This window comes from Perca fluviatilis, chromosome 4 (assembly GCF_010015445.1).
Source record: "Perca fluviatilis chromosome 4, GENO_Pfluv_1.0, whole genome shotgun sequence".
In the NCBI taxonomy this organism is placed as follows: domain Eukaryota; kingdom Metazoa; phylum Chordata; class Actinopteri; order Perciformes; family Percidae; genus Perca; species Perca fluviatilis.
This window is the reverse complement of record NC_053115.1, coordinates 15,351,719-15,578,004: the sequence shown is the minus strand read 5'-3', so window position 1 is coordinate 15,578,004 and position 226,286 is coordinate 15,351,719. Positions and strand designations below refer to the sequence as shown.

The following is a 226,286-nucleotide window of genomic DNA, read 5'->3' as shown; positions in this document are numbered from 1 at the left end:
TATTTTTAAAATATTATTAATGATTAATTAACATGCAGCGTTTTAATGTCAAGGTGAAGCTAATTTTAACAACATTATATGCTGTTGGGTAGTTTAATCCATAACTATTTCTATATTTAAATAACTGTATCTATTTTGTAAACTGATGATATTTTTTTCCATATAAAGTCTTTGTTTAGAAGGAAAAACTCAGGAGCAACACAACTCATTTCACATATGTGAAGAAGTTTCGGGAGACCTTGATGAAATACACAGAAGCATTTAATGGACTCTCAATTGAGGAGAGATTAAGGTGGTAGACAGTAAAGTTCAACCACGATGTGTTACTGTGCAGCGTTGTCCCCTACTCTCTGAAGTTCCTGTCTTCCTGAAGGAGGAAGGCTGGAGGCGTTAAGTTTAGTTGAACCTTCAATGTAAACAACGATATTGCGGGCACCGTAAACACATATTTAACCCGAAATTCTCAGCACAGACAGAATTTGTTATGTGTTTACTTCCTTCATGAACTTGGCGGGTTGAGTAGCACTGTGTTATCATTCAGCTGTTCCGTCTCCCGTCATCTATGGAGACACAGAGTTGAACTACTCCTCTGCCTTGAAAGGTTATGAGGTTATGTTGGACACTGACCTGCATGAGATCTGAGAACGATAACTGGGACATTAATGTTGTTAAAAGTACAATATTTCCCTCTGAATTGTAGTGAAGTAGAAGTATAAAGTCTTGGGTGCCCGGATAGCTCAGTTGGTAGAGCAGACACCCATATACAGAGGGTTTACTCCTCGACGCAGCGGGCCCGGTTCGACTCCAACCTGCGGCCCTTTGCTGCGTGTCATTGCCCCCTCTCTCTCCCCTTTCATGTCTTTAGCTGTCCTGTCAAATAAAGGACTCAAAATTCCCCAAAAATAATCTTAAAAAAAAAGAAGCATAAAGTCTTAAAATGGAAATACTGTTATAAAGTAGGCTAACCCAGAACTATAATACTCAAGTACAGTATTTGAGTAAATGTACTTTGTTAATTTCCACTACTTTAAAATGCCCTTTTCTGTCTTTTAGCCTAAATCTTTCATTGTTGTTTCCATGAGCTTTAAATGGTAGCTACTTGTATATACATTACATCTGACGTTGTCTTATAGTAATGCCCCTGCCCATGCACTAGCAGAGAACTGTAAAATATTATGTATCAAAAATGTTCTCATTAATTATATATATTTTAGGGTGTAAGGATGATAGGATACGGTGTTTGTATCACAAGTATGCTGCATACATTACTGACACACAGCGGTCCCCCTCAAGCTATTGTCCACATGTTGAGATTAAAAATGCAAACATTGAACCAAAATATCAAAAACCAGCAGCAAAAACAAACTGTTCACACTGGGAACCACCCAGAATACATGTAAAGGGAATTGCCGAAGCATGCTTAACTTTTAGTTTTTAAGTTTTTACTTTTAAGTTTAGTTTCAGTTTAGCTTATTTACCTGCACAAATAATAAAACGTATTGATTATTTTGTTTTAAAAAGTGTTAGTTAAATGTTTTCAATATCGTCAGTCTTGTTTCCTCAAAAAAGAAGAAAAAAGATTCATTCTGAAGACATTCTTGCTGAATCAACCTCTCAGCTGGCCTAACAATTCAACATTATGTGTAATGAAAATCATATTATTTGAAGGCAGTACAAGGCTGTGATTTATATGACTGCAAATTAACATATCAATAAGCCTTATAGGAAATGTCTCATTAATTAGTCATCCCTTAATTGGCCCTGAATGCCATTAGCGCGCTGTGTTTGTTAACCATGCGTTCATTAATGACATTACTGTGCGACCCAGATCTGCATAAAAAAACTAAGATTAGTTTAAGTGTTGTTCAGCACTTTTGTGTGTGTGTGTGTGTGTGTGTGGGGGTGTACAGTGTGTACGACATGTGTGTAAGGGGTATGTGTGTAAGTGTGTGTGAGAATGAAATGACACCCCTGCCCATGCTGATGCACAGGCTGGCTCTGCTTTGATCAATGGCGCCTGGCATTGGGAGGGGGGGCAGCTTGAGTTGAGTTGGGGGGTAAGGGGGGGTCTGAACCTCCCACTGGTGCTGATGAAGACGAATGAGCTAACAAGACATGACGGAATTGCTTTTGCAAAGAGGGGGGCTGAATGGTGTATTCTGATATTGTGTTGAGGGCGGCTAAAGGGGCCGCTTGATTTATTGTTCCAGCAGCAGATAGCCACCATTTTACCTCCCCTCCCTCCCTACTTATTCACAGGGACCCTTCGGTCTTTAATTACAGCCCCCAGCCTCCTCCATTCTCTCATCCATGTCCTTATTAGAAGAGTCATACCACACATCATACAGCCACACTGGCAGAGGACAACAGTATATATTAGACAAAGCCTGAGGGGGGGAAGGAGGATTGGTGCCCAAAATGTCACTGCCATGTTGATTTAGCATTCCATTACCACCTTATAGTCAGGAAAACAGGGAAGAAATACAGAAATTGGGGGAGAGTTATGAAGCCAGGGAATTGAAGGTCAAAGGAAGAACTAGAAAAAAGGATAAAACAGTGAATGGATGAAATCGAGGAGAGGAGTAAAATGGGCCGATTAAGATATGTAATAATGGGAAAGAAGGATAGGGGGATGACAAATGGAAAAATAGAGCAGTCCCCAGAGAGAGGAGGAGGTGTAAAGACATGTTAAATGGTGTGGGAGGTCTGTGAATAAGGTGGAGCACAGTGGTCCAACCTGATGAATTCAAAAAAGGCCTTTGGAAGAGAGAGGAAAGCAAAACAATAAGAAAATGCAGAATTGAAATAAGAAAAAGGGAAAAATGAGAAAAAGCTGGACGAGCAGAACTGATTGCCTTGCTGGCCAATTACAGATTAGTCTGTTTGTTTTAAAATGAATATGAATAATCTAATTATATAACACAAGACTCCCCAGCACCAATACGTAGACAAATAGCTGTCTACATTAGTGATTCTCTGCAGCGAAAAGGCAAGAAAGGGGGAGAGGTAAGGCTGGTGGGGGGGTGGATGGGGTCACCCCACACAATTTATCACTGCATTGCCATTCACTCTCTGAAATATCAGCCTATTAAAACATTCATTGAGATGATTAAACTGCAATAAAATCTAACAAAATTTGCACTGACACTTTCAGTGCATGATTTATTAGGCCAAGGCTTTCCATGTGCTTCTCCCACCCTGATAAACACAGAGACGGAAAAGATCAGATGCTGCTGCCACCTGTTGGCCAAAACTTGGTTTCATGACTGTAATTCAAGACCATTTCCAGCGGTACCGTTTTATTTAATGTTTCAGTGTTTGCTTATATGATTACTTCTTTAAAAATAAAGATATCTAACAACTATTTAGGATATTATTTATTATGGATTACTCTGACAATCCTTTTCGTGATTTATACGTTAATCATTTGGTCTATAAAGCCAACGCTGACATATTCAAACTGCTTGTTTGAAGATATTCACTTTACTGTCATAGAAGACAGCAAATATTCATAATTGAGAAGCTGGAACCAGTGATTTTTTGTTTTGCTTGAAAAATGGTAATTAATCAAATGTATGACATTTATGAAATTTTTGTAGATCGACTAATCAATTGATCTACTAATTCAGCTCTTAGACAAAGATCTGATTTTGGGCACCAGAAGATTGAGTATGATGATTCTGTCCTAGTGCTTATTAAAGAGTCACAACTATCTGTTGCAGCTACAGTATGTGACTCTACCAAGTTGCAATGCTTAGAATAAAACATAGATGGGGAATCAAGAATCACTTGGCAAGCACACTTACTTTATTGATAGATAACAGTTACAACAGATTAGGTTGAAAGAGAAAGACAGAGAAGAGAGAGTGTGGGAAAGAAAGAAAGAAGTGTAGAAGGCACTAGAAAAAGGTTTCATTATGTAATGTTGAATATCCAGCTTCATATTTCTAAATGTCACAACAGTTTCTTTATGCAAATTTCAATTACATGTACCCATTTGAAAACAATTTTTAATCACTGAGAATTGTGTTTCTATAATACAAGTCAGCATCTGACAACCCCATTCCCTTTCACACAGCATGATCTAATTACTTACTGTATGTTTCACATAACTGGAGATAATGAGGGGTCAGATTGTAACAATATCCAGTCCTCATTTCACTGCATTAGCTGAGGTTGAAGTGTTTTGTGTTGAACTGGTGTTGTATTGATCCATATGGTTTATTATGGGCTGTGTTAATACTGTTCGGGAAGACAGGAGGGGGGATTACCTGGAAATGGTAATATTGATCGGGGTTTGCCTCAAGAGAGAGCTACATGTCATTCAGCCCACCAGGGGCGCACAGTATTGGAAAGATGCTGCACAAACAAGCACCGACAGAGATGTGTGTTTATGATAAGCTGGGTGTATGTGCTTTTGTACTTCTCTCTTTGTAGGGACAAATTAGAATGTTAGACCTGAGGACACTTTCTCACTTTTTCAAAGGGCAATCTCAGGGTTAAGAGTAGAATTAGGTTACAGTAATAACATTACTGTGCGACCCGGATCTGCATGGAAAAGCTAAGATAACTGTTGTTCAGCACTTTGTGTGTGTGTGTGTGTGTGTGTGTGTGTGTGTGTGTGTGTGTGTGTGTGTGTGTGTGTGTGTGTGTGTGTGTGTGTGTGTGTGTGTGTGTGCGCCTGTGCTTCACTATTGTAATCCCAACCTGCTCTGACATGACAGTCACTCCAGTATGGCGGGCACATTGCTGCATAGCTCGCTGTCTGCTGAGTGGCTGCAACAGCAGTCAGCAGTGATTTAAATAACACTGACCCCAAATTACCTAAACCAATAACCTGGAGACATACAGTAATGGAGTAGGTTTAATAGAACTTTATTAGACTTTTCTCTCTCCATTAAAGTCCTGTGAGGCATACCTGTAACAAAGGGCATCATGGATTAATGAACTTTGACAGGAAGTCTTAATATAACATTTTGCGGTGTATATGGGAATAATACACAGACACCCAGTAAATATTTAGCATGATTTATATCTGCATTTGTATTGAGGACCAATATATATATATATATATATATATATATATATATATATATATATATATATATATATATATATATATAATATACACAAACACACAACACCTTCCTTATTATAGTGTATTATTTCACATTAGTGTGTTTGTTACATCCCCCAGCACTACTGCCTTATGATAATTACAGACACTGGTGGATTGTATCTGATTACCCGCCTTGCTTTAGCGATGAAGGTCATTAGTCCACAATGAAGTAGTGATGTAAAGCTATTAATACAGATCAGATACAAAATGGTTTCTGAAGAAGAGAGGTGCTGTGAGTATGTGGTACCCAGGCGTCCTCTCAGCCCAGTGGCTCCTTTCTGCCATACTGGTGGCTTGTCTGCTGTTCTGGCTCAGAAAGAAAGGTCAAGGTATGAATACTGTGTGGATATTTATGTTTGTGACGGGTCATTGCAGTCTGTGCACTTATTATATTTGAATTTTATTGTAATAGACGCTTATAGTCCACAAATTGCTTTTGCCTGAGCATTGTTGTGGAAACTTGTACCATTTTTTTTTTTTTTTTTGGGGGGGGGGGGGGTAAATTGGCATTTATATTTACAAGGTCATAAATACACAAGCATGATGTATACTGACATGTTTAGTTGTAGGGATGACTCTGCAGTTTTACAGTAATGGCGGTAAAAAAAGGGGAGGGGTTTCTGTGTGTTTTAGATAGCAGCACTGTGTCTATTTAAAGACAACTCCAGTAAACTGCCTGCAACAGACACGCCTCCCACTCTCACTGTTGTCACATTGATTTTTTTTTTTTCATCTTTAATCACATTATACAGGCTAACTGTCAATTACTGACCACCTTGTGCATTTACCAGTGTTTATATTGAGCTTAAGATGCTTCTCCTATAACATACATTGATATATTTGGTTAAGAGAAGTAATTATGTACTTATAGGTACTTAAATTAAATCAGCTTTCTTGGCAGTGATTGAACAAATCCTTTAAGAAAACAAAACCCTCCAGAACCACACACACAAACCTATACCCAAATGGAGGTGTAGTACTACACTTCATCTAATTGCTTATCTGATTCATAATTCCAGACATGAATAGCAGACTAACGCGATATAATGTGTCTGTGGAGGAGGAGTCAATTAAAAGTAACTGACAGTTGTGTCATGGGGGTTGAATTTCCCTCCATATAGAAATTACTTACACTAAGAAATTACAAACCAATACAAATGGTGATGTGAATTATAGGCTTTGTGAGTGGGAGCCATCCATTTATAATACCCAGAGGTCTTGTTTGTGTGCAACCAATTTCATCTTCTAGCGAGAAATACATCAATCTTTATTGAACTAGACGTGACTTGCTGAATTCAGAGGAGACTATTTGTTTATTTGTTTCAATAAAGGAAGATGTGCAAAGCATGTTTATGTGCTTTTTTCCCCCAATATACAGTACATCCCTCAGTAACCAGCCTATCAGCTGCAGCTCATAGCAAAAGACATGATAAGGCCAGTGGGAGTAAACTAACCTGCCATGTACAGATAAAGGATGTTACATGGTGATCGCAAATGCTTGGAATGAAAGAAAAATGCTGAGAAATAATGCTTGAGCATGCTGTCTTTTGTAGAAAAAGTCTATCATGTGAGTGAGTTGCTGCACTGTACTCTAGAGTGCCTTATGGGGAGGTTTTCTATAACACCAACTGATCAATCCGCTTTAGTTTGAGTCTGGATCACATTCTGGATAAGTGTTATGGTTCTCCATCCTCAGGTGGTGATGACCTCTCAGCATCTGAATGTCAAAGCAAGACAACGTTAAGCTCCGATCCACCGGGGGATGCTGGTAAGACTGCAATTAAAGGACTATCGCTATTAGTCTGAATATTTTGAAAGAGGTAGATGAAGACCTAAAACTCAGTTATAGAGATCACCTCACCATAATGTAATTAATAATGGTGCCAAAAAAATGGTGGTTTGATTTGTACCATCAGTAGCTGTGATAGCACATAGTAATATGCACAGTGAATCACTGTCCAAGCAACAAAAAACATATGTTAAAAAAAAGAAACACCACCAACCCTGAATGGAGGTCCAATCAAGGCATGAAGTGTTTTAATAACTTCATCTAAAAGCTCCAACAGCTACTTATTTCTGGCAAAGAATGCATAATGACAGCAAAGCAACATTTCAAACAAACCTAAAATAAGGTCATCAAAAAGTAACAACATTTCCCTGGCACCTATATCTCTGAGTAAAGTATACTTTTAAATACAATCTCTATTGAAAAGATTTAGGATTAGGCAGTACAGTTAAACCACAAAGGGGGGTTGTGTAGTGCCATCCCAATTCTGAGGTTCCTGTCTTCCTGAAGTAGTATTTAAGGACATATGGTCCTTCTTCACTCATCTATGTGTGAAAATGCTACTGGATCATTTACAACAACTATTCTTATCTACATAACAAGTCAAGTTATAGGTACCCCACATGCATGACAGTCATCTATGACCGTCTGGGTCAAAGGAGATCTTGTCCAGTGTTTCTATGTATGCGTAACTACTAGTTTCTGAGTATAAGGGCTATATTGCACTCAGCGCAATTGCCTTTGTACACCGACGCATGTATCATTCCTATTTTGCACCCGACGCACAGCGGACTTTTCCCTCCACAGACGCACGTCGGTAAATTAGGGAATGTATTTGCGCTCCCGGGGGCGGTTCAGCGAAAAGAGGAGGCGTGTTCCTGCGCAAACGTTACGTGGTGCTATTTTGCAGTTTCAGAAAACAATTCCGCCACTGACCAGGAAAAACCTGGTCTAAAGTCAGTAGCGCGTTATTCAGATGCTATTTTAGAGACGAATGCTTGGCCATAATGTAGCGTGTGCACAATGCGCACACACTTCTCTCATCTACAGCAGTTCACATTTTTGTAAACCATACATAATTACAAAGAAAAATATTACTGAAAATGCGCTTCATGTGTTTGGATAGATCAGGAGGCATTTTACAGTACAATCCTCAAAAAGTCGCAGCATTCTTTGTGGCTTGTTGTGTTTTACACATTTCCATGAATCATGGATGTGTTGATGACATAAATGAGGAAATATTAGAGGACTTAAGGAGACGTGATGTTGAACTACGGTGGGATTGGACACTCCGGCGGAATCTGGTCCGGGAGTGGCAATGCGCGATGCGCGATGCGCTCCTGGTGGAGCGGGTGGACGGAGATGGAATTGGGGGAGGAGGAAGGAGCACAACAGGTGCAGGTGGTGCGTTTGGAGGCCCACGCTGCATGGCTGCAGCAATCCTCTCCAGACTTGAGGAGACGCGCCCGAGAGGCCGCAGCAACATCGCCACCCAGACAAGACGGGCATTTATTACTTTGCCGCAGGGCCCTCTGAATCTAAGTGAGTGAATTTATGTGGAAGTATGTGTATGGAACTTCCTCCCCTGACCTTGGCGGGATGGGAGCACTTGAGGCAGCATTGTCTTATCATACAGCTGTTACGTCTCCCGTCATCTATGGAGACATAGAGTTGACCTACTTCTCTGCCTGAGACAGGTTATGACGTAATTGTTATGCTGGACACTGGCCTCAATGAGAGCTAGGGTATCACTGTCTCAACTTACACAGCATGAGTTTTTAAACTGGAAATTCTACCACAAAAAGCAGGCCATTTTCACAACAACAAATGTGGCATATAGAAATCCAGGTATAAAACCTGCTGCAGTCTGCTAGAAAAGTTTAACCGAGAAGATTAATTTTCAAGCAAGACAAAGTCCCTCATTGTAAAGCTCTTAAATTAAACAGGGCTTAAACAGCAATATTAATGCCTTGTAGTGGTCAGTGTCCAGAATTTGTTGCAGAACTTAAAAAATACTGTTGAAATAGGAAAATGTTTCCAAATGTGCAAAAAAATGCTCGAATAATCTATATTTAGTGTATTATATTTGAATTTACGTTTCCAGACATTTTTATTTGTGAGGTTTCACATTGATTTTGTAGAAGATACGTGTGGGAGGAAAATAGCCTAATGACATTGTGATTCAATATCGTAACGCGTGCGTGCGTGCGTGCGTGCGTGTATTCAAATGCCTCTTGCGGAACTATGTGTGATGTGTGTCTCGATGTCTGCCAGGAGGATAGTTAAGCTGTGCACTTTTGCAACTGGTATTACTTTCCAGGCAGGCTTACTTAGAGCTGAGAGGCTCCACACACAGTACAGCAGGGTGGCAGGTACTTTTACACTCAAGGCCTTTTTCCCTCAGACAGCTTCAGCTCCAGGACCATGGCACAACCGGCTTCCATTGACCCCACCAAGATGGGAGAGGGTCGGGCGATCGCCGTGCTGACCTCAGGAGGCGATGCCCAGGGTAAGTGGAGAGTTTCCAGGGTGGTATGTTAGTGTTGAGTGCAAAGGCAGAGCGTGTCTGCTGTTGTGCCTAGGTAGGTGGTTGAGAGGATCTGGTGTGTTTGAAGTCAACACTTAGTAACTCAACAGCAGGGTTTAATGACAAACAAAGACGTATTTGAGATGTAAAGTGAGTCTGAAACCTAGAAATAAATATGCCTCTTGAATAGTCATTTGTTATCTTAAACAAATATGGTAGACTATACATCTCCATAGTGCAGGTTTATTGTTATACAATCTGTACTCAAGTTCCTTTAGCACTAGAAATAACACAGCTTTTTGCCTAAAGTCAAGCCACTTTTTACTGTCATATCCAATCATGACTGCAACCCCCTTTTATATCAAATTTTGACAACTCATAATTTTTATTTTATTAGTGATAAAAAATACTCCGATGGCAGCAGAGCTACAGTATCTCAGCTATCTATCTCATACAGCTAACTTGTGGAAAAGGGCAGCTTGAACTCCTACACCTAAAGCTGCTAGAACCACAGCATGAGACAGCCTCTCCCCTGACCTTTAACTTGATGAAGAATATCTCCACTGTGACCTTTGCGAAGTGTGTCAGTGACCCCACACAACACTGGGGTTTGAGTGTGTGAGATAGTGAGTCTATTTTCCTACCTAACTGAACTTTATAAGACTTTGGGGCAAGTGTGTTAATGAAAAACTGCACAGCTTGCTAACCCTCACCCTTCTTCTTTTTCACTTTCCAAAATACATGATCCTCATTTCAACCTTATATTTTTAGTCATCTTGGTATCCTCAAGTCCAAGTTTCTTCCTCCGTTCCTCCTTCCTCTCTCTCTCACGCTGTATATGTTATGAGGGCTAATTTTAGAGGCATGACCTTTCTGTCATGTTCATGTAAAGTGGTGGGTTGAAGTGAGAGGGTCGTCCTTTGCTTCCTTTCTCTCCTTTGCTCCTTTACACTGTAAGTGGAGATGCTCTTGGCACCCTTAAAGCTAATCTATCCACATCTTGTCCTTTAAGCGACCCCCTGAGTTTTGAAAGTGCAGGCAGAGGCCCAGTTGCCTTTCCTGCAATACAAGCTTTCCACTATCACTGATAATTAAACTGTTGTCAACAATAAAATAAAGTAAAATAAAATGCTATTATAGTGTTGTTTTATAACTTTTGCCCCCACCATTTCCCCATTATTTCATTCAATCATTCTTTTCAACTGTGTGTGCAAGTGATATCAAACAATTATAAGGACTAATGTACACACACACAAACACACTATGCCTACAGGTATGAACGCAGCTGTGAGGGCCACGGTTCGAGTGGGAATTTACACTGGAGCCAAGGTGTATTTTGTCCATGAGGTAAATGCCGATTAATTAATAGATTACAAGCTTTGCTTTTGATCGACTAATTGTTTTTAGCACTATATCATGGCCTAACACACAAGACTAATCATAGATAGTCTATATCCATGACATTCCACTTCCGGGATTGCTTCGGTGCCGTCCAAAATTCTGCCGGATGACACTCTTTTCGGCCTGATGTCCGTTACCTTCCACTTTCTTTGTGTTGTAATTTTAAACTCTGGTGGATTTATGAGGACTATGGTTAACTGCTCCGCAGATCTCTGCAGGGTAAATCCAGACAGCTAGCTAGACTAGCCAGACCCTCCTCCGCAGCGCTGTGTAAGAAGGTCTGACAATGCAAGACTAAATCATAGATAATCAGCAAATCACCACATAATTAACACAACATTTGTTGGACTGAAATAGCAGCACATGACAGAGTAAAAATATGTCTGCAGCTTCTTCCCAGCAATGACCCCTGTTCATGAAGTTGATATTTTGTTTTTGTTGACAGGGTTACCAGGGTCTGGTGGATGGAGGAGACCATATCCGCCTTGCTACTTGGGAGAGTGTTTCAATGATGCTACAGCTGGTGAGAACAAGCATGTGGATGCAAAAGCAAATTTATCTGCACGCTCCTCATCTCCACTCTTTTTTTAACTTGTGATCAGTAAGCGGGATGGATGATCTGTGTAACTCTAGAAACAAGCAATCTTTGGCCAGTGCAGTTCTGTACTGTAGGTCAAATGGTCATTTAAATGCCAATGTTCATTAAATAGCTTAAGATATAAGGCATGAATGCTTAGGTTACAGATAACCCTTACCCCTTCTCCTTATTTGCCTCCTTGTGATTCTTGTTTGAAACACTTCAACCTTCTTGCCTGACGTCAGGGGGGTACTGTGATTGGAAGTGCTCGCTGTCAGGATTTCCGCACCAGGGAGGGACGCACCAAGGCTGCCTGTAACTTGGTCAAGTTGGGTATCACCAACCTGTGTGTGATTGGAGGTGATGGCAGTCTGACGGGCGCCAACGCGTTCAGAAGCGAGTGGAGCGGGCTTCTGGCAGACCTGGTCAAAGCCGGTGAGTGGCATTACTCCAAAATTCACTGTTCTAAGCAACAGACCTCATATGAAATGTCTCCTTCACACATTTGCCCTTCTATACTGGTATAATGCTACATGCTGGCAAATTGGAATATAAAAGCCGGTATTCAAATAATTTGCATTATTATCATAATAGTTTGGGGTAACTGGGCCCACAGCCAGATTTACCGTAAATGTATCTGTGTTGTCATTTTAATCGGTGGTCCCAGGTAAGATCACAGCAGCTGAGGCCAAGAGTTCCTCCCATCTCAATATCGTTGGCATGGTGGGCTCCATTGACAACGACTTCTGTGGCACCGACATGACCATCGGCACGGACTCTGCCCTGCATCGCATAATAGAGATAGTGGATGCCATCACCACCACAGCCCAGAGGTACGCATGGAACCCTTCGGGCATTTCACAGACTTACCATGTCATTTTGTTAGTCTTGACATGATATTTATTGTTCTATAGTCACCAGAGGGCCTTCATCCTGGAGGTAATGGGCAGGCACTGTGGGTGAGTAGCTTGTGTGTGCGTTATGCAAAAGTGGCATGGTTGTTCATTTATCTTCTCTTATTTGGTTGTAAAATAATTGATACAGTCATTTTACACTCATTCTATGACAAAAGTCTAATTTATGATATGAAACATCAGCTTCAGGGACATACTTGAATCCTTGAACCCTAGTGTATGACTCTTTACCTACAGTTACCTGGCTTTGGTGACAGCTCTGGCCTGTGGTGCTGACTGGGTGTTCATCCCGGAGATGCCCCCAGATGAAGGATGGGAGCAGCATCTGTGCAGAAGACTGACAGATGTAAATGTCTTGTCCTGCATCGTCTTCAATACTAATCCAAACTTGTTACAAAAGTCTGCTTGTTCATAAAGGTTTTCTCTGTCCCTCTTAGCAAAGAGGCCGCGGCTCCCGTTTGAATATTATCATTGTTGCAGAGGGAGCGATAGACCGCCACGGTAAAGCTATCACATGTGAAAACATCAAAGAGGTCAGTAATGGCAGAACTCCAGTATAAACCAGCACACATACAGTATAGAGGTTCTTCATATGAGAAATTAAAACCTAATCTCTCTGTCCAGCTTGTATCAAAGAAGCTTGGCATTGACACCCGCACCACCATCTTGGGCCATGTGCAGAGAGGAGGAACCCCTTCCGCCTTTGACAGAATCCTGGTAATATGACCGCTGTCACACATAAACCTTTTATATATTCACCAATTAATCGTATTACTTGTTAACAATGTGAATACACACATACCTGCTTCTCTAAAATTGTCTGCATTTTGATTGTCATGATTCAGGGCAGCAGGATGGGTGTGGAGTCTGTGATGGCTCTGCTGGAGGCCAAACCAGACACTCCCGCATGTGTGGTCAGCTTGTCAGGAAACATGGCTGTCAGGCTGCCTCTCATGGAGTGTGTGCAAGTGGTGAGTCAAATCTGCTCCATATGCAAAACAAATGATTCCCATTCAGTTTGTACATAATGAACAAATGAAAATGGCTTCAAGGAGCAAGAAGTGTTTGGTTATTTTTGTTGGATTCAGCTCTCAGTTTCCCTTTTTGTCTTTTGATCTTCTGTCACATTAGACTAAAGATGTCACCACAGCCATGGCTGAAGGGAGGTTTGACGATGCGGTGAAGCTCAGGGGAAAGTGAGGCTTGCACCTGTGCATTATCTATTTCATATTCTCAAGTGTTGTGTTGAGTTTTAAATGCCTGTACATTTCTATACAATAGGAGCTTTGAGAACAACTGGAACACTTACAAAATGCTGGCTCATGTGCACCCCCCAGACACAAAGGTCAGCAACTACAGTTGTACCAACTTATTTTACATTAACTGTAAAAAGTCAGTAAGTCCCAGTAGAAAAATACATTTAACCTGACAAATGTCTCCGTGCCCGTGCCAGAGTAATATCAACATTGCCATAGTGAACGTGGGAGCTCCGTGTGCTGGAATGAATGCGGCAGTTCGTTCAACTGTCAGGGTCGGCCTCCTCCAGGGCCACCAGATGCTTGCGGTGCACGACGGCTTCGATGGCTTGGCTCATGGAATGGTAAATTCGAGTTACACGTACATAAACAGACAAGAAGGCTTTTACTTTCAGAGCGTGATAGAGAATGCCCTCTGTCCCTGCACAGATTGAGCCTATTGGTTGGTCTGCAGTGGGAGGATGGACTGGAAAGGGGGGCTCCAACCTCGGAACAAAGAGGTGAGATATTTAAACAAAAACTCTGTTGATTGTAATAACAGTGCATGTTTCAGTGTTACTACAGTAAGTGTAAGTTAACATTGAACAGGTGTAATTCTGTGTTTTTCTCTTTTATAAAGATCTTTGCCACATGAATTCATGGAGGAGATCAGTCTGAGCATCACTAAGTTCAACATTCATGCTATAGTCATTATTGGAGGCTTTGAGGTGAACTGCGGAAATATAGAGGCACAGCCATAACACTGAAACCAGGCATTCAAATCACATTTTATTGATTTCTTCCTTCCTTCCTTCCTTCCTTTCTTCCTTCCTTCCTGTCACCACCAGGCATTTGTTGGGGGTCTGGAGATGGTGCAGGCTAGAGAGAAGTATGAGGAACTTTGTATTCCCCTTGTCGTTGTTCCCGCTACTGTCTCCAACAATGTTCCCGGATCTGACTTCAGTATTGGCACTGACACTGCACTCAACACTATAACCATGGTAAAACTCCTATAGAACACACAACACCAGAAAGTAACAGCCGAAAACGTACTCACTATATTCTTCTTTTCTTTTTCTCTCTCTCTTTTTCAGACATGCGACAGGATCAAACAATCTGCTGCCGGCACCAAGAGAAGGGTGTTCATTGTTGAGACTATGGGAGGATACTGCGGCTACCTGGCAACTATGGCTGGCTTGGCATCTGGAGCTGATGCTGCTTACATCTACGAGGAGCATTTCAACATTCACGACCTTGAGGTTTGTCCTTACGAATGTAGAAAAGGAGGAATCGAAGTGAAGACATACATCAGTGGTCTAATAGTTGATTTGTTTGTAGATGAATGTGGAACATCTGGTGGAGAAGATGAAAACCACGGTGAAGAGAGGACTGATTCTGAGGTTTGCAGGAATTAGCATCATCTCTGATCTGAGTAGACTCAACTTTACACTCTGCAGCTCATTGAGGCATTATATCTCACCCAATATTCTACTTTTGTTTCAGAAATGAGAAATGCAATGCGAACTACACCACAGACTTTATCTTCAGCCTGTACACAGAGGAGGGCAAGGGTGTGTTTGACTGCAGGAAGAATGTACTTGGACACATGCAGCAGGTAGGCCAATAGATGCAGATTTTCTGTTTGTTGTTCACTGCTCAATATATTTGCCACCAGATTCAATTTCACAAACATGAGGAAACCTATCCTCTGTTATCAGGGTGGAACACCCAGTCCTTTCGACAGAAATTTTGCCACCAAGATGGGGATCAAGTCTGTGTTATGGTTGACTGACAAGCTAAAGGAATGCTACAGACATGGTGAGGACATGTTGTATACAATGTGGTGTAATGAACCCTATGCTCCCTGTGCTAATGTATACTATATTTTTATCCCAAACCTTTAGGTCGTATCTTTGCCAACTCTCCAGATTCAGCCTGTGTGCTGGGCATGAAGAAGAGATCTTTGGTCTTTCAGCCTCTGGAAGAACTTAAAGATCAAACTGACTTTGAGTAAGACTTAATTTCTATCCTGTCAATTTATGTACTTGTTGTTTTCTGCATTTTTTTGTATTTACTCACACTGCACAGTAAAAGTGAGTGGGCCAATCCCTTTTTTAAAAATCATTAAAAATTGTACTTGAGTTGACCGCCGGTAAGAAAAAGGACTGTCGACAATGTCGCTGTGGTTGTGCTACATGTGTATAAAGGCAGATGATTGCTAACATAAAGCTTAAGCCCCCTTGTTGTGAGTTTACTTTGGAGTCATTCTGCACCCTAGTGGTCAAAAATCACTTCAGCTCCAGCTTTAATTTAAATATCTTACATAAATGGTTTGACCGTAGGCTTTGAGATTGTTGTTCTTGTTGTCTTCACTTTCGTCTTTGCAATGACATGTTGTCCTCCACAGACACCGTATTCCAAAGATACAGTGGTGGCTAAAACTGAGGCCCATCCTGAAAATCCTGGCCAAATACAAGATCAACCTGGACACCAGTGAAAAGGCTGCATTGGAACACGTCATCAAGAAGACAGGCGTAGTTCCTAAGTAGCCTTTCTATGTCTTCTTTTGAAAGCACTTTGTAAACTCTGTCTTTGATGAGTGCAATATAAATAAAGATGGTAATTATATCACCAAAACACACAGCAAGTCTCACAGGTGATTCGTTTTTACAGAAAACATGAATACTGATTAACGCTAAAAACTGATAGTACTGTATTTGTATGGTGTAGTTGACATTCACAAAAGCTCTTTTGGTCTGTCTTGCGATCTTGGGATCTTAATCAGTCATTTCTTGTCAAATCCAGTTTCTCATCATATAGTGTGTCTCACTGTGCCTTTATGTAGGATTTTAGATCATTTTATCTGAATTGCATTGCTAAAGGCTTGGGTCCAAATGTATATCCTCTTAGGCACTGAAATTAGAAATCATTGCAAACAAATATAATCCTGGACCCTTTTCTTTATATGTGAATAAGTTAATTTAAATGATTTGATTGGTTTTTTTCTTTCTGTTGCTTTTCATCCTATAACTGCTCCCTGTACCTTCCATCATCCACAGGCCTAAATACTGTTGATTAAAACTACTAAAAAGTGACAAATAAAAGATTACAAATAGATTACATTAAATCTGTTATATATTAAATATGTTTTATTGATTTGTACAGCTTTGTTCACTTGGCTCTTAGCCCTTCAAGAATCGATCTGACAGAAGTTATTAGAGTAATGGATCAGTCTTTGAGACAATAGTGGGAATTCCACCAAATGGAAATATGCAAAAGCTTGTTGTGTGGCTATTGGAAACACACTGTTAATAATAATATTCCTTGAAATTTTAGCTCCTTCTATTTGAGGATGGGAAGTTGTAACTATTCAAACACAGATGTCACAGGTCCACAGAAGTGTGGACCTGGGGCCTCTTGTGGATGTGTCTGTATGTCTGATGTAAAATCTGTATTTATCACTCCACTCACCTTTAAACACAAAACAAAAAAACATGGACCTTTTCATGTTTTGTTGTTTTGCAATAGTGAATCACAGTGGATCACATTAATGCTGTTTTGGGTTTGGCTTCACCTTTAAGACTGATGTCTTGCTGGGAAATAATCTTCTCCCAACCTATTTTGCTGACTCTTGACCTATACCTAAATTGTGATTTATTTATATTTTGAAATGTCTGGTAGAACTATAGTGCCTGCTGACTTATTATGCAATCAGGGAATCAAGTTGATTTCAGAATCAACACGTGGTTTGTGTGTAAGAGGTAATTGAAAACAGTAGGTGAATTTTGGTGTGATTATGACTGATAATTATGATAGAAGTATGGCAGAGATAGTGGAAATAAGATAACTCCAAAACCTCTATGAACAAGCACTTTGTTATAAATCCCTTTGTTATAAATCCAAACCCTTACTACTACAATTAGGCCTACTACCACTCAAATAATATACTGTTCAAATCATTGACTGTACTTTAGACCAGAGATCTTCAACAGGGGTTCCAGGGCCCCTATAGGGTCCTCAGAATTACAGCAGGGGGGGCCACCAAATTATTGTTTGATTTTTTTTTAAACAGAATCACATGGGTGCCTGGGTAACTCACCTGGTAGAGCGTGCACCCATATACAGAGGCTTAGTCCTCGGCGCAGCAGCCACGGGTTCGATTCCAACCTGCGGCCCTCTGCTGCATGCTGTTCCCAAGCTGTTCTATCTAATAAATCATGTCTGAAAATATACGTTAACATGAATCCAACATTTTATTAGCAAAGATAAATTAGCCTATTTGTGAATAGGCTTATGGCCTATAGGTAAGGTAGCCAATAAGGTAGCCATCCACATACAGTTAAGCTTAAGGATTCACATGTGTGTTTAACAATAAAACAGGACGTATGAATATGTCAACAATTATTATTTTAATAATTTATGTGTAAAGGCTTTAGCCACCCTACACGTTATTGTAGACCCAGATTCATATGCAACTCAATATTATACCATAGTAGTAGGTGGTCCTCTTTCAGCAAAGGGATCCTTCGCCTTCAAAATGTTGACTTTTCGCTGGTTTAAATCATAGACTGTATATTATTGTTCATATCCATTTTATTCTATCTCATAAACCCTAACAAACATTTAATGTCTAACTCAGCTGGATGGACAGGGGAATTATTTGATGTCAATTTGTTTACTTTATGTTACTTTTATACACTCTGTCAGCGGGTTGAGCACATAGACCAGTGGTTCTCAACCTTTTTTGTGCCAGCGCCCCCCTATCCATTATCCAGGTCCACTAACGCCCCCCATCAAATATTAAGTAGGCTAATTGCCCCGAATATTAATGATTACGCCCTAATATAGGCCTATTATTGTTGTTACTATTGTTATCAAAAAATAATCAAAAAATCAAATCATTGAATGCCAAACAACACATGTATTAGTTCCCCAGGTATCAAAAAGCCATGTGAATAGAAATTATATATATTTACAGGTTTTTTTAAAAATGCAACCATTTGACATTCAAATTAAATAACAGCAGCCAATCAGAACGACTAGATATGTAACATTCAAACTATAATTAGGTATTATCAAAAGGCCTGCTGCATGTCCCTGGTGTGAACCTCAGCACCTTCATAAGATGACTATCTCCTTTTTTGTTTGTGACGTGACCTTGGGTGTCATGAAAGGCGCTTTAAATAAAATGTATTATTATTATTATTACAATACAAACACTAACAGTAGCCAATCAGAAACAGCTAGCAATGTAACATTCAAATCTATTTTTCATTCAAATCTAAATCTATAATCGAATCCAACGGAAAACAAGCTGGCACTTATCAAGGGGTAAAAGGAGAAGGATCACACACACACACACACACACACACACAGTATTTTGGTGATGACAAACGACTTGAATATCGACACCTAGCTACTGCCGAATGGAAATAATTTTACAACCGTTGAAAGTTAGTGAGAGTCGTTTTTTGATGCTTAGAAGAGTCTAGGTTAGAAGAGTATATGTTTGCCATCGCCTGTCTTGCGAGTAAATAGCAGAAAAAAACGTTTGGAGAAACGCACCCCCATATCGCGGTGTGTTTTGTGAAGGTGTGAGAGTCCCGCACAGTAAACAGTGACATCAATGCCTGTATCGCTTCCATAAGAAAGTTTTAAAACACCAAACACAAGCCCTGAACTGGCCGGGAGTTTGTGAACCAGCTAAATGTTTGCGAAACAACAAAGCACAGTCAATATCTCTCGCACGTCTCTTTTCTTTCTCTCTTTCTCCGTGAAATGAAGCTGCCTTCAGGTGCAGTAGGAAACGTTGTGTTCTATAAACGATCTGACGAAAAACTGTTACTGTGAAATATAAAGTCTACTTGTGCTACATTGAGGGGGGGTTAAAGAATACAACACAACGTCACGGCGATTGCTTTTTTTTTTTATCTGAACGCAGCTTCACGTAGTAGGCTCTTAATATATATGTCAATGAGTAGGCTAGGCTACACAGAGCTCATTTAAGATGACCTCTGACGTCCCGTTTCCATGAAGGCAGCACGGAGCTGCGCCAAACTAAGCTGACAGAAGCACAGAAGAGTTATGATACACTGATACACCGTCTCATCCAGTCGCAGTGCTGTAAGCTGGCAGCTTTTAATGTTGTAGACCACTGATTTTTTTTAGTAGTTTAAGTGTAAACATGTATTGTTGTGAATCTTTGGTTTAAACTAGCTAGCTTTCAAACAAACGCCCCCCAAGGGCACCTCAACGCCCCCCTTTCCAAAATATTGCTTCCAACGCCCCCCATCATCTTCTGAACGCCCCCGTTGAGAAACACTGAGACAGTTGAGCACGGTTGAGCATGATAATAAAACTACGATACCCACAAGTCATTGTATTTCCGGATAAAAGCGGATGGGCTATCGGATTGGTTAGCTAAAACCTTTCAAAAATAGTGCGCGGGTGGCGCAGTTTCCATGATTTTTGAGGATTTTAATGATTTTAATCTTCAAGCGTACGAAAGTTAAGCAGTAGCCGTAGCGCTACTGGATAACAAGTCTGCTTTGACTAAAAGTGTTGCTACAAAGGTTCCTGCTTGAAGTAAGTCACAGTTTACTCTTGGTTAAGCTAGCAGACGTTAACGTTAGTTGAACAGCGTCATTTTAACGTTGACGCTAACGTTAGCTAACGTTAAACTAAGATTCTCGCTTTATCAAAGTTTAAAATTAACATGAGTCAATGTTACTCTTTAAATAACGTCCTTTCTACAGCTGCCGACATGAAGTGTTTGAAAGTGGACGAATACATCAAGCGGACTGCTTCTGTGAAAGAGACGGAGCTTTTACTTCAAGAACTTGAGGTTAGCATAATCATAATTTTCACAAGATGAACCACTCGTATTCATAGTAAAGTTATTATTTTACTGGTCTTAAGAAGATCTGTTTAAAGCACTGTTTTTTAAACAACAAGCACAGGATTAAATACCTCCAAATGAGCCCCAATTCCATTTGTTGTTAGGCATGCTTTTGTGTAACGTTATACGTTATAATACAAAACACATTACAGTAAACTAGAAATCCCACTTTTTTAAAGTGAATCTGAACCTGGCATTTTATTTTGCAGAATTATTTGAAGAGTCGACCAGGCCTTCAGGGTCGCACATTGTGTGACAGGGTCATCCGAGCCTGTAACCATCAACTTGGAGTTGGATCCACTAATTTTGACCATGTCAGTCAGTTGGTCCAGCTGGTGGAGCTTTCCCTTCAGGGCTATGATATTTCTGCAGCACTTGTTGCTCAGAGCAGTCCACTGTACATGGAAAAGATCATTTTCCATATTGTCAAGAAGCTAAGCTCCCTAGAAGCTCACAGTCTATGTAGCCATATAGCTGGGTTGCTTTACAGCAGGCTTACCCCAGCCCAATCGGTATGTATTCTATTTTTACAAAGTTCATTTATTTGTATTATTTACGTGTTGTATATTCCACATATGCACTGCATCATCTTTTTCAGAGACTGCATTAACAAAGTTACCACTGTTGTATGGTCCATAGGCTGAGGACTACTGTGTTCTTGTGCGGAGCTGTTTCTCAGTGCTCTGGAATGGACTATCTGCTACCAATGACAGGAACATCCTTAATCCCCGCGACAAACTTCACTGTCAAATGCAAGCGCTGAGCTTCCTCCTGTTGTTGGACACAGACAATGCAACCGCCTCTTTCTCCAAAGCCCCTATATACACAGAGGATGCAATCGCTGAATTTGAGAGTAGCTGTGAAGCGGTAACCAAGGATGATGCTTCTTTTCTTCTCCAGGAAATGAACACACTTTTCAGCAGATGCTGGACTGGTGGTCAAGGCTGTAAGGGGGATGGTTCTAAGCTATCTACTGAGACCTCAAGTTTATATACGCTTTCTGAAATAGTGCTGGTGATGGTGAAGGTACTTTGTAAAGCTGGTCACTATGATCTTGCCTCCACCTTCTTAAATTATATTGAGAGTAAGGTCGTTGACTGTGCTGCACAGTGTACAGCTGTGGTGCTCGGCAAATTGGCAATAAAGATTCATTCTGCAATGAAGGCTGGAGGGGAGAGTGGCCAGGCTTTGACACAATGTGCCAGGGCCTTGAGGTCTCTTTCAGCTGACCTGGGAGACAGAGAAGCTCATGCACTCCTGGAAGGTTGTGGACTAGTGGTGTGGGCTGTCGAAAGTGGCCACAGCAAGGGATTAAGTGGACCTGTGCTTCTGGCTTGGTTTTCTTTTCTTGAGGAGCATCAAGAACAGATATTAAAGATGGTCAAGAAGGTGAGTGTAGTTATTTTCCATTTGTGTGTGCGCTAGAGGGAAATCATTCTATAAAACTATAGTACTGTTGGGTTTCTCTCAATCTCTGCCATGAAAAAGGCATTTAGAGGTAAATGCATTTTACATGTGGATAATTTATACAGATTACTAATCTGCTTTATTTACAGAATTCAAAATACCTGGCTGAAGGCAGCAGACTGCAACAGGCCCTTTGCTTCAGTATTTACCAAGGCTTTGTATTTGCTTATGAGAGCATGCTCGCATCACAGGTGAGACTACTTCTGTAATATCCATTTTTATGATGATGGCAATGACAAAACTGTAAATAAGATTGATGGAAGTGATGAAAGTCACACAGTTACATGTTGCTGCAGTTCCAAATGTCCTCTGATTTAAGTTTTACAACTGCCACTGACTATTTGTTCTCAGCTGGAGAACAGTGACACACTGGACAGAGTGCTGCTGTACTGCCAAGCCACAGCTGGACTGATGATGACTGAACTGCGTAAACTGTCAAGTGAGAATTTTCTCGTCAAAGCAGGTGATTACATTCTAGATTTCTAAAGCCCCTTTCACACACGCAGTCTTTCCTCGAAATGGGCAGGGATTTGTAACGGAATGGTCCCCATTAGAATTATACCTAAAAGAAGAATGGTCTAGAGTAATATTTATAGGGGTAGGAATTGAAAAGTGACTGAATAAGCACATGAAATACTTGATTTTGCACTGCAACTGCTAGTTTTATTTTACTTTACTCTTATATAATTTTTTCCTTCTTTATGTGAATGTCTGTCTTGTATCACTTGGGGTTTCTTGTATTGTCTCACATTTAAAAAAAAAAAAAAAAAAAAAAAAAAAAAAAAAGTGTGTGTGTATATATAGCTCCACCTTTACCAGCTTCAACATTAAAGTGATGAACACAAAAAAATAAAATGGGCAGGGATATCTGTCCCACCAATTCCACACCCCAGGAACTCCATGGAAAATGCTGGTATGGCTTTTGGTGTGAATACAAGTGGGGATAAGCACTGTTGGGCTGCCTCTTTCCTCATCTATATTGCCAGTGCAAGTTTTCCTAAATGTGGCTGCATGTGTGAATAGTGAAAATCACTAGTGGTGCCTGAAAGGTAATCCAGTAATTTACCGTAACTTTTCCCCATTTCGACCTGATGGTAAAATCCGATCTGAGTGATCTGATCACAAGTGGACAGCTCTAAGTACAGGTGAACACTTAAGGACGCATTGAGATCCAATAACTAAGAACTCATTCGGAGGTGGTCTAGGCCACATATGTTCACATTCTAATAGCAATGAGAATGGGAATGTGTTCTGTGCCCAAAAAAATCCCCAAATTATCTATCTATCTATCTATCTATCTATTATTTCAGCGAACAGTAAAATAAAGCAGATATAATATAGAAACTAAACTTCAACCCACAGAGATTCAGTTAGAAGCTACAAACTTACTGAGAGATGAAGAGACTTTTAAAACGTCTTTCTCCTGCACCATTCCTGCCTTTGTCATCCTTATGTCGGCACACAGACTGGGCAGCGCTTTTTCAAGTCATCGTGTTTCCAATGTATGATTTATGTGAGACTAACAACTGACATTTATAAATGCACTCGCACGCAACCATGTGAAATGGAAATTATGTACGTGTTTATTTGCATATTTAGCGGGGAAGTGAGATCCGGTTCACTCAGGGCGCATTTAGAGACACATTCTACTGCCAGGTGGGAACACGCGTGTCTAGAGCTGTCCACTTGTGATCCGATCCCCCACATCCGAGGTCAGATCCCTTGAGTGGTTCTGAAATGCTGAATTGCAATAGACACTTAATGTTAGAAATATATTGTATGACATTTTGTTCACTTTATGATTACCATGTGTCTTGCAGTGGTTGCTGTGAGCAACTTGGCTTGTGGATTTTACAACCGGCGTCTCTATGACCAGGCCTTCACACTAGTTGAGATCCTCTGCAGGGATTTATGCAAGAATGGTCCCATCTCGCTCTCCGTCGATAGGGTAAGCTCTTTAAAAGTTAGATTTTGTTTGATTGTGCATGATGTTGTCTCGGTCTATATAAATGCACTAAATCCTGTCGTGTGTGTGTGTGTGTGTGTGTGTGTGTGTGTGTGTGTGTGTGTGTGTGGTGTGTGTGTGTGTGCGTGTGTGTGTGTGTGTGTGTGTGTGTGTGTGTGTGTGTGTGTGTGTGTGTGGTGGGTGTGTGTGTGTGTGTGTGTGTGTGTTGTGTGTGTGTGTGTGTGTGTGTGTGTGTGTGTGTGTGTGTGTGTGTGTGTGTGTGTGTGTGTGTGTGTGTGTGTGTGTGTGTGTAAAATCTAGCATCTGTATTTATAACATGGCTTTTGACTCCATAGTTGAGCCGACCCTTCATGCTGGCTGTGCAGACATCTCGGCGTGCTGGACAACTGGAGCGAGCGCTGGACTGGGTGATCCTGTGGCTGAAGGCTCTAGGGGACAAAATCACTACTCATATGGCTGAACCAGTCTCTCTGTGGGTGAAAACAAAGACTGATGCCGCCCGTAACTCTGAGGAGGACATCCGTCTCAGGTACAAACCCATTCTAATTTTTGTTTGACAGCATTGACGTTCTCAGAATGTAATTCATGGAATATTATTGGAAAGGAAACTTAGAACTGTCCCATCCTGCAACAGGACATTATGTGACGGTTTTGGTCCGGACGTCCCAGATGAGCGGGTAATGCTTTGCCTTTTGGAGGAAGAGCTGCGTGCCTATAAGGAGGTGGCAGGAGATACGGCCCAGGAGCGTTACAACACACTCTGTGATCTGTTGGACATCTGCCATGAGGAGAGCTCCCACACCCACCTACGTGCCATCTACCTCTGTGAAATGGCCCAAGTTGTGTGTTACCAGGATTTCAGTGAACAGACGGACTGGTAGGAGCTTTTTTATTTACATAATTTCTAATAGTTGGGCTCCTTGACAAATACAAATGCACTGTTTTGTGTGCGACCAAATTGTGTGCATGAAAAAGTAGTTTTCACCGTGGCCAACAATTGAAATTGTTAGTCTGAAGCCCCACTGGGCCAACATGGGCAGCAGCCTATTGTCTCAATATACGTTGTGTTCATTTGTAACTACACAGCACTGCAGTTGATTTTACCCATGAAGCTTTACGGCTACTTGAAAACGAGCCAGAGACTCAAGAGAATGCTGACAGACTGAAGGATGATAAGGCCCATGCTTTACTTTGGCTCTATATCTGCACTCTTGAGAAGAATCTTCAGGAGGTGAGTTCTATTGGATCTGTCAGGTTGTAATGTGCGTTTTATTTTTTTTTAACTACGTTTTTTTAAAGTGTCCGTATTTAGATTCCTTTTCTGTCAAAAAAATAAGGGAGTGTAACTGAAATTAGTAACAGCATGGTAGTATTCATGGCCATTGTTTTTCTTTAAGATATTGTTATTCTGTAAGAATTGACATTGTAATGTACTGTATAACTGGTAATCAACAATTGGATTTAAGTCTTAGTTTATTTAATACACTGACCAAGTGTCTTGTAGTCTCACATTGCCAGACCTATCTCCACAGTTCTGCGCAGTAAGGTCTGGGTCCTCCACACATACATTCCAGAGTTGGAGAAAAAAACACTGGGTTATTTGCATTTATTATCCTAGAAATGTACTGTCGTTGATCCAAATGAACGGTCTTGTGATTAATTAATGATGCTTGTGTGGTTTTTGTCCAGGCCATTGAAAGGGACAAAAAACTGCGAGAGTTGCGTGAGCAGACACGGTGTGCGGCCAGTCCCATAGGAACCAATGATTTTGATTATGAAGACAAGCAAAAGACACAAGACAGCACCCTGGTCTCTGAAGGCCTGCATTTCAACCTGGCCGCAGAGAACAGTAAGAATACTTTTTCATATCCTCAATCATCCTACTGTAGACCCCAGTATGATATGATTCGATATTCTACCATAATCTGCATCTCTGCTAGGTACTATTGGTGGGTCTAATCAAAAATACATAATTGTTCATCACTTGCTGTCTCTGTGAGAGATTAATATACATTGTATTATTTCCTTTTTTTTTTTTTTTAAAGAGTTGTGTAAGCCTTTGGAAAGAGCACTGGATGAGTGGTCCTCTCTTCTGCAGAGTCAAGACCTGCCTTCTGTCAGAAAACCAAAACAGACCTGTAGCTCCATCGCTGTGACTGCGGCTCTCTTCAAACTTATGGGGAAGGTAACGACACCAAAGTGGTCAAAATCAATCTTAAGGGTCTCCTTTGGTCGTTTTTAGTTTCTCTCTTCAACACCAATATGTTTACTTTTTAGTAAGCAAATGCGTTAATATGAAGTTGTGCTCTAGAAAGACTTGGGTTTTTTAAGGGGTGTTTCATGGTGTATCCTGGGGTCAGATTGTTAAAACTAGTGTTCACATCATTGGTAATTACATTATCTGTGTATTTATCAAATCCCCTCCTTCTCTTATGTAGCCTCTAAAGGCTTTAGAAGCTTACCAACTTGCGATTGGACTTTCACGTCAACTTGCCGATGCCCACGGATGTGCCAGCTCTCTCTGTCAAACAGCCAGTATCCTTCTGGATATGGGCACCCCTGAACTGGCTTTGGTAATGCAGTTTTGTAATAATTATCTTTAGCAAATGTACTATAGCTTTCGTTATGTACTATATCTCACTTTGTTTATTGTGCTATTTTGTTAGGCCCAGCTAGAGCAAGCAGAAAAGTTCCTTACCTCTCTTACCACTGCTGATGGACCTTCTTCTCTCTCTATGCTGGCCATTCTGTTGAAAGCTCAGTACTGCTACAGCACAGGGAAGGTAGGTAACATGTCTATGCTAGCAGTATTTCTCATATTATTGCGTTGTTATTTTTGTTTTGTTTTTTGGCTGGAGGCAGTGATTTTATCATATTGCCCCTCCTGTTTGACCATATGTCAGGTGGATCGTGGAGTACCTTATCTGTGTGAGGTGCTTAAAGAAGTGAACGAGCAGAGGCAGTCAAAGCGCTGGTACCTGCTGCGTGCTCAGATGCTCCAGACCTACAGCTCCTATCTGAGTTTGGACACTGCTGCACTGCCACAAGCCCAGCGAAGCCATATAACGCAGCATGGTTAGCTAAAGCATTTGCTACACTTAATCTAACCAGATGTTTTTCTCTCTTCATTTTGCGTTGTGAGAATGCAGAGGAGAGGTTTGCAGCAGCAGCTTTAACTAAGTAAGGACCTATGATTGTGTCTCAGGTATAAATAGCCCGGACACTGCCCTGTATGAAAGTCTGAAGCTTCTCTGCAGCCTGCTGGTCACTTTAGTGGGGAAGGGCCTATATGGGACTAACGCCAGCAACTCAGACATGCGCTTCGTCGACCAAGGTACATTTGTGTCACACATGGACTGACGATGCATGTAAAAGCTAATACATTATTTGTCTATTTTAGTGCTGTCTACCATGTTGATTCTCTCCTTTTGATCTGTGAGCAGGAGATAACTTGGTGCTGAAGTGGCAGCTGCTCTCAGAGCTGTTAAACTGCTCTATGAAGGTGGTGGCTGTGAGGAGCAGCTGTGGGGCAATCAATGATGCCAGGCTCCAATGTCTAGAAGCTCTCAAACTGGCCACCAAGCTGCAAGCACTCAGCCAGTATGTACATGTGCATGGTAGTGGGTTAAAATGTAAAAGAGTGAAGCCGGGTTCAATAGAAAGCTTATCGGCTTGTACTGGCCATTCTTAAATATTGTTTTCTGCAGTAAACTATGCCAAACCTACCAGCAGGTTACTCCTCGTTCCTCTTTATTTTTTATGTGTTACCAACAAACTAAAAATAACAGCTTGATATAGTGTTGAAGTATCTAATTATTGGACCTGAATATTTTACTAGGGCCACTTAGAACCAGTAAAATACAATCTATACAGTATAGTTCTCTTGAGTTGATTTAAAAAAATACTAAATGTTATATGCTGAGTTATAGTTCATCCTATAACAGTCCACTGCAATCCAATACAGTCAGCAGCCATATAATAAATCCTAAATATTAGAAGCTTCTTATGGATTTTATAGAAGACTGTCATGGATGTGTTGATTCAACTCTTATTAGGATGTACTTAGTGGTGGTGTTGCTGGACTGCTTTATTTAATGTTGTAAAATCTTAGTGTTAGATTGTACATGTGTACCTAATTATGATAACAATATTAATTGTTCTAGTACATGCTGACTAATACTTTACCTATAATAGGCCTAGAACACAGCACAATATAGATATGCAGCACAATACATAATGGCTAATGTGGTCACATTACAAACTTATTAATTTCTTGTCATTGTTTTAGATGTGCTGAACTGCTGGTGATGAAAGCTGAGTTGGAGCTGATGCAGGGGGAGAGAGAGGAAAGTGGACTTGATTTAGACCAAGTCAGAAACCTTCTGGATCTCTGTATAGGTCTGTTAAATGCAAAGCTAAACCAGTTCAGACTTTTTGTCAAATTGTGATTTGATCAGATGGTTATTGTATAGAAGTGTGTATGTGTTGTCAATGTTAATTCCAAGAAAATTGTACTAAAAAAAAGTAGTTTCCTTGAACTACAAAATGTAGTATTTTATTTCTCTTCCTCAGATTTTTCTGATCAAGTGCAGAAGACTGAAGTGAAAATCAAACCTAGGAAAGGTCGCCCAGTGCAGAAATCTCAGTCGCCCCTTCCTGTCTTGGAGGATGATCTTAATGGCTTCCTGAAAATTAGGTGGAATGGCAAAGAGCGTGCAGTGAGGGATCTGGCCAGCTCCCCACCTCTCAAAGCCGAGCCTCGCCGCTGGCTCTCGTCCCTGGTGCATGAATCCGACTGCCAATGCTCCTGCTGCTCTGAACCCTGTTTGGGCCGTGCCACTGCTCGCTGGGCAGCTACGCAGGCTGAACTGGTTCTCCAGCTGGATCCCAATGAAGCCAAAGTCAGTTTGAAACTTCAATCAGCATCATTAGCTCGCTGTAAGAGTGTCGCTGCCAAACTTGGTACAAAATTGGCGAAACTCTTCTCTCCCTGTGGTCTCGCCAAAAGTTCCTTTAAACCCTCCCTGATGCAGGACGTGGTGGGCCGTGTGTACCTTCGCATGGCCCTGTCTGGGCTGGAACCAAGGCTTTACAAGGTCTGTGGTACATGGAGAGTACTGGAAGCTGGCTTGGCATTTGTTAATGCCACACCCTCTCCTGTGCTAAGACCTGTGAAGGCAGGCCTAATGGCAACTAAAGCCATTGTGTCATTGGTTACCTTGGCTGAGAAAAAGGGCTGCACCCCAGAGGAGCTCTTCTCAAATGCTTGGACTTGGAATGCACCAAAAGAGCTAAAATCTGAACATAAAGCGGTGCCTCAGTCATCCTCGCTTAGGAAGCCTAAAGAGTCCATTAAAAACCCAGATGTGCCTGACAAAACCAAGGAGGCAAAGAAGGTCAAGGTTGTTAAGCCCAGGATTGAGGTGACAAGCTCCTCAACCAAAGAAAAGGGAATAGTTCCCATGACACCAGTAATGGTAAAGTCCAAGCCATCTGTTGGGCAGCTTGGCCATTTTGACTTTAACACAGTGATACCTACTTTGGCCTGTACTCCTATCCAAAAAGTGAAAGCCTGTGCCTCAGTGCAGAAAGCACCAAAAACTGCCTCTAAGCTACAGTTTCAGGTGTATGAAGAGTTGTCGCCAGTTCAACCTGTGCCTGCTGCCCCCAGACGCACAAAAAAAGCATTTTTCAAGGTAGGAATCTATTGTAATCGGATGTTTTATTGTTACAAAAAATATACTGTTTTTATTTAAATTATTTTTCTAATATTTCAATACAGATGGAGTTTAGCGATGAGAGTGACACGGAAGCCAACACCCAGGCAGAGTCCAAAGAAAAAACAGATGTCCGTAAAAAGCGAACCACCACAAGAAAAGCGGCCCAGAAAAATAAATCAGCCCCAGATCCACCTGCTGGGAAGGTCCCACTGAAGAGGCAGGCCAGGGGTAAGAAGACTTCTGCATTGCCTCAGTCAACTTCTTCTGAGGATGACGTCTGTCAGTCTGCTTTAACAAGAAGAGGAAGAACCAGAAGGGAGCTGTCCAGTGCAGAGGCAGATTCAGTGGAGGAGCCAGACAAGATGAGGACCATTGAGGAGGAATTTACTGAAGTTCTGGACATAAGCATTGAGCAGCTCAGGACATCAGACACTGAGGCTGAAGACACTCGCGCAAATAAAGATGGTGTGTATTTTGTGCACATGGTAAAACTTCCCATTAATTAGGAAATATAACTGTCTTATGCCTATCTGGCATTTGTACAGTATTTTCCGGACTATAAGTTGCTCCGGAGTATAAGTCGCATCAGTCAAAAAATGCGTCATGAAGAGGAAAAAACCTAAGTCGCGCCGGACTATAAGTCGCTTTTATTTAGAAATTTATTTCATAAAATCCAAGACCAAAATCAGCCTTTTTAATCTGTCAACTACACAATAGGACACAGAACAACAGGCTGAATACGGTAGATGTCCGTTAACAGTTATCGAACTATACAGTAGCACACAGAACAACTACCAGGGTGTGGAGACGTAACTGCACCGTTGACCAGCCCTTCCTGGCAGCACGTTGTTAAAGCACCCACCTGTGGACTCGTTCCTCCAGCTCTGGCCGTCTTGCTTTCAGCCCGCGATTAGCCGATTAGCTTTCTTTTTGTTTTCTTCATTGCAATAAGAGTCACCTATTCGCCAGTCCCTCACAAGTTTCTCCCTCATTTCAAACTTTCTTTCTGCTGCTCGATTACGGTTTTTGGCTGCATATTTTACTACCTGCAGTTTCTCTTTTCTTTCTCAGTTGTCTTTAGGAGCAGCATTCTAGTTGTCACAAGCCTAGAGCGCCCTCTTGCGGCTGTAGACGGTAATGTTTTCGGTATGAATTAACATTTAAAAACATGTTCAATTATATATATTTTGATATATAAGTCCACCTGACTGTAAGTCGCAGGACCAGCCAAAGTAGGAAAAAAAAGTGCGACTTATAGTCCGGAAAATACGGTACAAATTAACATGCACACCATGTTACATATTGAAAAATTTAATTTAGTGATGATCCCCCGTGAAACCCTGAAATTCTTCCCAGCTCGGCGTTAAAGTTTTGAAACTCTACACAAATCATGGTTCCAATGTAGAATGTCAACAATACAATTCAGGAAAACCTGCGGATTTGGCCGTGCTTATGGGCACAATAACAAAACCAGACAGTATGGAAGATGTGCAGAATGCCAGGAAATGGCAAGACAAATAATAGCAATAATGGTAATCACAGTATCTGAGATTTGATTAAAGGCCAGAGCTCTAATCTCCTTTGACTCTCTCTAGACATAGATTTCGAAGTGTTGCGGAGGGATATGTGTTGTGATCTGGAGCGAGATGACTTGTCTGAACTGAGGAGCAGAGGTCATCTGAGTGAAGGTCCACAAACCCACCTCTCTCATTCAGACATCAGGCCAGGTGAGGCTGCTGCATTTCTTTTCTTTCCTCAGTTCTGTCCGATGATGATGACGATGATGATGATGATGATGATGATGATGATAAGATATGATAAATTTGTCTGCAATGGTATTACAAAAAACTTTCCTAAAATAATAAGCACGGAAATAATCATATTTTACAATATACAGTATGTGTAGGGGAAGAGGGAAAACCTTTTTTTAAAGCAGGAATTGATTATAAACTTTATTTACAGAATTGTAACATGCAGTACCAGTCAAAGGTTTGGACTCACTTTCTCATTCATTTGAGAAAAAAACTTGAGTGGTACTGTAGGAATGCAACCTATAATGTATAATAAGGGCTACGGTACCTAAACTAACAAATGCATATGTAAACACTCTTAAAATCTTAATGGCAGTTCTTTCACCTTATTGGCTCTCTGTCCAGTTGCATCTGTAATTTCTTTCTTTTTCTCAGACAATCTTTCTCTGGAGGATGTTGAGTCATTGCTCCGCTCAGCCTGGTTGGCCCTTCAGCACTTCCCCTCACCCACCATCTACACGACCCTCTGTTCTCTTCTGGCCTTGACCACGGGACAGCAGGACCCCATAACTACAGCAATGTTGCATGCCCAGTCCTTGGGCATCACAAATCGTCATCGCACAATCAGACATTTAGCCAGCTGTCTCAAGTAAGCCTATGTCTTGTATGTATGTATAGTGTCAAGTCATGATTTCCCTCTTACAACACTGGTCTTTTTATCAAGAGATCTCAAATACAATACTTTTTTTTTTTTTTTTTGGTATCTTTTGATATCTGACATGCTCAACGTTCTTTTACATTGACAGTATTACAAATGGTTTCTTTGTGTCATGCGAACAGAAAGCTGAATAAGGCATCCAATGAGCTAGCCGACAAGATGGATGCTCTGACTCTAGATGAGCTCAGTCCAAACGAGTCCAAGAACTTTACCGAACAGAGGCTGTCGCAGTTGGAGAACATCTTCTCCTTTCCAACTGCTGACTCCTCTACTTTCCCCCAGAGCCACTGTCAGGAGTTTATCCAACAAATGCAACACCTTCCCTCAGGTAAAATATGAAATACTGTCTTGATCTCTGTAGCAAAGTGGGTACATTTTCATGTTTTGATTCCATCAAAATGTGGTTTGCACATGTCAGTAATGCATTATGAGAGGTTATAGCAAAGTTTTGGAAACTGGTAATTCATTGGATTTTGATCTCAAGCAAGTTTTGATCGTTTGTCATACTTCTAGTATAATTTCACCCGCTGGGGGTCAATAAAGGTGTATCTTATGTCATTCCTTTTGCTACTTGAACTATACTTAGTGGGGCCTGATTCAGTGAGTAAGCACTTTTATGTATTGTCCATAACCTGATTTAAAAGAGATTTCTGGATGCTTTCATTTTTGATAAGCAAAGGCAGAATGTGAACTCCATTATGCTTATGTAATATCCTTTTCTCTCTTTGCATCCCTCTCTCTCCTGCACAGGGGTGACTGTGTGTGTGATGTCTATGCTTGGAGTAAAACCTTGGGAGATGGGTGACAGCATCATACTGTCACGTCTTGAGAAGGGATCTGCCCCTGTCACTGTTCACATCGCCACCTCTAAACAACCGGTGAGGACGGTAAATTATGGTATGAGCAGACTGGTAGCCACAATCTGAAACCAGACAATGCTTGTGGTTTTAGCAATTTGGTGACAAGTGACTTTAAAGTCTTGTCATATAGGATAGCCATACCCCACATCCATCCAAAATGGTGAGCACAGTGACTGCTTCCTATGGGTCAATGAGTAATTACTGTATGTCACAAAGTACTTGCTGCCAAATACTCTTAGGTGGAAGATATTTTTTTTTAAATATAGTTTGACTTTTCTAATTTCCCTGTAGTTCATTACTTACATCCCAGATTATAACTTTGCCTCTGTCTTTGTGTTATGCAGCACCCCATCAGTTGGCTGGTGCAGGAGATGGATAGTGTTCAGGTGGAGCAGAAGGTTGTGAGCTGTGTGTCTGAGAAGGCCAAGTGGTGGGAGGGTCGCAGGGCGCTTGACTCTCGAGTTGAGGTAAGTGGTCTCAGAAGGCTTCATTCCAAATCCCTGCTTTTATTCACTTAGTTTCACTTAAAGTCATGCCCTTCCACTCAGACGTGTAGACCAAGAAAACGGGACACAGAAACAAAATTCATTTGTCTAAATAACCCTTTCTTTCAGCGGCTGTTGAAGGAGATGGAGGGCTTGCTGGGATGCTGGAGCAGCTTTCTTCTACCACTTTCATTGGATCCTGAGCTCTCCAAACAGGCCCAGCACCTTTGCAAGTCCTTGTCTGCAAAGGGAGTGACAGTCAGTGAGGAAATGTTGAAGGTGAGTGGTGGTGTTGTTGTTTTTTTTAGCTCCATAGACCTTTTAGCAGCAGCATCTGACCTTTTTTATTCTGTCTTGGTCTCAAAAGTAGCTGGCAAAGGACCAGCAATGCAACAACCAATACCACAACCAATACCACTTCTGACTTGTGTTTCAGGCTGTGCTGTCTGCCGCTCCTGTGCTCTCCCAAGAAGCCCTTAAGAGATTTGCAATGGGAGTTTCTCCACAGTGGGACAAAAAGTGTGACCAGCTTCTCCATACAGCTGTGTCCCGGCTCGCTCACAGAGAAGAGCCCCGTGGTCATGTGGTTCTTATCCTGGACAAGGTTAGTTTCATCTATTAAATACAGAATTTTCCTATAGTCTGATTTGTACATAGAGGGGCTTTGGTCCAAAATTACCTTTTTGTGGTGGGATAATGCTAAAATGTAGAGGTATTGCCTTCCGTCCGGTTTCTTTGCAGTACCTTCAGAAGCTGCCTTGGGAGAGCATCTCCATCTTAAGGTCTCATTCTGTCAGCCGGATGCCTTCTCTGCACTCACTAATTGGACTATGCATTCAGAAAGAGGTAAGATTAATGTCTATTACTGTGCCAATATGGCTTGTGGTGCAGAGGTTATTTACTTCCTGATAGTTAAGGTCAGTGGTGGTTATGAATATTATTTAAATCTTCCCTTTTAGACAGACTCTCAGTCCATCCTGAAGCAAGGTGTGAATACAAGGCAGGTGTTTTATGTGCTGGACGCTGATGCCAATTTAGGAAACTCTCAAGACCAATTCAAGGACTGGTTTAGCAGGTGATACCAATACTTATTTAATGAGTTTCATTTGTCTGTATGCCTTTCTGTCACCGGTCTCTTTTCTTTCTAGTTACTAAATTAACGTTCTCATTATAGTCAGTCAGACTGGGACGGTGTGTGTGGAGTTGCTCCTGACTCGGGTCAGCTGGAAGAAGCTGTTGCTATCAAGGATCTATACATGTGAGTTTATGATCTTAAGTATCCTGATAGGGAGAGAAAATAATAGTTGCGATTTTAAAACCTGTTAAAAAATGAGTTAATTCAGAGGTTTGTAGCAGACTAGAGCTGAAACAAGTAGTCGATCAACAGGCAACAATTTTGATGATTGGTAGTCATTTTGTAAGCGGCTAAGAATTCACTGGTTCCATTTGGTAAAGTATGCTAAAGAGGATACCATTTAACAAACACTATTTTTGTGTTTTAATGTTATTTACACATTGTGTGTCCTATATTAAGCTCTTTGATTCGATAATCTGTTTTACTTTGTATCCTTTCTGTCCATGTCCCCCTTACCGGGATGCTTTAGTTACGTGGGTCACGGTGCAGGCGCACGATTCCTCGACAGCCAGGTAGTCCTAAAACGGCAGATGAGAGCAGCTTCTCTACTTTTCGGTTGCAGTAGTGCGGCTCTGGCAGTGCGCGGGGATCAGGAAGGACAAGGCATCATCCTCAACTACCTCATAGCAGGCTGGTGAGATATGTCTTTACTGATCCTTTTTCAACTGCAAGTAAATACTGTCCTCTTAATACGTTTCTATTTCTTTATTTTCTCCTCAGCCCATTTGTTTTGGGAAATCTGTGGGATGTTACAGATCGGGATATTGATCGCTTCACTAAAGCCTTGTTGGAGTCCTGGTTATCCGCTGGGTCTGGAGCGCCCCTCCTGCATTACATGGGCCCTTCCCGTCAGGCCACGCACCTGAAACACCTCATAGGAGCTGCACCTGTAGTCTATGGCTTACCAATTCACCTGCAGTAGATGGGATGGTAAACTCAAATTCTTCTAAAAACAGGATGTAAACAATCTATACAGTATCTAAATGTTTTCAGCACACAAGCTGGAGTATATGATTTTTAACTTGAAATGTAATGCAGTTTGTTGGCAAGATTAACGGACTGCATTTTCTTTATTTAAACAAATGCTACTACAGTGTGAATGCTTTTAAATATCTTGCAAATTTTTATTAACTGTTTGATGTGTTTATTAAACATCATTTTTTAAATAAATGAGTCAGTGTCTGCGTTGTGGAAATTACTTCTTACTTAGTCACATTTATGTACAATAGAGTTGAGGAAAAAGTGGTATTTACACTATTGTTCCCACAGTAAGTTGATTTTGTTCCAAATGATAGTAACTGCTTTCACACCGCACATACTTTGTTCATAGAAGATAAGTTAGGTCTTACACATGTATATCTTGTTCTTAAAATATTAGTTTGTCCTTCCTTGTGACCTACTTCCTTTTAAAGCCAAAAGCTGTAGCTATAATTAATGGATATTATTAACTTTACTTTTTTTAGAGTTGGCTCTAGGAGAATTTGATCCAGAGCTCATGAGTGTCAGCTGTAATTTGAGGGTGCTTTCAAGGACCCTAGAGCACAAAAACTAATACCAGGGCTACCAATATCAATAGTATATGGTCATTTAATATTCAAAGTTTCAGTAAAATGTACATGTATGACAAATTTAAAAAAAATTTGGCCATATCTTTCCAAAATGAAAGTACAAATGAATTGTCACTCATACAATTCCTCTTTAATGATAATGAAATTGACTCTGTCACATGACTCTGTTTTGAAAATGCATTCTGACCTTTTTGTATGGTGATCTTGGCTCGTAGAAAGTAATACCAGTTAGTGCTTTTGTACAGTACCTATTAGACATTAAATGGGGATTACTGAATTTGCATTTAAATTTTTAAGTTTAGGTAGAAGTTTAAAATGTAAATGCAACAGAGAGTGACCTATTTAATCAGTTTATTTTCTATATTTATTGTGAGACCTAAACTTCAATATAATACGACCTTTTTGCATTTATGTATATTTTATAAAAGTGATATGCATTTAGAGTGAGAAAATATTTGTATTGTTTAGAACCACTAAATCACCAACACCTGTTTATTAAGCGCATTTTAACATGATGGATAAGTAAAGAAGTAGGTGCATTTCATGTCTTGTCCACCTGGGGGCGGTGTCTCAGACTGATGACAGCCCACCTCCATCACCCGGAAACACAATCACAGTCGCTGTCATTTGGCATCGCGCTTCCAACATGGCGGTGAATCTCACAGACCTCTCCCTGCCTCAATTAGAGGGACTGAAAACCCAATTAGATCAGGTAATATTGAAACGTTTAGTATTTTTCAATTTTGACTGTGTTCTTAGGTGTCGACTTTATGAGGGCGATAATCTAAATGAAAACGGGAGGGTGGGGGTAGCGGAGCTAGCACATCTGAAGCTAACGGTAATTAAATATCCAGTCACCCAGTGTGCAAGTTGAGTTAACATGTTAGCGAATCTGGCCCTCGTCGTTTCACGTGTTTCGACAGCAGTAAAAAGAAATCCTTGACATTTACGGTGTGACCATATTTTGTTGTTTAGACCACGTTATTTACAGTCTATGATTCAGACAGGTGTGGTCGCTTTGTGTATCGAATCTCTAACGTCGGTTGTTTTGTGCGTGTTTTTGCAGGAGATCGAGTTCTTGACGTCTTCAATAGGTCAGCTCAAAGTTGTCCAGACGAAATATGTTGAAGCAAAAGATAGTATGAACGTCCTGAACAAAAACAACAAGGGTGAGTAAAGTTTCATGACCTTATGCCCCACCAAGCATTTTAACACACACAGACCCATTTTTGTCTTTTTTTTGGGAGGGACTAGGGATCCTTAGGGTGATAGCAGGTCAACCGTAGATGCCACATAGAAGTGGTGTACATCAGCCGAAGGCTGGGGACATGAAGATTAATGTGAGATGCAGCTCAGCACGGTGTATCGATTTTTTTATAGACCCAAATTTGTAATAAACATTGTGTTTTTGATAGGCATAATGATTGAAGTATATGATGCCATTCCTGTACTCCCTTTGTCTCCTAAGTTGCAGCAATTTTTGGTTTAATACCTGATTTGTTGTTCAAATTTGGTGTAACGTTTAACCAGTTCTTAACAACTGAGAATTGATAAAAATAGTTTAAAAAAAAAATCCAAAATACCATATTAAGATACCATTTAAAAAAAAAAAAAAAATTTTTAAAAAAAACATGTGTGATTTCAATTTTGTATAAGTTTCCTTAGGGAAAAAAAAAAAACTTTCATTTCTGGAGAGCACTGTTCACTGTTTTGGAAACTGCTCAAAAGTCCCCTTATTGTCAATAAACCTAGAAAAGCCTCTCTAGTTTGTGGTTGTAAAGTGTCATGAGGCTGTGATTATCCTAGGGGTCACAACAGGAAATTTTATACAGTGACACAAAATGGTCATACTACAATGAATTGGCTACTTAGGACTAACATCACAGATGAATACAACTGGGTTCGTTAAATCCACAAGAGTCTCGGTTTTCTTGTCATACCCAATTTACGCAACTCCAAGACTCCAGTATGCAGAAATCTATATATATAATAAAAAATTGTACAATATATACTGCGTGAGAAAAACGCATAGTTTTTGCCCCAAACTGCATGGCATCAGCATAAATTGCCCTCGCCAAACTTTACCCTAACTTTGGAGCATTATTTAGTCCCCTTTACCACAAGCAAGCATGACATGATTGGTACCAATGGATGCCTCAGGCCTTTCATAGTTTCATAAGATACCAGTATCTCCACTCTAGCTATAGAACCCAGCCCGCTACAGCCTCTTAAAGACAGTGAAGCGCTGACACTCCCGCAGGTCTCAGGGGGTTAACAGAGTTACTGGAACGATTGATAAAAACATATTTAGCTCAACAGTGGTTCTTCATTTGCTATGATAAATAAAGCTACCCTCTTCTACATGGTGAAATGGTGATAATGAATACATTTAGCAAGCTCTGCAAAGCTTAGGATCATTTTATATAACAAACTATCTAAAGGCCTCACTGTACAGCAGTGCGTTTCACAAAATGATGGGCTGTGAATGTGCATTATGTTGTTAGTTTGATGAACGTTTGTGAAATCATACCCTACATCTGTGAATCTGCAGCTGAAGTCATGTGAATCCCCCCCCCCCCTTCTGTCTTTTCTCATACAGGAAAAGAATTGCTCGTGCCACTTACCAGCTCTGTATCCTTACTTTACAGTAGAACAACCAACATCTCATGTTTTGCAGTTTTTTGTGATGTGCTTTAAATTAAGTTATGGGTCTCTTGAGACATGCGTACTTGTCCTTAACATTTCTTCTTCTCAGATGTACGTCCCTGGAACATTAAATGACGTGGAACATGTTTTAGTGGATGTGGGGACAGGATACTATGTTGAAAAGGCAAATATATTTACATTTGAAAGTCCATAAATAATTTTATCTTTTACTAAATAATGTGTTCATATGAAAAAACACTCTTATGTAAATTTTATTTCTACTCTTACTTGTTTGTCTCTGTAGAATGTGGGAGAGACAAAGGCGTTCTTCAAACGCAAAATAGACTTCCTTACAAAGCAGATAGAGAAAATTCAGCCAGCCCTTCAGGAAAAACATGCCATGAAACAAGGTAAGCTACATTCTTTATATATATATATATATATATATATATATATATATATATATATATATATATACATACATACATACATACAACACACACACACACACACACACACACACACACACACACACACACACACACACACACACACACACACCTATCCAGGGTTTAAAGTGGGCTCTGTGTGGTAACCCTAAGATCTATGATGAAGAACACCAGGAGCAACTGCCACGAGTTGATTTCATCAAAACAAAATTATGACTAGTGTGTCAACTGCATGCCAAATTGCCTCCTAACTTGCCATATGACCGCTTACTGACAAGCATTCAAAAGGCTATTTTTTTTTAAACCAAGTCCGACGCAGTCACTACACATACAACACACCGAGGCTACATTCACTTCCAGCTAACTTCACGGCCAACAATGAGAGCAAAACAGCCTCGCCAGTCTATTTTAACCGAATATTCTTTGTCTGGCTCAGCTAAAAGCGCCAGATCTGCAGCACGATACCGTGTCGTTTACTACTGAGCCTGTTTTTGTAACCGTGATCTTCACCTGTTCAACTGACTTTAGCAGATAGTACGCAAGTGTCCTGCTATTGATCTTTCCAATTCACAATTCCCTTATATTTTTACTAATATAATGGATATTACAAGGCACGACCAAAGCATATTTTAAAAGAAATGAATACTAGTTATTTTGCATAGGAGTTTGCAAATTAAATTAAAGTTGTATTAACTTAAAGCTATAGTGTGTAGTTTCTGTCACCCCCATGAGGAATTCCAAGTAATGACAACACTGTAGCTACATCCACATGACGCAAGCCTTTCGGTGAGTAAAGCCCTGACTGCACTACGCAGATCGAGGAGTGGCTCAACGTGGGTGGAGCTAAACGTTTGACTCCGCACACTTGCCCAATAGCAGCCGGAAGAGGAAGAATGTGTGTCTGAGGGAAAAACACAGGACTTTCACCCCGGAGACCGGAGAACGTTTCCCGCGTGTGACGTTTGCTTTCCCCGTTGTTGTTTTCCTTAACCCAACCGTCCGTTGTTGTCTCGCGACCCCCAGAGACCGGGGCTCGTTTCCCACAAGTCACGTTTGCTTTCCCCGTTGTTCTTTACCTTTTTTTTATAATTCAAATATTATTATTTATTATAATCTATATATAATTTATATTATAATCATTATTCTACATTCTACAACACCTGATCTCCGCCACCAGATGGCACCCGCACAGAGTCAGATGTTTAGCTCCGCCCACATTTAGCCCAACCCCGATCTGCGTACTGCAGTCAGGTGCAATTGCTTTCGGTGATCACACACCACCCCCACCCCTCCTACACAATTGCTAGTAGTATTTATCCCATCAAATCAGGGAGGACACGGAGGATGTATAAAAAACATGGACTCTTCAGAAGAGGTAATTATCTTGTAATGTTTATGTCCTTTTCATCGCCAAAGCTGAACACTGCTGTCGTCCTTTCTCAGCGGTGACGTAAAACGCATCACTCAAGCTGCTGCGCGCGAATGTCTCCAAACGACACCATTTTGTAAACATAGCCATACTGAGAAATGCAGAGTTTTGTGGAGCTGATAGGCTTAATTAGCTTTGTATCAACTCAGTTGGCAATGGCTTGAATTTAACGTACGTTCATTAATATAATTTAATAGTCGTGCACCACAGCTTTAACTAATCCATAGACTTTCACTAAAATGTAGAAAGTGTATTCACTTTAAAGTTATTAACATTACACAAGTATTATTTTACTGTACAAATAAAATGTATTTAAGACTAGATATGCTACAAGAATACATGGTACCCATAAACTGAAAAAGTCTCAATTAGGAAGTTTTAAGTGGAAAAACATTTACTTTACAAGTTGTGTTCTTTCTTACAGCTGTGATTGAAGTAATGAATGTGAAGATCCAGCAACTGCAACAAAGTCAGCAGGCATCACAGATGGTTGGGCCCACCAAGGCGTAACAAGAAAACCTGTTTAAACTCTTCATGATTTAGGGAAAGGGGGATTTTTAAGTTTGTGTGCAAGTAACTCACATCTGTAGGACAAGAAAATGCCCTCTACTAATCTAATGAAGTCATGTTAAATACTGAAGAAAAAAAAAAATTGTTTTTGCTTTCTATCTGAAATAAGTGCATAAACCTTGTCACCAGTAAATTATAAGTAGGCTATTGTTACAGTAAAGCAATTATGTGTACTTAGTCAATTTTAAGTCAATTTATTTGGGTGTCCGATTAGTTTGCGTAATTAAAGAGGTCGCTGTGCATTTAAAAAACTGTTGTTTTTTTATTGTGTATACATCAGTGGGGTCCACTTCACTACCAATACCTCTTTTTTATCATAACTTTGCGAACTTATAAATGTAAGTAAACTGCGTCTTCTGCAAAAGTGTTAAGGCCCTTCAGACATACACAAGTGTTTTCACTGATTCTGCTCAGGTTAGTAGTGGGAGGAGCTACACTAGGAATTGCATGAGCTCTCTGCACTCCATCTAGTCTTTATGTCAAAACAATACTAAGAAGAGGTGTAATCAAGTGAAATCGAAAATAAATTAAGGTAGTGATGGCATGGCTGCAGCACTTGCTTAGTGTTTAAAAGATCCTGTGCAAATCAATTCCAGCACAAAGTTATAATCAAACTGTTTTTTTTTATCAAGACGTGGTCATTACATGTTAAACGCACACTACCATTGGCCTTTCATACTGCTGTTTACTTGTATAAATTCCAAGACTGAAATTGGAATCCCGCCAATTTGGTTACATAGCAATTCATGTATGAACTAACTGAATTAACATTCCTTAATCGGTCTAGTGTTGTCAGGCATAGTGACTTGATCATTTGTTAATGGTGAGCAACATCAATTGATACATCCTGCATTAAATCAAGTCAGTGAGCATTACTTAAGGATATGATTTCTACCCGTATGATAGTCATTAGAATCCGTTTTTTTCTATTTTCAACTATTTTGTCAAATTGATAAAAGATCAGTAATATTCCACGCTATCCATGGTGTGACAATGAGAAAAACAACGTAATTAAGATGTATTCTTTTAATTTCATGGGAGCAAATCTAATATTCTGATTTGTATCATTTAAATAGAAAGTGAACCGAGTGGAAACATAATATTTAAAGAAACAGTTCTCGGTTGTGGACTCCAGCTGCTGTTCAAGGACAGAAGTTTGTCCTACGATCCACTCAGCTTGGGAGTTGATACCGGACAGTTTGGTACCTAACGACACGTCAACAGGGAGCCGCCACTAATACTAACTAACTCGTTTTTTTGCAATGTCATGTGAAATATAGATCAATTAAAGTATACATCAACTAGCGCTGTGTGTAATATCGTTATTAAAAGATAAGGCAGGTCTCATATGAAGTGCATCGACTCGGCTCCAGCAGCCATAGTGACCTCACAGGGGTCAGTAGATCGTTGCTACGTGCGGTGTAGCATTGCTGTTGCCGGGGAGGTAAGTAGGTGGAGGCGGAGTAAAGTCTGTTGGGACGGACGGTGGCAGACAGAGGACGCAGATGTCACATGCTGGATGAGCGGTGCCTCGAAGCTGGAGGAATTGAGCTTGAAGAAAATATTTCATTAAATGGGAAACTGTTTTAAAAAAAACAGCGAGACAGTCGTTATTCTAAATTAAAAGCTTTCAAAGTTGTGTTCCGCGCGGACGCACCGTTTGGACTGGAGCAGGTTCGGTCGTTGGAATTACGTTACCGGGGAGACGGTAGTTACGACGACGGGCCACTCTGAAATACGTGCGGCCAATCATTTTTAAGAGTTAAAGCCATCTCAAATAATAAAACCAACAGGGCAATTTAATCTACTGGAGCCGGGGAGGACATAGTAAGAAGACGAGGATCGAAGCAGCATGGTGAGTTTGGGGCCTGGGTGAGGGCACGCTAGCTAACATGCGACAACCTGTTTGCGTCCTTCCTCCCGTTTGACTCGTGCTGTCTAAGCTCGCCCAAACTGCGCCATTGTAGTAATGTTAGCTACACTTCACATGTAAATTAACGTCTGTGCTCCGAACCACTAATTGTATTATATACATGGACAGTTAATCATGTTACTGTCAACTTGTCAAACAAATTAGCTTAGTTTAGCAGTGTAAAGTAAGGCCGGTGTGGTATGTTAGTAAACTTACGCTAGTTAGCTAAAGGCAGGAGTCGCTAGTCACAATGTGGTAGCTAGACTGCGAAACACCAAACAACCTTATCCTGCCAACGTGTTTAGGACATAATGAGTTGGGGAAAGCTGTTATGTTGCATAACAAGTCGCTCTAAATGCATTGTTTAATTCCTTTACGTTTTATATGGAGCGACAAAGTTACTAACGTTACACGTGATTGGTGTTAAATGTTAGCTGTGTTACATAGCTGTAACGTTAGCTATCAAAGAGTTCCGTGATAAAGGTCATCATGCCAATAACGTTAAGCCGCGGAGACGTCAACTTTGAAAATGAACCATGAGGGGATGGTTAATCAATTAATCACAGACGCCTTGCGTCCAGAAAAAAAGTAAGAAAAACTAAACGATTTTGAATATCGTTGCATATGGCTGTGTGCGCACGTCGGGCACCATGTGCTCTTTCTTCCTGCAGAGAAACGCTAACGTCACTTAGCTAGCCTCACTGTAAACGCAGAGCCGGTAAATTGTAACCACATTTTGGATAGCAGACAGATTGGACTCAAATGTTGTGAGACACCGATTAGATTTATGTATTGGTTAAGCATCAATGACCGAAGCACACTCGAGGATTTGCAATGGATGTCAGGTCAAAATGCCTAAGGGTTAGTGACGCTGGAGCTCAGAGGTGGACTTGCGCCATGTATGGTAACGTGACCGTTTGAGAGGCGGGGTTAAGAGTGATGTGGAAGCCAATTAAAACTCAGATGGTTTGTTTGTGTGTGTGAAGGGCTGAGTCCTTGGAAAACTGGTTTATGGGATCTCGAATGAACTAGCTTTATTAATTGGTTTGGCTGTGATGCAGTAAAGGGAGTCAGTTATTATGTTTAGTAGTAGTAACTTGAATGAATGCGTGAATGGCTTGCCACATTATGTAAATACTGCTTTCATACCTCATTCATTACTTAGTAATTGAATGCTGATCTTTTCATAAATTTTTTGACTTGTTGACTTTACCGTTACCTGCAGTCATGCAAAGCATGTACATAAGTGGTGATCGCTTGTATATTTGATAATTTGTTCGATGTAGAAGAAAGGGGCTTTTACAAAGATGCTCTGTTTGCCTATTCATTTGTACAAAACACCACTTCTGAATTTCAAACACCGCACGCACATGATGATCCATATTTAAAAATGTCTCTCCACAATTCCTCCGGTCTAGCCTCTCAGTCCAGGTTCCACTTTGATGTCACGCATGTCTGAAACCAGTTGCAGGCAACTGCACACATCTAAGTGTCTGACTTAACACATTACATCCCGTCATGTAAAATCTCACTGTTTCAAAGACCAAAACACTGCTTTTCTGCTCTTAACTGCGTGTGTTTCTTCTAACATACTGTGTATTATGTGTACCCAAAACTATTTTCTGTAACTTGCAGTATATTCTTATAATCATGCAGGTCACCACAAAGGGAGCAGGTCTCAACCCCAATGCTAAAGTTTGGCAGGAGATCCCTGCCCACCAGAATGACATCCCAGAGGAGTCAGAGAATTCTCCTTGGCCGCTGACCTACCCCCCTCCTGCTGAGATGGCCGACGGTATGAGCTTATTCAGTTCTGTGTGCAGAGAACTTCAGTTGATCTCCATCTTCCCTTCAGGCCATTAATGTAAACTAAACCCCTGTCCCCCTGCACTGGTATTAGTGGTGTAACGGACCATAGTTGATCCACTCACGTTTCGGAATGCATGTGAACCGCGGATTAATTGCAATGTTTAACCATGATTATAGTGTGAAATACATTTTTAACTGTTGCTGTTACTAAAAGTAGGCTGATGAATTTCTTTGGAGAGTTGCCGGGAAAAGATAATGGCAACGCAATTTTCTGTTCATGTGACTGTCTCATGTTAAAACCAGTTGTATGTTCACGTGAATGGAGCATGTTAAAAGCCAAGCGGCAGTTGGTAGTTGAGTTACCGGAGTATAGGGGGCTGAGAGCTGGGGTTGGTTGCTAATATGGCACCGGTGCTTAAAACGACCGGTATCTACCGGACGGATAGCGCTAACGTTACACTTAGCAGCAGGTAACGTTGATGTTGGTAGGATGGAGGTTGTAGCTGGATTAAACACGGTTAGAATGCTGACAGCTAAACGGTGTAAAGGTGTTACTGTATTTCACTGTAGAGGAATACCGGTATGTATGACAGCCTGCAGACCCAAACTAGCACTTGCAGTGATGCTGTTGTCGGAAACACAACAGACAACTAAATGGTGTGTTTACTTGAAACTGGTAAACCTCGTGGTGCATTCACATTTATTGTAAAATCCCATTGTTATTTAACAGAAATTTACAGGTGAAATAAGTTATTGTATTAAGTTATGGTTATTACATTTTTAATAAATCATTTAAATTCCCCCCTTTTTTTGTGCTATTCTGAAAATTGATCCACTCGTGAATCTAAACTGTGAATTTAGTGATCCATTACACCCCTAACTTGTACAGCACAAAAGTATGGGGATAGGCTGTGTGACATGTGTAGACATGTATAGTATTTATTGATAAATACCAAGATAATTACAGATAGACATGGTATTTGAGGAAACTGTTCTCCTCATGGTTATGCAACAAAGACAAAGCATATGTTTCTTTAGAGCATTAAATGCTGTTGTCTAAACATCAGTTATTTCAAAAAAAAAAATTTTTCCTGCTTTCCTCGTCTATCTTAGGTTACTCAGACGTCCCCTCTTCAGGGGGAAAAGGACACGACGCTGAATATCCTGACAGCACTGCTGACTATGTCCCTGTACCCGCAGAGGGCATTGTGAATGGTATTGACCACCCTGACTTAGGGTATTTACTCTTTGACCCGCAATGCGAGTCAGCCATAGAGGGTGATGCTTCTAAGGAACAACCAGTATCTGAGGAGAGCCTAAGAGAGTCATTGAAGAAACAGTTCGAGTTCTGCTTTTCTAGGTGAGTAGTAAAGCAATGTTCAAAGTCTTTTAGTTTATACCATAGATTGCAACTGTTTGGATGGGTTATTTACACTATTTGCCCCTATATACTTCATTGCACTAGCTGGAGCGTGCGTGTGTGCATACAGCTATGCACACACCAATGTTGCTCCAATGTTGTTGTTTTTGACTATTTGCAGAGAGAACCTGTCTAAGGACCTGTACCTGATATCCCAGATGGACAGTGATCAGTTTGTTCCCATCTGGACCATTGCTTCCATGGAGGACATCAAAGCCCTTACCACTGACATGGACCTCATTCTGGATGTACTGCGAGGTACCAGTGCTGTTCTGTCTGTATTTTGACAAATGCTTGCAGATTCACTGACACGTTAGTTTACAGACAATCCATAAACAACCCCAAAGTCCACCCCAAAGGGACTTACCATCTTCCAGAGAAAACACTGTTCACAAACTGCTCCAAACAGCTCTATTGTAATAATTGTAATTTACTGGAGTCGTTACACTCTCATTATGGGCTCACTCGGGAGCGGCTGAATAAAGTGCCACACCTAGTGATAAAATTGGGTATACCGGTCCGGTGTTAGGCTTTATATCAAACGGTTTGAAAATGTTTACACTGGCCCGAGCCTAGTTAATGGTTTCCTGCAGTTGTTAATTGTGGTCTGATGCTTACCACTTCTGCGAACCGTTTTCCCAGGATGAAAACTCTGAATTGTTTGTAGCTTACCAGTCAGTAATAAATGCTTTTAGCATTATTAATTACTTACAAAAAAAAATAAACTCCTGACAAACCAAATTTAAAAAAATAAAATGCTGGAGATGTATGCCAGAGAGAGATGCATATTCTCCAAGAGCATGCAATGTAGGTTATTTAAGGAAAAAAAAAAGAAAGGAACAAGGCATTTTATTCTGAGAGGTGTCGGAGACAACACCAGTTGAGGTAAAAGTTCCATACTGCTTACTAAGCATAGTCCTACACACAACCCACCCATCTTACTGTAAAGTATATCCTACAAACAAGGTTCTCCCGCACGCTCATGCTTGCTCACACTGTGTTAAGGCAAAGCTGGTGACAAGAAGTATGTTATAGACAGTGATGTGCAGTATGCGCCTCCCTGCATTTTGATGTTAAAACTGTGGATTCATTTGTTATAGTAGGTATATAATGGCTCATTGACAACTTATCACAGAGCCTGCAGGGTGACCTGATTGGAGATGTGTGAGTTCAGTGTTGGAGGGAGAAATGTGTAATATGAGCCTTGCATCTTATTCACAGGAAGTGGAGGCTCTTTTTGAGAGTGAAAACTGCCCCAAAGTGTTGAGTGCAGAGTTTGCACACAACAGCAACTGGTACATAACATTTCAGTCAGATATGGATGCACAACAGGTACGTATCCACATTAATAAAACACAGGGCTTGTTTTTGACCAACTCGCTGTATAATCCTAAAGTTACAATACAGTTACATTTTTGGTTTAATGCTTGTTATTTTTCATTAGCATGGCATATATACTTTTCTATTAAAGGTCCCATGGCATGAAAATTTCACTTCATGAGGTTTTTTAACGTTAATATGCGTTCCCCCAGCCTGCCTATGGTCCCCTAGTGGCTAGAAATGGTGATAGGTGTAAACCGAGCCCTGGGTATCCTGCTCTGCCTTTGAGAAAATGAAAGCTCAGATGGACCGATCTGGAATCTTCTCCTTATGAGGTCATAAGGAGCAAGGTTACCTCCCCTTTCTCTGCTTTGCCCGCCCAGAGAATTTAGCCCACCCATGAGAGAAAGACATCATGGCTTTCAAACGAGCAAAGTTGGTCAAGGCCACACCCCCACCCTCCACCTTGCCCCCCCCACTCTCCTCCTCAATAGCTACAGACACAGAAATGGCACATACTAAGAAAGCTCATTGTGGGACTGGCTCTAGTGGCTGTAATTCTGCACCAAGGCTGAATTTTGGGAAAGAGACTTCAGATACAGTATTAGGGGACCACTAAGGTCTATATAAAAGCATCCAAAGAGCACCATGTCATGGGACCTTTAACATTTACAATGTAAGTTCTGCATTAGATGTGGCTGTCATTTGCTGTGGTTCCATTATTCTTTGAAACCAAAGGTGACCTTGGTGAGGGTGCAAGATTTGGATTTGACAATTCTTGATTATAATAGCTTGTTCGCTTTGTTTAATGCAGTATAAGGGATACTTTTGTGTGTGACTTATTACAGCAACTTCATCTTTTAATGTGCATGTAACAAGGTTACAGTTTATATGCACTGAACATCACACTAGAGCCCTGGGAATATTTGAAACACAGATTTTACAGTATTGTGAATTCTTGGTTCTTTCCTTTTTATTGTCCTCAGGCCTACAGATACCTAAGAGAAGAAGTGAAAATGTTCCAGGGAAAACCAATTATGGTGAGATCTGTCATAAAAATGCATAAACCATTAACTTTTTCAGTATGCTACTAGGCTTAGTTTTTATTTCAGGCCAGATCACTGCTTATTATTGGTTCTATTTTAGACGGTAGTATGGAACCCAGCATGCCTTGTGTTACACAAGACTAGTTGTGTTGGTTAGCTGTCACGGCACTACTCTCTGGCTAAGCTGTAACCTCAGGAGTGACCTTGGGATTCGTGTGCAAAGAGACTTGATAAGCAAGGAGGTGTTTGTCAGAACTGTTAAACACCTATATCTCTAGACAGTTTAATATCCCTTCTTATCACAATGTGGCATTTACCTTTGCATTGCAGGTACAGTATGTCATGCGTATTCTTTCAGCTGGACTTTGACTTGACCTTGTCTGCCCCTGATAAAACAAATGAGGCTGTGACGTATTACCGCTCCTGTTGAAACCCCAGTGATGATCAGTATCGCGCTTGGAAGGACCCATATGCACTGTGGCTGGCTGGGAGGAACTTTTCACCTGTAGACATCTCTTGATCAATCTGCTGTATCTCTGCTTCAACGCCATTCCTCTACTCTCCCTCATCCTGCTTCTACGCCATACCTCTACTTTCCCTCATCTTCTTTTACTCTTCCTCTCCCCCTTTACCCCCCCCCCCTTTCTTTCCCCTAGTCAGTGCAGTGTTGTATGGCCTAATGACCGTGAGATTATGAGATCTGAGGGGACTATAAAGGACGATAAACAGATCTACAAGGCCACTCATCATATGCGCAGTGGAAGTGTCACATCTTCACTCCTAGCAAACTTGCCTGATAATCTTCTTCTTCTTACCCTTTCTCTCCCCCCAGGCCCGCATTAAGGCTATTAACACATTCTTTGGTAAGAACGGCTTCCGCAGTTTGGACTCAAGTGTGTACAGTCAGCATGCCCAACCACAGGCTCCGTATGGCTCCCCAGTCTACATGCAGCAGGCGTACAGCCCTCAGCAGCAGTACCCTGTATACCCTGTGGTGTCTCCCTCCTGGAACCCTTCCGTCACACCTTACTTTGAAACACCCCTGGTGAGAACCTGAATGTAGGACTGAAGTTGATTGAAATGTTCTAAGTTATTTTTGTCCAGAATACATACATTGTGTCAAGGTGCTCATAGCAGTGTATATTGCAGTTAATGTGATATTCCCAGCTTCAGTCCATGTACAGATATATTGCATTGTCCAGAGCATTAGAGACATTTTTTTGAGCTTATGGTCTTTATTTGATTTTCTACTGCCATTGTGATATCCAGGCACCTTTCCCGCACAGCGGATTCATAAATGGTTACAGCAGTCCTGGGAACTACAAAGCAAACTCAAGCTCCATCAACACTCATCGACCTATGAGTGGGAACCGGTAGGTGCAAGTCACAATGACATAACTCTCTTTCATAAAAATGCTGTCAAGTCTTGATTAACTTTCTTTCATGAAATATACAGTATATGTTAGGGCTGGGACAATATGCTTTTGTCCCGATTCGATTCTATCACAATACATGGGTGCAGATTCGATTTGTATTGCGATTTTCATTTATTGCGATTCTAGAAGTATTGCGATTTTCTTTTCCTTTTACACCAACAAAAGTTGAATAATACACTTCTAGACACAATATGTCATGAAACATTTCTAAAAAAACAAATTGTTTTCTAAGAAGAATGCACACCACAAGTCAGTCTGATATTTATTTCATTTGTAAAGCAGTACATAACATGTATTTTCTGCTTTTCGGTCTGTTTAGCTGAAAACGGATATGATGTAGTCGCCGTCAGCGGTACTGTATAAACAGTAAATATTTAGGTGAATCATTGGTTTATAAAAATATATAAGTTGAGACCGATTCAACTTTTGGAGAAACCCGAATTCACCCTGCGGTGGACAATCATGTAACCAGCGATCAGACTTGTCAGTCTGTTTTGAGGCGGAAAGAGAGTCCCATAAGAAAACATCACTGCCTCTATCACTGCCACAAGAAGGTTTTAAAACACTATGAAGGTAAAAAATTAAACGCAAGCACTTAACTGCCCAGGAGTTTTTTGTAACAGCTGACTGTTTCCTGCAACAACAAAGTGCAGTCGCGCCATCTCTTTTCTTTCTTTTTTTTCTGTGAAATGAAGCTCCCTTCAAATGCGGTCGATAATGAGATCTATTAACTATCTGACGGAGAACAATAACTGTGAAATATAGTCTACTTGTGCTACATTGGGGGGTTACATAACAAGACGTCAAACAAATGGGCCCTTTAAGTGACACTCCCACCGCCTTACACAAAATGTTGCACAAACAAATTGCACATGTAAAAGGTTTTATTTTGCCTAAAGTGAAAATGTACTTTTTCATGGTAGAGCTGCCATTCAGTAGTAAGAAATGTTGAGATCTATAAACTATCTGACGGAAAACGATAACTGTGAAATATAGACTACAGCTCACCTGGTTGAACGTGGGCCCCATATACACAAAGGTTCAGTCCTTACTGCAGCAGCCCGGGGTTCAATTCCACCCTGCGGCCCTTTGCTGCATGTCATTCCCCCTCCCTCTCCCCTTTCATGTCTTCAGCTGTCCTCTAAAATAAAAGCCTAAAATGCCCCAAAAAAGATTATAATAAAAAAAAAAAATCTTTAAGAAATGTCTACCTTGCATCTGAGCCCTGTTTGTTTGCTTGTTTAATTTGGAAAATGTAAATAAATATAATATTACAAAAAAAAAAAGAAATGTCTACCTTTGTGTGTGCCCAGAAACCATGTTAAGGGTCACCCTAGACCCGGAGGCATGCCCCCTTCTTCTGCTTTGGTTCCGGGGACCCTGATGGATGGCTTGTCTGGTCCCCTGAGCCCACAGCCCCTTCAGACATCAGGGACGCCGACTGGCACCACTTCAGCGACAGCCTCTCTACCCTCCTTCAGCCTTAAAGACAATTCTCCACAGGCCGTCTTACCCAGTGGATATCTGAGTGGGGCTGCACGGGGCAGGCGAGTGAATATTATCCTGCTTATTAACACTATGGAGATAAAGATTTATGACGTTAATCAAGTTACGGGCTAATGCGCATTCAGGCGTGTTATGTGTTAATAATTTTCTGTTTTTGTATCTTGTCCTGTCACTTTCAAAGTTATATTGTCTAGAATTTAGTCTTACAATCAAATGTTTTTGGTTTTCAAAATCAGTTCCAGGGAAATACAACCCATTGCATTCCGTGCAGTGTGTTTTTACATGTAAATGTAACTTTCATGTGTAAAACCTTTTTTTTAATGTAAAATGATCTGTCTTCATTGTAGGAGAGGTAGCCACAGAGGCATGAGGAGGAAAAGAGAAGATGAACATACCATGGTCAGCATATTTCCTCTTTTTACCCGCTTATTTAATATTTTTGTGTGATTTTCCTGTGTAGACCAAGGACGTTCTGATGGTATCTACTTCAAAAAGTTGTCCGTTAGTATGTTTGTGGCAAGTTTATTATACTGTTACTTATCTTATGTTTGCCTAAAACTAAAACAGAGACCTATCCCTTTGATGGAGGCCAAGGTACCACCTCCACCAAAGTTTGACCTGGCAGCTTCCAATTTTCCTCCTTTGCCGGGATCTGTGGTCAGTATGCGGGGAGAAAGTATGCCAGAGGTGCGCCTTTCTGATGTTGTGCGTGGCCTAAAGGTGACCAACAAGGTAAAGGCCTTGTCCTCTTTGATACCTTTTTTTATTCTGGAGACTTGTATAACCAGTATTTAAGTTACAGTTGTATTAATGCACATCATTTAAAATTCTTGATTATTTCAGCATGTGAGCCAAGAGGTTAACGAGACCCGAGACATCTCTGAAGATGCTGTAAGGAAACCAGATTCTGTAACCCCTGTTGCTAAACTTGCTCCTGTGACACCGCTCACAGTGGCACCACCAGTCTTAAGGTAAAGTTTACTTCAAGCTAATATGTCTGTGAATAAAAAAAAGAGCAAATGCATAGAAAATTAATTATCTTGTACTTTTTTGTCGATTTAGTGTTTCTCCTCCAATAAAGGAAGCGGTTAAAGCTGAACCTCCTATTCCCAAGGAAGAAATCTCCTTGTCCTCGCAGGCTGCCTCCCCAACAGCCTCTGAACCTGCTCCCGCCACCTGCAGCCAGTCTGTTCCTACAGAAGCGCCTTCCCCATCTCCCCCAACTCCAACATCTCCAACATCCGAGCTGGTAAGTCCTGCCTTCTAATCATGGGTGCCACATTAGCTCACAGCAACGTCAGCTTAAGACCGAGACACACCGGCCGTTGGACAGTCTGGCGAGGTCAGTGACTCGAGTCTGTTCGGTGTGTTCCTTGCCGTCGTCCGTCCGAGGGGCCGTCGGTTCAGACACTGCACGGCCTATTTCTCGCTTAAAATGTTTTCAGAAACATGTTTCGGTGAACTATTTTAGTACAATATGAGATCGTATTCTGAACGAGCCGCCATGACAGTCTGGCTTTGAATTTCCAGAGAAAACAAACCCACGTTAAGCGTTCGTCCAATCAGCTGCCGGTTTTCATTTTGGGGCGACGATACAGATTAGTGCCGCCTGTTATGGAGACGTATTACGTCTCGTCGCTGTGGTGTGTTTTTTGACCAACTCGGGGAGACTGATCAGTCCGACTGCCTTTTCTGCCGAGGGTCGGCCGTCTGGTCTGTGTGTCTGGGCCTTTACATGGTCCCTGTTGACTCATTATTAATATAAAACTTGTGTGTGAAATTGGCTAATGGATTGAATTACAGTATGTCTTAGGAGTAGAGGCAGCAAAAGTCCAGTGTATAATTCAAAACAAACCTCTTTAAGCAACTTAAAACTACCACTTAGTGGTCACTGTGTTAATGATGGAGTATTTTGGATCATATCATCTTCAAGTGGTTATTTGTTTTTGTTACACATGGGATTTATTTTTGTCTCTTATCCTTTTTTTATTTGAAATCTTCACCCAACAAGGGGGCAAGAAAGCTCAGCTATGCAGAGGTGTGCCAGCGGCTGGCCAAGGAGCCGCCAGCAGCACAGACACCCTCTCCGTCCCCCCCTGCCTCCTCAGCCAGCCAACCCCTGCAAGAGCTGAAGGTCAACAGGGTTGAGGAGCCTCGGCACAACTCCAGGCGCTCTACAGACAAACCAGAGAAACCCGGAGACAGCCGCCTGCCTCGTCAACCATTACGCTCCTTCAGAGGGGCGAATGGCCAAGTCCGAGCCGCAGGGCTGAAGATTCGGGAGCATCAGAGAGGACTGAATCCTGGCAAACCATTTTCACCACACCGGGGAGCCAGACGCAGTGGCAAAGAACAGAACATTCCCCCAAGGGCACCAAAATAATAATAATAAAAAAAACAACCTATAAAACATGAACTAAAACAGAAATAAAAACTATATATATGTAAATATATAATATATGTAAATAGACGGATGACTATATTTCATTTGACAAACTTTTTCAAAGAGCTTTAATATTGTTGCAGACGTAAAATTATTATTTAGAAAAACTAAGTTCATATCCCTTTTGGGAACATGCATATAGTCTGCCAGCAGTATTGATAAAACATACTTTGCTTAAAGTAATATCACCATGATGTTCTCAAAAGGTGTGTGTGTGTGTGTGTGTGTGTGTGTGTGTGTGTGTGTGTGTGTGTGTGTGTGTGTGTGTGTGTGTGTGTGTGTGTGTGTGTGTGTGTGTGTGTGTGTGTGTGTGTGTGTGTGTGTGTGTGTGTGTGTGTGTGTGTGTGTGTGTGTGTGTGTGTGTGTGTGTGTGTGAGAGAAATATGAGTTTTTCTTAACATTTGATGTCTCTCTGAGTGGTAATTGTTGGCATGTGAGTTATCTTGAGCTCTTTATCCAATTGTTTTCGCATTGAAATCAAGGATATATGATAATTTATGAAATGGAAGATGTTTAATCCATGGCAGAATAATAGAAATCGCGGGGTGTGTGAATAACTACAGAATGTTTGACCTTTGATGAGGAGTATCAATGTTTGAAGAAATAACATTATGTAGAAATGATCTACATGAGTTGCGTAATGATTATAATCCTTCAATGTTTTTGCAGTAGTTGTCTTTGTGATGCAGATATTAGATCAATGCTACTAACATTTAAAATAAGCCCTGCATTCTTTTTTTCTTTCTTTCTTTTGTTGTTGGATTGAATCATTGATTTAACTCCTGTGCTAATTTGTTTTATCTTGTAAAAAAGTAGAGCATGAATACTTATGAGAATAGTAGTTGTCAGCCAAACAACCTACTGACGGTGAGGGTTATTAGACGTAAGCAGGAGCAGAAAGACTGTCTCCCAGGTTTGATCAGATGTCAATAATGCTGGTGTGTGTCTCACAAAGCAAGATTACTGGGTTTGATGGCTAACTTTAGTTTCAGGCTTGGCTTCTAATATCTATAGGTCTGTAATTTAAGTTTCAGGAAAGGTTTTAGAGTAGGATGGTAGATGTTGAAGATGAAGCTGTTCTTAATTGGTGACTAGCGTCAGCTTGTGAATTGCTAAAACGTAGTGGATGACCTGAGGGACCTCAGGAGGAGGCTTTTCTTTCACAATAGAAATGTGTGGCCTCTTCTTGAGGAACATGGCTATTTGATGGTTGATGACATGGCCAGTGTCTAAACTTGATTTGGTGACTGATTGCTTGCATCATCTGGTTTGATCGGATACACAAGGCTTCAGACGAATGTAGCCCTTTTGGCATAAAACCACTTTTGAGCTTGATTTTGTAAATGTCTATATGTAGTAGCTTTCCTTGAGTATGTGTATACAGATTTATTGTTTTCCCTGCTATAGACTAGTTACATTTTCTAACAACAAATTGTTTTTCTTCTCCATAGTATTCAATGTTTGTGTAATTTTTGAAAATGAGTGTGTATACTGATTTGAGAAAAGATACTTGGTCATTGACAACTGAATTGGACACTGATCAGCCACTCATGGCTCAACAATCGGCAGAACATGCCTGTACCTGTAGTGGTGTGAATTGAAATGCACTAACCTTTCAATCTCGTGACTTGTAATCCTTACAGAAGTAAGAAATGGAAATGTGGTGCACAGAAATGCTCAACTTAAGCTTAAATGTGTTTTCCTATTTTTTTTTTTTTTTTTTTTCATTTCATCTAAATAGTCTGGCGTGTTGCAAATGGAAATGTACAAAAGATGAGTGAAGATGAAGAATTCCAGGTTTTCAGGATCAGGATCAGGAGGATACAAATGTAGCCTTAGATACGTGTTTGGAGTCTTCTGCAAGGACTTGACTGCAGTATACAGTATTTTGTGTGTGTGAACGTGTGTGTGTGTGTGTGAGAGAGAGAGAGAAAGATTGCGTTTGCTTAAGACTACATGGAATTATCTCAAACCAAACCTCCAGTGCCTTAACAGTGATTCATTTCAGTATATAGAGTGAAAGAATTGTGAGCACATCAATTTCTCACACTGAACAAGGCTGGTTAGTTGGTTGTCAAAATCCAACATTATCAGTTTATGACACTTGGAGACACTAGATCCTGCCCAATGTTAATCTCAGTTTATTGCAGGTGCAGCTTGGGGGCTGGGCACTCTTGATGTGTGTGTGCGTGCGTGCTTGTTTGGCAATTATGTGTCTGTTATTTTATTTTGTTAGCTTGTCGATGCAATGTCAAGTCTTCTATCCGATTCCTGCTTATAACTCACAATCAAACATGGGACTGCAATTTTCAGCCAAGTACACACTGGTTTATTAAGTAATTGTTATTGTTGAGCCTAAAATAAAGATTTATTTTTAAACAGCGGTCTTATTTATTATTATTTTTTTTTTAATACATGTGATCTGTCAAGTAGCCGTTCGGAAATAACCTTAACATTATGTAACAGTAGTTGTAGGCATATTTAGCTTAGTATCTCGAGTTAGTGTGTCCATGAGATTTCAATGATGTGTGACACAACGGAATAGCATTTGTATAGCTATGAAGCAAATGTGGTATGTGAACGCAAAAATCGAATGATTTGGAAAGATTCAGTTAAAATACCATAGTAGTAGATTCGGCATCACGTTCACGTTAACCCCCAACGTCGATCCTGTTGCATAATATTCTGTCCTGTTTCAGTTCTCGCGGTGTTTTGCTAATGGAAGTGTCAGGGTGTCAACAACAGTTAGGCAGTGCAGTTAGCAGTAGCACAGCAGCACTGCCCGGAGCAGGGTTGGGGGGAGTCAAGAGGCTGTCTCAACGTCGGGTAAGTTTAGTCACATTTCGGATCATCTGCCGTAAAATGTGATATATTGCGAAGTATATTCAGTCAGTGTTCATGAAACGTGATGTTTTCATAAGATCGTAGGTTGGTTTGTGAGCACAGCTGTCGTAAGCATAAGCGTGCTAACGTTAGCTATTAACTTGGCGGAACACACAAGGTAAGAAACGAAGCTTCGATTAGCAGCTAGCATTAGCTGAGATAGCTGTGTTGTGACTGGTAGCTATATTGTAATGTCAGCTTTGCGGGGCGTATCCGGTCATCCGTTATCTGTTATTAGTTAACATGATGTTAGCTTCCACGTTCGTTATAATGACACGGCTGTCAGGTTTCGAAAACAAAATATGTTGGCGTGGTTAGCAAAAAGGTTATGCTAGCTTAAGGCCCATCTCTAATAAACCCAGAGCTAGCCAAATAATTGGCACTTAACCTGTCCACTGTCTGTAACCTAAGCCAGCCAGCAAGCTAGCTGCATAGCCGAACGACCTCGACAGATGATAGCCAACTAGCGCCAATGCCGTGATGACACTGTGGTGTAGGTTGCATGGTAGCTTGCTTTGGCTCTGCTGCCGCATCGTTCCCGTTAAGCGCTAGTCCCCGAGTTTCCCAGACCGAGAGCAAAGCAGATGTTCCGAACAGGCCAACCCTTTTCTGCCTGTTACCTCCTAACCAGTTGTCACTAGGACGTTTTTCTACCTTCTTGGTGACAGGTGAGCAAATGCAATTAATAGCGCTAAACTGATTGTAGTTCTCAACTGGTGTGTAGCAGTCCCGTTATATAGACTGATGCTGCAGGTTGATACATTAGCAAGTTAAAACACAAGCTAACCTATAACCTACAGAAATAATAGACAGTGACATTAGAGTATTTTCTGGTCAGCCAGTTGCTTCTGGGTAATCGTTGTCAATGGTCTCAAGCCAGAAACATTCAGCATTCAACCCTTACTGTTGATATATTGTGTCTAAGTAACTTTAGCATCAGCTGTTTGAATGCCTCCATATGCATAAATGAATACAGCCGATAACAAGTAGCTCTGTTATTTGCTCTCTTTTGCAGAACATTTGTCTGAGATGGGGGATGATCGACCTTTTGTATGCACTGCCCCTGGATGCGGGCAGGTATGACTTCTCACCGTGATATTTTATATGCATACCTCTATAACGCCAACTATCACTCTTTACATTTGACACCTTTGATCATGCAGCCCAGAAATCTGAAACAAATCAATCCCCATTTCTTATTACACAGGCTCACTGCAATTTAGCTAAGAAATGCCAACATAGTAGACAATGATCAAGCCCTACCTCACTGTTGACCATCTGCACAGAACGCAGGTGTTATTGTTAATCTCACATCGTCAGTTCTTTTGATGAATTATTTGTCAGAATCACAGACACACTGATGCTACACTTATATTATTTACATTAATACTTTTATTTTTCTTATCTGCTGTTGTAAGGTGAGGTGCAGGTTAGCTCAGAGGAAACATGAGGAAGACAAAATATCACACTGGCAGGAAGGTGTGCTGGAGACTTTTATTACTAGTCTTCCGAAAAACACAAAGGGAACACCTCTTTACTCTGCTCAAAACAGTTCTGGTGCTGCTCTTCAATAACCAGTCCATTCTCTCTCATTCCACTCACATATATAGCATGAGAGCCCACCTCTCCAGTTCAAACTGGCCTATCAGGTCAGTACTCTAGAATGGAGAGTTGACAAGGTTAACAACAAATATACATTGTTTTTTTTTTTTACTTGCTCATATCAAGAAGGGCTCAATTCATTTTCATCATGTTAACATTAACACCGTACATTTAGAATAAAACAAGTTATGTGTACATCATTCAGTAATTATCTTAATTAGTTGTCATTTGATAACACATTTATGCAATGCTAAGTACAATTCCTTGTCTTTGTCAATTGATATTGGAACTATAAATCAACTAAAGAAAACAAAGAAGACCGTGTGTGAGTGAATGTCTACATTTTCTAACAAAAAGGCTTAGCAAATAGTTAGAGGGAGTTGGTGCTGCCTCACATTTGCGTTGTTGTTGTTGTTGTTGTTTTGCAGAGATTCACGAATGAAGACCATCTGTCGGTCCACAAACACAAGCATGAAATGACATTAAAATTTGGTCCCGCCAGGACAGACTCTGTTATCATTGCAGGTAATGACATTACCATTTACATTAGTATATGTTAAATGTAGCAGAACTAAAGAGTAATCAATTGAATGCTCTGAAGACCTGTATCGATATATACTGCAGTGATGTTTGTTGGGAAGGAGACAATGCTGTCCTGTTGACCTCTTGGCTAATATTATATGCTCTGTTTTTTATTTTGCTTTTTATTTTTTGCAGACCAGACTCCTACACCCACACGTTTCCTGAAGAACTGTGAGGAGGTTGGACTATTTAATGAGCTAGCCAGCTCCTTTGAACAGGAGTTTTCCAAAGCACACGAAGACGACCAGAGGACAAAACACCCGGTGAGAAAAAGAATGAATGCACACGTTAAATGAATGGAAAACTGTATGTTTTCTCAAGTCATCGGATAAAAAAAAAAATAATATTACCATTTCATTATTTTAGATGATCTGAAAGGGTATATTCATCTTCTGCTCTCTGCTCAGGCTGCACCTTTACAAACACCGTCAGAAGTAAAAAATGAGGATGAGGGTACTTTACAAGTGGATTCTTCCTCTCCCGGAAGTCCAGATTCCTCCTCCAGCATGTCAGACAACAGCGGAGACTCAAGGGTGAGAGGCAAGGTACAGCACATTGCCACAATCTGTGCTTATGTATGGCTTGCAAGACTTGACTAAGACTTGCCACGTAAGCATCAATTATTGGTTCCCTTTTTAAGCAGACAGAATGCATTATTTATGGAAAATGTGTGGTACTGTTTGATTTGTCAACAGGAGATTGTGACAAAGCCTGTGCCAAGCTCTGCCCCCACTCCAACCATTGTGCGTCCAGGTTCTCTTCCCCTTCACCTGAGCAATGAAGCACTACACCCAACTCTGCCATCTCCAACATCTGTCATCACGCAAGCCCCGCCCTCCAACAGACAGCTTGGGTAAACTACAGTGTACTCCTGTTGTCTACATTTCTTGAGGCCCGGGGTGCTATTTGTAAAACATCTTAAAACTGAAGTAGTTCCTGGGAAAATGTACATAGAAAATTTCGGTGTTGGGGAGTTGTTGGATATTAGCTTGGTGGGAAAATGAAGCTCTGAATAAGTGGAAAGATTTATTGGCTAAGAGATTATTGGCTATCTTATTGTCAAAAAGTTTTAGATCTGGTTCTCGGCTGTTGTAGAAAGAAGTGGCTGATCTTTTAATGTAGTGTCTACATTGCCCATTATCAGCAACCATTCATCCAATGTTCCAAAGGCCCATTCTGTTTACTAATCTGATATCATTTTAAAAGGCTAATTGAGAAACCATTGGAGAACCCTTTTGCAATTATGTAAGCACATAATGTAAACTGAAAACTGCTACCCTGGTTAAACAAAAAACAATGCAACTGATCTCCGCTGGTATTCTGTCTATATTGGAGTGGAATGGAAATGTCTAAGTGACCCCAAACGTTTGACCGGTAGTGTACATTGCAAGCTACAAGTAAGGTCATGGCCATCACTGGGCTCCTCGGTAGTTGGTGATATTGGTGCTACACACCTTGGCAAAATAAAATCATTTGTGAACCTGACTCTCAATCTGTATTTTGTCAATAGGCACAGAATGAAGGAGCAGCTATTAACAAGTATCTGATTTTTGTCAACAGCTCCCCAACAAGCGCGTATCCACTGGTGAGGCACCTCCCCAATGGGCAGACAATCCCTCTCCTGCCCAGTCCTGTGCAGATGACCTCAGTTATATCTGTAAGTCCTTTTCAAAACTTGGAACAAATCCATAACAAATTATACTTTTTTTTTTTTAAATGATTTTTCTTTATATTTACCATATTCTGTCTGTTTCTTTCTCGCTCTTGTGTATTTGTTGTAATGTGGAGCTCGCGAGGCCAGTGAACTCTGTGCCTAACATCCCTGGGATTCCAGGACCTCCAGTTGGCGGGGCCAGCAGTGGCTCATCCTCGCCGTCTGGGTATAGTCTGCACTCTGAGACCAAGATGGTGAGATGCTTAATCATATTTACGTAATTTCGTAGCCTGCTGGCTCTGAAACACAGTGTTAATTTATAGGGGTGGGAATCTCTTGGCACCTCACGATTTGATTCCGATTCAGAGGCCAACGATTTGATTCTAAACAGATTATCGATGCAACAATTCTTTTATGTACATTTCCATGCATGATTTTTTTTTTTAAATATACATATAAATCTGAGTTTGCTAATCACTTCCTAGACAAAGCAGCTAGACAAAGCATAGATTTTGACATATTTTTCACACACAAGTTTTAATGAAATGTTTTGTCTACTGATGTTTTTATTTTGTAGTCATTTCATGCTTAAGCCTTAAACATGCTTGAGAAAGTCACCTTTTCTCACAGTAATCTTCCATGTCAGAGGCTCAGTCATGTTTAAAGGTGTGTGTATGTGTATATATATATATATATATATATATATATATATATATATATATATATATATATATACATACACACATACACACATACACACACACATACATACATACACACACACACACACACACACACACACACACTATTAAATTAGTTTTTCCTTTTGGCCATTTTTGTGTTTGTTTTTTTTCTGCACTCTTGCCTAAACTCTAAGTTGTTGTGCATTATCCCATCCTCTTTCAGTCACTCTGTTTTCTGATTATTATTTTTTAATCGATTATTAACTTATCGAGCATCGACTCGTTCTTGAGAGAATCGCGATGCATCTAAGAATCGATTATTTTTCCCACCCCCTATTAATTTATATAAACTCATTTTTTACATTTGTAATACACATGTGTACACATGTAATACAGCACATTTTTAGTGAACTTAAAGTCAAATGACCTACATGGAGTGTCGTCTGTGTGTCTTTTGTAGCGGCTGAAGGCAGCTCTAAGTCACCAGGGCCCAGGAGCACAAGATGGGTCTGGTGGGGGGGCAGGATCCATCCCTGCTGTCCCCCAGCGACAGGAACACGGCCAACAACCCACACAAAACTCTGATGCACCATCACCTGCCCAACCACAGGTAATACACATGCTGCATAAATGCCTACAGTGTCCAGGGAACCTTTTTATTGACATGAATGTATACAATGACATGGGCACCTGAACTAATACTCCCAAAATCTGTCTCACCACCTTAGCCTTAATAAGTATTTGGAACATACTGATCAAATATTGGAGATGGACAGCAGAGAGGCAGTTTATGCTACAGAAGTGGTTTTGATCATTTTCACTTGATAATACTGGGCTGCACTGTCTTGAAAGTGGTTGCCTTCTCTGGTAAAGTTGCATGTTTGGATTCACCGGGGTTATTTATTGGTCTTTGTTTCAAGTGTAGTTTTCAGACACAGAAGCTTTATTTCATTTATTTTATTCATAACGGCAACTATGGCTGGACAATATATATATATATTTTTTTTATCAGCATGGCAATATTAACTGGCGCAATAAACACATCGCGAAAGGCTGCAACATATTGCGGAAGACGCTCAGATTTTTTTGTTAGTTAAAAGAGAACATCAGTAGAAAACTGCACTTTAAAATGTAACTATCATTCTTTTTTTAGTGATGCCTTTTCTATGCAAGTCAATGTTCAATTTGTTCAATAAAAGAATGTTGGAAATGATTTCCTTTCATTTGTTTTCAAGCAATTTGTTGTGTTGAAAAACCCGCCATAACTTCCTGAGCTGTGCTCCCTGCTGCCCCCGCCGGGCCACAGCGCTAAAGACAATGTTGTGTTACTTCTGAATGAAAGCTCACCTTTCAGCCCCTACATGTGGCGTTTTTCCAATACGTGGTAACTGCTCGACTCGGCCGCGGTGCCCCGTCCTCCTTTTTCCATTGCAGATTTAGTACAGCCTCAGAACGTCGAAGGTGTGTTGTTGTTGTTGCCACAGCCAGAAGACAAATTTAGTTTCAAAAGAAGCTGGAGGCAGCAAAAAAACCCACCGCTGGCTAAACTATTTCAAAAAACGGCGGATTTGTTCACTACAATGATGACGCGGTGATTAGTAACGATTCTCTTCGACCAATCGGTAGTCTACAGGTTTTCGCGACACCTTTTGGTATCGCCTCAGCTCGCTTGGAACCTCGACAGAGGTGGTACTAAAAAAAAAAAAATGTACCTGTTAGCAGGTACCAAGGACTTTTTTTCGTAATGGAAAACCAAAAAAGGCGAGTAGAGGCAGGTACCATGTAATGGAAAAAACGCCAATAGTGTCTCTGGGTCTGCTCCTAGCCCATAGCACTGTTCTTAAAACTACAAATGGCACGGTTGCACTTATTTAAAACTTCGTATGCCTGTGGCGGCTTCTAGCTCACCCAGTAAGAGTGTTCGCAGCGGCCAGGGTTCGAATCCGACCTGCGGCCCTTTGCTGCGTTTTATCCCCCATCTCTCTCTTTCATGTCTATTCTCTGTCACTATAATAAAGGGAAAAAGCCCCGAAAAGTAATCTTAAAAAAGACAACAACTCTGTATGCCTCATTGTGTAATGCTTGTTCCTTATTGAAGGAATAGCAAACAAATCATCAACATGTGCAAAACTTGAGTCAATGCATGTAACCTAAAAGTATTCACTGCACTGCCTCCACCTTCTCATTCTCCAGGTGTCCCCTGCTCAGCCAACAGGAGGCCGGCGGCGGCGAGCTTCAGAGATGGACCCTGACGAGAGGAGGGAGCGCTTCCTGGAGAGAAACCGGGCCGCTGCGTCCCGCTGCAGGCAAAAACGAAAGCTGTGGGTGAACTCGTTAGAGAAGAAGGCAGATGATCTTGCCAACATGAATGTGTCTTTGACGGTGAGTCTTTCCGTTCTCCCCCCCCCCCGTCACTTCGTGGTTGTGTCTGTAATTGGAACATGAACACAGATTGGTCGTGCTGGGAATGATTTTGGGGTTGCTGTGTGTTTTTTTTTTTTTGTGTTGCCATTAGAATGAAGTAAGCCTACTGAGGAACGAGGTGGCTCAGCTGAAGCAGCTCCTCCTGGCCCACAAAGACTGCCCGGTCACTGTTATGCAAAAGAAGGCAGCTTTCTTAGGTAACCATGGAGCTTACCAGCCAGCTTCCCACGCTGTATCACTACTTTTGTCAGGATCCATCTATCATCGCATCCATCTAATGCATTCTTTTTACTCGCTCACCTCTCTTAAGGGTGAATGTTTCTTTCTCTGTCTCTAGCTGCAGGAGGAGAGGAAACCTCCCGGGATACTTCCAGTGAACCCATCGGCTCCCCGGCGGCAGTTATCCAGCGCGGGCCGTCCCCCCCCGCCTCGGCCTCCAGTCCAGGGGCCACCATCAACGGGCTGAGCGTCCGCGCTGCGGAGGCGGTGGCAATGTCGGTCTTGGCCGGCATGGGATCGGGCCAGCCGGGAGGGGTCGTCATGGCGATGCAGTCGCAGTCGGACTCAGCCCCAAGATGATGTGCTGACGCAGGTAGCCAGTATAAACTCGAGTGGCGGCCGGACTGGTGCAAAGCGTTTTGAAAAGAGGGACCCGCCCTTAAACCCCGCCCCAGACTAAGATCTTCTCGTCCCCTCACAGCCAATGATAATCACACAAAGACACGGCACAGTGCCTCCGTCAACCCTCCAGTCCCAGCAGGCTCCCTTTTAAGAGACGCTTTGTCACTCTCTGTATATAAATATGAATAACACGCCGGACGCTCACTCTGCAGGGTTTGGGGTCGTTTCTTGTTCAGTCGTGACAGTTGGAAAAAGGTTTTAGATTGGAATGAAAAGTATGAATGACAACTTTTTAATGTCAAAAGGTTTATTTTCCTTTTTTATTTTACAAAATGCAGCTTTAGTCCAACTTCAGTCCCACACGTTGGCTGTGATACGGTTGGTTGCTTTCCAGGCTGACAATTTTACTTGTATTTTTCATTTGTATGAAGAGATTTTTATGCCTGATACTGGTCTTCGACATAATGTTTGCTGATGCAGTGAAAGTACGGTGAGAGATTGGCTGGCTGATTTCAGGAAATGGCAGCCTGGAAAGTTTTTTCTTTTATGCTCTTTTCATGTTTTTCTCTGTCTGCGTTTCCCTTCTTTAGTTAATTCTCCGTAAATACACATGACGGTTTAGTCAGCCGAGTGCATAACAAACCAAATGTGTACACAGTTTACCCTGTGAGAGTGTGCCTGACTTTGTACCATCAGTTTTAACCTATTTGGAATGGATGTCATTACATTAGTTGTGTATGTATCAAACCCTTTTTGACTGCATGGAAGGCTGAAGAATACCACTGTTTGTGCTTCATCATAATATCACTGTTTATTGATCTGCTTTTCTTCTGTTTTAAAACATCAAATTACTGATGCAAAAACTGTCCTTGTTATGGAAGGATTCCATCCTCAGTCCTAATGTAACACTCTTGAAATAGTTAGCTTTGGAAGGCCTTTAAATGATAATCAAATATAATAGATTTAAAATCATTTACCCTGGCATTTCAGTTGAGGAAAAGAGAGCAGTGCAATATATTTTTCTATTGAAATCAATGTTCTTGCATTTATTTGTCGTGTGTAGCCCAGCCACTGAGAGGGGTTTGGTCCATTTCGGTTGAAAGCTAAAGTTATGAGGTGAGTGAGAGAAAATGTGAAGATGAGTATTCTTGAATGAATGTTGATTAGTGCACATCTGTAGAGAATTACAGATGTTCTAGTGTTGGGTGCTTTCCTACATTTGAAAAGCTGTCTTGTATCGTGAAGTCAACTTCACTAGTTGTGCAAGGTGCTTCAGATTATTTTATACCGCAGTGTACTTCCACAGCTATCATGTTTATTTCCCTTGTCACTCTGTTTTTTTTTTGTTTGTTTTTTTATAAATAACGTCATTGTTTTAACATGTTTTTTTTTTTTTGTGGGTATGTCAGGCTTTTTTTTTTTTTTCTCCATCATATGATTTGTTTGTCCCTTTTTTATTTTGTTAAAGAGCTTAGATGTTTTTATGCGTTTAACACAGGTTGAACCACATGAAAAAAATGTCTGACATCTGTATGGGGAGAGTTTGTCAAATACTCAGGCTTTAGGATGGGAAAAATACTTGTGTATAGTCTCAACTAATGGATAAGTTGTTTCGGGCAAATAATAAAATAAATTAATGAAAAATAAATGCTCATCAGCATGTTTATCCCAAGTTTGCGCCTCTCGCGTATTTTCAGCTTTTCCGAAAAAAATAAAATAACTATATAGGGTTGTTTAACAACAAGTACCACTGTCCTAAATCCAAAATCCTTAAAGCTGCTTAAATTAATTTCTTTTCATACAAAAAAATTATACTTAACTACAACTACTACACCCTGTAAAGCCCTGCAGTGTCCTCCTAGCCATGAACTACTACAACTACTATTTCTAGTCATGGTTCCGTTATCTTTATTGTGACTATTATTGCCACACCCCCAACCGGGCACCGTCACACACCGCCTACCAAGAGCCTGGGTCTGTCCGAGGCTTCTCCCCAGGGGAGTTTTTCCTCGCCACTGTTGCCCTAATTTCCACCGGCTGTGTGTCGGCTCCGCCGTCAGTCAATACCCACCAGGTCCGGATTTGTTGCGGAACGGCTGCGGCCATGACTGACCGCTGAAGTCACGAGGACCCACGAGATCTCGCTAATTCACGTAGAATAGAACCACAAAACCAACAACCATTAGTTTCCATCCAGAGGAGCAGAGGGGAAACCGCTCTGTGCTGTGTTTTAAAAGGTGTAGTGCAGGGAAATATGATCTGCCGTGAGCACGATGTATTTTATTTTGAAAATGAACCGGATGTTTTATTTTGTTTCTGTGCTCGACTTCCTGTACCGCACAATGCTGCGGAGCTCTCCGGCGTAGAACGCCGCTGTTCTGCAGTCAGTGGAAATACACACGTTGACTTCAATGGAAACCTATTGACTCCGCTGCTGTTCCGGAGCTGTTCCGCAACCGGTGGAAATAGGCTTGCTCTTGGGGGGCATTACTGGAATTGTTGGGTCTTTGTAAATTATAGTGTTGTCTAGACCACATCTATTTGTAAAGTGTCTTGAGATAACTCTTGTTATAATTTGATACTATAAATTGAATTGAATTACTACTGCTTACTTAACCTGATTAACTCTTTTATGACTAACTCTGCACTTTCCCTCAGCTTGTTGAAGTGTTTTACAAGTAGCTTCTTCCAGCTCATTGTTTTAGTTTTACGTCCACAACTTAACTGTTCTGGTTCAGTCTCACCGCTCTCATGGTGTCATTTGGCCTAAGCAGGCAGTTGTTTTCTGCAGAAAAGCTCTTAAAAACCCATCGTACACTTGCTGCCAAGCACCAAACCGCAAACGGACAGTAACAACGTGTTAGTGAACATAGTGGAGCATTTAGCAACTTAAGAGCCAGATATTTCTCTCAGGAGTTGGCGAAGAGCAAAAACAGAACTAAAAGGAGTGTGAATATTACATGGCCAGAAATGTGACTGCAAATGAATGCTAACGTTGCTCTGTATCTGTTGTACACATCGAGCAGATACGGAGCATGCTGGATGTGTAAATAAGCAACTGCATGCTAACAAGTTTGCTATTTCAATTTTAAGTGATAAAATGTCAGAGTTGTGTTTACAGCTTCTTTCCGCTGCCTCATTGTGGCCACAAATGCAGTTTTTATTTAATGATTAACAGTTTTTGATTTTTTTTTTTTAAACAAAACACAAAACGTACAGCTCACAACATAAAAACATCGAACTCCCCCTCTTCTCGATACTTAGACAAAAATTAAGACTAGATGAAATAACATAATATGCAAGACAATACAATAAAATAATAACAAAATCGACAACAAACTACAAACCAAATAAACATTATGTATATGTGATAAAACAATACGCGCTTAGTATACGCCTCTCCCGGCTTCTTAGAGCCCTCCAGAGAGCTTAAGTACTTTCCCCCATTTTCTAGTGTAGACATTAAGTCTTGCAAACCGTTTATATGAAATTTAAACGCTGCCACTCCAGTCATCTCCCAAGCCCACTCCTGGATTGAAGGCACCACTTCATTCCTCCATCCTCTTAGAAGAATATGGCCAGCTATCCACAAATGCAGTTGTAAGAATCTTCTAACCATCTGGACAAAAAAATATTCAGCCTGAGTTCCAAACCGCGAACCTTTTCTTTCCACTTAAATTTGGTGCAGCGGTTATGAGCAAGGGGGTCAAAGTTCAGGGGGCTATGTTATGTCCCAATTGTATGCAGACTGCATGCAGCAGGACACTTCGTAAGGGCTGCTGCAGTACATGCTAAAAGAAAGAAAAAGTATGTGATTTGGAACTCTGCCTCAGTTTGCTTTTCACAGAAAACAATTTGACTTGTCACAGTAGGAAAAGCACAGGTGTAAATAATGCAATTAATGATGGTGGAGTTCCATTTAGTTGATTTCAGAGTATTGTTCACACTGGCTCACTGGCACTTGAATAGTACAGAGCCATCCATATTGTTATATAAACAACCGTGTTTTTCCTACCTCAAAGTCAAAATGTATGCAGGGAGAAAGGTCTATATTTAATCTGTTTACCAAATATTCTTGTTCGTTTTCTACAATAGTACAGTAAGCAATTACATTTCCAAAATAACCTTCCTAACACTGAATGTATGTGAGATTCAACACATTCTTTCTGTTGTGTGACTGTGTGGAATTTCTTTGAATTGCCATGAATTTAATTCAACTTCCTGTGGGGCGGAGTCAATTCAATTCAAATTCCAATTCATGAATTCTGAATTTTGAATTTTGCACAAGCCTGGCGGAGGGTGTGTATAAAAAAACAAACAAACAAAAAAAAAACGATTTGTATTCGAATCGCGATTCAAGCTCTACCGATTCAAAATCGATTCATAGAATTCCAAAAATTGATTCATATTTTTTTTTTTAAATGTGTATGTCTACTGCAATAGATAGATAGATAGATAGATAGATAGATAGATACTTTATTGATCCCCAAGGGGAAATTCAAGGTCCCAGCAGCTTACAGACATCACACACAACATACACATACATCATAACAGGATGTTAAAATAACAAATAAACAAATCCACATGAATAATATGGACAATAAAAGATACTAAATAAAAAATCCACATGAATTTATTAAAGGATATATATATATATATATACACACACACACACACACACACACACACACACACACACACACACACACACACACACACACACACACACATGGGAAAAGTAAGTACATTTGCATACTGTGAATCGTTTTTTGAATCGAAAATCGATGTTGAATCGAACCGTGAGCCTAAAAATCGGAATCGAATCGTGACATTTTCTGAATCGTAGCCTACACCCCTAATCTATATGAAAAAGTGTGCCAGGGGAGGATCCCCTGGGCAAGTGAGTGACTCACTGTGAGTCAGTACAGAAAGCCCGGAATGTCCTGAAATCCTAGAGACGCCCCTGCATGCACAGGTGAGATAGCTCTCAGGAATGCAGCTGTAAAAACACAACAGCAGAGGGAGCAGAGAGTCTGCTTTTTATCCGCCGTCCTGTCATGTGACTGACTCCTCTGGCGAGTTGTTCATCTCCACAGTCATGGCGGTGTCGGGGAGTCGCGAAGATGGAGTAAACACCACCACTTGATTTTGTGTGCTTAGCTTCATGCTGAACTGTAGGCTAGGCCTACTGCCGTCAACCAAGATATCGCAAACATCCCGCAAGCTGTGGTGCTTCCAACGATGGCCGACCGCCGCGTTGATCTGTCGGCTCTGCCTAAAGAGGTCAGGGACCAGCTGGCGGAGTTGGATCTGGAGCTATCCGAAGGTAAGGTTTCCATACAGTGCGTTTAATAGTTCGAGCTGCGGCGGTGAGCAATGCAAAACTGTGGATCTTGAGCATGTTGACATGAAATCCTCCGCAAACAGTCGCTCTGTGACAGCTGGGTGAGACTCGCTGCTGCTGCAGTGGATCCGGACACGACTACAACAAATGATAAAAAAACAAAAACAAAATAAATGTAAAACCCACTGACCTTTTTTTAAGATGTCATTTCTCCATCAACTGTCCTTGTTGCTTTTATTGTAGCCTACATTGACTCATTTATTTGCGACACACGTTATGAACAAATATGTGTTTGTTAGTAATCTTGCATGTTGTCTTTTTTTTTTTTTTTTTTTTATTTACTTATTTTGATTCACATTAACTGCCTGCATATAGCTCATCACAGCTATTTAAGCATATAGCCTACACTCCTGTCGAGGAAAATGGGTCAAATTTGTCATCCCTGTGTGTGTGTGTGTGTGTGTGTGTGTGTGTGTGTGTGTGTGTGTGTGTGTGTGTGTGTGTGTGTGTGTGTGTGTGTGTGTGTGTGTGTGTGTGTGTGTGTGTGTGTGTGTCCTCAGACATCAGTGGACACTAAATGATGCTTTGGCCCCTCCATTACTCTGCTACTCTCACAGCCTGAACCCTGATACTGCAGCAGATATAGGGTTATTTGTTTTATACGAATTACTGTGGGAAATGGGAATATGGCTGTTGTGCAAGTCTCCTCCTCACACTGAATCACAGTGCAGCAGCTTGCTTATTGCTGTGCAGCTCTCAGGTGCCTGGGGGGTGGATGACTAATGTTATGTTTCACTTGGAGAGCCAAGGGGTGCATGGGCCACTAATAATGCCTCAGTCTCCTCTTGCACCACAGACACACACAGATACCTGGCACTGTCCTGCCCATGTAGAAGAACAGGTGAAACTAAACATCACATAAGCAAACCCAGGTGGAAACAGCCATCATTACTGTGCACTTGTTCAGCCTATTTCATTCATTTTAGTTGTAGCAACTAATAGTAGTAACAGAGCCAGTTTCTGGAATAGTTTTCTCTCATTCATGAAAAGAAAACAAATCGTCCAGGACATGTGTTTCAAAGATTTGAACAGACAAACTGTCAGTGTTTCCCGCACAACCGGCTGTGGATCTCAGTGATTGTTCCACTTCAGTAGCCTATCTTACAGTACAACCAAGCTCAGGCCTCTAATGTAAACTACAATATGTAAACGCTTGTTGTCAAACGAAGCAATAGGCTACCTATTGCTTGAATGTATCAGTTTACTTTGACTGCATGTCATTCATTATACAGAGTGGGGCCATGCTATGCTTGGACCTGAGCTACTGCAGAGTTGAGCGTGTGTTGTGGTTATTAATAGACACCAATTAACTGTGTGATAATTAGGCTGGATAATGGAGGAGGGGATGTTCACCCTGTGTGCATCTCACTTGACATGGGTGAAAGGCAGTGGATGATGGGAAATCACTGTGTAATCAAGTGTACAATATGGAATACGGTAATTGTAGATTAATAACAATATTTACCGTACGCATTACTCAGTTATTTGTCAGGGATGTAAGGCAGTTACAGTAACCGATTAATTTACATCAGGTGGATTATTGATTGAGCACTGTGGTATTATTGCAAAAGCCCTTGTTTTGTGAGGTTTAACGTAATTTTAAAAACATGTTTATTGCAAACGCGACAGAGTGCAAATAATGAGCTTTTGAATCAAGTCTGTAGTGAAAATATATTATAACAGACGTGGTCAGAATAATTCAAACAGTCTAGAGCCAATTTAGTATATGTAATAAAACGAGTACATACAGTCAGTTGAAGATTTTTTTATATTTTTTTGGGGCTTTTCCCCCTTTAATGGACAGGACAGGTGAGAGAGAGGGGGAAGACATGCAGGATATTGTGTCGGAGTCGAACCCTGGACCTCTGCTTCGAGGCATAAGCCTCTCAGTACATGTGCGCCTGCTCTACCCACTGAGCCAACCCGGCCACCAGTTGAAGATTTAAGACTGAAAACTAATTTCAGTTTTATCTTTTATTCACTTTGTAAAACACACAGGTTTAGAGCTGCAACTTAGCAATAATTATTTCTGAAGAAAATAGTCAAAAATGTCCATTACATGTTCAATGCCCCGAAGATTCCATCGTCAAATTGCTTGTTGTGAAAACAGAGATGATTACTCAATTTATAAAAGTTGTCAAGGTTTAATTTTCTGTCGAAGATCAGAAAATTGGACTAAGCGTTTCGGCACTACTGGTTATTTTTGCAAAGTAAGAGTAAATGAGAAATCTGTCATCTAATCCAAGTCAGGTTTCAAAGTAATTCCCTTCATATGTCTTGTCAGGTCTCAAGGTAATACAATTGACTCGAGTCAGGATTGAGTTCAAGTCTCTTTATAGTCTTCAGTGTTTCTGCTGTTTAACAGCTTGGAGACAGCTGCTGCTTTGCTCTGGTCAGATGGTCTCACTGGAGCAGCGGCAGTCTATTGACCGAACAATCAGACACGAGGACAGTCAGTCACCTGTGACGATCTTAGTGTTTTTGAGTCGAAACTATGAGTATTAAGGTGACACCCCCAGAGTGACTGAACCTCTCCTGGGGAACTCGGCTTCTGAGGACAACGGCTCCATCCTTTTTAACTTTAGATCACAGACGACTTTTTTTGGTAATAAAAAAAGGCCCGGTGGTATCCAGATGCCCCACTCCTGTATCCACGTCTTCTAGCCTAATGATGTGTGTTCGCCGTCTGCTCAACACTGACGGGACAAGGCGAGCAGCATCTGGCTGCCCAATGAGTTTGAAACCTTCTCATGGATATCTTTTACATGGCAACAATCACCCCATTGTTGTCCCGATACATGGGATGCATCAGCAGTTTTTTTTTTCCCAGAGCTGTGTGTGTGTGTGTCTCTGTGTCTGTCTGTCTGTGCAAGTGTGTGTGTGTGTGTGTGTGTGTGTGTGTGTGTGCGTGTGTGTGTGCGTGTGTGTGTGTGTGTGTGTGTGTGTGTGTTGTCCGTCTGTCTGTGCAAGTGTGTGTATGTGAGAGAGTGAAAGAGCAACTCCACCTACTACTAACCTCCCTGACTGTAAGGGCACTAAGAAAGCCATTGAGGGGATCAAAGACTTGGTGATTGAGCTGGACTGGAATTTAGAGCACTGAACCACAACAGTTTAAGCTGCTCAGCTTGGGAGCGTGTCGGCATCGTAGCGTCTGCAGCTCCTGTGTTTACATTGAGTGTGTGGCAATGACCAGAGGTGATTTTTCTATACAGATGCTGTTCACAGAAGACGACAGGCAGTGTATGGTATCGATCATGTGTCTGTCATACAGTAGAAAACTGTCAAGTACTGGAAGTTGGCAATAAATGTCAGATTCATTTAGTCTTGTTTTAGTCTTTCATCTAGTCAGATATGTACTGATTTGTATTATCATTTTTCCAAATGTGGACTGTATTTAACGTTTGAGAAGTTTGGCTTCTTTTGTTAAATGAAAAAAAACATTTTGTATATATTCTTAAGTAGGGTTTCTCCAAGATTAAGACTGCGTTCAGACCAATTTGAGCACACAGCCCTCTCATTCATTTCAATGGAGCTAGTACGTCAGTGCAGCAATGCTACATACTGATGTTTAGCAGGTATTATGTTTACCATGTTCATCTTGGTTTAGCGTGTTAGCATGCTAACATTTGCTAATTATCAGGTACAGCTGAGGCTGATGGGAATGTCATTATCATTAGTATTGGACACATCTAAATGTTGCCCTGATGGTGGCGCTAGAGAGCAACTCAGAGTATCAGCGACGTTATTGAAATAAATTTTGAGGGGAACATGAACGTCTGCACCAAATGTCACGGCAATCCATCCAACAGTAGTCAACAGACCAACAGGCCGTCACTGCTGTCTGCTAGCATGGCTAAAACCATATTGGTGTCGAAACTCGGATGTCATATTGACACCAGTATCGATACATTTCAAATGATACACAGCCCTACTCATAACCTATGATTCATGCCATCTGCACAGTCCCTGTCAATGACAGAAATCAAAATGTATCACATGTTCAGTAAAGTCAACAGCTCTGCACAGATTACACAGCTAGCCTACATGTGGTCATTTTCTGTACTCCTTAATTTGATTGCTGACTCGCTCTCTGCTGTAACTGCCCAGGCTGATAAGTGGATGTGTGGCTATTCTAGTGACTAGCATCCATCCTGCCGCCTGTCTGCTTCTGTTGCTGCTGTGGAGAGCCAGGTTGTCCATACTAAAAGAGAGTGAGGGAAATGAGAGATTACGGTCCTGCCTGCATCTCTCAATCTAGGTCAGAGCATCAGGGGGCAACACGCATGGCTCATTTAGCCTGTGAGTCACTCTGGGCCAGGACTGCTGCTGGGGATCTCTCTCTCTCTCCCCCACCCACCTGACACCACCACTGCCTTCTCTCTATCTGTCAGGCTGCCACTATTCAACACTTTACTTATTAACAAGTCCATGAAAAAAAAAACAACAACAATGCATTAGTCGGACTTTCAATACATTTCAGCTTTACAACCTCGTCTGTGGCACTCAGCCTCAAGCCCATTTGTTCAGATGTTAATTTTTTAAAATGGTTCACAAATATATATATATATATATATATATATATATATATATATATATATATATATTTTTTTTTTTTATTTATTTCCTAAAACGGCTGGGCTCTGACATTTCTAGCAAACATTTCTCCAAGAGGAGTAAGTACTGCAGCCGTGGATTAATATACAGTTTGTGCACTAGTGAGTATTTATGGAAGCTGGGTGATGTATGTGGGATCTAGAGCTGAAACAATTAGTCGATTGACAGAAAATAAATCAGAAACTAATTTGATACATTTGTTTTCATTTAGCAAAAATACCAAACATTTGCCATGTGAGGATTTGATGCTTTTATTTGTCATAAATGATAGCAAAAACAATGAATTGAGAAAATAGTCTAAAGATGAATCGATAATGAAAATTATTGTTAGTTGCAGCCTTAGTGGGAAATTAACTACAGTGCCTATAACAAAGGAACATGTCACCCAGTAAAAAGATTTGGCCCACTGGTGTGTTTCTGAAAGTTTTTGGATAACAGTGGAGGTCTATGGCACAGAGGAATAAACTGGATACACAGACATACTGGATACTTGTTAGTAGGATCAGTTCATTGCTGGTTTTCATCTTTTCAAGGGATTTTTTGGCAGTAAAAAAGAACAAAATCACCAAATGTATCCTTAAGGGCTGATGGCCTCTGGAAAATACTGGCTGTGTGTGTGCCATGCTTACGTAAGCAGTTATTCATGCATGTGTTTGCACGCAGCATTGACAGGGACAGGAAGCAAAGCATTCTGATTTAGCCTATCTATTTAGAAGCTCATTAACTGTTGCAGAGGAGCTGATCTCTAGTCAGTGCTTCAGGCCACAGACTTGGGTTTTACACCACAAAAAGAGGGCTGGGTATCGTTCAAAAATGTACGATATTGGTACCGTGACTTCAATACCGGTTCCTGAACGATACTTTTTTCAATACCAATTTTTATAAAAGAAATAAAAAAGAAATAACATTACGGTACAAACTGTTTTTATTTATTTTTCAGCTCCATAACAACTATGTGACGCACACTGTAGTCAAGCCTCTCAAAATACAACAACACACAGACGTAAGCCTCGTCTCTGTGCGTAACGTAGAGTTTTTCCTGCATGCCTCAACAACGTGTAGACAGCCAATCCCCAGCATAATTAGATCTTGGTAGAAGCATGCTGCAAGCTTATTGGCTCACTGACGCTGATGAGATTTACTCCTCAGGTATTGAAATTTGGTGATACTCAATACAATGGAGGCAATTCGGTTGGTGCCGAAAAGTATCGGAAATTCGATGCCCAGCCCTACTCCTCTGCCACCCATGTCACACAGAAACAACACAGCAGGATGCAATTGTTCTCTTCTTATATTTTTGGAAATGAATTTGTAGTATTATATAACACCATGTGTGTCTAATTTCACCGTGCACACACAAACGCTGGGGATGCATTGAAGCCTTGTATACAAAAAAGACTAAATAATTTAGATGAGACTCAAGCGCACACCTCCGCACAGACACGCACTGTCAGCTGGGTAGCTGAACCACCTCACCTCCTAGTCAACAGTGACCTGCATGTGGGCTCTCAACCTCTTCTTGCTTTAAAGCTGTGCTTTACTAAACCTGGTATTCGAATCAACCTTCCTCTGATCTATTTGTTCTCTTACATCTACAGCTTGTAGCTAAAAGGATGGAAAGAAATGACAGTGCAGGAATAAGTAGTGGTCAGGTCACTGTGCTATTCACTGAATTATTTATTATTAAAAAATGCCAAGTGGAATTAGCTGCAGCTGAAAAAACAAATTGAGGATGTGCCTTTTTTTGTTTTGTATCGTAAATTTAATAATTTGTGGTTTTAGATTGCTGGTCGACACAAAAGATGAGGGACATCTTCCACTATTGTCTGATTTGATTACTTAAATAAATGACTGGCAGATTTGTCAGTGATAATTATATAATTGTTTGTTGCAGCCCTAATCAAAAATTCCTGCAGCCCAAGGTGACATCTTCATATTTTTCTTTTGTCTGATCAACAGTGCCAAACCCAAATATTTTCAGTTAACAATGAGAAAAAAAGTGAATTCTCACATATGAGAAGCTGAAACCAGTGAATTTTTAGCATTGTTGCTTGATAAACAACTTCAATGATTTGTTGTTGATTAATTATTTGTAAATTGACTGACAAAAAGGCTTCCTTTTGTAAATGTAATATAATCTCACTCTTCATTTCTTAGTTGCTTCCTATTGCATTCCATGTGACCGCCCTCATCGTATGGTGCTGTCCTGTATCATCACTATGGTTTTACATCTCATGTTCCCTCATGCAGCACCACATGGGTCTGGTTTCTATGGATACGGACCATGTGGTGCCCCCACGCCCTGCTCCCCAACCCCACGTACACAAACACTTTCACTTTGTAAATTGTCCATAAAGCCTTTCCAGATTAGAACAGCCATATGTTGGAGCTGCACATACAATTGAATGCTGCTAAGCTGTTAAAACCATTACAGAGGAAACATGGGGTCTCTGCCACTCTGTCAAAACTTGTCGACAAGCTGTTCAAAGGCTGCTCCAAATGTGGTGGAGAAATGTAGCTGTTTCTTGCCTGGATTTGGAGGAAAGTACAAACGTACAAGCTGTGTGTATCCTTTGCAGACCTCAGTATCCCATAAAGCATAGCATGCAGGTCGAGGCGTCCAGGCGATCCTCAGAAAATATGTGACCATGTTGTATTTTCCAGGTATCTCAGCTCAGATAGTCATTAATTTAACTAATAAAAGCCACTGAAGGTATCCATCCTGGTAATACACTTGGACATTCTGTGATTTATGTGATTTTATGAGTTGATGAGGGGGAACTCACCAACATTTTATGTTGTTTTCTACTTACTGTAAAAGCTTTACATTCATTTGTGTAAATGCCTTTTCATCCACCTATTGCTCCTGATGCCGTTAGTGGTTTTGAGGAGGAGGGATTTTCCATCTCTTGATGTTTATTCAATTTTTCCCCCCTTATGTGCTGTGGTGTTTTTTAAATAGTTCCTTTCTTGTCGTTCTAGAGTGGTTGGGCAGGAACCGTTGCTATTGTGGGCCTGTAAAGCACACTGAGACATTGTAGGTGGAAGTGGGTTGTACAGATACAAAAAGTTGACTTGACTGCAGAATCTGAGATCACCTTATATTAAGTGACAGAGACAACGAATAAGTCTCTTGAACTGTGTGTGTGTGTGTGTGTGTGTGTGTGTGTGTGTGTGTGTGTGTGTGTGTGTGTGTGTGTGTGTGTGTGTGTGTGTCGTTTAACTATATTCGTGGGGTCCAAAAACCGGGAGTCCAGTATACTTGTGGGGTCCGGACAGCTTTGTGGGGCCAAAATGCTGGACCCCACAACTTTAAAGAGCAGTTTGTGAGTTAAAACTTGGTTTTAGGATTAGGGATAGAATTAGGTTATGGTTAGGGTGAGGGTAAGGGTTAAGGTTAGGCATTTAGTTGTGATGGTTAAGGTTAAGGTAAGGGGCTAGGGAATGCATTATGTCAATGACGGGTCCCCACAAAGATAGTGAAACGCACTTAGGGTGTGTGTGTGTGTGTGTGTGTGTGTGTGTGTGTGTGTGTGTGTGTGTGTGTGTGTGTGTGTGTGTGTGTGTGTGTGTGTGTGTGTGTGTGTGTGTGTGTGTGTGTGTGTGTGTGTGTGAAGTGTAGGTGTGTCAGCCACGCCCTCCTCTTTCATTTTGTCTGCTGTGCACAGAGAAGAAAAAAACAGAAGATGGAAAGGAGGCACTGCCTGAGTCACTTCTTTTCAGTTAACTGGATGCACTTCTTTGCTCTTATGCTTTGTAACCCCTGTCATTACTTCTACTGGTCCCGAAGGGGTGTTGTGTGTGTGTGTGTGTGTGTGTGTGTGTGTGTGTGTGTGTGTGTGTGTGTGTGTGTGTGTGTGTGTGTGTGTGTGTGTGTGTGTGTGTGTGTGTGTGTGTGTTGTGTGTGTGTGTGTGTGTGTTTCATCACTCCCTGTTGGGGTTGAGTTTAACGAGTGTGTGGAGTGAAACATGAATCACTCGGTTACCTGAGTTGGCCACACCCTGCCTGCTACTCCAGAAGGAGAGAATCACTTGAGACCTGCAGAGAGAAATAGTGTTAGGTGTGTGTGTGTTAGGGCTTCAGGCTTTTCTAAAGCACTTCTTTCACTCACCAATGCCTGTAATACCAGTTTTATTTTCTGAGTCAATATATGTACATGTATATCTTCTCCTTATGAACTATAATGCATGGTGAAAGAATAATAACATTACATTCAACTTTATTGTCATTGCACAGAGTTAGGGCACTAAAACAATGAAATGTAGTTTAGCACCTAACCAGAAGTTCAATAAACAGTAGTATTATACATAATGTCTTGTAATATACATAGTAAATAATATAGACAGTAAGGGGTGGATATGAATGTGTTGGATATATACTACATATAATATACAGTATTAGCAGTAAATAAACAGTATTGACAGTGTGTAATGAATACGTTAAGATATATATATGGTATAAACAGCAGAGCATGTGCAGCAGTATCAGTAGGCAGTGTAAGTATTAAGTATAAAATATAAAGTGCAGATTGTACTGTAAGTACAAGTTATATCATATATAGAGGTTTACTACTCGACGCAGCGGGCCTGGGTTCGACTCGGACCTGCGGCCCTTTGCTGCATGTCATTCCCCCTCTCTCTACCCTTTCATGTCTTTGTCTGTCCTCTCAAAAATAAAGGCCAAAAATGCCCCAGAAAATCTTTAGTTGAACATTTGCACCCCGCTAAAGGAAGCGGCACATCAAATATTAAATGAAGTTAACTGTTCATACAATACAGTAACGTGAGCTATTTAAATTAGCTGGATACATGGTTAAATGTAATTTGCTCTTACCAGTATATCGCCGTGTGTACTTGGTCCACATCAATCCCGCCAAAACATCTCGGTTACATATATAATGACATATTCTTTGTACATCTTTACAATCATGCATCGAAAGAACCAAGCAGACCTGCCTTATTGCCATCCATCCATCCATCCATCCATCCATCCATCCATCCATCCATCCATCCATCCATCCATCTTCGTCCGCTTATCCGGTGTCGGGTCGCGGGGGGAGCAGCTCCAGCAGGGGACCCCAAACTTCCCTTTCCCGAGCAACATTAACCAGCTCCGACTGGGGGATCCCGAGGCGTTCCCAGGCCAGGTTGGAGATATAATCCCTCCACCTAGTCCTGGGTCTTCCCCGAGGCCTCCTCCCAGCTGGACGTGCCTGGAACACCTCCCTAGGGAGGCGCCCAGGGGGCATCCTTACCAGATGCCCGAACCACCTCAACTGGCTCCTTTCGACGCAAAGGAGCAGTGGCTCTACTCCGAGCTCCTCACGGATAACTGAGCTTCTCACCCTATCTCTAAGGGAGACGCCAGCCACCCTCCTGAGGAAACCCATTTCGGCCGCTTGCACCCTGGATCTCGTTCTTTCGGTCATGACCCAGCCTTCATGACCATAGGTGAGGGTAGGAACGAAAACTGACCGGTAGATCGAGAGCTTTGCCTTCTGGCTCAGCTCTCTTTTCATCACAACGGTGCGATAGATGGAATGTAATACCGCACCCGCTGCGCCAATTCTCCGACCAATCTCCCGCTCCATTGTCCCCTCACTCGCGAACAAAACCCCAAGGTACTTGAACTCCTTCACTTGGGGTAAGGACTCATTCCCTACCTGGAGTAGGCACTCCATCGGTTTCCTGCTGAGAACCATGGCCTCAGATTTAGAGGTGCTGATCCTCATCCCAACCGCTTCACACTCGGCTGCGAACCGATCCAGTGAGTGCTGAAGGTCGCAGGCCGATGATGCCATCAGGACCACATCATCTGCAAAAAGCAGCGATGAGATCCCCAGCCCACCGAACTGTAACCCCTCCCCACCCCGACTACGCCTCGATATCCTGTCCATAAATGTTACAAACAGGATTGGTGACAAAGCGCAGCCCTGGCGGAGGCCAACCCTCACCTGAAACGAGTCCGACTTACTGCCGAGAACCCGGACACAGCTCTCACTTTGGTCGTACAGAGATTGGATGGCCCTGAGTAGAGACCCCCTCACCCCATACTCCCGCGCACCTCCCACAGTATCTCCGGGGGACCCGGTCATACGCTTCTCCAAATCCACAAAACACATGTAGACTGGTTGGGCATACTCCCAGGCCCCTCCAGGATCCTTGGCGAGTGAAGAGCTGGTCCGTTGTTCCACCGACCAGGACGGAATCCGCATTGTTCCTCCTCAACCTGAGGTTCGACTATCGGCCGAACCCTCCTTTCCAGCACCTTGGAGTAGACTTTACCAGGGAGGCTGAGAAGTGTGATACCCCTGTAATTGGCACACCCCCCTCTGGTCCCCCTTTTAAAAAGGGGAACCACCACCCCAGTCTGCACACTCCTTTGGCACTGTTCCAGACTTCCACGCAATGTTGAAGAGACGTGTCAACCAGGACAGCCCCTCCACACCCAGAGCCTTGAGCATTTCTGGACGGATCTCATCAACTCCCGGGCTTTGCCACTGTGGAGTTGTTTGACTACATCAGTGACTTCCGCCCGGAAATCGACGACAATCCCCCGTCATCCTCCAGCTCTGCCTCTAACATAGAGGCTGATAGTCGGATTCAGGAGTTCCTCAAAATGCTCCTTCCACCGCCTCTATTACCTCCTCAGTTGAGGTCAACAGTGTCCCATCCTTACTGTACACAGCTTGGATGGTTCCCCGCTTCCCCCTCCTGAGGTGGCGAACAGTTTTCCAGAAGCACTTTGGTGCCGACCGAAAGTCCTTCTCCATGTCTTCTCCAAACTTCTCCCACACCCGCTGCTTTGCCTCTTTCACAGCAGAGGCTGCAGCCCTTCGGGCCCTTCGGTACCCTGCAACTGCCTCCGGAGTCCTCTGGGATAACATATCCCGGAAAGACTCCTTCTTCAGTCGGACGGCTTCCCTGACCACCGGTGTCCACCACGGTGTTCGTGGGTTACCGCCTCTTGAGGCACCTAAGACCCTAAGACCACAGCTCCTAGCCGCGTTCAGCAATGGAAACTTTGAACATTGTCCACTCTGGTTCAATGCCCCCAGCCTCCACAGGGATGCACGAAAAAGCTCCGCCCGGAGGTGCGAGTTGAAAGTCCGTTGGACAGGGGCCTCCCAGACGTTCCCAATTTACCCGCACTACACGTTTGGGCTTACCAGGTCTGTCCAGAGTCTTCCCCCACCCCTGACCCAACTCACCACCAGATGGTGATCGGTTGACAGCTCTGCCCCTCTCTTCACCCGAGTGTCCAAAAATACGGCCTCAGATCAGATGAAACGATTATAAAATCGATCATTGACCTTCGGCCTGAGTGCGCTCTGGTACCAGGTACACTTATGAGCATCCCTATGTTCGAACATGGTGTTCGTTATAGACAATCCATGACTAGCACAGAAGTCCAACAACAAACAACCACTCTGGTTTAGATCAGGGAGGGCGGTGCCCTCCCAATCACGCCTCTCAGGTGTCTCCATCATTGCCCACGTGTGCGTTGAAGTCCCCCAGCAGAACAATGGATTCCCCACTGGCGCCCCAATGCAGGACTCCACTCAAGGTCTCCAAGAAGGCCGAATACTCGAACTCCTGTTTGGTGCATATGCACAAACAACAGTCAGAGTTTTTTCCCCACAACCCGCAGGCGTAGGGAGGCGACCCTCTCGTCCACCGGGGTAAACTCAACGCAGCGGCGCTCAGCCGGGGGCTTGTTAGTATCCCCACACCCGCCGCAACACACCCCTGAGCAACTCCGGAGAAGAAAAGAGTCCAACCCCTATCCAGGAGTACAGTTCCAGAACCGAGACTGTGCGTAGAGGTAAGCCCCACCAGATCTAACCGGTAGCGCTCCACCTCCCACACCAGTTCCGGCTCCTTCCCCCACAGAGAGGTGACGTTCCACGTCCCCAGAGCCAGCGTCTGCTGCCCGGGTCTGGTCCGTCGAGGCCCCTGACCTTCACTGCCACCCATGTGGCAACGCACCCGACCCCAGCGGTTCCTCCCACAGGTGGTGGGCCCATGGGCTGGAGAGATGGGAGCCACGTAGCTTGTTCGGGCTGTGCCCGGCCGGGCTCCGTGGCAAACCCGGCCACCAGGCGCTCGCCGACGAGCCCACCGTCTGGGCCTGGCTCCAGACGGGGGCCCCGGGCTTCCTCCGGGCAGGGTCACTCCATTTCTACCTTGTTTTTCCATTGGGGTTTTTGAAAAACCCCTGCCTTATTGCATAATTAAAATTTTATTCAAAACAGCGTGTGGCTTGCAAGCTCGAAAGGGGAAAGGGACAAAGCCGGACATCCGGCGAGTGAGCCACGCCCCGGATATACTTCCATTGATCCAGAATAGCCTTCTTGAGGGTTGAAGTGTTGAGGGTTCTAAGAAATATGAACACCTACAATTGTATTGTCATACTGACACCATTCCCTGTCAACTGTCTTGACTTGAATGAAGAAAGGGACATTTTGGAGGCAGTGGAGCACTCTTTGTGGTGAGTCCAAAAATACCAAATAATATGTTTTTGGGAAAATGTGTATAAAATGATGCACAGAATATTTCTCTTTGATGCAATAATGCAACCACGAAAATGCATAGAGGGTTTGAATGTTTCACACAGCCTAAACATTAGAGCTTGAATGAAGAGCTGGAACAAAAGTGTGACATAAGATGATTTTTCCAACTTTAAAAGCTACCTAAAGGGAAATATGAGTAAAATGGTGAATGCTTAGGGCATTAATAAAGATTTAATAAGTTTTGAATGTGGTCTATGCTATCACCCTAAAAGTCAATCATACATTAACCTGCGTGTTCTTGTTAACACGCTTGGAGTCCCGTTTCGACATGCACAGTGAACGGTTGGCTCCTCCCTGGAGATTTTTGCCAAGCACACCGCAAGTATACACATGCATTGACACACACCTGACATGCCACATTATGTAGATATGATATGATCCCAAATGTAATTGTCAAATTACTTTTTATTTTTACTTTATGCTACACAATGACCTTAATTGCGAGGACAGTTTGTTATATGGCGGTTGACTCTCTCTTATTTATATATATATTATTTCTATAGCTGGATTTGGTTTTGTGTGTGTGTGTGTAAATATCAATACTCCCTCATAAAAATAACACACCAAACAGAGGGGGCCCATATGTCACTTTGTTCTGGAAAATGTTATCCTTTTGCCTGACACATAACTAAAGTTTAGATTTGAATTGACTTATAACATTTGAAAGATCCGTCTTGGAGCCTAACGTGGTGTTGTTGTGTGACGTCTCATCTTCAGATCTTGCTGAAATTGTCTGTTTTCTGTGAGATAACAGCTGGAAGTTCCTGTTTTCCCCGTAATAATTGAACTTGTTTGGATATTTTTCGCCGAGCAGGTGTCGACGTGTTTAAGCTGTCATCCTGAAAAAGCAACTGAATGAGATGCGATGAGGGAGAGGAAAAAAGCAGGGAAAGAGAATAGAGGTCGGTAGCTAATTACTATTCAGACGAAGTGCCTGTGGGGTAGAAGGAGAGAGCAGTCTCGCTGCAATTCAAATAATCTGAGGCTAGCGAGTGTGAGAGTGTAAGGGGCTGGGAGAAGGCACAGCTTTGATGTTTCTCTCTGCACATTGTGGAAAAATCAAACATACGCTCCGAGGTGAATGAGACTTTTTCAGCCAATGCATTTGTCAAACCGAGACGAAAGACGAGAACAGTGGCAAGTTCGTGCAAAGCCGGACTGTCACTGAAATGGTTTGATTGTGACCTCCACCATCAGACAGACATGACTGGTTCACTGTGAGAAAGTGAGTTAACAAATGAGGCCCTCATCACCTCAACGGAGCTGTGCTTTGCCTCTTAAGCAGATCTCTTTGAATGTTTATTTGACTGTAAATTGTTAGCAGACAGGAACAGATTCTCATCTGAAATAAGTTACTGCAAAAGAATAAGATTTACTTGAAAAGCACTTTTCATACACTAGATACAGCTTGGGCTTCTCAAAGTGCCCTGAATAAAAATAAACAGATATTATAAAGGCTTCTTTAAGTTTGCTCATATTCCAGTTGCCAGTTTCGCCACATTTTCATTTCCTGTCTGATATTATGCAGCTCTGTTCAACTGTAGTTCACTGATTGGATGCACCCCTTTAAAGAGTTTTAACTCTTCAGTTCCCACTGCTGGAACCTGCTTGGATCTGATGATGCAACCATAAAAAACAGATGGATTTCAAATCATCCAGATGGAAGAGTGATTACATTGAGATTCATTTAATGCCACGTCAGCCCCTCCCCCATCACCGACTCCATAAACCTCCCTTCTCTCTCTCTCTCTCTCTCTCTCTCTCTCTCTCTCTCTCTCTCTCTCTCTGTGTCTCTTTCTGCAGAGAAACTGCCTGTTCACATGAACTAAAAATAATTCATGTGACTGAGCGTGGCCAACTGTACCGTTCATGCATTACTTATGGAAGTGTTTGCCTTTTCTCCCTTTTTTTCTCAGAAGAAAAGTCCCCGAGTAGATATTGTGTTGAAGTGGGCTCTCAGGCGATGTCCTCTAAACATGAGCACTTTCATTTTTGTCAGCTCGTCTGTGCAATTTGCTGACATATTGCTGGGTGCCAAAGAACTGTTATGGATGTAAAGATGTTATAATTAAACCTTAGATGAGCAATCATCAAAAGTGTTTGAATGTAGATCTGTGTTGTGTCTTCCGTGGAGTTGTATCGAGATGATACGATCATATGTTATTTTACTATTTCTGTTGTCCACAAGTAAAGATTCCAAGCAAATTGTGTTAAAAACTACCACAATTAGTTTTTTGTTTTTAAAGTTTTTTGTTTGACTTGTGTGAAGACTATTTGTTGGTATATATTTGCCATATGGTGATATGTGTACATGCTTATAATAAAGGATCAAGGATAAATTAAGGCAACTGACCATTAATCCTATTAATAACAATAAAAATGTTCTCAGATCTGGGAACACAACATTTCTATAAAACAGAGTTACGACAGGGTAAGAAACACAAGTGGAAGGACAGTCATGCAGGTTTTAAAGAAAGTCCACGGTTAGCGGAACTTATTTCAAAGACCAAAAAAGGTGACTAAAAATAACTACCCAACTGTCTGTTAGAAACATCCATCACAGTTTACAGACTGAATTACTGGTTAAAAGTTGCCATATATTGTACAATGAGATATTATTACAGACATAGTGTGCATGTTCAGATTTGGTTTTATCTCTATATAAAGTGGTTTAGATAATCTGACAACTGTTGAGATTGAAAGTCCATTCTTGACCTGAAACAGCAGTTGACACAACAATCTCATTATATGGTCCATTTAGTAGCTCTTCTGTAGCTTTCAATCATAGCACATTATCTTCCTCTGTAGATAAGAGTTTGCCCAGTTGTTGTGGAATTGTAGATAGATCAAATTTAAAAGTTCATTCTTGTCTAAACTGTAAACTCTTTACAAATTGTCTTGATTGTAGGACGGCTCATGTTTTCTGGCCAAAACTACAACAATTAGACTGAAGTCGTAGTAAAGCAGAACTATCCTTTTCATATTGATGTATTTTTATTAATATTATGATGGATAAACCTATATCGCCCAGCTCCCAGGGCTGTGCTGTATGCAGTTGTTCACCTGTGTCAGTGTGCCAAGAAAATCCTCATCTAATCTCTGTTGTCCTCTGTGGTGTAACTGGGAAAAGGCGACACCAGTGGAATACAGCTTTAAGCTTTCATCGCTGTGTGTCTAAGCAGCATAATTTTTTAATCAGGGATTAACTGTCAGAGCTCCAGGAGATGATACAACTGCAAAAGAGTCACAGCTGGTCACAAAATGGGATCACCTGTCAGACTGGCCAATATCACACTGAGTGGAAAGAACCCAGGGTTACTACACAAACAGCGGCAGGCTTTTATTAGTTTTCTATTTTGACTTTTTTTAATACAGGACTTTTCCCTTGTACATACTTTAAGTTACTGTGTTATCGAGCCATTCTTAGTGATGAAGAGTGGACCGGGCAGCCATTGGTGGATATACTGAATGAAGTACAGTCTCTCCAGATGGATTTTTAGTCTGAAAGTCTGACAGCTTTGCCCACAGAGGAATTTGGCAAAGTAACTGAATCGCTTTAGGGCCAGCGGAGAAGCTCAGTCGGCCTCTTGGTGAGGTGGAGGAAGATGCAGATGGGCTGTCGGCAGGGGGGACAGGAGGGACATTTTTCTCTTCTACCACTTGTGAGTGGAGATTCCTCCTCTTCGGTCCTCTGGATGCACCGTCACTCACCCTTGTCAGTTCCTCCTCTGTGCTCTCGTCCTTTTCCCGTTCTCTCTGTGTGTCTCACACCTTTCCTATCCTATCCTTAGCTTTCATGCTTCTCGGTTTTCTCTCTGCGTCTCTGAATCATCCCATGTCTTGCCCACGCTTCCATACTTTTCCAAATTTAGTCCTGCCTTGTTTTTCCCCCTTTCGTGGCGTACTCGAGGCTGGAACCGAGCCACAGCTGTTATGCCCTCAGCTATCTCTGGAGATTACTGCAACAACTGTGTGCATCCATCTGTGTTTCCACCTTCTCGTTTACAACATTTTGTTTTACCTGTCTCCCTTCTCTATTGCTCTATCACCATTTTTGTGTGTGAAGATGTGGTGATAGATCACACTGAGACACATCAGAGAACGTAGATCAGTCATAAATGTATTAGATGGGTCTTTTTTACTCTTAAAAATCACACATTTGATCAAGAATATAGAAATATCTGTTATGTAACTCAATAGAAAAAAGATGCTAAATGTTAGTGCTGTTGACAGTAAATTAACTGATGTTTATTTTAATCCTTTCAAATATAACTTGATTCGCCTTATCATGCCTTGTCTGTAAGTGAAGTCAGTTCTGTGATCTTTTACAGGTGACATTACACAAAAGGGCTATGAGAAGAAAAGGACCAAACTCCTGGCTCCATACATCATCCAAACTCCAGGTAAAAACCCATTACCTCTTTTTTTTTTTCATGGGCAAACATAGCTGTGTTTCCCCTCTCTTTTATCTTCTTCTGTGGTTATGCACATAAGAAAAGCCATGCTTTAACTTATTAGAGAAATGTGATAGTAGTATGACTCTGATTTAATTTTATTTCAGTGTCTTTTTGACATGATGACTCAGTTACACAAAACCAATGCATTGCTTACTGTCAATTAAATTGTCTTTCACTTTTTTTTTTTAAATCGTTGCATTGCAAAATAATTGTGGAAAATATTATGTAGATTTCAGTAAATGTTATGTAAATTGATGTTTCTAAATTACACTGATTTTATACATTAACACCTTACCGTGCTCACTGCTGCCCCCCTCGTGGTACCATAGTACTGTGACTACAGTATACACACCTGCTACATCATCTTTATTACCATTTCAAAAAATATTAAAGTAAAGCACTCTTTGGTCCCTGATAAAAATATGGCAAAGATAATAAAAGGAAATTATAAACAAAACTACAATAGTAATAATAAAAATATAAAGGTAGAAAGAAAAATACCTGCAGCACAGCCTAAATTTGTCAGGAAAGCGATGCTCGGACCCCAAAATGCAGAGTAGAGGATTTATTTAACAAAAGACTTACAAATGAAGGTGTACTGAGGCAGGCAGGCAGTCGAAACCAAGGCCCCGTTTACACAAAGGGAAGACGCAGATATTTTCCTGTGGTTTGGCCTCTCATTTATACGAAAACCCCGTTTTTATCACAGAAAACGATTATTTCTAAAAACTCTGGCCAAAGTGGAGATTTTGAGTTTGCATGTAAACTGAGACAAACGGAGGGTTTAGGCAGCCGAGGGAGAGAAAGAGGACATGATTGGTTGCTGTTGTTGCTATTGTCGGGATTCTGATTGGCTAACGTGGGCTTGAGCTTCTCGTTACACTGCCACCTACAGGTCTGGCGTGCTCTTGACTGCATTGACGGCATATATACACGGGTACATATAAACGAACACTTTTCTGAAAACCGAGAGGTTGAAATGTCCGTTTATGAAAATAGCCAGCCACGTGTAAACGTAGCACAAGACAAACCAAAATCAAAAACCACAAAAAAAACAGAAGACGTGAAAAAGGGAAAAACAACCAGGAAGACGCACCACTACACAAGTTAACAAGGGTAAAACGAGGGACAGGTGACATGAGGGCTGAAGAACAGGTGGAACACATCAGGGCGGGGCAGACAATCACAAGGGCGGTAAAGTAAAACTAGGAAACTAAGCATGAAACCTACATCTCAAAACACAGATAACAGAACACATGAGACAGTAAACCAGGAAACAGAGAAACATTAAACACAATAAAGCAGGAAAAACTACAACCCAAATCACAACCATGACAAAATTACAATCAAAAGTTAATCTAATTCCATAATAATAAAAGCATTATCCATTTCCCTATATACGATATCAGATATCCTGTAAAAGCTAAGTACATTACTGTTCTCCAAAAAATTGCAGAAATTATGCAATATTTTTCAAAATACCTCCCTTTTAGCAACTGGGGAATTCCACATCCTTCTTCTATTTTTTGCTGTGAACAGGCTATCAGTTGACAGAAATGGTTAATCCCGTTACATTGTTACAAATTACATTGTTGGAGAATCAAGATTCTCATATGTTAATAATACAATTAATTAATACATGTTTGTTGTGTTTATTTGACAGTGGAGCCGCCCCGTCAGAATGACATTCAGCCTCCTGCTCCCAGTTCCTCCTCCAGCCACGGCCCTCCCCCCTCCAGCTCGTCCCGTTATCGAGAACGTCGCTCCCGCAGAACACATCGCAGTGGAGGAACCAGAGATGAACGCTACAGATCAGGTTTGAACTCCCAACATCAAAAAACTACATCCAGCTTCCCTTTTTCCCCAAATAACCCTCTGATGAACTGAGTACATATGGTTTCCTCTGATAACCGATAACAAGCTTCACTTGTTGAGCCAACCTGGTTTTAAACTCAGACACTGGGCTGTTTCAAAGGGACCAATTAAAGAAAAGTGTGTGTGTGTGTGTGTGTGTGTGTGTGTGTGTGTGTGTGTGTGTGTGTGTGTGTGTGTGTGTGTGTGTGTGTGTGTGTGTGAGAGAGAGAGACAGAGAGAGAGAGACAGAAAGAGAGAGAGAGAGAGAGAGAGAGAGAGAGAGAGAGAGAGATGGCAGTGCAGTGGCAGCTGGGAAGCCCCTCAGTAAGGTCCCCCAGTCTGTGATGTCAGAGTGATGTCACTGCCCGGCTATGTGGGAGGAGGCTGTGAGGAGAACAGAGGGGACAGAGATCTCGAGGGGAAAACCTGACACTGACGAGGATAAAGGAAAACCGAGCAATAGAGTAGAGCTGAAAGAGCACTGGGAAAGTGAGGAGGATGTTAGTGTGTTAGCTGAGGTTCAGACTGTATAAGCATCCTCCCTACAGGCTGGCTAATACTCTGCTTTCTCTTTTCTTAACTCTCTCTTCCTGCTTGCCTTTAAAAAAAAATCTTGACGCTCATGTTAAAACACCCTCACACTCCAGAATGCTATATACGAGGTTGACAAATCTAAAGTCTGGTAGGCTGGAGTTTGGTTGATGCAGATAGGGTTAGGGCTAAAAAATAAATAAAAATAAAGGGAAAATTGAGATTGGTGCACTATATCAAGTCTGAAAGTAGTGGCTGCATTGTCTTGGGCTTTAAAATTGCGGCATAGAAGTCAAGTGTTGTCAGGCTGATGGGTTGAAGGAGAAGGCCTAGAGGAGAAGATCGTAGACCAAGGATGAGATGGATGATGAGCCTTTTGCCATATAATGAGCCATCCATGTTAAATGTGCTCTCATACAGCACCATTTCAACTAGGCTGCTTTCACGTGAAGTGTCTGAAATCCCTCCTTTACTCACTTATTTACTACTCCCGATACAATCAATAGTTTACTCTGTAGTGAGCAGTGAGTTAAGATTTCAGACACATACAGTGCCTTGCGAAAGTATTCGGCCCCCTTGAACTTTTCGACCTTTTGCCACATTTCAGGCCTCAAACATAAAGATATAAAACTGTAATTTTTTGTGAAGAATCAACAACAAGTGGGACACAATCATGAAGTGGAACAAAATTTATTGGATATTTCAAACCTTTTAAACAAATAAAAAACTAAAATATTGGGCGTGCAAAATTATTCAGCCCCCTTAAGTTAATACTTTGTAGCGCCACCTTTTGCTGCGATTACAGCTGTAAGTCGCTTGGGGTATGTCTCTATCAGTTTTGCACATCGAGAGACTGACATTTTTGCCCATTCCTCCTTGCAAAACAGCTCGAGCTCAGTGAGGTTGGATGGAGAGCGTTTGTGAACAGCAGTTTTCAGTTCTTTCCACAGATTCTCGATTGGATTCAGGTCTGGACTTTGACTTGGCCATTCTAACACCTGGATATGTTTATTTGTGAACCATTCCATTGTAGATTTTGCTTTATGTTTTGGATCATTGTCAAATCTCCGTCCCAGTCTCAGGTCTTTTGCAGACTCCATCAGGTTTTCTTCCAGAATGGTCCTGTATTTGGCTCCATCCATCTTCCCATCAATTTTAACCATCTTCCCTGTCCCTGCTGAAGAAAAGCAGGCCCAAACCATGATGCTGCCACCACCATGTTTGACAGTGGGGATGGTGTGTTCAGGGTGATGAGCTGTGTTGCTTTTACGCCAAACATAACGTTTTGCATTGTTGCCAAAAAGTTTGATTTTGGTTTCATCTGACCACAGCACCTTCTTCCACATGTTTGGTGTGTCTCCCAGGTGGCTTTTGGCAAACTTTAAACGACACTTTTTATGGATATCTTTAAGAAATGGCTTTCTTCTTGCCACTCTTCCATAAAGGCCAGATTTGTGCAGTATACGACTGATTGTTGTCCTATGGACAGAGTCTCTCACCTCAGCTGTAGATCTCTGCAGTTCATCCAGAGTGATCATGGGCCTCTTGGCTGCATCTCTGATCAGTCTTCTCATTGTATGAGCTGAAAGTTTAGAGGGACGGCCGGGTCTTCGTAGATTTGTAGTGGTCTGATACTCCTTCCATTTCAATATTATCGCTTGCACAGTGCTCCTTGGGATGTTTAAAGCTTGGGAAATCTTTTTGTATCCAAATCCGGCCTTTAAACTTCTCCACAACAGTATCTCGGACCTGCCTGGTGTGTTCCTTGTTCTTCATGATGCTTGTTTACTACGGACCTCTGAGACTATCACAGAGCAGGTGCATTTATACGGAGACTTGATTACACACAGCTGGATTCTATTTATCATCATTAGTCATTTAGGTCAACATTGGATCATTCAGAGATCCTCACTGAACTTCTGGAGAGAGTTTGCTGCACTGAAAGTAAAGGGGCTGAATAATTTTGCGCCCACTTTTTCAGTTTTTTATTTGTTAAAAAAGTTTGAAATAGCCAATGAATTTCGTTCCACTTCATAATTGGGACCCACTTGTTGTTGATTCTTCACAAAAAATTACAGTTTTATATCTTTATGTTTGAGGCCTGAAATGTGGCAAAAGGTCGAAACGTTCAAGGGGGCCGAATACTTTCGCAAGGCACTGTATGAATAATAATCATTTTGCTACATTACTTCCAAGTGTAGTAAATTGACTGAATTAATGCAGCTCTACCTCCTGAACCACAGCCGGCCGCTTGTGTGTTGCGTACCTGTATTTTTCCCTTTTTATAAAAGTTGATGGTTTTCATTACAGTATTTTTTTTTTATCACAAAGTAGTTTACATGTCATTAACGCTAAATGTTTTACTTTTTGAGGGCACTTTTTAAACACTTCAAAAAAAAAAATGTTTACTCTCAGTTTATTAGGTAGAGGGAGAGGTATTTCAATTATTTAGCCTACCCTAATGGATATACATGGGGTGGACAAAATAATAGAAACACCTGTGAGTATAACAGCAACACAGTTCAGCAGCACCACAAGCTACATCCTCCAAAATGATCCCGAAGTTGAATCAACACTTTCCCTCGAGCCGAGAAAAACGTTTTCAAAACCTGTGACGTCACAGTGAATCCATGGCTGAAAAATGGAACGTTTTAAAAGAGACCCAGCATAAACACATAATAGGAAGACATGACAAAACACTGCAACAATGAGAAACTAAAGAAAGTAAAGGGTAGAGCTATTCTCTGGGCTGCACAGAACCCTTAATTTAATTACTTCTCATCTCATCGGGATTCCTGCAGTTATGAAACAAACTGTCAGTACTGCGTTCACCTAAATACAATATTGACTGGTTTAAGGCTGCTGCCTCTATAGTTGCACATGTTTGAATGATTCCACTAATTCAAATGTGTAATGGTAAACCAAAGAGGAATGTATAAAAGATAATACCAGATTAAGGCCTTCAGCTGCCTATACATCTCAGTGTCAGAGCTTATGTAAAACACACCCCACCGTGCTTATCACCACAGAGACAGCACTCATCCTCCCAGACATGTGTAAGGAGTCAGCCTCTCCAGACGCCCCTGTGTGAGGGTGGACGATGGCACATTATGAAGATGATTTAGTCCCAAGCAATCAGATCAGATCAGATGTTTAGCAGAATGCCAGTTATGTAATTATGGCCCCCCCCACTGCTGCTGTGGGATGAGCTGTGCTTGATGATTTGTTTAAACGTGTTGAATGGAAATTGTGTCCCCTGAGTTAACAGACGTGATTCGTCAGTGAGTGGGCTTTTGTTGCACATGTTTTGTTACGTAGTCTGAATGTGTGCCTGTTCACGTGGTCAGGTTTTTAATGTGCCTGTGGGTGTCATCAAGTGAAAGTATCTCTGCATTTATTACTGTGTGTAGGCAAGTGTGTGGGCTAATATACAGCATTGCTCTCTCTCTCTCTCTCCCCCCGCCGTGGTTTCTTGTTTCAGTGGGAAAACACAATCACCCTCCTAAGATTCTCTCCTGATATTTTAATTAGCTGTTTCTTCGTCAGCAAAGCATCACTGAAACAAACCAGACTCAGTGGTTACAACACATTTTATCTTCATGATCATTCAAACGAAGTGATGTTTCCCTTCAAGTCTTCACAGGTTGAATGTATCTATGAATGATGAATATCTATGAATCAGATATGAATGTATCTGATTTTTCCTTCTCTCACAACCGTTCAAATTTATCTCGCCACCAGTTCTGTGGCGAGATAAATCAGATCAGAATTCAAATAGTTCACATGACTGCATTAACTATTATTTCGGCTATTGTTGGCACCAGGAATGCAGGATTATTTACCTACCTTTAGACTTGAGGAACCAGGGTCTGAACCATGGTTTCTGTCCCTATCTTATTTTGGAGCAGAGGCTTTTGGGTTGGCACATCCCCATGGTTGGGACCAACTGATCTAGAGGACTCACAGCACAATTAAAATATAAATATAAATATAAATAATAACACTATTCAAGCAGCAGTTAGGGAAATTATTCTTTTTTAAATGTCACTTAAGCCAGTATACAAAGAAAGAAGAAGTTTTGTAAGGAAAACAGAGTGGGAGTATGTGTTGCAGGCAAACTGGCTCTTGATGAGTCCGTTTTTAAAAGCTGTTTTCTTAGATTCCTTCATTGTTTCTTTGCTTTGAATCAAATCCAAATTTGCCATTCCTAACTCAACATGTGTATTGTTTTCTGTGTATGCAGATATCCATAGTGAGGCAGTACAAGCTGCCTTGGCTAAACATAAGGAGGAGAAGATGGCACTGCCCATGCCTACCAAACGACGCTCCACTTATGTCCAGTCTCCTGTGGTAACCCGCACACCACCAGGTAGGACAGGATGAAGTGCAGTCCTCCTATTATTTCATAAAAATTAGTTGACCTTTAGCCAAGAGGATACAATGCTGGATATTTATACTTTGTGCTCTCTCTTTCACTCAGACTCCTCATCAGGTTCTGAAGATGAGACATCTGTGCGCAGGCAGTCATCAGTGGTCCCTCCTCAACCTATGGTCAATCCCAACCTGCAGAGCCCGGACTCCTGGATCAACAGCACTGTTCAGGGCTCCTCCACCTCCTCCTCGGCCTCGTCCACCTTGTCCCATGGAGAGGCGAGGCCGCAGCCTCAGAGCCAGCCTAAGCCCCAGCCTCAGCCCCAGTACAAGCCGCAGTACCAACCTCTGTATCAGCCTCCCTACCAACCGCAGCACCAGCCTCAGTCCTCAGCACACACTGCAGCTGTGACGGACATGCTGGCTCACAGTCGCATTGGTGAGACACTCCGCTAATTTATAACTTAAATATATTCATGGACACCACTACCGTTATTAGTATACGTTGATAACACATGGAGCAGCTGTTCCACTGAAAGGATTTAGATCAAAAAGAACATTACGGTATCTTAACATTTTTACTGAGTTTAGATTTAGCCTAGTGTATGTTAGATACTGGTCTCTATTACGCTCAAACAGTAATAAGAAAGCAAGCTGAAACTTTAGGATGCCTTCGTTCAGACTGTCCTCCCCACTTCACCTGCAGCCCCCTCAGAGAACAGCACCCCACCTCCAGATGTGACAGCTGTGGCCCCTCCATCCAGAGGTCCACGGGTCGACCTGACCTCCAATCCTGTGGTCCGAGGAATGAGCCGCGGGCAGAGCCGCTCAAGCATGATGGAGACTGCGGACGGTAACGACTACACCACATACATTTTTTTTTTATTTGCGGTAGCTCGTGTCTGACTCCACTCACAGATCTCTTCTTTCTTCGAAATAAGTGTTGACCTCCAACCACGACGTATCATTAATCAGACTTTACTGCTCTCTTTTCTTCTTGATCTTTCTTTACCCTGTCACATGTTTATTTGACTGGCTGACAGGAAGAGGTAATATTCAGAGTAAGGAAATCCCTCAATGTATAATGTCCGTAGCCTTCTGTGTTTGCTGTCGTACCCTTACTCTCCCTCCTGTTTTTAATGAATGATTATAAAAATAAAAGCCACAAAAGCAACATCCACGCACAGAATGAATCCTCACGTGTGATCCCAGACAAAACAACCTTTACCCCAGTTCTCACTGTTTTCCTTGTGTTGCCACCTACGTACGTATGCTGCTTTTCATTTCCAAGAAATATGAAAAGATGTTATTATCAATTTAATCTTACCTAAAGAATACGGTCTATTGTGTTGTGGGATAAAGAGCAGCAGACTATAAGATGGTAACAAGTTTAGACATGTAGTGTTTTGTCACTGGATGTTAAAGCCACTGTGTGTGTGTGACTGTGTGTTTGAACTGCTCCTGCCCCTCTCCACCTTCTCCACCTTCATCGACCTTATAGGAGTTCCTGTGAACAGCAGAGTGTCCACTAAGATCCAGCAGCTGCTCAACACCCTGAAGAGGCCCAAAAGGCCCCCGCTCAGCGAGTTCTTCACTGACGACGCAGAGGAGATCGTAGAAGGTACGCGGCTTCTTGAAACACTTGAAACAATTGGCTCTTTACATTTTCTACTTAAGTGGCTATGAAGGTTTCTTTTTTTTCCAAATTGTACTTCATCATATACAGTGTTACGATCTCAGTTTGAGTGACTTGTGCAGACTTTACACATTTATCTATATTTAACAAATACATATTGGGTAACACTGGTAAGCCACCATGTATTAAGTGTTTATAAATTGTAACTAATGGCTTCATTAGTGGTTAAAGAGGACGCCAATTGAAAGGCTGAATCAGTGAAACTGATGTACAGTATAGGCCAGCCACTGATGTGTGGACTGCATTTTATCCGGGTGGCCTCCATAATCAATCTCATTCATCTGTAACATACCCAAAAGTGTTCTATTGTCTCTCTCACAGTGCCCCAGCCGGACCCCAACGTACCCAAGCCGGAGGGTCGTCAGATCATCCCGGTGAAAGGGGAGCCTTTGGGAGTGGTCAGTAACTGGCCCCCAGCCCTGCAGGCAGCATTGGCCCGTTGGGGGGCCACTCAGGGAAAGAGCCCCGCCCTCACTGCTCTTGACATCACAGGCAAACCGCTCTGTACGCTGACTTATGGTGAGACACAACACTGTTAATATACTAATGTACTATGCTATGTTGAGAGCTATTTCTAATGAGTTCCTGTTAAGAGTTCAAAGGTTCATTTTCGATAACAGAGACATATGTGAGATTTCTTTTGGCAGACCCCTACCCCCCTTACTAACCTCCTCCCCGCTCCACCTTCTGTCTGTTAGGGAAGCTATGGAGTCGCAGTGTAAAGCTGGCATACACCCTCCTGAACAAGCTGGGCACCAAGAACGAGCAAATCCTCAAACCTGGCGACAAGGTGACAGAGCTGACACACAATACACACAACAAACGTATAACAAAGGTAGTCTCATACTGACAAACTGATTTAGCACTGAGGACACAACGTTTTGCAGCAATAGGTGCTGAATTAAAAGTTTAATGTCTTGGTAGGTGGCGCTGGTGTATCCCAACAGTGACCCTGGTATGTTCTGGGTGGCCTTCTACGGCTGCCTCCTAGCTGAAGTTATACCTGTACCTATTGAAGTACCACTGTCTCGCAAAGTAAGAAAAAAAAAATCAAGCGTGTCCATTTTGTGAGTACAGAATTAATTTTCTTTCTGATCAACTATGAATGTTTAATTGTGTGTGTGTGTGTGTGTGTGTGTGTGTGTGTGTGTGTGTGTGTGTGTGTGTGTGTGTGTGTGTGTGTGTGTGTGTGTGTGTGTGTGTGTGTGCGCGCATGGCGATTTTAGGATGTAGGTATCAGCCAGGTGGGGTTTCTGCTCGGTAGCTGTGGTGTTGGTCTGGCTCTGACTAGTGAGATCTGTCTGAAGGGTTTACCCAAAACACCCACTGGGGAAATACTGCAGTTTAAAGGTTAATACACGTTTACACTCTTTCTGAGATTATTGTTTCTGAGTTTATTGTAAGTTTTGTTAAATAATTAGACATTATCTCAGGTCACCTTCAGAGTGTTTGGGATACAATGTACTCTGTGTTTAATTAATGAAGAAGTCACAATGAATTTCACGCATCAATGTTCTTAAAATTCTTGTATAACGTTTGGAAATGAATGTCTTTTTTATATTCTGAAGTATAATGTAAGTGATTTTACTTCACTTTACTGATGCCTTTCTCTGATAGGCTGGCCTCGACTAAAGTGGGTGGTGACAGATTCAAAATACCTGACCAAGCCTTCCAAAGACTGGCAGCCACACATCCCCACTGCCAACACTGACCCTGCATATATAGAGGTAACAGAGCTGCTTACTGGTGTGTCAGCTGATTGCATTAACCAGTTACTGCTTTTGTACTTTATTGTATAATTGGCCATCTTTTGGATCACAGCTAAAACAAAATGTAATTTTTTGAACACATTAACACCTAGTCTCGCTTTGCCAGACCTTCCTCCACAGCACTGCGGAGGAGGGTCTGGCTAGTCCACACAGCATTCCGGGATGGGAGAAAAACGTGCTCTGGTTTATTGGCATTTCTTTAGGGAGGTTCGGGAGATTATGCCTTCATAATATAATATCAGCCTTTTCTGTTGCTGGCCCTCAGCTATTGAACCGACTGCCTACTGACATCAGAAATGTCCCTTCAATAGTGATATTCAAAGCCAGGCTCAAAACTCACCTTTTTACATTGGCCTTCCTGGCATCTTAATTGTCTTATCCTGCTATGTTTGAAATTAAGTGTTTGTCTTCTGATGTCGTTTTAGCCGAAATCAATGATTTGTAAGTGTATTTTATTTTATTTTATTACCCTGTGGCTAATGCGCTATGTACAGCACTTTGGTCAACGCAAGCTGTTTTTAAATGTGCTATAGAAATCAACTTTACTTACTTACTTACTTACTTTAAACCAATCACAATCGTCATGGGCGGCACTAAGCTTCAGGAAAAACCACGGGGCTGCTACAAAATAGCCTCGGGAAGGAACTTGCTTTGATGGAACGTGTACGTTCAAATGTTGTTTTAGGGGTGCCTGGGTAGCTCACCTGGTAGAGCGCACGCCCATATAAAGAGGCTTAGTCCTCGACGCAGTGGCCGCGGGTTCAACTCCAACCTGCGGCCCTTTGTTGCATGCCATTCCCCCTCTCTCTCCCATTTCAAGTCTAACCTGTCCTGTCAGAAATAAAAGCCTAAACTGCCCAAAAAATAATCTTAACAGAGAACTCCGATCGGACAGATAGTCTAGCTAGCTGTCTTGATTTACACTGCAGAGATCTGAGGAGCAGTTAACCATAGTTCTCATAAATCGACCGGATAAAATAAAATTCCAACACAAACTAATCGGAAGGTAACAGACATCCGGCTGAAAAGAGTGAGACCCGGTGGAATTTTCGACAGCAACGGAGCAATCCTGGAAGTGGAACGTCGTGGTTATAGACTAATAAACACCTGACCTGCATGCTTACTGATAAAGGTATTATAAAAAGAAAAGTGTGTCGCGGTTGGCACAAGTATTCACATGTTCCTCTCGTCTTTCCTATGTAGTACAAGGCGAGTAAAGACGGCACAGTGGTGGGTGTGGCTGTGTCTAAAGTAGCCATGTTGACCCACTGCCAAGCATTGACCCAGGCCTGCAACTACTGTGAGGGTGAGTGAAGCCGGGGCGTGTCATCAGCATCCATCATCTGAAGGTTTCTTCATCAACACAGTTGTTATGAGTCTGAAGTCTCTTGTGTATCTCTTCAATTTAAGGGGAAACTTTAGTGAATGTCCTGGACTTTAAAAAGGATATAGGCCTGTGGCATGGAGTTCTCACGGTAAGTGTGTGTGGACCTTTTATTATATTTTTACATTTTCTGTAATTTAAGAACAACATTTTGTAGAAGGTACCAATGTGGCGGTTTTGTCATGATGGGAAAAAATCTGTTATTATACTGTATTAACTGCTTAATCAGGTTTTGTTTGTTTCCAGGCTGTGATGAACAGGATACACACTATCAGTGTTCCCTATGCAGTAATGAAGGCGTGTCCTCTCTCCTGGGTACAGAGGGTCCACAACCACAAAGGTAACACTTGTCTCTCAGCTTGAGTAATGCCAAATAAAAGTATGATATAATAAATGTGTAACATGTCACTCTTTTTCTCGTGCAGCTCGTATAGCTTTGGTGAAGTGCCGTGATTTACACTGGGCCATGATGGCTCATCGGGACCAGAGAGACACCAGTTTGGCTTCATTACGTATGCTGATTGTTGCTGATGGTGCTAACCCCTGTGAGTACTGCGTGCCCCCAGCCTTGTTAAAGTAGGTATTTTTAAATGGCACAAATTAGATGTAATATGTTGAATCCCCTATCTCTTGGTCAAGGGTCGGTGTCTTCCTGTGATGCCTTCCTGAACGTGTTTCAGTCCCATGGGCTGAAACCTGAGGTCATCTGTCCCTGTGCCACCTCCCCTGAGGCTATGACAGTAGCTATACGCAGGTATGTCACTGGCCCATATTTCCTTTTTGTGTTGGATTGTTTAAGCATTATATAAGAGGAAAAACACAAACACAAAAGAAGATTGAAATACCTTCCTACCTACCTCCCATTTCTTCCTTCTTTCCACCTGTACGCCCTCCATTTCAATCCAAGGCCCAGGAAAGGACATTATAATTTGTAAAAGGCAAAGATAAAACATGACACACTTCTTCACTCAAGGTTGATTTTAGTTTTTGCTGGCCTAACAGGTTGGATGAAGACCTAATCAGTTGTATGTGGTGGGGAACATGGGTGGGTGGGCAGATGGCTAACTGTAAGAACAGATGGGATGGATGGAGATGCTCATGTTTGATCAAACTCTCCCCTGTGTAGACCGGGAGTACCAGGCACACCCCTCCCTGCCCGCGCCATTCTTTCCATGGGCGGCCTGAGTCACGGTGTCATCAGGGTCAACACAGAGGACAAAAACTCTGCCCTGACTGTACAAGATGTGGGGCATGTCATGCCTGGAGGTGAGAATAGAAGGAAAGATAAATGAGTCGAAAGGAAAGCATGAAAAACAAATAACAGATAGGTGCTTGTGGAAGAGCTGTAGTATGTCAGAAATGTGAGCCCAATAAGTAAATATGAATGTTATGGATAAAAAATGTGTTTGAAATGTGCTGGTTCTTACATGGGAAAGAGTTTTGTTTTGCAGCCAGCGCTCAAATCTTGAACACACCAACAAGAAAATGCTCTCCACTGCATTAACACATAACAATGAGATAACTTTCTCAAAAAAGACAAGGACGTAAACAATGTGCTACATAGCAGGAATAATTATGGTATGCTTTGTAAAATATTCAAAATTAACATAAAGTTAACAAGATTTACATGATGGTAATGATGTTTTTTGTTACCGTTTTAATACACTATGTGTTTATTTCTGTGTGTAATGCAAACCATTTCATGAAATATACAAAACAAAAAGAAAATGGGCCTCCCTATCTACCTCTTTAAAGTTACACAGCTCAGACAACATATGCTCCTCTTGAATATTTTTTAAATGTGCAACTAAAGATCTTTGGCTTCTAGGAAAAGCAAGAAGTCAATGTAAACTTTATCATCCAGAAGGAAAAAGTAATTTGGTCAAAAGAAAAACTGGGGTGAAATGTGGAATGTCATTGATTTAAGTCTTAAGTTGTCTGAATGATGCTTTTGTGTGTATCCAGCTCTGATGTGCATTGTTAAGCCAGACGGGCCTCCTCAGTTGTGTAAAACAGATGAGATAGGTGAGATAATAATCAACTCTCGTGCTGGAGGCAACATGTACTACGGCCTGCCTGGAGTCACCAAAAACACATTTGAGGTATGAAAGTAGAATTACACCACAACCCGCCTGTGCTGATACAGTCAGACAATTAATTAGTTATATTTTCGCCCGTTCTGTGTGGTTGTGTTTAGGTAATACCGGTTAACGCTAATGGAGTTCCCATTGGAGAGATTCCATTTGTGCGGTCAGGACTCCTGGGGTTCGTTGGCCCAGTAAGTAGGACCGGTTTCATTACAGTACAACATCTGTGGTAACTTGATCCATCCTGGAAACCATCCTCATCTCTCTGTCTTTGAATGGGTCTGTACTATATACAGTATAATGACTCTGCTGTGTGTCCTCCCGCTCCGTGCAGGGCAGTCTGATCTTTGTGGTGGGGAAGATCGAAGGTCTGCTGATGGTGAGCGGGCGGAGACACAACGCTGACGACCTGGTGGCAACCGCTCTTGCTGTGGAGCCAGTCAAGACCGTGTACCGTGGGAGGTGAGGAGACCACAAAATTCTTCTTCATACAAAGTGTGTGTATAAAGATGCTGAGCACTTCTGTTTGTAAAATGTGAATCCTAATTTATCACTACTGACATCTGGTGGTACAAAAGAAGCACAGCAGGCCCAAAACAGGACTTCCATACCCTCTGAATAATAATCTTTAACATATGTGTGTGTGTGTGTGTGTGTCAGGATCGCTGTGTTTTCAATCACAGTGTTTTATGATGAGAGGGTAACGATTGTGGCAGAGCAGAGGCCAGACGCCAGTGAAGAGGACAGCTTCCAGTGGATGAGCCGAGTGCTTCAGGTAAATCACCTCATCATCTTCTATTTGTATTATGATATGTATTGTGAAGCAGCTTTTTGCACAAGTAACGGGAAATAATATACAGATATAAACATGAAAAAGGGCGACGTTTTCAATCACAGTAAATCACTTATTAGTGATAGTGTTCTTATCTGATTATTTCCTATCATCCTATGTGTCTGTAATATGGAGACAGAAGCACCATTTTGTCATCCAAGTTCTTGAGTCACCTTCAGTCTTTTAAAAAGTAATTTCTTGTAATTAGTTATTTTGTATAAAGCAACTTCACTGTTGCTGTCGTTTCTTCCGCAGGCTATCGACAGCATCCACCAGGTGGGCCTCTACTGTCTGGCTCTGGTCCCGGCCAACACCTTACCTAAAACACCCCTGGGTGGCATCCACATCTCTGACACCAAGCAGTTCTTCTTAGATGGCAACCTGCACCCCTGCAACATCCTAATGTGTCCCCACACGTGTGTCACCAACCTGCCCAAGCCCCGCCAGAAGCAGCCCGGTAAGGGACAATTATCCGCTGAAAGTATCCCCAAAGATGAGAGACATTTGTGATTGTCCCGCGTGTGAGAGTCAGTCGGGGTTATAAAGTGTTTTGTAAAATAGGAGCTGTAGTCGGTAGTGTTACATAATGCACAGTGCACACATAACAGTTTCTGAATTTAGGAAGGCAATGTTTCTGCCACGTTGGCCCCTGGCTGTGGCAAATGTCACGCAATCGGCATACTCGAACACAGCCATTGTCTAACATCTGTTTCCCAAAATGAAATAGTAATGCAGTCTAGAATGTTTACCTTCCAGTCAAGTAAAAATTAAAGCTATTATAATTACAGGTATTAAGATATCCTTGGGTGCTTATTGCAAAAATGTTTTCAAAAACATTTCTCTTCATATTTCTCTCCCTCCTGGTCTCTCTCCCTCTTGGTCTCTCTGTCTCTCTCTTACTTAATCTGTTGCTCCTTTCCTCCTATTTTTTTCTATATGTCTCTCACTGCCCTTCCCTTCGCTTTCTCTGTCTTTCTCTCACACTTTCCCTTTCTCTTGTAGTTGGTGTAGGTCCTGCGTCCGTGATGGTGGGCAACCTGGTGGCGGGGAAGAGGATTGCCCAGGCTGCAGGCAGGGACCTCGGCATGATCGAAGACCAGGATCTTGTCCGGAAGGTAACATGACCATGAACACTGTAGCTCTCACTTTCAACAAGCCGCTAACTTTGTATCTGGTAACTTTTTAGCCACATTACCATTTTCAAAAGAGCCGCCTACCTGTCCTTCCAAATCAGCAGGAAACACATGATCAGTATCAATCATCCACTGTGTTATAATGGTAAATAGTTAGGTTTGAAGACTTTCCACTGCCAGTGAAACAATGGCCCAGGCTCAGCCATAGCTCAGTTTTATAGATGTAAGAAAAAATCTGGACTCTTCTCTCTTTCTGCTCTCGTCTCTCTCTCTCTCTCTCTCTCTGGATGTAGCTCTGTATGTGGCCCACTGTGATGGTAAGAATTATGGCCCCCTTCTGGCATCTTCCCCACACCTTTGTTTATTCTTGTTATGCTCTAATCTATATTGTATTGTGGTTTTCTTTTGTGTGCTTGTGTTAAAATGTCTTACAAGCAACAATTTGCATGTTCATTTTTTATCTATGTTACCAGATATGTATATCCTTCTGTAGCTTTCCCTTGTTTTATTGCAAATGTTCCTTTCACTTCCTAAGTTATAGTTTATTATTTTAAGAGCTGGATTGGCTCAGAGTATGTGGTGTAAATTGTTTGCACGTTGACAGCTGTGTACTGAGTTATGCCGTCTCTGAGCACCACCTATTTTTTGTTTTATTTAGGTGAATTAAATTAAGTTCTTCCATCAGCACAGAACTCCTCCCTGTATAAACCCTCCATGTTTGTATTAATGTATGAAGATTATTAAAGCACACCCTCAGATATACAGTACATACATCTAATTATTATTTTTATTTTTTATTTCTTATTTCAGCATCAGTATTTGACAGAGGCTCTACAGTGGAGGGCACAGACAGACGCAGACCACGTCCTCTTTGTTCTTCTTAATGCCAAGGTATCAAACTGATACTTTCATATGCTAAGAAAAACCGTCCGTATACTTGTACTGTCATGCACAACATCAATAATATGACATGGTGACCTTGTATCACTTTGTGGGCATTACTCCTGTCTTTCAGGGTGTACCAGTGAGCACAGCAACCTGCGTCCAGCTTCACAAGCGAGCGGAGAAGATAGCTGCAGCACTCACTGAGAAAGGCAGCATCAACACTGGAGAGAACGTAGTTCTGCTCTATCCTCCTGGTGGGTTCTGCCTCTGGCTTCCTGTCTGTGGCTACGTATTACTCCCATTGATATTTATTATTTTAAGTTTTCTCTTTTCTTTTTTTACTTTGTCCTCCATCTTTCTCTCAGGCATTGATTTGATCGCCGCCTTCTACGGCTGTCTTTACGCTGGATGTGTTCCTGTAAACGTCAGACCTCCGCACCCTCAGAACCTGGCAGCCACGCTGCCTACTGTCCGCATGATTATTGATGTAAGTGTGTGCTCTCATTGCATGCAAATGGGTTTGTGTATACATACATGTGTATTCATTAATTTAATCCTAATATCAGGGTCTTTTTAGTTATGGCCTATATGTAGATATGTATTATTAATAACCTGGAGACATTGGACATTGAGCCACCTGTGATGACCCTGCTACCTAAAAGAACTTGACTGTTCTGACTCGTTTTGTAATTGTGATTGTAACATGTTTTCTACTAGGTTAGACCTAACAAAGAAACTGCAGTTCACCAAAGACCTGATAACTTAACCGCAAAATAAGGGCATCCTGTTTGCCTGAAATGTTTTCCATCTTTAATCGCATTATTTCTAAAGGCAATCTTGCATACACTGTGGGTGTTCTAACTGGGAAATGTCCCGCTCAGCACAAAATCTTGGTCACAAGTCTCAAAAAAAGTTTAAAAAAATGATTGGATACTTATTGGAAATGTTTGTTCATGTTTATGTAAAAGATGAAAAAAATCAGCTGATACTTTGTTATTAAAAAAATTTTGTTTTTTCATTTTTTTGCCCTTTTCCATATTTCACGTTTATTTTTTGACTATTTGTAGCAGCTTCTCCTATTCAAATGAATCATGCTTGTGTTTTGTTACCAGGTCAGTAAAGCTGCATGTATCCTTACCACTCAAAGCCTCATGAGGACTCTGCGCTCCAAAGAGGCTGCTGCTTCTGTGAACATTAAAACGTGGCCAACAATCATTGACACAGGTAAAATACCAAAAGATAGGCTTTTTGTCCAGCAGACATTCTGATTTGTCATAGCAGCAAAAGCACAGGTGGTACTAATAACATTAACGATTTCTCTGTTATATCATTGTTGCCGTGAGAGTGACCGTGAGACGCACCATGACTGAAGCAGCTACATGGAATTCACTCATCATTAGTTTTTATAGTTTATACCTGTGCTTTTCCTACTGTGACATGTCAAAATGTGTTGTGAAAAAGGCCTATTCTCATGCTCAGGCCCAACTTCACATGTATCAAAAGTGCAAAATGTTACAAATGATTTTGGAGAAAAAAACAAAATTCCTCTGGTGTCACCATCAGCCTTAAGTTCAACTTTAACACATATGTTAACCCTGAATCCACATTAGCTGTGAAAAGTCTAATGACAGCTGTTTTGTGAATCATTTTTGCTAAGTATTTGAAAATAAGAAATGACGGTACTCCTAAATTAAGAATACATGTTTACAGTAGATTAATTTTTCTTGAGTCAAATTCAAGACTGTAAAAAGGCTTATCAATTGCGGGTAATAGTCGTCTTAGTGAGTATAAAGTTAGAAGTGTATAAAGTGCACAGTTCTGTCAGAAGCGCTCCTATCAGTTAGTGTGGACCGTTAACGTTAAGACAAACAGGAAGTGGGGCATTTCTCTGCAGTGCCTTCTCCTGTTATTACAAACAATGCTCAGTGGGTAGACAAACTTGTGATTAGATAAGTGCTTGGTACATTCTGTCTACTTTGTTTTCCTTTTTAGTATATGGGTATTATATTATGTTACATTGAGAGCAAGAATTGACAGCATAAGTTGTATCTGATTATGGTTAATGTTTGTTGTGTCATTATTAATATAATTTAATATTTACTGTTCTCTGTGAAACATGCACTGTTGTTTTTTTCAGATGACCTTCCTCGCCGCCGGCCTCCACAGATCTATAAGCCGCCCACAGCAGAGATGATTGCTTATCTGGACTTCAGTGTGTCCACTACAGGCATGCTCACTGGGGTCAAGGTGAGTCAGATGAGCTTCACTTTTAAATCCAATACCCTCATGCTATTACATATATACTGCTGAGCTCCTACAAGTCTTTCTCCCTCATTCGTTGGGTCTCCACCGCTTAAATTGGCTATCATTAATATTCTTATCATAACAATGTATTATAGTGATAATGTGAAGATAATGTGAGAAGCATCGCTCGTAGTGATGAACCTACAGTGATACATCACCTGAATCTGCAGCCCACTAGGCTTTACAGAGCGTTATAGTGAGTTGCAGCTCATAGTTAGCAGTCCAGCCCTCAAATTTACTGTTTTGGTTTACTTTCACTCATAGCGTCGTTTTCGGCAGCAGCAGTAGCTGTCTCCAGTGAAAAAGTCCTAAAAACCCACCGTACACTACCAGCTCAGCACCAAACGACAGACATTTAGAGACAAGCTGTTGAACATAGTGGAGCACTTATCAGCTACAGAGACCGATATTTCCCTCAGGAGTTGGTAGAGACCAAAAACAGAACTAAAAGAGAGTGAATATTAGACTTACATAAATCAGGATGCTAGAAACACAACAAATGAATGTGAATGTTGCTCCAGTAACTGCTGGATGTGTAAAATGTTTAACAATCTAAAACATTAGCAGGGCAGAGTTTTTTCAGTCTAAAAAAACATCCATTGAACATTAATTAAGCCGGACAGATATGCATCGAACCTTTTGATCTTTGGAGGGGTTTAAGTGATTATAAGACTTGTGCCTCTGGAAACTCCCAAACCTTGTGTACAACAGTCTAATTTTGTGTAAAGATATACAATTAAACATAATTCTACAGCTGGATGGCCTGTGAGAAAAGGTTTAACTAGTGATGAGAAGTGAGAAGAAATTGAATCCTGAGTCTTCAGCCACCATGTTTTTACAAATTGTGTTATTTTTCAGTTAGGAGAAGGAAAGGTTCTCGTTGAGCGATAGAGAGACCAGTCAGTCATCTATTGTACAACCTTCCTGAAATTACCTCTTTCCCAAACTAAGGCCTATTGACCTTTGCCAGACCACAATGAGTGGAGTGAAAATTGTGGACTGAAAAACAGAGTAACAGACACAAGTCAATGGCGTCTGTATAAAGCTGCCATTCTACACTGATTTGTTCAAAACATACAGCAAGAAATACATCATAGAAGAGATACAAATGCTTAATTTACATATATTTACCTGAACTGAATATAAAACAATGCATCCACAAGCAATGTTGCATTGCCAAAAGAAATTCCACTGTAGGATGTAAAAGGCTTCACAAAGTAGGAGTAGGCAAGACTGGTTGACAGAAAATTAGAAAATAATTCCTGGATATGCAGCAGTGTCGGTGTGACATTTTCCTTTTGAGTTTCTAGTGTCTTCTTGTTTGTTGCAGGTCTCTCATGCAGCAGTCAGTGCACTTTGTCGCTCTATAAAGCTGCAGTGTGAACTGTACTCCTCTCGCCAAATAGCCATCTGCCTGGATCCTTACTGTGGGCTGGGCTTCGTCTTGTGGTGCCTCGCCAGGTGCAGTAAACCTACAATACATACATGCTGTGTAGCATGGTTTGGTTTTATTGTTCCTCCTCCATTCATTCACCTTTTCTCCCTCATGTCTTGTCTTTTAGTGTTTACTCAGGTCACCAGTCCGTCTTGATTCCTCCCTTCGAGTTAGAGAGCTGCTTGTCTCTGTGGCTGAGCACGCTCAGTCAGTACCGTATCAGAGACACCTTCTGCTCCTATTCTGTCATGGAGCTCTGCACTAAAGGACTGGGTACTCAGACTGAGTTACTCAAGGTGAGGACTACACTCACACACACACACACACACACACACACACACATATATTTATATATATATATATATATATATATATATATATATAGAGAGAGAGAGAGAGAGAGAGAGAGAGAGAGAATCATGAATTACAGATATTTAATATTTCTGAAGGATTTGATAGTTCTGTGTGTGTGTGTGTGTGTTAGGGCTGTGCAATTAATTGAAATTTTAATCTCGATAACTATTTCAGCTCCTAATGATCACAAAAACAGAATAATTGAGAAAAATGTTTACGATTTGCAAGTAAACTCTTACTTTGTCTTGTGTTCAATGTTCAAACAGGGTAAGGTATTAAGGGAAATTCACAGTTCTAGGTGTTTTCACTGGTGATTTGTTTAACTTTTTCACTGTGTTTTTAATTGCAACATCTTTCCAAAAGTCAATGAGTAATCATGTTAAATTATCGTGATTTCAGTATTGACCAAAATAATCATGATTATGACTTTTTTTCCATAATCAAGCAGCCCTAGTGTTTGTGTGTGTGTGTGTGTGTGTGTGTGTGTGTGTGTGTGTGTGTGTGTGTGTGTGTGTGTGTGTGTGTGTGTGTGTGTGTGTGTGTGTGTGTGTGTGTGTGATATGTGTTTTAGGCCCGTGGTGTGAGCCTGTCGTGTGTGCGGAGCTGCGTGGTGATAGCAGAGGAACGCCCTCGACTCGCCCTCTCACACTCCTTCTCCAAGCTGTTTAAGGACATCGGACTGTCGTCCAGAGCTGTCAGCACAGCTTTTGGTTCCAGGGTTAACCTGGCCATCTGCCTGCAGGTACACCAACGAACTTAACCTGGCTTCAGAAGTACACTATACATGATACCTAGATGAGAACCAGTGGGACCTGTATGTACCTGCTCCTTGTGTGTTACAGGGCACCACTGGTCCTGATCCCTGTACGGTTTATGTGGACATGAAGTCCCTCCGCCATGACAGGTAACCAGGATGAAACAAACATTTAAAAAGTCTTTAGTGTCCTAAACTGAGCATCTAAATGTAAAGACTATTATGTCAGGCCTACTGTATACAGTATATGGAGTTTAGGTGTTAGCTGATATTTCAGAGACAGAGTGAATTGTAGATTGATTGTATATGCTGCTTATGTATGTGAATTTTGCAGAGTGAGGGTTGTGGAGAGAGGAGCTCCTCAGAGTCTTCCTCTAATGGAGTCTGGCAAGGTGAGATACTACAGATGTAAAGATTGTGGTGCATGTTGACAGTGTATATGACTCATTTTTTTCACCTACAGATACTGCCAGGTGTTCGGGTGATAATCGTAAATCCAGAGACCAGAGGTCCACTTGGTGATTCTCATCTAGGAGAGGTGAGATGTATATACTGTACAACATGACGGTACAATGAAAAAGCCTTTTTCCTTCTGAAACCAAGCTGTGACCCAGTGTGTGCTTCTCTCTCTTAGATCTGGGTGAACAGCCCTCACAATGCCAGTGGCTACTACACCATCTATGGAGAGGAGAGTCTTCAGGCCAACCACTTCAACACCAAGCTCAGCTTTGGAGACCCACAGACCTTATGGGCCAGGACGGGATACTTGGGTTTTGTGAAAAGGACTGAGCTATTGGAAGCCAACGGGGGTAATTAGACCCTGACGGAGATAATGTCTAGATTTAAAACAAAATAGATTGGACTCAGTCAGTCGATGATGATGAGTTTATTATGAGATAGATTCTGAATTCTGAACTTTTAAACAGAAAGCACACTCCTAGCCGCTTACACTTTTTCTTTTGTTTTGTCTGCATACTCTTCTGGGTGTTTTATGTTGCCTGTATTTGTGTGCTCAGATCGGCACGACGCTCTCTTCGTGGTGGGATCACTGGATGAGACCTTGGAGCTAAGAGGGCTGCGCTATCACCCAATTGACATTGAAACCTCAGTGTCCCGGGCTCACCGCAGTATAGCTGAGAGGTGAGAATGGTCTTGATTTACATACCTTCCTGACTACGGCTGGGTACCGAATTCAATACTTTTAAGGCACCGACCGAATTGCCTCTAAAGTATTGAGTATCGAAAAATGCCTAGTCATTCAATATACAATTTCACTACCTAAGTAGTCAATCTCATCAGCGTCAGTGAGCCAATAAGCATGCAGCATGCTTCTACCAAGATCTAACAATGTTGGTGATTGGCTGTCTAACGTAAGAGGCACGCGGTAAAAAACTCTACGTTACGCACAGACGGGGCTCACGTAGTAAAAAATAAATAAAAAGATTTGAGCTGTAATGTGTAATGTTGTAATTTCTTTTTGTTTCATAAAATTGGCAATCTCCACTTCTAAAATGCAATCTGCTCCTATGGCAAACAAAAGCATATTGTGATACATACATTTAATTACACTGTGAAGAAAGCTAAGCATATTTCCCAAAAGGTCCAACTATTCCTTTAAACATTGCTTTTGGGTTCTCGCTCCTCCCAGTGCTGTGTTTACGTGGACCAACCTGCTGGTGGTGGTGTCAGAGCTGTGTGGTTCAGAGCAGGATGCGCTGGACCTGGTGCCTCTGATAACCAACGTGGTCCTGGAGGAGCACCACCTCATCGTGGGTGTAGTGGTTATTGTGGACCCTGGGGTTATACCCATCAACTCCAGGGGAGAGAAGCAACGCATGCACCTTCGTGACTCTTTCCTCGCTGACCAGCTGGATCCCATCTATGTTGCTTACAATATGTAAAGAGGTTGTGGTGGTCTGGTCTTATTCAGCCATCATCCACAGTCTGGATGCGTCTGCACCATCATCTTAGCACTTCACGGCTCTGGCCGAGGGTGAAAAGGAGAGCATGAACCCCATGTACTGCCACCCAGCCCTGTGTGACACCAGCATATCTTGGCCACTGCATGTCTGTGATTGGACCTGCCATGTTTGGAGTTCTTCACTGTGTTTCATTAATATAATTTTGCAAATGGGACAGAAGCAACATGTACTACATATGGCAACGAGAAAAAAGCCCCCTGTTGCATTTTTTTCGGGAAAGGGCGAAAAAACACATACAACAGGACCACTTTTGAATTGAATTATATATTAATGTCTTTGTGAAAACCCACTGTCTTATTCTGTACCTACCACAAACCTCTTAAAGCAATTTCCCTTCTGTGTCTACACAGATTCCAAGAGCTACTAAACTTAGATCAACAACTTGAAATATTTTTTACATGCAGCTTTTAAACAAACGCACACAAACGCATGCACTGAGCCCTTGTCATTTCTCGCTGACATGGGCAAATAAAAGAGGGCAGATGAAAGCAAACCATTAAACACGTAGCCAGTCTCGGTCTGTGTGCATTATTTAGAAAGTTTATTTTGACCCATGATAATGAAGCCAAATACATTCTCACAACTTTCCTGCCCAAATATATTTCCTGCCTTATTGAAAACTTCAGCCATACATTCCTATCTTAATTTTTAATGAATCTGTTACTAATAGCTGTTTTATTGTCCTTTGCTTTTGACTAGTAATGGAAATCCTGACAGATATCCAAAGGGATCAAAAAAAAAGAGGAAAGAGGCCATATTCTGTACTGTACCTATAAAGGCCTGTTGTATTTTAGATACTGTACGTTACTGTATAAATATTTTCAATTGTATAAATGTACAAATGCTTGACTAGTCACTCTCAGTTGATGGTTTATGGATAGTTAATCCAGCTGAGGGATGATAATTGTAGCAGAGAGAGGATTGTAAATAAGATTTAACAGTTTTGACAGTACTTTTGAAATGGAATATTAGTTGTAAAATGGAGAGTTAAGATAATTAACTTTAAAGCATTGTTAGTCAGGATAGATATAACATTGCACTTTCTCAAAAATTGTCTATTTTATTATAACAATGAGGCATTATAATTAATGGTTCAGGAGAATATATTATTCTGAGGATTCTTGCTTGAGGAGCTTTGAGAGTTTACCGGGAGGGCTATCACTGTTAAAGTCAGGGAACTTTCCTGTCGGCCATTGAGAAAAAGAAGAAGAAAAGAAACTGGCTGCTACCAGGTTATTTGGTAAAAACATTTTTTTTTTTTTTTAAATTAGGCCCACAACTGTTCATCTAATATCCATTGCCATTGTACTTTGTATTGCTAAACAGCCATAATCCTCTTAGTTTTGTATTGCATAATAGAGCAAGTGTTTGAGAGTTTGGCCCTTTCCTTTTCATCTTCACACTCAAAGTTCATTCAAACTGTGTTTTGTCTTTGTGCAACTTTGTAAAGAATTACTTTGAATTCCAACAGGATTGTTGTTGGTACTTTAAATCTGTAGTCAATAGAGACAAGTCATCATGTATCTGGATTAATTTATGTGTTCAGTCACTGGATTTAAAAGCACTTGTAAATGCAGTTGCAAAGCTGAGCCACATCTGAAACATCCTTGATTGGCAAGTAAAGTAATTGTATAAAAAAGGGTAAGCAGAAAAAATATATATTTGCATCAAGATGTATTTGCAAAGTGTATTTGGTTTCCTGTAATCTTGTGCTTTCCTTGTGCTCCTTGCCATTATTTATAGGCTCTTTGTACTGGATTTTACTGTATTTCAGTGATGAACACTTAATGTCAACATGTAAATAGTTTTCCTTGTTATTTTTTGACTTTTACAATTGTGTCATTATAACATTCAATCAAGCCAAACAACATTTTAAATCATTTTAAGGTAAACAGGAATATGATCCATTAAATTACTGCACTTTGCACTGGTGGTACTTACAGTAGGTGTCTCCTAACTATGCCTATTTCATGTTACATTAAACATGTTACTAATTTTAGAAATATAATGCTTGACATTTGCTTTTGCCCAGTATAAGTCCACCTAGAGAAAAGACTAATAGCACTTCATCTTAGCTTTAACATTGCATCCTTTGTTTGCAGTAGAATGTTTGCATGATTCAGCCAAGCACAAGAAGAAATCAGCTTGAGGCACAAGTGGAGGAGATATGTATGAAATTGTATATTCAGGGAACAAAACTCATAACACAGGGATGGACCAGGTGGTCCCTTGGTGCAATCTGTGAATAATACCCATAAAATGTAGATTTTTTTTTTGTCAAAACAAATCTCCTTGTGATTAAGGCAGATTTAATGTTTAAAAAGAGGGGTTACTGACGACCAGTGTCCATCGACCATTTACCTGCTTCGCTGGGAAGTCTACAAGGGCTTCCTTTGGTTTCCGCTCTTTTTCTCTATCAGAGTTCTTACACACTATGCAATCCCAATGACAGTGCAATTTAATTGCAAAGCTTGCACAGTCTGGTGAAATAAACATAATGCTTAAACATTTTGTAATAACTAAGAGCAGAGGACTGATGAAATTTAACCAGTAGTGACTGTATTAATCTCTCTCGAGTTGTTCTATCAATATTTTGTGTATGCACTCTTGGTATGTTGTATATTAATTATTTTGTGAATTCTGAACTGCTCCGTGAGAGCGTGATCCACTGATGAATCTTTAATGTTAGGGAGGTGTTTTAACTCACATAGTTAAGAAATCAAGGTGGTACACCCCTTCCCATTTCTCTCACTTATTTTCTATTTTGGTTTGTTGTACTGTGTTTTATACTTTATGTAAGGTTATACAGAATAAACAAAGGCATTTAATCATTTCAGATGTCCTGATATATTCATGGGTTTAGTAATGATGTAACAGTGATTGAAATTGAACTTAAAGAATAGACTTTATTATTGCATCCATGTTTGAGAATTTATCATAATGGACAGAAAGGATGTTTTCGGTCACAAAACCTCTGTGAATGGCTTGCTGAAAAGGCCAACACTCTATGAAATAACTTCCTTTTGAAGTAAAGGGAGGAAGCCCAACTTCAGAGTGCCAAATGTTTATCAAATCTCTGCAAATGAATTTTCATACGATACAAAAATGAATAGAAAACCGACAGCTACCTGGAAGATGGGAAACATGAGTCTGAATTTTAAAACAATTACACCATGATTTGTTAAAGGATTGGCACTGTACTGGTTTAAAAAAAGAGATGACCAAACACAAGAGGGCACAATCCGTGATCCAAAAATCTGTGGAAATACTACTATCTCAATGTGAAAAAAGTAAAATGATTCATACTTTTAATTACATAGATGGACTATCAGTAAATGTAGGTCTACTTACAGTATTAAAGTACAAGTATTTGCTATTGCAGAATGACCCCTGTCAGAGTGTTACATTATTGCTGATGCATCACTGTGTAAGCAGCAGCATTTTAATGTTCTGGCGGGTTGTTGCAAGAATACTTCAGCAAAGCACTCTGTATTGTATGTAACAAACACAGATAGTAGCTATAAAAAGGGTAACATATTGGACTTTTGTTCTTTTGTATGTACCAGTTGCCCAAACTCTTTTCACCAATCACAAGGCCTAAAGAAACTATTACGTAATGCGTCTTTGCCAAACAGCACCGCCCATTTCCTTTGGGAAAAAAAGTGGTCTGCTAATTTTTTTTTAGCTGACATCTTTGTATTTTTAGCTGTTAGCCATTGCTGCTAAATAACTTCTCAAGGTATTTCTTGTGTCAAAGTATACACACGAATTGCACGAAGTCCACGCTGTGAACAAGAACAGTTACGCGGCCCTTGAAAAGGTAAATTTTGGCTGGCTGAGCGGTAGTTTTGTCCTCGTCTGGCTGTCTGCTCCGCTGTGACAGTAATGGCGGCTGTTGCTTCGTCAACTCCTCGTCGTTCTACGAAAAGGGAAGGTGTAGTTAGCTTAATGGCTCCTCGTATCGCTGACGTCTATTGACGCGGTAACTTGCGTGCCAGTGACAGAGTTACACATATTTGCTCATTGAGACAAAAGCTCATCCATCCTGGGAACCAGAGTAACAAAACTTGCCCCGCTTGTAGCTCTAAAACTGTTGTTTTTAACCGTTTAAAATGGTTAACGTCCGTTTAACTGAACGTTAGCTACCGTTAACTAGCAACGGTAACGTTGGTGAGGTCGAACATTCTAGCAGTAATAACAGAAAGGATAACTTTAGATTTCGGCTTTCAGCTAACGTTAGACGTTTGCCTAGGATGAAGTCGCCCACTTAAACGTAAACCTTTGCATTTAAATCATTAGGGTAACAAGTTAACAGAGTTGACCGTTGGGCCTAGCTGTGTTCCGTAACTCCATGTTAACGTTAACGATAGTTGCAACACGATTGTTCCAAAGAGGAAGTCGTTTTTTAGTTCGCTTAACCTCATCTTTTTAACTTTAGCAGAAATGGTTAGCCAAAGTATTAAACTGTGGTTTGATATCGCTTTGATCCGTTTCACATTTGTCGGGAAGAGTTGTTAACTTCAATCAACAAATAGGGCACAGCGGAGTACAGCATACAGACTGACACCCCGCCACAGACAATTGTTGTTACATTAGCGTCATTGTAAAACAGTAATATTGATTTATTTGTTCCCAGTTACTATGGAAGAAGTACAGCAGGGCAGCAATGGCACTGAGTTACAGACCGCTACCATCACACCCTCTCAGTTCTCACAGATAGCCCAACAGGTAACTAATAGATCCCTTTCAAAATACCATTAAAAACTCATATTACTGACATTTTATGTTGCCACCTTAGCTCTTGCACTGCTAATAACATTAGTCCGCTTAGTTAATGAATTCCATGCTGAAAGCACACTATAAGGTCTTAAGATTGGTGTTTATTAATGTGTAAAATGGATCCAAGAGGAGAGTAATTTTGATCGTGGACTAAAAAGATTTCACATAGCTCTTTTTTTCAGCCTTTAACAGCAAAGTTTGAGAAAGAACATTGGAATTGAAACCATATCTTAAAAAATGGCATTGTATAAAGTAATCGTATAAAGAAATTGACAAAATTTGAAGTTGTCATAGTGCTTATTCTCACTATCCAGTAGGCCTGGGCAATAATTCAATAATTTATCGTATCGTGATAGACAGTTGATCAATATCAATATAAAACATGTTCAATATATACCGATAAGAGACGGGACCACCAAATCTAGCAACTGGGTTTGTAAGACAGAACGGGCCCATACTTATTTACAGTATTTGTGTGTTTTTCATTGTTGTGTCGACGTTGGGGTAGATAATTGAAGAACAGTTGAATGTTATATTAAGTGTTAAACAGAAATGTCTATTAACAAATCTACACACACATCTAAACAGTCTATCTGTCAATTTAGTAATAAAGGTAGGGAGTATTAAATCCAGGATTTAGTGTGACTAGTCTGCTTGATGGAGTCTTAAGTTCCTGTCTGAGTTCATAGCATCTGATAAGACCGTTGTATAAGCACAAGCATAAATCCTCACAACGGCGTAGGCCACTTATGTAGGCTATGGAGTAGGCTCTGCACAGAGCCTATGTACAACCATAAAACCGCCTTTAGAATAATAATCTGAGCATGTCAGTGGCAAAAACAGCACTTTTAGTGGACGAAATTGACGATACACATCTGCCCCATTTGATTATATTACATCTCGGTTTGCTGCTGCCGGTTACAGCGTTTTAACTCAAAACTGGACCAGTTTCAAAGCTCTTTGTTAACATTAGTCAGTTAGACACCAGTGCATGGGAAAATAGGGAGAAAAAAAACACATAACCACATACTCAGTCATATTGCTGCGAGACCCAATATGTGTTCTTTTAGGCTAGATGAAAGGATATAGTGAGTAGGTTTTTTAAAGTAGATTTTAAATGATCAATTCACCCAAATTACACATTTTCCATAGATCCCTTGATGATATCTAGTCATGCAGATAGTTTTGGTTTTATGAGATATCCATCTTCAAGAGTTCAGCCCACAAAAAAAAAACTATTAACTTGTCTTTGCAAAAACAATGGCTTCGTTACTCAAGATAACGGACAGCCGTCACTGACTATTGCTTCAGTAGAACATAGATCCCACGGAAACCATTCACAGTGCGGTCTAATCCACAGTAACAAGGGCAACTGTTAGGAACATGAGCGAAATTCCATTCACCTCCATTGTATTGTGGTGTATTATGGTCAGTGGTCGATATCTCAATTCTAAGCACATAAAACCAAAACCGTCTCCATGGCTTGATGCCAAAACGTGTTTTGTGTAATTCGGGTGAAATTATGACCCTTTTAAGCAATTCTTTTGATACGAATGTCTTAATGAGCTTCTGAACTTGCTTATTTATTTGTTTATTTATTTGTTTTGCGCACAATTGCCATTATAAATATGTTGTTGTTTGTGAATATAAAATTGTGTTTGTGTTTTTGTAGATGTCACTGGGTGGTGGCTCTGTGGCAGTTTTACAGCTGCCAGGGGGTCAGTTTCAGGTCCAAGGAGTGATCCAGTCTGCACAGTCGTCAGTCATTCAGTCCCCTCAGATGCAGACTGCACAGGTGAGACTACCTGGTTTTCTTGACACTGTAATCATTGTTTCTAGATGACATCCTATGTTAAATGAATCTCTTTAGTTTCTTTTTACAAACCTTCACTATGCCATTTATACAATTATGCATTGTGCACTTTGTTAATCCACCTCCCTCTTTCAAGGCCCTGGATTCAGATAGTGACGATTCACAAGACTCATCAGACAGTGGAGCTGCAGCGCATAAGACCAGAGAAATACTGGCGAGACGGCCTTCATACAGGTAAAAAAAAAAAAAAAAAACACAAGCAAAGCTCAACACCCAAACAGTCCTATGAGATTAATACATGTGACCCTCCTCATCTCACCTTGTAGAAAAATCCTAAATGAACTTTCATCTGAGGAAGTGACGCACATTGAGGGAAAGGATAACAGCATGGTATCGACTGGAGTTACAGTACCCACCACCCAAATCTACCAGACCAGCACCGGCCAGTACAGTACGAACTTCTCCCTTCAATAGTACTTGCATGAAAAAGAGTGGGCCCCAAAGAATTTGTTTTCAAATGTTATGAATTTGTAGGAATTAATAAAAAAACATTGGATTTCTACAAAAGAAAATTGGGGATAATTACAATTATTTAATATTACTGTATGCTTTTGTGTTAGTATGCTTACCAGACAGAACTGTATACCACAAAAGTTATTGTAAGATAATGGGTGAAATTCCCCAAAAGTCTGTATGTTTTTTTTTTTTTTTTTTTTTGTTTGGTTTAAAAAAATAGAGTGCTCTCTAGTATCTACAATGTCAGCCTAGCCAGGTGAAATGTGATTTTTACAATTCTGATGCCATCTGTGTGATTATCTAGTTACCATAGCAGCTAATGGCACAATCCAGCTGGCAACTTCGGGGTCTGAAGCCATTCAGGGGCTACAGGCTGTCACCATGGCCAACTCTGGTGGAGCCCAGCAGAACACCACCATCCTTCAGTATGCACAGACATCTGATGGCCAGCAGATACTGGTGCCTAGCAACCAGGTTGTTGTACAAGGTGAGCAAAACATGGCATATTCGAAGAAAATGCATCTGAATTTCTAAGTTTTCTAAGCCAATTTGACCTGCTAACGTAGTCGCTTTTCATAAGGAGATTCCAGCAGGGGGCCAAAATGTGTAAGGCGTTCAGACAGACGATAGCACGGAGTCAAAAAATACAGTTGTAAAATCACGCAGTATCATGCACTGTTGTGTGTTGTCTTTGTGACTTCATATTTAATCTGCTCGCTGGTTTTTAACTTGCCCACATCAACACAGCTCCTCCATAGTTTTGACACAGTGCTATTGCAATTGGAATGTGGCTTTACTTTAATGTGCCTTTCTTCCAAAAGGGATGATTTGATTAGAGTGTAATTACTATCAACAGTTAGCATTTTTAAAAGCCTGTCCTTAGGTAAACTAGTTCATGGATTTTCATTCACACAGGTTAACACATTTTTCAGTATTATTGACACCAGAAAAGTAGTAATAAGGCTATAAAATTGTTGGTTTTTGGTTGGTATTGCTAACAAATGACACATTACCATCTAAACTTCACAAGTGAGATCTCTCAAGTGGTACATGCTGTGTGGCAGAGCTGTCGTGACCCCTGCTGTCATCTTTTGACAGGTGCTGGAGGAGAGGTACAAACATACCAGATCCGCACTGCGCCCACATCCAGCTCCATGCCTCAAACTGTAGTTATGACCTCCCCTATGGGAATATCTCAGGGCAAGAGTGATGACCCAACAATGAAGAGGGAAATAAGGCTTGCAAAAAACAGGTAAGTGTACAGTGTATTTCTGGGTTTTGTATAGAGAAGTGAAAGTCAGAAAAATGTCAAATCTCCCGGACATTCTGGACAAAGACAGTCAAACAGTATTTGTCTACGTTGAAACTATCAACGGCAAATAAAATAATAAATAAAATAAACATAGATGGATACACTAAAAGAAAGAGCTGTCTTGACTAATTGATGCTCTCATTGCTGTAGTAATGAAGGATGCATGTTCTGCTCTCCACTTGATAAGTAAATTATTTTCTCATAGAAATCTAGAACACTGCTCTGCCTTGTGCGTTTTGTCTGAGGTGTGTTTGAAAGGTCATTAATTAGCTTGTGAGAGTTGAAAGAATGGCAACATGCCGATCTATCTTATGTAGTGAACAATGCATAGGAGAATGGTAACAGGAGAAAAACAGAAGAAGAAAAAAAGGTTTTGTGATGATGCAGTAGTGCCATTACTGAAATTATGGAGAGCTTAAAAACAGGAAAACTTTTCCTAATTAATAGTTAAGTATCTTGTTCATTTCTTGTACATTTGTTACTTGCACATATTTCCCTGATACAGCTGTAGCTTTGATATATGTAATTTTATGTTAAAGTAGTGACAACGCTGTACATTGTGATGCACTCACTGTATGTGCAGTCATTGCATAATATTTTAGTTGGACTAACTGCAAATTTTTGTCCCTCTTGTAGAGAGGCAGCCCGTGAATGTCGACGGAAGAAAAAGGAATATGTTAAATGCCTCGAAAACCGTGTAGCTGTTCTTGAAAACCAAAACAAGACCCTGATCGAAGAACTCAAAACATTAAAGGACCTTTATTGTGTTAAAACAGGATAACCTGTTTGAATAGAAGTTGAGGATTGGGACATAATGTGGGAGCAGCACAGCTCAGCCATTTGGACATAAACGGGGTTTCTGGGAACACTTCATTTCAGGCTGAGAGTCTCCATTTTTTTTTTACTCTGTTTGATATAAAAGTGACTTGTAATGGCAGTAAGGTATACTGGACTAACAAAAATAAATTGGCCATTTTACCACCTGCTGTTTTTTTTTTGTTTTTTTTTAAATTTGCTAATGCTATAACATTTATAGTTGTGTACATTTTTAATACTGGGAGGTTTGAAATTGTGAGCTTTAACTTTGAGTCTCAGTTTGTAAATGTATCCCTTTCCTTTTTTCTTGTGTTTTTAAAAATGTTGCTGTTGGAATTTTATTTAATCTAACAGCATCAGCAGAATTTTGACTGTATAAAAACCACACAGACATAATTCCTGTTTATATTGTGAACCAGCAATTCCCCTCATTTCCCTATAAGGAGATGTTACAATTGTCATTCCTTATTTTTTTGAGTGTGGTCTGTTTGGTTGTTTCTTGGCAGTTACTTAGACAATCAGGGAAAAAAAGCACAGTGTCCAGGTAATATTTATTATGTACATCTTGGGAGGGGTGGGGAAGAAGAACAAATGGTGTATGAAATGTTGCTGATTCTGTAAGTAAATAAATATATTTTCATTCAGTAATTGCAGTGTGGCAAGTATTTTTGATCATTGGAAATGAAAATGTACAGATAGATTGCGTTTGGTAATATGAAACCTGCAGTCTCAATTTGGACCAATGTTAGCAGTGGACCAATGAAAATGTTGGTATATATATATATATATATATATATATATATATATATATAAAATTATCAGGATTAAATTATAGGTTAACAGTGAATACAAATATTCTCAGTAAATAAAGACTGGGCTTAGAGTGAAAATAATATAAAAGCTCAAAAGAGGCACACTAAAGTCTGCTCATTCCCCCCTGCATTCATTTAATGGAATATCCCATGATATGTGGTCTTATCATTGGGGTAACCTCAGGAGCCTGAATATGTTTTAGGTGAAGTTCAGAAAAACCAGCTGCCTCTAGATCTTTCCATGTTGCTCTGGTAACCATGCATCCATCTCCAAGATAGTACCACAGAGGCTCAAACACATGCTGAAAGAAGTATGTCCAGGAGGAGGGATCTGAGACAACATGCTCCAAAAAGTAGAAGGCACCACCCTGTAGGAGAGCAAATAAAAACATTTGTAATCAAATCAGATCTTGTAACTTTGCAACTGTAGTGCCTGCAATTTGTTTCCTAGCTTTTGTTAGTTAGGACTGTGAAGCAGAAAGAGAGGCAGATTTATGGGGATTCAGAAGTTAACAATAGATGTGAATTGGCCATTCTGAACTGACTGTGATGATCATTCAAATGTCTTACAGTAAAAACGAACATTGTGCAGCCTGCCATTGGAATGTGGGAAATGTAATAAAAAAAAAAATAGGACAGTTCTAATAAACTAATACAAATATCTCCTACAGCATTTGAAGGCAGCATACGGAGACTCACTGTTTTGAGGATGCGTCGGACCTCCTGCAACACCTGCTGCACGTTGCTGACAGAACAGAGAACCAAGGTGCCGACAACAACGTCCAGTGACTCATCCTTTACCTCCTCCATGTCCTCCCCAGAGGTAACTATAAACGTGTCATAAGTCAAATGCGTGTTTGCGTCCATGCTCATCCGCAGGTATTTCTCGAAGTGTGGGTTGGGGTCGGTGCAGATCACTGTGCAGCCGTGGGGGTAAAACTTGAAGTTGGCCCCGCTGCCACAGCCTATCTCCAGCAGGCGAAGAGTACCATCGGTGTTCGCAAATGTACCCACGTTTCGGAAAAGGTCCCTCTTCGTTTCGTGCATTTTATCGTTGTATGAAAATGTTATATTGTAGGCAAGCAAGGGAAACACGCGTTTGTACATACCGTACAGGCCTGTGATCTTCATTACGTGTAAGGGTAAAGTCAACAAAAAACAAAGCAGTCTGCATAATTTCATGGGACAAGACTTCATTTTTTTTCTGAGATAAACAACGCCTTGCTGAGGCAGGTGACTTTACAAGATCAAAAGATTACACTCTTAATACCTGAGAGACAATGTCTGTGTTGCACTTTTACCACACGATGGCGCAAATACACTACTGTGCATGAGTGAAATGTGAGACAAGTCCAAGTTCCCCCCAAATCTTTTGCTTTCCTGTCTATATCATACAATACTCGTTTAATAAGAAAACAATAATCATGCAGCAGAATTAAACTTGTTTCTCACCAACATTAAGACAAAACACAATCGGCTTATTAATAACAGCTAAAAATATGTTTTTATTAACACAACAGTCATGTCAATGAAATGAATCTAGCAGCAGCACACATAAACACTGATGGCAGAAATTCCCTATGGCAGTATCATATTGATTTATCAGCAAAAACTTGGAGATGGGAAATGACGAATAGAAGATTAAACATGTTTTTCACTTAAACTGCATACAAAGTGAGTATTGTGTGCTGTCTATGTAATGGTTTTAATCAAGGTGTCAATGTGTCTTTACAAAACACAAAGACCAAAGTTTTTTTAATACAAAAATAAAATTAGTATTAAATTGGCTGGCGATCACTGGTGTTCAATCATATTACAAAAGGCAAGGAGAGGCATTAACTGCTTGTCATATTCATGCACTGGTTGTGAGGCAAGCTTACGACAAAGCTAATGAGACAGAATCTATTTTACAGCATAACCCATGATGTGTGGTTTGACTATGAACATAAGTGGCGCTTCGATGTGTCTCAGTTTGAGTTCAGAGAATCCAGCTGCCTCCACATGTTTCCATGTTTCCCGGGTGACCTCACATCCATCACCGAAATAGTACCATGGAGGCTGCAGAACATGCTGGAAGAAGTATGCCCAAGTTGATGGATCTGCAACAACATGCTCTAGGAAAAAGAAGGCTCCACCCTGCAAAGCAAAGATTTGTTATAGATAGAGCTGGGCAATATATCGATATTATATTGATATCGTGATATGAGACTAGATATCGTCTTACATTTTGGATATCGTAATATCGTAATATGGCAAAAGTGTTGTCTTTTACTGGTTTTAAAGGCTGCATTACAGTAAAGTGATGTCATTTTCTTAACTTACCAGACTGTTGTAATTGTTCTATTATTTGCCTTTACCCATTATATCCACATTACAGATGATTATTTATCAAAAATCTCATTGTGTTAATATTTTGTGAAAGCACCAATAGTCAACCCTACAATATCGTTGCGGTATTGATATTGAAGTATTTGGTCAAAAATATCGTGATATTTGATTTTCTCCATATCGCCCAGCCCTAGTAATAGATATACTTTGCATCAACCTGATGCATGTTTACTTTTCTACCTGAAAGAAATGGGTTTCCATTCTTTCCTCATGTTAGATAATGAATACATGTTTGTTACATTATGTTTCCTGTAAGGCCTACGGTTTGAAACTCAGAATCATTTTATTGAATAGTCAAATACAAAAACTTACTTAAGTTGAATATTGAATGAAACTTGACATGGAGTGTCTAAGTAGCCTATTATACCTAATGAGGGCACCATATTTGTTTCAGATATGTAATGTTGGGCACACAGGTCAAAGGTATATGGTTGATAAAAGATAATGCGAAAATGCGAAAATTCTGTGGCAACAATCTAAAGATATAATAATTAGTATTGGCTGGTGCATGTGTGTGTGTGTGTGGGGGGTCATTTCTCTGCTTTGCATGTTTTGCATCTGTATTTCAAGCAAATAAATGAAAAATAATGCTTTGCTTCTTGGTTAGTGAGTTAGTCATTAATGTCCACTGGTAAATGATTGATCCAGTAGTTGCACTTTATTGGAACAGTAGCATCAATGTAGGACATGGCTGCAAATCAGCATTTTATGGGGAATTAATTTTTTGGACGAATGGGTTATTTCAGGAGTCACACAACTTACTGGTCTCAGTATGCGACGCGCCTCTCGCAGAGTTTGGGTTATGTTGTTGACAGAGCAGAGCACCAGGGTGCAGACAACAACGTCTACCGATTCGCTCTCAACTGACCCCATGTCCTCCCCCGATGCCACCACAAATCTCTCAAAGGTGAGGTGGTCATTCTCGCCGATATTTTTCTTCAGATATTTCTGAAAATGAGGGTTCGGGTCAGTGCAGATCACCTTGCAACCAGGCGGATAAAACTCAAAATTTGCGCCGGTGCCGCAGCCGATCTCCAAAATTGTGAGCTGCCCGCCAGGCTTGTTGAACTCGGGGAGACTGCGAAACAGCTCCTTCTTCTTGTCGTACATTTTCTTGTTGTACGTTTTAGAAAACCGGTATAACCAAATTGGGAAGACACGTTTGTATAGTTCATAGAGACCGACCGCTTCGATCAGATGAAGGGGCAAGCATAACACATTGACGATTAATGTGCAACATTTCATTAGGAAAGCCATTTTTTCTGCCCCAAACGTCCGTGGTGACAGCAGAGCGTCAAATGCCAACTGAACTTAATCCTCCCAGAGCACCAGAGACGGTTTGTTTAGAACCGAGAAGCCCCAACTCGGACTAACGTCCAGTAACTGTGTCACGTGGGCCCCGCCACTGCCACGCCTCTTTAGAAGACTAGCGGCAGGTCCATGCAAGTATGTCTCGGTCCATGTGTATTGATTCCAATGGGAGAAGTGAACGTGAACACAGATTATGAGCGATTCTTTCGCCCCGTAGTCACTAAAGTAAATATTGGAACCATATTTCACAAGACACATATCTCCAGAACATTTTGACACCAACATGGCATTTTTTTCAGACTGAAACATCAGGAGAAAATTAACCTTGTTTGGGACCCGTTTCTGGCTCAGGACTAAACTCTCGCGAGATCTGGCAACAGTGAACGAAACAAATGTCCGTGATGCTAAATATGTCTTCTAGCTGTGTAAATATCTAACGTTAGCAAAAGAACATATTAACAAATTATTTAAATATAACTTTTCAGCCATCACACACGTTCAAACGAGGCCACGCCCCTTCAGGAGACGGGAAGTGTGTACTGCTATCTTTAGTAGAGAGGATCTTTGTCTATACTAAAGATAGCACATTTCAAGCAGCGCAGCTGCGCCAGTGGTCGTGTAAATGCATATCTATGGTGTGAATGGTGTTGCGGGCGGGCAGTCCTTGTGCGTACTATGAAATTGAATCCTACCGGTGCCCCAAAACACTAGATGCCGATTCGCATGAGACTAATATCACCTGACCTCTGTGACATTTTTAATTGACAAATACGGACATGGCAGACTGCTTGGCCTCCTGTATTGCTGCTTTCAGCTTTCTCTAGAACAATTGCACCCTGAAATAACTTACAGAAGGCCCTCAGCGCACTTAATATGCAACTTAACTGTATACTAATGACTTACTTTACTTTGTACTTCTACTTCATAGGAAAACATTGTACAACTACATTTACCATAGAATGTTGCAGATTCAGATTTTACTCACAAAATATCACAATTAAAATATTATGCATTATTATTAAACTATCCAGCATTATATTAGAGTTTAAATCTCCACCTTGAACAGACGCTATTAAATTTCAGTACATTGTGCTGATGCCTCTCTTTTTTACCTTAAGTAATATTAATATCCAATATTTAACATTGTCCAAACTGCTCCAAATTCCAAAAATCAAATTCATTGGGGAAGTCAAGTGTGAAGCAGATCGGATGAACGGTTCCTCGAGATATTATACGATAACAGACACACACTCACACACACACACACACACACACACACACACACACACACACACACACACACACACACACACACACACACACACACATACAGAGTTTTGTCGATTTATAGTTCTATTAGATTTCCATTGCTCACTATACTGAAATGCAGAGTAGCTGAATGAATATAAATGCATGCCAGCCTTTTGATTTCCTGTAGACTTTAAGCTGCAGTTCTTAAAGATTCCACCAGATAGAGACATTGTTGGGTCAAATTCAAAACAGCTCCTTTTAAAAATCCTCCAAACCTGTATTTTGAAGGGTGAAGGCTTTAGATAAAGGGTCACAATATATTGAAAGTGATTTCTTTCATTGACTGAATGTGAGCATTGTGTACATGTGTTTGTACTCTCAAAACTGAAAACAAACAAAAAGCTTTCTCCTGCTACACACAGACAGTATTATAGAACATTTATGGTACAACAAAAGCACTCTAGAAATTGCATACACACCCAGCCTGCTGAACGACAAATATACAATTATTTATTGTCTGTTTAAGATAGCATTGTCTAGAGTGAACTGTATTAATTAAAGCAAAGTCATGTAGGAGATGCATTTATGGGACTGGGAAATACCAGAATATGGATCTTGATATGATTTAGGACTCTTTCACACCTTTAGTTCGGTAGACTTGATTCGCGGGTGAATTTGCAACATTGTCGCATTTTTGATTTATTTGCTTCTGATTTTTGTCCACATGAGTACCGTTACTTCTTACTGAGTACCGCCACCTCCTGCAGTGAGTAGGTACGCACCCCTAAACACCTGCGTAACTGCGTCTCTCACATAGCAGCTCTTAACGCTGAGATGTTAACATGGATAATTGTATTGGATAAACATATTATTGAAACCCTGATGGCTGGAGTAGGCTGCTGTGCCACCGCCCAACACAGGAGAACACTTGATCCAGTGCACAGCCCACGGCCGGAGCATAATTCTGTTTACCCGGCGGTCACCAAATCACGCACACCAGGCCAGCAAGCCGCAGCGTTACATTGCTCTGCATGCTCCGCTTCTCGTCACCCGGGCCACGTGCCAGCTGCTGACTGCTCACTAGGGCTGGGTATCGTTCAAAGATTTCCGATACTGGTACCGATACCAATACCGTGACTTTGACACCGGTTCCTAAACTATACTTTTTTCGATGGCAATTTTATGAAACAAAAAGAAATGACACACATTACGGCACAAATCTTTTTATTTATTTTTCAGCTCCTACTATGTGAGCCTTGTCTCATGTCTGCATGCCTCTACAACGTGTAACACTAAATAGCCAATCACAAGCATTATTAGATATCGGTAAAAACACGGTGCATGCTTATTGGATCACTGACGCTCATGAGATTGACTCCTTAGGTATTGAAATTGGGTATTGAATGACAAGGCATTTTTCGATACTCGATACTTTTCAATTCGGTCGGTGCCTAAAAAGGATTGAATTCGATACCTAGCCCTATTAATCTTCTACACCCCTGAAGCACTTATGCAATAAGAAGCTACTCTTTTGATGTCTGTTTCTTAATTGGTTCTATGTTTTCATACAAAAGGAACTCTACACACAACCATATCACAGCTGAACATTTCATTACTGGACCTTTAGAGCCTACATTTTATGTAGGCCTAGTCTTGATTTGGGTGTTCACTTACATTTAAAAAGGTTGTAAATCTAGTTCCTCGAGTAAATTGTAGCACACCACAGTCAACTTCAATCAAATAAAACTATAATAATAATAATAATGTCATTTCCCACATCATAGTGGCTAATGAAAATGAAATGTATACAAAAACACATTTTAAGTGATATATTACCAAGAAGCATGCGATGATCATGTCATGCATCTGCTGAATTAGTACCGGCACCTTTTTTGGTCCAATTCAGGCTCTGGTCTTAGGTTTTATGGTTTTGCTTTAGTGTTTCTAATATTTTAGAAGAAGGCGGCCAATATGAGAAGCTGACAAGACAGCAAGTAAAAGCTAGGGCGGGCCCTGATGACCGAGTTATAATAGGTTATTGATTTGAAAGTTATCAATCTTTAAATCACATAGGCTAAGTCTGTAAATAATGTGCAAGGTTGAAATTGCAGGCCCGTTTTGTTCACTACCTATATTTGGGTCGGATTGCATTTTCAACTAAAGTGAACCAAACTCTAGTGCACTTGGAAGAGAACCGCAACCCCCATTTTCAAGCGGACCAGAGTTCGGTTGTTTGGTCCACACCAGAGTTTGAATGAGCTTTCCCACCACCCCAAACATACCAGACTATGCAACGAAATGCTCCAGAGTTCGGTTAGAACGGACCAAACTGCTAGGTGTGAAAGCAACCTTAGTCTAGGGATGCCCCGATTGATCGCCTGCTGATCATTATTGGCCGATATTCAGTAACACTAATTTGGACGTTGATTACCATGGTAAGGGTCGAAGCTTGGAAGCATTTTGGTCAACCTAAACGTCACGTGTAAGTCATTGATTTGTAGGTCCACTTAACTAGGCTGGTTTTAATCAATAATTAACAATCAGCTTGACTAAACTGCCTCACTGGTCTTTATGATAAATACAACTTTATCAGGTGAAGTTATAAAACTAACTTTAAATTCATTATTTTTGGTCATACACCTAGATGTCAGAAGTGCACTGTGTAGTGTGAATTTTGTATCAAACTTTAATTTCAAGAATGGGTCAAGATGTTTAGGTACCATTGCCTTGGTTACATAAAGTCTCATTATTTGCTCAGAGTTGTCTCTTTACTGTGTCTTATAGGCTAATTTTCCAGGTATGATTCTAAAAATAATATGCAATCACACAGTTATTTTCAGATCAAGATGAAAAGAAATATGTTGCCAGTCGCAATGCCAATCCCAACCAGAATATCAATGACTTGTTACATGAACAGTTTTTTTTTTTTTCTGCTTGCGATGCTGCGGTCTCTTGTCCATTATTGAAGCTAAAGGCATTTACCGACACTCCCTAACAATTTGCTGAGAGTCATCAATTATGCAGGGCAGCCGCACGCACTGGGAAGGAAGATAGCAGCAACAATATGGCGACAGCCGCAGTTACTCTCGACTCTTTTCTACATCTGCAGTTCAGTGACAGCTGTCTGGATTTCTGTTAATGCGAAAAAAGTAAGTGGACAATCTGTTTTTTGCTTTGTCTGGTATTTCGTGTCGTGGGATGGATCGCAGTTCTACTTTGTCGACTGACTGCATCCCAGTGCCGCAGAGCGGTCCCTCTATCAGCATCTTTTCCTAGCGTCTGTGGAGGGCTCCTTGCCAGTACATGGACAAATATGTATGCGAGGTAGCCTACTAGTTAGAAGAAGGGAAGATGTGATTTGAAGGGGAAAACATGGATTTCTAACGCGACGCGGTAGAAAACGGGGAGACAGCAGGTTATTTGGGGTGTTGGCCTGCCGCTGGATGGAATGACATGTAACTGTGTCAGAATGTGAAACATACGCATATGGGATGTAGCTATTAAGTGAGATCACGTCAAACTTCTGAGTGGCGAAAATAACTAGCATGCTCCAAGTGCACCAATAATGCGTCGCTTGCTAAAATCATTTTAGGTAGCAATTTCCTAGCTACCATTATTTTTATTAACTATGATAGTTTTTTTTTTCCCACCCCCACACTCCACCTCTGCGCCCCCTCCCTCTTGCAATCTCGTTGAAGACTATTGCGTGAGGAGGTAGGTGCGTCTTTAGTTTGGCAGTCCTCAAAGGGGCCGCGGCACCCTTTCGCAGTCTCAGCCATTAAAAACACATTTTCTCCGTAAAGGTAGCCTATTACTCTATAAACCTGCACATACGGAGTCTCTGGCTCTATGTCGCCTTTACCAGCAATACGGGTGTGGTACAGCCTTAAGGCTGTTTTTGTTTCTCTCTTTTTTTGTTGTTGTTGCTGTAAATAATTTCACCCTTTTGGTGTGAAATTGGGGTTATGCTGATGCGCTATGCTGCTGTGCTATGAGGCCAGGATTGTGTTGTCCGGGCATGGCTTGTGCATTCAACTGACCTGCTATGAGTTTGTAGGTTTGAGCCTATAGCAGCAATAAACCACACTGCAGTATTTTAGGCTTTGGCCCTATAGGACAACGGCGCGGCTCTGTTAAGCAGTGGACTTTCCTGGGGACCACATAGGTTACAACAAATAATTATCAGGACATTTATGACACGACACGCAGCAGGGAGCGGGTGGTCTTCATCCCACACGGGGAGAAAGTTCTCCTAGAAATGAAGAGGTTGTCTATATTTGTGTAGCTACAGTGGCCCAATGTCCCATGCTTCATAATGTCCACCTTTCCCCCGAATCCCTAGGCTGTCCTTTGAGGAAAAACGTGTTAAACTGAATTATCATAACTTATCATCATTTCCAGTCAGAACACCATAACTTTATCTGAAATTGACTCGACTCAGGCATGAAGTATCTATAGCACCCACCCGTAAGGGGCCTCTTTAATATAGGCCTAGCTGCCAAGTTATAATGCTGTTGGACTTGGGACTGTTGGGCTCACCTATTCTTGGACTGAGGTGACATCTTACATTTAGTGGCACATATGGTTACATTAAGACATCACCGAAATGAAGGATGAAGGCTAACTTCTTTACTGGCCCATTTGAGTGCACTATAGCCTACACCTCCTCCTCTTCCTCCTCCTCCTCCTCACTATTACTGTGTCGCCGCGGTGTCCGGTTAGCTCCACCAGACATCAGGTCATCATCACAGTGCATAGAGCACAATAGAAGATTTTTTCAGGTGACGGGACGGGGGCCGTGGTGCATTTGGATGTCTTTCCTCCGCACAGAGGACGAAGCATATGGAGCCTTTTTGTTAAACGCTGCTGAATCGGACGGCGACACTTGGCTTGTCTTTTCCTTGCGAGGCATACGAGGCTGCCGGACTTTTTAGTTTTCGCTGTCATCCATCAGTTTGTATTTCTGAACTCACTTGACTCATAACGGATTTAACGGAACCGAAACGGTTCCGTGCATTTGGTGCCGATTACGTGCGCTAATATAACTCACTGTAATTGATTTAAGAGTGAATCGAGCAGTTTTTTTCAAACCAAAATGTTTTAGTCAGATTGTTGCGTTTTATGCCGTGATTCTCAAATGACCTAGTGAGTTAGTGGACATCGAAAGCATTGAGCAACATCTGCAACATTATCGGGCTGTTTCCTCGCTTGGCAGCTTTGCTGCCTGTGTTTGGGATTGTCCCAGCCTTAAGTGTAAAGTGTAGGCTACATGCACTGCTATTGCATCCTGGTTTGAATCACCTTGACGGTAGATCAATTGATGTAGCATTGGTGGAAGGAGACTTGGAGGTTGTGCTGAGGTTGGGTTACTTGAATCGGACTTCAATTCAGACTCTCTTTTGGTTGGTTGTGCTTTTTTCTCGAAGATACTGGGCTGTTGGATCTATGTCTGCCTGTGGATTTCTTCTGATTTCTTTCCAGGTCTGTGCCCTTGTCATTTTCTCCATGAATGTTGGACACACTGTCTGATTTTTGATTGTGTGAGCTGTGACTTGACTGGCAAATACAGTATGTTGTATTAAACAGCATGGTCATCAAACAACTGGGGAGATAAATTTAATCTGTTGGAGGAGCCTGGAGAGATGCAGTTGATAATTGTATTCCAACTTTACTGTTACAACAATGAGTCTGAGCCCCATATGTTGAATCATTTCCAGTCTGGCAGTCATTTGTGGATTATCTTTTGACACACATCGACAGTTTAGAATGTTTGCAGTATACCTACAGTAGGATGTAAGACACCATAATGCATTCTGTAGCCTGTGTTGGGTGCACTGTTACATAATGATAACCATGGGCCAGCAAAAAATTCACTTCAATGTTGCCTACTGTATGTGCTAGGTACCTGAGTTTAGCTTTTGGGGATACAGGATCAGTCCATTAGTCATTAATGTTGATGGAGAGAGTAGAAATAGTTCCTACTGGCTCATGTTCCAAATGTTTGCACTTTTTCAGCTTTATTTTTTGCTTTGTTTGCATTCCCTGGTAGAACTAGAAAATTCTATCTGCGAGGCTTTGCAAGGAGTAAGTGGATGGATTTGTCACAGAGAACAACAAAAACAACACAACAAATGTTTATAATGTATAAAAAGTCATCTCAGCATATTGTGCTTTGACAATTTAACTGTCAACATTTGAATTATTGCCATGCAATAAACCCCACCCATTCTTTTCTTTACCACACATCCCATTTTTATTCATTTATATACTTCATCTGTATTTAGATCAATGGGTATGATAAGTAGATGGCGGAAGTAAACTCCAAAACAAATTCACAGCAAGGGGCCTTGACACAATATCAACTCATTAAGTTCTTACCGTGAACATGTAGCACTAGACTCTTCGCTAGTCTCGCATTGCCAGACCTATACCCTCCACAGGGCTGCGGAGGAAGGTCTCGCTAGTCCACACAGCACTCAGTGATGGGAGAAAAAATGTGCTCTGTTTATTGGCATTTCTTGACACCAATCACAATCGTCTGGGTTGGCATTAAGCACCGGACGCAATAACAGTTCTCTGCAAAACAGCCTTGGGAAGGAACTTGTTTTGGTGGAACATGTGTACGTTCAAAGGTTGTTTTAGTCGTGCAACAGAAAACTCAGATTGGACAGATAGTCTAGCTAGCTGTCTGGATTTACCCTGCAGAGATCTGAGGAGTAGTTAACCATAGTCCTCATAAATCCACCGGAGTTTAGAATGCCAACACAAAGAAAGCAGAAGGTGAGGGACAACCGGTCGAAAATGAGGGGGATCTTCCAGCGGCACCAGAGCAATCCCCTAAATAAATAGTAATCGATGTAGACTACTCTTCGCTAATTTATAAATCTAGCACTAATATCTGTCTGTTTAACTTGATTAGCTTAAGGTTGTTTGGCTCTTTGTCATTTTGCACAGGACAGATGGCATGTAATTGCCTGTGTGCTGGGAGACACTTTCATACTTATTTTATATCTATCGTAAGTAAGAGCTATTTGGACTCAACCAGAGAGACATCCAAGCTAGAGCTGCAAACCTGGATGTCTATAGAGACAATGTGCATTTAAGTCCCACCCACACCGAAGGGAAAAACATCGCTCTCCATTGTATTGCGTGAAGGTGCCTCCTTTTCAATTCCGTCTGCTAGCAAACAACAGATAAATGTCTAAAAGCTGCTGTGTGGTGGGATGCACAACCAACAGGGTTAATAACCCATAACTAAGTTTTTCTAAGATGTGCTCACCCGAAAAACTGAGCTTCTAGGAAGACAAAAGTGGATACAGGCAATAAGACGAATCGGAAAACTGTGGGATCCTGACACTCAGTGTCAGCGACATTTGTTTTAGGATAACTATGTTTCTGTAAGTTAAGCTAAAGCATTTTGACAGTATACAACTTGTGTTCTAGTGGAATGTGGATAAATCAGAAAGTTATGCAGTATTATGTTTGCAAGTGCCTTAGCTTGCTAACACAGAGCTAACTTTAGTTTACTAACAGCTAACATGTAGACATAGGTTGCTAAAATAATCATTTCATATTTTTTTTGCTAGCTAAAGGCATTTTGTTAGTGTTGAGACCTTAGTTGCATATTGTTGTTTTCCCCTCCAGTGGGCGTGGCTTTTAGACCATGATGCGTTGCGCTCTGTCTCTATTCTCAGTGAGACCAGCAGTGGTTCCAACACATTCACATCACAATTATTCATTGTTAATATCAACACCATGAAAGTTTAAGGATAAACATAACTCTAAAAGATGCATTTTTGCAAAGTTAGATACAAGGAAATGTCCTGAGAAAGAAACTTGTGAAGGAGAGAGTCAGACAGATGAGTTCCTGGTCAGATAAAGAGCCCATCATTTGTGAGCATAAACACAAGAAGAATTACCTTGACATGTCTCCAGGGTTTTCCCTACCATTACAAGGCTTAGGTGCAGCACCCAAGCCTTTTTGGGCACCTCCTAAGCCAAATAAATGTAACCAAAACACTTAGTACTGTAGTTGGTCCCCAGTGGACTTGGAGTTTTGTCTTTAAGTTTTTTGAGTGTTAATCTATGCATGCTCTAGCTTTTCCACCGTTTAAGACACAGATATGGCAATAATAATGGTCCAAAATGATATATATATATATATACTTTTTTTTTACATTTTCTTGAGGTAGGACCCCTAAACCCCCTCCCAAAAAAGTACACCTGACTCTTCACAAACCTAAGGAAAACACTGGTTTCCATGCTGTTGAGGTCACAAAGATGATAGCAAAAGGGAATTCAATGTTGCCTACTGTATGTGCTAGGTACCTGAGTTTAGCTTTTGGGGATACAGGATCAGTCCTTTAGTCATTAATGTTGATGGAGAGAGTAGAAATAGTTCCTACTGGCTCATGTTCCAAATGTTTGCACTTTTTCAGCTTTATTTTTGCTTTGTTTGGATTCCCTGGTAGAACTAGAAAATTCTATCTGCGAGGCTTTGCAAGGGATGCAAAACAACTGGTTTAACATATAGATATGTCAACCAATTAAATCATAAACTTTGTTTTCCAGTCAGTGTTATTAATAAAAAGACACTGACAATAAAAAAAACTAGATTACATTATTTTAAAGCATGATTTTCTTTTCTCTTTGATCAGGTACTCTATGCTAACTCTTTCTCACTCTGTGTCTCTCTCTTCTTCTCAGAGCTGGATGTCTGGGATGAAAAACAAATAAAGAGGAAATAGCTGCAGGATGAAAAAATGGCCGCACCCCTTATGTCACCCCCAGGACCTGACAGCTTCAAGAAATTCACCCCGGAATCGCTTGCTAACATCGAGAGGCGCATCAAAGAAGAGAAGAACAAGAAGCCACCCAAGCCCAGATCGGACAGTAGTCACCGTGACACGTCTGACGACAATGAACCCAAGCCCAACAGTGACCTGGAGGCTGGGAAGAGCCTGCCGTTCATCTACGGCGATGTTCCTCCTGGAATGTCGGGCGTACCGCTGGAGGATTTGGACCCATACTATCAGAACCTGAACATGAAAGTGAGTTGTCACGCAGGCCAAATGCACCACAGAGTTCTCCCCAAACACTCATAATGAAGAAGCATTAACTTAATGTGTTGAGAGGTTTATAGATAGTGAGAACTTTTACAGATGTGTTATTTAGCTGTTGGGCGTAACCTTCGATTGGGCTTAGTCTTTACCTTTTTCTCATGTGACAATTGCCAGCATTGTAAACTTACCACGCCACACACATAGGTGAGATGAAATTCACTGTCCTAACAGATTCAGGTTTCATATCAATTCATTCAAAATAGAAGTTCATGTATTTTGTACCGAGCTAAGAATATAATAACAGCAAAGATGACCTTGAGACATTTTAAAGTTTTTAGTCATTGCTTGAGGGGCGGCATTATTCGATCATACAAGGCACGTGAGTTTTTTAGTATACCTGTACAATCAAAGCAGAGGCAGAGGGACGTAGTGTCTCTGCTCCTGCAACACTGCAGAGTTGCTGTGGAATGCAATTCTCGGGCAGTGATCATTCTCATAAAGGTTTCTTCAGTGTTGATTAATTATCCGTGTTAATGCATGGTAAAGATGATGTAACAGCTGGAGGGGGTGACAAATTCGCCTTTGTGTTTATATGCCATCAATACTATAGCTAATGGCATTCTTTTGTGACAAAACATACTTACAGATGACAAGTGCTCTCTCCAAAACTAGGCGTGTATGATGGCCTCCCAGCATGCACTGGGGCAGTGGAATTATCATTGTTATCAAACAACAATTGTATCTGTATTGCTGCGCTGTTACTGGTGTTATTGTGATCTACAGTATGTTCTGCAATGTTTCCACTGTTGTTCACATTTCCACATTGTTCTACAATTAGCCTAATCAATACGAGTGAATGCGATTACACCGCGAGTGATGTTGTATGCCCAGTTATTTAGATTCTCATCCTTGACTGAATTCACTGAGGAACCACATTAAAGGTCCCATGACATGGTGCTCTTTGGATGCTTTTCTATAGGCCTTAGTGGTCCCCTAATACTGTATCTGAAGTCTCTTTCCCGAAATTCAGCCTTAGTGCAGAATTACAGCCACTAGAGCCAGTCCCACAATGAGCTTTCCTTAGGATGTACCATTTCTGTGCCTGTAGCTATTGAGGAGGAGAGAGGGGGGGCTAGGTGGAGGGTGGGGGTGTGGCCTTGACCAGCTGCCACTTTGCTCATTTGAAAGCCATGATGTCTCTCTCTCATGGGTTGGCCAAATTCTCTGGGTGGGCAAAAGCAGAGAAAGGGGAGGTAACCTTGCTCCTTATGACCTCATAAGGAGAAGATTCCATCTGAGCTTTCATTTTCTCAAAGGCAGAGCAGGATACCCAGGGCTCGGTTTACACCTATCACCATTTTAAGCCAATTTGGGACCATAGGCAGGCTGGGGGAACGCATATTAATGTTAAAAAACCTCATAAAGTGAAATTTTCATGCCATGGGACCTTTAAGTGAGAAACTGTCACCTTGCTAATGTGTGACAAATATACAATACATTTATGACTTATTCCTTCTGTGACTTATACATTCCTGGTAAATTGACCAGATGTCCTCCTTGCAGACACTAAACTCGTGGTGGTGCATTATCAACAGCTGTTATGTTTATCAGGTATTCAGTAACCCCGTCTCTGGTATCAGAACTGAAATGAGGAAGAAGTGACACCTTTTTATTGTAATTACACAATTGTATAAGTTTTCCACTTGTTATAGTGTTGCCTTCAAAAGAAAGTAAATCGTAAAAGATTTGAAATTTTAGAAATGAATAAGATGATCTAAACTGCAGTGATGGGCAAAATCGTTCTTTTCAGTGTAATGAATCACTTCAATCAGTTCACTACAAAGATTCGGACAAAAGATTTGTTCACCGAATCGTTTAGTGCTCGACTGGAGCTCCGACTGCACATAGTCCCGCACACTGAACTGAAACACGCCTGAACCTCTTTATAAACAGTTTATGGTCTGAGGGTTCAGTTCAGCTCGCTAGTGAACTGAGAACAGAGAGTTAGTCATGTACCGTTTGCAAACGGAAAGCTAAAGTCCTACCCTATTATGTACAGCATGTATATTTTTATGACCTAATTATTAAATAAAATGTGGCCGGTTTAGCTCAGTGGGTAGAGCAGGCGCACATATATTTAGAGGTTTATGCCTCGATGCAGAGGTCCAGGGTTTGACTCCGACCTGTGACTGTGATTTGATATATATATATATATATATATATATATATATATATATTAAATAAAATATGTAGGAATTGGTACTACTTCCTACTTCGAAAGACATGAGAGAGTTTAAAACACAAAATAGTTCTTTGACATCAAATACTCCGTATATATTTCAGAATTGCGGACATATAAAACAACTAGGCTTATGGACATACGTTTAAAATAGCCATATAGTAGCCTACATTTACAGCAATAAAACACAAGTGCTATTTTTGCTAATTACGATAAATTTACGCTATTATCAAGCATATAGATTATACATTTAATAAGGACATGGAGATAAAAGATGACCAGATGACCACCTCTGATCTTGTGTTTCACCATAAAATTTATAAATATAAGATTTTGTTTGTACAGCAGATCTCCACGACACATACTAGGACAGTTTTATGCTCTTTTATGTTTGGATGCTGCTTTACCCCGCCTTGTCAAACTTTAATAAATCTGGTCGCTTTTATTATTTTTCAACTTTTTTCTCTTTTTTTTCTATCGTTCTTCGTAAAAGGAAGCTGCCTTCAAGAGTGGTCAGATCTATATGATCTAATGGAAATCAATACTTGTGAAATATAAAGTCTACTTGTGCTTCTTTGCTTGGGTGTGTCCCAAGAAAGATCCCAAGGCTAGAAACGAACTGGGATGTTGTGGTAATGTGGCATGCGCTGTAACCACTCAGCTCCGTATGGTTTAAGTTAAACCCTTAAATACAGGGACCGGCACAGGAGTTTAGATTATTTCTACACGACACAACAACCGTGTTCAGACTAATCTCGCATAGCCAGACCTATCTCCACAGCGCTTTGTCTGCGCTGGAGTATAAGTCTGGTTACAGCGCTTATCATTCTGGGTGTATGGTAAACTCTCTGGCTTGTTTGTATTTACTTAAACCAATCACAATGGTCTTGGGAGGGTGGGGGGGCTTAACTGCAGCAACAGTGCCCTTGCAAAATAGAATTTTGGGAGATTTAAAACACATAAGAACATCCACACAATAAGAACATCCAAAAAATCACATTACATAACAGCACTGAAGGTCGTATTAGTGTTGACTCCCCATTTTCTCTCAAAATGATGTATTTTATACATTAAAGTATCATTTAAAGCTGAATATCAGAGCAATTTACATTCTGTTATGAAACCTGTCTGTATCTGACCTCTTTCTTTTTTTCCCCGTCTTATGGCGGCGGGTGGCAGCCAGCGTTGCGGTGCATTACCGCCACCTAGACTGAGGTCGCTGATCTGCTTGGTAGCTTTTAAGGAAACCCATTGACAGGAAACAAGGAAACCCTGTAAAAATCCTCAAGTTCTTAGATCACCTCATTTAGGAATATGTTCTCTACAGCTTCGAAGAAAAAGGTTTTTAGTAATTGTGTAAAAAATATACATTTTTGAAGATGTGCTAAGTTAAGCGTCCCCTGATGACATAGAAGAGCGTGCCTGTGTGCTCAGCCCTGGCACATTTTAACCCCTGGCTGTGCCCTTACTGTAGCTCTGCACTAGTGAAAGAGGAATGAGGAGTAAAGGCAGAAGATGGCAGGAGAGGACAGGAAGTGGAGATAAAAAGGGCAGGAGTATGCTGTAGTGCCTTCAGCTGTGTAGACGTGTGGGGTAGCCAGTCTCCTGTGTGGTGACAATAATAATGTGTAAGAGAATCTGCAGCCTATATAGCAGCAAAGCAGCCCAGTCAGCAGGACTGGCAATCTTAGCCAGCAGCATTCCCTGGATGAAACTATGAAGTGTATGTGCCTTTTGTGATCTATTGATCCACAGCCCTAGTTCAGTGGTAGCCACAGAAGTGTTGCATTCTTGCCTTTTATCCTTCCCCACTTTGCTTATTGCCCAGTGCATACTTCTTTACTTCTCCTTAGTTGTGTCTTACCTTGGCGATTGAAGGAAAGTGGCTACAGAGTTGTTTATCATTACGTTCCTCCTCTATCTGCACCAGGAAACCTTTTTGTCTAAGCTAAATGTGGGAGGGTGCTAGGGCTGGGCGATAAATCGACTTTTTGTGGTATATCGATATATAATTTTTTAAGAGGAAAACCTGTAATTGTACCAGTGTTTCCGCTGGTAATGTTCTGTTGTGGTGGCCGCCACGGCGAAAAACGCAGAAGAACAGTAGTTACTGTTAGTAACATTAACTTCAGTCATACGAGTAAGAGATGGCGCCTGGACGCAGGCGAGAGATGTGACCCATGACCACATTATTATAGTTGATAAAAATGCAGCGCGGTGACAATACAGACATTTCACACACAAGTTGATGTAACGCCGACGACCTGCCGATTGCACATTCAACCTGAGCTGAACCCGTTCATATGAGTCAGCTGTCACTCTGTGAGTAGAGAATCCAGTCTGAGGTGTGGTTCATACACTTCACTGATAAACCAGTGAATTATACAGTAACAATCGGCTTCAGGATCAAAGAAAGTTTTTGTGTCATACGCTTAGTCCATTGTATGCTCGCTCTTTCTCTTTCTAAAAACAGCTGAAGGAGCATTTCTAGAGATAGGCCTGTTTTTATTTAAATAGGCTATTTATTTAAGATACATTTTCATTTACATGTGTTGCAGCTGTATATGTTCAAACAGGGTAGAATACCCTGTCTTTGCATTTTATTTAGACCGCAGTCTGTTTTAATTAAAGTGCTTGTGACATCCCACATCTGGATTTGACATACGACTGAATATTTAGCCCACTTTGTAGAAAATACTGAGATATATACTTTTTTTTTTTTAAATAGTCAGTCATGTATATAAATTCATATGCCTAGCTTTCCAGAAGCTCGAAAATACATGGCAAATAGTTATTGGCAAATGTTGTAAAATATGATAACGCCTACATTTTCTGTATGACAGGGTTGCATTTCAAAATAAAAGATAGCTCATCTACAAAATTAATTATATTTCCAAAGGGTTTTTGGTCAGAATTGTGTGTCATTAGAAACATTAGTGAATACTCATTGGCATTTGACCATTGTCCCAATAATTGTCAACATTTTGTTAATGTTTAATTAATAAATTCATGACCTGGTAAGGTAGTTGCAGTATACACCCATCACATCCACAGCCTTTTATTTTCTGGCTTCAGAGCCGCTCCACTGGTGCAGTCATGGCTATGGTGCCTTGCTAAAGGGCACACTTCTAGAGAATTTCAAAAGGGAGGGATGGAGTAGTTAGTTTATCTAACTATATTTGTATTAATACAGGTTCTGACTTATCTTCATTCCGCTTAGTCAAGATCTGCTGACCTCATCATACCCATACATGTGTTGTGTCAGCGAGTTCCCAGGTTAAGACCTCATATTCCCCCCTTCATAACAATCAGTTTTCTTTATCCACTAATGTATTTGTCCTTTATCATACCTGAGGAAGTGCCTCTAAGTTTATTAACGGCTAGCGTCCATTCTTCCTTTGCTGTTCCTCTTCTCACCTTTCCAGGCTGCTCGTCTCCTCTACTCGACCGACATTCATCCTATCGCTCACCATTGCACTGTATGTCAATGATTGTGTGTGTGTGTGTGTGTGTGTGTGTGTGTGTGTGTGAGTGTGTTACCGTCAGCTGCAGGAAACCTGATCACAGCACTCATGCATCAAAGAGAGGAAGAGGGGGCAGTGGTGAGGAAGAGAAATGCAGCGTTGCAGTTCTTGTTTTCCCCTGTGATGGGGAGAGGACTGCCTGGGCTTTTCAAATGTCTGATGGGATTAGGCAATGTTAAAGCTGCTGTGGTCATACAAGAAGAGCAGGACGGGATGGATGGAGGGCATTGTGGAGATTTCGATATAAATGAAGAAACAGTTAAGCAGTTCGAACAGCTATCGGGTTTTGTTGTTTCAGAGGTTTCATTCTCCTCCCGAATATGGCATGTTGGTCTTACAATGGGAGTGTGCAGCAGACCAGTCATTTCGGTGCAGGCTTCTGCAGGGAAGCAGCTACTAGTGAGAGCACAAAGGCAGCTCATGGTTAAAGCAGCAGCAGCCTCTGAAACTCGGCATGTAGCACTGTACACAACCATTACATTATGTTCCTGTCCCATCATCTCTGTCTTTGTGTGTGTCTCTGTCCATTACTCTCCTTTTCCCTCTCCCTTCCGCTGCCTCCTCTCTGGCGTTCTTCTTTCAGGGTGTAGTAAATTAGAGGCAGGGCCAGGCTTTAGTGCTCTGTCTGAGTCCACTGTCTCTGATGACACAGCATCTTCCTGTACTGGGCTGAGTGAGGAAGGGATGGGGTGGGGGAGGGGGTGTTAAGTGTGCTTCCACTGCTAGCCAGGTTGATATAAAAAAAGGAGGGTGTGGTAAGGAGGGGAAAGTGGGGTTTTGCAGCACAGCATACAGGTAAATAAGTGGGATGACGCATTTTTTTGATATGGTATAATATGCAGGGAAATTAGTTTGCATTCATACATATTTTGAGACATTACTGGCTGAGTGTTCACTGCAGTGGGCTCAATCAGAAGCATATGAGTTATATTTCAGGCTATAATGCTAATAGATATTAAAGTTCCCCATGAGATCTCTGCTGTTTTATCACAAAGCATCAAAGTGTCATGGTGAACAATGTGGAAGCTGACATACTGTTGATATTTTTACTTCTCTGTAAAATGAATTAAGATGCACTTCGTCAATACCAAGTGCTCATTACAGAATGGGCTAAAATCCAGCTATTAATACATGTGTGCCATGGTTTCTCTTTCCAGTCTTCAAAGAGGCTTGTGAATACATATATGTTCTAACAAAAATCTTATAAGTACTGATTTGCGGTACTATTTATTAAAGTCATTTAGGGCTCCAACTAATGATTATTTCTGTTTTTTTGCAATTAATTGATGAATTATTAAATATTTTATAATACCAATAATTAATACAGTTTCCTTTTCTGAGCCCTAGATGATGTTTTGAATTGAAAAGAAACCCAAGATACATGATTTGCAAATGGTATTAAACATGGAAAAGAATCAAATCCACAAAGGAGAAACAGCAAATGTTTGGCCCTTTTTTTATGTTGATAAATGACTTAAATGATTGATAGATTATCAAAATTGTTGGCGGTTACACATTTAATCAATTCATTCTTTTTATTAATCATTTTGGCGCTGAGTTTTTTTGCCGTCTTCTTTTAGGTCTACAGTCCAAATCTGCAGTCAGTTTTGTGACGTAATAGACCAGTCTGTGTCAGGCTGGGGTCCTGGGATGATTAAGAGAAGTACAACACTCCCTCCCCGTGATTTAGTCTCTATTGTTTCCCTGCTTAGATCTCACTCAGCTCTCTCTGTCTCCCCCTCCTCGTCTCATTCTCAGTTTCTCTCTCTGCTGCATGTCTACCCAGTCCTCCTCCTCCCTCTGTCTACCCATCCATCTCAGGTTTGGCTTTCTCCCCGCTGCAGCTTTCTGTTCTGCATCACTCCCCCTCCACCTTCTCATCTCTCGCTCTCTCTCTGACTCTCTTTGCTGCTGTCCCATACCCCTGCACATCCCTCTCCATAGCCCTGCTCCACTATTCCTCCTCCACACACACACACGCACACACACACACACACACACACACTGTCCTTGCAGCTGCATTCTGCCTCCTGATTCTTGCATATGTGCCTTTTTTTTTAACACTGTGGAGAATTAAGAACATTTCACCAGCTTCGCAGCAAATAAGTCTTTTTCCTTACAGTGAATCTTGCTCTGCTGAATTGTGTATTTATGCATGTGTGTATGCCCAAGTATGTATTTATGTATGTACATTTAACTATGCAATTGTGTAGGCAGATCAGTGGTATAGTGATATGTGTGTGTGTGTGTGTGTGTGTGTGTGTGTGTGTGTGTGTGTGTGTGTGTGTGTGTGTGTGTGTGTGTGTGTGTGTGTGTGTGTGTGTGTGTGTGACTTCAACATGCATAGTGTTACAAAGACAGTGTTTTGTAATCCATGGTGCCTGTCCACTGCCTTAGTCACTCTATGTTAATCCATGTATAGATGCAATTAATCCTCAGTTTCCTAAGTGTACTAGTGCACTACATGGTTTATATGTGGATCCCGTTTAAATGTGTTGTGGTGAAATGAGTGAGTGAGTGATTAATTAATTAATCAATTAATCACTGTTAGGAATTTAAACAATCAAGAATATATCAACCAACAGTATGATGTATGCATTCTGGGACATTGTTTTTAGTGGTTGGTCTACATGCACATACAAATGGGATAACTGCGCCATTTGTACCACGATTAACCGTAATCAGAGCTCATGATGCGTGCACAGTGTGGTTTTCTTTACAATACGAACAACACAGTAAAGGTCCTGCGCCTATTGCCTATAGCCTATAGCCTATATTAAAGATATCTTTTCTTTTTTTATCACCAGTGATTTCCAGGTAATATACTGCCAACAATTCATCTCTGACCGCATCGTTTTGCTCATATTTTTAAATGGAAATAGGTAAGACTGTAAGTAAGTCTGTTGTCAGGTGATCAGAGCAGCCCATTTTATTTTTATTCTTGATACAGGCATTAGTAGGCTACAGCCCTTTTTATTGACACAATAATTTTAGTCTTTGTTTTGTGCGCTGCATGTATTCGTCTTATATAGCCTTTCTTTTACACAGAATTATTCAGTTGTATCATTACATTTCAGTCCTTTTATGATTCAGATACTTAACTTGTGTTTATATTTAGTTTATGATTTAAGTTGTACTGTGAAAATAGCCCATCACAATAAAGCTTTCATTAAGAAAAATCATATATTTCGTATTTTATAACCTTCAATGATTTATCAGTTATCGATTAATGTTGCACAATTTATTAAAGAAATTGCCTGACATTTGCATCCCTTGTTCTATTTGTGGTTGCCAAGTTTGCATCAACAGCATATGTTTCTGTCTCCAAATCGACACAGTTCATTGAGTAACTGAAGCCTCTTTGTAGTTGAGTTGTGATTTTCTTTTTATGAACATTTCTGAATTTCCATATGATGTAGAGGATGACCTACATTGAAACTCAGACTCAATAAGGACAACGCAGACCTTTTTTCTATAAGATACTTGTGTCTTCAAATCTGAAGTTTTCAAAAAAAAAAACTTTACAAATCCATAGGATTTATCCATGGCATTATTCTTCACATTGATTAACATACGGGACTTAGTTATGCATGCTGGGCATCTGTAAAGCGCTAATGAGATATTGCTCATTTTACAACCTCCCCCTCCATCCACATAATAGATTTGCTTGGTCAGCAAAGCACTTGACCTCTAAGAGAAAGATTTAACATGACTGTAAATCCCGTGTTCCTGTTAGTATTGTGTTGATTAAGTATAGATCCTTATTTTGTTCATGTGACAGGAAACATTGCGAGAGGATATTTTAAGTAGTGCAGATGCTCTGTAGGCAAAAAAGAACAGGCGAGGGGAAGGGAGGGAGAGAGGAGTCTTCTGATGCAGAGAACACATTTTGTCTTTCCCCAGACTGCGGACGCTATTTTTAATTTAATTAGATTTCAGGACACCACTTGTCTCAGGACACTTTTGGTCGCCTCCCTATTTCTTTCTAGTGTTTCCCGTGGTGTGAACCACAAACTGTGTATTTTGCTATGCCGGTGCCAAATGCATACTAAAGACTAATTGCTTCTATTATACTCTTATATGTATGCTCTCCACCAGTGGGTTATCATCATATTATTATCATTTCATTTTGAGTGCAGTGATTATTACATCTGAATGTAAAGGGCAAGTAATATAGAGTTGACCTCATGATCTGCTGTGGTTGAATGCATGTACTCTGGTGCACAGTATTTTGACAACTTCATTATTTGTAAATTGAAGTATAGTTTGGCCAATTTTAAAATGGTTACAGAAGTTGTAAGAAAAACAACACAAGCATTATCATTTAAAGTTGAATACGACGGACATTCACATCTAAAATTCAAAGTTATATACATTTGGATATAATTCGACATCTCCATTATTTTTCACTACTGGTTACTTACAGGACATGCTATGTCTGTATTTAACCTGTAAATACTGGCAGGCAACATGTCAGTGGTATCATAAATACACATAAAGGATGTGGTGAAGAAGCAGTTTACACATTCATAGGATTCTCAACCAAACCACCCATTTGTAAAGTATCCCAGTAGTCCATTTGTTTGTAAAAAATGCTCATACTTCTCACTCAGACTCCAACGTTGAAATAAACACATATTGCTCAAACACACACTGCTGCCTCACCCCATTGCACAGCCCCACTTGGCCCAGTGCTGTTTATGGTTGGGGAGTGGTTGTTGAGAGCCTAGAGTCAGCAGATCTGCCCCTGATCGATGACAGCATTTGCGGTTCTCTTCCAGTAAGAGCTTTAAAGTTGGGGCAAAGAGAGTCATTTGGCCACCAAAAGGGGAGAGCTTCCCATGCACCTGTCTGCTGCTCACAGAGCTACTGTCATGGTGAAAGGTTTGCCAGGACAGATACGCGGTTTGATGCAACCCACACAGAGGTGTTAACTGTACTCTCGGGTGACTGGCCACAGAGGGAGTGATGTCAGCGGAGTAAACACAGCCCTGTGTCCTTGTCCTACTGACTGCCCTTTTCGATTCCTTTATCTTTTTACTATACTGTTTTTATCCCCTGCGCTTTGTTTAGTGTAAGGCCATTACAACCTAAAGTACTTTGCTCAATTTTGTCTCACGGCTAGCAGGGTAAAGATTTAAAATGGGTAAAGCAACGACACAGTGAGCTCTCTCATCAAAATGCTACGTCCAAATTGATTAAGGTATCACCTGCATTGTGAGAATCAGCCCTGTAGTTAGATTGAAAACCAATGCAGTGGTGCCCCATGACTGAGAGGTGAGCTCAGGATACACATCAGTTACTCAGTCAAGCTACAGTCATATCTTCCTTAAAAAAAAAAAAAAAAAAAAAAAAGGTTTGCTGACCATGTGCTGAATTGTATGTGCCGTATAATTACTGGAAATGTTCTAACTGTCTTGTTATCTCTTTCTCTGTCCCTCTCTCTCCACAGACATTTATAGTCCTCAACAAAGGGAAAACAATCTTCCGCTTCAGTGCCACGCCCTCCTTGTACATCATAAGCCCGTTTAATCTACTAAGGCGAATAGCTATTAAGATTTTGATACATGCATATCCTTTCAAGTGATTCGTTTCCTATGCTTTACAGTGACTAAAAACAGATGTTTTAGTCTTTTCAACATGTTTGGTTTATCTTCTTATGTCACAAGTTGTCTGTAAATAGAAATGAAAGCTAATGAACTGTAAGCTCCAAATCACCTACTTTGCCATCTTCCTTAAGCTTGCTTCATTGCTTCATTTTAGTCGTTCATGTATAGGGTGTTATGGGTAGTACTGTTCAAACTTTCCTTAACTTTTGTCTTCTCACGTTATTCAGCATGATCATCATGTGTACGATTTTGACCAACTGTATATTTATGACATTTAGTGACCCCCCAGAATGGTCCAAACAAGTAGAGTAAGTACACGTCCATACTTCTCCTCAGCAATCATATCCTTGTTTAGTGTGCCTGTCACCGTTTTACTCTCTTCTTTCTTTTTTTTCAAGGTATACCTTCACAGGTATCTATACGTTTGAATCACTCACAAAAATTGTTGCCCGAGGCTTCGCTATAGATGGGTTTACCTTTCTCAGAGACCCATGGAACTGGCTGGATTTCATGGTCATCTCAATGGCGTAAGTATTTTAACTCATGAGAATTTAAATAATTGGAAGCTACATATAACAATGGTCTAATGTAAAAAAGGAAAAAGCACCGCAATCAAAGCATACAACAAAAAACTGGATTTTAACATGACTAAAATATTAGCATTTTAGCACGTGGATAGGAGAAAGTTGCGAGACATGATTTCTTTATAAGACATACTTAGTTACAAGATAACAGCAAGTCTATCCCAAATGGCAACAGAACTTTCTTGCCGCAGACAGTCGGGCTACTTAAACACAGGTGTAACTATTCATATATGACGACTGCTTTCAATTCAGGCATGATAATACCAGGATAAAATTGCACATGGCTTATAAGACATTAAAGTTATTGGTGATGCCTGTGCTTTTACTTTCAATTGTCAAATGTTTTCTGTCAGAAATGTCTTGAGTCATTTAAAATGTTGGTGCAAAAATTTCTAATAAACATTTCAGTATTAGTTTTTGAAAATGTACTTACAGATTCCATTATTGTGTGGGCATCATAGACACACGTCCATTAAACGTTTAATCTTTTAACAACAAACTTCTGGTTTTAAAATGAACAATGTAATGGTTATCTAATATAATAATTAATTTAATAATATATTTAACCCTGATCCTACCATTATATTTAACATACGAGGACTACTGACTGGGGACCCCAAGAATAAACTACTGTAAAACAACCATCTTTGCAAAATGTTAACTTATTTCTTCTCAAAACATTATCAGATATGTAATTTATGTCATCCGAAGAAAAGAAACATCAGATGATGATTATTATTATTATTATTATTTTAGGAAAGTTACAGTTTATTTGCATAATCTGTAAAATAAAAAAATAGACACAGAGCACATGAGGAAATCTGTGCTGTCTCCTTCAAAATGACTGACAGAGTGCCCCTACCCCCTGATAGTGTGTGATACTTTAAATTAGGACCCATGGCAAACATTGTATCTATCTATTTTATTTTATGTATTGAAATTGCATGGGCTGTAATTGGGTGCTTTTGACTGGGATCCCCTAGAACCCCAATACATTGGTATTAAAAAAAAAAAGCTCTAATCAAAACAAAAACCGAAAATGATATAAAGTATTTGAAAACAAGTTGATTGACAAAGTCATGAACAATTGGAATAATAAAATAAAACACGTGAGATAAAAAGTATACCTCTGGGATCTGCCTGTACCCCTGATGAGGGTTGAAGATGGACAGAGATAGTACTCCCCAATCTAAAAGCTGCTGTGGGCAACTTTGGAGAAACAATGAAGAATCAGTAAGAACAAAAACCTGAAAAACTAATTTTGGTGAACACATTTAGCCATTGCAACAACAAACACACACTGTGATGTTGCAACTTTCTCTTTAAGCTTTACTCTAGAGTAGAGGGCAAACACCTTTATAAATGTCATACTTTTTACACTTGGCGTAACGTTTTGAGCACAGTAGTTACTATTAAACCTATAACCCCCAAACATTTGATATATATATATATATACATACATACATATACACACAGAGAGAGAGAGAGAGAGAGAGAGAGAGAGAGAGAGAGAGAGAGAGAGAGAGAGAGAGAGAGAGAGAGAGAGAGATTACCACAGTTGCAAAGCTGTAGTTACCCAATACTCTGAGTTTGGGTCTTACCAAACTTATCATCCAAAATGATTTCAGGGCCAGTATTTTGGTTCACATCACCTCCACTGTGGACATAGATTTGTTTCCTTGCTGCTTCTAAAGACTAGACTAACTTCTGCTTGTGTGATTGACAAGCAGTAGGCATGCTCTCCTGCTTGGTTATTAAGACTTGCAGTGGCTGAAAACTGTTCTTTAGACATTTTTTTGTGTGTGTTTCTAAATAATTTGTGCTCGGATATAAGATGGATTTAGCTAAATATTGCGAAACAGGTTCTAAAGACCATTGCCCACAGCACCTTCAATCAACATCAGCCCATCATACCATATTGATAATGCTTATTAAACTATTGTGTAACAATCTAATGTTTTTTTTTTTCCTGTGTTTGGGATGGCTGCTGAATAATTGTATCTGATCCACCTTGCAGGTATATAACAGAGTTTGTAAACCTAGGCAATGTGTCAGCTCTGCGTACGTTCAGGGTTCTGAGGGCTTTGAAAACAATTTCAGTTATCCCAGGTAAGACAGTCCAGGTGTTTGTTTGCGGGTGGGCGAGTCACGGGGTTGATGTTAGGTGTGGTTTTGTTTCAGTCCCTCTCCTCTTCTTCCTTCGTTCTCTTCCCACTGGTCGGACAGGCGTTCTCTCTCTCACCGTGGTGTCCCCTCCTGGTCTTCGATGGTGGTGCTGGTGTCGTGCTCTTGCGCGTACATGCGTGTGTGCGTGCGTGCGTGTGTTGTTATCGTGTGTGTTGTGTGTCATGGGGTTCTGTTCTGTGTGTCATCCTACCTTGTTACAGATATATAACAGAGTTTGTGGACCTTGGGAATGTCTCGGCGCTGAGAACGTTCAGGGTTCTCCGAGCATTGAAAACAATTTCTGTCATTCCAGGTGAGACTCCCATTTAAACACTAAGGCTGAGCTTACGTTATCTATTATCTATTACCTGTCTTTATTTCTATTACTTTATTTTTTTTAAAGAGGATGTTTTAGAATTCTTCATTTTTTTTGTTTTACTTGTTTTACTCTTTTTACTTCTTTTTTTTTTTTTTTTTTTACAATCAAAAATGGTAGCAATACATTTTTGATAGGCTTAGCAGTCTACTGGCAGTCTTGTTGGCTCACATGTCCCATGTGGACAGCTGGGCTTATGTAGCACATCACAATATACTAACACCTATCTGTCTTGTATATTTCTACCTCAAGTTAAATAGAAATTAATAATATAGTGGAAGAGTTTAGATATTGTTTCCAATGAGTTGACTTTCAGGATGTCAGTATGAGGGGTTAGATGAACAAACTAATTCGGGGGAAAAACATGATCCTGAGTAGTTTAAATCTGTCATCTCTTTGCACATCTGGTTTATTTTTAGTTTTATTTCATACCTTGATCCAAATTTTCACAATCTATGACACTGACTAAAGACTATTTGATTCGCTAAGACTGCCAAGCCTAATTTGACAACACATCAGCGCTGCATGAAGCTTTGAGACACATGCTTTTACGAGTTTGGCTTTAAGGGGCTTTTCTTTTGGATTTTGTTATCTCTTAGTTATAGGACTTATTTGATTGAGGCTTCAGATTTTTTTTTTTTTATTTCCTTTGAAGATCTTTGTCCATCCTGGGAGTGAAAGGGGAATAAAAATAATAAATAAATATCATAAATAAGCAAAATCCATGTACATATATGTGTCCGATTCAATGGGATTTATTTTCCTCCGCAGTAAGACAAGTTTATACATTTGCTTATACATGATGTCCACTAAAAATGCTTGTAAAATAATATGACACTGAAGTTACTGTATTTTAGAAGATGCACATATACTGTACATGCACACACACACACACACACACTCAGTACAGTACAATAGACTCAGCCTCCAGCACGTAGAACTCAGTTGTGCTCTGGGCTAAAGCAGCCTGAGGGCTCGCCCAGCACTGCAAGAGTGGGAGAAAGAGGGGCCTGGGATGGCAACGGTTCTTCGGTTAAGGCAAGGTCCCCATCACGGTTTTTAGACAGGTGATGACACCTAGTCAATTCCTTCAGCCTTGGCGTTTAAATGACCTGCATGCCACCTCTCATTGCCCATTCCCCCCCCCACCCCCCCACCCCCAGCCACCAACTCTTCCTCGCCTGTCCTTTCTTTCTCCTCTTCACTTCCTGCTTCCTTGACTGAGCCTGATTCTGTGCGCTGTTTGTGGTGCTGCTGCGTTCAGTTGATTTGTTGGATGCAGTATAACAATTAACTGCAGCTAGTCAGGAATGTTCCCATAGATGGACACAAGTAGTTAAGGAAAATATAGATCCAGATAAAGATCCTAAATCCAGTTGTAGTGCTGTCTGTTCTTCCTCAGTGGAAAATGCATCACACAGCCTGTCTATAGAACACTTACATGGGGTCGTTACCGCTAAAGTGTGAAAATGAAAATGTGTCTTTCTGATGGAAACATCCCATACAGCTGCAGTGTTTGTTGTGGTGTTATGTGTTTTATGAAGAAAAAAAAACTGAATATGACCTCTATATCTGAGATCTGTTACATACTAGATAGTCATGTCTTTGATTTTATTGAATGTTTTTAGAGGTATTTCTTTTTTTGATAACCATAGCTAGGAATCTGCACTAAAAACATCAATCCACCGAAAGTTTAAATTTGAGAGAGAATGCAAAAGTAGTGACATAATACGCACATCTGCTCAGATGATAACAAGCTGCCAGTTAGAGTTTGGATAACATTTCTTACTGAGTTTTAATAGAGAATCTATACACAGTGTTATTCCCAAACAGGCTACTTTTTATAGTAGACTTTTGTTAGGAAATTAGGTTTTTCTAAAATACAATGCTCAGATGTTTGTAGTTGGGACATAAAGTGCTCTAGGCACAAGTGTTTTGTGTTTTTAATGCTTCTGAAAACTTGGCAGATTTAAGCTGATTTTCTATAACATTAAATAGTCATGACAAAATAAGTATAAATCAAATTTTAAGATAGGAAAAAAAACATCCTTAGGTATAATTTATTAAGAGAGTTCAACAGTGTGGTTTGATCACCTTTGATTGACAGTGGCCCTGCAACATGTCATCAGATTCCGATAACAAATGTTAGTAAAAACTGATTGGTGCTTAAAGAAAGTGCTGATAAGTGTGTTGCAAATAAGCATTTCAGCCTGTAATGATACTGAAAACGGCCAAGTGGTGCTTTAAAAGGAAGTAAGTGAGAAGAAAGTAGAAAAACAGTAGAAAAGTGAGTGGAATTTTGTAGGTTCTAAAAGCCACTAATAATCCACATATCCTATTGACCCTTTTAAATAAATTAATATACTTTATTTGTATTCACAGGGAGATTCTTGACTTTCTAATGACACAAACATACAGCCACATTTCTTAAATTATATCACACTGCTTATTAAAACTTTAAAACAGATGACATCCAGTTACATGATATGGATCTGAATTAGGTAGTACTCATAATAAGTAATAGTAGCCTGAAGCCTATCAAAATGAGCAAGAAAAGAAACAAGCAAGAGACAAATTAGCACAGGAAATGAGACAGGGTTTCTCCTCCCAGGAGACGTGGAGATGCAGGACAATATGTTTTTCTACCTTTGAACTGAAGAGTTGTGCCAGCAGATAATGACTGGACCTACATTTTTGTAATTACCTTATGGGAATACCTGTGTCATTACAGCACTATGCTTACATTATTTATGTTTGGATATCAGAGAATTACAATTTCTGCGCTGAATATCTTTCACACCCAAACTTGGTTCTCAGCTTTCTTCTCTGAACTCACTGCTGTAGTACATTATGTAGCAATTAAACAATTCTGTAGCAATTACCTTGTTACACTTAATAATGTGATATACTTATTATTACATTTATACATGATTTAAGTCCTCAGATATCTTGACTGAGTGCAAGAAAATCCTCAGGTAAAGCTACAAAATAAAGAGCTACTTTTAACAGTTGAACAATAAACTTCTCATCCCTGTGGATACCGCAACCATTTTACTTACTATAATTGTATTTTTTTTGCATATCAGCAAATATGACCATATCTGTTACATCATTTTAGGCTGAACTACAGATTTCCATCTAGGCAGGAATGACTGTAAGAACACCAACAAGCACTGTCTACACACTGGTTTTATACTCCGAATGAACAGGAGTCCATTTCTGGTGTTGAGGCTTGGCAATGTGGGCGTAGGTGCTTGAGAAATAATTTTGATGCCTGCCAAGGTTAGATTTATGTAAGAGGCTGCCCAGCACAGGGTTAAATACAGGATTAGATATCAGTTACCTAACTTAACTTTTTCCGTGCTTGACTGCAGTCAGCTCTGAATTGCAGCTATAAAACCAAACTCAGCGTGTGCACTCTTGCAGTGCCAGAATTTGCAATTCTTTTTATTTGTGTCTATCTATGTGTTTGTGTCTGTGTGTGTGTGTGTGTGCATTTGAATTTGTATGCTGGTGTGTGTGTATGTGAGTTTGTCTGTTTTCATGTATGTGCATTTGTGCACATTTGTGTTTGTGGCTGTGTGTGTGTGTGTGTGTGTTCATTGTATATTAATTGACAGGCCTGAAGACCATTGTGGGTGCTCTGATCCAGTCTGTGAAGAAGCTGTCGGATGTGATGATCCTGACCGTCTTCTGTCTCAGCGTCTTTGCTCTAATTGGACTGCAGCTCTTTATGGGGAACCTAAGGCAGAAGTGTGTAATCTGGCCAATCAACATGACTGAGCAGTACCTGGCAAATGGCAGCAGGGGCTTTGACTGGAAGGAATACATCATGAATGACTGTGAGTGGTTACATTGGCACTTGATTAAGTTGGGCATGATTATGGTACATTAATGGGACTTAACAAAAAGTGTGTGCATCCTGGTAACTTTCTTTTTCCTTTGTATTTCTGTGTTTCTTTTTTATAGCTAATTTCTACTTCCTTCCTGGTCAGCTTGATGCTCTGCTATGTGGAAATAGTTCTGACTCAGGGTAAGTTAGTGCTTCACTCACTAAATGCATGCCTCCATATTCAATGTGCAATGTTGTCAGCAGCTGTCTTACATTTTTCTGTTGTTCTCTCGCACATCTTGTGTTTGACACATCATCAGTAATCTAACAGGGCCCTCGCGCCTCCTCAAGCAACTTTTTTTGGCCTGATGGGTCTTCAGGCCACATAGGTTTTTGCACACCAAATGCTAATGTTATTAGCATTTAACCAATAAATTGTCTAAGCAGTCAAACATGTATTCATAATTCATGAGTCAGACTTGCTTATGTCATAAAATATTTAGGGTAATTATATCAATATCCTTCTCCTAACCGTGTACATGAAAGCATGCATGCACAAGCAAAAAAAAAAAAAAAACTTATCAAGACTTTTTTTCAGGCCCATTTTCAGGGTCATGTTGTATCTTGGACTGTCAGTGGTGACTGTATCTATATTTCCAACTGTGTTGATGCTGAAGTGGCACATTACAGTCATTTGTTAAGTTACAATTTTTGTCTTCCTGTGTGTTTTAGACGATGTCCAGAGGGCTTTATGTGTATGAAAGCCGGAAGGAACCCAAACTATGGTTACACCAGCTTTGACAGCTTTGGATGGGCTTTCCTCACCCTTTTTCGCCTCATGACCCAAGACTTCTGGGAAAATCTCTACATGCTGGTAAAGCAATGTTTTCCTAAATTATTCTGTCTGTCATCCTTAGTCTCAAATTGACACATTCATGTTCAAAGGAAGCAAAAAAGCAGGACTGCATATTTTGTCACAATATGATCTATGAAGTCTTTGACCCTTCTTGCACCTGCTTGAGAGACCTATATTAAAGCCTCTCTAGTCCTACCCAGAGGGGAAAAACACCCCATAAGCAGTACTAATGCTTTTGTCCTTACTTCATCATAAAAACATCATCCTAATACCTGAATGAATCAGCAAAGGTGTCTCTCAGCAGCTCTCCCCCATCAGTTCATTTGCCCTGAATAAAAAAGGAAGGTGATCAGCTGATCAGAACTACTGTGACTAGCCGCTATAATTGTGTTTGTCTTTCATGCAGGAAAAGAATAATTTTGTTATTTGCATTTGTAATAAAGGAATGAATAAAATTGGATTGTTTTTGTTAAATGACCTTTAGAACAGTCATGTTATTTGCCAATATGTTTAAGAGACCACTGAACCAGTATTACATCTCTGCCTTTTTAGTGCTATAACATGCACAGATAGCGTCAATATTAAACTGCACTGCCATGACCCTTCACTAGTTTTCCTTTCCTCTTCCTCCTCCAGGCAGCCATAATAGATTCACTTCATTTGGCAAATCACTGTTGGCCAGTCACTGTGTGTGTGTGTGTGTGTGTGTGTGTGTGTGTGTGTGTGTGTGTGTGTGTGTGTGTGTGTGTGTGTGTGTGTGTGTGTGTGTGTCTAAAACTGGGAATTCCTGCACTCTGATTCGTCCTGTGTGGAGGTTTAACTGAAGAAAGCATTGGACCAGATATATTTTATTAATCTGACAATATGTCTGTAATTTCCATGTTAAATAATTCTAAATCTCTGATTTGCTCTCTGCTTTATCTGTGTGTAGACTCTGCGAGCTGCAGGGAAAACATACATGATCTTCTTTGTGCTGGTCATCTTTGTGGGCTCTTTCTACCTGGTGAATCTCATCTTGGCTGTGGTGGCCATGGCTTATGAGGAGCAGAACCAGGCCACTATTGAGGAGGCGGAGCAGAAAGAGGCAGAATTCAAGGCCATGCTGGAACAGCTTAAGAGGCAGCAGGATGAAACACAGGTTGGTCTTACTTTCGCCAACGCACATACACCTTTACCTGTTTTTCATAGTTTATAGTTATCATGTGTCTTTTTTTTCTTCTCAGGCTGCTGCCATGGCGACATCTGCAGGCACGGTGTCAGAGGCTGCGTTAGAGGATGAAGGAGGAGGGCACTTGTCCCGCAGCTCCTCTGAGGTGTCCAAGCTGAGCTCCAAGAGTGCCAAAGAGCGTCGCAATCGCAAGAAGAAATGGCGTCAGAAAGAGCAGGAGAAAGAGAAGGGAGACAGTGAGAAGGTTGTTAAGTCTGAGTCAGACGATGGCAGCAAGAAAAGCACCATTCGTTTCCCAGGAAGCCGGCTGGGGAGGAAGACATCCATTATGAACCAGGTAAAGATAGCAAGAAAAACTATGCAGTAAAGGCAGACTGCTGTTTGACTTATGCAGATACATCTACTGATGCTCCTGAACACATTTTTACTGATGTTGAAAGAATTATTGGGTGTTTTGGGTCTTTCAGCAATACCTTCCCCATGTGACACAGCTGAGGTAGTTTGGCCTCAGCTTGTCCTCCTAATTCCTAATGGCATCTTGAGGCTCTTTCTGCTGCTTCTGTGGTATTGCTCTCTTAATGATTAGTGTGTTGTAAGGTCTAGGCAGAGATCGGGCCACAAAGCCCCTGCATCCAACTTCAAAAGGCAGACCTTGCTCTCCACCAACTTTGCCTGTACTTGTTGAGCAGTTCAATATCTGGTCTCAGAGTGGTCGCAATATGCTGATAGAACTTCCGCTACCTCCACAGGTCTACAAACAGCTTCCAGTCCAGGCCAGGATTCTGGTGGTATTTTTCTTAGCAGATATTGGCTGTTTTGCGGCTTTGATGATGGCTTGGGCAATGACCTTCAAGATCTGGTCATGGTGGTCATGATGCCAGCGGTATTGTTACTCTGCCAGGGCTCTGGAGCAGCAGCTCAAGATCTGTTCTAGGGTTCCCCTTTCTATGCACAGTGGGCATGCTGGTAACTCTGCTTTGCCCCATGTGTGGATTTTTGATTGATTAGAAATCACATCAGACACTGCCTGGACAAAAAAACTTGATACGGGGCGCCTGGGTAGCTCACCTGGTTGAGCCGGGCGCCCATATGCAGAGACTCAGTCCGACCTGTGGCCATTTGCTGCATGTCTTCCCCCTCTCTCCCTCCTTTCCTATCTACAGCTGTCCTGCCTATAACCAAAACAATATAAAAAATAAAACTTGATACAGTGGGGTTTGGCCTTCCACAGCTTAACTCAGGTCACCTTCCTCTCCAGAGCATTATTCCATCTTGACCAGGCCATGTTGTTTCATTGCCACTATTCTGCAGGTTCTCTCTCCCTCCACTGCTGCCCTCTCCTCCCCCTGGACTAAAGATGCTTCCCTGTTGTTGACATTGGAGGTTGGGAAGGATCCAAGTCTGGCTCTGCTTTGGGTAACCACTCTTACCAGCCTTGATTCTGCTGGCTGGACCACCTTCTCTACTTGACACTTTCTTCCAGTCTTCACTCCTGGTACTGCTGTGGTTCTCTGGTCCTTGTCACCATGAATTCCTCATTCAGAGATCTGAGTGGTAGCTGCAGCTTGTTGCTTTGCCTGTAGACTGCAACACTGCTCTGACTTCAAGATAGCTCTCCAAGGCTTTAGTGGTTTAGTTTGACACTTTGCACACCAGGAGTTGCCACATGATTCTAGACAGAATTCCTTGTTGGTACAGCCACGGATTGATCAGTCCATAGATTGTTAGCTAGCTCTCTGGTTCGGATGGATGTTGGATCCCTCAGAGTGCTGTCAGACACCTTGTCTATGCATTTCACTGGCTTCTCTGTGCTGGTTGCAACCACGGTGCCTGCGATGGTGAAGAACGTCAGCCTTGTCTTTCTTCAGCACCAGAGATCTAGACTTGGCTGGTTTGAATGTCACCTGGGCCCATCTTATTAGCTTCTCAAATCCCTGCAGAATCCATCGACAGCCTAGTATGAGATGTGTTTTGAATGTCAGGTCCTTCATAAGAGCCTTTATTGGTTGTTGGGCCTTCCGCTGACTTTGCAATCATGTTCATCGCCAGAGAAAACAAGATGACAGAGATATGTGTTGTGGTCCTCCTGCTCCTGCCAGAAACTTCATTCTTGTCTGGTGGATCTTTATTACCTTGCTTGGCAGCTGGATTCTTGCGATTTCACGAGACCAGACGAGAATTGCGGGATCACATATCACCCGGAAATATATCTTGTCAGGCTTCAAGTAAAGGCCCTGACACACCAAGCCGATGGCCAGGAACTAGTGCCAACGAAGGCCGACTGTGGCGTTGACTCACACTCCCACATCGCCTTTGTCTTGGCCAAAAATTAGCACTGTAAAACACCGCAGAGACTACAGCCGACAGCCAAGCATCCAGTACGTTCTGCGCCTGCATGAGAGGAAATAACTCTCCATACCAGCAGGAGGCGGTAATCTATTCCTCATTCAACAAGGGAAACCTGACACAAAAGTTGCTGTGATACCAGTCTATATCCACGACGTTCCACTTGGCCGACCGTGGCCAAAAAAAGGCAGACAAAGGACGACGCATGGTGACCGTGCGGGACACACCGCACAAACTAGGGCGACGGTCGCTCACTGTTGGCCCTACTTGGTCCAACAGCATCAAGGCCCTGACCGTCAGGGCCTTAATGCTGTTTGTGTCCAATTATATAATGGTTGTCAACCAGTCTTTCCTGGTCACCACTACTCTGGCTCAATCAAGATACATTGCTGGGATAAAGCCTGACGCGCCAGATGCGGAGGCGTTTTCTATGCTCTGGCTAGAGATTGCGCTGCACCTTGCTGTCCAACTGCCTTGCTTACACTCACTGACCAGTCCCTCGTCCTACGCCAGTTTACTCTCAAATGCTTTGTACAAACGATCTTTCCAGCAGTTCCAGTAAGATGATTTGACTGCTTAAGACTAGGGAACAATGGCACACAAAGGAACTTAAAAAAGTTAATTTTTGTATGTTGCCTGCCCCAGTGTCATAATTATTTGCTGAACTTTGGAGACAAGTTATGTGATAAAAACAGCTTTCATTGAATGCTTTCTGTGGAACCAAATAGGACAAAACTAAACTGCATAGTAATATTGCGCGTGAGCATAGAACAAAACAACTATGCTCCAGATCAAAACATCTCCAAGGCATGCATGTAATTGTGTCCTCTTCTTTCATTTATGATTTAACTATATGCTAAGCCTAAACAAGGAGAACATCTTCTCAATTGTTTGTCTTATAGATCATGGTCAGTTTATTGGTTGAATTGTGTAGTGTTCCCACAAGTATAATTACTGGAGTCTTGTGGTCATCTTTACAGAACAAAGAGAAAAATAGCAAGGAAAAGACAATAAATTTATGAAAGCATCTGAACTATAATTTTGCATAATTTCATTCCCACCTTATATCACATTAATGCGGTTATCATGTTATAACAATAATTGAGCATGATTAAGACAAAAGCTATTCATTCTTCTTTATTATTGTTGTGTCACTCATTTTGTGATAAACACCTGGTTAAGTACAAGGAAACTCCTGTAATATCCTTGGTATCTGTATGTAACATTAAAGCCAGTAATATATTTGGTGTGCCTGTATCCTTTATTTTCTTTTTATTTAGATCTGTCCTCTGGTTTATTTATTGTTAACTACAGTATGTGCCCCACTTACCCTCTTAACCTTGTCTGTCCCCTTTATTTATACATTGAGTAACTCCTGCTGTTTTTAATAACTCCTCAACTCTTCCCCTCTGTATCTGTCTCTCCCTCTTCAGTCACTACTCAGCATCCCAGGTTCTCCCTTCATGTCGCGCCACAACAGCCGCAGCAGCATCTTCAGCTTCAAAGGCCGTTCCAAGGACATGGGCTCAGAAAACGAGTTTGCCGACGATGAGCACAGTACAGTAGAGGAGAGCGAAGACCGCCGAGGCTCCCTGTTTATCCCTTACCGCCGCAACAGCTACAGTGGCTACAGCCAAGGCTCATCACGCATCCACCCGCTGGCACCCCACTCTGGAGGGAAGAGGAACAGCACAGTGGACTGCAATGGCGTGGTGTCTCTCACCGGCCCTGGGCCCGGCAGACGGCTTCTGCCTGAGGTGAAAATAGATAAGGCAGCCACTGATGACAGTGTAAGGACGTCCATGGGACACCAATACAGTTTAGGCATGATGGTGGTGGCCCTGGCCTCTGCAGCTTCACAACCTTTTTCCCTTGGCTCTTGATCGTATTTTCCCTAAACTCAGTAGATCCTTTTTCCTCCCCTGAATATCTAGATTCTGTTATTGTTTCATTTTATGCTGACATTTAGATTTCCCACTCTGATCTAATGCCCTTTTTTCTGCTGCACCTTTTTTAACAGCTCCAAAAGGCACTAACCAGCTGAAACAATATCCACGACCTCAATGCCTTACCAGCATCATGATGATCATTTCATTGATTAATATCTAACAATAATGCAACATGATATCAGCCTCCCGTAGTTATCCTAACAATTCTTTCACCAAACCTAAGCATATACAGTCATTGTCATTCATTAAAAACAAAACTATCAAAACATTTTACAGGAAGAAAAAAACAACTTCTGCTTCTTTCATTCTTAGGGGCTTTCCACGTCCATGCCCACACTGTTTTTTAGTCCTGCTTTTATTTACCCCTCTATTTCTTTCTTTCTTTCACTGTCTTTCTGCCTCCCTCTCTTTCCTTCTTGTAATCATTCCTGAGCAACTCGATGGACGCAAGATCAAATCAGAAACTTTTTTCTATAATAATAATAATAATAATAATAATAATAATCATTCCAGCTATCATGGTGGACTCCTCTTTTATTCTCAATCTACCTGCTTTCACATTTTTTCTTTTCTTAAAATGTAGCATGGTGTAGCAGCAAATTATGTCTTGAATTCCCCCCTGTTCTTGACATGCATGTCATTGCATGCAGTTTAATGTTGGTTACTTAGGGTTGTAGCTATGTTATGTACAGTAAGCGATGAATGGTTTGGAAACTGTACGGTAAATTCTCAAATAAAAGCCAGTACATCAATAATGGTTGCTTACTAAAATGTAATGCATAGAAAGCAGGGGAAATAACATATAAAGTCCTATTTCAAATAATAGTTTTGTTGCATTAAAGTCCTAGTTCTCTCCTTAGTTGTGGTGAATTAAGGCAACTATTTGAGAATTGACAGTATGAATTTAAAGTGTGTTGTATGATATGTTCCAGGAAATGCTTAAAATGAACAAATCAGGTATTTTGGGGAATCATACATTGTAAAAAAGATTTAATGATCTCAAGTGAAAAACTGCATTCATCACATTAGTGCTTTTTCATCTTCTGGGCAGACCTATGGCATAATTCATCGTTTAGATAGCTTAAGAGCATGAGTTTTAATATGTAATGTTTGTTGGTATACTACCTCTCACTGACATTGTGTCTTTCTCTGAGTACAGACTACTGACGTGGAGATTAAGAAGAAGCACTCTGGCTCTCTCATGGTATCTGTGGATCAGCTCAACTCCTCCTTCAAAGGAAAGGACCGTGCCAACAGTCAGATGAGCGTAGTCACCAACACACTCTTAGAGGGTACAGACACTGAACATTTTTCCTTTGACCTTTTGAATTTAGACCATGTACCAAAATATGATTTGTATTATTCAGACTAAAACATTTAATGAGCCTTGCATTTACACCTGTAGTTAAATATGTGTTATTGTTATACATATACATACTGTCTACTCACAAACATTTGTGGGTAAGAAATGTATGAGTTGCATTTCGTTTTCACCTAAATGAGATATGATACCAGTTCAAGCCAGCTGTGGTCTAAATGTTGCACTAGATACTGTTTTCAATTAAACCTCATATTGACATTTTCCTGATGCAGACAAGGCATCCAGATACACATGGTGTCTGTTACCTACCAGGAAGTTTATGGAAGACACAATAAAATTGAAAAAGAAACATTTTACTTGGGTGACATAAGGCTCATTTATACTCATCGGTAGATACGTATATGAATTATGAATTCCCCCTCTTAGTCGATTAGTCGACAGTGAAGAGGAATAAAATAAGATCTGAAACCTCAGGCCCCAGATTCTGATTCCAATTGCCTTACACTCTAAACTCTAAACTATCCCTCTTAAGCATATTTTGATGATCACTTAACCAGTCGACTGAAATAAATTACTGAGACGATAGAATAAAGTCAACACTTCTTTAGTAACAGCACTTTAAAATATATACAAATACACATGTAGGCCTACATGCGGGCTACACAACTGACACCTCCTCGTGCCTCCCAGTTATGCGCAAATGCTGAACAGTTCAGTCCCTATTTATTCCCTCTGGGCGTTGTCCTCCTCTGCGTCTTCAGAATGGGTGGGGTTTGCTCCATGAACCCCAGAAAAGCAGGAAGGTTGTGAAGAATGAAACAGGAACCCCCTTATCATGTCTTCTTCCTCTCCTCCACTGTCTTCGTGACTTGGCATAAACACATACATATGGGCTATGTCCTGATTAGATAATCAATGGTGCTCTGTGCAATATGTGCATAAACTGGATTAGACAATTACCCTTACTGTTACCACATGATGAGCTGGTATTGACAGGTTACATCAGTATGGGACAGTGGAAAAGTACAAAATACCGACAGGATGAGAGTCATCGGTTGTGAAACAACTGTTATGAGTGTGGTCATGTGAGAAGTCATGTAAGCATTACATGACTTATAGGTACGCTCCAAGTCAAAGTAATATCCCTAAAGGTGTGTTAGACCTGTGTGTGAGTGTTCAAACATGTCAGTTTTCATCAATTCAAGCCTGAAAGATGAAAGATTTTCCTCACTTCAACAGATAGATAGTTTTGGTCTTAGTTGACTAAGCCCTAATATGGACGGAGCCTTCTGTCCATATTAGGGAGGGTGCGTACTTTGCGTTCATATCGTCCATATTTCTGCATGTTTTCTGAAGGCTTAGGAATACAGGCAAAACAGAATCGTACCACTGGAAACCGCAGGGGCAATGTAACCAATGTAGCCAGTGGTTCAAGCGAGACACAACTATATAACACAAAGAAGAAATGTAAAATAAAATGGTGGAGCTATGCGAGTTAGTAATTTAACATCTATACTTACTTCGCTGGGCACAGGGACAAACGGTTGCTATAGAACAGCTGGGAGGAGATTGGACGGGAATTAAATGTGAGTTGGCCCGGTAGCGGAGGAAAAGTGAAGGTCTGTCTAAGACCAATTGTTGAGCCCCCTCTTGTGAATGCAACGCTTAAAGGAACACGCCGACTTATTGGGAATTTAGCTTATTCACCGTAACCCCCAGAGTTAGACAGGTCCATACATACCCGTCTCATCTCAGTGCGTGCTGTAAGGCTGTCTGACGCCGCCAGTGGCATCAGACCAGCACAGAACATGCAGGTGAATGGTTCCAGTAATCCTACTGCTCCGAATTGTGACAAAAGTGACAAAATAACGGCAACATGTTCCTATTTACATGTTGTGATTTGTAAAGCGTGTACAAAAAACATCGTAACATGAGACACAGCCGTCTTCTAACCGTAAACAAACCGGGAACTATATTCTCAGACAGGTTGTTGCAAAGCAAATCATTCCGCCCAAGTACTATATTCTTCCGCCTGAGAATATAGTTCCCGGTTTGTTTACGGTTAGAAGATGGCTGTGTCTCATGTTATTTTGTTTTTTGTACACGCTGTCACTCTACAAATAACAACATGTAAATAGGAACATGTTGGCGTTATTTAGTCACTTATTTGAAGCAGTAGGCTAGTTGGAACCATTCACCTGCAGGATCTGTGCTAGGCTAAGCTAATGCTGGAGCCATCAGACAGCATTACAGCACGCACAGAGATGAGAAAGGTATGTATGGACTTGTCTTACTCTGGGGGTTACGGTGAATAAGCTAAAGTCCCAATAAGTCATCGTGTTCCTTTAACAACCATGCCAATGTAATGAATACATGAAAGTATGTGGGCAGTAATGGTTACATTGTTTGAAATGGACATGTTTTTTGTCGTATGTAAAGAGAGAGTAAATGACACTGTTTTTTTGTTTGTTTTTTTACCCTTTTTCGTTTCTGTCTTCTTCATCTCTTCCTGCAGAGTTGGAGGAGTCTCAGAGGAAGTGTCCTCCCTGTTGGTACAAGTTTGCCAACATCTTCCTCATCTGGGAGTGCTTTCCTTTGTGGCTGAAGATTAAGCACATTACCTACTTGATTGTCATGGATCCATTTGTTGACCTGGCCATCACCATCTGTATTGTCCTCAACACCCTCTTCATGGCCATGGAGCACTACCCCATGACTGAGGAATTTGAGGGGGTCCTTTCTGTTGGTAACCTGGTGAGAAACTGCAGTTCTTCTTTTGTTCTTTTTTGTACCACTGCCATTTGTCTTTGTAACAGTTTAAGCCTGCATGAACCTCATTATCTTTCTCAGGAGTTACAGAAGCATTGCAGGTTCAGTTTGCCACCTACATAACCTCAAACCAATACATCAATGCATCACTTGGTATGTGCACTTGAGAATACACACACAATAGTGTTTATAGGACCCCACTCAGGTCACTCACCTGCTTCCGTTGCATCATGCTTACCTCAACTTTACCAAACACACACACACACACACACACACACACACACACACACACACACACACACACACACACACACACACACACACACACACACACACACACACACACACACACACAAAAATAGCAGTCACCTATCGGTCCAGGACTCATTTGGCAGAGTACATATTAACCAAATGTACGGCAGGAATTTTGATTTGTTTGTGCTCTGCCCTTGCTGTCAGACATCTCCATAGCACAGCTGTCTGAGGGCAGCAGTATTGGCATGGTGTCAGTACTAAGACAGGAAATGAGGTCATAGGGATTGGAATGCTGTCAGGAGTGAAACAGGAACTGAAGTCAGAGAAATCAGCATGATGGTTGGTGCAGTATGAATCATTGGGTGTTCTCTGCAGCACAGAATGGGCACATGATTAGCTGTTGGGTGGATGATATGGGACAGGCTAAAATACTACAGCTCCTTACAAGTTTTGCTGAAACACGGTGCCACAGCTCTATGACTTTGCCCAGTCAGAAGAGTCCTTACTCAAAGCAAATCCCAATCCATTTTTAATCAGCACTACATCAAATCAAATGTAATGTAATCAAGTGAGTTTTTTGTTAGGCACTTAATTTTCTCTGAAGTCTTCTAGAATGAAGAAAGGATTTGAAATTTTTTTTTTTTAAGTTTGCCATTAATACCATTATGGCATTATTGTTGGAGCTTTTTACAGTAATTTGAATAATTAAAGATTTCTTACATTTTAAAGTCAGATTTTAAAATGTCACAGTCTAATGAAACAAAACTGCAATCATCTGTAACTGCTATAGTTTCTTTCTGGAAAGTGTATCTCCCAGTGTATCTTCAATGGTAACGTCATGCTGCATCAATATGGTAGGTGTAGCTCAAATGTCCAACAAATAAAGCGGTCATAAATCCCACTGAAATCCCATTGGTTTAAATTTAAGATTCATTGCTCACTGTGTACACCCTTATTATCCCGTTTCACCATGAAATACATCACAACATTTCATGGAACCTACTTATATTTGATTTTGTGGGGAAATTATAAATTCAGTCCCAAATTTATAGCGCAACTGTGATGTTCATTCTGTCATTAACTTTATGCGGTATTTTGTGTGGATCCACAGGTTTTCACAGGCATCTTTGCTGGGGAGATGTTTGCCAAGCTGATTGCCATGGATCCCTACTACTACTTCCAGGAAGGCTGGAACTGCTTTGATGGCTTCATTGTGACTCTGAGTTTAGTTGAGCTGGGACTGGCTGATGTGGAAGGTCTGTCAGTGCTCAGGTCATTCCGATTGGTAAGTGGAAGAGAGTACAGACAGGGATGTCAGCATTTGTTTATCTCTTCTGGTTGTACAGGCTGAAAGGATTAACTATACACATATTAATCTTTTAACTGTCACACTTTGCATAGAGCTGATTTCTCTTTATTATTATCATCATCATCATCAAACTTTTTCTCTTTAAAGCTCCAAATAAGGGCTGACTTTAAGTCTCGAAAGAGCTTTTATAACTAGTAAACCATCATTATTTTGTGTAAAACTGTTCAGTCAGTGACATTTTAAAATCAAATAAAAAACATGAGTCAGTTCAAATCCAACCACTTTTAGATCATTGTCCTAATATGAATAACTGTGGAATAATCCCGTGTCCTGTTTCTCTTGTAGTTAAGAGTGTTCAAACTAGCAAAATCGTGGCCTACCCTCAACATGCTGATCAAGATCATTGGTAACTCAGTGGGGGCTCTGGGTAATCTGACCCTGGTGCTGGCCATCATCGTCTTCATCTTTGCCGTGGTGGGCATGCAGCTGTTTGGCAAAAACTACAAGGACTGTGTGTGTAAGATCGCCCTGACCTGTGAACTGCCTCGCTGGCACATGCATGACTTCTTCCACTCCTTCCTGATTGTGTTCAGAGTGTTGTGTGGGGAGTGGATTGAAACCATGTGGGACTGCATGGAGGTGGCAGGACAGACCATGTGCCTCACCGTCTTCATGATGGTCATGGTCATCGGAAACCTGGTGGTAAGAAAAAACAAAGATAACATAGTGTAGATGCTATTGCATGATAGTAGCCCCGTTGTAGTTTTCCAGTTGTGAACCATCCATTTACTGTGAGGGCATGGGTTCCAGCTTTTATGGTGTTTGTTTCTGAGGTGCTGAACCTGTTCCTGGCCTTGCTGCTGAGCTCATTCAGTGCAGACAACCTCGCCGCCACAGATGACGATGGTGAACCCAACAACCTCCAGCTTGCGGTTGCCCGCATTAAGATAGGGATTGCCTGGTTCAAGGTTAACATGCGGATTGTAGTAGCCACAGTGCTGAAAAAGGTAACATATAATCAAACATCTATATACATGACCAATTTTTCGTTGTTGAATAACTTGAACTATACCTTTTTATATAAATTTGTATTTTAGTCAGAGTTCTATGATGGCATTCTTGTTTTCCACTAACCTTTTTTGTTTGTTCTATTTTCTCACTCTGCAAGCAGCCTATAGAGGATGAACAGAAGCCTCTGGATGAAATGTACGAGAAGAAGCTCAACTGCATTGCAAACCACACAGTGGACATCAACCGTGAACTGGACTATGCTAAAAATGGCAATGGCACCACCAGCGGGATTGGGAGCAGTGTGGGAAAGTATATGATTGACGAGGACTACATGTCTTTCATCCACAACCCCAACCTCACTGTCTGTGTTCCCATCGCTGTTGGCGAGTCAGACTTCGAAAACCTTAACACGGAAGACTTTAGCAGTGAATCGGATGTGGAGAACAGTAAAGATGTGAGTAGGAAGGACTGGTAAGAGTATGAGAAGGAGAGATGTTAGAGGGATGGCAGTGGTGATGCCCTTTACTGTAAGAGTGTAATGATAGTTTGGTTACATTATTACAGTTATGTTTACCTAAAGGTGACTTAATCATGATGTAACATAAGGTTTCAAGGGGATGTAATAAGTCGGAGTGCATGCGTGTGTGAATGTGTGTTTTTTGGGGTTTGTGCCCATGTGGCATCTTTTGATCCATTAGGCAGAACTGGTCTGAGCTGCCACACTGAAGACATTTAGTTCACTTGACATTTTAGAACATCCATTTAGACATGAGAGCTGTAACACTGAGCCTTAGTGCTGACCCAGCAGACCTGCAGGCAGTTCAGACGAGACAACAGACAGAGAAACATACTGTGTACTGTATAATATGAATGTGGGAGAAGGGTAAGCCAGACCCAAAGCTTGTAGAGAAGTCTGACACGTGGGTCACCTTGACCTGGTTTGTAGTAGGAAGAAAGATGATAATGCGGCAGCATCACTACTGTACCTGCACCAGGTTCATATTCCACAGGGCTCCCTCAACCAATCACACAAAAATCTTGTGTGGGAGGGAGTAGACACAGACTGAGCTGCTAACAGCCAATCAGAAAAGCATGGATCCATCTGGCTGTTTGGTAAACTAGAGAGAAATATAAAAGAGAGGGAGCAGAAGAGAGTGTGAATGTGGTCCTTTGCTGACGATTTAAGATTATAAAGTGCAGTATCAGCTTCTAGTGAATTGAATTGGCTGAGTGTGATTGTGCACAAGTGTGTGTATACTTAATTGCAATTTAGCTGCTGTTATGCTGGTGTTTCACTAGTTTGCCCTGCCTCACCTTGTCCTATTGTTGAGATATGACATGATTTATTGGTACAGGTGAACTTTATCAAGCCGTGGTTTTAATGCCTAAAAATAAAAGATTTCGCATTGCTCTTTACTATACCTAACATAAATCTGAAATTCATATTCAGAGCAATTCTTCTTCTACCATATTAGTAAAACCGTTATAGGCATCCAAAAATATACTACTTATAAATTGTATATACTGATTGTATTTTTCATCACAACAGATTTCTTTTTGGTGTATTGAACTGACTCGTTTGTTTGACTGTGCTTGTACAAGCATTTGTTTAATTCTTTCATCACAAATTAATGAATCCTTTCATCACTGAAGAATCTATATTCATGCATGTATAACAATGACCATCGTTGCCAGCGCAATCAATTGCGGGTCCAGTTTAATTACTTCCTTGTGAATCTGTTAATAACTCCAAAATAGGCAGTGGCAGGAGGAGGAGACCTAGCTGCACTACATGGCTACAACATGTATACCTCTTGCAATAAATCATGTCATGCATATAAACCCAAAGGGGCTTTATCGTAATGGCTGTTCTGGCACTGTGCCATGTCCATATGCTTTCAGCATCTCACTGCTGAGCCTGTAATGTTCAGAGAGAAAGTCAGAGGTTGAACTGATCTCTTTGGTCCTCTGTTTGTCCTAGCTGGATGACACCAGTTCATCTGAAGGCAGCACAATAGACATCAAGCCTGATGTGGAGGACGTTGCAGTGGTGGAGGTAGTGGAGGAGTATGTTGACCCAGAAGCCTGCTGGACAGATGGTAGGTGATATTTATTATCTGACTTTGTTGTAAATTACACCAATGACCAGACAGGAATTATTATGATTAACATTGTACGTACTATATTAATGGCATATGATATATTTTGCATTGTGTCCTTGGTAGTATTATGCATCTGTCGTTTCTGTGTATATCAGCAGTTGTGTTTTTTTTTTTGTCATACAGAGTGTGTGGCCAAATACAAGTGCTGTGATGTTCCCATCACTCACGGCTGGGGAAAACACTGGTGGTTCCTGAGGAAGACCTGCTACCTGATTGTAGAACACAACTGGTTTGAAACCCTCATCATCTTCATGATCCTGCTTAGCAGTGGAGCCCTGGTAAGAGCACACATGCACACACACGTGCACACACACACACGCACACACACACACACACACACACACACAGTATGGGTGTTCCCACTTTTTTACTCAGTGCTTTACAACATTATGATACATGTAGGAAATAACGTGAACAAAGAAGAAACATTCACAAAATAAATGAAACAAGAATGTGGCATTCATTTAAAGAAAGTGAATCCATGAAGATGTACACAAGCAAGATCATCTGCTGCTTTTCTTCTGCAACTGCTCTTGATATAATTGTTGCTAATGGACAGCAAAGTGCTGTAATGCACCAACCATTCAACCGGCAGAATCCAGCTTAGGTTTGCAGCTTTCTTATGTGCAAAAGAATAAATACAGGCAATCGAGAACAGAAGAGTTGTGGAAATGATGAGTCTATTTTTTTTTTAAGATTATTTTTTGGTGGTTTTTTTCTGCCTTTAATGGACAGGACAGGTGAGAAAAGGGAGAGAGAGGGGGAAGACATTCAGGAAATCGTCACAGGTCGGAGTCAAACCCTGGACCTCTGCGTCGAGGCATAAACCTCTAAATATATGTGCGCCTGCTCTACCCACTGAGCCAACCCGGCCACTGATGAGTCTAATTTGACTTGCCGGAAAATTTCCTTTATCAACTACTTTTCCATGACTATACAAAATATAACACGGGAAGATGTTTTAGAACAATGAAAATCCAGGTCTGCCATTCTTCAGTGAAATTCAGAAACACCCTTTACTGCCAAAGTGTTGGTTGATTAGGATTTCTTGCCATTTTTTAAATCAGATTGTAGAATGCAAATATTAAACAAAAGGTGAGGCTTACCTCGCAGTTTACTCATTTTTAACATCAACATGTTTAATGTATCAATGGTTAATGTTGAAAGAGCTCAGTTAAGCCATTGTCCATGTGATGATTCTCTGCTGCTCTTTAGGCCTTTGAGGATGTGTACATTGAGCAGAGGAAGACAATCCGCATCATTCTGGAGTATGCTGATCGGGTTTTCACCTATATCTTCATCCTGGAGATGTTGCTGAAATGGGTGGCCTATGGCTTTGTCAAGTACTTCACTAATGCCTGGTGTTGGTTAGACTTCTTCATTGTGGATGTAAGTACATTTGCATACCATTTTGTTGTATATTTAACTAATGTGCAACAATGCAATGTATACAAGTCCTTTGGTTCAACTCCTCATGGTGATATATAATGATTGCAACATCAAAGGAAGACATGGATTTGAGAGATTGGCTCACTGGTCAGTGTAACCGTTAAGGCTGACCATACATGACCATTTTTAGGAATTAGAATTAGTGGTAGAAAGGTTAAAGATGTTTTAATGTAGGTCAAACTGATTATTTTTTTCTTTCTTTTTTTAAATAGACCACCATTTCAAAAGGCCTCTTTGTTTTTGTAAAAAAAAAAGCAAATGAGCAAATGGATCTCAAAAACAAGTTCCTTGAACTAAACCTTGGAGTTCTAAGCAGTTCTGATAACCTAATGTGTACTTTTCTGAGTAAGTTTTGAGTCAATATTAGGTTAGTGTATCTTACGTAACAAAGGATTATTGGGTCAGAGCTTGAGAGACACATTTTATTTTCCTATGTGATATCCAGGCTTTGCTGCAGTGCTTTGTGGGCCACATTTGCAGGCAGCAAAATGCTGCAACTTTAAATGTTACTGTTAAAAATGGTGGCCATTGGTATGGAGTCAGTATGGTGTATATATTTCAGTGTTCACAGAAATGTAGGTAGTAAAAGTGGACAGAAAATGTGATGTTTATGTGTAAATTACTGGTAAATTGATAAGAGTGCAATGTTTTTCTCCTAGTACTCTGTATCAGTGTCATAGCCTTTTTGGGCCGCATGACAGCAGCACAACAGCAGCCCTGACACAGTAAATATCTATAAACTCTTGTTTCAGAGCTATTGTATAGCTCTGGACTGCTTGGTCATTCAGTGGTTTCCCATATGACAGTTACTATTGAGCACATATGGTTTACTCTTTTTTTTTTTTTTTTTTTTTTTTTTAAGATTTTTTGTGGCATTTTAGGCCTTTATTTGTGACGGGACAGCTTAGGGGAGAGAGAGGGGGAATGACATGTAGCAAAGTGCCGCAGGTCGGAACCGAACCCACAGCCGTTGCGTCGAGGACTGAGGCTCTGCAAATGGGCGCATGCTCTGCCACCTGAGCTACCCAGGCGCCCTGGTTTGTCATTTTCTGTTAGTTGTGTATGATTAGTTTCTTACTTGAATTTCTTCCTGTGTCTGTATTTGAAAAAGGAAAATATACATAACATGGTATGCTTAAAGGCCACATGAAATGAGGTCCCTTCTTCCTTAAAATACAGCCAGAATGAACATGGCATGCTTGGCAAATTGCAGGAAATTGCATGTGTGAAGCACAACAGGATAACAGAAAGTGAGCGATAGGCAGGCAATATGGCAGACTAAGTTCTTAAAAATGACCTGGCTGATTTGTGTCATTTGTGAAACTAAACTGTAACAACTACAGTAGCAAGCAGTCACTGAACTGCATTTGGATTGACAGCATGATTGATCTTTCCACAACTAGCTGATTGTCGGAGGTGCTAGTGGTGCCTGCTAGCTTTGCAATGTTCTGCCTGGCTCTACCCTTAATGTGATGTATTTCCTGTTGAAACAGGAAGTTAAGGTGGGGCATAAAACAGCGTAAGATAATTGTTACCACAGGCCAAGGGGATATCAGTTAAGAAGAGAAATGCAGTTGATGAACACCTACCTACCAGTGCAAAATGAGGTCACTATGAAATATTCGGTGCTTTCCAGTTACAATTTTCCGGGAATTTCAAGGCATTGTTTTATGTTGTCTTTAAATGTTGTGTATTGTCAGAGACTGAAAAAGAATAGGACAATGTACACAATGATTTAAGTTCAGAGACCTATCTCGGAATTCTGAAAAAAAGTCTGAATTTGAAGTAGTTTGAAGAGTTTTGTCATAAATGATTGACTATTGATTATACAGCATAGTCATAGTTTTGTGTGTGTGCCATTTTGTAGTGTTGTCTGAATTCCCAAAGGAAAATAATTGTGTGCTACTATATAGTAGACTCAAATTATATCATTTTCATATCTATATACGTATACAATTTCCAGATTAGAATTTCCAGCCAGGTCATTTTACGCGATTAGTGAACAATTTTAAATACAGCCTCTGACTTTTTTCGTATAACTCAAATTGTTTCCTTTACATGTACTGTATTTGATGATGTGTTCTATGTTGTGCTAAGTCATGTATCAGTTGGTAAGTCCTCCATTATCGCTACACCACCAATTTTTCACCGACCTTGACTGTGAGGCGCCAACCTGTCCGTGATTCAGTATTAACATCCTATGTCACATGATAAGGATGCACTAATGGATGTTGTGTTTCCTGTTGTCTGTAGACATACCATGATATTATTTTGAATAGTTTATGCCTGATAACAGTTTTACATTTCTCAAAAATATATTGATGAAAGGATATGATAGCCTATTTAATATTTTTTTTCAAATTTCAATTATTCAATATTATTTTTATCAGACTCATTACGAACAATAGATTGTTCATTCTAAATGATAAGCGGTGATACATTTCTATGGAGTTTCTGCCATAATTGTGCAGTATTTGAGTAAATTAATAATAATGTCCAGCATGTCACAAACTTCTACTTCTTCATGTCTTCATGCTGATTATTGTTGTCCTAAAACAATTTTTATAGGCATATTACCGCCAACAACTGGACTGGTATTGCGCAGTAAACCATGATGAATTGTGGGGTACACTGGACCAAAGTGGAGCTAGGAGAAGAGTGTATCAAGTCTGGGTTTTTTGGTGGTTTTTTTCTGCCTTTAATGGACAGGACAGGTGAGAAAAGGGAGAGAGAGGGGGAAGACATTCAGGAAAAAGAAAAAGGGTTTATATTCCTGGAGAACATGCATGTGTTTTAGAAAATTAAAGGTCCAATATTTAATACTGACAGCTAGTTACTGAAAGTAAAAGTTACTGCAGTACAAATTCAAAATACTGGAGAGAGTTGTCTCGAAGTTCACGGAGGTTGCCAGGCTGAGCACGCAGCATCCAACAATGTTGCTAGACGCTAGTCTCACATAGCCAGACATTACTTCACAGCACAGCGGAGTAGCTAACGTTAGATGCTGGCTATATTGACAGTCATAAAAGCCCTTTCTCACTCGGAGCTCTGTACCCACCTGACAGACGTTGAATTACGGCAACAATCGCTAAACACACTGCAAACTCACAGTCCTCTCTTCCCGATTTACAGCCCCCCTCTCGTGGTAAAATAACTCACCGTTGTCAGCTCCAGCCGCTGAACTACACTTTGTGAACAACCATGGGCTGCTTGCCTGGTCTTCCGGTAACGTTAGCAGGGTTAGCATGGCGACGTTAGCCAGGACTAGCCAGGACCAGTCGGGATCACTTTACTGGCTGTGTCTCAGTTGTTTTTGCGAGTAACCAACTCGGGTACTCTAGCTATATAATTCAATGTGAGTACACAAATGTTGAAATGACATAAAATGCCCGTCCCTAGTGGCTTTGATAAATTACCCTGAAGCTAATGCTTACCTGTTAAGGAGGAAATTAGCCAACTCTGCGTCCTTTTGGGCTCTAAGCTGTCTCCATCTTTCAAATACCACTCCAATATTTACCAGGGGGTTGTTACGTCTCTGGTCACGCTACTGTTAGAAACATGCTGTTTTTTTCTTTTTAGGTCGGGTAGAATCTATCTCCATTGATCCTGTTTGTTTGTTTGCTGCTTTCATGGCTTAACTAACATAACGTTACAGCTGTAGCACGCTGGGTTTACGTTTTTACAGGTATATCTGGCAACCAGGCCTGGCTGTCAAACTGGGCAGTTGATAACAACACACAGATCAAAACATAAACATAAATTTCGTCACGGAATGTAAATTTCAAAAAGAAAAAATACTGACATTAGCATTGTTGTCAGAAAAGACAGTATTTCAGCTTAACATGTTTCTTTAATATCTGATGAGACATTGGTGTCATTTTGGGATTTTTTACAGTACATATATTACATATTGGACCTTTAAATGAAATTCAGCAGTTAGAATATAAGGTTGTGTGGTTGACTTTGTGGCCTAAAGGTGGCAGCACAACAGGAAACCTAATGACAGCTCCAAAATGGAGTGTGAATGTGCTCAGTAAATTTGACCATAACTGCCTGGTAGAGTTTTGTATTGGTTATGAACAAGTGACAACTATGGCTTGCTAGAAGCACTAGAGGAATGGCCAGGCTGTCTCAAAAACATCTGGATTCATCTTCAGGGGACCATGAATATTATGAATGAATATTAATTTTCATGGGAATCTGGCCATTAGTTTTCCAGATACCTTTCATGGCCAAGTGTAAATTTTCACCTGATAGGGGTGCTAAACAAAAAGGTCAGGTGATCAACACAAATTGTTTGGATTTATTGTTCGGGACTGGATATTGATGGATACCAAATTTCAGAGCAGTCTAGCCAATAGAAGATCTCGAGATATCCTGGTTTTGGATGGACAAGGGGACTTATCCTGATGCCTCAGACCCTTGCACTAGTAAAAATATATGTGGGTATTTGTCCCTGTTTCATCAGTTGTAGTTTATTAAGAAGATTGGATAATGAGCCAGATCCTAGAGAGTTACAATTTCTGTTCCATGCAATGTCTGGTAGGAGCTGAAGGTGTCCACTGTTACTACAGCTCGACTGATAAGTTGTATTGATTCTTGCTAGAAGATGGATGTCTGTGCATATATGAATATTCAAGACTTGGACAAAACATAAGAAGACAAATATAATGCAATTCTATACAATAGCCCTCCATTACATACTACACATACATAATGTGTAGTAATGTTGAGATTGTGGTAATAGAGGTGTTGATCCAACTTTGTGGTGATTCCTTAGATTTTAGTCTATGGTTTTGTCGTATGAATGCATTATATTGTATTGTGCTTCTGTTGATTTGTCCACCCACCCATTGTATATAAAATGTAATACTGGCCTATATATTTTCATCATAAGGATTTATTCCCAAATAGCTGTATTGTCAATTATTAAAAGTCAATTATTTTCTGGCTCCAATTGTCATCAAAATAAGTGTGAAGGACATCAATTAATAAACCTTCTACCAGTGTGAGATGGCTTCATGTTTTCTGAAATAGAAATTAAGACAGCATTGTACTTCTCATTTGTCTCTTCAGCATTTATTGTTAGGAGCGTAATTTATGGATATAGCTTGTGATACAGGAGAGACAAGTCAAGTTCTCCAGGTTATGTGGTGGGATCCAGTGCTTGTCAAACCTCTTAATGATTCTTCAATTGTAAACCTCAAATATGCAGAAATCTCAATATATTCTAAATCGGCCCATGTGTTGTGCAGATAACTTATCCTGACTTTCCATGCAAATCTCTTCCCTTATATTGACCTGTCCTCTCTCTCACAGCAGGTGCCTATAACTGTGTCTTTCTTTAGGTTAAGAGAGACAATGTGCAGCTGTCGAGAGGAACTGAGGGGTCGGTGTTTGAGGGTTCAGGGTAAGGTTTGTGTGCTGTGTTGGGACTCGTACTTTCACAGGTTATCCTCTATCTTCTAACCCTGAAAGTTGTCCTCAACCTTCTGCGTTTTTCTCTCCCCCTCTTTAAAGATGCTCTCTGGTGTGGAAACTGTACTGTTTTGTACTGTGTACTGTGTGTATATTATTGTGTCACATTGATTTAGTGTTTGTGAATACATCTTTCCTCTAATTTTTTCCCTTTGTTTGACTCTTTATCTTCTCTCCCTCTCACTGTGTCAACCACAAGTTTCTTTCCAGGTGTGCTTACTGTGCTGTTAAGCTGGTTATCACGCTAGACTGGCTTGCCAAACTAAACCAAACACAAGCAAACAAACACATAAAAAAGAAAACTTGGGTCATGTGCACTTTATTGACCTTTGTCTATTGTAATAACCCCTGTTTAACCTTATGTTATATAGATACATATACTTACACATATAGAAACTATATATGTACTTATATATATCTGTATATAACCATTCAGACAACCTTTCAGTACATATATAGGGCCCACCATTCTTTCTATTTCCCCTCTAACTATGTGGGTCCTCTCTTCCTGTGCCTCTGTCTTTCCCTCTCCTTCTGTCCCTATCTGTGTAGGTGTCTATAGTCAGCCTTATAGCTAATGCGTTGGGCTACTCCGATCTAGGCCCGATTAAATCACTCAGGACACTGAGGGCCTTGAGACCCCTCAGGGCCCTGTCACGTTTTGAAGGGATGAGGGTAAGACCTAAGATACCAGACAGCTGGTCCTTCTGCATGCCGATTAAATAAAAGCATCAACGCATGCTAGCGATGGCAATATAGAAATTAAATTTGTTTTGCTAAGGGACATTTTTTAGGTAAAAGCTTTTATCAATGAGAAGCTTTTTGCATGGATGCAGATCATCTCAGATGGCCATAATACATCTGATTTGATTTATCATATTTCATTTCATGTATTATAAATTTAGTGCTATGTTAAGGCAATTAGCAGTGATTTGTGCATTAAAGATATTAACAAAACACCTTAAAAATCTGTCCCATGCCTTATGAAACACTAGACCATAACAAGGATTTTGACCTGAATGCAACACGTTAATAATAATAATAATAATAATAATAATAATTACTCAGCTCTGAAGTGTTCAGTACCAGCTGAGAGAACAACTAGAGGTTAGTATGAACCATCACACAAAACTTAGTGACAGGACAGGGTTAATGTAGACTGAAGTTGTACAATCTGTGCAAGCTAACCGATGTCTGTTCAAGTGTTTTTGAGCTACAGAGACCCCCAGTTGTCATGAGATGGACAAACAAATTGATATAGAAATGGGTGCAGATGATCAATTAAACTGTGTGTGTGCATTTTTATTTTAAAGTTTTACAGTATGCACACAGTTGATTAACAATTGACCTTAAAGTGTACAGTTTCCATGTCAATCATTTTGATTCCATGCGACCCCTGGAGAGCTCTGTACTGAGCTTTGCCTGAGAAAAACACATTTTCTTTGTACAATGATAATTTGCATTTTCATTATTTCGTTGTGCGATTGGTTGGATCAGCCTCTGGTTGTTGCTGGGCAGAACAAATAAATCTTGTCAGATCAGCATCCTCTGACTGTTGCTCTGCCTCAAGTGTCCTGTTATCTGATCTTATCACAATTTGGCTTTGGCATTGTCACACTGGAAGATCAACAAACTTCTGGTTGCATATCCCCCCCTCCCCTCCCCCCCTCCCCCCCCCGCCATCCTTGCTCACCTCTCCTCAGTGAATGTCATTACCATGATTTTCATGATCACCATTTTGCAGTAGTAATATTAACTGATCATATGGATGCATTGTCTCTATATTATTAGGCAGAACTCTAAAATGAAAAAAAAAGTTTTGATGTTTGCCTGTATTGTTTTGGTTTATTTGGCTTTCTGTTACCATGGCACCTCTGTGTTTGGAAATGCACATTCATATGGTGTCCTACCCAGGCTAATAACTAATAGTTAATAGCTTTATCTCCTCCAATATGCTCACACTGCTTCAGTGCAGCAGTTACACACTGCTTTACGTCATTGTTTGGGAATACTCAGCAATATGTTTTTTTACATATGTAACAATATGGCGTATGTATGTGTAACAATATGGCCTGGCAGAATACATTGCGAACAAAATTGGGAGAAGTAGCCTGGGTAAACCCTGACGAACTTCCGGCAAATTTGAGATTTGCTCTGCAAGTCAGTCTGGCGAAGAGCCCATTCAAACCCATTTCCAATAATTGAGGCACCAATCACAACCGCTCAGGCGACGATAGCGCGACGGCGAGCAGCTTTTTGTTTACATTCAACATGACAGCTACCGAAGCGCAGCGTCACCCGGATCGTTGGTCTGATTGGTTGGACTATCCAATGTGCCCAGAGACATTTGAGAGGCGTCCGTTGGTGACGCCCCTTTGGAAATGAACTGTCAATGAACCTTTCCCAGACCCACTCTCAGTTACAACTGAGAAGGGTCTGGTGTCAACCAGGCTATGGGAGAAGGGATGTGGAGCTGAAAATGTATTGCATTGTAATCAGTTATAACTGAATGCCAGTGAGTGCGATTTAAGTATCAGAAGTGCTCTTTATCTGCATGAGCACACTGTTAACTAGATATTTTTACTTTTCAGTTTTATTTTGTGTAGATAAACATCTTGGGCCCCATCTTGCACTCAGCGCAATTGACTTTGTACACCGACGCATGTATCATTTCTATTTTGCACCCAACGCACAGCGGACTTTTCCCTCCACAGACGCACGTCGGTAAATTAGGGAATGTATTTGTGCTCCCGCGGTTGCGGTTCAGCGAAAAGAGGAGCCGTGTTCAGGCGCAAACGTTACTTGGTGCTATTTTGCGCAGTTTCAGAGAACAATTCCGCCACAGACCAGGAAAAACCTGGTCTAAAGTCAGTGGCGCTAGTCTAAAGTCAGTGGTGCGTTATTCAGATGCTATTTTAGGGGCGCATGCTTGGCCATAATGTAGCGTGCGCACAACGCGCATACACCTTGCTTCTCTCATCTACAAAGAAGCAGCAATTCCCATTTTTGCAAACCATACATAATTACAAAGAAAAATATTACTGAAAATGCGCTTCAGGTGTTTGGATAGATCAGGAGGCATTTTACAGTACAATCCTCAAAAAGTCGCAGCATTCTTTGTGGCTTGTTGTGTTTTACACAACATTTCCGTGAATCATGGATGTGTTGATGACATAAATGAGGAAATATTAGAGGACTTAAGGAGACGTGAGATTGGATTGGACACTTGAGGGTCCGGGAGTGGCAATGCGCGATGAGTAGGTGGACGGAGATGGAGTGGGGGGAGGAGGATGGGGCACAACAGGTGCAGGTGGTGCGTTTGGAGGCCCATGCTGAATGGCTGCAGCAATCCTCTCCAGACTTGAGGAGATGCGCCCGAGGGGCCGCAGCAACATCGCCACCCGGCCAAGACGGGCGTTTATTACTTTGCCGCATCCCGGACAGCTCCCGCTGGCGTGCGCCAGGCAAATCCGCCGTCGTAATAGCAGTCCGCCATGGAACAAGCGCGCCTGCTCTTAAAGGGAATGTGAGATGACGCTCTGATTGGCAAGAGTCATTTATCCCGCCGGTATAATAGCAACAGCGCCCGAGATCCGCCCACAAAGCTACTTGCATTCTGCATTTCATACTTGCGTTTCAGATCGTTAAAATAGGGCCCCTTGTTTTAAAAAAGCAACCTTTTTATTTAGATTCTATTATATTATAGGAAGTATATATATATATATATACATATATATATATATATATATATAAATAAATAGTCTATATCCACGACGTTTCACTTCGGATTGCGCCGGTGCCGCTGGAAATTCCGGCGAATGTCCCTCATTTCAGCCGGATGTCCGTCACCTTCCGCTTTCTTTGTGTTGGCATTTTAAACTCCGGTGGATTTATGAGGACCATTGTTAACTGCTCCTCAGATCTCTGCAGGGTAAATCCAGACAGCTATCTGTTGAGTTTTCTGTTGCACGAGTCAAACAACCTTTGAACGTACACGTTCCACCAAAACAAGTTCCTTCCCGAGGCTTTTTTGCAGAGGCACTGTTGCTCCGCCTGGTGCTTAGCGCCGCCCAAGACGATTGTGATTGGTTTAAAGAAATGCCAATAAACCAGAGCACATTTTCTTCCCATCCCGAAATGCTGTGTGGACTCGCCAGACCTTCTTCCGCAGTGCTGTGGAGGAAGGTCTGGCAATGCGAGACTATACAGGGAGTAATAAAAAATAGTAATTTAGTTTACACTACAACTTTGCTAAACATATCATGAGGGAATCAAACCATGACTCTGAATTGTCTCGTGCCGAACCATGAACTGATAGTTTTGCTACAACCCTAATATTTTTTTGGGATGTGCTTGATCTTGTGTCAAGATATCAGATTAAACACCTTGAGCCTCTAATGGAGGGAAAGAATGTGCATTCCTGTGCATGTGTGTGTTGATGTTCTTATTTGTGAACATCTCCATGCAGTTGGTGTATGATTTCTACTGTAAGTTATTGCGGGCTCTGTTACCTTGCTGTTCTCTTCAGGTTGTGGTAAACGCCTTGGTGGGTGCAATTCCCTCCATCATGAATGTGCTGCTGGTGTGTCTCATCTTCTGGCTCATCTTCAGCATCATGGGTGTCAACCTGTTTGCTGGAAAGTATTACTACTGTTACAATGAGACAGCTGAGGAGAACTTCTTCCCTGATGTCGTCAACAACAAAACAGAGTGTTTTGCACTCATTAATGCAAACTTCACTGAAGTCAGATGGAAAAACGTCAAGATCAATTTTGACAATGTCGGTGCAGGATACCTGGCACTTCTCCAAGTGGTGAGAAATCTTTGCTGTTGCTTCGCATTTGTTTCTCTCCTCTGATATCATGTGTTTAACTTGTTTTCTCATGCAATGTGTCTGCCCAATTAACAGGCAACATTCAAAGGTTGGATGGACATTATGTATGCGGCAATAGATTCTCGAAAGGTATGCTTTTATCAGTTTTCGGACTTCCAGATCAACGTGTAGTAGTGCAGTTTTGTGCATTTCTTTTTCACTTTTGCCACTTGACAGGTGGAGGACCAGCCTATCTACGAGGACAACTTATACATGTACATCTACTTTGTCATCTTCATCATCTTCGGCTCGTTCTTTACTCTAAACCTCTTCATTGGTGTCATCATTGATAACTTCAACCAACAAAAGAAAAAGATAAGATTTATTTTCCTCACTTTAAGTTTTCTGAGAACAAGCTGCTTTGAAGATTAATGAAAGGAAATGACTCTCATTTTTGTCCATTGAATAGGAAGTCACTGACAGCAGCCAGGTAGCTTAGCTTTGTATAAAGACTGGAAACAAGGGGAAGTGTTCATTAATGAGCTTTTTTCTTCTTCTAATTTTAGATAAGCTGGTAAGAGGATTTTGTAACTTTTAGACAGAGCCAGGCTAGCTATTTCCCTTTTCCAGTCTTTGTGCTAAGCTAAGCTACCTGGCCGCTGGTGCAAGCTTCACATTTTCTGTACAGACATGAGATGGTCTAACTATCAGCAAGAAAGCGATTAAGCATATTTTACCAAAATGTTGAATTAGTACTTTAAGCTAAGAATCTGAACATTGTAAAGAAATAAAAGAAGCCTTTTTGTATGGCACTTGTCAGCACAGTCAAATTAAATGCACTATATTTGGATTAGTACTGGAATGAGAGGCCTAAATCTTTGCAAATTGTAACCAAATTGTTTTTGTCCCTTCACTTTGGAGGTCAAGATATCTTCATGACGGAGGAACAGAAGAAATACTACAATGCCATGAAGAAACTAGGGTCAAAGAAGCCACAAAAACCAATTCCCAGGCCGCAGGTAAATACTGTTTTGCACTCTTCATCTTAACTGCCAAGCAGATTTGTATTTGTAAATTTCTAAAGATTAAGAAAATGACTCCAAATAACCCTCCTTCCATTCCCTCCCTTTCTCTTTAGAACCAGATCCAGGGCATGGTGTTTGACTTTGTGACGCAGCAGGTGTTCGACATCTCCATCATGATCCTAATCTGCCTCAACATGGTCACCATGATGGTGGAGACAGACGATCAGACAGAGGACACCGAGGTTGTGCTTTACTGGGTCAACTTCATCTTCATTGTGGTCTTCACTTGCGAGTTTGTATTGAAGCTCTTTGCGCTGCGCCACTACTACTTCACCAACGGCTGGAACATCTTCGATGTGGTTGTGGTCATCCTTTCAATTGTAGGCAAGTATTCAAAAAGGGTTATTTATGAACGGTAAAAGAAGTGGGAAGCTGCTTACTTGGATATAGCTCAGATATTGCCCATATACATGGGGTTTAAAGGCCCAGCACACACAGGTGGTTTGAAGGGTAACTTCCCCCAAAAATAAAAAAAGATATTTTGTCACTTTCCTTGAGTGGTATGAAGCCGTTCAATTCATTTGGGTTTTGAGATATCTTACTTTATGTTTCTTCTGGTCCCCCTATTGACTTGTCTGATAACTGTATTTACTGCTTGATTTTTTATCCAGAAATAATAATGAATAATCCACACTCCACAGACTTTACTATGAATAGTTTTCATTGCAACTACTTTACAGATATGAACTATTGATAGTGTGTTTTTTGGTTCATGTGACTTCCTCCACAATTTGCATGAAACTATGAATGTGCTGTTCTTGCTTGTGTATTGTGTATTAAGTAAATCAGTCAGTGTTTCAGTAATAAAATCCCCTGTATTTTGACCAAATGTATGTTGTGTCTCTATTTGCTCCCTTTCTACTTTAGGAATGTTTCTGGCTGACCTGATTGAGAAGTACTTTGTGTCACCAACACTCTTCAGGGTGATTCGTCTGGCTCGTATCGGCAGGATCCTGCGTCTCATCAAGGGGGCCAAAGGAATCAGAACTCTACTGTTTGCCCTAATGATGTCACTTCCTGCCTTGTTCAACATTGGCTTACTACTTTTCCTGGTTATGTTCATTTTCTCCATCTTTGGCATGTCCAACTTTGGCTATGTGAAACACGGGGCTGGAATTGATGATATGTACAACTTTGAGACCTTCGGCAACAGCATGATCATCCTGTTTATGATCACCACATCAGCTGGCTGGGACGGCCTGCTGCTGCCCATTCTTAACTACGCTCCAGACTGCGACCCCTTACTGGAGAATCCTGGCACCCCCGCCACAGGAGACTGTGGCAACCCTTCTGTGGGCATCTTCTTCTTTGTTATGTACATCATCATTTCTTTCCTTATTGTGGTCAACATGTACATTGCCATCATCTTGGAGAACTTCAGTGTGGCCACAGAGGAGAGTGCCGACCCACTCAGTGAGGATGACTTTGAGACCTTTTATGAGATTTGGGAGAAGTTTGACCCTGATGCGTGCCAGTTCATCACCTATGCCAAGCTTTCGGACTTCGCTGATTCACTTGAACACCCACTCCGAGTCCCCAAGCCCAACACCATTGAACTGATCGCCATGGACATGCCTATGGTGAGTGGTGACCGCATCCACTGCCTGGACATCCTTTTTGCCTTCACTAAGCGTGTGCTGGGTGACAGTGGCGAGTTGGACATGTTGAGGCAACAAATGGAGGAGCGTTTTGTGGCTGCCAATCCCTCCAAGGTCTCTTACGAGCCAATCACCACTACTCTGAGGCGCAAGCAGGAGGATGTGTCGTCCAGAATAATTCAAAGGGCCTACCGTTCCTACCTGGCTAGGCGGGGTTTTGTCTGTAAGCGCAAACCAGCCAATAACAAAGTGGAGAATGGCGGGAACAATCAGGAACAAGAAAAGAAGGAGGGCACTCCCTCAACTGCCTCCCTGCCCTCTTATGACAGTGTAACCAAACCTGACAAGGAGAAACAGGATGACAACAATGAGGGCAAGGGAGGGAGGAAAGAGAAAGGAAGAAACCAAAAAGACATCAGGGAATCTAAATGTTAGAGCGTTGGAATAATAATCACAGTAATAACAATACAAATTATAATAGTGTAACTTCAAGCAAAGCGAGAGGAAACTCACCCACACAGATGTACAGATTATTTCATTTGCAAGTCAGAAAAAAAAATAATACTCAATAATTTTGTTTACAGACTTCATTCTTATATTAATGCAGAGGGAAGCAGCTTGGTCTGTTACAGCTTGAAGACTCTTGAACTTCAGTCAAACCAAACATAATCACCATACTGTGTGACATTGTTGTATCTAGACTACTGATCTTAACAAAAGGGAATGAAAAACAGACAAGGAAATGTCTGTGACTGCTGAAAGGCAGATTGCTCACTTTACCACTGGTCTACAGATAAGACAAGTAACTCTACACCAAGAGATAGAATTAAAAAAAACACTAAAGCAATTCAGCGCCTGGACGAAAGTAATGGATTCCTATGGAAGACAGTGTTGTGAAGGAAAAACAAGGATGCTGCTTGATGCTGAAGAATTGTCCTCTAAAAGCAGCCAATGAGTGCTTCTGTGTCATTTAATACTGAAATGTATAGAGGAGAAAAATGACCCACTCACTCTATAAGAGCAGACCGAAGGATGACTGGTGAATGAAAGACACAAATGACAGAGAGCGTTGGAAGTACTTTTCCGTTTTATTAAAGCTAGAAATTGTTCATTTGAGCAGCAAAAATGCAAACAGACAAAAAAAAGAACAATATTCAAGATTTTGCCCATGTCACTTAACTCTTCTACTCATTTTATCTTTGTTATACCCACATCAAAACGCTTTTTTTACATGGGCTTTCACACCAATTGGTTAAGGGTCTGTTTATTATGGGGCCAACTCGGGCCAAGGGCTTACATTTACTCAGAAAGATTTCCAAACAAATACATAAATAATTGTGCTTGTTCAATGCATAGAAATGACTTGCATGATGGCATGTTTTGATCAGAAATCTTGCATGAATTATCATAGTCCACAAGACACTAATACTCAGACCACAACAGTGGCTCGACTGTAAGATTGAGACATTGTCAAAATTTGAAAGCTCAGAGTTCAGAGTAATTTGTTTAACAAAGATAAGTGATATTGGGGATGGTAATCTAAAATGGATCTGCATTTTTATCTCATTATTCAACACATTTCAAATGTTTAAATTGTTGCCCCTATGGACAGGAGAATGGAATATGTTGGTGAATAAAACCACCATAGTGGATCAGTGGGGAAATCCAAACAATTGATTTGCTGCTCTGGAGATTTTGAGTGTGTAAGATGTGAAAAAGGATGTCTGTATGTTTCATGGGACTGACATGTTTGTTAATTTGGATCGAAATGTTTTCAAGGGGCGCAACACTTTTAAACTAAAATGCTTGTATTTATTATTTGTATGCACCTATGTAATGTTCCATACCATCTGCCTTTAGTTTTGTGTGAGCGGGCATTGAGGGTAGTCCTATTGTTGGTTATAAGTGATTTCTGGGGATTTCACAGGTATGGCAAACTCCTTTCTATTCTGATGTTTCTCTGTGGGTGGTTAGACCTTTCTGGAAGAGCTGAGAAGAGTTGTGATCATTTGTAGTTTAAATCATTTGATGTCATGTAGCTTATTCACATGTGAGTTTTTTTATTTATTTATTTATTTTTTAACACACACATACTCCTCCACCACCCCTGAAGTAATATTCATGTTTTGGTGGGTTATGAGTCTTATTTTACACACTTTTATAAGCCACATCTAAGATGATATTGAGGGAAACGGTCTTGTGCTGAAACATATTTGTCGGGTGTAAGTAGTACCCTATATTAATGAGATAAGAAAGTGATGAGAACATTGTGTGTGGAGAAGCCAAAGAGATCTGCCTTGTTATCCCTTGTTGCCCTTTGTCCTTGGAGTTGGATGAAGTATGCCCTGCCCATTAAGTTTTTTCACTGTCATTATTAGACAGAGAGACCCTAGAAATGTATGCAATGCTTGAAAAATTCATCCCTTTTTCTCAGGAGATATTATAGATGTACTATTATGAGCTCTGCAACAAAATGCAAGTGAATGTGATGGGAGTATTTATGAAATCATGTTTTACTCTTTTTTTTGTTTTATGCCATGTTGATGGACAATGATCTCGGCTGGCTGCCTTAACTCGGCAGCAGCCCAGTCAGGGGCCAATTTGTCGCTTCCTGCTTATAACTAATAATTATAGGGCTAGAAGCATCTCAGTGGAACAGCAACATTTCGCTTGCTTGTAATGGCGGCGTTTATATTGATAGCAGATTACATTTGTGGTTACGTCATGAACTGTAGTCTGGTGTCAATTAATTTAGATAAACAAAATAATAATGTTAAGCCCCGATAGCAATCACAGAAATAGGAAACACTGTGAGGAGATGTCATGAGAGTGAATTGGGATATGGTAGTTTGAGCAGCACTTAATTATTCCGTAAGAAAAAGTGGCATGCTCGGTGGATAGGCCCCAGTTTAGTGCTCTAAACCTGTCATTTGCCAATTTTGTTTGTCATATTGCTCTATTGCATAACAAATACCAAATAACCAACAGAGCACTGGATGCATTCTAATGGTACTGTGAGCCTAAGCACCACACCACAGCTTTTGCACTTCCTGTTGTGCAGTGATGTCACTTCCTGTTTATGAATAATTCCCTCATCCGTTCTCAAGTTCTATGGTCCAGTTGCTGCATGAGATCTCCAAAATCAGTGTGGGTGTTACCTTGAACCAAATAAAACTCTGAATGATAAGCATAAAAGCAACCGCCGTCCATTTTCTCCAAGATCACCATGGAAATACAGACGCGTATTACAGAAAGAAACCTAAAAAATAGACACACATACATCCATTCGAGAAAAAAATAAAATAAATACAGTTCAAGCTATGTTCTATAGGGCACAAACTGCAAAAGCTAAGAATGGACTTTTTAAGAAACTATAAATAATGTAATATATTTTACTTTAACGGCATGTGTAGTTTTTTGTAAATACAGGATTACTTAAAAAACTACAGCTATTAATCTAACACTAAATATTAATAACCGTAAATAGAATGGCTTCCAGCTGACACCCCTTGTCACACTTGTTAGGCTGTGACACATTTGTTAGATGGAGTAGATTTTTTTGAGTCACTTTTCACAAAAAAAGGGCAGTAAGTTAAAAGAATCTATATTAAAAAGCAGAAATTGTATTTACAACTGTATAAATCAATACATACATATACAAAGCTATATAACATATATATATATATATATATATACTGTATATATATATATTTTGTATATATATATACTGTATATATATACTTTATATACTTATATATCTATATATATATCTATATATATATATATATATATATATATATATATATATATATATATATATATATATACTCTCCTGTCCACTCCTTGCATTGAAGTGATACCAGAACCACAGAGTGTTAACTGATCATGCTTCTTTCTTTGCGTGGTATGTTCAGAGAATAACCAAAACTCTGGCCTGCCCAGGACGTCTGCATACTGGGTACCAGCGTGCAATGCATGGTGTTGTACTGGCTGCTTGCTGAAAATTGTGGAGCCTGCCTTGGAGAGAGGATTGCACTACCAGCATACCCTTTTGTACATGTGTGAAGATGTCTTGCCCCTAGTTTCCTATATTGTACATACAAAGATAATACAAACAGTCACACACATTTACACGCACACACTCAGCCTTTTACAGGCAACCGCTGGTTAACCAGTTTGCCCCAGTATGAGCCACAGCTCACTTTGTGTGACAATTTTTTGCTCGTTTCAGCTCTAACCCATGTCCATGTTTCCCCTTAACACACTGCTGCAGTTTGGAGTTGGTCTTTAATTTTGCTGTCACTTTCAATATGATATATCTAATGATTTAAGGGTTAGTTGTCTTAACTGTCTGTGTGTTTGTTTATGGTGCAATATCTCTTAACGGCACGTGCCTTTTTAGCTTCCTATTTAGTCTGTCAATAAAATCAGCAATGAGGATCTCAAAACTCATGGGAGTGAATCAAAACGGAGCACGATAGAAACGATGTATTGAGTTCAAAATTAACTTGTAAACTGAAAACTCACCACCTAGATTAGACTGTCTGGACTAACATCTTGTAGAGTCATGTAGTACAAGTGCTCTCTCTGTGTGTTCTGTTTACCGGCTCTTGGGCTAGTAAAGGGAACAGCTGTTTTACACTTCTGTTCATTTCCAAATGTTGGTTTACCAATCGGTATATGAGGCCATTCTTTTGTAGCATGACTGAGATAATTTTATTTTCTTTCCTGAAAATAGGCTAACTGAAAAAAAAAAATCTTTTGACTGTCATTATCTCTTGCCACTGATACAGTCAGAGAGAGGACGTGTGTTGCACAACCACATGGGACGATTAAGCGAGAATCAGCGAAAGAATATCTTCATTTGAGCACGAATCTATTTCCAAACAATAAAGCAGCCTTCCAGTTACACCTCTGGCTGGTGTCATTTTTGGATATAACATTAATTACACTTTATCATGAAGAATATGTTCCATCATGCCTGCCCATGGATGTTTTTGTTGCTGTCTAACCACCTCATTTACTGTGATAACTGTGAGAATTTAAAGGTTTAAGATTATCAAGCAATTTGGTACACAGTAAAGAAGGTGATTTTTTTTCTTCTTCTAATATTCACTAAAACTGCTTGTATACAATGCAAACATGGCAGAGAAAATGTTTGAATGCTATACAGAACAGGGAGGGACAGAGACAGACCAGCAAGAGAAAGCTACAGTCTGTTTAGGTTTGGAAACAACACAATACACTTCAGAAATGCCTAACTCGCATCGTCTTTTGTTCCTGTTTTAACAAGACTTGAATATGGTTATTGCTTGGGTTGATGTGGTTGGGTGTGTCATGGTGCATCAGCACCGAAATGACTATAAAAGCAGGTGTGTGCGTGTGTGCGTGCCATGCCGTGCGTGCATGTATGTTTCTTTCCTTCCTTCCCCCTCCTCTGTGTGTGTGTGTGTGTGTAAGGTGCCGCACCGAATGAGGGAAGGAGCAGGGAAGGGAGGGTGGAGTAAGCAGAGACAGCACTGCAGTGCAGATAGATGGATGCAGTGGCCTGGGCTGAGTCAGCAGCATGTTCCCAATAGGCTCAGACTGTACAGTGCACTGTATAGCACCTCCTTACCCACAGCAAGTAAGCAGAGGGAAAGCAAGCTACAGCAGGAAGATGAAAAGTACATGAGAACAATGAACAGAGGCACACACGGTGAAGAGCTAGTCTGTTGCTGTGGATTTACCCTTCAACTTCTACCTGCAGTGCTGCATGCGTTTGGAGTGCATCACATTATTTTGTACAGTTTGATGCTGTATCTTACACTGGGTTATTGGAAAACATAGGAGTCTAAAATATTGATGAGTGCCCAACTGTTCATCACTAGTGCTTTAAAAAGATCCATTTTAGGTGATTATGAAACATTTAACTGGTTATTTTACATTATTTATGTGTAGGAATTGTTGATTTCTATACTCTATTTCTAGATGTGTGGCTCTCCTCTATAGACACCATTTGAATATCACGCATATCATATATGCTGCTCTATACACATGCTTTGTCTTGCTTTTTTCCCTTTAGGTTTCTGTCATCCTTGCCTCTATCTGAACAGCAGGACTTGGTTGTAGAGGTGGGACATGGATTAAGTAGGACGTTAGTGTGATCTGCCGGGCTGTCTGAGCAAGTCTGTGTGAAGGAGGGAGGGAGGGAGGGAGGGAGACAGAGGGAAGGAAGTGTGTGTAAGGGATACACAGAGAGGGAGGTTGTACATGTCTGAAATCAATAACATGTAATCTGCAGTATTGCCGTGATCAAGTTTCTGGGTGAGGTAGTGGTTGTTCACTTATAGTTTTTCTTTTTCTGTGTCAGGTCTGCTCCACCATGCAGAAGATGAGTGGAAAGGTGCATATATCATATATCTATCTATACATATATACGTGTCTGTATATAGTATATAAATACCCCCCCCCCCATACATACACACACACACACACACACGCACACACATCGACCCAGTTTCACTCAGTTAAATCACTGTGCAGAGGAGGGGCATGAGTTAAAGGGCCTGACATTATTGTCTTGAATTCAACAGTTTTCACATAGTTTAGATTACCCAGCTGAGAAAGGAATTTAAATCAATTCTATTTAGCCAAAATGGAATAAAAGATGTGATAGATGTATGCTGATTTATCTCTGGTTTGGCCCTCTACCGCTGCCCCATCCATCATAGATCATAGCCCTCTCTACCCCTGTTGGATTGGGATTTATGTTTTTCATCCTTGCCCCTGAAAGTGTCTACAGAGATCACAGCCTTTATCTACTGTGTTTATTGCTGTAACCCCTCCAGTAGCCTGTAGTGAAGTGTCTCAAATGACTTCTTAAAGCTATCTACCACCCTCTGGTGGGACTTGAAGGAAATAACTCAAGACAACTGCTGTGTCACTTCCAAAGATTAAAGGGATAGTTTTTGTTTGTAGACATATGGTAGTATGAGTTACTCGCTGGCAGGGTTGGGTAGTAACGGATTACATGTAATCTGGATTACGTAATCAGACTACAAAAATCAAGTAACTATAATCAACCCAAATTAAAATAAAAAATGTGGAATCAGATTACAGTTACATTGTTGAGGATTACCTGATTACATTTTATCATGCGAACAATGCAACTTTTTTACGATAGTTTATGTTTTAATTTGACAAGCAGTTCATTCGTTTGTCCACTAGATGTCATCCAATTGTCTGTGTAGTTTCTTGACAAGAAAAAGGTTCAAATCAAAACTCAAGATGGAGGAGCCGTCGACGTCGAAAGACAGACCCGTTTCAGTTGGGAAAAATGCGTTTACTAGCTGGCAATATCGCCACAACTTCGATTTAAAGACAGTGGAAAATAATAATGTGTATGTTGTGTGCAAGTTGTGCAAACCAAAAGTGCAAGTATTGTCGACGGCGCTAACATCTACTTCAAATCTGAAGAAACACTTGGATGTAAGTTGAACGTTAACATTAACATTACAGGAACATGCTCGGCATCGTTCAGGCATTGCTAGCTATCAGGTGGTCCAATGATGATAAACTAATGGTTTCAGGTATTTCACCATTTAGTGAAGGTTAAATTTGCATTTGCCACATCAGTATTGATCATGGTAGCGATGGTTAGGCTAAACGTTATGTCGACCGCTCATAATGTTATATTGGATTTTTTTAATGGATCTCTTACTGTTATCCTGGGAATCATTGTAACATCACTTGACTTGTTAGTTAGCTTAGGTAACGTTAAAACAGCAGTGATCTGCGGTAGTAGTCTAACTGTACATACACACCGACGATGACTTGAGCTGCAAAGAAGCTCTGGCCGCCCTGTCAAGGACGCTTGTCAAAAAGTCCGGGGAAGCTTTTTGACGCTTTGGCAGCTCTGACGTGGCAGCATTCTTCGTGTTCAACACACGATTGAAGAAAAAGCACAAGCAGCCACTGCACGGCCAATACATTGACACTAGAAACCTTTTATAAATTACATATATAATGACAGAATTTGTATTGTTTGTTGGTCGCAGCGGTGTCTGTTAGCAGTTAGCTCACTCGTTAGCCGCTGAACCGCAGCAGAATGCAGGCAGAGCGAGCAGCCGCCAGCTGTTGATCCATGCAGGACTTCACTACGAGCGGACTGTTTAGAGACGAGGTGACTGGCAGGTAACGTTAACTGGTCCCTATACGCAAACAACGTCTATATAAATGGCAACGTCGGTATAAATGGCAGGGAACCCATGTCTTGGTAGGAACGAACGTTTACATCGTATGTTTCTCCAGAATCAGCCAGCGCGAAGGACGTCTATATTCCGATTGGTTGCTGGCGTTTGCCGCTGCTTGCCGCTGAACCGCGTGATAGCTCATTACCATAAAGTTGACGTACTTTCAACTTTCGCATTGACGCTCTGGTCGCTCCAAACGCCCAAAACACGAGATTTGCCGCTCCTTGCAGCTGAGAGAAGCCAGCTTCCATTGAAAATGAATGACTTCTGGTAACTTTAGAAGCTCAAGTCGGCGGCGGTGTGTACATACAGTAACTTACTGTGATCTAAGAGTAATCCTAAAGTAATCAGATTACGTTACATGTTTTGGGTAATCCTACTGATTACAAAAATTGCCATGTAATTTGTAGTCAGTAATGGATTACATTTCAAAGTAATCTGACCCAACCCTGCTCGCTGGTGTGGTGGTGGTGGCATGGTATTTGGATATTTGCTCTTGTCTGTTAATCATGTGGTCAGAGATAACAGCAAGCCAGCAGCTTGTCAGCAAATGGGGCCTATTTCACACACAAAAATCCAAATGCAACACTTTTATTAAAGCTTTAGGGCCCTATTTTAACGATCTGAAACGTAAGTATCAAATGCCAAACGCAAGTAGCTTTGTGGGTGGATCTCGGGCGCTGTTGCTATTATACCGGCGGGATAAATGACTCTTGCGCCCGATGCAAATCTAAAATGGGTTGGTCTGAAGTAGCTACATTACTCATAGGTGTGGTTTGGGCATAATGTGCAATAAACCAATCAGAGTGTTATCTCACATTCCCTTTAAAAGCAGGCGTGCTTGTTCCATGGCGGATTGCTATTATAATGGCGGGTTTGCTAGGCGCACGCTCTTAATACATCCATGGGCGCACGCCAGGAGCGGTTCACAGCCGAGGAGACCGACGTTTGCTATTGATTTTTCTTTTTGACAAAATGTAAATAAAGAAATGTCACAAAAACCTACTTTCCGATGTTTGGGCTCACTCTCACTGAATCACGAGGTTATGAATGCATGGTGATATTTTTGCAATGTAGTCTAACATTAGACCGAGATTACCTCACTATAGACGATGCTGCTCTTCTGTCTCCCATGCTGCTGCTGGGGCATTTGGGTTAAGTGGCATCGACACATGCAGTTCAACATCACATCTCCTTCAGTCCTCTAATATTTACACATTTATGTCATCAACACATCCATGATTCATGGAAATGTTGTGTAAAACAAGGTGATATTTTTCCTTGTATTTATGTATGGTTTGCAAAAATGGGAACTGCTGGGTCCGTGAGATGAGAGAAGCAAAGTATGGTGTATGGTGTGGTGTGCACACTCTACATTACGGCCAAGCATGCACCCTTAAAATAGCATCTGAATAACGCGCCACTGACTTCAGACTAGGTTTTTCCTGGTTCCTTGGTCTGATCCAAGCAGATAGAGTGCATTTGTGTGCATATAATATATGCCTAGCCTTTATGCCTAGCCTTTATGTGTGTGTGTGTGTGTGTGTGTGTTAAAGACAGCAAATAAAAATGTACGACCCCCGTACATTATCCATGTTTGAATTGAAATATATAGAAGTTGTCATGAACACTTCTGCTCCACTGACAGAGATCATAAAATGCAGCGTATGACAAAACGATAGACAGTTAATGCAGTGGTGCTGCTTGTCATATTTAATTGACGTCGCTTTTAATGAGGGCTCGGAGGCAGAGATCATAGACAGTAAAATTAATGGACAAAGCGACGCCATAAACTTCCACGGAGACCATAGACTGGGTAAACCCAGCCCGATCTGCTGGCGATTTGATTTCGCCCTGCAGCTCAGGCTGGAAACCTGTACATATATCTTTCCTGCTTACGTTACAATTTTGTGGGAACTGATCACAAACTGGCTTAACCACCTGGTGCGCTATTGGCGGGTTTAACACGATGACGATAGAGAAGCGACCAAGCAGCTTCTTGTTTACATTTGGCCACCGAAGCCGAGCAACCCGTTGATGCCGCTGATGCTGCTACGTCACCCGGATCGTTGGTCTGATTGGTTGAAGGACTATCCAATTGCGTACAGAGTCATTTGAACTATGCCCTTTGATCACGCCTCTTGTGCAGAGAAAATACAGAGCAGACTCCCCAGACTAATGTTAAATCTTAAAAGATTGAGCTTGGTCTGGTGATAGCCAGACTACGGAGACCAGTGAAGTCTATTAGAAGCACTTTTCCGGTGATGGCTGAGCGTTACTGCGCAGCCTCAAACTGAGCTTGACGACGTAGATGTGACGTGAGCAACGTGTCTGAAAGTTGCAAGTCTTCTGGTAGCTGTGCCAAGAGAAATCTCAATCATTCCCAATCTTACAGAGACGCAGAGCGTAGGTATATGTAAGGAGATAACATGGGCACAGGCTAATTATTGCTAACTAAAATGCTAGTTAACATTAGTAATTAAACCTAAACAGCTAATGTAAGTCGACACTGCCTGCGAGCTTCTCCTGAATATACGGTAATTTGTCTACTATGTGACAGAAAGTTGTGTGGTTATGACACAATTGTTAGCCTATTTTTACAAAAGCGTCTGCTACGGAGCATTGACGTGAGATACAAGGTAATGGAGCCTTTTATACATTGTCGTGTTTATATATATAATAAACAATGGACAAATAGAGTCTTTAAACGCTTCAGATGTAAAGTTATTCGCTGTCAAAGTGACGCCAAAATGAATGGGAGTCAATTGGATGCTAACAGCAGGTGATGGCTTGTTAGCATCAAAATGTCTCCATAGGAGGTTACGCTTTGGAGATGCTCGCTTACCCCCTTGGCAGAGATGTCTCGTGGTTGTTAAATAACTTTTGCCTCGACTCCTCTCTCCTCGGGGCTCTTCCTCGAGTCCTCGGCTCGAATCTCCTCTGGGCGGGACTAAGACGTGAGGAGGGGAAATCGAGGAGAGGAATCGGGGATGCACAAACTGGGAAATGGGAAAGGCCCCTGGGCAAGTGAAGCTTTCTTGAAGAAACCCACTTAGCTTTACTAAAGGTCCCATGGCATGAACATTTCATTTTATGAGGGTTTTTAACATTAATATGCGTTCCCCCAGCCTGCCTATGGTCCCCCAGTGGCTAGAAATGATGATAGGTGTAAACCAAGCCCTGGGTATCCTGCTCTGCCTTTGAGAAAATGAAAGCTCAGATGGGCTGATCAGGTTACCTCCCCTTTCTCTGCTTTGCCCGCCCAGAGAATTTGGCCCACCCATGAGAGAGAAACATCATGGCTTTCAAACGAGCAAAGTTTGTCAAGGCCACACCCCCACCCTCCACAGTTGGTGGGCAGGCTTAACATAAGGACGGCAGAGTTGCGACGGTTCCGCGTGAATTCCCTGCTACTTGAAAACAAAGAAGATGGCTGCTGCTGCTGGCGAACAGCGCTCTTTCAAATCGGCTTTAGCCGTGTCTCTGGAAGACTTGGAGTTAAGCACTGAAGTAATTCTTAAAACAGGAAGATGTGTTCGGAGTTTTGCCGACCGGATACGGCAAAAGTTTAATCTATAGACTAGCGTTGCTCTGGTTGGTTATGAGTGCAGAGGGAATTTGAAAGACAACCGTTTATCCCGCCCCTCGGATTGAGCCCTGCCAATGGTGAGTTCTCAGGCTATGTTTAGACTGAAACGATCTGAAGAGAAACCGCAAAAGTGGCGTTGCTTTTTATTCCGCGTTTAGACGAGAGTTTTGGGGGGAAATCTGCGTGCATATGGGGACGCAAAAGTGTGTGAAATTTGATGTAGTATGCACGCCAGGCGGCTAGGTGGCACTGCCACACAACACCACCAAGGCCACGCGCTTACGTAGAACCTTCCTTCTACTTCTCTCCCTAGTAGCGCGAAACAAAAACATGTCGAAGCCAACAACAAAAGCTTGTCTGGAAAGACGAGGAGGTGGAGTTGCATGTTTGTCTGATGATGACCGGCACAGTCGACCGTGATAAGCCACAGCACAGCACCCACGGGAGCACTACCAATATCCTGAGCCTCGCAGCCCTTCAGCTGCTGCTTGAGAGCGAGAGGCAGCGGGCAGAGGAGGCTGAAGCAGACCCTCCTCTGACCGCTGGCCGGCTGCCACTCGCTCTCTTTCTCTTCATCTGCAACGTTGTAGCCTACTCTGGCTCAAAGGAGTAGCCTACATATGGTCATCGAACTATAACAACCTTATCCACATTGTCGAAATCATTTAAATATTGAGCCATTACATTGAAAATCTTTCAGATAACTGGAGCCTATAATTTCTGTAGCCTACTCCGTAACAACAGAGGGCTAGATTTATCAAGCCGTTTGCGCCTGTTTCCAGGAGCTAATTGGTCGCAAAGACGGACGTAACCGATGCGGGCTATTTACAAACAGGGCGCACTTATGTAAAATCGCAGATTGCCTGCCACATGAGCAAGAAGAGACAAGTTGCGCTTTCAATATGCGTTCGTGGGAGGGTCGTGGGGAAAGTGGGAGTTCCACCCAAAAAGGTGGGAGGATAAGCGCAAAGTGCACCTAATTATATATTCCGTGGTATTTACAAAGACTGTCAGTAAGAGTGCGCCTCTATTCTGCAGGGGAAATTTTCCGCCTCTTTAAACCAGCCGCAGTCGAGTTTCTTCGTAGACCTTTATATGCCGCTGGTGAAATGGCAACAGTAATTTGAGCAAGACGAAGACATAGGCGAGGCTGAAAATATTTTTAACACAAGAATCACACTTTGTCAGTGAACTCAACATCATTTAGCTTTACAGATTAAGCAGCCATGCAATATTAGAGTTACTGGAAGAAATCAAAGATGACATTAAATCTCCCACTCAGCGTTCACATCCCATTCCAGCAGTTGTTAAACTCCTCGCTACATTACAAATATTGGCATCAGGATCATTTCAAACAGTCATAGCATCAGCAGTGGGAATATCGCAGTCTGCACTCAGCCATATCATAGCACAAGTACCGCTTTGCTACAGCGCAATTTACGGTATAGTGGGCGGAGGAAGACGCTGATTCCCTGATGGGTGTCAGGGTTGATAAATACTACGCAAAATGTGGAAGCATAGCGTGTGCTATTACAGAACTCGCATAAACAGACGCAGCGCAAACTGTGCTAGTGTTAGTAAATCAGGCCCAGACTACCTGAACGCCTTTTTCTCGTCTCTCTCCACACCTCTGTCTTCAGACTTTCGCGTTTTTACCCTTTAGACGGTAACGCGACGGTGGAGCGTTTTTAAGATTTCCACTCTGGAGGGTGATTTCACTTTTTTGCGTTTTTAAGCCCCAAAAACGCTGTCGCCGTATAAATGAAAGGCACATCTGATAAAATATTTGTTCGTTTTTACCCGCAAGCGTCATCGTGTAAACAGGGCCTCAGACCCAACATCTTGATGTGGGTCTGGCTTATCAGGCTACTTAATTGTTGTATCTTTAAAAATATAATGACAGAGGTTCAAAGCAGGGTTTTGTAGCCTTCAACTAGCCAACACATTATACATACAGTTATATTTTAAAATAATGTATTTACATTTTTTTAAATATGTTTATTACAATTAAAAATATAACCTACGGTATATGTAAAAAAAAATAGAGCAACACCAAAGATTCTTTTGTAGCCTACCTTAAAATAATGTTTCCAAAATCGTTTCAGTGGTTCATCAACTCGTGTCAACAGGGTGAACGGCACTTCTGCATTCGCTTTGCGGGCCTCTATCGGCTATAACCGCACTATTCAAGTTTGCCAGTCGGGTGAGTCGGGTAGTGGATCCTAGTTCGAATGAGACATAGGAAACTAGCCTACAATGGACAATTCCGCTTCCAACCTGTAGGGGGACCGAAGAGGAAAAGTGCTTTGGTGTTGCTTTAACAGAAGGTGAAACCTTCTTTACTGGTTAGCCTGTAAGACAAATTTAAGGGCTCACATTCCCGTTGCAACCTGGTCTCCTATTGTAATTGTAACCCCTCTACAAAATAACACTGCCGAGAATGTAAGGCGGTTGCATTCCCCGGTATATTATTAAAGTAGTCGGCTCTGTTGCTGCTCGCTTTCTGTTCTGGTTTCAGTAAAAAAAGCTCTGTTAGATTTAATTAACAGCAGTTTTATATTACAAATAGGCTAACTTTAAATGGACATACGTCGATCTTCATTACTTTACCCTCAAAGCTCACCTGCTGGTCGGTTTCTGAGGCACGTTCGCGGGCCACCGCCGTCTCCCGGTCCTCAAGTACCCGATGTAACAGAGCCCAACACTGGCCTCGAGTGGTTTGAAATGACCGCGTCAAGTTCAGACCGTGATGTCCTCTGGTCGCCTCTGGTGTTAGCTAACATCCAGAGCTCCCCTCTCTACAGTAAGTCGGTTGCCCGATGTGGTAACGTTAGCCTAGCTAATAGAAATGTGTAAATTATGGTTTACTGTAACTGGGAGTAATTAAGATTTAGTATTGGTCAGATACAGTGAGGAATAAATGTACCTCAAGTCTAGTCAAGAGGAGCATTTCAGCTAATGCAAATGTGACTAAATTTAAAAGTTAATACTTGCATTTAAAGCCAACCACAAAATGTAGGCTAAGTTACTGCTGTTAACTGTTTCTAAAATGCATGGCCAACAAATGTAAAATGGAGGAGGTGGCAATTTGGTTCAAGTAAATTTTTCTGACAATACTTTAATACTTTCACTTGAGTAAAATTTTGAATGGAAAACACATTTTTTTGTAATGGAGTATTTTTCACAGCATTTGTTCTTATATATTTGACTTAATAATAATAATAATAATAATAATAATAATAATAATAATAATACATTTTATTTGGTGGATGCCTTTCTAAATACACAAGGACATCATACATATGTAAAAGGGCATAATTAAAGGATCTGAATACTTCTTGCACCACTACCTCTCTTCCTCAGTTCGAACCTCAGTAAGTGTGTCCATATTTGACTCAAGAACACATGGAAACAAATACTACTGCATTTTACAGACTTTGCAGTCCCATCCACCCCAGTGCAGGACAAACTGACGTTTCCTCTCAGCCTGAAGGAGGAGTTCTGGATACCAGAAAGCAACAGTACGGTATCACCACTGGGTAAGATCCTGAAACATGAGGGTGACAGTGTTGAGTGCAAAGTCCACAGTATATTTACTAGATACCAATTGTGTTATGTATTTTTATTCTTGTTTGTACAAACACCTACAGTGCAAACTGTGCCTACCTTTGGAGAGCAAGAGCTTTGGGAAAGACATCACTCTTTTAAAAGTGGACCTGAAGCCAGCATAGAAATGACTGAAAGAAAACGGAGTAGAGGAGCGAAATTGCAAAGTAAAGACACAAACTGAGCCTGAAGCCTGAAAGCTGTAAGTCATGTTTTGTTCATTTGCTTAGGCCTATGTCTTTTAACCAGCATCATTGCAGACTGTTTGTAAAATGTATTCGTACTCCATCAGTAGGTCCTTAAATATATGTTTATGTGTTCATATTTATTTACCTTATCTTTATCTTCACTATGTTTTGTGAATGACTTTGCAACGCTGTTTTTGTTAGATTTATATCAATAATCACTATTATTTTATCAGTTATTTAATACGAGGTACTTCTTAATAAGACCCTGTAGGTGTCACTGTTATACTTGTTATCTAGCACTGGGCAGCTGCTGTAGCTGCTATTGTTTGTGTAAGTTGGAGACGAAATTGATATCATTGTTAGGCAGACAGAGGTGCTGCATTTTGGCAACGAGACCACATATACATTTCACAGGTCAAATAAATGCGATTTAAAGATGAACTTTTAAACCAGTTACTTTTTAGCGAAAGGTGGCTGGTTGAATGCCTGCAGCCGTCCCACGAATGTGGTTTGAGGTTTGTTTATAGTAAAATATAAGTTTTATGTAAAACAGTTTTGGACAAAGAGGGTTTTGCTGTGAAATACTTTGACGTTGCAGCAGGGTTAGATCAGATTCACTGTGGATGAAAGAACAAAAGTTTCGGACATCTGTCACACGTCAGCGCATGTCCTCCGCCCTCCAGACAATAAAGCTGTGGATAGGGGTGGTGTCCAAGGAAAGAGGGTCAGGATCTTCTCCACTTTTCCTGTCCTTTTATTCTATGCTCTCTTGAGCTTCTTATGGGATCTTCACATAACACAAATGGCCCTGTGGTTCCTCAGCAGTTTTACAACTTGAACTATGTAATATAGTACAAATTATAGGGAAAACGGGACAGTGTTCTGAGACTGGTAGTTACATTAGTTTACCTAGTTGAGTTTAAAAGCAGTTATTTCTTTCCAAAGGAATTTCCTTGAAAGAACGGCTTCATTTAAATCCAAGTAAAAATTTATAATCTTTCATTTATTATAGGAAACTCTACTCCTCTTATATGTTGAATTGTATTATTGCCTGTGGACACAGCTGATCTTCTGTCTACTGACTAAAATACTCTTGATTAATTAATCAAAATTAATTGTACCATCTGAATATAATTAGTGCCAAATTACATGGTTCTTTCCAGGAAATTCCCTAGAAAATTATTTTGGAAATTGTCATGAACATATGGAGCAGAACAAGATTTGAAATTAGCCATCAGCATTGGTTCTTCAGGATTATCACTGGTTGAATGAAGCAAAGTAAATAGTGGAATAAAATCCACCTTAAAACAAAATAATGCCTTTGTTGACAGGAAATTTAGGGTACGGCAAACAGTTTGGTCAGTGTCATGTTGATGTTACAATACTGGGTAAAGGTAGCAATATGTCACTATCACGCTGCAATATGAAATTGGACATCAAGGTTCAACAATAAGAATTGCCCGATGGCCTGGGGCAAGTAAAACGCCATGTCGGGCAAGTAAATATAACAACCCACCGGCCCATTCGGGCATCATCATATCCTAATCATTTGATTTGAATGTGCTGTTGAACAATCAGAAATTGAGTTGGCGCTTGATGCTTTTGACGTTTTTTTTTTCAAAATGTTTTTTACACTTTTAATACTTTCAACTTTTTACGTTTTTGACGCTTTTTTATGGGGTTTTTCAAACTTTTTCAACGTTTTTCCTCGAGGAAAAAAAAATGTATAGGGGCCAGTAAAAATTTACTTCGGGCAAGTAGAATTTGTTTTTACTTGCCCGTCCGGACAATTGAAAAAAAATCTTAGCGTTGAACCCTGGACATGGTCAGTATATTTGCAAAAATAAATCATTAGTATATTTAAGTGAATGATAAACCTTGAACAGTCACGGACAAAAAGACAAAATCAAGATTTTTTTTGGTGTGATATCTTCATTTGACATTTTCCATGACATAACAGTCTTTAGTGAGGTAGACTATAACAGGTCAAGAATTAGAAACATTGCTCCTTAAACTGGCATGTGAAATGACATGAAATAAATATTTCCATGTACAATGTCTTCAAAATGAGGTAGAAATGGTTACAGAGAATGTACAAGATACAACAAAAGAACAACTGAATTAAAAAGATAACACTGAAATGCCATTTTCCATCAGTTGGACAAATTCAACTCCACTTACTTCAATGAATTAGAGTAACATAAAAAAACAGCACATTCTGTTGTTTGTTGCAGTGTGTAGGTAACGTAGAACAAATTTGTTGTGTGGCATTGAAGAGCATTCAATTGTTGTAGCTAAGCGCTTAAATACTTTTAAAATCTGGGGGTAAGAATACATTATTATTTGCATAACACCTTTTTATTTATCTATATTTTTTCTCCAGCATATTTTGAAGCTAAATATTTGTCTGATGAGTTTTTTGTTCAGGAAGTTCAATTTTATAAATGTGCTTATATTTCCAAATTGAAATACTTTTTCATCACATTGAATTTCAGACTAAATTTGAGGCTGCATTTCAGTCTAAATCTTTCTATTAAAGGGGATCCACTCTCTGTCCTTGCTTTTAGGTAAGTGTTCGGCTTTATTTAATTTTGCAGCAAAAATATTAGTATGGCACAACTTATAAAGGGATGGCATAATGGAGCAACAAAGCTACAACTCGGTGAAAAAAAAAGATTTACAGTTGTAACTGTACATATTTTCTGACAGTGCACATACTTGGTAAATATTTAACTTCTCCCTTCTTCATGGTGTCAATTCATGTTAAAGCTCAAATCAAGCTGATTGACTTGTGACACTGTCAAGCTGTTTTCAAAATACTGATATAGGAAAATTGAGATTGGACACTTTATTAAGACATTTAATAAACATACCTATTATAGAGCATATACTGTAATATGTGTACGTCTTGATATGTTAAAAGTTGTTTATCAGGAGTGCTTTATTTTGACAGTTTGTCCACAAAAACACGTTTCCCCACTGCTAACTACACTAACACTTAAAAAAATCTCATTCATTTCTCCACCAAAACCTATAAGAGAATTACGTCTATACATGAAGAAAATATGTTTTATATATCTAAAAACATCATCGATGTACAATATGGCATGTATTGTCCTTTAAAAAAAAAAAATCTGAATTACATTCAACATTTCAGGCCTTGGTACAAAAACCTCAAGTTTAATTTTCCCAGAGCTAAGAAGCTGTGTGTGTGTGTGTGTGTGTGTGTGTGTGTGTGTGTGTGTGTGTGTGTGTGTGTGTGTGTGTGTGTGTGTGTGTGTGTGTATGTGTGTGTGTGTGTGTGTGCGCGCGCACTACTTTCTACTGTTAGTATCAAAGGCCTTGTAAGTTCATTGTTTCCCTGAAGTGTTCAGAGTATGTTTTGCTCTTAATAAAAGCCATGGCTCCGTTTTCATCTTGCTCCATAAAGCTCCCTACAAACAATCTAGACAATAACATACATTCTTATTTTATCATTCTGAGGTAACAATATTCTTCCTGAGTATTCATTAACACGACTATAAATCATCCTTTTGAGAGCCAAAAGTGAAGAGTATGCATATATATATATATATATATATATATATATATATATATATATATAAAATAATACAAGTAAATCCTATAGCACACAAGCGGGTAGATCTTTAAGAATGTCATGTTGAGCAAAAGTTGTTTGAGGCAGTCACTCAGAAGCATTTATCCTCCACTGAGACCTGCATGCCTCTCAGTTTGGGCTGTGCATCCAAACAGAAGTTTAAACAGGCTTATGCGACTTTAAACTGTCTGCTCTAAATTAATTTTAGCAGTATGCAGACCTAAGCTTGGTTGTTTGTTTTTTGGTTGTTTTGTAGATCTGTATAGTCATTATTTAATGTAATAGTTTGACTGTTATAGGTGTAAGCTGCGCCATTATTCGCAGATTCTTGAGAAAATATACCTGTTAGTTTCTGGATCAGCAAAAATCTGCGGGTAAACAACAAGCTTTGAAGATGATCTGCAAATACTCAAATGTTGTCATTGTGTGAATGCTAAATACATTTTTAAATGAACCTAAAATCTTAGATTATTTTCCCAATCTTTCTCAAAACTATTTTCAAGGGTGGCTTCATGTATAATGTAATGTAGTCATTTGATAAGCAGCTTGTTATGTATAAACTGGACAAAAACAAAAGTTGTTGCAGCAATGAAAAAGGATGAGAACAAGAAGCAGGACACCGGGATAGAATAAGATAAAGAACATGAAAAGAAGGGGTAAAGGAAACTGAAAAAAAGTCAAGAATGAGTAAAGGTTGGGGAAAGCGAGGGATGAGCAGGGAAACATTCATTTCTCGAGGCCACACCGAGCCGGAGAGTAAGCTGTGTAAAGTAGCAGTGATTGTGCTGAAGTAGTATGGCAATCTCACCATTTCAGTTATTGCTCTCCTTACTTTTTGGTCGGTAATGATTTTTGTGGTGTGGTAGAACGTATTGCAGTCAAAGGCCTTTTACATACATAATGGCCAAAAATAATTACACCAACGTCTAAAACAGCAACGTTGCAGTGCTGCTGCTGCAGTAGCAGAAAGGAAATAAATAGGATCCTGAGAGAAACAGACACTCATACGTTTGGACTGTCTTAACGCTATCTATGTAGAGAATTCTTTAACCTCACCCCTAAAACTTACCTCAACCTTACATGGCAAAATGTCCCTTTGAATCTTTGGAAAAACATGAATAATGAAAATGTTAAAGGATGCACAAGAAATACCAGTCTTGTGCCCTCTTGTTGTTCACTACTGAAATTAAACCTTTTTCCCCCTTAATCTGTCTGGATTAAGAACCCTGGTTGGTTTCAAAGAGTGAGAGAATCCTCTCAAATGCCGACCAGTGTTGTCAGCGCCCTGCAGTGGGGTCCTCAGATCCTGTGTGCGATGCAGGTATCTTCATAGACATTCTTTGTTGCTGAGGAAAGTTGTGCTCCCCTGACACACTCTCTCCTGCTTGGCCTGATGGTGGGCTGTAGTCCCCTGCCCCGCCATAAGGGGGTGACATCATGGGCTTTCCAGGTTTGTAGGCCTGCGGGTCTGAGGTCGAGCCGCTCATATCGTAGCCATTGCCGTGACCTTTGCTGTGACTGTTTCCATGGCCGTTGCTATACTTTCTGTAGCGCGATCCGTCCACCTCTCCTCCCTCCTGTCCTTCCTCTGCCATCTCAAAGGCCTTGCGTTTCAGTGGCACTCCTCCCTCGGAGCTCCCTCCAAGGCTGTGAGATGGGTAGCTGTAATTGCCCCCCACCATGGTGGGCCTAGGGGCCAGAGGAGTGGGGGCGCTAATCCCAGGGGGCAGGTAGGAGGCACTGGGGTGGCTGTATCCAGAAGACAGGCTTGTTTGGGGGTAGCACCCTGGAGGGTAGTTGTAGACAGGAGTGCTGGCGCTGTAGCTGGGCACCAGAGTGGGTGCGGCCTGCAAAGAGTGTAGAGGGGCAGGGGGAAGTGCTGCGCTGGGCTGAGGGCAGTATCCTGAGGACAGGTAGGTGCTGTTGTAGGCAGGATGGTATTCCTGAGATGACGGGGCACTGCAGGAGCCAGCGCCACTGTAGCCTGGCTCAGAGGCCAAGTTACTGCTCACTACTGTCACACTTCCTGTGGTTGGGATGCCCACAGATGCAGAGCCCACCTTGGTGCCAGTTAATGCCTCCATTCCAGGATAACACTCCATGCCCTGACCCAGTGCCCATGGCTCAGATTCAGCTTTCAGGAAAGCTCCAGGCTCTGAGTAGGCCCCTGTAGGAGGGCGTTCATAGGACAGCTCCAAGCCCGAGTACTTCTCAGCGTAGCGTTTGAGCAGAGAAGAAGCAGTAAGGGCTGATATGTCATCACTTGCCCAAGGGTAACCTGCAGGGGCATAGCTACGGCGACCAGCCGTAGCATAGGGGTCGTGTTTGTGGGCAGACGGCGGCGAGGTAGTAGAGGTGACATCTAGGTGCTGCTCAGGCCACTGAGATAAGGGGGCGGCGTGCTCCGGGGACCAGTGCATCTTCAACAGACCTGAGAGAAACAAGAACAAAGCTGAATGAGTCCACACAGTCGTGAAGGGATGTATCAGATGTTTTAAATTAGGAGTAGGCCCAAATATATGCAACATTTTGTCTTGACCAGATATTTGAGGTATTTTGCCTCCTGTGTCTTTCAAAACTCACAAGCATGCTAAGAGACCGGCAGCTTCATGAATATCTGCCCTCTTAATCACATTGGCTAGCAATGGCTTCAGTGTTTAGCCTGTGCTCTTCTACACAGTTTCATCCAGGCAGGGGACAACTGTTCTAATCTTTATGTGAAGCCGGCAACATAGCCCCCAGCCTGGTCTCCACGGCGATAAGCCTCTATCAGCCCACAAGCTGCCCTGTGCCTTTGCCTCTCTCACATTAGGGCCATTGTTGTCTCTCTGTGACTCTCTTAGTCCACAAAGCCACCCCCACTGAGCATGTGATCTAATTCGGCCTGAACCTCAGGGGTCTGTTGGACAAGGGGAATAGGAGGTAGGGGGGTTCAGAGTGTGGAGGGGGGATCAGAGTAGTTTTTCATCATACTACATAGAGAGACTGGACCACTATATCTATGAACACTGTTACAAGTGCACCAATTGATTGAGCAGTCAAAAAATCTGATTTTCATGTCCCATGTGTGATTATACATTTACACAAAGAGAGTAATCCGCTGGTTTAGTGGTCGTGGGTTTGATTGGCTTTTTGCAGGCCTTGTCTTTTTGAACTGGCATTAGGCTGACATTCCAGGCATTGCAGAGTATTATTAAACTGTCCTGACCCCAGGCCTTAGCCAGAGGGGCTTCCCTACAACAGCACTGGACAGAGGAAGTAGTTACTGCCTCAGTTTAACCAAAAAGGGGGGACAAATAATTCCTCTGTCAGTATAATTTTTTAATTGGCACCAATAGCATGATATGTTCTCTTGCTATATTAGGGCATAAATGTATCTTTCCTTAGTAACTGTTGTGATATCTGGCATTTTGCCTTCAATGGATCAGACAATGTAATTATGCAATTAGTGCTATTATTAACAAACTGTCATCTTAGTGGTGCATAATAAAAAATACGCCATGACTTTTAACAACCATGTGCAACGTGTTGTGATTGTGTCGTGAGTTACAGTTTAATTTAAGGCTAGGGTTGCGTCTAAAAATTATTTCATCGTTGATTAATCTGCTCGTAATTCTTTTGACTAATTGATACATTGTTTTCTCGATAAAATAGTGGAAGATGACCAATGAAATTTCCCATAACAGTCTGAAACCAAAAGGTATTCAATTTACAATTATATAGTATGTGGAATCAGATAGGGGTGTAACAGTACTGAAAAGTCACGGTTTGGTTTATACCACGGTTTAGGAGTCACGGTTCGATGTGAGTCCTGCATAGTGGAAAAATAAAAACAAATGCATAAGGATACATTTATTTTAAACAGTCAGGGCAAGTGTCGAAGATCCTCTTGCTGGGGACTGAGGCAACTTTGGTATACTATTATTATATATATATTATGAAAATAAGGAACATTTCAAACATTTCTGTATTACACTGTACCATCCCTGAACAAACATGTTTAAAACTTGTGCATAAGGAGGAGTGTTTCAGTTAGTTCCACCTTGGCTATATTTACACATTTAAAGTACCAAAACATTTACCATCCCAGTGATCGGCACATCAGAGGCCTGTACTACGAAGCAAGATCAACATGGCCTGGATTTCTTTCAGTAATCCGGCTTCACCTAACCTAACAACCGCGGTCCCGCATAACCTGTACTACGACGCTGGTTATCAACTAGTTCAGTCAACTCAGGGTTTCCCAATCCAGCGGCGCGCGCGTTCACATAAAAGAGGCGAGGTTTGCGCACTACGACCAATCGGCAAACATCTACCGAGGCGGTATATTTTAAACAAGAAGAGCAAACTATAATTCTACATAAATATGAAGAACACAGACACGGTTTTACAGGCATAACGCAATACAGTCGCTGCTTCCTAAAACAGGAAGGAAAGCTGGCAAAAAAAAAATAAAAAATAGCCGACGCTGTAGATGTTTAAATCACAACGCTTATTAATATCACTTCCTCATCAGTCAGGACTAGGGTTGGGTATCGTTTGGTTTTTTTTCGATTCCGGTGCTAAATCGATACTTTTAAAACGGTGCCGGTGCCTAAACGGTGCCTGAACCGGTACTTTTCAATAAAGTTAAAAAAAAAAAGAAGAAGAAAAAAAATAAGGGTAGTAAACAACAGTCAGTGACTTGTTTATTGCTAAGGCCATGGTCAAAATTAAAGATTTAATAATAATGTAATAACTATAACAATAACTTATTTCACCAGTAAATTGCTGTTGAACCCCAGAAGGGAAAAAGGTATTTTACAAATACTGTGAATGCACCACGAGGCTACCTGTTTTAAGTGAATGCACCGTCTGTGTTGTTTAATTCCGACAACGGCAGCTGCAAGTGAACGCACTGTCTGTGTGTTTAATTCCGACCATATAAACATACTGTATATCTATGAATTCCGACAACGGCAGCTGCTGCGCTGCAGTGCAGACTGTTACATCCCGCTGTTGAAGTCCTCCACAGTGAAATACAGTCACACTTTACACTGTTTAACGTTAGCTGTCAGCATTTTACCGGTGTTTAATCCAGCTGCTAGCTAAAGGTAGGCTAACGTTACATGCTGTCAGGTGTAGTGTAAAGTCAAGCACCGAAATGAGGCACCGAAACCTTCGTTCTTATTCGGTCTCGTTACTACCGTTTACGTCGGCACCGGTTCCCTATTGGCACCGAGTTTCGGTACCCAACCCTAGTCAGGACCAAGATCTGACCATAATTACACTTGTGCTTTCCATAAAGTGTCGTTGCTTTAGCCTATAATTTCAGTTGCAGTGGGAAGCGATCGTGAGAGCAAATAAAAAATATAAAAACATAATTCAAACCGATGATATGCGCATTACGAGCCCGCAGCTCAAAGCCCACAATTTTTAATTTCCTCCCATTAAAATATATATATATATATATATATATATATTTCATACAAAAACCAATCAGGGAATGTTAACGGGTTGTCGATCTCTAAATGTTTTAACTTTTGCGAGCGCACCTCTCTCTCTCTCTCTCTCTCTCTCTACCGAGCTCTACGTCGATCTTCTAAGAACGGTGAAGCAGTTATCAATCGAGTATTGATTGGTCAGTAGGCGGTGCTTTAAGACCGGTTGATCTCTGATCTCCGACTTAACCTGCTCCCGACCAGGTTAGGTGTTCAGCATGAGTTACCACGGCGATTGAACCCGATAACAACTAATCCACCTTCGTAGTACAGAAAATCCTGGGTTGAACCTGAAGTTAGCTCGTTAACACCAAATCCTGCTTCGTAGTACAGGCCTCTGGCTGATGCCATCGATTGTTTGTTAGCATGTGTTTCCATCACATAACCAACGGTGGAGCAACACTGACACACACTGTCCTCATCTTATACACAACTCTCTGTCCGTTGCCATTGTACTTGACCTGGAAACCGCAGACGGGTCTTCCAGCTCCTGCGTTTCATTTACACCTGCCATAGTATGACTGACTTGCACTCCACTTTGTTGCGAAAATAATTGCTGATTAATTATCTGCCCATCTAGTAATCGACTAATTGTTTCAGCTCTATTCAAGCCCCTTTTCATCTAGATGTTCTACGTTTTGGGCCAAGCCTGTTTTTGAAGATTTTATTAGGAGAAATGCAAAGAATCAGGAAATAATTGCAGCAGAGGTAGGTGTCTACATGTGGATTATGGCAGGTTGTGTCACATGTTCACCAGGACCAACAGATGGGCCTCAAACGATCCCTAAATCAAATGATCCTTCAGCCCAATAATCCCACTCATCCAATCCAGGGATCGCAGTGCTCTCAACCAGCACAAGCTCCACCCCGGATTGGAGAAATCCCTATGCTCCTGGGTATTCTGACTGGTCATGGTGCTTATCCCGGGAACAAAAACATAATTGGCACAGAGCAAAAGAAAGGCTTATATTCCCACCAACACACATTCATACCTGGGTAAACACAGCACCACAAAAATGCTCAACAGGAAGGAATATGAGAGATACTTCTGTACACTGAGGTTAGAATCAAAATGACTGCATATCATGACCCAGTAAAACACTTAACCCTGACTAGTGGCTGTTGATTCATTGTATTTCATAGTGATCTACAGGTCAAGGCTCGATTAGCGAATGGGTCTACTGGGCACTGTGTTTAGGGAGCTCCTAAGTCCCCTAAACGCAGTGCCTGCTGTAAAGCCACTGTTACATTTCTCATTACAGATCCAAAGGGTTCAGTCATTTATGTCAAATCAGAGGCCAAAAAAGTTCTTCTGAAAAACCTGAAGGAATAAAGTAAATGTTCACAACTAAAAGGCCATCACAACATCTTCAGAGGGAGTGTTTATCCCCTCATGTTTTCTGTAGATGTTAAGATTTTATTTTTCTCTCTATTGATACCGATCACCCATCACTTCCCTTTTTTGAGTTGTTCCTCCTTCCCCGTATTGAGGGACTATAAGGATAGAGGGTGTCGTATGTTGAACAGATTGAAAGCTCTTTTGAGGCAAAAAAAAACAAAAAACAGTTATGTGCAGAAAACATCAGACTAATACTGGTGATGCTGATTGCAGGCATGAGCCAATCGTTTGCTGCTTTACCTTCAACCTACTCCTCTTTCCCTATCTCCACCCGATGGTCTATAATCTATCCGAGACATCAGAGACATGCAGTCTGGGTAGGCAAGCTAGGCACTGCCTACCCTGCCAAAATTCAAACATAAAAATGTTTATTAAATAATTTTATTTAATAAATTTGTATTTGTATTTTTACTGTTTATTCTTGTTATTTATATATGCAATGTGTGTTATTCCAATTGTTTAGACGTTACGATGAGAAATGTAGCAGTTACACATAATCAAATACAAAAAAAATGGTAGAATAAGCAGTGCTTTTACTGTCCATTCATTGCAGACAACAAGTTAAAAACCCATGTTGCGCAGGCGCACTTCGATCCTGTATTCTTCAACATGTACGGCAAAAAGCACAACTCTGCTGTGCCTTTGCGCGGAAATGTGTTATGCCAGTCATCTCCGTTAGATATCAAACATGGACCAATTAAAATCGAGATATTACTGGACATTTGCGCAGCTATCATCATTACACCAGCTACAGTGAAAGCGTAATCTCCGGTGAAATTCAAAGTCAAAATGACAGCAGCGGTGTCCGCCAATATCACAGAGTTAAGGAATTTCTCCAAGCTCTATTTTAATTAAAAAAAGGAGTTAATAGCAAGAGGGAGGTCTACGCCAGCCTTAGATGGACTACTGCAGCAAAAGGGACAAAAAATTGTCCAATTGTTTCAGACTGGTATGGAAGAAAAGATTGTCTATGTGGCTGTGCTAACAATCAGCGGCTGTACTGCTATCCCTGCCTGCTTTTTTCAACGAGTCAGACTGTTTGGACTTCAACAGGATACTGTGATTTGAACAACCTGCCCGCAGCTTTAACCAAGCATGAAAAGTCGTCCAGTGTCAAATTACGCTGAAAACCTTCGGTAAATCTCAGATCGAACAAGCACTTGACGAGCAAAGGAGGCTGAATATAACCTACCACAATGAAGAGGTAAAGGAAAACTGAGAAGTTTTGAAGGATCTGATAAATGCGACCTGCTTCCTTGCAACGCAAGAGCTTGCTTTTCGTGGCAATGATGAAAGCGCTAGCTCTAGCAATAGGGGCAATTACATCAAGTTGCTTGGATGTGCTAGCTGAGAAAGACGAAAGGTTAGCTAGACATCTACGTACATCTACTGTATAAGACGTGTGGTTGAATTAATGACGACTGCAAGACATTTGCCTTCATATTCAATTGAGCAGTGTGTGTTTTCATTGTTGCTGACTGACAAACATAACTGTGCAATAATTAAGGATAAAAATGGTTGCATTCTGATGCTGGACATTGGCTACTGGTGTGTGTGTGCGTGTGTGCGAGAGAAAGAGAGAGAGAGACTGTGAGAGTAGTACACGATATGTCCTGATTGGAAATTTATTGATATCGACCGTGCGTGTGTGCCACGCTTGTGCATAACGTTTACTGTTTTGACGTATTAGCCTAAACCATGGACCTTTTCCACAGCAGACATTTTGACTTGTCATAGTAGGAAAAGCACAGCTGAAATTGATAACCGTAATGATTGCTCAATTCCATCAACTGTCCCAGTAAGATATTCCAGTGAATCAGCATGCACAATACCAGGGCCTCTCCTAAGTGGAATGCAGCCATCATTAATGGTTATGAATACACCTGCTTTTCCTACTATGACATGTCAACATGTCTGCCGTGAAAAAGGTCTATAAATTAGGTAATCTGGCTTTCATAACTCAGTGCCTAGCCTCTTACTGACATCACCGCACGTCACTGCGAGACATGTGAGACCGCAGTAATCTAATGTGTCTGGAATCCTCGTCAAAATGCAGAGGAGGAATGTGAAAACTGAGGATCACTCTGAGTCAGATGATGGAAGAGTGAACTGGAGGGTCAGGATGGGTTAAAGGGTAACCCTATTTTCCTGTTTTTGTGTCTAAGTGACTGATGGGAACAACAATCTTAGAAATTTGTCCAGTATTAAGCAAGAAACAAATATTCTAAGTGTCTGACAACATTATGGAAAGGATCCCTTCAGAGATAGACCCTTAAAAAAGCAATACTTATAGCATGTATAGAGACAACATATTTTCACATGTAAATCGGTAAACTGTGTTTAATTTAACCAAAACTAGAGTTGTGATGGTTTGAAAAGTGGAAAGAAGACCCAAAACGGCTATTCATAGTTTTATTTTGTTTCTGTCGACTTTGAATGAAGTGTATTTTACGATGCTAAAATGACGTGGGTTTAGCGAACGCAACATCGCAGATGTTTTTATGTTTTTTATGTTACTCTTTAACAGAAAGGTCAACCTCCTTAGAAATTCTTTCCATAATGTTGTCAGACACTTAGAAGATTAATCTGAGCCTGTCCGTAGCAAAACGAACTTTTTTGTGAAGGTAAATACAAGCTGGACAATTGCCCCATTAACTTACATTGTAGCTTGTTTCGCTGCTGCCGACTGCAGCGATCTTGCTTAATACTCGACTCATTTCAAAGATTGTTGTTTCCATCAGTCACTTAGACACAAAAACATAGGAAAATAGGGTTAAAAAAAGGTTGGAAAAAAACGGTAGTTACCTGGAACAGACTGAGTAAACCAGAATAATGGATTGAGCACACAAGGCTTATGGGAGTGTCACTGCTCTGTGTACAAGAATTAAAGAAGCATCACTACTGGTGAGCTTACTCCTTATGTTGGCTTTAAGCCTGTAACTTTGATGAGGGCTTAATTCCAAGGCGATGCAACACAACCAATGCAGAGCAGGTTCCTGCAAATGTGGCTGAACTACTACTGAACACCCTTACTCATCAGCTCCCTCTCTTTGGTAAAATATGCTAAATTTGCTGTCTGCCCCACGCACCCACCTTAAGACCCGTGGTGGTCGAGCTTTGAGGGTGTTGCACCTAAATTTGCTTGCATTTGATGTATTATTGGTAATTTCAATATGTACTGTATTCTTAGTTTTGCACTTTATAAACACTTGGCTCGGGTGGTCATTTCCCCTTCTATGATTTATTTCTTGTATGTTGTTTTATGCCCTTTGTAAAACACTTTGTGACTATGTCTGCGAAAAGAGCTATACAAATACATTTTACGTATTGATCATTATTGTGTGCAATAACACAAAATGATGATGATTTTATATATTATATAAATATATGGCTACAAAATAGTGACTTGTGCATTAATGCTGGTAATGATTCTAGTGTCAAATTTCCACAGATTTCTATTTTATGGACAAAACTGTTAATTCTTACATATAGGCAGATGCAACTCTAGATACAAGTACATAAAGTAGATCTACTTAATAAAGGGTATACCACCATAATAAAACACTAATTAGTAAAATTACTGAGATGTCTCAAAATGTGGAAAACTACTAGTTACTGTAACTGCTCTCTTTATCAGCTGACCAATATTATACATTTAGTTATGTCCACATTATATTGCCTGTAGCAGAAGTTCTTTCAAAATGTCACTCTTTACACACAGAAAGATAGTCTTAGTCTTAATAGTGACATTTTACCAAGATTGTCTTTATAAGATGAAATTTAAGATAATGCTTACATGTTTGCTTATTTTCCAGGAAATTCCTACGACAGATTAAAACCTCTTATTGTTCACGAGTGTTGTAACATCAGACATCTGTGTTAAAGTGAGGATATTAGGGAACAGGGTTTGCGTATTAAGAGGGATGAGTGAGGGAGCCCCTAACCCTAATCTAGCACCTCATGTTGGCTCGGGGCTTGGAAACTCCCCTTCATTCCTGGCCATGCTTGGCTTACCAAGAGCCAAAGATGAGTACTAAGCCGGCTTGGTACTATGACAGCTTTCCTTAATCATTGTGATTATCATACTGCCGACAAGCACTAGTGTTTCTTCTTTGTCTTTGTTTGGCTACTGGACACATCAGATGAAGGGGAAGCTCACAGGGATGAGAAAAAGATAGAAACAGGAACATAAAAGATCAGTTGGTTTGTATTAAAAGAAATACAGTATGTATGCCACGCTGTCAGTACACTGTTTTGAACGTGCGCCTATGTTACTCTTATTTGTAATTCTGTGTAGGCTCTAACTGTTCATTTCTGTACAGAGTTGTACAATTGTGTCACTTCTAATGTTTAGTGATCTTGCACCATGAATTTAAAGACACACTTTAGTCAAATGCCACTGTCACAATACACAATATACAGTTGACATGTTAGCTCATGTCTCCAAAAAGCACGGTGTACCCCACCTTTTCTTGCCAGAGCCCTTTGCAGGTGGGGTTTTCTTTCTCATTGAAATGAATGAGAATGCCTAATTGTTTGTATCTTTGCAGATTACTTAGACACCTGATAAATAAACCTTCGATACCGGACGTTATGTAATGAGTGAAGCTTGAATAACATAGTGAAGTGTCACAGTAAAAACTTTTGCTATAATGCATTTATTCTAAATCCAAATGTAGTTATGTTTACGTACTCTCGCATTCACTTCTTCCCATAGACCACTAACAGTTGTGGTGAAGAGAATGTTTACCCTTCAAAATGGCTTCGCTAGATGAAAAATAACCAATTTGTGTAGCATTATTGAGAAGAGCGAGATAACATCAGAAGAGGAGATGGCCTGTTAGAGCACGGGATGTGTTGAGGCAAGAGGGGATCAAACAAAACGAGGTTAGAGGGAAATACTAACATCCCAAGCAGACCAATCCTGCAGACCCTACATGTAGTTATATACACCTGGTTGGAGGCATACAGTATGTAAGCTGCAGCAAAATGTCTCTGTGAATCAAAAGAAACATCAAAGTCACCTATCTCTCTGCTGTGTGTGTAACCATTACTTCTTAATGAGATAGGTCATCGATAGGATATGCAACAAATTCATCAAATGATTTTCTCTTTCAATTATGCAAGTCATTGGGGTTTTCTATGTGTCAGTGGAGTCTAGCCTGACTCGTGGTCCACTGCATGGTCAAGATGAGTAATTAGGGCTTAATTAGATGAAAGTACGTGTGGGGGAGGTGTTGACTGGAATGGGGATTTGGGGGTTGCGAGACATTAGAGGAGGTTTTGCTGGCCGGTTGGTTGGCTAGATGAGGAGTGCTTTTACTCCACTTACAATAATCAAAGACTTACATTTCCTGAGGATGGACAGACACCTAGAAATATACACACACTAAGCTGCACACACAGACTCAAGCTAACTCCTATACTGTGCTTTGGGTGCTGTGTTTAGCTTCAGCTGGCCAACAGGCAGAGGAGCTCTTGGTCATCTATGGGATGAGTCAGGCTGCTGGAATGTCAGGAATCTAACCTGAGATCTATTTACAAAGCACATATCCTCTCTGTTCGTTTAACACACACTGTCCACTCTAAGGCTAAAGGAAAGGAGGGAGAGAACATGCACGTACAGTGCTGATGAATGACCCTATCAGCTGTTTGCACATTATTGGGCGATTTGTATTAGTTAGAGTTAATTTACACCACTGCTTGTAAGATCAATATAGAACACATCAGAAGAGAAATGGGATATTAATATACATGGAGAATGTCAGGATTCTTGTGGCAGTGGACAATGGACTGCACACACATGACACAGCTATCTCTGTCTGCCTTCCATTCAAAGTAAATTAGGGTTAGATTGTTATGTCAGCAATGACCATAGTCTAAAACGGTAAAGCCAGTGTTTGAAGGACGATCTGCTGAGGAGAAAACCCTCCCTCTCCCTCCTCTTTCCCTTCCCCCTTTTCTCCAGGCCCACACAGTCCACCAGGCCACACTGCTGTCAGCCAATCAACTACTGTACCATATCTAATGAAGTTTTACACACCTCTAACCTACAAGTCATTTCTAACTACAAATCACATGACAATTAAAATCAGAATATGGCTTTTCCTGTTCAAACGGACACATCCAATCACACAGATTTATCTTGAAGCACGACTGAGAAACTGGTTTAGGTGAATTCGTTTTTATCCTCCTTTTCCGCTCAATTTATTTTTCAATCAGATTTTTCCCAACAAGACTCCCTTTCTGGAGCCTCCCTCCTTCTCTCTATGCTGAAGCAAAGACAGGGCTGTGTGTCCGAGCCTGTGTGGTCAGTTTCCCCCTCCCCCACTCCTTTAGCTCACACACATGTGGCAGAAGCTGGCCTGGCCCCTCTTTGCTTATTGTGTCCACTCATATATCAGGCTGCAGCTGACCAGTGCCTCCTCACGTCCCCTCCATCTGCCCTTCACTTTGCTCTTTCTCTGTCATTGTACTGCCATCAGCATGGCTCTTTACTCTAACACATAATGAGGATCTAAGGTGTGCTACAATTTACTTAACAAGCCTTCATGATTACTATGGAGGACTAATGTTAGAGGGCTAAAAAGGGCTAAAACTTCTAATAATCATTATGGTCAGAGCCCTTAATGAGGTGTGGGTAATAATTGTGATTGTGTGTGTGTGTGTGTGTGTGTGTGTGTGTGTGTGTGTGTGTGTGTGTGTGTGTGTGTGTGTGTGTGTGTGTGTGTGTGTGGAGGCGAAGGGTGATGTTTATTTGTCCCTCTATACAGGACTAATGAGAAGCTGGTGACACTAGGTTGCTAACGACCTAACTTTCATTCACATAATCGCTTCACCCTGGTAACTGGCAGCTAAAAAGGACTAAAACTTCTAATAATCATTATGGTCAGAGGCCGTAATGAGGTGTGGGTGACTGTGATTGTATGTTTACTTGTTTGTGTGTGTGTGTGTGTGTGTGTGTGTGTGTGTGTGTGTGTGTGTGTGTGCGCAGATGGACAAGAAATGTGTAAGCCTGTGATATTTGATTAAAGTAGTTGTGGTTGTAAAAAAATAAATGCCATCATAGGATTGTGTGTAGTTGAAGTTTCTGTGGGAAGAAATCTAAGGAGACGCTGGGACTCTTTTTGAGGGAGGAATGTGACAGACGTATGTTACTAAAACTTCTGTCTGCTCATAAAACTCCCACCGTCTCCCTAGAAGTTTTCCGTTGTTTATCTATGTGCATCTGTGTAGCTCTTTAGAATATTATAACTTAGAAGTAAATCCCTGTTGCATTATTCCAATCAGGTTAGCCTTGTAATCCTTTTAAGCTTGGCCTAATCAATAGCCCAGTCAATCAATATAAGCATATTCATCAGCCTGGATAGCAACCTCTCATGATTAGCACATATACAAGTGAGGCCTGTACTGTGATGCGTCACAGAGATTTATGTGATTTAATCTGCTTTTACATACTAATGTTGCACATATAGAAACAGATCTGTCCAATCTAGTAACACTGGAAACAAAATGTTGCTAAGTTGGTTTTTATGCATGTTTCAGCATAAAACACCATCATCATAGTTTGATATACATACATTGAAACATAAGTTATTTTTTCCTTAAATGAAGATACATTAAGGGTGTCTCCAGAATCTCACGATGTGATGGTGCTATCATTGTTTAAAAATAAGTATAACCAACGTTTTAGGTATCTTCCATTCTAAAAGAAACTGCTCTGCTGCACTCCTTCGCCATGTTCACGCTGCTCCTTAGAAGAGACAGACAGCGGCGCTTAAGTTGCTGTGTGTCTAAACAACTTGTTATTATATATACTATATTCACATGGAGTGGCTGAAAAAACAGCGACTGAACACTTTCTCTGAAATTCCTCAATGCAAGCCTGGAGACTCAGCTGTTAAAGCCATTAGCATATCTTTCTTCTCAAAATGACTTCTCAGAGACCCCCCAGCCACTCACTTCCCTCTACTGAGCCACAGGAGATGAGTCCTGGACAAAAGAGGAGCCAGAAGAAGACGTACAGAAAAACAGATTCAAATTAATACTAGGTCACATTGTTCACGTACAATATGCAAACAAGACCCATCATTAGACATGACCGTACAACATTAATCCAAGCACAGTCTGTGTACACACATTTAAAAAATAAAAAATAAAAGCAGTGCAGACTTACTGTATGGGGTGACAGGACTGAGCATTCTGCAGCCCTGGCCCCAGGTAAAGAGGAGAGGACCGGGTCCACTTGGTGCTAGTGAGGGCCCAGCTGCATGCTGCGGGGCCTCCCCGGGCTACTGCTTCTCTTGCTGCTGGTGGTTGTGTGGCTGTTGGCTCGGCTAGTGACTGGCCTGCTGGACCCCTTCATGGTTCATTTCACAGTTCAACACCGCTCCGACACACTGCCACCTGAATAGCACACACATGCCAGTGTAAGAGCCAGAAGACACAGTGAATGAGATGATGTTTATTTTGATTATTTTAGTACAAATAATAATAAACCTAATTTGCTTGCATGTGTCATTAATTCAGTATTCCTATTATTATTTTTTATTATTATTATAAGACTATTGTGAAAATACCTTTTGGGAAATAACTTGCAGAAAGCAACTGATATTGACTCGAGCGACCGATTAAAACAGAGTTTGAATGCTAAATGCCCTGACAGAGAGGGGGCTTTTACTATCAGACCTCAGCACCGCATGGCCAAGCAGAGACAAGTTTCTAATTCTTTGAAGCCACCCACGTTTCAACACAAACACTGCAATCTACAATAGCAAAAGTAACTTTGTACTCTCTGCTGAGCAAGGAAGCTATCATGTCTCCCATGGAACACATGAGGGAGAAAACTGCAGAATGAGTGTAGAATAGGGGAGTGCTGTGTGACATGTAACCTGGTTTGACACAGAGGACAAACTATTGAGAATGTCATACATATGTATAAAGAGGATAAACTATAACAGTACAATGGAGTAAGCAGCACATAAAAGAGGGCATCTCACACAGAAAGAGAATAGAGAGAATTGAAAATGACAGGAATGTGCAAGAAGCAGCAGAAACATTGTCATTACTGCTGCAAGGAGATAAAAGCTAAATCTTTTTCAACAAGTGAGTATATGGTTACTGACCTGATCGTGCCTGGATTAGCTCGATGAGTGGTTCAGTTAGGAAAGTAATCCACTATTCCACAAAGTACAACAGAGGAGCCAACGTAAATGTTTATGTGTGAGTGTGAGCGTGTGTGTGTGTTTGTGTGTGTGAGAGGCTTGTGCTCTCTTCTGGGACCCTCCTACTCTCCTACACTCCTTGCTCGCCCTCCAGCTTCCCTCTCCCTCCCCCCTCTCGCTCTCCCTCGCCCAGTGACAACAGAGCAGCACATACATCCCCTCCCCCAACCACGCCACCCCTCCCCCTCCTCCTTCTCCCTCTCTTTTGTTAAAACTATTTCAGCAGGAAGAGAGAGGGAAAAAGTGACCAATCATGCAGTGTCAGAAAAGACAGAGAAAGAAAAGACTGTTTCCCCCTGTTGCTGTGTGTGTGTGTGTGTGTGTGTGTGTGTGTGTGTGCGTGTGCGTGCGTGCATGAATTTCTACGTGTGTGCAAGTGTGAATGCATGTTTTTTTATTTATTTATTGTAGACCTTCAGTGTGATGAATGAGCATGTGGGACACATGCTACTGAAAAATAGTGAATTTTCTTCTTCACTGATCACATGAGAAGTTCAGTTATTGTCAATGACTTTTATTGATCTGGTACATTGATCTTAGTGGTGTTGGGAGGGTGAAGTTGAAACAACCATGTCAATATTACCTAATTCTTATGTCCTGTGGTACCCCATCCCCCCTTACACACACACATACACACACAGCCTGCACACATGCATGGGCAGCAGTAAATGACCTCCGCATTGGCCTCAAATCTTTGACTAAGAAGTGGGTACATTTCTTTACCTGTAATGTATCAATATCTGCTATTCTTATACACACCTCTTTTATATTGTTTTCCATTTAACTCTTTCCCTTAAAACCCTGTTTTGCTCCCCAGTCCTTCATACATAGAAACACAGCTGTGGCTCTGCATTTAGAGTTATGGAGGAGGCGGGATAAGCTGGTCCACTCCTCATGTTACTCTGCTGTAAACATTCAAGGCCTTGCAGGACACACTCCTACTGCTGTACCAAACACACACACAGGCACGTTTGACATGTGTGAGCCATGTTTCAGAAAGTGGTCATTCACAGCTCAAACTGTAACTTTCCTTTGCAATTTAATTTTATTGGACCGTAATCACATGACTATGATTACAAAGCAGTTTTAACAAAAAAGAGGACTTTGATCACTACCAACATCATTACACCAACCTTACAATAGTTGTTGATTGCAGTCCTTCTTATTTATGGTGACAAAGTGGCCATAAGTGGGCTATCATCTGAGAGAACCACAAGTTAGATTTTTGCCAATAATAGCAGTAGAGCTGGAGGCTTGTTACAAGACCTTTCATCAGGTGAGGAGTAATGGCTAGTGCAGTGCTCAGCTCTTTCTCCTTTACCTGCTTTGCTGACCGACTGTGAAAAAAAAGCCACGCTGTTATTTTGCAGGCTAGGAAACAATACATCTAAACAATCCCAAATGTGCTGCAGGGGGATTTTCTTTTCATCATAGATAAGGTAGGCTGTTTGATACATTCTCACTGCCGAGTCGAAGCCCCCAGATGTGGTCTCTTGTTACGTCAGGAACACCTCCCAATGTAGCCATGCGGCCCTAAGCAGGTCACTGAGACAAGCAGCGGGACAAAGGGCAGAGTGGGTACTAATGACAGGCGAACAAAAAAGGTGCGGCTATCAGCAGGTTGGAGAGCAAGTTTACTGGCAGAGACAGAGGAGAGAAATTGCCCTTAACAACTCAACAACTGGAACAGATATAACACACATGAAGACAGATTTACACACACACACGCACACACAGCTATGCGGGAAATTGGACATGGTAATTCTAAACGTGGGTCCCTTTGGCCCTGTGGGTGGGATAGGTCACATGATAGTGACCCAGAGAAGCTCAGCTGTTTGCCACTCTAATTCTGTCTCAAGCAGCTGAGCACTGACCCACTGCTCCACTGAACTGTCCCCGTAATGATAATTGTGTGTGTGTGTGTGTGTGTGTGTTGTATGTGTGTGTAAGTTTGTGTGTGTGTGTGTGTGCGCGTGCGTGCGTGCGTGCGTGCATGCATGCATGTGTAAAACCGGACCGTTGTAGTAGTAACAGTTTAAAGTTAAATAGCTGGAAATACAACTTGCCCAAACATGTTCACATGTACAGAAAATTATGTGAGGGGTGAATTATCAGGCAGAGAGAGAGAGAGAGAGAGAGAGAGAGAGAGAGAGAGAGAGAGAGAGAGGGCAAAACAGGAACAGGAAATCTTTGGAAAGAGAACAGGAAATGTGTGTATTGTCTTCCACAGGCAATGTCACTGTCAGCAAAGTACTGGGCTTGTACTTGATGGATAATATCTGGTGATATTTTAGACTGTCAACAAATCCAATGACAATGCCCAAACTATCAATGCATTAGTAGTCCACTAGTAGAGATATTTCATTTTCCTCTGTGTCATAGGGCTCCACTGTGACTCTAATCCACATCCTTAAGAAAATCAATAAGACATACCTGAAAACCACATTGGTATACAGACACACACACGGTCAAAATTTTGCACGGTCCAAATTTACTTGAAAATTTGCCATTTTCAGCGTGTAGCTTGCCAGCTCGAAGTTGTTTCCTCTAGCGAAGGGATTTTGAGAACGGCAACACACAGAGAGCGTAAGGTAAGGGACAAAGTCACAATTCCCCCAAGAGCATGCATTCAGTGCAATAAATGGCAGGTAACTGTCCCCCAGAAGCTTTAATGGTTATCTGTGTAATTTGTTTAAGGCAGTAAAGCATAAAGAATAATGCTGGAAAATTATGATTTTGATTCACATTGCTTTAATCAACATGACAGTTGAAACACCACCCAAGGAAGTTTACTGCATGCATGCACGCACACATGCGCACACCACACACCACACACCACACACACGCGATTGCACGCCACACACAAATGCAGCACCGTGCTTCATGTTAGAGTGGATTATTGTTCTCTGCTATAGAGAACACAATATCCAAGTCTAGTAATAGAGGTTAGATTAATTGCTGACAAATCTGTATTCAGCAGTTCCCTTTCTCTCCGCCTGACAGATTTATGACAGAGATTGATGGAGGGGAGGGACGAGCCGAGAGCCCCCTCTGTTCAGTGAGAAAAGAGGACAGCAGCTCAGTGAGCCAAATAGAAACAAGGGAAAGAAAAAAAAAAGACAAACAAGATTGCTTTGGTTGGATCTTACACATGACCAACACATTTTGTCTTGGAGTTTGTAAGAGGCATACACTGTCATATTTTAGGCTGTTGTAACCAGAAAAGTTAACTCCAAAAAATATTGTTTATTATTGTATTCCTCACACTCAATATGTTGAATGTTAGAGTAAAAGTCTAAAATCATACCTATAAATGACTGTTTACGGAGTACCAAGAGATATAGGTCTTTTTCACAGCACATGGGGGCAGCTGTGGCTCAGGAGGTTGAGTAGTTGTCCACCAATCAGAGTGCCAGTGGTTCGATCCCCGGCCCCTGCGTGTCTTTGTGTCGAAGTGTCCTTGAGCAAGACACTGAACCCCAAATTGCCCCCCAAAACCCCCAAAAAGATGGATGATGACTGAATGATTATCTGATGAGCACGTGACACTTTACCACTTCCACTTTCCATACTTTGTATGGTATCCTCAGTGTATGAAGGCGTGTGATAGAGCGCTTTGAATGTTTGTTAAGACTAGAAATGCAGTTTATTTACATTTATCTGGTCATTAACTGGTCATTATAGTAAACACACACGTTAGTAATAACATTAATGATGGCTCTGTTCTATTCAAGTTTTCCAGTAATTCATGACAGTGTGACTGTGAGCCAGCATGCACAATGCCAGGACCCTAAAACGGAAGCACCTAAATGGAATTCAGCCACAATTATTTTATTTATTTTATCATTTTATCTTGTCAAAATATCTTCTGTGAAAAGAAGTTAAATCTGGAAAGCATAATTTTTGACATCTGCTACATAAAAGAAAACATTAAAAATTGAGCTAATGCTGAACAATTGCAAACCATGAAGCTGTATACCTTTCTTAAAGGAACAGTTCCACATTGTGGGGAATGCACGCATTGGTTTACTTTCTAGGAGTATAAGAAAAAGATCAATACCACTCTCAGCTATGAGTGGTATCAACCTTCTCATCTAACTCTCAGCAAGAAAGCAAATAGCTTTCGTTCCTCACTTGCTCATTAGAAACTACTCACAATTTTGTAACCTGTATTGTAAAGTGCATATTTTCCAAAATGTCAAAAACATATCTTTAAGACAGACATTTTGATTGTCAAACGGAGCTGTAACTATAACAAAGGCCGCCTTCCATTCATGTGCGTCACTTTAAGATATTATGCATGAGGCTCACTTTCATGGCTTAGTGGCAACCTACATGGAACAGAACATATCATTAATATTATAAGTTACACGTGTGCTTTCTCTGCTGTGAAAACCTACTGCAGAGGAAAACTCATGCATGCTGCAGAGAAGATTGCCACTATACACACAATCTTGTATCAGCTTAGATGATCCATGGTAAAGATATTGCAAACTATTTAAAAAAAGATCATTAATACTTCCCAAATGACTGCTAATCATTTAGCATTTTGTGGCAATCCCACATAAAAGAAACATGCATTCTTCTCTGCATTCCGACTCCAGTTGGCTCTTCAGCTTTCCTCCAAAAAAACCACAGGGCCTTCACATGAGCACAAAGGATGTCTTTGTATACTTAAGTCTTAGAACAGAGACATTAGGGCCAGGATACCGTCTGAGCTGATTGGTCCTGTGTTGGCTATGAGCTATGATGATGCTGGACCCGCATGATAATAATCAATACACAAGACAAGCTGAAAGTACATAGAGGGTAAATATGATGTGCATCGTGACCAGCTGGCAACATTCGAGCGCGATGTGGGGGATCGAACACAACTTAATGGATCAGCCCGATGTTGCTGATTGAAAAAAAAAAAATCTAAAATATCCTGTGCACCTCCCTCCTTCCACTTGATGTCACAGCCAACAGCTGCTCTGATTGGCCAGGCAACAGCCTGCCAGCTGTTTGTAATCAGGAGCATTTGGGAGCCTGGATCACATGACACCCTGAAGGCACACATGGACACATACGTAGATATACATCCAGGGCGCAGTGCATCTTTAACTTCATACCCCTTCTCACAGGCTACTCCTTTGCAGTCAGGATCACCTCCAGATGTGCACACTGTGTACTCACATCAGGATAAAAAAAACAAGGAAAGGGTGGGGCATAAGAAGGGAGGGGACAGTCCAGTGAAAATGAAAACATCCGTAAGAGGTTAGGAAGAAGGTATACAAAGAAAAGAGGATGGATCCAGGGCTGGGACCAGTGTTAGTCTCTCTTAAAATGATGTAACAGTCTTGAATTTAAATAAATAATTAGGAGAGCAAAGTCCTCACAGGGAGAATCTATTTGAAAGGATTGTGACTCTGCTGCCACCTAGGGGGACAAGTCATTAAATACATCAAGCAACAGGAACACAAGAGTTCATTTCAACTGTGATTATTTATTTTTCCATAATCAAAAATTAAATTACACATATAAAACATGTAGAATTATTTTGCTCAAGACTAATCATTCAGTGGTTGAAGAGAGTCTTTCTATGGCTCCAAGACTAAAAGATTAAGGTTACTGCAGTACAGGTGCTCTTCTCATTGAAAGCCTCCCACTTTCTAACCTCTCTCTCTCTCTCTCTTTCATCCTTTTCTTCTTCTGTCACCCTGACTTTGTCCTCGAAACAGACACCACTGTTGTCTCCTATTCATTAGAAGGACAAAGCCTCACACAGTGAAATAAGGTAGGGATTCTGACAGGAGAGGATTTGAAACTTGAGTCTCTTGCTGTGTGACAAAGAAATTGTACAAAACAGGACACAGTGATGATGACGTTTTCTGAACAGCTTGTGCCTCATTAATCACTTTTAAAAGGTCTGTTTTTGGTCAGATGTAAAGTGGTCAAAAGTCAAAAATGACAGCACAACAGGAAGTGGTTATGTAGTCTATGACAGGCACACACGTACTGCACGTATATTTATACTCACATCCATCAAAAATGTATGACCCCTCTCGGTCACATGTATATGCAGTAAACCTACAGTATACTAAAGGCATTTAACTGTATGCTTACCATACATTCACATATACATTCATGATTTGAAAAATGTAATGATGCTCCTTAAAATTACTCTAACAATTGCTAAATAATTACATTTTCTTGTTAAAGCACTTCTACAGTCATTGCACTCTGGATGTGTAAAAGTGTTTTTACAATTTAGTCTAGTCTTTTCTCAATTTACACATTTGTTTGCACTCGTGTGATTTAGAATATATATATATATTTACACAATTAATAATATTTAGTCATGCCATTCGTTATGGGTCCTCGTACACACAAAGACTATTCACATTCAAAAGTCAAAAGCAGAAGTACATGACAGAAAAGACAATGTTTTTACTTTCATACGCATCTTGGAGGAGGTATTACTGCATGTGATGTTACAATGATAGATTACTGTATTTGTTCCCTTTGCTTTAAAGTCACTTGAATAGGAATTATGGGGATTGGAGAAAGCAGCCTTGAAAGTGGTAATAAAAGAACTCATACATTTATATTTAACTGGACGGTAAAACAAGGAGTTTATAGATTTTAAACATACATTAAAACTACAGAGAATATTATTCATTCTCTGATATTTAACTTTAAAGTAAAGATCCATCTTCAAATATTGAGTCCGGCTCTTTGTTGCATGTCCCCCACCCCACCGTGCTGTCAACAATAAAGCCCAAAATGACTGAAAAATAAAAAATAAATAAAATGATGATTAAAATGATTTTATTAGTCCTTGCTTTTACTATCCAATCAAGTATTAACCAATAAATGATTAATAAGCAGTTTCAAGTCTCTCCAAGTCCTCCATCTGGTTTATTTGACAAACTTTGCTCTCTTTGTAGTAACCTTTGAATGTATTGTATTGAATTCATTCATATAAGCATATTATTCATCAGCCTTTCTCTTAGCTTACCACGCTTATTGCAGTATATACAGAAAGTAAATAAATAACTGTATTAAATTATTGTAAAATCATTTAATTGCTTAATAACTAATAAAATATATCACAAATTCTTTATCTACAGAAAGTGCAACTACAAATAAAGTATTACTGAAGGTCATTCTCTCTGCTCCCTTTGGCTCTCCCAGCTTTGAGGTGACACTGGTGTGCAAGTCCCATTCTAAATTAATTTAAGACAACCACCAGATCATAATTAAAAATGAAAGGGGGAGCACATTACACCTGAACCTTGTTTATCCAAACTGACATGTCTCGGGAATCCACATAATGAAGGAAACGTCAAAACGTGTTTCTTTTTAGCACATGTAAAGAGTTTTAGGCTTTACCTGAACCGCCTCTATTTCGCATTGATGGATAAAAAAAGTTTGCACTGGTACAAAGGGACCCTGATAAATAGAAATAGAATATAAATAGATAAAGAGTTCTAGTAAGGTAAATTTGGGTTGAATCACAGGTTAAACTATTGCTTAAAAGAAAGGGCTGCAGCCCCCCGATAAAATAATGGAAAAATTATTATTTTCCACACACACACACACACACACACACACACACACACACACACACACACACACACACACACACACACCTCTGGTATCCCCTTACCTGACATCATCCAAAGTGCCTTTCAGGAGCATTCATGAACTTGTCTGAGGTAAAGAAATAAGACACTGTACTACTAACACATGACAAATATTCTGTAGAACAACCTCCATCGTACACACTCAATAGTTTTAAGACAAATGTCCATAAAGGGAAAAAGATTACACCTCAAAAACACGTTATTGATGCCGCTGCTTCAACTGAAGTGGGTCTTCTAACATTAACAGTTTTCAGTTTACATCATCACACAAAACTGACAAAACGTTTTATGCACCAGAAAAGGATTTATGTATTACTAAACCTGCAATGTATTTTAAGAAATCTACTAAATAATTGACCATATCATCACTATTAGAAAAAGAACAGACTCATGGCACACA

At 40.9% G+C, this 226,286-nt stretch overlaps 11 protein-coding genes across 32 annotated transcripts; 8 read left to right on the top strand and 3 right to left on the bottom strand.

Annotated features, from left to right (window-relative positions):
* Nucleotides 1–6,815: 6,815 nt before the first annotated feature.
* pfkmb (phosphofructokinase, muscle b) lies at nucleotides 6,816–16,202 on the top strand. Its single transcript, XM_039799100.1, has 23 exons — nucleotides 6,816–6,887; nucleotides 9,310–9,414; nucleotides 10,706–10,779; nucleotides 11,279–11,356; nucleotides 11,656–11,845; nucleotides 12,078–12,243; nucleotides 12,325–12,369; nucleotides 12,562–12,670; nucleotides 12,762–12,857; nucleotides 12,949–13,041; nucleotides 13,170–13,295; nucleotides 13,456–13,520; nucleotides 13,606–13,669; nucleotides 13,778–13,924; nucleotides 14,010–14,080; nucleotides 14,200–14,287; nucleotides 14,408–14,560; nucleotides 14,654–14,818; nucleotides 14,898–14,959; nucleotides 15,063–15,174; nucleotides 15,278–15,377; nucleotides 15,464–15,569; nucleotides 15,967–16,202. Exons 2-23 carry the CDS (start codon nucleotides 9,330–9,332, stop codon nucleotides 16,106–16,108), a joined length of 2,337 nt encoding a protein of 778 aa, XP_039655034.1. The 5' UTR covers nucleotides 6,816–6,887; nucleotides 9,310–9,329; the 3' UTR covers nucleotides 16,109–16,202.
* Nucleotides 16,203–19,972: 3,770 nt separating this feature from the next.
* espl1 (extra spindle pole bodies like 1, separase) lies at nucleotides 19,973–35,741 on the top strand. Of its 2 annotated transcripts, XM_039798898.1 has the most exons (32): nucleotides 19,973–20,144; nucleotides 20,315–20,403; nucleotides 20,667–20,969; nucleotides 21,097–21,846; nucleotides 22,014–22,115; nucleotides 22,276–22,387; nucleotides 23,745–23,872; nucleotides 24,226–24,419; nucleotides 24,525–24,767; nucleotides 24,977–25,121; nucleotides 25,580–25,739; nucleotides 25,936–26,075; nucleotides 26,329–26,463; nucleotides 26,557–26,673; nucleotides 26,794–26,965; nucleotides 27,096–27,224; nucleotides 27,334–27,490; nucleotides 28,179–28,288; nucleotides 28,463–29,586; nucleotides 29,673–30,075; nucleotides 31,206–31,337; nucleotides 31,797–32,010; nucleotides 32,202–32,407; nucleotides 32,830–32,957; nucleotides 33,284–33,406; nucleotides 33,554–33,703; nucleotides 33,861–34,028; nucleotides 34,166–34,270; nucleotides 34,384–34,499; nucleotides 34,599–34,682; nucleotides 35,029–35,193; nucleotides 35,280–35,481. In XM_039798898.1, exons 2-32 carry the CDS (start codon nucleotides 20,323–20,325, stop codon nucleotides 35,479–35,481), a joined length of 6,498 nt encoding a protein of 2,165 aa, XP_039654832.1. In that variant the 5' UTR covers nucleotides 19,973–20,144; nucleotides 20,315–20,322. The 2 variants fall into 2 exon arrangements, with proteins under 2 accessions (XP_039654832.1, XP_039654833.1); XM_039798899.1 differs by lacking the exon at nucleotides 19,973–20,144 and having other exon boundaries at nucleotides 20,323–20,403; nucleotides 35,280–35,741.
* A 963-nt stretch (nucleotides 35,742–36,704) lies between these two features.
* Nucleotides 36,705–41,472, top strand: pfdn5 (prefoldin 5). Its single transcript, XM_039796948.1, has 6 exons — nucleotides 36,705–36,839; nucleotides 37,194–37,296; nucleotides 38,727–38,758; nucleotides 38,883–38,957; nucleotides 39,078–39,183; nucleotides 41,076–41,472. The coding sequence occupies exons 1-6, from the start codon at nucleotides 36,774–36,776 to the stop codon at nucleotides 41,159–41,161; spliced, it is 468 nt and encodes a 155-aa protein (XP_039652882.1). The 5' UTR covers nucleotides 36,705–36,773; the 3' UTR covers nucleotides 41,162–41,472.
* A 1,180-nt stretch (nucleotides 41,473–42,652) lies between these two features.
* On the top strand, nucleotides 42,653–54,140 carry larp4ab (La ribonucleoprotein 4Ab). The gene is made up of 15 exons (XM_039796375.1): nucleotides 42,653–43,076; nucleotides 44,790–44,928; nucleotides 46,056–46,302; nucleotides 46,484–46,643; nucleotides 47,224–47,247; nucleotides 47,584–47,694; nucleotides 48,669–48,722; nucleotides 49,561–49,773; nucleotides 49,998–50,101; nucleotides 51,478–51,711; nucleotides 52,018–52,069; nucleotides 52,238–52,402; nucleotides 52,514–52,641; nucleotides 52,733–52,919; nucleotides 53,682–54,140. The coding sequence occupies exons 1-15, from the start codon at nucleotides 43,074–43,076 to the stop codon at nucleotides 54,051–54,053; spliced, it is 2,193 nt and encodes a 730-aa protein (XP_039652309.1). The 5' UTR covers nucleotides 42,653–43,073; the 3' UTR covers nucleotides 54,054–54,140.
* Nucleotides 54,141–56,809: 2,669 nt separating this feature from the next.
* On the top strand, nucleotides 56,810–65,968 carry atf7b (activating transcription factor 7b). 6 transcript variants are annotated; one of them, XM_039796941.1, is made up of 14 exons: nucleotides 56,920–56,939; nucleotides 58,012–58,073; nucleotides 58,607–58,645; nucleotides 59,027–59,123; nucleotides 59,316–59,443; nucleotides 59,588–59,725; nucleotides 59,876–60,033; nucleotides 60,741–60,837; nucleotides 60,969–61,088; nucleotides 61,978–62,127; nucleotides 63,711–63,899; nucleotides 64,033–64,138; nucleotides 64,279–64,533; nucleotides 65,626–65,968. In XM_039796941.1, the coding sequence occupies exons 2-13, from the start codon at nucleotides 58,026–58,028 to the stop codon at nucleotides 64,518–64,520; spliced, it is 1,512 nt and encodes a 503-aa protein (XP_039652875.1). In that variant the 5' UTR covers nucleotides 56,920–56,939; nucleotides 58,012–58,025; the 3' UTR covers nucleotides 64,521–64,533; nucleotides 65,626–65,968. The 6 variants fall into 6 exon arrangements, with proteins under 6 accessions (XP_039652877.1, XP_039652881.1, XP_039652878.1 ...); XM_039796943.1 differs by having other exon boundaries at nucleotides 56,810–56,939; nucleotides 59,588–59,713; nucleotides 64,279–65,968; XM_039796947.1 differs by lacking the exon at nucleotides 65,626–65,968 and having other exon boundaries at nucleotides 56,810–56,939; nucleotides 64,252–64,406.
* A 3,635-nt stretch (nucleotides 65,969–69,603) lies between these two features.
* dip2bb (disco-interacting protein 2 homolog Bb) lies at nucleotides 69,604–113,814 on the top strand. Of its 7 annotated transcripts, none has more exons than XM_039797839.1 (40): nucleotides 69,604–69,888; nucleotides 87,485–87,556; nucleotides 89,274–89,426; nucleotides 94,239–94,364; nucleotides 94,476–94,805; nucleotides 95,073–95,219; nucleotides 95,410–95,415; nucleotides 95,868–95,987; nucleotides 96,384–96,581; nucleotides 96,761–96,852; nucleotides 96,987–97,097; nucleotides 97,289–97,412; nucleotides 97,680–97,789; nucleotides 99,035–99,137; nucleotides 99,242–99,306; nucleotides 99,462–99,555; nucleotides 99,641–99,760; nucleotides 99,855–99,969; nucleotides 100,342–100,481; nucleotides 101,181–101,317; nucleotides 101,413–101,493; nucleotides 101,637–101,764; nucleotides 101,963–102,077; nucleotides 102,390–102,591; nucleotides 103,137–103,249; nucleotides 103,561–103,584; nucleotides 104,078–104,158; nucleotides 104,283–104,406; nucleotides 104,518–104,639; nucleotides 105,265–105,376; nucleotides 106,290–106,399; nucleotides 107,787–107,917; nucleotides 108,019–108,187; nucleotides 108,817–108,987; nucleotides 109,088–109,149; nucleotides 109,334–109,391; nucleotides 109,463–109,537; nucleotides 109,634–109,808; nucleotides 110,016–110,139; nucleotides 110,648–113,814. In XM_039797839.1, exons 1-40 carry the CDS (start codon nucleotides 69,804–69,806, stop codon nucleotides 110,898–110,900), a joined length of 4,878 nt encoding a protein of 1,625 aa, XP_039653773.1. In that variant the 5' UTR covers nucleotides 69,604–69,803; the 3' UTR covers nucleotides 110,901–113,814. The 7 variants fall into 7 exon arrangements, with proteins under 7 accessions (XP_039653773.1, XP_039653772.1, XP_039653775.1 ...); XM_039797838.1 differs by having other exon boundaries at nucleotides 95,410–95,427; XM_039797841.1 differs by lacking the exon at nucleotides 95,410–95,415.
* An 808-nt stretch (nucleotides 113,815–114,622) lies between these two features.
* Nucleotides 114,623–120,861, top strand: atf1 (activating transcription factor 1). Of its 3 annotated transcripts, none has more exons than XM_039799042.1 (8): nucleotides 114,624–114,801; nucleotides 115,618–115,709; nucleotides 117,433–117,555; nucleotides 117,710–117,807; nucleotides 117,900–118,024; nucleotides 118,394–118,576; nucleotides 119,188–119,341; nucleotides 120,038–120,382. In XM_039799042.1, the coding sequence occupies exons 2-8, from the start codon at nucleotides 115,623–115,625 to the stop codon at nucleotides 120,180–120,182; spliced, it is 915 nt and encodes a 304-aa protein (XP_039654976.1). In that variant the 5' UTR covers nucleotides 114,624–114,801; nucleotides 115,618–115,622; the 3' UTR covers nucleotides 120,183–120,382. The 3 variants fall into 3 exon arrangements, with proteins under 3 accessions (XP_039654979.1, XP_039654976.1, XP_039654977.1); XM_039799043.1 differs by lacking the exon at nucleotides 114,624–114,801 and adding an exon at nucleotides 114,945–114,963 and having other exon boundaries at nucleotides 120,038–120,861; XM_039799045.1 differs by lacking the exon at nucleotides 115,618–115,709 and having other exon boundaries at nucleotides 114,623–114,801; nucleotides 120,038–120,861.
* A 179-nt stretch (nucleotides 120,862–121,040) lies between these two features.
* LOC120556642 (methyltransferase-like protein 7A) lies at nucleotides 121,041–122,398 on the bottom strand. Its single transcript, XM_039796278.1, has 2 exons — nucleotides 121,729–122,398; nucleotides 121,041–121,397 (listed from the first exon to the last, which is right to left on the bottom strand). Exons 1-2 carry the CDS (start codon nucleotides 122,224–122,226, stop codon nucleotides 121,161–121,163), a joined length of 735 nt encoding a protein of 244 aa, XP_039652212.1. The 5' UTR covers nucleotides 122,227–122,398; the 3' UTR covers nucleotides 121,041–121,160.
* Nucleotides 122,399–122,514: 116 nt separating this feature from the next.
* Nucleotides 122,515–124,812, bottom strand: LOC120556644 (methyltransferase-like protein 7A). The gene is made up of 2 exons (XM_039796279.1): nucleotides 124,180–124,812; nucleotides 122,515–123,165 (listed from the first exon to the last, which is right to left on the bottom strand). The coding sequence occupies exons 1-2, from the start codon at nucleotides 124,672–124,674 to the stop codon at nucleotides 122,932–122,934; spliced, it is 729 nt and encodes a 242-aa protein (XP_039652213.1). The 5' UTR covers nucleotides 124,675–124,812; the 3' UTR covers nucleotides 122,515–122,931.
* A 4,184-nt stretch (nucleotides 124,813–128,996) lies between these two features.
* On the top strand, nucleotides 128,997–186,135 carry scn8ab (sodium channel, voltage gated, type VIII, alpha subunit b). 8 transcript variants are annotated; one of them, XM_039797380.1, is made up of 28 exons: nucleotides 128,997–129,128; nucleotides 134,686–135,029; nucleotides 146,257–146,375; nucleotides 146,632–146,721; nucleotides 146,812–146,940; nucleotides 149,385–149,476; nucleotides 153,160–153,381; nucleotides 153,509–153,572; nucleotides 154,104–154,245; nucleotides 155,159–155,365; nucleotides 155,451–155,732; nucleotides 159,175–159,498; nucleotides 160,850–160,982; nucleotides 163,527–163,765; nucleotides 165,147–165,320; nucleotides 165,690–166,046; nucleotides 166,178–166,351; nucleotides 166,516–166,809; nucleotides 168,337–168,454; nucleotides 168,641–168,795; nucleotides 169,733–169,906; nucleotides 175,997–176,119; nucleotides 179,973–180,257; nucleotides 180,354–180,407; nucleotides 180,495–180,632; nucleotides 181,172–181,276; nucleotides 181,396–181,666; nucleotides 182,210–186,135. In XM_039797380.1, exons 2-28 carry the CDS (start codon nucleotides 134,742–134,744, stop codon nucleotides 183,373–183,375), a joined length of 5,919 nt encoding a protein of 1,972 aa, XP_039653314.1. In that variant the 5' UTR covers nucleotides 128,997–129,128; nucleotides 134,686–134,741; the 3' UTR covers nucleotides 183,376–186,135. The 8 variants fall into 8 exon arrangements, with proteins under 8 accessions (XP_039653314.1, XP_039653312.1, XP_039653311.1 ...); XM_039797378.1 differs by having other exon boundaries at nucleotides 166,513–166,809; XM_039797377.1 differs by having other exon boundaries at nucleotides 159,175–159,531.
* A 16,257-nt stretch (nucleotides 186,136–202,392) lies between these two features.
* On the bottom strand, nucleotides 202,393–218,342 carry si:dkey-195m11.8 (fidgetin). The gene is made up of 3 exons (XM_039796289.1): nucleotides 218,160–218,342; nucleotides 217,211–217,440; nucleotides 202,393–204,586 (listed from the first exon to the last, which is right to left on the bottom strand). The coding sequence occupies exons 2-3, from the start codon at nucleotides 217,233–217,235 to the stop codon at nucleotides 203,433–203,435; spliced, it is 1,179 nt and encodes a 392-aa protein (XP_039652223.1). The 5' UTR covers nucleotides 217,236–217,440; nucleotides 218,160–218,342; the 3' UTR covers nucleotides 202,393–203,432.
* Between the last annotated feature and the right edge of the window lie 7,944 nt (nucleotides 218,343–226,286).

Excerpts from the sequence above, each read along its gene's own strand:
- pfkmb (XM_039799100.1), top strand. The coding sequence starts at position 9,330 with ATGGCACAACCGGCTTCCATTGACCCCACCAAGATGGGAGAGGGTCGG. Across the intron at positions 9,415-10,705 it reads CTCAGGAGGCGATGCCCAGG|GTATGAACGCAGCTGTGAGG; the intron begins GTAAGTGGAGAG and ends CTATGCCTACAG. Across the intron at positions 15,570-15,966 it reads AAAGATCAAACTGACTTTGA|ACACCGTATTCCAAAGATAC; the intron begins GTAAGACTTAAT and ends TGTCCTCCACAG.
- espl1 (XM_039798899.1), top strand. The coding sequence starts at position 20,323 with ATGAAGTGTTTGAAAGTGGACGAATACATCAAGCGGACTGCTTCTGTG. Across the intron at positions 20,970-21,096 it reads GGCTTACCCCAGCCCAATCG|GCTGAGGACTACTGTGTTCT; the intron begins GTATGTATTCTA and ends TATGGTCCATAG. Across the intron at positions 33,407-33,553 it reads CGCTTGACTCTCGAGTTGAG|CGGCTGTTGAAGGAGATGGA; the intron begins GTAAGTGGTCTC and ends CCTTTCTTTCAG.
- pfdn5 (XM_039796948.1), top strand. The coding sequence starts at position 36,774 with ATGGCGGTGAATCTCACAGACCTCTCCCTGCCTCAATTAGAGGGACTG. Across the intron at positions 38,759-38,882 it reads TCGTGCCACTTACCAGCTCT|ATGTACGTCCCTGGAACATT; the intron begins GTATCCTTACTT and ends TCTTCTTCTCAG. Across the intron at positions 38,958-39,077 it reads CAGGATACTATGTTGAAAAG|AATGTGGGAGAGACAAAGGC; the intron begins GCAAATATATTT and ends TTGTCTCTGTAG.
- larp4ab (XM_039796375.1), top strand. Across the intron at positions 50,102-51,477 it reads CGACCTATGAGTGGGAACCG|AAACCATGTTAAGGGTCACC; the intron begins GTAGGTGCAAGT and ends GTGTGTGCCCAG. Across the intron at positions 52,642-52,732 it reads GTGGCACCACCAGTCTTAAG|TGTTTCTCCTCCAATAAAGG; the intron begins GTAAAGTTTACT and ends TTGTCGATTTAG.
- atf7b (XM_039796941.1), top strand. The coding sequence starts at position 58,026 with ATGGGGGATGATCGACCTTTTGTATGCACTGCCCCTGGATGCGGGCAG. Across the intron at positions 58,646-59,026 it reads AGTTCAAACTGGCCTATCAG|AGATTCACGAATGAAGACCA; the intron begins GTCAGTACTCTA and ends GTTGTTTTGCAG. Across the intron at positions 63,900-64,032 it reads ACATGAATGTGTCTTTGACG|AATGAAGTAAGCCTACTGAG; the intron begins GTGAGTCTTTCC and ends TGTTGCCATTAG.
- dip2bb (XM_039797838.1), top strand. The coding sequence starts at position 69,804 with ATGGCCGACCGCCGCGTTGATCTGTCGGCTCTGCCTAAAGAGGTCAGG. Across the intron at positions 94,365-94,475 it reads GGTAACCCGCACACCACCAG|ACTCCTCATCAGGTTCTGAA; the intron begins GTAGGACAGGAT and ends TCTTTCACTCAG. Across the intron at positions 108,988-109,087 it reads ACCTGGCCATCTGCCTGCAG|GGCACCACTGGTCCTGATCC; the intron begins GTACACCAACGA and ends TGTGTGTTACAG.
- atf1 (XM_039799043.1), top strand. The coding sequence starts at position 115,623 with ATGGAAGAAGTACAGCAGGGCAGCAATGGCACTGAGTTACAGACCGCT. Across the intron at positions 115,710-117,432 it reads TCTCACAGATAGCCCAACAG|ATGTCACTGGGTGGTGGCTC; the intron begins GTAACTAATAGA and ends GTGTTTTTGTAG. Across the intron at positions 119,342-120,037 it reads ATAAGGCTTGCAAAAAACAG|AGAGGCAGCCCGTGAATGTC; the intron begins GTAAGTGTACAG and ends TCCCTCTTGTAG.
- LOC120556642 (XM_039796278.1), bottom strand. The coding sequence starts at position 122,226 with ATGAAGTCTTGTCCCATGAAATTATGCAGACTGCTTTGTTTTTTGTTG. Across the intron at positions 121,398-121,728 it reads TCCGACGCATCCTCAAAACA|GGTGGTGCCTTCTACTTTTT; the intron begins GTGAGTCTCCGT and ends GCTCTCCTACAG.
- LOC120556644 (XM_039796279.1), bottom strand. The coding sequence starts at position 124,674 with ATGGCTTTCCTAATGAAATGTTGCACATTAATCGTCAATGTGTTATGC. Across the intron at positions 123,166-124,179 it reads CGCGTCGCATACTGAGACCA|GGTGGAGCCTTCTTTTTCCT; the intron begins GTAAGTTGTGTG and ends TTTGCTTTGCAG.
- scn8ab (XM_039797374.1), top strand. The coding sequence starts at position 134,742 with ATGGCCGCACCCCTTATGTCACCCCCAGGACCTGACAGCTTCAAGAAA. Across the intron at positions 159,532-160,849 it reads AGGCAGCCACTGATGACAGT|ACTACTGACGTGGAGATTAA; the intron begins GTAAGGACGTCC and ends CTCTGAGTACAG. Across the intron at positions 160,983-163,526 it reads CACCAACACACTCTTAGAGG|AGTTGGAGGAGTCTCAGAGG; the intron begins GTACAGACACTG and ends CTCTTCCTGCAG.
- si:dkey-195m11.8 (XM_039796289.1), bottom strand. The coding sequence starts at position 217,235 with ATGCTCAGTCCTGTCACCCCATACA. Across the intron at positions 204,587-217,210 it reads CAGTCCTGTCACCCCATACA|GTCTGTTGAAGATGCACTGG; the intron begins GTAAGTCTGCAC and ends TGTTTCTCTCAG.